Source organism: Scyliorhinus torazame, chromosome 6 (assembly GCF_047496885.1).
Source record: "Scyliorhinus torazame isolate Kashiwa2021f chromosome 6, sScyTor2.1, whole genome shotgun sequence".
Classification (NCBI taxonomy): Eukaryota; Metazoa; Chordata; class Chondrichthyes; order Carcharhiniformes; family Scyliorhinidae; genus Scyliorhinus; species Scyliorhinus torazame.
Genome location: NC_092712.1, coordinates 195,507,369 through 195,795,726, shown reverse-complemented (window position 1 = coordinate 195,795,726; position 288,358 = coordinate 195,507,369). Strand labels below are relative to the sequence as shown.

General features: G+C 48.3%; 1 protein-coding gene across 9 annotated transcripts; it reads left to right on the top strand.

Moving 5' to 3' along the window:
* The first annotated feature begins 86,215 nt into the window (after window positions 1-86,215).
* On the top strand, window positions 86,216-244,902 carry hycc1 (hyccin PI4KA lipid kinase complex subunit 1). Of its 9 annotated transcripts, none has more exons than XM_072509224.1 (13): window positions 86,216-86,355; window positions 116,039-116,133; window positions 118,228-118,414; window positions 139,029-139,101; window positions 161,706-161,807; window positions 174,610-174,789; window positions 176,361-176,441; window positions 178,646-178,761; window positions 179,409-179,504; window positions 197,468-197,584; window positions 198,538-198,625; window positions 224,708-224,867; window positions 242,556-244,902. In XM_072509224.1, exons 4-13 carry the CDS (start codon window positions 139,051-139,053, stop codon window positions 243,089-243,091), a joined length of 1,527 nt encoding a protein of 508 aa, XP_072365325.1. In that variant the 5' UTR covers window positions 86,216-86,355; window positions 116,039-116,133; window positions 118,228-118,414; window positions 139,029-139,050; the 3' UTR covers window positions 243,092-244,902. The 9 variants fall into 9 exon arrangements, with proteins under 9 accessions (XP_072365325.1, XP_072365332.1, XP_072365324.1 ...); XM_072509231.1 differs by lacking the exon at window positions 118,228-118,414 and adding an exon at window positions 237,921-238,195 and having other exon boundaries at window positions 242,556-242,714; XM_072509223.1 differs by lacking the exon at window positions 118,228-118,414.
* The last annotated feature ends 43,456 nt before the right edge of the window (window positions 244,903-288,358 follow it).

The window sequence follows — 288,358 nt, the reverse complement described above, 5'->3', positions numbered from 1 at the left end:
TATTGAACTATTAGCACAGTTCTCAATGAGTTTGACTCTCTGCTAATCTAAATGTAGTAACTCAGTCTAACTGAACCAGCCTTGCTCTGAGCCACGTGCTGGGGTGTGATGCTGAGGATACACCCTGTCTCATTCTGTAGATGTTGGTCTGTGGAAAGAGGCCTCATCCCTTTTGTAGTGAGATACCACCCTTGAGTGTCCTGACTGCTCATTGGTCGTGTCCTATTCTATGTGTTCATTAGCTGCATGTTTGCATATCATGACAACCACAACCGGAATTATGCATCTTAACAGCTGCAACATTGTAGGATTTTCATAATTCTTAATTTTTAGCATCTAATATATATATGGATTTTATTCTTTAACCATAATTTTAAATTCAGTGTTTCAGTTTTGATTTTTTGTTGGCAGATTAACAGCCAATGTAGTTGGGGAGCAGCAAAGCAGTTGTTCGTGAAGAAATAATTTTTGATGGAGCTCCTTTGAGTCTTGAGCTGAAGCTGTCATAATGACCATAGGTGCTGTTTTTATTTTTTAATTTGTAAAATGTATTTTATTTCAAACATGTGTCAAAGCAGGTTTACAGCCAATAAACACCCCGGGAAACATACTTCCCAACAATCAACTATACAGTGTGTACAGGTTTCTCCCCCCCCCCCCCGCCCCGCCCCACCGCTGCTGCCCCCCCCCCCCCCCCCCGGTCCCCCGGGTGTTTATTTTTAAATCAGTTTGAAGGAATCAGCCTGAACCTAAGATGACACTATGTTTAAACAAACCATACATTGCTTTAGCTGATCTGTACTAGAGAAGGAAACCTTTATTCTCTGATATTATAAAAAAAATTTAGAGTACCCAATTCATATTTTCCAATTAAGGGGCAATTTAGCATGTTCAATCCACCTACCCTGTGCATCTTTGGGTTGTGGGGGTGAAACCCACGCAAACATGGATGAGAATGTGCAAACTCCACACGGACAGTGACCCAGAGCCGGGATCGAAACTGGGACCTCGGCACCGTGAGACTGCCGTGCTACCACTGCACCACCGTGCTGCCCTATTCTTTGATATTATGATATGATGTGGAGATGCCTGTGTTGGACTGGGATGGGCACATTAAGAAGTCTTACAACACCAGATTAAAGTCCAACAGGTCAAATTTGGAATCACTAGCTTTCAGAGCGTAGCTCCTTCATCACCTGATGCACAGCTTCACAGCAGATGAAAATACACAGCTGCAGAGCAGATGAAGATACACAGTTCCGCAGCAGATGAAGATACACAGCTCCACAGCAGATGAAGATACACAGCTCCACAGCAGATGAGGATACACAGCTCCACAGTAGATGAAAATACACAGCTGCACAGCAGATGAAGATACACAGTTCCGCAGCAGATGAAGATACACAGCTCCACAGCAGATGAAGATACACAGCTCCACAGCAGATGAAGATACACAGCTCCGCAGCAGATGAAGTTACACAGTTCCGCAGCAGATGAAGATACACAGCTCCACAGCAGATGAAGATACACAGCTCCTCAGCAGATCAAGATACACAGCTGCACAGCAGATGAAGATACACAGCTCCACAGCAGATGAAGTTACACAGCTCTGCAGCAGATGAAGATACACAGCTCCGCAGCAGATGAAGATACACAGCTCCACAGCAGATGAAGATACACAGCTCCACAGCAGATGAAGATACACAGCTACACAGCAGATGAAGATACACAGCTACACAGCAGATGAAGATACACAGCTCCACAGCAGATGAAGATACACAGCTCCACAGCAGATGAAGATACACAGCTCCACAGCAGGTGAAGATACGCAGCTCTGCAGCAGATGAAGATACACAGCTCCACAGCAGATGAAGATACACAGCTCCGCAGCAGATGAAGATACACAGCTCCACAGCAGATGAAGATACACAGTTCCACAGCAGATGAAGATACACAGCTCCACAGCAGATGAAGATACACAGCTCCACAGCAGATGAAGAACACAGCTCCACAGCAGATGAAGATACACAGCTCCACAGCAGATGAAGATACACAGCTCCACAGCAGATGAAGATACACAGCTCCACAGCAGATGAAGATACACAGCTCCACAGCAGATGAAGATACGCAGCTCTGCAGCAGATGAAGATACACAGCTCCACAGCAGATGAAGATACACAGCTCCGCAGCCGATGAAGATACACAGCTCCGCAGCAGATGAAGATACACAGTTCCACAGCAGATGAAAATACACAGCTCCGCAGCAGATGAAGATACACAGCTCCACAGCAGATGAAGATACACAGCTCCACAGCAGATGAAGATATACAGCTGCACAGCAGATGAAGATACACAGCTCCACAGCAGATGAAAATACACAGCTCCGCAGCAGATGAAGATACACAGTTCTGCAGCAGATGAAGATACACAGTTCGGCAGCAGATGAGGATACACAGCTCCACAGCAGATGAAGGTACACAGCTCCACAGCAGATGAAGATACACAGTTCTGCAGCAGATGAAGATACACAGCTCCGCAGCAGATGAAGATACACAGCTCCACAGCAGATGAAGATACACAGTTCTGCAGCAGATGAAGATACACAGCTCCGCAGCAGATGAAGATACACAGCTCCACAGCAGATGAAGATACACAGCTCCACAGCAGATGAAGATACACAGCTCTGCAGCGGATGAAGATACACAGCTCCGCAGCAGATGAAGATACACAGCTCCACAGCAGATGAAGATACACAGCACCGCAGCAGATGAAGATACACAGCTCCACAGCAGATGAAGATACACAGCTCCACAGCAGATGAAGATACACAGCTCCACAGCAGATGAAGATACACAGCTCCACAGCAGATGAAGATACACAGCTCTGCAGCAGATGAAGATACACAGTTCTGCAGCAGATGAAGATACACAGCTCCACAGCAGATGAAGATACACAGCTCTGCAGCGGATGAAGATACACAGCTCCACAGCAGATGAAGATACACAGCTCCGCAGCAGATGAAGATACACAGCTCCGCAGCAGATGAAGATACACAGCTCCACAGCAGATGAAGATACACAGCTCCACAGCGGATGAAGATACACAGTTCTGCAGCAGATGAAGATACACAGCTCCGCAGCAGATGAAGGTACACAGTTCTGCAGCAGATGAAGCAGGGCTGAGCTGAGTTCACACAAAGAACACATGCACCAGTGACTGCTAAAACCTTCTCTGACAGACAGCCCCTGTCAGAGTAAAAACTTGACTGTTGTGACTAACTCAGCTAACTCACTTAAGGCTCAGGTGATTTATCTTTGACCCGCAGGTCAACCTTGCCCCATATGTATCACACAGTTCGAGTGTATGAATCCCGAACCTGTCCAGGAGACATGAACAGATTTCTGACACACCTCTGTGTTAAACCCTAGCTCAGTATATCATAGCTGCACAGCTTCCAGCAAAGGTACACATCTCTCAAAGACTCTCATCTTTAGGATGAGCTCTCACTTGAGCATATGAACATAGAACCACATGCCTGCAGAGTGTGAACATCTCCACCACACAAGCAGCTGCCACTGTTCTGGCAGAAAGGCACAAGGCTCGCTCAATGAGGACTCCATTAGGCTCCCTGGGTGACCCAGGAGAAGGGTCACATAACCCATCGCTAACACCTTCTGTTGCAGCTATTGGATCCTCCGGGTGCAAGTCTGTGATGGGGACAGGACTGCAGTGTCAGGTACATGAACTGAAAGGGTCTGGGGTTGGGGAAAGGGTGGGAGGGGGGCAGCGGGGGGGTGCGGATGCGGTGGAAATGGCGATAACTGATCAATTTAGTAGTGTCCGGTACTTCAGTGGCAGCCCTGCTGGTAGGAATGCAGCAAATCATCAGGAAGAAAATGGCAGGATGTTCAAAGCTGATCATCCACCAGCCGTCTCTCCTCGTCTCTGCGAAAATCTGTGTCCTCCCAGAATACAGTTAGCCTATAGCCTCCTCCTGACTGTTCATCATCACTGAGATCCCATCTATAGCCCGGGCTCAATCTCCAAACATAGCTCAGTGGAAGAGGGAGTCATAGTCTGGGTTTGAGCCTCACGGCAATGGAACCGCACATGGGCATCCGCTGTCACCAGACCATGAGGCTCACCATCACTCAGGGAATGAATGGAGGAGTTATCTGGATCGGAGGCAGTGGACGAACATTTAGGGTAATGGGGCACATTGCTAGATCCCTGTAGTGTCTGTGCTAGATCCCTGTAGTGACTGTGCTAGATCCCTGTAGTGTCTGTGCTAGATCCCTGTAGTGACCGTTCTAGATCCCTGTAGTGACTGTGATAGATCCCTGTAGTGACCGTGCAAGATCCCTGTAGTGTCTGTGCTAGATCCCGGTAGAGACCATCCTAGATCCCTGTAGTGATCGTGCTAGATCCCTGTAGTGTCTGTGCTAGATCCCTGTAGTGACCGTGCTAGGTCCCTGTAGTGACTGTGCTAGATCCCTATAGTGACTGTGCTAGATCCCTGTAGTGACTGTGCTAGATCCCTGTAGTGACTGTGCTAGATCCCTGTAGTGACTGTGCTAGATACCTGTAATGACTGTGCTAGATCCCTGTAGTGACTGTGCTAGATTCCTGTAGTGACCGTGCTAGGTCCCTGTAGTGACTGTGCTAGATCCCTGTAGTGACTGTGCTAGATCCCAGTAGTGACTGTGCTAGATACCTGTAATGACTGTGCTAGATCCCTATAATGACTGTACTAGATCCATGTAGTGTCTGTGCTAGATCCCTGTAGTGACTGTGCTAGATCCCTGTAGTGATTGTGCTAGATCCCTGTAGTGACTGTGCTGGATCCCTGTAGTGACTGTGCTGGATCCCTGTAGTGACTGTGCTAGATCCCTGTAGTGACTGTGCTAGGTCCCTGTAGTGACTGTGCTAGATCCATATAGTGACTGTACTAGATCCCTGTAGTGGCTGTGCTAGGTCCATATAGTGACTGTGCTAGATCACTGTAGTGACTGTGCTAGATCCCTGTAGTGACTTTGCTAGATCCCTGTAGTGACTGTGCTAGATCCCTGTAGTGACTGTGCTGGATCCCTGCAGTGACTGTGCTAGGTCCCTGTAGTGACTGTGCTAGATCCCTGTAGTGGCTGTGCTAGATCCCTGTAGTGACTGTGCTAGATCCCTGTAGTGGCTGTGCTAGATCCCTGTAGTGACTGTGCTAGTTCCCTGTAGTGACTGTGCTAGATCCCTGTAGTGGCTGTGCTAGATCCCTGTAGTGACTGTGCTAGATCCCTGTATCGACTGTGCTAGATCCATGTAGTGACTGTGCTAGATCCCTGTAGTGACTGTGCTAGGTCCCCGTAGTGACTGTGCTAGATCCCTGTAGTGGCTGTGCTAGATCCCTGTATCGACTGTGCTAGATCCATGTAGTGACTGTGCTAGATCCCTGTAGTGACTGTGCTAGGTCCCCGTAGTGACTGTGCTAGATCCCTGTAGTGACTGTGCTAGGTCCATGTAGTGACTGTGCTAGATTCCTGCAGTGTCTGTGCTAGATCCCTGTAGTGACTGTGCTAGATCCCTGTCGTGACTGTGCTAGATCCCTGTAGTGACTGTGCTAGATCCCTGTAGTGACTGTGCTGGATCCCTGTAGTGACTGTGCTAGGTCCCTGTAGTGACTGTACTAGATCCCTGTATCGACTGTGCTAGATCCCTGTAGTGACTGTGCTAGATCCCTGTAGTGACTGTGCTAGGTCCCCGTAGTGACTGTGCTAGATCCCTGTAGTGGCTGTGCTAGGTCCATGTAGTGACTGTGCTAGATCCCTGTAGTGTCTGTGCTAGATCCCTGTAGTGACTGTGCTAGATCCCTGTTGTGACTGTGCTAGATCCCTGTAATGACTGTGCTAGATCCCTGTAGTGACTGTGCTGGATCCCTGTAGTGACTGTGCTAGGTCCCTGTAGTGACTGTACTAGATCCCTGTAGTGTCTGTGCTAGGTCCCTGTAGTGTCTGTGCTAGATCCCAGTAGTGACTGTGCTAGGTCCCTGAAGTGACTGTGCTAGATCCCTGTAGTGGCTGTGCTAGGTCCCTGTAGTGACTGTGCTAGATCCATATAGTGACTGTACTAGATCCCTGTAGTGGCTGTGCTAGGTCCCTGTAGTGACTGTGCTAGGTCCCTGTAGTGACTGTGCTAGATCCCTGTAGTGACTGTGCTAGATCCCTGTAGTGACTGTGGTAGATCCCTGTAGTGGCTGTGCTAAATCCCTGTAGTGACTGTGCTAGATCCCTGTAGTGACTGTGCTAGGTCCCTGTAGTGACTGTGCTAGATCCCTGTAGTGACTGTGCTAGACTGTAGTGGCCACCAGTTCAGTAACGCAGCACTGGGCGGAGGGGATGACCATGAGAGTCGGGGTGAATTGATAGTCAAGGAAAGGAATGCATGATCTTGCTAACTGTCTCTGTCGCTCTCTCTCTGTCACTCCCCTCTACCCCTCCCCCTCCCACCTCACAGACACACAGTTCTGAACACAGCTAGCAATGCTTGCTGTCTCCCTGGCCGCTGCTGCCATCGTGGATGCATGGTGGCGCGAGTGCTAGCTGCCTTCACTGCCATGTCCCAGGCCCAGGGGGTTATCGATGGCATCCATGTCACCCTCCAAGCACAAGCTCGACTATGGGTGCCTTTTGTCAACAAAAAGGGGTTCCATTCCTTGAACGTACAGTTGCTGTGCAATCACCAGCAGCACATCATGCATGTATGGGCACGCTGTCCAGGCAGTGTGCACGATGCATGCATCCTGGTGCACTCTGAGGTACTCAGTGACTTTGAAGCTCTCCCTCATGTGAGGGTTTGGCTAGTGAGTGACAAGGCTTACCAGCTGAGGTCATGGCTGGTGACGCCAGTGGAGAGGCACCAGACCAAGATGGAGAACCATTATAAAGAAGCCCACTGTGCAAACAGGGGCATCATTGAACTGTGCATCGGGCTGCTGAAGAGCTCCCACTGTCTGGGCGTCTCTGGTGGGGCACTGCAATATAGCCCCCAGAGGGTCTCTTGCATCATGGTGGCCTGCTGCGTGCTGCACAACTTGGCCTAGCAGTGGGGCGACATGCTGGAGGAGGATCAGAAGGAAGATCAGGCCTCATCAGATGAGGAGGACCATGAGGGCATCCTGACAGGGACCATGGAGAATCCAGAGATGGTTCAACAGGGCACGTCAGGGTCATACAATGGCGTCTAACAATAATCTCATCCATTTGGAGATCTATGACCAGGAGGCCAACAGTCCGGCAGTTATATCACCATCACTCCCACTGTCCTCAAACCGTCCTGTCCCATTACCCGTTCCCCTTGCCCTTTCATCTTACCCTTTCACCTCACCCCTTCTGTATAACCTTGCTCTCGCCCCATCTCCTCCACCTGCCTGCCCATCAACCTTTTCCACATTTCCACAACCAGGGCTCCCCCTCCACCCCTCCGCCTCCCTCCAAGGGTCATCTTTACATCACACCAGAGTGATTGGCTTGGGTTGTCAGTGTCAGCAAGGCTCCTCGGCGAGATGGAGGATGACAGTGACTCCTGTTGGATGTGCTCTCGTGTTCATGATCTGAGAAAGGCTGACTCATGTCTTTTTGATAGCATACCACTGACCAACTGCTCCTCATATGGGCCACATTCTTTTGTGGGAGAGGGTGCTGGTTGGAGATGGAATGAGGTTTGGATTCACAGACTGGGGATGCTGTCATACCAGGGTGTCTCACATTGCTGCTCTCATGTCCAATCAGTTTTGGGGGGCCTGTGGGCAATCCAGGGGTCCAAGGTGCAGTAACCTATCCCTCCTCACCTATGGGAAAACAGTGGGAGTGAGATTCAGCTTGGAGTGGTTATGCAAATGTTTAATAATGCGCTTGTAGATCGTGTGCCCCCTCCCCCCCTGACTAATTATGTGCAACTACACTCATGCCAACTTAGTGGTCCTTTATCTTTCTAAGCTTTCTTCTGGGTGTCTCCCAGATTACAAATCAGGAGTAGAGGTGGCTTTTGTGCCTTCTGGCCTGTGATGCCCTTCTGGAGGACCTGGACCTCAAGGGGCCCGGCCGACATTTGGATGACACAGTCATACGTCCGCCTGTTTGGCCTGCTTCCAAACAGATGAGCCAGTGTCAGGAGGGGGGGATTAAGAAGGGCTGGTTCCAGTGCCTCACTGGCAGGAGATCCCGGGAGAGATCTCATTACTTCCTCCTCTCTCAGGGTGCTTGCTGACCCTCGGGCTGCTCAGTGGGACGAAGGAGCAGCTGGAGCGAGCTCCAGATGCCTCAATATAATCTGGTGCTGCCAGTTGTGGACGCCCGACTTCATATCAACCATGGTACTGATGCTGTCTGCCATGGGCCTCTGTGATTGGGGTATGTCCCTCAGCGAGTGGGCATCGGACATGTCCCTCTGTAACTGCATCATGTCCCTCAGTGTCATAGAATTTAACATAGAATTTACAGTGCAGAAGGAGGCCATTCGGCCCATCGAGTCTGCACCGGCTCTTGGAAAGAGTATCCCACTTAAACTCACACCTCCACCCTATCCCCATAACACAGTAACCCCACCCAACACTATGGGCAATTTTGGACACTAAGGGCAATTTATCATGGCCAATCCACCTAACCTGCACATCTTTGGACTGTGGGAGGAAACCAGAGCACCAGACAGTGACCCAAGCCGGAATCGAACCTGGAACCCTGGAGTTGTGAAGCAATTGTGCTATCCACAATGCTACCGTGCTGCCATGACATGTCCCTCTGTGTCTGGATATTGTTGCACAGCGTCAAGCCATAAGAACATAAGAAATGGGGCAGGATTGGATTGGATTTGTTTATTGTCACGTGTACCGAGGTACAGTTGTTATGGGCCAGGGTTTAGAGAACCCCAAAGGGTATCATGGAGTTCACCTGCTCACAACTTTTAATAGATAGTGGTATGGGGAGCACACGGCCCACTCTACAGGTGTGGTACAGCAGAAATGGAAAAGTATTTTTTAAAGCAAAACAATGTTTATTCTATGAACTCAAGTTAACCTTGTTAAAACATACAATGAACATCTTAGCAACCATTAATTCAAATACAACCCCCAAAGATTACAACACTAAGTAATCCTTTAAGCTTTCCTTTTAGCATCCATACGACTCAAAAACAAAACCTTTAACAGAAGCACATCAGGTTAAAGTCATGACTGAAAACATTTCTAATTCTGAATTCGCCAAATGATCAAGAGATAGTCTTTTCATGGCAGAGAGAACAGCAGTACAGCTGCTGTGTCTGGCTTCAGCTCCAACACTGAAAACGAAACTAAAACACACCCTGCAGCAAACAACCTAAAACGAAAGTAAAAAGCTGACAGACAGCCCAGCTCCACCCACACTCTGACATCACTGATAAACACCCATTTCTTAAAGGTACATTTCTTAAGCACCCATTTCTTAAAGGTACTCTCACATGACACCTCCCCCCAAGAAAAAAAATAAACCATCAACTTCAAGATGGTTTCATTTTTCACCTTTTCACTATCCTTTAAGAAATGCACACAGTAAATATACTTTACATTTCAACAAACAACACACGCAAACAGCAATAATAATATAGTCCATTTTTCCTCCGTTCTTCTTCCAACTGAAATCTTTCTTGATTGACAGTCTCTTTGGACAAGAAGGTCTCTGCACGATCCATCCATTTCTCTACGCCTCGGCATGTCTCTTTAAAGTCAGATACTTGTTCAATCTGACCACAGATTCCCTTGTAATTCTCCAACACAGGAGCATTGGTTATCACAGCTTTCGGGCAGTCAAATGCCTGTTGAAAGTCCGCTGTCCAATGAAATTTTCGACGTTTCTTCAGCAAGTCCATCAGTGGAGCAATCACGCTACAAAAATTGTGCACAAATCTTCGACCAAATCTACTCATGCCAATAAATCGCATTATTTCCCTTCGTCTTCAGGGTATCGAAACTCCTCAAGGTAAGTGTGTCATGTGAGAGTGCCTTTAAGAAATGGATGTTTAAGCAATGTACCTTTAAGAAATGCAGTGATGTCAGAGTGTGGGTAGAGCTGGGCTTCAGATCAGCCATTTTGAAGTTTTTTAGTTTCAGTTTTGGGAGAGAGCAGTTAAAAGGTGCCTGGCTGGTTTGCTGTGAGATGTTTGAAAGGAAAAAGCTAAGTTTGAGAAAGAAGCTTGGGTGTGTCTGTGTGTTTCCAGAGAGCTGCAGGAAGAAAAGCAAGGTGCCGGAGCTGAAGTCAACCAAGCTGATATATCTTTGCCATCCAACAGAAAATATATATTAACTGTGACCTGGTGTGTTACTGTTTTGAAGGTTTGAAGCCTTTTGGATGTTTGAAGGAACATTTTGAGGGATTATTTAGCGCTGTATTATTTTTGGGGTCATCTTTGAAGTAAGGGGTGTGAAGTGATCCAATGTTTATTTAAAAGGTTAAGTTGAGTTCATGGCATAAACATTGTTTTATGTTAAAAACCACATGTCCATAATTGTAATATCACACCTGGGGAACAAGCCATGTGCTTCAAAAGCAACAATCCATTAAAGGGGGAAGTTGGTTGAACTCCATGATACATTTTGGGGTTCTGAAAACACCTCGCCCATAACAAGTGACTTGGGCTTTTCCAAATTCACTTTTGCTAGGTTTATCACCATACCCGCCTCCTGAAGTCGAGCGAATAACTCCATCACATGTTTTAAATGTTCTTTCCATGTCTGGCTGAAAATTACCAGATCGCCGATATATACCGCACAATTGGGTCATCCTGAAACAACTTTGGTAGTTAACCGTTGAAATGTGGCTGGGGCGTTTTTCATGCCAAATGGCATAACTTTAAATTGGTATATACCATCTGGAGTCATAAAAGCTGAAATCTCCTTCGCCCTTTCAGATAAAGGTACCTGCCAGTAACCTTTAAGTAAATCCAGTTTAGTAATAAAAGCTGATTGTCCCACTTTCTCAATGCAATCCTCCAAACGTAGGATAGGACAAGAGTCCGTTCTTGTAACTGCATTAACCTTTCTATAGTCCACACACAAACGTTGGGTACCGTCTGGTATAGGTACCATCACTATGGATGAGCTCCATTGGCTGCAACCCACTTCAATTATGCCATTTTTAAGCATACTCTCAATCTTTTTGTTAACCTGTGTCAATTTTAAAGGGTTAAGTCTATATGGATGTTGTTTGATTGGAACAGCATTTCCCACATCTACATCATGTATCACCATTGTAGTACTTCCCAATTTATCTCTACAAACTTGCCCACGTGATATCAATAACTCTTTCAGGTCAGTTTGTTTTTCCTCTGGAAGGTAACTCAACAATTTATCCCAATTTATAAGAACATCCTCGTTTTCCAACTTAATTTGAGGTATGTCAAATTCCAAGTCATCTGGATTTGGTTTGTCACTTTGATTTAGAATCATTAAAACCTCCTCCTTTTTCTCTCCTTCCCTTTCAAAGTACCCTTTAAGCATATTCACATGACACACCCGGTGAGTTTTCCTTCTATCCGGTGTTTTTACCACATAATTCACCTCACTTAATTTCCTTTCAATCTGATAAGATCCACAAAACCTAGCTTTTGAAGGTTCACCTACCACTGGTAACAATACTAAAACTTTATCTCCACATGCAAAACTATGAACTTTGGATTTATTTTCCGCTACCCGTTTCATCACATTTTGTGCAACTTTTAAATGTTGTCTAGCCAATTCACCTGCTCTATTTAATCGTTCCCTAAAATTTGACACGTAATCCAATAATGTAATTTCCGATTTCTCACTCCCCAATTTTTCCTTAATCAATTTAAGTGGTCCTCTTACCTCATGACCAAAAATTAGTTCAAAAGGACTAAATTTGGTTGACTCATTAGGTGCATCCCTAATTGCAAACAGTACGAATGGAATTCCTTTATCCCAATCCTCTGGATAATTTTGACAATAAGCCCTCAATATTGTCTTTAACGCCTGGTGCCACCTTTCTAACGCTCCCTGCGATTCTGGATGGTAAGTAGTTGATTTAAATTGTTTTATTCCTAAGCTATGCATTACTTCTTTGAATAACCTCAAGGTAAAATTTGATCCTTGATCCGATTGTATTTCTGTGGGTAGTCCATATCTAGTAAAGAATTTAATTAACTCCTCCACAATCTTTTTAGCTGTAATATTATGTACTGGAATGGCCTCTGGAAACCTAGTAGACACATCCATTCTCGTCAAAAGATATTGATTCCCACTTTTTGTTTTAGGAAGAGGTCCATCGCAATCAATTAGGACCCTTGTAAAAGGTTCCTCAAATGCTGGAATGGGTGTTAAGGGCGCTGGCTTTATCACTGTTTGAGGTTTCCCTATCACTTGACATGTGTGACATGATTGACAAAATGTAACTACATCTTTATGTAGTCCTGGCCAATAAAATTGTTTCTGGATTTTAGCTTGAGTTTTCCTCATTCCCAAATGACCTCCCACTGGTACCTCATGTGCAACTCGCAACACCTCCTTTCTATACCCGACCGGCAATACTACTTGATGAACGTCTGCCCACTTTTCATCCGCCTGCAAATGTACAGGTCTCCATTTTCTCATCAAGACATCAGTTTTACGGTGATAGCACTCTGGTATACATGCAGATTCCTCTTCCGTGTATGCTTTCTGATCATCCATTTTATTTCTATATCTTTTTGTTGTAACTCGGCCAATTTTCCTGCACTAAAAATATCCTCCTCATCCTCCACCTGTTCTTGTTCTTTTTCAACCATCTGATCAAAAATCGTTTCTGATAATTGCACTTCAACTTCACTCTTTGATTTCTACTCTTGTCTTAACCTGTGACTTTGCGACCTTGTTAGTACACAATCTGGAAAAATCCCAGGATATTCGTCCTTCAACACTTCAGTTGTCTGATTTTCCACTGGCTTATCAACACAGTAGGCGTCACTCCCACCTGCGATCCAGCTATATCAGTACCCAAGATAAACTGTATTCCTGGACAAGATAGTTTATCTATTACTCCTACTACCACTTCACCATTCTTCACTGGACTTTCCAACCTTACCTTATATAATGGAACACTACTACTCTCACCTTGAATTCCACATATTACCACCTTTTCTGGCACCATTCTTCCCAAACTATATAACTCCTCATCTCTTACCATTAAAGATTGACTAGCTCCCGAATCTCTTAAAATTGTGACTTCTTTACCTACTCCTCCTGATACACGAGTAAACTTTACCCACACAAGTAAATTCTTTAAAGAGATCTAGCACCTTCTTATCAATAACCACTTGATCAGGCTGTACAATCCTTTGCACCTCCTTCGCTTCACTTGGGCTTTTCTTTACCACTTTAACAAACCCCACTGTTTTATCCTGTTTTACCACATCAGCCTTCCCAGTGCTTTTCTTCAACCACCAACACTGTGACTTTACATGGCCTAATTTATTAGTGAAAACATTTGAAACTTTTCATTTTGTTTCCACCCTCCTGGATTTCTTTTTTAACCTGAGGTACACTCTTCTTATTATCTCCCATCAGATCACCTTTACCACTTGAGTATATCTCATGTCCCCAGTTTCTATCCCTCACAGGATGAAACTGATGTCGGACATCATGCTTTGATTTATGACCTAATTCATAATCATCTGCCATTTCTGCTGCTAATCTCGCAGTTTTAACCCTTTGCTCTTCCACACGAGTTCTCACTACATCAGGAATTGAATTTTTAAACTCCTCCAAAAGTATAATTCCTCTGAGAGCTTCATACGTTTGGTCTATTTTCAAAGCCCTTATCCACGATAGGGGCTGGTTTAGCACACTGGGCTAAATAACTGGCTTTTAAAGCAGACCAAGGCAGGCCAGCAGCATGGTTCAATTCCCGTACCAGCCTCCCCGAACAGGCGCTGGAATGTGGCGAAATGGGGCTTTTCACAGTATCTTCATTTGAAGCCTACTTGTGACAATAAGCGATTTTCATTTTTCATTTCATTTTTCACCTATCAAAATTACTCTGTTTGAGCCTTTCAAACTCCATGTATGTTTTACCAAATTCTTTCCTTAAATTTCTAAACCTTTGTCTGTAGGCTTCAGGCACTAGTTCATATGCACCTAAGATGGATTTTTTTCGCCTCCTCATACATCCCAGATATCTCCTCCGGTAGTGATGCAAACACTTCACTAGCCCTACCTACCAGCTTTGTTTGAATCAGTAATACCCACATGTCCTGTGGCCATTTCATTTGTTTAGCTACCTTCTCAAATGAAATGAAAAAGGCTTCTACCTCCTTCTCAGTCTTTAAATCAACGCAGTTGATTTAAATTGTTTTATTTCTAAGCTATCCATAACTTCTTTGAATAACCTCGAGGTAAAATTTGATCCTTGATCCGATTATATTTCTGTGAGTAGTCCATATCTAGTAAAGAATTTAAGTAACTCCTCCACAATCTTTTTAGCTGTAATATTACGTACTGGCCTCTGGAAACCTAGTAGACACATCCATTATCGTCAAAAGATATTGATTCCCACTTATTATTTTAGGAAGTGGTCCTACGTAATCAATTAGGACCCTTGTAAAAGGTTCCTCAAATGCTGGAATGGGTCTTAAGGGCACTGGTTTTATCACTGCTTGATGTTTCCCTATCACTTGACATATGTGACATAATTGACAAAAGTTAACTACATCTTTATGTAGTCCAGGCCAATAAAAATGTTTCTGGATTTTAGCTTGAGTTTTCCCTATTCCCAAATGATCTCTCATGAGTACCTCATGTGCAACTCGCAACACCTCCTTTCTATACCCTACCGGCAATACTACTTGATGAACGTCTGCCCACTTTTCAGCCGCCTGCATATGTAAAGGTCTCCATTTTCTCATCAAGACATCACGTTTACGATAATAACACTCTGGTGTACACAGAGATTTCTCTTCCGTATATGCTTTCTGATACATCCGTTTTATTTCGATATCTTTCTGTTGTAACTGTTTTAGCTACCTTCTCAAATGAAATGAAAAAGGCTTCCACCTCTGTCTCGTCAAACCTTGGCAATGCTTGGACATATTTAAATAGATCCCCACCAAGCCTTCGACTTTGATGCTCTTTCTCACTATCTTCATTACTATCATCCAACTGTACGTTTCCCTTTACGTCTGCCAATTTTAACTGACTGTCATGTTTCATGGCCATTTTCTGAAGTTCAAACTCTCTCTCTTTATCTTTTTCCTGATCTGTATCTCCCTTTCTCTTTCTTTTTGTTCTGCTAGGGCTATTCTTTCTTTTCTCCTTTCTTCTCTCTCCTTTTCTTTTTCTCTCTCTCTCTCTTTCGTATTCAAGCTGCTTTAATTCTTTCTCATTTGTCTAATTTGTAACTGAATTTTTGCCATTTCCAATGAGTCAAACTGTATCTCAGGCAACTTTAAATGCTTAGCCACCGCCATAATTACCTCATCTGTTCACATTTTGTCAGGTAATGTTAACTGCAATGTTTTGCCAAATCTAACAGTCTGCTTTTAGTCTCTGTCCATCAGGTACTGCGTGTGACCGTCTCCACCCCCAAAAGCTTCAGAGCTTCTGAAAGAGCCATTGTCCACAACACACTCCCCACTTAAACTAGAATACCACACCTGATAAGCAACCACAATATGCTCACCCCTCACTGTCTTTAAGTTCACTAAGCCAATCCAATAGATTGACGTTTATCCCGGACGAGCCCCCAATTTGTTATGGGCCAGGGTTTAGAGAACTCCAAAGTGTATCATGGAGTTCACCTAACCTACAACTTTTAATAGATTGTGGTATGGGGAGCAAACGGCCCACTTTAGAGGAGTGGTACAGCAGAAATGGAAAAGTACTTTTTAAAGCAAAACAATGTTTATTCTATGAACTCAAGTTAACCTTTTTAAAACATACAGTGAACATCTTAGCAACCATTAATTCAAATACAACCCCAAAGACTACAACACTAAGTAATCCTTTAAGCTTTCCTTTTAACATCCAAACGACTTAAAAACAAAACTTTTAACAGAAGCACATCAGGTTAAAGTCACGACTGAAAACATTTCTAATTCTGAATTCACCAAATGATCAAGAGATAGTTTTTTCATGGCAGAGAGAACAGCAGTACAGCTGCTGTGTCTGGCTTCAGCTCCAACACTGAAAACAAAACTGAAACACACCCTGCAGCAAACAGCCGAAAGCGAAAGTAAAAAGCTGACAGACAGCCCAGCACCACCCGCACTCTGACATCATGGATAAACACCCATTTCTTAAAGGTACATTTCTTAAGCACCTATTTCTTAAAGGTACTCTCACATGACACAGTGAAAAGTATTTTTCTGCGAGCAATTCAACTGATCATTCAGTACATGGGAAGAAAAGGGAAGAAAAGAAAATACATAATAGGGCAACACATGGTATACAATGTAACTACATAAGCACCAGCATCGGATGAAGCATACAGGGTGTAGTGTTAATGAGGTCAGTCCAGAAGAGGGTCATTTAGGAGTCTGGTAACAGTGTGGAAGAAGCTGTTTTTGAGTCTGTTCGTGCATGTTCTCAGACTTCTGTATCTCCTGCCTGATGGAAGAAGTTGGAAGAGTGAGTAAGCCGGATGGGAAGGATCTTTGATTATGCTGCCCGCTTTCCCCAGGCACCGGGAGGTGTAGATGGAGGCAATGGATGGGAGGCATGTTTGTGTGATGGACTGGGCGGTGTTCACGACTCTCTGAAGTTTCTTGCGGTCCAGGGCCGAGCAGTTGCCATACATGTCTGTAATGCAGCCTGATAGGATGCTTTCCATGGTGTATCTGTAAAAGTTGGTAAGAGTTAATGTGGTCATGCCAAATTTCCTTAGTTTCCTGAGGAAGTATAGGCGCTGTTGTGCTTTCTTGGTGGTAGCGTCGACGTGGGTAGACCAGGACAGATTTTTGAAGATGTGCACCCCTAGGAATTTGAAACTGCTAACCATCTCCACCTCGGCCCCGTTGATGCTGACAGAGGTGTGTACAGTACTTTGCTTCCTGAAGTCAATTACCAGCTCTTTAGTTTTGCTTGCATTGAGGGAGAGATTGTTGTCGCTACACCACTCCACTAGGTTCTCTATCTCTCTCCTGTATTCTGACTCGTCGTTATTCAAGATCAGGCCCACTATAGTCGTATCATCAGCAAACTTGTAGATGGAGTTGGAACCAGATTTTGCCACGCAGTCGTGTGTGTACAGGGAGTAGAGTAGGGGGCTAACTACACAGCCTTGCGGGGCCCCGGTATTGAGGACTATTGTGGAGGAGGTGTTGTTGTTCATTCTTACTGATTGTGGTCTGTGGGTCAGAAAGTCGAGGATCCAGTTGCAGAGTGGGGAGCCAAGTCCTAGGTTTTGGAGCTTTGATATGAGCTTGGCTGGGATTATGGTGTTGAAGGCGGAGCTGCAGTCAATAAATAGAAGTCTGATGTAGGAGTCCTTGCTGTCAAGATGCTCCAGGGATGAGTGTAGGGCCAGGGAGATGGCATCTGCTGTGGACCGGTTGCGGCGGTATGCGAATTGCAGTGGATCAAGGCGTTCTGGGAGTATGGAGGTGATGCGCTTCATGACCAACCTCTCGGAGTAGGCCATCTGACCCCTCGAGCCTGCTCTGCCATTCAATGAGATCATGACTGATCTTTTTGTGGACTCAGCTCAACTTACCCACCCGCTTACGGTCACCTTTTATTCCTTTACTGTTCAAAAGTCTATCTACCTTTGCCTTAAAAACATTTAACAAGGTAGCGTCAATTTTTCACTGGGCAGGGAATTCCACAGCTTCACAACCCTTTGGACGACGACGTTCCTCCTCAACTCAGTCCTAAATCTGCTCCCCTTTATTTTGAAGCTGTGACCCCTAGTTCTATTTTCACCTGCCAGTGGAAACAACCTCCCTGCTTCTTTCCTATCTAGTCCCTTCATAATTCTATATGTTTCTATAGGATCTCCCCTCATTCTCCTAAATTCCAATGAGCATAGTCCCAGTCTACTCAGTCTTTCCTCATAAACCAATCCTCTCAACTCCAGAATCAACTTCGTGAATCTCCTCTACACCCCCTCGAAAGCCAGTACATCCTTTCTCAAGTAAGGAGAACAAAACTGCACACCGTACTCCAGGTGTGGCCTCACCAGCACCCTACACAGCTGCAACATAACCTCCCCACTTTTAAGGACAAGCAATGAAGGACAAAATTCCATTTGCCTTCTTAATTACTTGCTGCACCTGCAAACCAACTTTATGCGATTCATGCACTAGGACACCCAGGTCCCTCTGTACAGCAGCATGCTGCAATTTTTTATCATTTAAATAATAGTCCATTTTGCTGTTATTCCTACCAAAATGGATGACCTCACATTTATCAACATTGAACTTCATTTGCCAAACCCTTGCCCAATCACTTAAACTATCTATATCCCTCTGCAGAGTTTCAGTGTCTTGCGCACATTTGGCTCTACCACTCATCTTAGTGTCATCTGCGAACTTTGACACATTACACTTGGCCTCCAACTCCAGATCATCCATGCAAATTGTGAACAATTATGGACCCAACAATGGTCCCTGAGGCACACCATTAACCACTGATCGCCAACCAGAAAAAACACTCATTTAACCCCATTCTTTGCTTTCTTGCTTTCTGTCCATTAACCAATCCCCTATCCATGCTAATACATTACCCGTAACAATGTGCACCTTTATCTTATGCAGCAGTCTTTTGTGCGGCACCTTGTCGAATGTCTTCTGGAAATCCAGATACACCACATCTCCCTGTTCCCCGTTGTCCACCACGCTCGTAATTTCCTCAAAGAATTCCAGTAAATTAGTTAAACGTGACCTGCCTTTCATGAACCCATGCTGCATCTGCCCAATGGGAAAATTTTTATCCAGATGTCTCATTATTTCTTCCATAACGACAAATTCAAGTATCTTCCCCACTGCAGAAGTTACGCTAACCGGCCTAGAGTTACCCGCCTTTTGTCTACCTCCTTTTTTAAACAGTGACGTCACATTTGCTATTTCCCAATCTGCCGAACCCCACCCCAGAGTCAAGCGAAATTTGGTAAATTACCACGAGTGCATTTGCTATTTCCCCCGCTATCTCTTTTAGTCCCCTGGAATGCATTCCATCAAGGCCAGGAGACTTGTTTACCTTAAGCACCAATAGCTTGCCCATCACTACCTTCTTAGTGATAATGAGTGTTTCTAGGTCCACACCTGCCATAACCTCCTTGCCAACAATCATTGCCATGTTATTTGTGTCTTCCATTTTGAAGACCGACACAAAATACCTATTCAATGTCTCGGCCATGTCCTCATTTCCCATTATTAAATCCCCCTTCTCATCCTCTAAAGTACCAATGTTTAACTTAGTCACTCTTTTGCATTTTATATATTTGCAGAAACGTTTGCTATCTCTTTTTATATACTGAGCTAGTTTACTCTCATAATCTATCTTAGTTTTCTTTATAGCTTTTTCCGTGGCTTTCTTTTGACCTTTAAAGGGTTCCCAATCCTCCAGTTTCCTACTAATCTTTGCCATTTTGTACGGCTTTTCTTTCAATTTGATACCCTCCTTTATTTCCTTCGATATCCATGGCTGATTATTCCTTTTCCTACAGTGCTTCTTTTCACTAGTATATACTTCTTCCGAACACTGTGAAAAATCTCTTTGAAAGTCCTCCACTGTTCCTCAATAGTCCCATCACAAAGTCTTTGCTCCCAATCTACCTTCGCCAACTCCTCCCTCACCCCATTGTGGTCTCCTTTGTTTAAGCACAAGACACTGGTATTGGATTTTACCTTCTCCCCCTCCATCTGTATTTTAAATTCAACCAGACTGTGATTGCTCTTTCCGAGAGGATCCCTAACTATGAGATCATTAATTATTCCTATCTCATTACACAGGACCCGAACTCGGATTGCTTGCTCCCTCATAGGTTCCATTGCATACTGTTCGAGAAAACTATCGCGGATACATTCTATGAACTCTTCCTCAAGGCTGCCTTGACTGACCTGGTTTGACCAATCGACATGTAGATTAAAATCCCCCATGATAATTCCGCACCATTTTTACATGCATCAGTTATTTCTTTGTTTATTGCCCACCCCACCGGGATGTTATTATTTGGTGGCCTATAGACTACGCCTATCAGTGACCTTTTCTCCTTACTATTTCTAATTTCCACCCAAATGGATTCAACCTTTTTCTCTATAGAACCTATATCATCTCTCACTACCACCCTGATGTCATCCTTAATATCGGTGCTACACTGCCTGTCCTTCCGAATAGGCTGATACCCCCGGATATTTAACTCCCAGTCATGACCATCCTGCAACCATGTCTCTGTAATGGCCACTAAATCATACTCATTTGTGCTGTCAACTCATTTATCTTGTTTCAAATGCAACGAGCATTCAGGTAAAGTGCCTTTATGCTAGTTTTAATACCTTCTTTTTGAATCCTAACACCTTCATTAATAACATCTCCTGAGTTCTTCTTCCCTTTATCTTTTTTCATACTTTTGATGTAGTTGAACACACCTCCCCACGTGCTAACCTGCTGCTTTGCTTCCAATTAACCACTATATTTCCCATAGTGTTATCCTTTCCTTCCCTGCCACTTGCTCGATTAAAGTCCTTGAGACTACCCTATTTATCCTTTTCACTCGAACACTGGTCCCAGATCAGTTCAGATGGAGACTGTCCCAATGGTACTGATCCGTCCTGTTCCAATACTGATGCCAATGCTCCATGAAATGGAACCCCTTTTCCCCACACCACTCCTTTAGCCACGTGTTTACTTCCCTAATTTTCTCATCCCTATACCAGTTCACTCATGGCTTCATAGTAATCCAGAAAGCCAATGTTGTTGATGCCCTCAACCGTGACCCTTTATGACTGGGTCAAGTTCTGGAGCGTCGCAGAAATGTCCATCTGCGCCTGGGACACGTGCACCTGTGGCTGGGCCCTCCTGTCCTGCACCTCAGCTATGGACATCGCAGTGTGACCCAATCTTTGGACATCCTAACACATGGTTCTGACTCAGGATTTGCACTGTGGACGTCACCCATGCAGTGTTGGCCTGGGTGCCATGCAAGGTCGGCACCATCTCCTGAACCTGAAAGTGATTGAACTTCTCCAGTCATATTTGCAGGCACTGGAATGTAGCTGACATCCCCACCTGTAAAGTCTGACCTTGAATTTGCATCTGGACCAATGATGAGATAACGTTTTCCAGAGGTGCAACATACGTCTTGGGGGCAGCTGTTTCCTGGGATTGGCAGTCCTCCAACTGGCCGCTCCTCAGGAGTTTCTGACTCCACCTGATGTGCTGCAGCATGAATGTGGTGCTCACCAGAGGGTGACCCAGGAGTCTGTCCGCTAACATGTCCCACTGATTGCCTCTGCGCTGGTGGATTGCGCAGGTGAATGTCCTCTCCAGGGTGGTTTGAGGGGTTGGACAAATGGCCCGGCCTCATTGATGTGGATCCTGGAATACAAATGACATGGGGTTGGCTCTTGGGAAGGACAGGGCTGTGGGAGATGAAAGACTCACTTGAGATAAATATCTGGATTAAGTTGCTTTGGGCTCTCACTTCTTCTGTGCATGCCGACCTCCATGATAGTGACTGCTCGCTTCTCGGCCTTCCCGTGGGTTCCATGGACCTCTCCTCAGAGGAGGTGAAGTTGTGTATCTCGAGGATGCCACTGCCCATCATCTGACGCTCCCTCCTGTTGTGGCCTGTTTCATCCTTGGGGACACAGGAAGGGCATTGTGAGGCACCGGTAGGCCAGATTTGGGGGGGTGTTATAGCTGGTGGCATATGTGGGCAAGGTGCCTCGCCAAAGAGGGTCCAGGTGGTGGTGAAGATTCCTGGGGGCTGGGTTCTGAGGGAGAAGCTGGTAGGTGGTGTGTTACAGGGTTACAACAAGGGTTTAGGGGCAGATGGCAGGGTTAAGGGACAGGAGTGATGCCGGGGCACACAGGTGAATGCTCACCCTAACAGCTCGAAGTAGGTCATTCATCTTCTTTCTGCATTGCACACCAGTCCTCTTACTCAGGCTGTCAGCACTTCCTGCCTCTGTCACCACATCCCAGGCTTGGTTCATTACAGATGGCCGATGTCTGTGGCCCACCCTGGGGAATAGGATATTCCCCCTCTTGTCACCTGCGATCAGCCTCGTTTCAATGTCACCATCCAGGAACCTTGGACCTGGTCTTCTTGCAACATCTTCTTGGCTGGGATGATAGTCAGTGGTGAGTGAAGCGCTTAAAAGTTGCTCCAGCTTGACAGGCTGACAAGGTGATTCCCGACCCCAGCGAATTATTCGCCTGGGGAATCGGGAATCCAGCAAGATTCTCATGGACAGAGTGATAGCCTATTTGCATGCTCGGAATCTCGTCACTTCAGTGTTACTGGCGCCCGCAGGAGGCACTCTGGTTTTCCCGCTGGCGGGAGCATTTGGTTGCGGTGTGGGAGGACTGCAACTAAAGAAGATGGACACTGTGCTGACAACACCAAGAGTTCTGGGATCTTCAGATATGAGAAGCGTCAATGTTATCATCACTGCTTCTTGTTAAGTATATGCAAAAGCTTGCTGAATAAATCCTACTTGATTCACAAATACTAGTTATTCATACCTTGCAGGTCTAGCACAACTAAGAACCTTAATGTTAGTAATTTAAAATTGTGACCTTAAGAGTGTTTTTTAATTAGAAGGTTTTTAGGCCTCAAAACCCTAAAACATTTCACCATTGGCTCCTCATGGACAAGTGAAAGACTGATTTGTATATCTTTTCGAACTTTTGTTTTTGGACTCACTTCCCATTTCTCATATGTGTATGTCTGTTGCATTATTACCTTCTTCTCACATTTTAGTAATTAATAAACTTACTCTATCTTTAACTCAAGAAAACCTGGATCAATTGGCTCTAAAACATAAATACATTTGGACTGGAAAAAGGTATCCATAAGGAATGGGATTCTTTTTAAATTAACCTTGTGTCCAGTTCATCCCCCCTCAACTGGGAGCACAACCATTTGGGGGTATAACAAATTGAGACTGGTGCCACGATAGTTCCCACAGAAGGGACGGAGAGTAACAGGTTTGGGGACCTCGCCCAGAGAACAGCCTAAACAAAGTCCAGTGTGAAATCCAGGGGCATGACTTTACGGAAATGAATCAAGCGCGTTTAGCTGGGTGTTTCTCGGCACTGGCAGCGCCAAGAATGACCCCGCTATAAAATGGGACTCTGCTTCATTTCCAAGGCCACACTTAGTCCTGTTTCCTGCACAAAGGAGCTCTGCTCACCAGTGCAGAAAGGGATCGGGCTGCTATTCTTAAATGGTGCCCTGATCTCAAGGCCCCACCACTGCAGTCTCTGGACCCCCCATCAATGCCATCAGACCCACAAATAAGAGGGTCATCGAACTGCCCACACCCCACCTGACAAAAGCAGGGCACCCCTGGGTCCGATCCCTGGCACGGACACGATGCCACCTAGGCACTGCCAATCTGGCACCATGAAATGGTGAGAGGGTGGTGGTACCTCTTTTTGGGGGGTCCCCTTGTGCCCATCAGGGGCATCTCCTACCACCCCCTCCCACCCCTCGCAAGATTCCAAATACTGCCAAAACATGTAGAGGGCAGAATGTTTTCACTCAGAGTATCTGCCACTATATGGACTGTGTTGCCTGAAAAAAAGGTGAAAGCTGATTCCATGAATAAGTTTTGAGACCAGAGTGGATAAACCTGGGTTATATTCACCCAGGTATAGAGGTTTAAGGGGTGATCTGATTGGCATATTTAAAATTCTGACAAATAATTTATTAAATTTAAGATACAGAAAAGCTGAAGAAAGGGAATCAATCTTAAAATTTGAGATTGCCAGTCATAAGTTCAATCAGGAAACGAGGGTACTGTAAATGTGAAGTGATTTCCCCAAGAGCTGTGAATGTTGGGTCAAATGAAATTTTCAAGACTTTGAGAATGGTAGGTTTTCATTAGGCAAGGGTATCAAAGTACATTGGTCTCGTGAAAATCCCTCCCTAAATCTCCATCTTTCGTTCTCACGTTACAACCCCTTTGGGAGCCAAGGACAATGTTCCATACGATTTCCCCCTTACACAGCTGAGTATGAACTCCCCTGGTAATTGGAGGCGGGGTTTCCCCTGATCAAGGGGGAGCAACAATATAAAAAAGCCCTGACCCTTCGGGGAGAGGAGTTGTAGCTCCATTGTTTTCTGTACACCGTAATAAACCAGTTGTTCATTTCTACCCTTCTGTGCATTCCTGTTGTCTCGCCCCTTGGATTCTACACTGGCGGCAAGGGTGAAGTGGAGCTGCTGCAGCGACTGAATGTTATACCACCAATCTACTTCATCCAGGCCCACAGGGACCTCCACTCCAAATGGTGAGATGCTGCACTTCAGGAAAATTGATCAGTTCGATGCTGGTATTTCTTTCCGTCTAACACAATTGTTGGGGATGAACAACATCCTGCTGACTGTAGTCGGTGGACCCACCTATGCGCTCATCAAAAGCCTCACATACCCGGACAGGCTGGACTCCAAGCCTTTTGCCGCATTGGTGGCCCTGGTTGAAGCACACTTTTCGTATGGCCTCGCAGGCCCAGGATAATCAAATAGTGAATTTTTGGCGGGTTTAAGAATGCTCGCCGCCTCATGTGAGTTAGGGCCACACCGTCCGAATCCTTAAAGGACCGTTTTGTTGGTGGGCTCCGAGAAATTGATACACTAAGGAAGCTCCTTATGGAGGTTCTCTCAGCCCACAAGCAGGCAGTGGACATCGCATTTCCCAGGAGAACACGACAGGGTCCAAGAGTTGTGGGGTTTGGCAATCCTGAACCTCGGTCGCTGTAGCAACCGCTGACTGACCATTCCCAGGCCCGAAAGGCGCAAGCTTTCGTGAGGCGGGACCGACTGCGGGAAGCAAGGCCGTCGCTATGGCGCACCCGGGATGATTCCCCTGAACCAGAGCACAAGGATGGCAGTCACTGTCCACGGGCTGGATGCCGTGAAAAGGGCTGGGATTCCGGACAGGTCCGTTAGGACGCTGTTCCCTGTAGTAAACACCATGAGTAACACTTTGCATGTATTACGGTACTGATACTGTATTACAGGTACAACGGTAAATCCCATAAAAGCGTATAAAAGTGTATGCTCTCCCGCGCTGCTCCCATTCTGATTCCAGCTGCAGGAGGCACAACATCTTGTGCAATAAAGCCTCGATTGTTTCACCATTCTCGTCTTGTGGTAATTGACGGTACATCAATTTATTGCACAAGATTTTAAAAGATGAACATCTTAATCAAGCCTGATCGCCTGGAGCTGAGCCCTCACGCAGCCAACGCCACGTCCACCTTTGACCACTGGCTAGCCTGCTTCGAAGGCTACCTCAGAGCAGCCACTGAAGAACTCTTGGACCCACAAAAGCTCCAAGTCCTCTACTCACGGGTGAGCCCTGAAATTTTTCCCCTCATACGGGATGCGCCCACCTACACAGAAGCGATGACGCTACTAAAGGGACATTACATTAAGTCGGTGAATCAAGTGTATGCCAAGCACCTCCTGGCCACGAGACGGCAACTCCCGGGGGAGACTCTGGACGATTTCTTGCGGGCCCTACAGATTCTCGGTAAGAACTGTGACTGCAGTTTCGGCAGTCCAACACACCAAACTATTAATCAGAGACGCTTATGTCACGGGCATGAAGTCTACATATGTTCGCCAGCGACTATTCGAAGGGGGTACGCTTGATCTTGCAGAGACTAGGCAGCTTGCTAATTCACTAGAAGTGGCCTCCCATAATCTGGAGGCCTACACCTCCGACCGCGCGGCACCCTCGTGGGCCCCACCAGCTGCCGACTCGAGCTCACCGCAAGCCTGCGCCGCGTGGCAGCCAGCCAACTCCGGGGGCCCCCAAGTGTTATTTTTGTGGCCAGAGCAAACATCCCAGGCAGCGCTTCCCGGCGCGGAGCGCGACCTGCAACGGGTGCGGGAAGAAGGGCCACTTTGTTTCCGTTTGCCAGGCCCGGTCGGTCGCCGCTGTTTCCAGGCCCAGCATTGCTACACCCCCCACGTGTGATCTGGGCGGCCACCATCTTTGATGCCACCCACCATGTGTGCCCCATGGGCGCCGCCATCTTCGGCGCCATTTTGGACCACGCCTCAGGACCCCTGCTCGTCTGGCCATTCGCTGCCCACTGATACCTCCGCCAACGCTGATCAGCCCAGGACCTCCCAACATCTTCCGTAGCTCGCCTCCATCACCGTGGATCAGTCTCGGCCCCGCAACCTCGCGACCTCTACGACGACGGTGAAGATCAACGGGCTCGAGACGATCTGCCTCTTCGGCTCTGGGAGCACGGAGAGTTTCATCCATCCTGCTATGATAAGGCACTGCCCCCTTCCGGTACTCCCCGTCACCCAGAAAATCTCACTGGCCTCCGGATCCACTTGATACGTTTGATCTTGCAGAGACTAGGCAGCTTGCTAATTCACTAGAAGTGGCCTCCCATAATCTGGAGGCCTACACCTCCGACCGCGCGGCACCCTCGTGGGCATCGTGGGCCCCACCAGCTGCCGACTCGAGCTCACCGCAAGCCTGCGCCGCGTGGCAGCCAGCCAGCTCCGGGGGCCCCCAAGTGTTATTTTTGTGGCCAGAGCAAACATCCCAGGCAGCGCTTCCCGGCGCGGAGCGCGACCTGCAACGGGTGCGGGAAGAAGGGCCACTTTGTTTCCGTTTGCCAGGCCTGGTCGGTCACCGCTGTTTCCAGGCCCGGCATTGCTACACCCCCCCACGTGTGATCTGGGGGGCCACCATCTTTGATGCCACCCGCCATGTGTGCCCCATGGGCGCCGCCATCTTCGGCGCCATTTTGGACCACGCCTCAGGACCCCTGCCCGTCTGGCCGTTCGTTGCCCACTGATACCTCTGCCAACGCTGATCAGCCCGGGACCTCCCAACATCTTCCGCAGCTCGCCTCCATCAACGTGGATCAGTCTCGGCCCTGCAACCTCGCGACCTCTACGACGACGGTGAAGATCAACGGGCACGAGGCGACCTGCCTGTTTGGCTCCGGGAGCACGGAGAGTTTCATCCACCCTGCTATGGTAAAGCACTGCTCCCGCCTGGTACTCCCCGTCACCCAGAGAATCTCACTGGCCACCGGATCCCATTCCGTGGAAATCCGGGGTACTGTGTCGCGACCCTCACCATTCAGGGTGTAGAGTTCAGCAACCTCAGGCTCTACATCCTCCCCCATCTCTACGCTGCCCTGTTACTAGGTCTTGATTTTCAATGCCACCTCCAAAGCCTTACTTTGAAATTCGGCGGACCCCTAACCCCCCTCACCGTCTGCGGCCTCACGACCCTTAAGGTCGATCCACCTTCCCTGTTTGGAAACCTCACCCCGGACTGCAAGCCCGTCGCCACTCGGAGCAGACAGTACAGTGCCCAGGACAGGACCTTCATCAGGTCGGAGGTTCAACGGCTTCTGCGGGAGGGGATCATCGAGGCCAGCAACAGCCCCTGGAGAGCTCAAGTGGTGGTAGTGAAGACTGGGGAGAAGCACAGGATGGTTATTGACTACATCCAGACCATCAACCGGTACACGCAGCTCGACGCGTACCCCCTCTCACACATATCACACATGGTCAATCAGATTGCGCAGTATCGAGTTTTCTCCACAGTTGACTTGAAGTCCGCCTACCACCAGCTCCCCATCCGCCCAGAGGACCACCAATACACTGCATTCGAAGCAGACGGCCGCCTCTACCACTTCCTTAGGGTTCCCTTCGGCGTCATTAATGGGATCTCGGTCTTCCAGCGAGAAATGGACCGCATGGTTGACCGCTACGGACTGCCAGCCACCTTCCCGTACCTAGATAACGTCACCATCTGCGGCCACGATCAGCAGGAAAACGACGCAAACCTCCAAAAATTCCTCCATACCACCAAACTCCTTAACCTCACCTACAATAAGGTGAAATGCGTGTTCCGCACCAACCGTTTAGCCATCCTTGGCTACGTAGTGGAAAATGGAGTCCTAGGGCCCGACCCCGACCGCAACGTGTACTTCCTCAACGTAATTGATGAGTACTCCTGGTTCCCTTTTGTCATCCCATGCCCCGACATGACTTCTGCCACGGTCATCAAAGCCCTGCACAGCATCTTCACTCTGTTCGGTTTCCCACCTACATCCACAGCGATCGGGGATCCTCCTTCAAGAGTGATGAGCTGCGTCAGTTCCTGCTCAGCAAGGGCATCCCCTCGAGCAGAACGACCAGCTACAACCCCCGGGGAAACGGGCAGGTGGAGAGGGAGAACGGGACGGTTTGGAAGGCCGTCCTGCTGGCCCTTCGGTCTAGAAATCTCCTGCTCTCCCGCTGGCAGGAGGTCCTCCCCGACGCGCTCCACTGCACATCCGGTCGCTCCTGTGCACCGCGACTAATTAGACCCCTCACCAACGGATGTTTGCCTTCCCTAGGAAGTCCACCTCCGGGGTCTCGCTCCCAACATGGCTGACAGTTCCTGGACCCGTCCTCTTCCGGAAGATATGTGGAGCCATAAATCAGATCCCTTGGTTGAGAAAGTCCACCTCCTCCATGCAAACCCGCAGTACGCCTACGTGGCACACCCCGACGGGCGCCAGGACACATTCTCCCTTCGGGACCTGGCGCCCACTGGATCCTCACCCACAACCCCCGACCTGATACTGCTCCTTCCCCCCCCCCCGGTTGCCTCATTCACCCCTGGGCCACCCACTCTCCCACTAGCGAACCTCACCGCAGCCCCCACCCCAACAGGATCTGTCCCCTCACGGGACCCACTAAGGGATGACGAAGAAGAGGCCAACACACTCCCGGAGTCGCAGGTGACTACGTCGGCGCCCACATCACCACCAGGACTGAGGCGATCGCAGCGGAGGGTCAGAGCCCCCGACAGACTCAATCTGTAATGTTTTTCTTCACCCCCGCCGGACTCTTTTTTAAACAGGGGGTGAATGTGGTAAACACCACTCGTAACACATTGCATGTATTATGGTACTGATACTGTGTTACAGGTACAACGGTAAATCCCAGCCTGCTGGTTCCTCCCAGCAGGCAGCGTATAAAAGTGTATGCTCTCCTGCGCTGCTCCCATTCTGGTTCTAGCTGCAGGAGGCACAATATCTTGTGCAATAAAGCCTCGATTGTTTCACCATTCTCGTCTCGTGGTAATTGACGGTACATCATTCCCCACTAAACCCCTAGGCGTTACCGTCCCCCTAGAGAACAAACATATATGTTGACGACCAAAAGGAAGAGTATCGGCAGTTGTACTGCGTGACGACCCCTAGGGCCGCACCCATCCAGATTGCAGTAAAGGTGAATGGAAACCCCATTGAAATGGAGCTTGATACCAGAGCGGCAATCTCAGTGATCAGCCTCCAAACAGTCGCCATGATTATTTGATTTGATTTGATTTGATTTATTGTCACAGGTACCGAAGCACAGTGAAAAGTATTTTTCTGCGGCCGATGGAACGTACACAGTACGTACATAGTCGACAAAAGAATAATCAACAGAGAACATTGACAAATGGTACATCGACAAACAATGATTGGCTACAGTGCGGAATGTAGTTGTGGGGAAGAAGCTGTTCCTATATCAGGATGTGGGGTCCTCAGACTTCGGTACCTTCTGCCTGATGGAAAGGTCTGGAAGAAGGCGCTGCCTGGGTGTGAGGGGTCTCTGATAATGCTGTCTGCCTTCCTGAGGCAGCGGGAGGTGTATACAGAATCAATGTGAGCGTGGCAAGCTTGTGTGATGGGTTGGGCTGATTTCACCACACTCTGCAGTTTCTTGCGATCTTGGACTGAACAGTTGCCATACCAAGCTGTGCTGCAGCCGGATAGGATGCTCTCTATCACACATCTGAAGAGGTATGTGAGTGTCGATGCAAACATGCCAAATTTCTTTAGCTTCCGTACGAAGTAGAGACGTTGTTGGGCTTTCTTGACTGTTGCATCAATGTGAGTGGACCAGAACAGACTGTTGGTGATGGTGAACCCCAGGGACTTAAAGCTATCGACCATCTCCACTTCGGATCAATTAATGCAGACGGGAGTGTGTGTCGTGTATCCGGTCTCTAGACCTTGGACCCTCGGGACATGGATGCCTGATTGGCTACACACTGGAGAGCTTTTAGCCATTGAGTGCATCACCGATATGACCATGGCATATGGGGACCAATCGGCATGTTGCCTTTGGTGGTAGTCTGCGAAGGAGGACCCAGCTGACTGCACCGTGATTGGCTGCGCCGCTTAACGTTGGACTGGCAATGTGTCTGCCAGATGTGCCCCTGCGGCCCAGAAGAAGCGCTGGTGAAGTTTCCAGGTGTTTTTGCTGAAGACCTTGAGATGATAAAAGTGGCCAAAATCAGTGTGGTCGAGAACACGCAACCCAGTTATTTCGCTCCCGCCCAGTGCCGCATGTGCCGCTGCCCTAGGTCGACGCAGAGGTGGACTGTTTGGAACACTTGGACATCATCTGCCCCATCCACTTCGCTAACTGGGCTGTGCCAGTTGTCCTGGTGCTAAAGCCTGACGGGTCCGTACGTCTGTGCAGGGACTACAAGATGGCAGTGAACCAAGTTTCTCGCCTCGACCATTACCCAGTCCCCTGCATCGAGGACCTGTACACCAAAACCCAGCAGGGGAACAATGTCACAAAGCTCGACATGAGCTTCTCTGACATTTCCTCCAGGCTCGCGAACCACCAATCTAAAAACAAGCCCCCCATGCCAGCCAGCCCCTTATCCACCAGCCCCTAAACCTGGCATGCAGTTTTAAAAAATATATTTTTATTCGATTTTTAACATTTTAAACCTATAACACAGCAACGCAAAACAACAAAAAAAAACCAACCCCCTTCATCCTCAAGTACTCCGATAACCCGAAATAAAAGCCTCACTTACCCCCTTCTCCCAGCAGCTGATGATAACCAACTCTTTAAAGTGTAAGAAAACAAGCCCCTTTTCTTGTGGAACCCCTCACTCACCCCCTTCAAAATAAACTTAACCTTCTCCAAATACAGGAACTCCATCAAGTCCCCCAACCATACTGAGGAACAGGGTGGAGAAGCTGACCTCCACCCGAACTGGATCCATCTGCAAGCAATCAGCAAGGCGAAGGCATTTGCTCCCACTCCCATCTCCTGTCTGCTGCTCCGACAAGTCTGACATCCCAAATATGGCCTCCAGGGGACTGGGCTTCAAATCTACATGCAAGATCACCGACATGATGCTGAAAAATGACCTCCAAAATTTCTCTAACTTCGGACAGTACCCGAACATATGTACATGTTGGCCGGGAACCTCTCACACCGCTCGCGTGTCCCCCACCCCTTCAAACAACCGGCTCATTTCAACTTCGTCAGATGCGCCCCATGTACTACTTTAGCCGTATCAGCCCCATCTTCGTACACAAGGGGGAGGGTGACAGTGGCTGAGGGTGAGAGTGGCTGATGGTGAGAGTGGCTGATGGTGAGAGAGGCTGAGGGTGAGAGAGGCTGAGGGTGAGAGTGGCTGAGGGTGAGAGTGGCTGAGGATGAGAGTGGCTGAGGGTGAGAGAGGCTGAGGCTGTGAGGGGCTGAGGGTGAGAGAGGCTGAGGGCGAGAGTGGCTGAGGGTGAGAGAGGCTGAGGGTGAGAGTGGCTGAGGGTGAGAGTGGCTGAGGGTGAGAGAGGCTGAGGATGAGAGTGGCTGAGGGCGATGCTGAGGGTGAGAGAGGCTGAGGGCGATGCTGAGGGTGAGAGAGGCTGAGGATGAGAGTGGCTGAGGGCGATGCTGAGGGTGAGAGAGGCTGAGGGCGATGCTGAGGGTGAGAGAGGCTGAGGGCGATGCTGAGGGTGAGAGTGGCTGAGGGTGAGAGAGGCTGAGGGTGAGAGAGGCTGAGGGTGAGAGAGGCGGAGGGTGAGAGTGGCTGAGGGCGAGAGTGGCTGAGGGTGAGAGAGGCTGAGGGTGTGAGTGGCTGAGGGCGATGCTGAGGGTGAGAGTGGCTGAGGGTGAGAGAGGCTGAGGGTGAGAGAGGCTGAGGGTGAGAGAGGCTGAGGGTGAGAGTGGCTGAGGGTGAGAGTGGCTGACGGTGAGAGTGGCTGAGGGTGAGAGTGGCTGAGGGCGAGAGTGGCTGAGGGTGAGAGAGGCTGAGGGTGAGAGAGGCTGAGGATGAGAGTGGCTGAGGGTGAGAGAGGCTGAGGGCGATGCTGAGGGTGAGAGAGGCTGAGGGCGATGCTGAGGGTGAGAGTGGCTGAGGGTGAGAGAGGCTGAGGGTGAGAGAGGCTGAGGGTGAGAGAGGCTGAGGGTGAGAGTGGCTGAGGGCGAGAGTGGCTGAGGGTGAGAGAGGCTAAGGGTGTGAGTGGCTGAGGGCGAGGCTGAGGGTGAGAGTGGCTGAGGGTGAGAGTGGCTGAGGGCGAGAGAGGCTGAGGGTGAGAGTGGCTGACGGTGAGAGTGGCTGAGGGTGAGAGAGGCTGAGGGTGAGAGTGGCTGAGGGTGAGAGAGGCTGAGGGTGAGAGATGCTGAGGGTGAGAGATGCTGAGGGTGAGAGAGGCTGAGGGTGAGAGTGGCTGAGGGCGAGAGTGGCTGAGGGTGAGAGTGGCTGAGGGTGAGAGAGGCTGAGGGTGAGAGATGCTGAGGGTGAGAGTGGCTGAGGGTGAGAGTGGCTGAGGGTGAGAGAGGCTGAGGGTGAGAGTGGCTGAGGGCGAGAGTGGCTGAGGGTGAGAGTGGCTGAGGGTGAGAGTGGCTGAGGGTGAGAGAGGCTGAGGGTGAGAGTGGCTGAGGGTGAGAGAGGCTGAGGGTGAGAGTGGCTGAGGGCGAGAGTGGCTGAGGGTGAGAGTGGCTGAGGGTGAGAGAGGCTGAAGGTGAGAGTGGCTGAGGGCGAGGCTGAGGGTGAGAGAGGCTGAGGGTGAGAGTGGCTGAGGGCGAGGCTGAGGGTGAGAGAGGCTGAGGCTGAGAGTGGCTGAGGGTGAGAGAGGCTGAGGGTGAGAGATGCTGAGGGTGAGAGATGCTGAGGGTGAGAGTGGCTGAGGGTGAGAGAGGCTGAGGGCGAGAGTGGCTGAGGGTGTGAGTGGCTGAGGGTGAGAGTGGCTGAGGGCGAGAGTGGCTGAGGGTGAGAGATGCTGAGGGTGAGAGAGGCTGAGGGTGAGAGTGGCTGAGGGTGAGAGTGGCTGAGGGTGAGAGAGGCTGAGGGTGAGAGTGGCTGAGGGTGAGAGTGGCTGAGGGCGAGAGTGGCTGAGGGTGAGAGATGCTGAGGGTGAGAGAGGCTGAGGGTGAGAGTGGCTGAGGGCGAGATTGACTGAGGGTGAGAGTGGCTGAGGGTGAGAGTGGCTGAGGGCAAGAGTGGCTGAGGGCGAGAGAGGCTGAGGGAGAGAGAGGCAGAGGGCGAGAGTGGCTGAGGCCGAGAGAGGCTGAGGGTGAGAGTGGCTGAGGGCGAGAGTGGCTGAGGGTGAGAGAGGCTGAGGATGAGAGTGGCTGAGGGTGAGAGAGGCTGAGGGCGAGAGTGGCTGAGGGCGTGAGTGGCTGAGGGTGAGAGAGGCTGAGGATGAGAGTGGCTGAGGGTGAGAGTGGCTGAGGGCGAGAGTGGCTGAGGGTGAGAGAGGCTGAGGATGAGAGTGGCTGAGGGTGAGAGTGGCTGAGGGCGAGAGTGGCTGAGGGCGAGAGAGGCTGAGGGCGAGAGTGGCTGACGGTGAGAGAGGCTGAGGGTGAGAGTGGCTGAGGGTGAGAGTGGCTGAGGGCGAGAGTGGCTGAGGGCGAGAGAGGCTGAGGGTGAGAGTGGCTGACGGTGAGAGAGGCGGATGGATGAGAGTGGCTGAGGGTGAGAGAGGCTGAGGATGAGAGTGGCTGAGGGTGAGAGTGGCTGAGGATGAGAGTGGCTGAGGGTGAGAGAGGCTGAGGATGAGAGTGGCTGAGGGTGAGAGTGGCTGAGGGCGAGAGTGGCTGAGGGCGAGAGTGGCTCAGGGCGAGAGAGGCTGAGGATGAGAGTGGCTGAGGGTGAGAGAGGCTGAGGATGAGAGTGGCTGAGGGTGAGAGTGGCTGAGGGCGAGAGTGGCTGAGGGCGAGAGTGGCTGAGGGCGAGAGAGGCTGAGGGTGAGAGAGGCTGAGGGCGAGAGTGGCTGAGGGTGAGAGTGGCTGAGGGCGAGAGTGGCTGAGGGCGAGAGAGGCTGAGGGTGAGAGAGGCTGAGGGTGAGAGTGGCTGAGGGCGAGAGTGGCTGAGGGCGAGAGAGGCTGAGGGTGAGAGAGGCTGAGGGTGAGAGAGGCTGAGGGTGAGAGTGGCTGAGGGCGAGAGAGGCTGTGGGCGAGAGAGGCTGAGGGTGAGAGAGGCTGAGGGCGAGAGTGGCTGAGGGTGAGAGAGGCTGAGGGCGAGAGTGGCTGAGGGCGATGCTGAGGGTGAGAGTGGCTGAGGGTGAGAGTGGCTGAGGGCGATGCTGAGGGTGAGAGTGGCTGAGGGCGAGAGTGGCTGAGGGCGATGCTGAGGGTGAGAGTGGCTGAGGGCGAGAGTGGCTGAGGGCGATGCTGAGGGTGAGAGTGGCTGAGGGTGAGAGTGGCTGAGGGTGAGAGTCGCTGAGGGTGAGAGTGGCTGAGGGCGTGAGTGGCTGAGAGCGAGAGTGGCTGAGGGTGAGAGAGGCTGAGGGCGAGAGTGGCTGAGGGTGAGAGTGGCTGAGGGTGAGAGAGGCTGAGGGTGAGAGTGGCTGAGGGCGAGAGTGGCTGAGGGCGATGCTGAGGGTGAGAGTGGCTGAGGGTGAGAGTCGCTGAGGGCGAGAGTGGCTGAGGGTGAGAGAGGCTGAGGGTGATGCTGAGGGTGAGAATGGCTGAGGGTGAGAGTGGCTGAGGGCGAGGCTGAGGGTGAGAGTGGCTGAGGGTGATGCTGAGGGTGAGAATGGCTGAGGGTGAGAGTGGCTGAGGGCGAGAGTGGCTGAGGGTGAGAGTGGCTGAGGGTGAGAGAGGCTGAGGGTGAGAGAGGCTGAGGGTGAGAGAGGCTGAGGGCGAGAGTGGCTGAGGGTGAGAGTGGCTGAGGGTGAGAGTGGCTGAGGGTGAGAGAGGCTGAGGGTGAGAGAGGCTGAGGGTGAGAGAGGCTGAGGGTGAGAGTGGCTGAGGGTGAGAGAGGCTGAGGGCGAGAGTGGCTGAGGGCGATGCTGAGGATGAGAGTGGCTGAGGGTGAGAGAGGCTGAGGGTGAGAGTGGCTGAGGGTGAGAGAGGCTGAGGGTGAGAGAGGCTGAGGGTGAGAGAGGCTGAGGGTGAGAGAGGCTGAGGGTGAGAGAGGCTGAGGGCGAGAGTGGCTGAGGGCGAGAGAGGTTGAGGGTGAGAGTGGCTGAGGGCGAGAGTGGCTGAGGGTGAGAGTGGCTGAGGGTGAGAGTGGCTGAGGGCGAGAGTGGCTGAGGGTGAGAGAGGCTGAGGGTGAGAGTGGCTGAGGGTGAGAGTGGCTGAGGGTGAGAGAGGCTAAGGGTGAGAGAGGCTGAGGGTGAGAGAGGCTGAGGGCGAGAGTGGCTGAGGGCGAGAGTGGCTGAGGGCGAGAGAGGCTGAGGGTGAGAGAGGCTGAGGGCGAGAGTGGCTGAGGGCAAGAGTGGCTGAGGGCGAGAGAGGCTGAGGGCGAGAGTGGCTGAGGTCGAGATAGGCTGAGGGTGAGAGAGGCTGAGGATGAGAGTGGCTGAGGGTGAGAGTGGCTGAGGGCGAGAGTGGCTGAGGGCAAGAGAGGCTGAGGGCGAGAGTGGCTGACGGTGAGAGTGGCTGAGGGCGAGAGTGGCTGAGGGCGAGAGAGGCTGAGGGTGAGGGAGGCTGAGGGTGAGAGTGGTTGAGGGTGAGAGAGGCTGAGGGCGAGAGAGGCTGAAGGTGAGAGTGGCTGACGGTGAGAGAGGCGGATGGATGAGAGTGGCTGAGGGTGAGAGAGGCTGAGGATGAGAGTGGCTGAGGGTGAGAGTGGCTGAGGATGAGAGTGGCTGAGGGTGAGAGAGGCTGAGGATGAGAGTGGCTGAGGGTGAGAGTGGCTGAGGGCGAGAGTGGCTGAGGGCGAGAGTGGCTGAGGGCGAGAGAGGCTGAGGATGAGAGTGGCTGAGGGTGAGAGAGGCTGAGGATGAGAGTGGCTGAGGGTGAGAGTGGCTGAGGGCGAGAGTGGCTGAGGGCGAGAGTGGCTGAGGGCGAGAGAGGCTGAGGGTGAGAGAGGCTGAGGGCGAGAGTGGCTGAGGGTGAGAGTGGCTGAGGGCGAGAGTGGCTGAGGGTGAGAGAGGCTGAGGGTGAGAGTGGCCGAGGGCGAGAGTGGCTGAGGGCGAGAGAGGCTGAGGGTGAGAGAGGCTGAGGGTGAGAGAGGCTGAGGGTGAGAGTGGCTGAGGGCGAGAGAGGCTGTGGGCGAGAGAGGCTGAGGGTGAGAGAGGCTGAGGGCGAGAGTGGCTGAGGGTGAGAGAGGCTGAGGGCGAGAGTGGCTGAGGGCGATGCTGAGGGTGAGAGTGGCTGAGGGCGAGAGTGGCTGAGGGCGATGCTGAGGGTGAGAGTGGCTGAGGGCGAGAGTGGCTGAGGGCGATGCTGAGGGTGAGAGTGGCTGAGGGCGAGAGTGGCTGAGGGCGATGCTGAGGGTGAGAGTGGCTGAGGGTGAGAGTGGCTGAGGGTGAGAGTCGCTGAGGGTGAGAGTGGCTGAGGGCGTGAGTGGCTGAGAGCGAGAGTGGCTGAGGGTGAGAGAGGCTGAGGGCGAGAGTGGCTGAGGGTGAGAGTGGCTGAGGGTGAGAGAGGCTGAGGGTGAGAGTGGCTGAGGGCGAGAGTGGCTGAGGGCGATGCTGAGGGTGAGAGTGGCTGAGGGTGAGAGTCGCTGAGGGCGAGAGTGGCTGAGGGTGAGAGAGGCTGAGGGTGATGCTGATGGTGAGAATGGCTGAGGGTGAGAGTGGCTGAGGGCGAGGCTGAGGGTGAGAGTGGCTGAGGGTGAGAGAGGCTGAGGGTGAGAGAGGCTGAGGGTGAGAGAGGCTGAGGGCGAGAGTGGCTGAGGGCGATGCTGAGGATGAGAGTGGCTGAGGGTGAGAGAGGCTGAGGGTGAGAGTGGCTGAGGGTGAGAGTGGCTGAGGGTGAGAGAGGCTGAGGGTGAGAGAGGCTGAGGGTGAGAGAGGCTGAGGGTGAGAGTGGCTGAGGGTGAGAGAGGCTGAGGGCGAGAGTGGCTGAGGGCGATGCTGAGGATGAGAGTGGCTGAGGGTGAGAGAGGCTGAGGGTGAGAGTGGCTGAGGGTGAGAGAGGCTGAGGGTGAGAGAGGCTGAGGGTGAGAGAGGCTGAGGGTGAGAGAGGCTGAGGGTGAGAGAGGCTGAGGGCGAGAGTGGCTGAGGGCGAGAGAGGTTGAGGGTGAGAGTGGCTGAGGGCGAGAGTGGCTGAGGGTGAGAGTGTCTGAGGGTGAGAGTGGCTGAGGGCGAGAGTGGCTGAGGGTGAGAGAGGCTGAGGGTGAGAGTGGCTGAGGGTGAGAGTGGCTGAGGGTGAGAGAGGCTAAGGGTGAGAGAGGCTGAGGGTGAGAGAGGCTGAGGGCGAGAGTGGCTGAGGGCGAGAGTGGCTGAGGGCGAGAGAGGCTGAGGGTGAGAGAGGCTGAGGGCGAGAGTGGCTGAGGGCAAGAGTGGCTGAGGGCGAGAGAGGCTGAGGGCGAGAGTGGCTGAGGTCGAGATAGGCTGAGGGTGAGAGAGGCTGAGGATGAGAGTGGCTGAGGGTGAGAGTGGCTGAGGGCGAGAGTGGCTGAGGGCGAGAGAGGCTGAGGGCGAGAGTGGCTGACGGTGAGAGTGGCTGAGGGCGAGAGTGGCTGAGGGAGAGAGAGGCTGAGGGTGAGAGAGGCTGAGGGTGAGAGTGGCTGAGGGCGAGAGTGGCTGAGGGCGACAGAGGCTGAGGGTGAGAGAGGCTGAGGGTGAGAGAGGCTGAGGGTGAGAGTGGCTGAGGGCGAGAGAGGCTGTGGGAGAGAGGCTGAGGGTGAGAGAGGCTGAGGGCGAGAGTGGCTGAGGGTGAGAGAGGCTGAGGGCGAGAGTGGCTGAGGGCGATGCTGAGGGTGAGAGTGGCTGAGGGTGAGAGTGGCTGAGGGTGAGAGAGGCTGAGGGTGAGAGAGGCTGAGGGCGAGAGTGGCTGAGGGTGAGAGAGGCTGAGGCTGAGAGAGGCTGAGGGTGAGAGAGGCTGAGGGTGAGAGAGGCTGAGGGTGAGAGAGGCTGACGGTGAGAGTGGCTGAGGGCGAGAGTGGCTGAGGGCGAGAGAGGCTGAGGGTGAGAGAGGCTGAGGGTGAGAGTGGCTGAGGGCGAGAGTGGCTGAGGGTGAGAGAGGCTGAGGGTGAGAGTGGCTGAGGGCGAGAGAGGCTGTGGGCGTGAGTGGCTGAGGGCGAGAGAGGCTGAGGGTGAGAGTGGCTGAGGGTGAGAGTGGCTGAGGGTGTGAGAGGCTGAGGGTGAGAGAGGCTGAGGGCGAGAGTGGCTGAGGGTGAGAGAGGCTGAGGGTGAGAGAGGCTGAGGGCGAGAGTAGCTGAGGGTGAGAGAGGCTGAGGGCGAGAGTGGCTGAGGGCGATGCTGAGGGTGAGAGTGGCTGAGGGTGAGAGTGGCTGAGGGCGCGAGTGGCTGAGGGCGATGCTGAGGGTGAGAGTGGCTGAGGGCGATGCTGAGGGTGAGAGTGGCTGAGGGCGAGAGTGGCTGACGGTGAGAGTGGCTGAGGGCGAGAGAGGCTGAGGGTGAGAGAGGCTGAGGGCGAGAGTGGCTGAGGTCGAGAGAGGCTGAGGGTGAGAGAAGCTGAGGATGAGAGTGGCTGAGGGTGAGAGTGGCTGAGGGCGAGAGAGGCTGAGGGTGAGAGAGGCTGAGGGCGAGAGTGGCTGACGGTGAGAGTGGCTGAGGGCGAGAGTGGCTGAGGGCGAGAGAGGCTGAGGGCGAGAGTGGCTGAGGGTGAGAGTGGCTGAGGGCGAGAGGGGCTGAGGGTGAGAGAGGCTGAGGGCGAGAGTGGCTGACGGTGAGAGTGGCTGAGGGCGAGAGTGGCTGAGGGCGAGAGAGGCTGAGGGTGAGAGAGGCTGAGGGTGAGAGTGGCTGAGGGCGAGAGTGGCTGAGGGCGAGAGAGGCTGAGGGTGAGAGAGGCTGAGGGTGAGAGAGGCTGAGGGTGAGAGTGGCTGAGGGCGAGAGTGGCTGAGGGCGAGAGAGGCTGAGGGTGAGAGAGGCTGAGGGCGAGAGTGGCTGAGGGCGAGAGTGGCTGAGGGTGAGAGAGGCTGAGGGCGAGAGTGGCTGAGGGTGAGAGTGGCTGTGGGCGATGCTGAGGGTGAGTGTGGCTGAGGGTGAGAGAGGCTGAGGGTGAGAGTGGCTGAGGGTGAGAGTGGCTGAGGGTGAGAGAGGCTGAGGGTGAGAGAGGCTGAGGGCGAGAGAGGCTGAGGGTGAGAGAGGCTGAGGGTGAGAGTGGCTGAGGGCGAGAGTGGCTGAGGGTGAGAGTGGCTGAGGGCGAGAGTGGCTGAGGGTGAGAGAGGCTGAGGGCGAGAGTGGCTGAGGGTGAGAGTGGCTGTGGGCGATGCTGAGGGTGAGAGTGGCTGAGGGTGAGAGTGGCTGAGGGTGAGAGTGGCTGAGGGCGAGAGTGGCTGAGGGTGAGAGTGGCTGAGGGTGAGAGTGGCTGAGGGCAAGAGTGGCTGAGGGCGAGAGAGGCTGAGGGTGAGAGAGGCTGAGGGCGAGAGTGGCTGAGGGCGAGAGAGGCTGAGGGTGAGAGTGGCTGACGGTGAGAGTGGCTGAGGGCGAGAGTGGCTGAGGGCGAGAGAGGCTGAGGGCGAGAGTGGCTGAGGTCGAGAGAGGCTGAGGGTGAGAGAGGCTGAGGATGAGAGTGGCTGAGGGTGAGAGTGGCTGAGGGCGAGAGTGGCTGAGGGCGAGAGAGGCTGAGGGCGAGAGTGGCTGACGGTGAGAGTGGCTGAGGGTGAGAGAGGCTGAGGGTGAGAGTGGCTGAGGGCGAGAGTGGCTGAGGGCGAGAGTGGCTGAGGGTGAGAGAGGCTGAGGGTGAGAGAGGCTGAGGGCGAGAGTGGCTGAGGGTGAGAGAGGCTGAGGGCGAGAGTGGCTGAGGGCGATGCTGAGGGTGAGAGTGGCTGAGGGTGAGAGTGGCTGAGGGCGCGAGTGGCTGAGGGCGATGCTGAGGGTGAGAGTGGCTGAGGGTGAGAGTGGCTGAGGGCGATGCTGAGGGTGAGAGTGGCTGAGGGCGAGAGTGGCTGTCGGTGAGAGTGGCTGAGGGCGAGAGTGGCTGAGGGCGAGAGAGGCTGAGGGTGAGAGAGGCTGAGGGCGAGAGTGGCTGAGGTCGAGAGAGGCTGAGGGTGAGAGAGGCTGAGGATGAGAGTGGCTGAGGGTGAGAGTGGCTGAGGGCGAGAGAGGCTGAGGGTGAGAGAGGCTGATGGCGAGAGTGGCTGACGGTGAGAGTGGCTGAGGGCGAGAGTGGCTGAGGGCGAGAGAGGCTGAGGGCGAGAGTGGCTGAGGGTGAGAGTGACTGAGGGCGAGAGTGGCTGAGGGTGAGAGAGGCTGAGGGCGAGAGTGGCTGACGGTGAGAGTGGCTGAGGGCGAGAGTGGCTGAGGGCGAGAGAGGCTGAGGGTGAGAGAGGCTGAGGGTGAGAGTGGCTGAGGGCGAGAGTGGCTGAGGGCGAGAGAGGCTGAGGGTGAGAGAGGCTGAGGGTGAGAGAGGCTGAGGGTGAGAGTGGCTGAGGGCGAGAGTGGCTGAGGGCGAGAGAGGCTGAGGGTGAGAGAGGCTGAGGGCGAGAGTGGCTGAGGGCGAGAGTGGCTGAGGGTGAGAGAGGCTGAGGGCGAGAGTGGCTGAGGGTGAGAGTGGCTGAGGGCGATGCTGAGGGTGAGAGTGGCTGAGGGTGAGAGAGGCTGAGGGTGAGAGTGGCTGAGGGTGAGAGTGGCTGAGTGTGAGAGAGGCTGAGGGTGAGAGAGGCTGAGGGAGAGAGAGGCTGAGGGTGAGAGAGGCTGAGGGTGAGAGTGGCTGAGGGCGAGAGTGGCTGAGGGTGAGAGTGGCTGAGGGTGAGAGTGGCTGAGGGCGAGAGAGGCTGAGGGGGAGAGAGGCTGAGGGCGAGAGTGGCTGAGGGCGAGAGAGGCTGAGGGCGAGAGTGGCTGAGGGCGGGAGTGGCTGAGGGTGAGAGTGGCTGAGGGCGAGAGTGGCTGAGGGCGAGAGAGGCTGAGGGTGAGAGAGGATGAGGGCGAGAGTGGCTGAGGGCGAGAGAGGCTGAGGGTGAGAGTGGCTGAGGGCGAGAGTGGCTGAGGGTGAGAGTGGCTGAGGGTGAGAGTGGCTGAGGGCAAGAGTGGCTGAGGGCGAGAGAGGCTGAGGGTGAGAGAGGCTGAGGGCGAGAGTGGCTGAGGGCGAGAGAGGCTGAGGGTGAGAGTGGCTGACGGTGAGAGTGGCTGAGGGCGAGAGTGGCTGAGGGCGAGAGAGGCTGAGGGCGAGAGTGGCTGAGGTCGAGAGAGGCTGAGGGTGAGAGAGGCTGAGGATGAGAGTGGCTGAGGGTGAGAGAGGCTGAGGGCGAGAGTGGCTGAGGGCGAGAGAGGCTGAGGGTGAGAGTGGCTGAGGGCGAGAATGGCTGAGGGCGAGATAGGCTGAGGGTGAGAGAGGCTGAGGGTGAGAGTGGCTGAGGGCGAGAGTGGCTGAGGGCGAGAGAGGCTGAGGGTGAGAGTGGCTGAGGGTGAGAGTGGCTGAGGGTGAGAGAGGCTAAGGGTGAGAGAGGCTGAGGGTGAGAGAGGCTGAGGGCGAGAGTGGCTGAGGGCGAGAGTGGCTGAGGGCGAGAGAGGCTGAGGGTGAGAGAGGCTGAGGGCGAGAGTGGCTGAGGGCAAGAGTGGCTGAGGGCGAGAGAGGCTGAGGGCGAGAGTGGCTGAGGTCGAGATAGGCTGAGGGTGAGAGAGGCTGAGGATGAGAGTGGCTGAGGGTGAGAGTGGCTGAGGGCGAGAGTGGCTGAGGGCGAGAGAGGCTGAGGGCGAGAGTGGCTGACGGTGAGAGTGGCTGAGGGCGAGAGTGGCTGAGGGAGAGAGAGGCTGAGGGTGAGAGAGGCTGAGGGTGAGAGTGGCTGAGGGCGAGAGTGGCTGAGGGCGACAGAGGCTGAGGGTGAGAGAGGCTGAGGGTGAGAGAGGCTGAGGGTGAGAGTGGCTGAGGGCGAGAGAGGCTGTGGGAGAGAGGCTGAGGGTGAGAGAGGCTGAGGGCGAGAGTGGCTGAGGGTGAGAGAGGCTGAGGGCGAGAGTGGCTGAGGGCGATGCTGAGGGTGAGAGTGGCTGAGGGTGAGAGTGGCTGAGGGTGAGAGAGGCTGAGGGTGAGAGAGGCTGAGGGCGAGAGTGGCTGAGGGTGAGAGAGGCTGAGGCTGAGAGAGGCTGAGGGTGAGAGAGGCTGAGGGTGAGAGAGGCTGAGGGTGAGAGAGGCTGACGGTGAGAGTGGCTGAGGGCGAGAGTGGCTGAGGGCGAGAGAGGCTGAGGGTGAGAGAGGCTGAGGGTGAGAGTGGCTGAGGGCGAGAGTGGCTGAGGGTGAGAGAGGCTGAGGGTGAGAGTGGCTGAGGGCGAGAGAGGCTGTGGGCGTGAGTGGCTGAGGGCGAGAGAGGCTGAGGGTGAGAGTGGCTGAGGGTGAGAGTGGCTGAGGGTGTGAGAGGCTGAGGGTGAGAGAGGCTGAGGGCGAGAGTGGCTGAGGGTGAGAGAGGCTGAGGGTGAGCGAGGCTGAGGGCGAGAGTAGCTGAGGGTGAGAGAGGCTGAGGGCGAGAGTGGCTGAGGGCGATGCTGAGGGTGAGAGTGGCTGAGGGTGAGAGTGGCTGAGGGCGCGAGTGGCTGAGGGCGATGCTGAGGGTGAGAGTGGCTGAGGGCGATGCTGAGGGTGAGAGTGGCTGAGGGCGAGAGTGGCTGACGGTGAGAGTGGCTGAGGGCGAGAGAGGCTGAGGGTGAGAGAGGCTGAGGGCGAGAGTGGCTGAGGTCGAGAGAGGCTGAGGGTGAGAGAAGCTGAGGATGAGAGTGGCTGAGGGTGAGAGTGGCTGAGGGCGAGAGAGGCTGAGGGTGAGAGAGGCTGAGGGCGAGAGTGGCTGACGGTGAGAGTGGCTGAGGGCGAGAGTGGCTGAGGGCGAGAGAGGCTGAGGGCGAGAGTGGCTGAGGGTGAGAGTGGCTGAGGGCGAGAGGGGCTGAGGGTGAGAGAGGCTGAGGGCGAGAGTGGCTGACGGTGAGAGTGGCTGAGGGCGAGAGTGGCTGAGGGCGAGAGAGGCTGAGGGTGAGAGAGGCTGAGGGTGAGAGTGGCTGAGGGCGAGAGTGGCTGAGGGCGAGAGAGGCTGAGGGTGAGAGAGGCTGAGGGTGAGAGAGGCTGAGGGTGAGAGTGGCTGAGGGCGAGAGTGGCTGAGGGCGAGAGAGGCTGAGGGTGAGAGAGGCTGAGGGCGAGAGTGGCTGAGGGCGAGAGTGGCTGAGGGTGAGAGAGGCTGAGGGCGAGAGTGGCTGAGGGTGAGAGTGGCTGTGGGCGATGCTGAGGGTGAGTGTGGCTGAGGGTGAGAGAGGCTGAGGGTGAGAGTGGCTGAGGGTGAGAGTGGCTGAGGGTGAGAGAGGCTGAGGGTGAGAGAGGCTGAGGGCGAGAGAGGCTGAGGGTGAGAGAGGCTGAGGGTGAGAGTGGCTGAGGGCGAGAGTGGCTGAGGGTGAGAGTGGCTGAGGGCGAGAGTGGCTGAGGGTGAGAGAGGCTGAGGGCGAGAGTGGCTGAGGGTGAGAGTGGCTGTGGGCGATGCTGAGGGTGAGAGTGGCTGAGGGTGAGAGAGGCTGAGGGTGAGAGTGGCTGAGGGTGAGAGTGGCTGAGGGCGAGAGTGGCTGAGGGTGAGAGTGGCTGAGGGTGAGAGTGGCTGAGGGCAAGAGTGGCTGAGGGCGAGAGAGGCTGAGGGTGAGAGAGGCTGAGGGCGAGAGTGGCTGAGGGCGAGAGAGGCTGAGGGTGAGAGTGGCTGACGGTGAGAGTGGCTGAGGGCGAGAGTGGCTGAGGGCGAGAGAGGCTGAGGGCGAGAGTGGCTGAGGTCGAGAGAGGCTGAGGGTGAGAGAGGCTGAGGATGAGAGTGGCTGAGGGTGAGAGTGGCTGAGGGCGAGAGTGGCTGAGGGCGAGAGAGGCTGAGGGCGAGAGTGGCTGACGGTGAGAGTGGCTGAGGGTGAGAGAGGCTGAGGGTGAGAGTGGCTGAGGGCGAGAGTGGCTGAGGGCGAGAGTGGCTGAGGGTGAGAGAGGCTGAGGGTGAGAGAGGCTGAGGGCGAGAGTGGCTGAGGGTGAGAGAGGCTGAGGGCGAGAGTGGCTGAGGGCGATGCTGAGGGTGAGAGTGGCTGAGGGTGAGAGTGGCTGAGGGCGCGAGTGGCTGAGGGCGATGCTGAGGGTGAGAGTGGCTGAGGGTGAGAGTGGCTGAGGGCGATGCTGAGGGTGAGAGTGGCTGAGGGCGAGAGTGGCTGTCGGTGAGAGTGGCTGAGGGCGAGAGTGGCTGAGGGCGAGAGAGGCTGAGGGTGAGAGAGGCTGAGGGCGAGAGTGGCTGAGGTCGAGAGAGGCTGAGGGTGAGAGAGGCTGAGGATGAGAGTGGCTGAGGGTGAGAGTGGCTGAGGGCGAGAGAGGCTGAGGGTGAGAGAGGCTGATGGCGAGAGTGGCTGACGGTGAGAGTGGCTGAGGGCGAGAGTGGCTGAGGGCGAGAGAGGCTGAGGGCGAGAGTGGCTGAGGGTGAGAGTGACTGAGGGCGAGAGTGGCTGAGGGTGAGAGAGGCTGAGGGCGAGAGTGGCTGACGGTGAGAGTGGCTGAGGGCGAGAGTGGCTGAGGGCGAGAGAGGCTGAGGGTGAGAGAGGCTGAGGGTGAGAGTGGCTGAGGGCGAGAGTGGCTGAGGGCGAGAGAGGCTGAGGGTGAGAGAGGCTGAGGGTGAGAGAGGCTGAGGGTGAGAGTGGCTGAGGGCGAGAGTGGCTGAGGGCGAGAGAGGCTGAGGGTGAGAGAGGCTGAGGGCGAGAGTGGCTGAGGGCGAGAGTGGCTGAGGGTGAGAGAGGCTGAGGGCGAGAGTGGCTGAGGGTGAGAGTGGCTGAGGGCGATGCTGAGGGTGAGAGTGGCTGAGGGTGAGAGAGGCTGAGGGTGAGAGTGGCTGAGGGTGAGAGTGGCTGAGTGTGAGAGAGGCTGAGGGTGAGAGAGGCTGAGGGAGAGAGAGGCTGAGGGTGAGAGAGGCTGAGGGTGAGAGTGGCTGAGGGCGAGAGTGGCTGAGGGTGAGAGTGGCTGAGGGTGAGAGTGGCTGAGGGCGAGAGAGGCTGAGGGGGAGAGAGGCTGAGGGCGAGAGTGGCTGAGGGCGAGAGAGGCTGAGGGCGAGAGTGGCTGAGGGCGGGAGTGGCTGAGGGTGAGAGTGGCTGAGGGCGAGAGTGGCTGAGGGCGAGAGAGGCTGAGGGTGAGAGAGGATGAGGGCGAGAGTGGCTGAGGGCGAGAGAGGCTGAGGGTGAGAGTGGCTGAGGGCGAGAGTGGCTGAGGGTGAGAGTGGCTGAGGGTGAGAGTGGCTGAGGGCAAGAGTGGCTGAGGGCGAGAGAGGCTGAGGGTGAGAGAGGCTGAGGGCGAGAGTGGCTGAGGGCGAGAGAGGCTGAGGGTGAGAGTGGCTGACGGTGAGAGTGGCTGAGGGCGAGAGTGGCTGAGGGCGAGAGAGGCTGAGGGCGAGAGTGGCTGAGGTCGAGAGAGGCTGAGGGTGAGAGAGGCTGAGGATGAGAGTGGCTGAGGGTGAGAGAGGCTGAGGGCGAGAGTGGCTGAGGGCGAGAGAGGCTGAGGGTGAGAGTGGCTGAGGGCGAGAATGGCTGAGGGCGAGATAGGCTGAGGGTGAGAGAGGCTGAGGGTGAGAGTGGCTGAGGGCGAGAGTGGCTGAGGGCGAGAGAGGCTGAGGGCGAGAGAGGCTGAGGGTGAGAGAGGCTGAGGGTGAGAGTAGCTGAGGGCGAGAGAGGCTGTGGGCGAGAGAGGCTGAGGGTGAGAGAGGCTGAGGGCGAGAGTGGCTGAGGGTGAGAGAGGCTGAGGGCGATGCTGAGGGTGAGAGTGGCTGAGGGTGAGAGTGGCTGAGGGCGATGCTGAGGGTGAGAGTGGCTGAGGGCGAGAGTGGCTGAGGGCGATGCTGAGAGTGAGAGTGGCTGAGGGCGAGAGTCGCTGAGGGTGAGAGTGGCTGAGGGCGTGAGTGGCTGAGGGCGAGAGTGGCTGAGGGTGAGAGGGGCTGAGGGCGAGAGTGGCTGAGGGTGAGAGTGGCTGAGGGTGAGAGAGGCTGAGGGTGAGATTGGCTGAGGGCGAGAGTGGCTGAGGGCGATGCTGAGGGTGAGAGTGGCTGAGGGTGAGAGTGGCTGAGGGCGAGGCTGAGGGTGAGAGTGGCTGAGGGTGAGAGAGGCTGAGGGTGAGAGTGGCTGAGGGTGAGAGAGGCTGAGGGCGAGAGTGGCTGAGGGTGAGAGTGGCTGAGGGTGAGAGAGGCTGAGGGTGAGAGAGGCTGAGGGCGAGAGTGGCTGAGGGTGAGAGAGGCTGAGGGCGAGAGTGGCTGAGGGTGAGAGTGGCTGAGGGTGAGAGAGGCTGAGGGTGAGAGAGGCTGAGGCCGAGAGTGGCTGAGGGTGAGAGAGGCTGAGGGTGAGAGTGGCTGAGGGTGAGAGTGGCTGAGGGCGATGCTGAGGATGAGAGTGGCTGAGGGTGAGAGTGGCTGAGGGTGAGAGTGGCTGAGGGCGAGAGAGGCTGAGGGCGAGAGTGGCTGAGGGCGAGAGTGGCTGAGGGTGAGAGTGGCTGAGGGCGAGAGTGGCTGAGGGTGAGAGAGGCTGAGGGTGAGAGTGGCTGAGGGTGAGAGTGGCTGAGGGTGAGAGAGGCTGAGGGTGAGAGAGGCTGAGGGTGAGAGAGGCTGAGGGCGAGAGTGGCTGAGGGCGAGAGAGGCTGAGGGTGAGAGTGGCTGAGGGCGAGAGTGGCTGAGGGTGAGAGTGGCTGAGGGTGAGAGTGGCTGAGGGCGAGAGAGGCTGAGGGTGAGAGAGGCTGAGGGTGAGAGTGGCTGAGGGTGAGAGTGGCTGAGGGTGAGAGTGGCTGAGGGTGAGAGTGGCTGAGGGCGAGAGAGGCTGAGGGCGAGAGTGGCTGAGGGCGAGAGAGGCTGAGGGTGAGAGTGGCTGAGGGTGAGAGTGGCTGAGGGCGAGAGAGGCTGAGGGTGAGAGTGGCTGAGGGCGAGAGTGGCTGAGGGTGAGAGTGGCTGAGGGTGAGAGTCGCTGAGGGCAAGAGTGGCTGAGGGCGAGAGAGGCTGAGGGTGAGAGAGGCTGAGGGCGAGAGTGGCTGAGGGCGAGAGTGGCTGAGGGTGAGAGTGGCTGAGGGTGAGAGTGGCTGAGGGCAAGAGTGGCTGAGGGTGAGAGTGGCTGAGGGTGAGAGAGGCTGAGGGCGAGAGTGGCTGAGGTCGAGAGAGGCTGAGGGTGAGAGAGGCTGAGGATGAGAGTGGCTGAGGGTGAGAGTGGCTGAGGGCGAGAGTGGCTGAGGGCGAGAGAGGCTGAGGGCGAGAGTGGCTGACGGTGAGAGTGGCTGAGGGCGAGAGTGGCTGAGGGCGAGAGTGGCTGAGGGCGAGAGAGGCTAAGGGTGAGAGAGGCTGAGGGGGAGAGAGGCTGAGGGTGAGAGAGGCTGAGGGTGAGAGAGGCTGAGGGTGTGAGTGGCTGAGGGTGAGAGTGTCTGAGGGTGAGAGTGGCTGAGGGTGAGAGTGGCTGAGGGCGAGAGTGGCTGAGGGTGAGAGTGGCTGAGGGCGAGAGTGGCTGAGGGCGAGAGAGGCTGAGGGTGAGAGAGGCTGAGGGTGAGAGAGGCTGAGGGTGAGAGTGGCTGAGGGCGAGAGAGGCTGAGGGCGAGAGTGGCTGAGGGCGATGCTGAGGGTGAGAGTGGCTGAGGGTGAGAGTGGCTGAGGGTGAGAGAGGCTGAGGGTGAGAGAGGCTGTGGGCGAGAGTGGCTGAGGGTGAGAGAGGCTGAGGCTGAGAGAGGCTGAGGGTGAGAGAGGCTGAGGGTGAGAGAGGCTGAGGGTGAGAGAGGCTGAGGGTGAGAGAGGCTGAGGCTGAGAGAGGCTGAGGGTGAGAGAGGCTGAGGGCGAGAGAGGCTGAGGGCGATGCTGAGGGTGAGAGTGGTTGAGGGTGAGAGTGGCTGAGGGTGAGAGAGGCTGAGGGCGAGAGAGGCTGAGGGCGAGAGTGGCTGAGGGCGATGCTGAGGGTGAGAGAGGCTGAGGGTGAGAGGCTGAGGGTGAGAGAGGCTGAGGGTGAGAGAGGCTGAGGGTGAGAGTGGCTGAGGGCGAGAGTGGCTGAGGGCGAGAGTGGCTGAGGGCGAGAGAGGCTGAGGGTGAGAGTGGCTGAGGGTGAGAGTGGCTGAGGGCGAGAGAGGCTGAGGGTGATGCTGAGGGTGAGAGTGGCTGAGGGTGAGAGAGGCTGAGGGTGATGCTGAGGGTGAGAGAGGCTGAGGGTGAGAGTGGCTGAGGGCGATGCTGAGCGTGAGAGTGGCTGAGGGTGAGCGATGCTGAGGGTGAGAGTGGCTGAGGGTGAGAGTGGCTGAGGGTGAGAGAGGCTGAGGGCGAGAGTGGCTGAGGGCGAGAGAGGCTGAGGGTGAGAGTGGCTGAGGGCGAGGCTGAGGGTGAGAGAGGCTGAGGGCGAGAGAGGCTGAGGGTGAGAGTGGCTGAGGGCGAGGCTGAGGGTGAGAGTGGCTGAGGGCGAGAGTGGCTGAGGGCGAGAGTGGCTGAGGGTGAGAGTGGCTGAGGGTGAGGCTGAGGGCGGGAGAGGCTGAAGGTGAGAGTGGCTGAGGGTGAGAGTGGCTGAGGGCGAGAGTTACTGAGGGCGAGAGTGGCTGAGGGTGTGAGTGGCTGAGGGTGAGAGTGGCTGAGGGTGAGGCTGAGGGCGAGAGAGGCTGAAGGTGAGAGTGGCTGACGGTGAGAGAGGCTGAGGGCGAGAGTGGCTGAGGGTGAGAGAGGCTGAGGGTGAGAGTGGCTGAGGGTGAGAGTGGCTGAGGGCGAGAGTGGCTGAGGGCGAGAGTGGCTGAGGGCGAGAGTGGCTGAGGGCGAGAGAGGCTGAGGGTGAGAGTGGCTGAGGGTGAGAGTGGCTGAAGGTGAGAGTGGCTGAGGGCGAGAGTGGCTGAGGGCGTGAGTGGCTGAGGGCGAGAGAGGCTGAGGGTGAGAGTGGCTGAGGGTGAGAGTGGCTGAGGGTGAGAGTGGCTGAGGGTGAGAGTGGGTGAGGGCGATAGAGGCTGAAGGTGAGAGTGGCTGAGGGCGAGGCTGAGGGTGAGAGTGGCTGAGGGCGAGAGTGGCTGAGGGTGAGAGAGGCTGAGGGTGAGAGTGGCTGAGGGTGAGAGAGGCTGAGGGTGAGAGAGGCTGAGGGTGAGAGTGGCTGAGGGCGAGAGAGGCTGAGGGTGAGAGAGGCTGAGGGTGAGAGTGGCTGAGGGTGAGAGAAGCTGAGGGTGAGAGAGGCTGAGGGTGAGAGTGGCTGAGGGTGAGAGTGGCTGAGGGCGAGAGAGGCTGAGGGTGAGAGTGGCTGAGGGTGAGAGAGGCTGAGGGTGAGAGAGGCTGAGGGTGAGAGTGGCTGAGGGTGAGAGTGGCTGAGGGTGAGAGTGGCTGAGGGTGTGAGAGGCTGAGGGTGAGAGTTGGTGGAGGTGAGAGAGGCTGAGGGTGAGAGTGGCTGAGGGTGAGAGTGGCTGAGGGCGATGCTGAGGGTGAGAGTGGCTAAGTGCGAGAGTGGCTGAGGGTGAGAGTGGCTGAGGGCGAGAGTGGCTGAGGGCGATGCTGAGGGTGAGAGTGGCTAAGGGCGAGAGTGGCTGAGGGTGAGAGTGGCTGAGGGCGAGAGTGGCTGAGGGCGAGAGTGGCTGAGGGTGAGAGAGGCTGAGGGCGAGAGTGGCTGAAGGTGAGAGTGGCTGAGGGCGAGAGTGGCTGAAGGTGAGAGTGGCTGAGGGCAAGAGTGGCTGAGGGCGAGAGCGGCTGAGGGTGAGAGAGGCTGAGGGCGATGCTGAGGGTGAGAGTGGCTAAGGGCGAGAGTGGCTGAGGGTGAGAGTGGCTGAGGGTGAGGGTGGCTGAGGGCGAGAGTGGCTGAGGGTGAGAGAGGCTGAGGGCGAGAGTGGCTGAGGGCGAGAGTGGCTGAGGGCGAGAGCGGCTGAGGGTAAGAGAGGCTGAGGGCGAGAGTGGCTGAGGGTGAGAGAGGCTGAGGGCGAGAGTGGCTGAGGGCGATGCTGAGGGCGAGAGTGGCTGAGGGCGAGAGTGGCTGAGGGTGAGAGTGGCTGAGGGTGAGAGTGGCTGAGGGTGAGAGAGGCTGAGGGTGAGAGTGGCTGAGGGTGAGAGAGGCTGAGGGCGAGAGTGGCTGAAGGTGAGAGTGGCTGAGGGCGAGAGTGGCTGAGGGCGAGAGTGACTGAGGGTGAGAGTGGCTGAAAGTGAGAGTGGCTGAGGGCGAGAGTGGCTGAGGATGAGAGTGGCTGAGGGTGAGAGAGGCTGAGGGCGAGAGTGGCTGAGGGTGAGAGAGGCTGCGGGCGAGAGTGGCTGAGGGCGATGCTGAGGGCGAGAGTGACTGAGGATGAGAGAGGCTGAGGGCGAGAGTGGCTGAGGGTGAGAGTGGCTGAGGGTGAGAGTGGCTGAGGGTGAGAGAGGCTGAGGGTGAGAGTGGCTGAGGGCCTGAGTGGCTGAGAGTGAGAGTGGCTGAGGGTGAGAGAGGCTGAGGGCGAGAGTGGCTGAAGGTGAGAGTGGCTGAGGGCGAGAGTGGCTGAAGGTGAGAGTGGCTGAGGGCGAGAGTGGCTGAGGGCGAGAGTGGCTGAGGGTGAGAGAGGCTGAGGGTGAGAGTGGCTGAGGGCCTGAGTGGCTGAGGGCCTGAGTGGCTGAGGGTGAGAGTGGCTGAGGGTGAGAGAGGCTGAGGGTGAGAGTGGCTGAGGGTGAGAGAGGCTGAGGGTGAGAGAGGCTGAGGGTGAGAGAGGCTGAGGGTGAGAGAGGCTGAGGGCGAGAGAGGCTGAGGGCCTGAGTGGCTGAGGGTGAGAGTGGCTGAGGGTGAGAGTGGCTGAGGGTGAGAGAGGCTGAGGGTGAGAGTGGCTGAGGGCCTGAGTGGCTGAGGGCCTGAGTGGCTGAGGGTGAGAGTGGCTGAGGGTGAGAGAGGCTGAGGGTGAGAGTGGCTGAGGGTGAGAGAGGCTGAGGGTGAGAGAGGCTGAGGGTGAGAGAGGCTGAGGGTGAGAGATGCTGAGGGCCTGAGTGGCTGAGGGTGAGAGAGGCTGAGGGTGAGAGTGGCTGAGGGTGAGAGTGGCTGAGGGTGAGAGAGGCTGAGGGTGAGAGTTGGTGGAGGTGAGGGAGAGTGTGCTCCCATAAAATGATGTAAAGTAGATACGGCTTGGAAGTATTTGTTTAATAACAGAATATTTTTATTATAAAGATTGTATTCAGGTAAGACATACAAAAAATCTTTTCTACGTTTGTACCTATTATGCAATAATTTGTTCTAGTTTAATTTTTCAATGTAATAAGAACGTTTTTCAGTATTCTTGGGAAGACAAGATTTACCTAGCTGGAAATGTTTGGGAAATCCCGATGTAATGGAATGACTGAATACTCTTGAGCAGTCATTTTCAAAGTGGTGGTCGCAAGCCATGGGTGGGTTGCCGGCGGGTGTCGAGAGGATCGCGGATACAGCCACCGTGGTGTTTGCGATCACTCAAATTCACTTGCAACAGCCGCAGCAGCCGGCTTTTATCAATGCCAGCTGTGACCTGCTAATAAAATGCGGGTGCACTGTGCATGCGTGCCCGCTCATCAGTACACATGTAGCCTGGGAGTGTTTGGACCTGAACCCGGGGTCAAAGTGCGATCGCGGCATGGCAGTGGCTGACTGTGTGGTGATCACCGATGATGATCAAGGCTATGACCTCGATCTGCTTTGCAACCCTAAACATTGCTCAAATGATCCGGAGAGAGTATATATCCCTCATGATTTAATCATGGACAGAACTGAAGATTTGGCAAGGGATATAATGAAAGCCATGGGAAACCATCACATCGTCGCCCTCTGTGTACTGAAGGGTGGCTCTAAGTTTTTTGCTGACCTTTTAGACTACGTTAAAGCATTGAATCAAAACAGTGACCAGTCAATCCCTCTGACGGTGGACTTCATCCGCTTGAAGAGTGACTGTAATGATCAGTCAACAGAGGAGCTACTCAGAGTTTACCAACAAAATTCACGTTTTACTTCTCGAGAAATTGTCCTCTCTGGCTGATTTGTTTGCTGATGAAACTTGGATGCTAACTATATCTTACCTTGCAGACATCTTTTCAATTCTTTAACTCAAGCCATTTTCTCCAAACCCTTTAACTCATCCCATTTTCTCCAAATCAAATGTGTAGCAATGGGTACCAGCATGAGTCCTAGCTATGCTTGCCTTTTTATGGCGTATGTGGAACATTCCTTGTTCCAGGCCTACCCAGGTCCCCTCCCATCACTCCTTTACCGGTACATTGATGACCGCTTCATGTTCTCGTCTGGACCTTGAAAAATTAATCAACTTTGCTTTCAGTTTCCACCCCTCCATCACTTTCACCTGGTCCATCTCAGACACTTCCCTTCCATAGTTTTCATAGAATTTACAGTGCAGAAGGAGGCCATTCAACCCATCGAGTCTGCACCGGCTCTTGGAAAGAGCACCCCACCCAAGGTCGACACCTCCACCCTATCCCCATACCCCAGTAACCCCACCCAACACTAAGGGCAATTTTGGACACTAAGGGCAATTTATCATGCCCAATCCACCTAACCTGCACATCTTTGGACTGTGGGAGGAAACCGGAGCACCCGGAGGAAACTCACGCAGACACGGGGAGGATGTGCAGACTCCGCACAGACAGTGACCCAAGCCGGAATCGAACCTGGGACCCTGGAGCTGTGAAGCAATTGTGCTATCCACAATGCTACCGTGCTGCCCACCCTTCCTTGATCTTTCTGTCTCCATTTCCAGCAATAGACTATCTACTAATATCTACGACAAGCCCACTGACTCCCACAGCTATCTGGTTTACAGCTCTTCGCACCCTACACCCTGTAAGGACTCCATCCCTTTCTCTCAGCTCCTTCGCCTCTGTCGCATTTGTTCCGATGATGCCATTTTCAAATATGGTGCTTCGAAAATGTGTTCCTTCTTCCTCAACCATGATTTCCGAACTACAGTTGTTGACAGGGCCCTCAACAGTGTACGGTCCATCTCCCTCACCCCCTCCCAGAAGAACGATAGAGTACCCCTTGTACTCACATTTCACCCCACCAGCCTGCGTATGCAAAGCATAATCCTCCGCTATTTTCGCCAACTCCAGCGTGATGCCACCACCAAACACATCTTCCCTTCACTCCCTCTGTCAGCATTCCGCAGAGACAGTTCCCTCCGTTATAATCTAGTCCACTCCTCCACCATACCCAACACCTCTCCCATCACCCATGGCACCTTCCCATGCAATCGCAGAAGGTGTAACACCTGCCCCTTTACTTCTTTCATGCTTAACATCCCAGGCCCAAAACACACATTCCAGGTTAAGCAGCGTTTCACTTGCACCTCTTTCAATTTGGTCTATTGCATTCGCTGCTACCAATGTGGTCTTCTCTATATTGGAGAGACCAAATGCAGACTGGGTGATCGCTTTGCTGAGCACCTTCGGTCTGTGTACATTCAGGACTCTGACCTTCCCGTAGCTTGCCATTTTAACATTAGATCCTGCTCCCATGCCCACATGTCTGTCCTTGGCCTGCTGCAATGTTCCAGTGAAGCTCAACGCAAACTGGAGGAACAACATCTCATCTTCCGGTTAGGCACGCTACAGCCTTTCTGTCTCAACATCGAATTCAACAACTTCAGATGATCAGCTCTACCCCACCTCGACCCATTTGTTTTCATCCCATTTCATTTTATCTGTCTTTTACCATTTCTTTCTTTCTTGTCTTTCTTTATATATATTTACCCCCCCTCTTATGCACCTTTCTCCCCTTTGCTTCCCCCTTCCCCTCCCCCCACATCTACATCTGTCACAGTTTACCTTCTGATGTTAGTTTCTCTGTTGTTTGGCCTTTCACACCTTTTGCTTAGGGACAGCACGGTAGCACAGTGGTTAGCACAGTTGCTTCACAGCGCCAGGGTCCCAGGTTTGGTTCCTGGCTGTGCGGAGTCTGCACGTTCTCCCTGTCTCTGCGTGGGTTTCCTCCGGGTGCTCCGGTTTCCTCCCACAGTCCAACGATGTGCAGGTTAGGTGGATTGGCCATGATAAATTGCCCTTAGTGTCTAAAAATGGTGGGGTGGGGCTACTGGGTTACGGGGATAGGGTGGAGGTATGGGCTTGGGAAGGGTGCTCTTTCCATTGGCCGAATGGGCTCCTCTTGCACTGTAAATTCTATGATTCTCTCTCGGGACTGCCATTAGCACACTTTTCCCTTGGTTTCTGTGGCTATTAGCATTCCATTTCCCTGGGTTTCTATGTCTATGATTCATCTTTCATTCTCACTCCACAGTATAAATATTTCCCACTTTCTCTGTCTTTTAACTTTGACAAAGGGTCATCTGGACTCGAAACGTTAGTTCTTTTCTCTCCCTATAGATGCTGCCAGACCTGCTGAGATTTTCCAGCATTTTCTCTTTGGTTTCAGATTCCACCATCCACAGTAATTTGCTTTTATCTTTTCAATTCTAAACTGAACCTCAAATTGCCTGGGAAGGATGATGATTGCTTTCGGCACTGTGAAGCAATCACAGCTTTCCAAGTCATTAAAAGTTTGGCAATTGTGAGTGCAAAGCCAAAATTACTGCATGTTCCCCACACTGTTATGACACATCGAAGAAAACAGCATTAGTAAGGAAACTGTCAATGGACTGGCAAGCCTGACTCCAAATGAAGCTGACTGAATTTCTGCGCCTCAGCTTTGACAGCACATTAAAAGCACGGCACAAGTCAATGACACTGTCAGCATTCTGGAGTAGCGTCTCCAAGGAGTATCCGGAGCTGAGAAAACCAGCATTGTGTTGCCTTTGTCCTTCACAACGACCCACATGTGCAAGGTTGGATTTTCCGTCCTCATAGATTAAGACGGCACTAAGGAACCAGCTGAATCCTGAACCCGATATGTGCATAGCCCTCTCCTCCTGTGAACCTAATTAGAGTGAGATCGTGAGGACCAAGCAGGCTCACCTCCCGCATTAATAGTAAGAGAAAATGGTGGGTTGTGAATGTCGGCTGGCGTGGGAGACGTGAGAATCGCGCTACGCCGCCCCGACGCCGGCTCACCAATTCTCCGGTACCGATTTTCGGGTGCTCACGGGATAGCTGCCACGCCGGTCGGGGGCCGTTGAAAGCGGCCCACCCCGGCGATTCTCCAGGCCTCGACGGGCCGAGTGCCCACTGAGTTTGGCCGAGTCCCGCCGGCATGGGTTACGTATGGTCCCACACAGCGGGACCTCGGAGGTCTGTGGTGGGGGTAGCGGGGGGATCCGACCCCGGGATGGGGGTGGTGCTCCACGGTGGCCTGGCCTGCGATCGGGGCCTACTGATCGGCGGGCGGACTGGTTCCGTGGGGGCCTATGTTCCTCCGCGCTGGGCCCCTGTAGGCCTCCGCCATATTGCCCGGGAGCCGGCATGGAGACGGGAACCCACGCGCATGCGCGAACCCGCGCCGGCCGTGGTGCGCCGGCTTTTGTGTGCCAGAGCTGCGGAGACCACTCCGGTGCCATATTAGCCCCCTAGGAAGGGGTGGATAGCAGCCAGGTGAGACCCTTTGACTCTGGAGCGGCTCGCGCCACTTTTCATGCCGCCGTCAGAACTTGGCCGCAGGATTGGAGAATCCCGGCCCCTGCCTTTAGATGGTTCCATGTAAATTTATGAAATAGTACATCCATTTCTGAAATGTCAGGATTAAAATAGCCCTTTTAAATCCCATGAACTGCAAAGCTGTTTCTTTTCATTGTAGTTTAAGTAAATACCTGAAGGATGTTTTTGTAACCTTTATGTAAGGACCATGACTCACAAAGATAGCTTTGAATGGTGGACACATGTTTCAGAGCTCAAATATCAAATGTATATTTTTGGTCAGTTTTTCAACAAATCTTTGAAAATAACTGTCTTTTATCATTTTGAATAATAATTTGTGCTTTTCTTTAATAGTGTAATTACTGCCTCATTATATTTTCTTAATCTACATCTGAAGGCTAGATATTGCCAAAAGATATTCAGAAACCTTTATCAATTGCAACATTGTAATGATGCTGCAATGAACAATTACAAAATAGCATCCTGCTGCTTCGGATCACCAAAGCGGATTCTTTGAGCCTAGAGTCAGAGTTTTTACAGCATTGCAAGATGCTCTTCGGCCCATCGTATCCATGCCAGCAATCAAGCACCTATCTACCCTCATCCCATTTTACAGCCCTTGGCCCTAATTGAGGCATGATCAATTTGGCTGGAGACGAAGTTGAATTCAAACTGAGGCTTTATTAGTATCTGAAGTGTGGCCTCCTACAGTAGCTGACGAAATGGCTGCGAGCTGAAGGCCACGCATATTTATAACCCGCCTCCTGGGCGGAGCTAGCATGCAGGGGCCCAGGTGAACCTGTAGTGCAGGTTCTACCGTACAACCCTTAATATAGGAACACAGTGGTTTACCACATTCAACCCCTGTTACAATTGAATCCGGGGGGGGGGTGGTGGATAACTATATACAATTCGCAATCTTTAATATTTACAGAACAGTGAAAAAAAAATGTCTCTGGTCATCCGGTGGGCCGGTCAGAGGTTCAGCCGGTCCGGCGCCTTCATCGTCCTCTGGGATCGACGAAGTGGAGCTGCCGATGTTGGTGCTGTCGTGGTCGAAGTTGACTCCGGGAGCGTGCCAAAATCCTCTTCATCAACGGGGGTGGGCAGGGGAGGACGGACAGTCCTAGGGGGGGTGATGGGGCTGGCGGGGGGGGGGGGGGGGAGAGAGGTGGGGGTGCGGGGGGGGGGGGGGGTGGCGCCGGAGGCGACGGGGGTGGTGTGAGGGCGGAACCTGCTGGTGCCAGGTCCCTGAGGGAGACGGTATCCTGGCGGCCGTCGGGGAATGCCACGTAGGCGTACTGTGGGTTTGCGTGGAGCAGGTGCACCCTTTCCACCAACGGGTCCGCCTTGTGGAGCCGCACATGTTTACGGAGAAGCACGGTTCCCGGAGCTGTGAGCCAAGTTGGGAGTGATACCCCGGATGTGGACTTCCTGGGGAATGCAAAAAGATGTTCATGCGGTGTACTGTTAGTAGCAGTGCAAAGTAATGAGCGAATGGAATGTAGTGCATCAGGGAGGACCTCTTGCCAGCGGGAGGCCGGGAGATTTCTGGACCGTAGGGCCAGCTGGATGGCTCTCCATACCGTCCCATTCTCCCTTTCCACCTGTCCGTTTCCTCGGAGGTTGTAGCTCGTCGTTCTGCTGGAGGCGATACCCCTGCTGAGCAGGAACTGACGTAGCTCATCACTCATGAATGAGGATCCCCTGTCACTGTGGATGTAGGCGGGGAAGCCGAACAGAGTGAAGATAGGATTAAGGGCTTTAATGACGATGGCAGACGTCATGTCGGGGCATGGGATGACGAAGGGAAAACGGGAGTATTCATCGATCACACTGAGGAAATACGTGTGTCGGTCGGAGGAGGGGAGGGGGCCTTTGAAGTCCGCGCTGAGGCGTTCAAAGGGGCGGGAGGCCTTCACCAGGTGCGCGCGGTCCGGCCGGTAGAAGTGCGGTTTGCACTCCGCACAGACCTGGCAGTCCTTGGTGATTGTCCTTACTTCCTCAACGGAGCAGGGCAAATTTTGTGCCTTAATGAAGTGGTACAACCGAGTGACCCCTGGGTGACAAAGGCTGTCGTGCAGGGTCCGGAGTCGGTCTACCTGTGCGCTGGCACATGTACCTCGGGATAGGGCGTCTGGGGGCTCGTTGAGTTTGCCAGGGTGATACTTAATCTCATAGTTAAAGGTGGAGAGCTCGATTCTCCACCGCAAGATTTTGTCATTTTTGATCTTGCCCCGCTGCGTGTTGTTGAACATGAAGGCTACTGACCGTTGCTCAGTGAGGAGAGTGAATCTCCTGCCGGCCAGGTAATGCCTCCAATGTCGCACAGCCTCAACGATAGCCTGGGCCTCCTTTTCGACGGATGAGTGCCGAATTTCGGAGACATGGAGGGTGCGGGAAAAGAATGCCACGGGCCTGCCTGCCTGGTTGAGGGTGTTGGCAAGGGCGATGTCCGATGCGTCGCTTTCTACTTGGAAAGGAAGTGTTTCGTCTACAGCGGCATTCCAGCTTTGGCAATATCAGCTCTGATCTGGGCGAAGGCCTGTTGGGCCTCGGCCGTCAGGGGGAAATGAGTGGACTGTATGAGTGGGTGGGCCTTGTCCGCATAGTTTGGGACCCACTGAGCATAATACGAGAAGAACCCCAGGCAGTGTTTGAAGGCCTTGGGGCAGTGGGGGAGGGGAAGCTCCATAAGGGGGCGCATGCGGTCGGGATCGGGCCCCAGAATTCTGTTCGGGACCACTTGGCCGAGGATGGCTAAGCGGTTTGTACAGAACACACACTTCTCCTTGTTATATGTGAGGTTGAGGAGAGTGGCGGTGCGGAGAAATTCAGCAAGGTTGGCGTCGTGGTCCTGCTGATCATGACCGCAGATGGTCACATTGTCTAGGTACGGAAACGTGGCCCGCAAGCCGTACCGGTCGACCATTCGGTCCATCTCCCTTTGGAAGACCAAAACCCCATTGGTGAAGCCAAAGGGGACCCTAAGGAAGTGATATAGCCGGCCGTCTGCCTCGAAGGCGGTGTATGGCCGGTCCGATTTGCGGATGGGGAGCTGGTGGTAAGCGGATTTCAGGTCCACCGTTGAGAAGACCCGGTACTGTGCAATCTGGTTAACCATGTCAGATATGCGTGGGAGGAGGTACGCGTCGAGCTGCGGGTACCTGTTGATGGTCTGGCTGTAGTCCACAACCATTCAATTTTTCTCCCAGACTTAACCACTACCACTTGAGCTCTCCAGGGGCTGTTGCTGGCCTCGATGACTCCCTCCTGAAGCAACCGCTGGACCTCGGACCTGATGAAGGCCTTATCCTCGGTGCTGTACCGTCTGCTCTTGGTGGTGATGGGTTTGCAATCTGGAGTTAGATTGGCAAAGAGGGAAGGAGGATCGACCTTTAGGGTTGCGAAGCCGCACACAGTGAGGGGTGGTAAGGGTCTGCCAAATTTAAGGGTCAGGCTCTGGAGGTTCACTGAAAATCCAGGCCAAGGATAAGTGCAGCGCAGAGGTTAGGGAGGACGTAGAGGCGAAAACCATGGAACTCTATGCCTTGGATGTGAGCGTGACCGTGCAGTACCCCCGGATCGCTACGCGATGGGATCCGGAGGCCAGGGAGATACTTTGATTGGTAGGGTGTACCTTAAGGGAGCAGCGCCTTACCGTATTTGGATGTACAAAGCTCTCGGTGCTCCCGGAGTCCAGTAGACAGGAGGTCACGTGGCCGTTGACTTTCACGCTGGTGGATGCGTTGGTCAGAGTGTGTGGTCTGGACTGGTCGATTACCATGGATGTGAGTCATGGTTGATCGTCGGGTAGTGAGGCGGCCGCTGCTTCGGGGTCCTGAAACGCCGTTGGTCTCCGTGTGCTGCGGGGTGGACAAAATGGCGGCGCCCGGAGGTCCTGGGGGTCACAAAATGGCGGCGCCCATGGAACGCACGTTGCGGGGGTGGAGCAAGATGGCGGCACCCATGAAATGCACGTGATGTGCGGGGGAGAAGATGGCGGCGCCCATTGCTCGCACATGGCCTGGGAGGAGGGGAGGATAGCGGCGCCCATTGTCCGTGACCGGGGGGGGGGTGGGGGCGACCGCTGCCGCTGAGCGGGCCTGGCACACCGCTGTGTAGTGGCCCTTCTTCCCGCAGGCCTTACAAAGGGCAGCACGGGCCGGGCAGCGCAGGCAGGGGTGTCTTTGTTGGCCGCAAAAATAGCATCGGGGCCCCCCGGAGATCACTGGCTGGCGCGTAGCGCAGGCGTACTGGGTGGGTAGCGCCCCCGCTGGGGTGGCTGCCTGTGGGGCCCATGAAGTGTAGGAGGAGTGGGACGCGCGGTTGGGGGCGTAGGACTGTACATTGTGCAGGGCGACCGTCATGGAAAGTGCTAGTGTTTTAGTCTCTGCGAGGTCGCGCGTGGCGTCCTTCTAGGAGCCGCTGCCTGATAACATCGGACCCAATCCCAGTTACAAAAGCGTCCCTCATAAGGAGATCTGAGTGCTCCTTAGCTGTAACGTCCCGGCAGTCACAGTCCCGAACTAGTGGGATCAGGGACCTCCAGAAGTCCTCGATTGACTCACCAGGTAGTTGAGTACGCGTTGCGAGCGCGTGTCTGGCGAAGAGCGTGTTCGTCTTCTGCTCATAACTCTCTTTGAGTCGAGTCATAGCGTCAGCGTAATTGGGCGCATCCTGGACCAGCGGGAAGATTTTAGAGTTGAGTTTGGAGTACAAGATTTGAATCTTCTGAGCCTCTGGAACAGGGGTCGGCGCAGCGTTGATATACGCTTCAAAACAAGCTAGCCAGTGCTGAAAGTCCTTTCTGGCGTCGCTTGCGTGTGGATCCAGCTGCAGTCGTTCTGGTTTAATCTGGAGGTCCATCTTCTGAATCAGAGACTAATAAATTGTGGCACGATCAAGTTGGCTGGAGACAAAGTTGAATTCAAACTGAGGCTTTATTAGTATCTGAAGTGTGGCCTCCTACAGTAGCTGACGAAATGGCTGCGAGCTGAAGGCCACGCATATTTATAACCCACCTCCTGGGCGGAGCTAGCATGCAGGGGCGCAGGTGAACCTGTAGTGCAGGTTCTACCGTACAACCCTTAATATAGGAACACAGTGGTTTACCACACTAATCTTGTTTGCTATAGCATTTCAAGTGCTCATCTAAATACTGACATGTTATGAGGGTTCCTGCTTCTACCTGCCTTTCAGGCAGTGAGTGCCAGATTCCAATCGCCCTTTGGGTGATAAAATATTTCCTGACATCCCCTATCAACCTCCTGCCCATTAACTTCATTGAAGCCTACCTGTGACAATAAGCGATTATTATTATTATTAAATCTAGGCCCCCTGGTTACTGACCCCTTCACCAAGGGGAAATGTTTCTTCCTATCCATCCTATCTTAGCACCTCATAATTCTATACACCTCAACCAGGGCCTTCTCTGCTCTAAAGAAAACAATCCCAGCTGATACCTTGATAGCTGCAACTTGCAACCCAGGCATCATCCTGGTGAATCTCATTTGGATCCTCTCTTGCGCAATTCCATCTTTCCTATAGGGTGCCGACCAGAACTGCACTCACTCCTCCAGCTGTGGCCTGATGGGCATTTTATACAGCTCCATCATAACCTCCCTGCTCTCTTATCTTATGCTTCTGCTAATAAAGGCAAATATCCTATATGCCTTCTTAACCACCTCATCTACCTGTCCTGCTGTCTTCAATGGAGATTCACATCAAAGTTCCTCTGCTCCTCTGTACTTTGTAGGGTCTGCCCATTCATTGTATATTCCCTTGCCTCCCAAAATACACCACCTCATACTTTTTAAAGTTAAATTGCATTTGCCACTGTTCTGCCCATCTAACCAGCCCATCTATATCTCCCTGTAATCCACAGCTTTCCTCCTCACTATTTACCATACTACCAATCTTTGAGTCATCTGCAAACTTTTGATCATACCTCCTACATTCACGTCCAGATCATTAATATGCAAACAGCAAGACCCAGCACTGGTCCCTGCTGCACACCATTGGACACAGGCTTCCAGTCTCTGCCTCATGCCGCTTAGCCAATTTTGGATCTGATTTTTTAAATTGCCCTGGATCCCATGGGCTCTTACTTTCTTGACTGGTCTCCTTTGTGAGACCTTGTCAAAAGTCTGACTGAAGTCCATGTAAGCAACATCAATTGCACTACCCTCATCCACATACCTAGTCACCTTGTTGAAAAATTCAATTAAATTTGTAAGGCATGATCTCCCTTTGATAAAGCCACGCTGACTACACACTACACACAGACAGTCACCTGAGGCGGGAATTGAACCCGGATCCCTGGAGCTGTGAGGCAGCAGTGTTAACCACTGCGCCACTGTGCCACTCCAAAAATGATTTACTCTTCATAAAAGCATGCTGACTCTAATAGATTGCATTTGACTTTTCGACTTTCCAAGAGTCTTATTATTACTTCCTTAACAATGGATTCTAACAATTTCTCAATGACAGATGTTAAACTAACTGATCTATAGTTTCCTAATTTCTGCCTCCCTCCGTTCTTGAATATGGGCATTACATTAACATAGTTCCAATCCACTGGAACCTTTCCCGCATCCAGGGAATATTGGAATACTGTAACTATTAGATCCATTATTTACACTGCCACATCCTTTAAGACCCTAGGATGTAGGCCATCAGGTCCTGGGGACCTGTCTGCCTTCAATACCAATATTCTTTTCGTACTTTTTCCCTGTGGATTATGAGTGTTCTACGTTTCTCCCTTTCTATTACTTCTGCATCACCTGTTACTATTGGGATGATACATGGGAGGCACGGTGGTTAGCACTGCTGCCTCACGGCGCTGAGAACCCGGGTTCAATCCCGGCCCTGGGTCATTGTCCATGTGGAGTTTGCACATTCGCCCCGTGTCTGCATGGGTCTCATCCCCACAACCCAAAGATGCGCAGGTTAGGTGCATTTGCCAAGCTAAATTGCCCCTTAATTGAAAATAAAATTGGGCACTTTAAATTTATTAAAATAAACTACTGGGATGATGCTAGTGCCCTCCACTGTGAAAACTGTGGCCAAGTATTGATTTAATGTCTCCGCCATTTCAGCGTTCCCCACTATTAACTCCCCGGTCCCATCCTCCAAGGGACCAACATTCATTTTAGTTACTCTCTTCCCTTTTATGTACTTATAGAAGCTTTTGCTATCCTTTTTTATATTTTGTGCTTGTTTCTTTTCATAATATCCCTTTGCTCTTTTAATTACTTTTTTAGTAACCCTTTGTTGATCTTTAAATGTTTCCCAATCTTCCACCCTGCCACTGGCCTTTGCAATATGATATGCCTTAGTTCTTGTCTTTATGTTATCTTTAACTTCCTTGCTTAGCTATCAATATATTTTCCCCCTCTTGTAATTTTTCTTCCTCTCTGAAATTTTTTTAGTTGGGAGGAATTGAATATCTCCTGAAACAACTGCCACTGCTTAACAACTGTCTTACCTTTTAGTTTTCTTGCCCAGTCCTATATGGCCAAATCTGTCCTCATTCCTATGTAATTACCGTTGTTTAACTCCAGGACGTTAATGTGTGACTCCAGTTTCTCACCCTCAGACTGAATTTGAAATTCTATCATGCTATGATCATTCAAAATGCTTGTTTTATTCAGCTCTGGGTACTCCTGGGAGATGCTACATCAGCATGCTGGTGGCTTGATGGACTTTTGGTGTGTTTTTAATGTGCTATCACAGGTCAGGTACAGCAGTGCAATATTTTCATTTGGAGTGGGCTACACATTAATAACTGACTCTGGGGTCTCACCCTCAAAAGGAATTTTTCACCCACCACTTCCTTTTCAAAATCAGAAACTTCTCCTCTCATTTTCCAGTACTTCCCTGCATATAACAGACATGGGCTTTGCATCCTTATTTGTATTGGCACAATTGACAAAACCATACCTTAAGAAATCATCTTTATGTTGCATTGTTCCTGAGTTAAGTTTCTTCTTTGTTGGTTGTTAACCAAAGACCTTGGAGCTCTGTACAGAGTTAACACTAGCACTGCTCTATCAAGCCCTGGACTCTCTTGAGCAGCTCTCTCCAGCAGATTCAGTTCTGAGATCCTGTCCAGTAGGTACACTGCCTGTTTGTGTCTCTGGCTGTCTCTTACTTGAAAGAAAATTATTCATCTGCACAGTCCTCTTGCCTTGCTTGCAAGTAGCTCGAAAATGGAAGAAACACGCCACCTTTATTTGGTGCCACAAAGCATGTACATAGAGGGCACTTGAGGTCAAGTGTACCTGCAGGACGCGTGACCTGCTCACTGTTGTCGCTTCTGGCCAGAAAACTGCACACAGCCTCATTTCCATCTCATTTAAAAGGCGGCAGCGGCCAGCGTTCTCATTAAAAATGTCGGTAGCAGCCATTGGGGGATGTCTCACGATTGGGCCCACTGCAGTGCCTTGAGTGCCTTGAGACATATTATTGCATTAAAAGTGCGATGTAAATATAAGCTGTTGAATTACATATGTATACCCTGATCCAATTATTCCTCATCTGAAGACTGCACTTGGTCTTGACATTCTGGCCAGTTGATTCTACTCGGTTGCACTTATTTTGGCACAAATATTCTGAAATTGAAACCAGTGCATAACACAGTGCAAATTTAAGTGCAAATTATGTACAAGGAAAACTGAGTTTCTGTAATCTTTTGCACAAGTTTTTTAAAGTTGTGCTCGATACAGGCTCTGGCCACAAATCTGGCACTTCCCAAGATTGAAGTAATCACCACTAGTAGTTTCTGCTCATTAGACTCATTTGTGGGCCTTTGTAAAAGCTCCAAAGATTAAGCCAGTTTTTTTGGGTGCAAGAACACTAAAAGATGCAACTTCTAATTTAGAAGGAAATGCTGAGAAACTTACTCAATGTAAGTAGCCAAAGGTTCTGTATTTTAAAGTCAATTTTAGACATCTAGCAGAAGGGCGGCACGTCGGCACTGTGGTTAGCACAGCTGCCTCGCAGCGTCAGGGATCTGGGGCGGAATTCTCCGCAATCGGAGCGATGTCTGCCGACCGGCGCCAAAAATGGCGCGAATCAGTCCGGCATCGCGCCGCCCCAAAGGTGCGGAATCCTCCGTATCTTGAGCGGCCGAGCCCTAACCTTGAGGGACTAGGCCCACGCCGGACTGATTTCCGCCCCACCAGCTGGCAGGAAAGGCCTTTGGTCCCCCGCCAGCTGGTGCGGAAATGACTTTGCCGGGCGGTGCATGTGCGGGAGCATCAGCGGCCGCTCACGCATCCCCGCGCAGTGGAGGGGGTCTCTTCCGCCTCCGCCATGGTGGAGACCGTGGCGAAGGCGGAAGGAAAAGAGTGCCCCCACGGCACAGGCCCGCCCGCGGATCGGTGGACCCCGATCGCGGGCCAGGCCACCGTGGGGGCACCCCCCGGGGCCAGATTGCCCCGTGCCCCCCCCAGGACCCCGTAGCCCGCCCGCGCCGCCTTGTCCCGTCGGTAAGAGATTTGGTTTAATCCACGCCGGCGGGACAGGCATTCCAGCAGCGGGACTTCGGCCCATCCGGGCCGGAGAATCGCCGGGGGGGGGGGGCCGCCAACCGGCGCGGTGCGATTCCCGCCCCCGCCGAATATCCGGTGCCGGAGAATTCGGCAACCGGCGGGGGCGGGATTCACGCCAGCCCCCGGTGATTCTCCGACCCGGCGGGGGGTCGGAGAATCCCGCCCCTGGTTTCAATTCCACCCTTGGGTGACTGTCTATGTGGAGTTTGCACATTCTCCTTGTGTCTGTATGGGTTTCCTCCGAGTTCACCGATTTCCTCCCACAGTCCAAAGATGTGCAGGTTAGGTGGATTGGCTATGATAAAATTGCCCCTTAGTGTCCATAGAGCTACAGGCTAGGTGGGGTTACGGGATAGGGAGGGGGAATGAGCCTAAGTAGAGTGCTCTTTCGGAGGGTCGGTGCAGACTCATTTGGCCGAATGGCCTCCTTCTGCACTGTAACGATTTTATGATTCTATGTATGGAACTTAATAGCGCAGCTCGAGGGGCTGAATGACCTACTCCTATTCCTATTGGTCTTTAGGAGGCTGGTGTAAATTTGTTAATGTGTGCATCCATTTATGCAAACCAACGTAGACCATCTACAGTGAAACCTACAAAAACCTGCCTTGTTAAATCCCATGAACTTCAAAGCTGTTTCTTTTCATTTCAGGTGAAGTAAATACTTCAAGGATGCTTTATGTGACCTTTTAGTAACAACCATGACTCAGACCTTTTCATAACTAACAACCATGATCCGCAAAGATAGCTTTGGATAGTGAACATGTGCTTCAAAGCTCAAATGTAAATGTATATTCTTCATCTGTTTTTTTAAATAAATCTCTGAAAATAACTGTTTTGCATAATTTTCCATAATGATTTGTTTTTCTTTTTATCGTGTAATTAATGCTTCAGTCTGTCGTAATAATTTGTAGGTTAGATTTTGCCAAAAACATTTGCAGCACCCATTCGCCATTGCAATATTGTAGCAATGCTGTAATTATGAAACAACATTGCACTTGATATCATCAAACATGAACAAGTTAAATTAGCGCAATCATTATAGTAGCTAAAAAGCAGCAGCAGAAATTTATATAAATAAATAATTTTCCATAAATGGTTTTCAAATATTTCAGAGAAAACTGCTAAGCATCCCTAGTTAGTCCAATTTAGAAAGCACAAATTGATGCTCTTCTCATGTGAAAAAAAACACTTCAGTTTCCTGGGATTTTAACTTCCTGACACATTTATTTGCAGTACACCTAATTTGCACCTAAGAGATGCAAAACATTTGTATAGTCAGCAGAGTAGTGTGAAATTGGCCTAAAGTAAATGAAAGCTGTAGTATAAAAAGTCAATTATAAACCTTCCCTGGTTTTCAATTCCAAGGCAGTCTTCATTAGAACTGTGGAGATGAAGGGTGGAAATATTCATAGTTGCTGAGATGGAGCACAGTTCCATCAACAAGTAAAAAAATGTTCATCAATTTACCTGTGATACATTTCAAATAATATGCTATAAAGCAGCATACCCTCCAACTTACCGTGAACAATACTTGGGGCATCTGCCAGTGTACAAATAAAACAAAAATATGCACTAAATGATAAGGAAGTAATACAAAGATCTGGCATTAATTTTTATTTGTTCACATATATAGTGAATATTAAAAATCTGAATTCTGTGAACGTAATTGCATTTTAAGTCATTTTGTCTGACATATGAGGAAACTAAAATGCTTTTATCAAAAAAATAAGAGCACCAATTAGTGCTTCCTATGAAATATTTTTAAATAATTTATGAACAGCAATTTATTTGAACAGAGAATGAGTTTAAAACTCAGCAGGTCTGGCAGCATCCATATAAAGAGAAAACAGAGTTACTGTTTTGAGTTCAAATGACTCTTTTGCATTGGGACAAAATATGTATGGGGTATATATTTAAAAAAAGGTTCAGGTGGAGGAGAAAGGTCACAATCTAAAGCTCTTGAACTCAATGTCGAGACCTGAGGGTTGTAACGTTCCTAATTGGAAGATGAGGTGCTGCTCCTCCATTTTGTGTTGTGCTTGACTGGAACATTGCAGCAGGCCAAGGACGGACGGACATGTGGGCATGAGAGCAAGATCATGAGTTGAAATGGCAAGTAACAAGAAGTTTGAAGTTTGGCTGAGCGAAGCTTAGCAAAGCAGTCTGAGTTTACTCTCCTGAATGGAGAGGAGACTGCATTTGGAACAGCGAATATGGTAGATCAAATTGAAGGAGGTGCAAGTGAAATGTTACTTCACCTGAAAGGCATGCTTGAGGCCTTGAACAGGAGGATGCAAAGAGGCAGGTGTCTCACCTTCTGTGATTGCAAGGGAAGGTGCGTGGGAAGGAGGTGAAGAGTTGGGTGTGATGGAATGTCACGGAGGGAGCGGTCCCTTCGAAATGTTGATGGGGAAATGAGAGGAAGATGTGTTTCATTGTGGCATCATGCTGAGTTTGAAAATGATCCTTTGAATGCAGTGACTGGTGGGTGAAAAGTGAGGACAAGGGTGGGAGAAGAAGGGGCCAGGACAGAGGTGGAGGAAATGGATCAAACCCAGTTGAGTGCCTTGTCAACTATGAGGGAGGGATGGAGGGTTGGAGGGGGGGAACCTCAGTTAAGGAAAAAGGAAGACATGTCAGAAGTGCCTTTTTCAAAAGTGGCATAATCAGAAAAGATGTGATGGAGGCAGAGAATCGGGGAGAATGGGGTGGAGTCTGTCGTGTTGGGTGTTCTGATGCACAAATGATCCAACACGGTTGTAGATGGTACAACTCTGTTTTGTTGTCTAAACAACGGTAACAACTAACTGCTGGCTTGGGTACGTGCTTCACCAGCTAACCTGTGGACCCAGCCCTATCACTATCTTAGTGAGGCACACAGCACATGGTCTATATCTGAGTGGCATGCTGTGAGCTCTGTGCTCTGAGCTATCTCCTGGTAGAATGAACGGGAACTGTGGTGTTCCCTGTTTTATAGTGCGTGTGCTCTCACTGGTGATTGGTTGCGATGTTATGTGTGTGCTGGTTGGTCCAACTGCCTGTCCATCAGTGAGTGTGTGATTGCACCATGATATGCTGATGTTGATATCATGACATCCCCCCCTTTCACAAAGGATATGTGCCTATATGCTAATAAATAGAAATGTGTACTGAGTGCATCTGAGTATGTGTGTGCAATATTTACAACATGTGCATGAGGCTAAACTATATACAGAGGAAGGTGTCAGGTGCAACAGAACAACAAAGTTGAACCAATAACAGAACAAATGCAATCAGCAAACGACGAGAGAAAACTTCTGGAACAATGAACGACAAGAAAAGAAACTCGTTAACAGTACTGTAAAACAATTCAGTGAGTCCAATGTGCTAAAAGGCTCAAAAGTCAAGTCTCTCAGGTGGGCGACGAATTTGGGTTGACCGCCTCAAGGGTGGGTCAGGATCCACCGGCTGAGGAATGGGCCTGGCCATGGGCGAGAGAGGAAGAGGCAGAGTGGCAGGAAGCTCAACAAAGTCGACATCAGGGACAACAGAAGGGTGTGGCACCGGTGCATGAACTCGTAGCGAGCGCGGAACCAGACGAAGGGCCCGCCGATTACGGCGGCGAATGGAGCCATCAGGCATACGAACCAGGAATGAGCGGGGAGCCACGTGGCGGAGAACCTCGGCGGTTGCCGACCAGCCACCCTCTGGTAGGTGTATGCGGATGTTGTCTCCAGGCGCCAGGGCAGGAAGATCAGTCGCCCGAGCGTCATGTGCCACCTTCTGCTGAGCACGTTGTTGTTGCATCCTTCGCAATACTGGAGCATGGTTCAATTGCTCTGTTTTATTACCTTTGTTCTCGAGTGCCAGGTATCTTTGTGATACCGCCACGAGGTTCAAGTCCGAGTAATGATCAATAACCCAATACACCGATTAGTAAGATTTAAATCAAAGCACATTTATTATACACAGTAATCGCTACTCATGCACAAATTCTACGTCTAAGCTACTTCTACAACTAACAGGCCTATACTTAACTTCGGACTGGCCCACCAGGTAAGGGGAACAAATGGCCTTTCGTTCGGGTTCTGAGTCTGCGGGATTCGAAGTTGGTACGGATTGGTAGCTAGGAGCGCCTATCTCGTAGCGAGCGTTGAATTAAGACTTACGGGCTTTCGGCGATCACTGCACCGGTCACGGTCAATGTTGGTTTATGTTGCTGGGTGATCCGGGCAGGAAGAAGAGGTGAAGAGAGCTGAAGAGAGAGCGTGAAGAGAGAGCGATTTGAACTTGGGGCTCAACTCTTATAGTCCCCAGGGGCTTCCCGCCTTTCGGGGCGGACTCTGTACCAGGTCCCAAGTAATTAGACTTTGTCCTAATCGCTTGGTTCGATTTTCTCCAATACTGGAGCGGTTCCCTGATCGATGGGCGGTCTTGAGGTGCTCGTTCACCTCCTTTGTGTTGGCCCCTGCTGGCACCGAGGAGTCTGGCTTTGCTTTGTGTGTCCAAAATGTTACTTATTGTTCCCGGGGATTGCTCATCAGTATGCAGATGGCTGCTACTTTGTTATGCTGATGGTCGCTGGTATCGATGTTGTCTGGCCTTTGCAGAGGTAAATACACAGCAAACCTGCAGATGCTGGTTTCTGTCTATGTTGGCTGACTTTCCCATCAGCCTTTGCCATTCACCATTTTAAATCGGGAGTTGGCCAATTTAGGTGGCTACACACCCTCCTTGTGATCCTAACGCGAAGCGTGAAGGATCACATAACTACGTTGCTTTCCATTCCCTGACCTGGGGAGCACTTCTTTCATCGCCTCTACACTGACCATAACTATGCAAAAAAATTTTAACTGACAATTCTAAGGGGCACTATGTCAAACAGGGACATGCATTACAAAACAATTTTTAAAATGGGAACCTCTAACTATTCTTCATACACTACTCTCACTTAAACATTTCATCACTCTAACTTCCTCAACCATACAAACAAAATCATAGCAGTTTATACACATTTTTTTCCTGGCTTGGCAGTCAAGCTCAGGATCGTACAATTGCTCATGAACATTTCTTTACATTTCTATATTTACAATAAAACCGCAAATTAATGCTCTTTATTGTAGATCGCGGGGGTCGGGGATCTGGTCATATCCGAAGATAGGGGATCTGATCCTATATACCGGGGTGCGAGCGGCTGCTGTTAACCCTTTGTGGGATCTTTCCCTGTATCCTCTCATGTTTCTCTCAGACCAGATATTGCCAGACTTCCATGTTTCAAATGACACATCTTTCCATATTTTCAATAACAGCGTTCGCGCGCAACCAAATGTCCATTATCATGATGTACAATCCGGAGGATGTCCTCATGGTGCGTCTTCTTTCACGTCTCTTCTCCATTTTCGTAGACGCATAGTCTCCATGATGCAGCAGAGTATCAACCACCAGCCAATATCAACAAGGTTTCTATTACGTAGGACAGGGAATACCAGGTTATAAACCTGTCACACCAAGATGGTGCAGTGTCGCTGGTGACTGGGCTCTGGGTACTGTGGGGAAGTGAATCATTAATGGCTGGGGGGCTTGAGGTCATGGGGTTCGCGTTGTTTTTGCAAACTCACTGCTATTCTTAGAATTCCCCATATACCAAAAAGGGGCGACATTCTAAATGGCGATCAGGGATTCTCACTCCCCGACTCCGATGCAAGCTTCAGTGGGTGCTATTCAGGTCCAACTATATTTTCAAGTTATCCCCCGGTATAACCCATACCTTCACCGAAGATTTCATCTACTTACCACTTAGTAGCATCGATCCTGGGTCCTGCATTGCTAAGTAAGTAAAGTAGACTAATAACCACTGTTTCAGGTTAAAACTTTAAAGTTATTTTATTATTATATTTTTTTTTTCTCTTTTTAAAAGATGCAATCACTGTCTTTACAGAAAAGTAAAAAGATCTTGCTTCTGGATCCTTCTGGTTGGTTGAAGAGACCTTCAGGCCCAACTTGACAATCAATCTTCTTTAAAGTCTGGTCTTCTTTAGATGTATTCGCTGATGAGCTCAGTTGCTGTGTCCTATCCTTCCCATGTACAGAGCTGTGAGAGCTATCTCTGAGCTGACTCTGAGCTGAATCTGCCTACTTTTAAAATTCTAGTCTTCCTTAGATGTATCAGCTATTTTAGCTCGGCTGCTTTGCCCTGTCTCTTTCCCATGACCAAACTGACTGTAATCTGACTCTAGCTGCTTCTCTTGTTCCTTCTCTGCTTCTCTCTCTCTTCCTCTGAGCTCTGGTTCTCATTCTGGTCTCTTGGTTTATATTCTCTTTCTAACAATTAAGTTTTTATGGCGTTATTGTAAAGTAACTCTTGATTAACTTTGATTGTAAAAAGTATCTTTGATCGAAACAGTCTAATCCAACTAAGTATTCATTTTGACATGACTTCATCTCATAGACCTGATTACATTGTTTCCTTTGTGATGTTCAAAATGCTTTGGTTTCAAGAGGTGTTACTTTTAATTCCTGTCATTTCTATAGTTTTATTTTCCAATTGTGTCCTCAGCTCATAATTTTGACTTTGATTTTGGCTTTGAATTATGTTTCTCATAGACTGATAAACCTGGTATTAGCAAATTTTCACACCTAGAATTATCACCAAATTCAACTGAACCTCATCCATTCTTTTCCAGATCCTGACTAAGATAGTTACTTTCAATCAAGGTGTGAGCCATTGTCTTTGGCTTTTGGAATCGGAGGAAACTCCGGTGAAGGAGCTCAAGGGCAAGTGGGAAGACGAGCTAGGGGGAGAGATAGATGCGGGTCTGTGGGCAGATGCCCAAAGCAGAGTTAATACATCCTCAGCATGTGCCAGGCTTAGCCTGATACAGTTCAAGGTAGTCCACCAGACACACATGACGGTGGCCAGGATGAGCAAGTTTTTTGGGGTAGAGGACAGGTGTGCGAGGTGCGTGGGAAGCCCATCAAATCATGTCCACATGTTTTGGGCACGCCCGAAGCTTAGAGGGTTTTGGCAGGGTTTCGCTAGTGGGGGTAGATACGTGATGGTGAGTTGCAGATTGCAAGGGGAGGCGGTGGTTCTGGTGAACGTATACGCCCCGAACTGGGATGATGCAAACTTCATGAGGCGTATGTTGGGGCGTATCCCGGACCTGGAGGCGGGAAAGCTGGTAATGGGGGGAGACTTCAATACGGTGCTTGATCCAGGGCTGGACCAGTCTAGGTCTAAGACCGGGAGGAGGCCAGCAGCGGCCAAGGTGCTTAAGGACTTCATGGAACAGATGGGAGGAGTAGACCACTGGAGATTTATTAGGCCAAGGAGTAAGGAGTTTTCATTTTTCTCCTATGTTCACAAGGTGTATTCACGGATAGACTTTTTTGTCCTGGGAAGGGCACTGATTCCGAAGGTGACAGGGACGGAGTACATGGCCATAGCCATTTCGGACCACGCTCCACATTGGGTAGATCTGTAGGTAGGAGAGGAAAAGGAGCAGCACCCACTCTGGAGATTGGATATGGGGTTGTTGGCGGATGAGGGGGTATGTCTAAGGGTGAGGGGGTGTATCAAAAGGTACCTGGAGCTTAATGATAACGGAGAGGTCCAGGTGGGAGTGGTCTGGGAGGCGCTGAAGGCGGTGGTCAGAGGGGAACTGATATCCATAAGGGCCCATAAAGGGAAGCAAGAGAGCAAAGAAAGGGAGCGACTGTTGAGAGAACTTCTGAGGGTAGACAGGCAATATGCAGAGGCTCCGGAGGAGGGACTGTACAGGGAAAGACAAAGGCTACATATGGAATTTGACCTGCTGACCACGGGCAAGGAAGAAGCACAGTGGAAGAGGGCACAGGGAGTACAGTATGAGTATGGAGAGAAGGCGAGCCGGTTACTGGCCCAACAACTGAGGAAGAGGGGAGCGGCGAGGGAGATAGGTGGGGTGAGGGATGAGGAAGGTGAGATGGAATGGGGAGCGGAGAGGGTGAACGGGGTGTTTAAGGCATTCTACGAGAGGCTGTATAAGGCTCAGCCCCCGGAAGGGAAGGAGGGAATGATGCATTTCCTAGATCGGCTGGAATTCCCGAAGGTGGAGGAGCAGGAGATGGCGGGACTGGGAGCACGGATTGAGGTGGAGGAGGTGGTAAAGGGGATTGGGAGCATGCAGGCGGGGAAGGCCCCGGGACCGGATGGGTTCCCGGTGGAATTTTATAGGAAATACACGGACCTACTGGCCCTGCTTTTGACGAGAACCTTTAATGAGGCCAGGGAAAGGGGGAAGTTGCCCCCGACTATGTCGGAGGCGACGATATCGTTACTCTTAAAGAAGGAAAAAGACCCGCTGCAGTGCGGGTCTTACAGGCCTATTTCCCTCCTGAACGTGGATGCTAAGCTCCTGGCCAAGGTGATGGCGACAAGGATAGAGGATTGTGTCCCGGGGGTGGTCCACGAGGATCAAACTGGGTTCGTTAAGGGGAGACAGCTGAACATGAATATACGGAGGCTGCTAGGGGTGATGATGATGCCCCTGCCGGAGGTGGAGGCGGAGATAGTGGTGGCGATGGACGCTGAGAAAGCATTTGACAGAGTGGAGTGGGACTACCTATGGGAAGTGTTGAAGCGATTTGGTTTTGGAGAGGGGTTTATTGGATGGGTACAGCTGCTATATAGGGCCCCGGTGGCAAGTGTGATCACGAACAGGCAGAGGTCTGACTACTTCCGTCTTTATAGAGGGACAAGACAGGGGTGTCCCCTGTCTCCGTTACTGTTTGCATTGGCAATTGAGCCGCTGGCCATAGCACTGAGGGGCTCTAGGAAGTGGAGGGGAGTACTCAGGGGAGGAGAAGAACACCGGGTATCATTGTATGCAGATGATCTATTGCTGTATGTTGCGGACCCAGTGGAGGGGATGCCTGAGATAATGTGGACACTCAGGGAGTTTGGGGAATTTTTGGGGTACAAATTGAATATGGGGAAGAGTGAGTTGTTTGTGGTGCATCCGGGGGAGCAGAGCAGGCGAATAGATGATTTACCGCTGAGGAGGGCAACAAGAGATTTCCGGTACTTAGGGATCCAGATAGCCAGGAACTGGGGAACCCTACATAGGCTTAATTTAACACGATTGGTGGAACAGATGGAGAAGGATTTTAAGAGATGGGACATGGTGTCCCTGTCACTGGTGGGAAGGGTGCAGGCGGTCAAAATGGTAGTCCTCCCGAGATTTCTTTTTGTGTTCCAGTGCTCCCGGTGATGGTTACGAGGGCTTTTTTCAAAAAAATTGAGAAGAGTGTCATGAGTTTTGTGTGGGCTGGGAAGACCCCGAGAGTGAGGAGGGTTTTTTTGCAGCGTAGCAGGGATAGGGGGGGACTGGCACTGCCGAGCTTAAGAGATTATTATTGGGCCGCCAATATCTCGATGGTGTGTAAGTGGATGGGAGAAGGGGAGGGAGCGGCATGGAAGAGACTGGAAATGGCGTCCTGTAAAGGAACCAACCTACAAGCATTGGCGACGGCGCCGTTGCCGTTCTCCCCGAAGAAATACACCACAAGTCCAGTGGTGGTGGCAACGCTGAAAATTTGGGGGCAGTGGAGACGGCATAAGGGAATGACGGGAGCCTCGGTGCGGTCCCCGATAAGGAATAATCATAGGTTTGTCCCAGGCAGAATAGATGGGGGATTTAGAACATGGCAGAGAGCAGGGATTGTGCAACTGAGGGATCTGTTCCTAGACGGGACGTTTGCGAGTCTGGGAGAGCTGACGGAAAAATACAGGTTGCCCCAGGGGAATGCATTTCGGTATATGCAATTGAAGGCTTTTGTGAGGCAACAGGTGAGGGAATTTCCGCAGCTCCCGACGCAGGAGATTCAGGATAGAGTGATTTCCGGGACATGGGTGGGGGATGGTAGGGTGTCAGAAATATACAGGGAAATGAGAGACGAGGGGGAGATCATGGTGGATGAGCTGAAGGGAAAATGGGAAGAAGAGCTGGGGGAAGAGATCGAAGAGGGGCTGTGGGCAGATGCCCTACGCAGGGTAAACTCTTCGTCCTCGTGTGCCAGGCTTAGCCTGATACAATTCAAGGTCTTGCATAGGGCGCACATGACCGGAGCAAGGCTCAGTAAATTTTTCGGGGTAGTGGATAGGTGCGGGAGATGCGCGAGAAGCCCAGCGAACCACACCCGCATGTTTTGGTCATGCTCGGCACTGCATGGGTTCTGTGTGGGGGTAGCAAATGTGCTTTCGAAGGTGGTGGGGGTCCGGGTCGAGCCAAGCTGGGGGTTGGCTATATTCGGGGTTGCAGAAGAGCCGGGAGTGCAGGAGGCGAGAGACGCTGATGTTTTGGCCTTTGCGTCCCTAGTAGCCCGGCGAAGGATATTGTTAATGTGGAAGGAAGCTAAACCCCCGGGCGTGGAGGCCTGGATAAACGACATGGCAGGGTTTATAAAATTGGAACGGATAACGTTCGCATTAAGAGGTTCGGCTCAAGGGTTCACCAGGCGGTGGCAACCGTTCATTGACTGTCTCGCAGAACGATAAAGGAACTGGGAAAGTAGCAGCAGCAACCCGGGGGGGGGGGGGGGGGGGGGCTCGGGTGGGTCCTCAGGGGTGTTTTTGTATGGATATTTTTACTTGGATATGTATATTGGCTTGTTTGACTTTATTATTTGGGAGAGTTAATATTTTGTTATGGCAGTTGCCATTTAGTTTATATATTATTTATTTATTTGTTAAAAACGGTCTCTATTATTTATATTGCTTTATTGTTGTAAAAGGGAAACATTTTTGTACTGTTTTGTTTGGCAAAAAAAAAAGTTTGAATAAAATATATTTTTTAAAAAATTGCAAATATCCTAACAAAAATATATTTTGAAAAGTTTGGTGTGGGAGAAATAGGTTTGAATTCATGGGGCATTGGTACCAGTACTGGGGAAGGAGAGTGCTGTATCAATGGGATGGGCTTTACCTGAATCATGTTGGGACCAGAGTTCTGACGAATCGCACAACTAGGGTTGTATGTAGGGATTTAGATTAAATAGTACGGGGGAGGGTTCAGTTGCATTGGAAATTAGAAAATCAAAGTTAAATGAGAAGGTAGAAGTGCAGGTTAATGATGAGGCTGATTGTTCTTAAAAGAAGGGATCACTGCTGTAGTGAGAAATGATATAGACACTGGAGATGAAGACATGCAATTAGTCTGAGTAGAAATAAGAAATAACAAGGGAAAGAAGTCACTGGTGGGAGTATCTATAGGTCCCCAAACAGTAGTTCTGCAGTGGGGCACAGTATAAACCAAGAAATACTGGGGGCTTTTAAGAAGCGTACAGCAAGAAACATGGGTGATTTTAATGTGTGTATTGTAGCCACCTGAGTTGCCACTTCCCGACTTAAAATGGAGAACCGCAAAGACTGAAGGGAAATTCAGCCAACACAGGCAAAATTGAGCAAGTGCAGAAATCATGTGTATTGAAACTTGCAAAAACCAGACAGCACTGAAACCAGCAGCCATCTGCATAGTAATGAGCGATTCCAAGGCACAATCGCAACACTTAAGGTGAATAAAGCCAAGCCAGACTCCTCGGCGCCAGCAGGAGCCAAGACAAAGGAAGGCCAACGGACATTTAGGGACCGCCCAGCGATCAGGGAACAACTCCAGTATTAGAGAAATCGATCCAAATGATCTGTTCGCAGTTCAATCATTTGGAACCAGGCACGGGGTCCACCCCGAAGGGCGGGAAGCCCCTGGGAACTATAAAGTAGAGTCCCCAAGTTCAAATCATCCTTCTTGGCAGGGTCACTCAGCAGCGAATCAACCCTTGAGAGTGAACTGCCCAGCTGCCTCATCAACCAAGTAAGTCTCCAGTCAATTCTCGCTACGAGATAGGCGCTCCTAGCTACAAGTCCAAACCAGCTTTTGAATCCTGCAGACTCATGACCTGAACGAAAGGCCATTTGTTCCCCTGACCTGGTGGGCCAATTCCGAAGCTAAGTATAGGCCTTTTAGTGATAGAAATAGTCTAGAAAGGAGTTATATGCATAAGTAGTGACTTACTGTATATAATAAATGTGTTTTGATTTGAAACTTACTAATTGGTGTGTTGAGTTATTGATCAGCACTTGAACTTGAACCTCGTGGCGGTATCATAAAGATACCTGGCGACTCTTGAGCAAAGGTTAAACAAACAGAGCAAATTACGAATTAAGAGCCAACCAAAAGTTAGCAACAGTATAGACTGGATTAATCAAATTAGCAAGGGATAGTTCATTGAATGTATTAGAGATTGTTTCTTGGAGCAATATGTTGTGGAGCCAGCCAGGGAGCAGGCTATTCTGGATTTGGTATTGCGTAATGAGGAGGGATTAATTAATGACTTCATAGTTAAGGATCCTGCACTTTTCAAAGTGCGGGTTGCGACTCGCGGGCGGGTCGTGGGTGGGTGTCGGCAGTGCTGCTGAGTGAAGGCACACATTCTATTCTTTTTATGTAATGCCTTGACAATATATTATTACTTCTAGATACATAATGGAAAATATGGAAATTTGGGAAGCAGCAACATAGATTTGATTGGAGCAGAAAATTTTATTTACAAAAATGTATTTGCTGGGAGATGGAAAATAATATGTATCACCAATGAAAGAAAGATTGAAGTTGCAATCAAAAATGATCTTCACACACTGCTGTCTTGGAGGTGCAGCTACATGAAAGATTCAAGAGCTCATGTGCATAGTTGGTGGAATGATGTAAGCTGGGGATACCAAACGTGCAGGGAAACTGCAGTATAAAAAGTATATTGTATATTTCCCCTAATTTTTATTCCAAGACAATCACCATTAGAAATGTGGGCATGTACAAAGTGGCAAATGCGGAGAAGGTGCAGGGCTGGAGGAGGGAGACGGAGGCCTATGGGTATGGATGTAGGTGGGTCCCTGTAAGGGGGGTTGAGGCATTGGCAACAGCGCCGCTTCCTTTTGCCCCAGGGAAGTATTCAGGGAGTCCTGTGGTGGTAGCCACGCCGAAGATTGGGAGGCAATTCCGGCAGCACTTTAAGTTGAGGGCAGGCCTGTGGGTGACGTCGATAGGAGGAACCATGGGTTTGAGCCAGGGAGGATGAATGCGAGGTTCGGGGGATGGGAGGAGAGAGGGGTGAAGGAGATGAAGGATTTGGTTTTGGAGGGGCGGTTTGTAAGCTTGGAGGAGTTGGAGGGGAAGTTTAGGCTCCAGCGGGAGGAGGGCTTTAGATACATACAGGTGTGGAACTTTGCGAGGAAGGTCTTACCAAGCTTCCCAGCGGCACCGTCGCCCTCGTTGTTAGAGGAGGTGCTGTCGGTGATGGGGCTGGAGGGTAGGGTCATTTTTGTGATTTACAGTAGGATTATGGAGGAGGATAAGGTGTCCATGGAAGTGATTAAGGCTAAATGGGAGGAGGAACTGGGGATGGTGTTGGAGGAGGGATTATGGTACGAGGTGCTGAGGAGGGTTAATGCCTCAGCCTCGTGCGTGAGGCTGCGTTGCTTCAACTAAAAATGCCTTAATAAAGGCAAGAATGAGCCGGATGGGAGGGGTGGAGGATAGCTGCGAATGATGTGGGAGGGACCCAGCTTATCATGTTCACATGTTCTGGTCCTGCCTGAAGTTGGAGAAATTTTGGGGGTCATTTTTCAGCACCATGTCAGAGGTCCTACACATGGGTTTGGAGCCTGGTCCCCTGGAGGCCATTTTCGGGGTTTCAGACCTGCCGGAGTTGCAGATGGCTGCGGGGGTGGATGTCTTAGCCTTCGCCTTGTTGATCGCTCGCAGGTGGGTTCTGTTTTTTAATTTAAAATTTAAAAAAATTTTAATTTGAAAAAATTCGAATTATGGGCGATTTAGTGTGGCTAATCCACCTACCCTGCAAATCTTTGGGTTCTGGGGGTGAGACCATGTATATTGACAGAAAAGGAAAAAGGTTATTTGACCTCTCAATTCCATTTTGTTTTAATAGTAGTGTTTATTTTCCATAAATTTATGGATTTTGTATTGCACAAGCATGACCAAGAACAGATGCATAGCTGCAAACTGATGACCAAATTAAGTTTGCTTTAGTCCAATTATCACTATTGGGTAAATTTGTGGAATGAACGGTTTTGTATAATTTTTCTTTAATAATGCAGTCACTGCTCTTATTGTAGTAAATTGTCTCTGTAAGCTAAATATGCCAAAAATGCAGTGAAAGGAACTGAATGTCCTCACAGGCTGTCTCTTCTATATAAGGCTATGTCAGTTTTGGATGACCCTGGAGACTGCGCATGTGGCGTTTGCTGGCATGCTTGAAACATTTCATGAACCATGGCTACTGGAGCGCCTGAAGTGCAAAATTACCCAAGGCCATAACATCACAAATGGAGACACTTTGCTCTCAGGTTTAATGTAAAGACCCAAATCAGACCTTATTTGTTGCCGGCACTTTAAAAAGGGGTTAATATTTGTTTACTTGATACTGATTGCTGGCACCTGACACCATCCTCCACCCCCCACCCCAGCCCCTGTGGACCAACCAAAATTTGAAGGATAATCACCATGGAAACCAGCATAACCGATGTTGAATACAAAGAAGAAAATGAGTCAGTTTCTGAGCTGTATATAAGAAAGCCTATGGATGGCAAACCACTGTACCAAACGTGTGGTCCCAATCAACATGTGAGTGCTGAGATTTTCAGTGGATGGCATTATCCCAGATCTTTGTTCTTTCTATGAGATTTTCACAGCAGGGAAATGGTTGCAGCAATCCCTTGTGCCTACTCTAGTACATTTTTGGATGCCCCACAAAAGAGGTGGAAACCCAATGGATCCTCCTTCATAACTCAGATTGCCTGGCTCGACACTTCAAAGAAACAGGAAATTTAGGAGGTGAGCTCTTTGAAAGCATCATTACACCTCTGTGCAGATTTATCTTCTGGACAGGACAAGTAGGAGTTCCAGGCAAGTCGGAGTAAGAGAATGCAAATATGGCACTGTCTAACTGGAACCCACAATACTGTAAATTCAGACCCTGCACACTGGCTCAGAGTGTATTGGTTTGACAAGGAAGGGTTTCACTGACTGCTTGGCATTGTTCTGAGCTCTAATCGATGCCTGCATGACTTTGGAATGCAATCATAAGGGGCTGGATTCTCCGCACCCCCGCGCCGAAATCGCATCCGGCGCCGGGGTGGAGAATCCAGTTTCACGCATGGAATCGGGACGGGCAGCGGTTCCTCGATTCTCCGGCTCCCAGAAAGCAGTGTACGCAGGGAGAACGCCGCGCCGCATATCCCCCACCTGCTGCCATTGCTTGAGGCCTACCTCGCTATTCTCCGTTCCCACCGGCTGAAGTCCCGACGACGTATTTCTAATATGGTCTCAGCAGTTCGGGAAACTTGCGAGGCGGCTGCGAACTCGGTCCACGCCCACCATGGTCAGGGACGGGCCGATCGGAGCGCAGGGCGGGTCTCATATGGGACTGGGCCTTTATTGTGCGTCAGTCCGGGTTGGGCGCGTGGCCAATCGGAGGCATTATTTCCGTGGTCCAGCTCCGCGGTTTGAGTCCGCCATGGAGTACGGCGTGGCTACTAGAGGCGGCCGCCATGCACATGCGGGGCCTCTGACCTGGAAGTGCGGGGCCCGTATTTGCAGCTGCAAGCTTCGCGACATCTCCCTGCTAGCCCCCTGTAGGGCTGTGAATCTGTGGCCTTTTAGTGCCAGTTTTCTGGCGTAAAAGACCACAGTTTTCACGACGGCATGGGGACATAGTCCCTGAAAAGGAGAATCCAGCTCAAGGTATCCACTGATTCATTCAAATCTTTCTGCCAGTGGAGGCCACCACATGATACTGATAGGAACTGGGCTCATTCTAAACATGTGTTTTTAGTTTGACTAGGTTGCTTACATTATATAAATGGTGCCGTACTTCTGAGGGAATAGCACTTGGAGTTATATTAGAAAGTGTACCTGGCTGTTTTTGGGTCGGCATGGACAAGATTGCCCGATTGGCTCCCTTCTGTGCTGTATATTTTCTATAGTTCTTGTGATGAACGGTTACTGCCTTATCATCATGTAAGGTGATGTCCCCTTTAAGACCGGGCTTGGAACCCTGGGGACTCCGCCTCTGGCTCCGCCCATCTGGGAGCCATACATAAAGGACTGCCTCATGGTCTGTGTAACAGTCAGCTCTCGTCTCTAACTCTAGCATAGTTATTAGTCTAATAAAGCCTTCTTTACAGTTTAATCTCTAAGCGTCATTATTGATGGTACCTCAATTTATTAGACTAAACTAGATTCAGGATGGACGCAGGCCTAAAACCAGAGAAGCTCAATCTGGAAGCACGAACGCTGGAGGCGAAGGAAATTTTAAAATACTGGCTGCGTTGCTTCGAGGCCTACCTGGACTCCGCAGAGACTCCCATCCTGGGGCCACACAAGCTGCGTCTACTCCACGCCCGGGTGAGTCACAGAATCTCCGCCACGCTCGAAAAGGCGACGACTTATGATGAGGTGATCGAGTTGCTCCGCAAGCGGTTTGTCAAACCCATCAATGAGGTGCACGCCCGGCATCTGCTCTCTACCTGCCGGCAACGCTTGGGGGAATCGCTCGACGAGTTTGTTGAAAAACTCACCGCGCTTGCCAGGGACTGTGACCATCAGGATGTGACAGGGGAAGTCCATATGAACCTGCACATCAGGGACGCTTTCGTGTCCGGCATCCGCTCGACCGACATCCGGCAGCGGCTGCTCGAAAACGGGGCAAACGACCTCCAGGAGACGCTAACGCTCGCCTCCTCGCTGGCCATGGCCCGACATAACTTGGGTACGTACCCCGCGGACTCTGCCAGCCCCACCCCGGACTTCCTCAGACTCAACCGTATTACAGGCCTGCGCCACGCGGTGACCCGCTCACCATGGTGGCACACCATGCTACTTCTGCGGGCAGGGCCAGCACCCATGCCCACGCTGCCCAGCCCGCTCCATGATCTGTAGCGACTGCAGGAAGAAAGGGCACTTTGCAAGGGTCTGCCTGGCCAGACCCAGGGGCCAGAAAAACAAAGAACAGCCGGCCTGAAAATCAGGCTCTCAGGCCTCGCAATGCTGCTGCGCACCGACCCGCCACGCCCTCTTCTGACACGTCATCAGCCTCGTGCGAATCATGGGAGCGGCCATCTTGTCAGCGGCCATCTTCTCGACCCGACATGCGCAGCCGGCGGCGGCCATTTTACGAGTCCGACTCGGCTGAGGACTCGGACTACCCGCGACTGGGTGCGATCACCCTCGATCAAACTCGGCCAAAACACCTGCAGAACTCCATGATGCAGGTCCAGGTCAACGGGCACGACACTGCATGCCTCTTCGACTCCGGGAGCACGGAGAGCTGTATCCACCCTGAAACAGTAATGTGCTGCTCCCTATGCACCCATCCCGCATCCCAAACCATAGCCCTCGCATCTGGGTCCCACTCGGTACAAATCACGGGGTACTGTATTGTGGCTCTTTCGATCAAGGGCGCCAAATACACCCGTTTCAAATTTTATATCCTCCCTCACCTCTGTGCCCCCCTACTGCTCGGACTGGATTTCCAGTGCAGCCATCGAAGCCTGACACTGAAGTTCGGCGGACCCTTGCCCCCCCTCACGGTGTGCTGCCTTGCGACACTGAATGTCGCACCCCCCTCGCTATTCGCGAACCTCACTCCTGACTGTAAGCCCGTCGCCACCAGGAGCCGGCGCTACAGTGCCCAAGATATGGCTTTTATCAAGTCAGAGGTCCAGCGTTTACTGGGAGAGGGGGTCATCGAGGCTAGCAACAGCCCTTGGAGAGCGCAAGTGGTGGTAGTCCGGTCCGGGGAGAAGAAACGGATGGTCGTGGATTATAGCCAGACCATAAACCGATTCACGCAGCTTGATGCGTACCCCCTTCCTCGCATCGCGGAAATGGTAAATCGGATCGCCCAATACCGAGTCTTTTCCACGGTCGACCTCAAATCCGCCTACCACCAGCTCCCCATCCGACCAAACGACCGCCCCTACACTGCCTTCGAAGCAGCCGGCCAGCTCTTCCACTTCCTCAGGGTCCCCTTTGGTGTCACAAATGGGGTCTCCGCCTTTCAAAGGGCGATGGACCAAATGGTAGACCAGTACGGTTTGCGGGCTACATACCCGTACTTGGACAATGTCACCATCTGCGGCCATGATCAGCAGGACCATGATGCTAACCTCAAAATTTCCTCCAGACCGCCCGAGCCCTTAACCTGACCTATAACGAGGGCAAATGCGTTTTCCACAGCACCCGGCTGGCCATCCTCGGCTATGTCGTGGAAGACGGGGTTCTAGGTCCCAACCCCGACCGCATGCGCCCCCTTAAGGAACTCCCTCTCCCCCGCAGCCTCAAGGCCCTCAAACGGTGCTTGGGGCTTTTCTCCTATTACGCCCAGTGGGTCCCCAAGTATGCGGACAAAGCCCGCCCACTCTTAAAGACCACCACTTTTCCCCTCTCGGCTGAGGCTCAATTGGCCTTCAACCGCATCAAGGCCGACATCATCAAGGCCACCATGCACACGGTGGACGGAACCATCCCTTTCCAGGTAGAGAGTGATGCATCAGACATCGCCCTGGCTGCTACCCTCAATCAAGGAGGCAGACCAGTAGCGTTCTTCTCCCGAACCCTCACCGCCTCCGAGGTTTGACACTCTGCAGTCGAAAAGGAGGCACAAGCCATTGTGGAGGCTGTACAGCGCTGGAGACACTACCTAGCCGGTAGGAGGTTTACCCTCGTCACCGACCAACGGTCGGTCGCCTATATGTTCGATAACACGCAACGGGGCAAAATAAAAAACGATAACATTTTGAGGTGGAGGATCGAACTCTCCACCTACTCGTACGATATCGAGTATCGTCCAGGGGAGCTCAACGAGCCCCCAGATGCCCTGTCCCGCGGCACATGCGCCAACACGCAGGAGGACCGCCTACAAGTCTTCCACAATGACCTCTGCCACCCGGGGGTTACCCGGCTCGTCCATTTCATCAAGTCTCGCAACCTACCGTCCTCAACCAAGGAGGTCAAGGCCATGGTCAGGGCCTGCCAAGTCTGTGCGGAGTGCAAACCGCACTTCTATCGGCCAGACAAGGTTCGGCTCGTGAAGGCCTCGGGCCCCTTTGAGCGACAGAGCGTGGACTTCAAGGGGCCCCTCCCATCCACCAACCGTTATGCCTATTTCCTCACCGTGATCGATGAGTTCTCCCGTTTCCCATTCGCCATTCCCTGCCCCGACATGACCTCAGCCACGGTGATTAAGGCACTGCACAGCATCTTCACCCTGTTTGGTTTCCCCGCTTATATCCACAGCGACCGGGGTACATCGTTCATGAGCGATGAACTGCATCAGTATCTGCTCAGCAAAGGCATCGCCTCGAGCAGAACGACCAGTTATAACCCGCGGGGAAACGGGCAGGTGGAGAGGGAGAACGCAACAGTGTGGAAGGCTGTCCTTCTGGCCCTGCGGTCGAGAAATCTCCCAACCACCCGTTGGCAGGAGGTCCTACCCGATGCCCTACACTCCATTAGGTCACTCCTCTGCACGGCCACGAATGAGACCCCTCACAACCGATTGTTTCTCTTCCCCAGGAAGTCTACCTCCGGGGTCTCGCTTCCACCTTGGCTGATGGCTCCGGGACCTGTTCTTCTCCGGAGGCACGCGAGGAGCCATAAAACGGACCTCCTCGTTGAAAAGGTCCGACTGCACCACGCCAACCCCAGTTACGCCTACGTGGAGTACTCCGATGGCAGGCAAGATATGGTTTCCCTCCGGGATCTGGCACCCGCTGGATCCTCCACCACAGACGCCCCTTCCCGCGCCGCTCCCCTGCGGGACCCGTCGTCCCCTACAACACACCCCCTTCCGGCCCTACCACCCGTTGGTGAGCCCCTACCGTGGGCCCCTTGCACCCCCCCTTTACACACCCCGCCGGCATCGCTACCCCCGGCCCTGCCTACTTCCCCTGCCCCGACCCGGACCGAAGCTCCGACCGCTGTGCTCCCGGATGTGCTCTCAACCGGGACGTCCGTGCCCGCCGCACCACTGCCCGAATTGAGGAGGTCGAGGAGGACGATCCGGCCACCGAGACGGATGGACCTATGATGGCACTTCACCCCCGCCGGACTCTTTTTTAAACAGGGGGTGAATGTGATGAACGGTTACTGCCTTATCATCATGTAAGGTGATGTCCCCTTCAAGACCGGGCTTGGAACCCTGGGGACTCCGCCTCTGGCTCCGCCCATCTGGGAGCCATACATAAAGGGCTGCCTCATGGTCTGTGTAACAGTCAGCCCTCGTCTTGAGCTCTAGCATAGTTATTCGTCTAATAAAGCCTTCTTTACAGATTAATCTCGAAGCGTCATTATTGAGGGTACCTCAGTTCTATTTGCAAAAGTGCCATTTGATTCATGTACACTCTTGGTCCCGACGAAAAAACAGAACCAATCTAAGCAGTGAGTTTCCGTGAAAAACATGATATGCATTGCAAATTTATGGAAATAAAATTGTTTTCTAAATGGTGGCGTCCCAGGAAGAGGTTCCTTAGTCTGACGATATAGGAAAATTAGAGTTGATGAGTTTTTCGAAATTGCAGTGACTTTACGAAATTTCTCTGCACAAGGCTATAAACTCCGATTTACGGAAGCGAGGTGCTCTGAACCCTACATTCGGTTGCCCCACGGCTGCCTCCAGCCGTGCGCTGCTCTCTGCACAGTCCGATCCCACAGACTCAACCAAGCTGACATCAAAGCCCAGTCCCGCCTTCCCCTGATTGGCGGGCTGGAAGCGCCGCCTTTGTGACACAGTCCGCCTGCCATTGGCCGTGCGGTTGAGGCCCCCGCTGTGATTGGGTGGTTCCGCTGGCCAATCCGGAGGCTGGGATAGTCAGTGAACGGGCGGAGCGGAATCGAGCGCCAGGAGGAAAATTGCCCGAGATGCTGGCTGGCCGCGGCTCAGGTCCCGCTACAGAGTGAGCTTAGTTCGCCTTTGGAGCTGGACCCGCTGGTTGCCGCAGGTGGGTCGGCTTCTTGTCCCCGGGAGGGGGGAGAGGACAGCCGGGATGTGGGGCGGTCGAGGGCTCCCGGGATGTGGGGCGGTCGAGAGCTCCCGGGATGTGGGGCGGTCGAGGGCTCCCGGGATGTGGGGCGGTCGAGGGCTCCCGGGATGTGGGGCGGTCGAGGGCTCCCGGGATGTGGGGCGGTCGAGGGCTCCCGGGATGTGGGGCGGTCGAGGGCTCCCGGGATGTGGGGCGGTCGAGGGCTCCCGGGATGTGGGGCGGTCGAGGGCTCCCGGGATGTGGGGCGGTCGAGGGCTCCCGGGATGTGGGGCGGTCGAGGGCTCCCGGGATGTGGGGCGGTCGAGGGCTCCGAGCTGGCGTGGGGTTGGTGTCCGGGCCAGCGAGGTTCAGAGTGAAGTTTGTGTCTGTTGTCCCTTCCTCCAGATTTGGGCTGTGTTGTGTGTGTGTGTGTGAGAGAGAGAGGGAGCCGCGGAAGGAAGCTACTTGAAGTTTCCTGTGAGTCCGCAGGAGGGCAGCTGCTTAACTGTCGAGGTTTCATGTCGCCTCCCTGATGACTACTAATTGGCAAGTAAACTGTTCAATTATAATTAATATGTGCTGAGGATCGGTAAGTGGCGACTTCCTGGGTGGATGAAGTAGCTCTCTCTCTCTCTCTCACACCCACAAACAGACACACCCACAGAATGAGGGACCAGGCAACTGTCAGTGAAACAAAAGGCAGCGAACCAGACCCATCGCGCACACTACTCGTGTACAAAAAGTTGCTGGTGTTGAAAGAGCGTGAAATGCAGGGGGGGAAACTTCTATTGTTCGCATGTCCTTCATTATAATTCTCCTCTGACTCTGTAAACATCGTGAGGTGGAGATGCCGGCGTTGGACTTCTTACTCTGTGAACATCGTAATGAATACACACACCCTTGCCTCCGCGAGAGGATGTATGGAGTCATATAGGCGTGTCTAGCTGGTGCTCCTGAAATACGAGCATTGCCTATAAAGGAAAAGGAGTTTTCGTCCGCAAGTCACATCCCAATTTGCAGATGTGGGCAATCTGATTTGACTGCCAGTACTGTTGGAATTCCTTCCATTTATGGTATAAAGTGCTGTCGGGGCACTACAAAACTGCGAGGATTTAAAGTTGCAATAGTACCTCCAAACCAAAATACAAAGAATGCCAGAGATACTCAACAGGTCAGGCAGCATCTGTGGGGAGAAAGGTCGATGACCTTTCATCAGAGTAGCAATGGTGGCAGATCATTGATCTGTTACCTCTGTTTCTCTCGTGCCAGACCCAAGTATTTTCAGTATTTTTGTTTCATTTTAAGCTTCCAACATGTGCAGTATTTTTGGGTGGGGGGGAGGAGGCATTGTTTGCAAATGTTGTTGACTAGTATAGGATGGGCTAAATCCTGAGGAAAGAATGGCCCCATGTGGTATATTTCACAGGAGCTCAAGCAGCATTATCCTAGAAGGGCTATCAATTCATTTAACTCTCTTCTATTTGCGAGACTGCTGTTTGCCAATTGCTTGTTTTATTTTGATAAATAACAATGATTCTGCACAAAAATAGTTAGTTGGCTACGAAGTGCTTTGCAACGTCCAAGTCTGTTAAAGTGCTATGTACATTGATGCAGAATGAATAAAAGGCCAATTTGCTCTGATAGCAGATCTGGTAGTGACCGTCTTGATGTGACTCTTGACACAGACCACTAAAATCATTTAATCATGAGAAACTATTTGACTACCGGATATCTGGGTTGATTCACGGTTGAATCTTTTGGTTTTGCAAGCAACTATCCGGACTAAATTCTAAAAGACATCTGCCTTGATTACACTTTTGTGGCACCATCTGGTTGTACCTCTTGTAGGCTGTAATCAGGATTCAATAGTTCAAAATTAAATGGGTGGTTTAAAATGAGCGGATGTGCTTAATTGTCGTGATTGCAATATGTAGTATGCTTCTACAAACACATTCATTCAGTAGGTGAGATCCTTACATAAGGTCCCGCAGGATAGTTGTTTCCTGCCAGTTTATTCTGTCTTCTGTTGGAATTGGCAGCACCCATGGATGTGAGAAATCTAAACTACATTGGCACTAAGCAAGTCATTTGGTTGTTTTATAATTGAATGATTTAATTGAAAAGCAAGTCTGACCTCCCTTACAAATGAATATAGAACATAGAACAATACAGCGCAGTACAGGCCCTTCGGCCCACGATGTTGCACCAAAACAAAAGCCATCTAACCTACACTATGCCATTATCATCCATATGTTTATCCAATAAACTTTTAAATGCCCTCAATGTTGGCGAGTTCACTACTGTAGCAGGTAGGGCATTCCACAGCCTCACTACTCTTTGCGTAAAGAACCTACCTCTGACCTCTGTCCTATATCTATTACCCCTCAGTTTAAAGTTATGTCCCCTCGTGCCAGCCATTTCCATCCGCGGGAGAAGGCTCTCACTGTCCACCCTATCCAACCCCCTGATCATTTTGTATGCCTCTATTAAGTCTCCTCTTAACCTTCTTCTCTCTAACGAAAACAACCTCAAGTCCATCAGCCTTTCCTCATAAGATTTTCCCTCCATACCAGGCAACATCCTGGTAAATCTCCTCTGCACCCGCTCCAAAGCCTCCACGTCCTTCCTATAATGCGGTGACCAGAACTGTACGCAATACTCCAAATGCGGCCGAACCAGAGTTCTGTACAGCTGCAACATGACAGCCGAAATCGACTGGCCTGCCCCTGCAAAGACGAGTGTTTTTAAAGGACAGACTTACCTCCCAGCAGCCACTTCCGCACTGCTCCCGCTGAAACTGACTCACCAGCTGTTCTCCCGCCGAAATCGACTGGCCTGCCCCTGCAAAGACAAGTGTTTTTAAAGGACAGCCTTACCTCCCAGCAGCCACTTCCGCACTGCTCCCGCTGAAACTGACTCACCAGCTGTTCTCCCGCCGAAATCGACTGGCCTGCCCCTGCAAAGACAAGTGTTTTTAAAGGACAGCCTTACCTCCCAGCAGCCACTTCCGCACAGCTCCCGCTGAAACTGACTAACCAGCCAGCTCCACTCCCGCCGAAATCGACTCAATATCTATTGCATTTATGTGCATAGATGGTTCTGAGAAAGCAACTTTCATATTATATTAGGGAAGGCAGTGGACGAGTGGTATCGTCGCTGGATTAGTAATCCAGAGACCCAGGGTAATGCTCTGGGGATATGGGTTTGAATCCCACCAGGGCAGATGGTGAAATTTGAATTCGGTTTAAAAAAAAATCTGGAATGAAATGTCTAAATTATTGTTGTAAAACCCTATCTGATTAACTATTGTCCTTTAGGGAAGGAAATCTGCCATCGTTACATGGTCTGACCTACATATGACTCCAGAGTCACAGCAATGTGGTTGACTCTTAAATGCAATACGTGTTAGCCCAGCCAGTGATTCCCAAATCCCATCCCATGAATGAATAAAAAAAATTAGGAAATGGAAGAGTTTGCAACTTCTTGCCCCCTGAATTTGTGGCTGATGGGCAATCTAATTCAGCTTCCAGTACTGTTAGAATTCAAGAACAATTTGTATAGCGCATTAAAGGTAATGATGCTTCACAGGAGTGTTATATATGTCCGAAATTGACTCTCATAAGTAGATATTAGGTCAGGTGACCACACACGTGATCATGGAGGTAGGTTTTGGATTTCCGGTGATGTCATGGAAGAGAAAGTCGCACGAAAGGTGGCTCCTGCCGGGGTCCTTTATTTAAAACCCATTTTGCCTGTTTTTTTGAAGGTTTTTGTGTTTAAACCCAGCTGGCCGAACTGGGTAACGGTGAGTCAATAGAGCTATGTCAAGTCACAACAGAAAAGCCCATTGGAACAAAACACCAGGCTATTAGTCCGGAAATCTGAAGGCGATTAGATGGCGGGACGGAGGTGACCACGCTAATCACGGTAGACGTGCTAGCTGTGGTGATGGCACAGTCGCTTGAGAGGTAGGGGAAGCAGGTGGACAGACCGTTTCTTCGGCAAGGAAGAGTTGAAGGACTCTTTCAAAGCTACCATTGAGGAGGCAATGGGCCTGATCCGAGAGCAGCTGGGGAAAGCAGTGAAGGAGCAAGGTGAGATGTTGAAGTGTGTGGAGGAGGCCTTGTCATAGCATGAAGGGCAGCTCGCCTCACTGGAAGCACGCTGCTCGTGGCAGAGAGCAACAAGGGCCTGAAGGGAAAAGTTGAAGACTTGAAAAACCGTTCGAGGTGATTAAATCTTAGGATGGTTGAATTGCCTTGAGGACTTGGAAAACAGTTCGAGGTGATTAAATCTTAGGATGATTGGATTGCTGGAGGGAATGGGGGGCTCATTGGAGACTCTGGTAGAAGAACCACTGGGACGGACAATAAGTGTAGATCTACCCGGACATTGGGACCAAGCTAGCAAGGAGGCATGAGGATTTCAACCAAGCAAAGGCAGTGTTCTACAACAAAGAAGTGCCATTTGGGATGGTGTATCCGGTGAGATTGAGAGTCACTTTGGACTAGAAAGATCATTACTTTGACATGCTGGAGCAGGCAGAGCCCTTCATTAAAGAGAAAGGACTGGAACTAATCTGAGGAGGACCGATGGGGACTTTTTATCTGAAAGGCAGGATGGGTCTGTTGAAGATCTTGTACTATGTGTTAAGCCTTTTTGATTTTGGATGTTGGTGTGGGAGTGGATTTTCTTGGGTTAATGTAAGGAGGCCAGGGCCATTGGGGGTAGTAAAAGGGGTGATGGATATGATACTGAGGGAGAGGGATGATTGGGGAGGACCTAGGAATTTGCAATGAAGGGATGATTCATTACAGTGGTAATGACTGACTCGGGGGGGGGGGAGAGATGGGTGAATGATGGTGGTGTAAGACACCTCTGTCGAGGCTATTCATCTGGAATGTGTGGGGCTGTGAAAAGGGCAAGACCTTTCTCTTATTAGAGTTTTGGGGGCCGATGTGTTTTTACAGGAGACCCACTTGCGGGTGTGGGACCAGACCAGGCTCTGGAAGGCCTGGGTGAGCCAGACTTTTTCCACACTTTGATGGGGCGATTTTTAATCAATAAGGGGGTCCGCTCCAGGCGGGGTCGGCCCCAGCTGATCAGGGGGGCCAGTACATGATGGTTGCTTAAACCGCACGATGGCACCGTGGTTAGTATTGCTGCCTCACGGCGCCGAGGCCCCAGGTTCGATCCCGGCTCTGGGTCACTGTCTGTGTGGAGTTTGCACATTCTTCCTGCGCTTGCGTGGGTTTCCCCCCCACAACCCAAAAATGTGCACGGTAGGTGGATTGGCCGCGCTAAATTGCTCCTTAATTGGAAAAAATAATTTGGGCACTCCTAAATTTAAAAAAAAAAAATGATGGTTGCTTAATGTAGACACACTGAAGGCCTCAACAAGTGGAGCGGGATAGTTGGTGGTGTGGAACACGGTATCCTTGTATGCTGATGAAGGACTCTGGGCCAGCTATAGGAGTATACCGAAGAGCTTTGGCTTCTTCCCTGGATACAAGTTAAATTTAGAGAACACTTCGGGGAGGGGAATTGGTCTGGGACGGCTGGCTACCTTTCCGCCTTGCCGGGACTTGCTTTAGGCATCTGGGGCTCAATGTAGCTCGGGATTGGGCGCAGCTCCGTAAATTTAATTGTACCAGCCTAGCGAGGAGGATCAAGCCTGACCTACAAAGGTGGGACAGCCTTCCATTGTCCTTGGCGGGCCGGGTTCAATCCATCAAGATGAACATTTTGCCAAGATTTCTATTTCAGTGTCTTCCGGTACTTCTATCCAAGCCATTTTTCCAGGTGGGGTTGAGCGGCTTATATCAGGCTCCATGTGGGCTGGCAACATTCGTGAGGGATGTCCTACAGAGGGATGGACGGTCTGGGAGACTTGCGCTGACAAATCTGATATTTTCTTACTGGGCGTCTAACGTGGAGAAGGTATTGGGGTGGTGTGGAGACCTGGGGTCTACCTGGATGCGGATGGAGTCTGGGCCGTGTCGATGGTTCAGTTTGGTGATGGCGTCTTTGGTATTTGCTCTGGTAAAGTACTCCTCAAGCTTGGGTCTTTTTTAGAAAATATTTTATCCGCCGCCCCCCCTTGCTGGCATCTTAATTTTTCTCAAAGAAGTTGATGAATGGCTGCCACCTCAGAGCAAACCCCTGCAACGATCCCCTTGAGGCGAATTACATTTTTTTGCATCTGAGAAACCATGTCATTAACCCACACCCCTGACTTCAGGGGCTCCGGGTCCCTCCAACCTAGTAAGATCCATTTCCGGGCCACCAGGGAGGCAAAGACCAGGACGTCGGCCTCTCTCACCCCCTGGACTCCCGGGTCTTCCGACACACCGAAGATCGCCACCTCTGGACTCTGAACCACCCTCATTTGTAAGACCTCTGACATGACGTCAGGAAACCCTTCCGCCTTGGACACACCTAAAACATACGGACATGGTGAGCAGGACCCCCCGTAAAGCGCCCACACCTATCCTCCACCTCCTCAAAAAACCTACTGATCCGGGCCACAGTCATGTGTGCCCTATGGACCACCTTAAACTGTATCAGGCTAAACATGGCACATGACGGGGATGCATTAACTCTCCTCTGGACCTCCTTCCATAACCCAGCCTCCAACTCCACACCCAGCTCTTTTCCCACTTTCTCTTCACCTCCCCTATCGGGGCTCCCTCCCACTCCATCAGCTCGAGACCTTCCCCTCTCCCGCTCCTGTTCTCGACTCCACCTTATCATGTAGCCCCTGGGGTGGCTGGTAGGGAAGGTCGAAACCTGCCTCTGCACAAATTCCCTCGCCTGCAGATACCGGAACCCATTCCCCCTGACAACTCAAACCCCTTCTCCAGCTCTTCAATACGTGGGAAACCCTCATCAATCTCTCGATCCCTGCCCACAAACACCTTCAACCCCATATGCTGCCTCTACTGTCCCCACACCCTCAGGGCTGCCACTCCTACTGGGCTTGTCGAGTACCGAGCTGCCGCAAATGGCAAAGGTGCCATCAACAATGCTCCCAAACTTGAGTCCTTGCATGACGCTGCCTCCACCTGCTCCCATACCGACCCCTCCCCCACTACCCACTTCCTGACCATCGCAATGTTCGGCGCACAATAGTAGCTAATAAAATTTGGGAGGGCCAGCACCTTTTTCACCCCTGGGTTTTATACCCGCCCAAACAAATCCCAAGATCTCTGCATTCACCTTTTTTGAAGAACGCCTTGGGAATAAAAGTTGGGGGACTCTGGAAAGCAAATCTTGGGAGGACCGTCATTTGCACTGTCTGTCCCCGCCCCGCCAATGACAATGGGAGCGCATCCCACCTCTGAAAACCCCCCTCATCTGTTCTACCAGTCGCCCCAAATTCAGTTTATGCAGCTGCTCCCACTCCTGTGCCACCTGGATACCCAAATATCGAAAGCTCCCTCCCACCACCTTGAGCGACATCTCACCCAATCTCTTCTCCTGCCCTCTCGCCTGAATCGCACAGACCTCACTCTTGCCCATATACAATTTGTATCCTGGAAACTGGCCAAATTCCTCTAATATCATCATAATCCAACCAATTCCCCCCCCAGCGGAACCGATATGTACAGCAGCAAATCGTCCGTGTAGAGTGAGACCCTGTGTTTCCCACCCCCCCACTCATACTAACCCCTGCCAGGCCCTCAACGCTCTCCATGCCAATTCCAAAGGTTCTATAGCCAAGGCAAACAAGAGTGGGGAAAGTGGACATACCTGCCTTGTCCCCTGGTACAAGCTGAAGTAGTCCGATCTCACCCGATTTGTCCGCATACTCGCCACCAGTGCCTGGTATAGCAATCAAACCCAATCCACACATCCCTGCCCAAACCAAAACTGCCCCAGGACCTGCTCATAAGTATTCCCACTCCACATGATCAAAGGCCTTTTCTGCATCCATAGCAACCACCACCACCTCAACTTCATGCCCTCTATTGTTCTATATGACCCACAATTTTCCAGATCCTTATCCCGTTTTAAAATTACGGGTAGCACAATGGTTAGCACAGTTGCTTCAGAGCTCTATGGTCCCAGGTTAGATTCCTGGCTTCAGTCACTTTCTGTGTGGAGTCTGCACGTTCTCCGTGTGTGCGTGGGTTTCCTCTGGGTTCTCAGGTTTCCTCCCACAGTCCAAAGATGTGCAGGTTAGGTGGATTGGCCATGAGAAATTGCCCTTAGTGTGTCCAGAAATGGTTAGGTGGGGATAGGGTGGAGGCATGGGTTTAAGTGGGTGCTCTTTCTAAGGGCCGGTGCAGACTCAATGGGCCGAATGGCATCCTTCTGCACTGTAAATTCTATGAAAAAGAGGGAGATTGATGCCTGTGACAACATCGGGGGAAGCGCTCCCACCTCCTTTGCTTCATTGAAGGCCCTTAACAACAGTTGTCCCAACACCCCCGAGATCCTCATATAAAATTCCACCATATAAAATGCCACCGGGTACCTGTCCGATCCTGGCCCCTGACCCGATTGCATCGCCTTTAACCACACTACAACTTCTCCAAGCCCAAGGCCCCCCAAGCCCTCCACCAGCTCCTCATCCACCTTTTGGAACTCCAACCCTCCCAGAAACCTCCTCATCCCTTCCTCCCCGGCTGGGGGTTCTGACTTATACAATTTACTTTAAAACTCCCTAAACACCCCATTCGCTCTCACCGGGTCCAAGACCTTGTTCCCGCCCATGTCCTTCACTTTCCCAATTTCTCTCGTCACCTCCTGCTTCCTCTTTTTTTTTCATATATACCCAATTATTTTTTTCCAATTAAGGAGCAATTTAGCGTGGCCAATCCACCTACCCTGCACATCTTTGGGTTGTGGGGGTGAGACCCACGCAGACACTGGGAGAATGTGCAAACGCCACACAGACAGTGACCCAGGGCCAGAATTCGAACCTGGGTTTTCAGCGCCGTACGCAGCAATGGGGTAAACCACGACAGTCGCACTTGTTCCAGGAAAGTTTATGTAACTCGGTCAATAACGGACAACTTTAATAACGGTATAGTATTCTGATTGTTACCTTACCATGTGTACATCAATAAACCATCGTTCTAGTTAAGTCACCAGCAGTCCTGTATATTCATTGCAAAGACATGATCACGGAACACAACAGAGGGGTTTTGGGGAGAACCACCAGAGATTATGGCATGGGCAACTGAATGCAGTGCCACTAAGAATGGTGCAGTTAACGTTGGGGAAGCACAAGAGGCCAGTATTAGAGGAACACATACCTGAGGGGTGTGGTCCTGGAGACGATTAGAGATAGAGAGGGGAAAGGCCATGGAATGATTTGAAAAATCTAATTTTTGATTGACAGGAGGTTGAATATAGTCAGTGAACAGTAGCAAAGCAGGACTTGCTGTGAGTTGATATGGGCTGTAGGGTTTTAGATGAAGGTAAAATGTGGGAAACCAGCCAGGAGGACTGTTTTGGAATAGTCCAATTTAGAGGTAACAATTGAGGGTTTCAGTTGCTGATGAGCAGAGAAGTTCGGCGATTGTCATGGAGGTGGAAAGAGGGACCTTAGTGATGGTATGAATATGAGGTCAGAAGCTTATCTCCAGATCATTTATGCTACAAAGTGAATTACAACTGAATTATAGGTATGCAAGGGATCAGCCTCCCCGAACAGGCGCCGGAGTGTGGCGACTAGGGGCTTTTCACAGTAACTTCATTTGAAGCCTACTTGTGATAAGCAATTTTCATTTCATTTCATTTCAAAGTATAGCTGGTTCTTGGCCATGATAGTCACATAGGTGGTGCCTTTGTGGCTTTGTAGCCGCTCGGGTGCACACCAAGGTGCCTTTCAGCTGATTTATGCAGTTTAAATTACTGTTAATTCGGGTATATCTAAATCATAAATACTACCTACTTAATTTTTGAATATTTCTGCAGAGGCTCGTTAACTTTTCTGCAGCATCTTTGTATAAATTATGCAGTTTTGCATTATATTAACCAAATTCTGAAATTCTTACTGTGGGATTGTGAAGATGAAATGCACCTTTGGGGTCATCATTTAACTTGTGGGCAACTTTCATGGTCTCTTAACAACCAGAAAAGAAATGTAATTCAACAATAAAGCTTAAATCATGCCGCCTACACAAGGCTGCACCTACACAAGTCATTCTACTACGCTCATTCTGCATTTCCCAGAGTCACTGTGGCAGCATTATGGATATGTACTTAACCAGCATCATTGATATTAGCAGATTCTGCTAATTTTATAGCAGAATGTTAAATCTAATTTGTGCAGCTGTGACAATTATGTTAATTCTGCAGGGCCGGAAAAATATACACCCTATTTATGACATCATTTGTTGTGCTTCTGATTAGTAATTCTCTAAGCAGCCCTGAATCTAGCCTTGGCAACAGTCGTAAATTTCAGTTGTATAATTGGTAACAACGCTAACAATAGATTTCTTTGTCGACAAGATTGCTGTTCATTATTGGATGGGAACTTTTTTGTTGTTGAGAAAAACATTTTTAAAAATGTTGTGAAATTCAACCTTTTGCTCCTAGAATTTATTGCTGCAGAAACTTTAATGGGTTAGGGATCAGTCATGAGGTCATGCATTGTTTTGTTCTCTTGGACTGGGTATTTGTGCCTAGTTATGCATTAGTGATTTGGAGAGCACAATGGAAGAACAGATGGAGATGTGACTTTATTAATTAATTGTGGCATTGGTACATCAGAGAGGATGACCCAAGTTTAGGGAACCAGGATGTAGAAAGAATTTGGGTTGAGATGAGAAATTATGAAAGCAAAAGTCACTTATGGGAGTGGTTTCAGGCCCTGGTATAAAAGAAGAGATAATGTGAGCTTGTCAGAAAGGTGCTGTAATAATCATGAGGGATTTTGATCTACATATGGATTGGAAAAATCAGATGGGTGAAGTTTGTAGATGAGGAGCTCACAGAATGTTTTGGGGATAGTTTGTTAGAACAGCACATTCTGGAACCAACCAGAGGGCAGGTTCTACTAGACCTGGTGTGTGCAATATTGATAGGGTTATTTGACAACTTCATAGTGAAGGCACCTCTAACTATCAGAATATGATTGAATTTTACATCAGTTTGAGGGAGAGAAGAAGAGTGCGTCCAACACTAGTATTTTAAACTTAAATTAAGGGCAATTATGAGGGCATTAAAGTGGAGCAAGCTTAAGTAAGCTGACAAATATGCTTAAGGGAAAGGTCAACAGAGGTTGAGTGGAAAGTGATATTTCAGAATACACAGAATAGATACATTCCAATTAGAAATAAAAATTCCACGGGGAGGGCCAACTAAAAAAAAAAGTTAAGTATGGTATTAAACTGAAAGAAAAAAACATGTATTTGCATTAAGACAAGTGGCAGGTCAGAAGATTGGAAAGAATATAAAGGACATCAAAGAATGTCAAAAAGATTGAAAGAAGGTAAAACTAAGAGTATGGGAGAAAGTTAGCTAGTAATATAAAAGTTTCTATAGATATTTAAATAAATGAGCATTGGTTTTATAGAAAGTGCATCTGCGGAATTAATGGTAAGTAGGGCTATGGTGGATCAATTAAACAGATAATTTTGCATCTGTCTTCACTATAGACGGCACATATAACATCCCAGAAATAGCTGTAAATTAGGAAATAGAAGGGACAGAGTAACTTGGGGAAAATTATATCACCAGGGAATGAGTACATCGCTGGTTCGGCAAGCTGACAAAATCCCTTGGTCTGGATGGACTTCACTCTAAGGTCTTGGCAAATTAGAAAGTTAGAAACTTAACGCATTGGTTTTAGCTTTCAAAATTCCCTAGATTTGGGAAAAGTTTCACTCTATTAGAAGAAAGATTATAGAATACTCCTATATTCAAAAAGGAAGGGAGACAAAGCAGAAAACTTTAGGCCGGTTAGCCTAACATCTGTCTTGGGGAAAATGTTAGTAAGCTTTGTTAAAGATAATATATGTTAAAGATGAGAAAGCAGGGCACTTGGGAAAAATTCAAGACATTGGGTGGAGTGAACATGTTTTGTGGAACTCCAATTTGTTGGAGTTTTTTTTTTGATGGAGTCACGTGCTGTGGGGATAACTGATTGGTGTGGATTGAAGGTTGGCTAGCTAAGAGGAAACACTTGGCCTAAAGCACTTTTGTTTTTCTTTTCTGGTTAGTAGGATGTGACAAATGGTGTACCACAGGATCAGGGCTGGGGCCTTCATTTTTCACAATGTATTGTAAGAGTCTTTCCTGTTTATTTTCTTTGATCCCATTTATTTTATTTCATTATTTTGGTCCGTGGGCCCATAATTGGGATGTGCCATTGAGCAGAAGGTTCAGTTGAAACGGTCTGCTTGCCAGGGCATTATTTCCTGGTTTTATTTGGGAGAGAAGAATCCAGACTCTGTATGCGGTGGATCTTCGGAACCAGTTCTGGAGGGAGTCAGTTTGATTGGTTAACTGGCAACACGCCAATTGTCAATGTTCTGCTTAACAATTGACAGTGATTGCATCCTATGTGATGCTTTCTGAGATGACGTGTTCAGACACTTCTGAAAGGATCTCAATCTCGCTCTCTCACTCTCTCTCTCTTTCTCTCTTTCTCTCTTTCTCTCTTTCTCTCACTCTCTCACTCTCTCACTCTCTCACTCTCTCACTCTCTCACTCTCTCACTCTCTCTCTCTCTTTCTCTCTTTCTCTCTTTCTCTCTTTCTCTCTTTCTCTCACTCTCTTTCTCTCACTCTCACTCTCTTTCTCACTCTCACTCTCTTTCTCTCACTCTCACTCTCTTTCTCTCACTCTCACTCTCTTTCTCTCACTCTCACTCTCTTTCTCTCACTCTCACTCTCTCTTTTACTCTCCTCTCTCGCAGGGTACATTGTCAGTTACATGTTCTGTTCATTTAATTATAATACTGTGCATAATAAAATATTACTTCCCGGTGACTGTAGATTATTAGACACAACCAAGTATTTGGATATTTTAAACAAAATCTAGTTTCACATGTGCTGCGACTCAAAGTGCGGCTGGAATTGATTGCGCTCTAGTCCGGGGTGTTGTGATATTATGCAATTGATTTGGATGAAGCTACCCGAGGTCCGGTTGCTAAATTTGCTAACAACACAAAGATAGGTAAATTGTCAAGAGGACGCAAGGAGGCCACAAAGGGACACAAGTGAATGGGCAAAACTCTGGCAAATGGAGTATAATGTGGACAAATGTGAAATTGTCCATTTTGGCAGGAAGAATAAAAAAGAAGCTTATTGTTTAAATGGCAACAGATTGCAGAACCCGGGTGTGGAGGGATCTGGGTGTCCTAATGCATGAATCAAAAAGGCTAGTATACTGGTGCAACAAGTAATTAGGAAAGCTAATAGAACATTATCATTGATGACAAAAGTAGGAGGTTATCTTTAATTGTACAGGGCATTGATGAGACCACATCTGGAGTATTGGTCTCCTAAGAAGCAGTTCAGAGAAGGTTTACTAGACTAATTCCAGGAATGAATGGGTTGTCTTATGAGGGAAGGTTGAATACGTTAGGTTTGTAAGAGTTTAGAAGCGTAAGAGGCAACTTTATCAAAACATTTAAGATCCTTGGGGGTATTGACAGGGTGGAGGTAGAGAAGATGTTTCCTCTTGGTGGAGAATCTAGAATTAGGGGTCACTTTTTGAAACTAAGTGGTCACTCATTTAGGACACAGATGAGAAATCTTTTCTTGGGTTTGAGAGTCTCTGGAACTCTTCCTTAAAGGCAGTGGAAGCACAGTCTTTGATCATTTTTAAGGCTGATGGAGAGAGATTCTCGATTAACAAGGGAGTGAGGGCGGGTGGGTGATAAGTTATCGGGGTAGGCAGGAATGTGGGATTGAAGTTACCATTAAGATCAGCAATGATCTTATTCACAGCAAGCTTGAGGGGCTTAATATCCTGCTCCTCCCAATTCACATGTTTGTATGATTTATTAAACATGAAATACTGCTTGACTTTTAGTTAGCGTGGAAATACATTATTTAAATATATCAGGGTTAATTTAGATGGCAGCTGTACTCTCTTGCTGTAACACCCTAATGAACCAAAATTAATTCAGTGTAAAATGATCAGGTTTGTAGATGTCAGACTTAAATGTTGGCTACAGCACAATGAGTCGAATAAGAAGACAGTCCAACAACAAAGCTTCTTGAATTTTTAAAAACCTTTTCACATAATGAAGGGTCCAAAGAGGAAAGTTTGAAGAAGTCAGGAAACGAGGTTGAGAGGTGACTTGGAACTCTGCTGCCTGAACCATAACTCCCAGCAAGTCTCATTGCGCTATCATCCCTGTGCATGCTGACCGACATGGGTTTCCAGTTAAGCAATGCCTTGATTTTAAAATTATCATCCTTGTTTTCAAATTTATCTGTGGCATTGCCTCCCTATCTCTGAAATTTCCTCCAGCCTCTGAGATGTTTGCACTCTAATTCTGGCTTCTTTTACATCCCTAATTATAATTTCTCCACCATTGATGGCCTTGCTTTCAGTTGCCTAGGTCCTAAACTCTGGAATTCCCTCACTGTATCTCTCACCACACTTTCCTCTCTGAACTTATAAGCAGACATTAGGTCAGCTGACCAAAAGCTATATCAATGTTATACTTTGTTTTATAAGGCTGCTATGGAGTGTTTTGGGGCATTTATTACTTTAAAGGTGTTGTGTAAATTTAAATTGTTCTAACGTTTGTGAATTAGACGATAAGTGGCAGAAACATTTAAGTAGTACAAAATAAAGCATATGTAATGAAAAATATTTGACATACACATACTGCTCTTGAGTTAGCTAGGGGGAGGAATTGAAATAGATTTGGGAAGTATTAATAGACCTGTCACCTAATATGTCCGATCACTACAGAGCAGCAATCAACAGGTCAAAATAGAATCCTGAACTTGTAGTAAAACCATAAAGAGTGAAATTTACAGGATATCGTACCAAAAGTGTGCAGTTGTAGTCAAATCGCACTATCTAATGTTTGTTACTGGGACAATTGCTTAAATGGAACGTACTACAGTGCAGAACCACAGAACTAATTTCTGACATAGTTTTGGCAAATAAACCTGCTTGTTATTCGTGAATGGGTGTAGGGTTTGGGATATTAATAATAGTAATTGGGATATGGAATGCTCCTTCAATCTAGCCTGGAGACTCTGTTTGAGGGACATATAATAATATACTAATAATCCTTATTGTCACAAGTAGGCTTACATTAACACTGCAATGGGGCTGGTTTAGCACACTGGGCTAAATCGCTGGCTTTTAATGCAGACCAAGGCAGGCCAGCAGCACGGTTCGATTCCCGTACCAGCCTCCTCGAACAGGCGCCGGAATGTGGCGACTAGGGGCATTTCACAGTAACTTCATTGAAGCCTACTTGTGACAATAAGTGATTTTCATTTCATTTCATTTCATTTTCATTCATGAAGTTACTGTGAAAAACCCCTAGTAGCCACATTCCGGCACTTGTTTGGATACACTGAGGGAGAATTCAGAATGTCCAATTCACCTAACAGGGACTTGTGGGAGGAAACTGGAGCACCCTGAGGAAACCGACGCAGACACTGGGAGAACGTGCAGACTCTGCTCAGACAGTGACCCAAGCGGGAATTGAATCTTGGACCCTGGCGCTGTGAAGCAACAGTGCTACCCACTGTGCTACCGTGCAACGAGTAATGGGCAACTTGCGACTGTTATTAAGAAGGTCCCCTGAACAATGACGAGAGTAGAATTCTGGGCAGGATAATAGAGGTAAAAAAAACAGTTTCAATGTAATTATTACAAAACCATAAATTTTAGTAATGTACGAGACTATTTTAAGTCCGCCAATTCCAAGTCCTGGACGATCCATCAAGTGAGCATTTGCCCCCTCTTGTTTTCTAATAATCTGCCTTTAATCAGGTATTGATGATACTGTAAGCATTCCTATCAGCTAAACGCTGTAGCAGTTGCTCAGAGTGCAGTTTGTAAGCATTATTTGAGTCTAATCTGTTTCAAGATTATTTCAAATGTTTTTGGTTGGAAGTATTCATTTGATCAGTTTCCCTATAGTGCCAGGACGGAGACTTGTCTATGGCCAAATGGGCATAAGTGGGTGATTTGCTTTGATTTTAAGTCACTGATCTAACCATCAGGAGTAGACCTATTGTGGAAAAATAACTTGATAATTTTTGTCCCTATAAGAAAATGGTGAGGCTTCTCCTTGGCATCCTTCACAGAGACAACAGAGATGGTAGAAATTAGTAGAATAGAATATCAAACCTGATTTAACAGCAGTCTGACCATGTGCATTGATTTGCCGTTTTAAGCAAAAGTAGCGGGAGAGGATCTTGACTTCCCCGATCTTAGTTAATTGGTTTTCTTTGAGATTAGAGGGAAACAAATATACATTTCATTACTCGACTGCAAGCCACTCCCGGGAAGCCCGACACCAGATTGCAATATAGAAATATAAGCGAACAAAGGATGACAGCTATGTAAAATGGAGAAATTGAATATTATTTTGTCGTGAGCACTCTTTTTGTTTTCCCGTCTTGCGATTAAGGAATATTGTTGCAGAATGCAAAGCTTTGCTGTGCGTCTAAACATACTACCATTACAAAATTTGAACCTGATACTGGGTACCTGATATGGAAATTATTCTGCTCCCTAGTGCTAACCTTACTGAGCATAAACACTTTCAAAAAATAGGTACAACATTGTCAGATGTTTGTGGAAGGTCAGACAGTAGATCTTGCTGAACACATCCATCCCAAATCCCAGTGTGATTTCAGAATGGGTGATCTACAATTGACATGGTTTTTCTCAACCTGGCAACTGTAAAGGAAGTGCCGTGAATAAAGCAAACCACTATCTTGCCTTCACCAATCTCGCCAAGATATTTTACCATGTGACCAGAGATGGTCTATTCAAGCTGCTGGAAATAATTGCCTGCACACTGAAGCTGCTCAATGTGGTATGACAACATGATAGGTAAGTTGTTGCCTTTTTTTCTCTTACTCTTTTACTCTGTCCTTTCTGTGGCTCTGTGCTTAGAGTCGCCAGGTATCAAATGATACCACCACAAGTTTGAACCAGCTATCGATCAAAGAGCCAAACACCAGTTAGTTAGTTCAAGGTCAAGGGTACTTTATTTACATACAATTAGTCATGCAATATAAATACTACTAGTTAATTACACCTATCGACTTGGACAACCTGCACTTAACTTCGGGCACCCGGCTCAGGTCAGAGAACAGTGGCCGCTGTTCGATTCTGGATCTATCGAGTCCGAAGGAGTAACTGCTGCTCAGCTGGGCTCATCCGTCTGGTAGCAAGCGGTCTGGTAGTGGGTGTTGAACTTGTACTTGCTTCTGGTGTTGCTGCACTCGGAGATGGCCGTGACCGGGGTACCAGGTCCAAGAGAGAGCGAACATATGGCGAACTCTTCTTCTTATACTTGGGGGTTTTCCCGCTCTTTAGGGCGGTCCTCCGGTTTGGGCCCCACTAATTGGGTGACCCCTGATCACTCCTTTCGATTCCTAACCAATAAGTGAGCGGGCATCTGGATGGCTGGGCGTGTTCCAAGTGGTCACTGAACCGTTGTTTGCGTTTCCCTTGAACACGGAGTGGCGCCGAAATGTCTGGGACTGTCCCGGTTGCTTGAGTACCAGCCCTTTGTCTCGGTGAAGATGGGCCATCAAATGCTAATCGGCCCCATTAAAATGCTAATTGGACGGAGTTTCTGGACTTCTTGCTCATAAATATGCATTTCAGGCTCTGAGCCTGCCTGAGTCTTGGCTTGTCCATTTTACCCGCTAGGCTTTGCGAGTTTCTCTGTACCTAGTTGGAAATGGCCATCCCAGATGGCTATACAGGGCAGCTATGATGGAGCAACATTGGAACTCTATTGAGATCTTCAGTGGGGTCATAGATGTTTACAGCATGGGTCAAACAGGATTGTGCTCTAGTGCCAACATTTTGTCATATCCTTCTCTTTGCGCCATCATATGCCTTCAGGTTATCTGCAGAGAGTGTCTACTTGCATCCAGAGCAGGCAGAAAGCTGTTAGCCATCCTTGCCTGAGATCCAAGACAAAAGTATGTCAAGTCCTCATCGGAGAGCTGCACTCTGCTGACTCTATGCTGGCGATGCTGCACTAGCATTTCACACAAAACAAAGAAAAGTACAGCACAGGAACAGGCCTTCGGCACTCCAAGCCAGCACTGACCATGCTGCCCGTCTAAACTAAAGTCTTCTCGACTTCCGGGGTCCGTATCCATCTATTCCCATCCTATTCATATATTTGTCAAGATGCCCCTTAAACGTCACTATCGTCCCTGCTTCCACCATCTCCTCTGGCAGCGGGTTCCAGGCACCCACTTCCCTCTGTGTAAATAACTTGCCTCGTACATCTCTTCTAAACCTTGCCCCTCGCACCTTAAACCTATGCCCCCTAGTAATTGACCCTCTATCCTCGGAAAAAGCCTCTGACTATCTACTCTGTCTATGCCCCTCAGAATTTCGTAGACCTCTATCAGGTCACCCCTCAACCTCCGTCGTTCCAGTGAGAACAAACCGAGTTTATTCAACCGCTCCTCATAGCTAAAACAGTGGAAAATGGGCAGACTCTCTTGCAGGCAGTTTTCTTTTGACCGTCAATATCAGGAAGACACATGTCATGGTTCAGAATGTTGCCACACCCCCACTGCCATTCATCGGTGTGTGACGCTGGAGCTGGTTGATGGCTTCACAATCACCAGCAATCTGCTAAAATCAACATGCTCATTGCAAGAATTGCAACTGTTATGTCCAAGCTGAGTGTGGAGCAGCAGCAACCTGACAATGCAAAACTGTGAGTCAAATAAATCTGGTGAGACCTGGACAAAATATGCTGTGCGTGAGAAAAGACGGAACAATTTCTACTTTTGTTTTTTCAGATGTATCCTCTATCTCTTGGCAGGACAAGGCTGCCAACTGTAAGTCCAGCAGCATGCTAATTCCATCAGCACACACTCCTTGCTAAGCCAGTAACATTTATGTTGGCTCAGACACATCTATCTGATGGATGACCGCCATATACCCAAAGATCTTGTATATGGTGACCAAGCCACTGGGTCCCAGCTTCCTGGGCATCCATACCTCCACTAAAAGGGCATGTGCAAGCAAGACATTGACAATAGCAACTGTGAGATGGCCGCTGACAGCTGTGCCCTCTGGAGGCTGACTGGAAGGGCAGTGAAAGGGGTTTGGAAGAACAGTGAAAGGGGCAATCAGTTACAGAAAGCTCAGGTGGCCGAGTGGGCCCAGAGAAGAAAATCCAATGGATTCTGCACTTTTTCTTTCTTTCTTTAATAAACATTTTATTGAAGTATTTTTTTGGCATTGTAACAGCAGCAATATAAACAATGTACATAAAAATATAAACATAGTGCAAATACAGCCTCCCTCCCCCACAGGTCCCACCATTACACCCCGAAAATCGCCACCTCTGGACTCAATGCCACCCTTGTATTTAATACCTTGGACATGAAAATGAAATGAAAATCGCTTATTGTCACAAGTAGGCTTCAAATGAAGTTACTGTGAAAAGCCCCTAGTCGCCACATTCCGGCGCATGCTCAGGGAGGCTGGTATGGGAATTGAACCGTGCTGCTGGCCTACCTTGGTCTGCTTTCAAAGTCAGCGATTTAACCCTGTGCTAAACAGCCCCTAATGTCCGCAAACCCCGAACATGATGTCCGCAAACCCCGGCCAAAATTCCCTAAGCTTTGGACGTGTCCAAAACATGTGGACATGGTTCGCCGGTCCTCCCGCACATTTTGCATACCTGTCCTCCACCCCAAAGAATCTGCCCATTCGGGCCACTGTCATGTGAGCCCGGTGCACGACTTTGATTTGAATCAGGCTGAGCCTGGCACACGTCACGGTCGCGTTGACTCTACTCAACGCGTCCGCCCAAAGGCCCTCTATCTCTCCCTCCTGCTCCCACTCACTTCAACTCCTCGGTCTGCATCTCCTCTGATCCCATAAGCTTCTTATAAATTTCAGAAACGCTCCCCTCTCCTCCATCCTCTAGAAACCACCCTATCCTGAATGCCCCTTAGCGGCATGAGTGGGGAAGGTTGGTACCTGTCTACGCAGAAAGTCCTGCACCTGAAGATATTGAAATTTGTTTCCCCCCGCCAATGCACACTTCTCTCCAGAGCCCTCATGCTCGGAAAGCTCCCCTCTATAAACAAGTCCCCCATCCACTCAATCCCCGCTCTCTGCCAAATTCGGAACCCCCTGTCCATCCTCCCCGGGGCAAACCGATGATTATCGCAGATTGGAGATTCTGCACTTTTTCAGCCCTCTTTGTCTTCCAAATGCTGCAGAGAAAGCTATACCAGAGAGGGGCTTCTGAGCAACACCAAGCAATACTTAACAAGAGTTGACCACCACAGTGCAAACCATCGTCTTGCAAAGGAAAATTGTCTTAACTAACTTGTATAAGGATCTTTCGATGCTTTCACAAGCAATATGAGGACAGTTTAATGCACAACTTGGTACATTTTTCTGCCTATTGTTTCTGATAGGGACATTATTTTATGCTTTTGTACAGTTCCCCTCTTAAGATCAGCATAGATTTAGAATAATACAATGGGAATAGTGTGTGATGGAGTCCAGTGGGGATTGGAGAGAATAACGCCATTGATGTTGGAGAGCATGAAATTAAGATGCCATTGCTTGTTATAAATGAAGCTTCTTAAACAAAAGATTGGAGGTTGGTTTTACAGTTAATTAGGGTAATCATAGAATAGCTTCATTTATTGGTTCTGGTTTTCTTCTGGATGTGGGGATAGGAGAGATTTTGAGTGGTGTGTGTGACCAAAATAATTGAGCTATGACTATGTACCTGATACTTAGTGTGGATTTCAACAGTATATATTTCAGAATAAAATGTCTGGGTTCCTTTAAAATTAGATTCATTTTCTTGCTGTTATAATTGCAATACGGAGTACTTTATATATTAACAGCCAGATATGCTAGGCATGCTGGAGTTATTTTACTGCCCACTGCAGCCAGATCTAAAACTCTCCTCTTCTGCAAACACTGCCTTTGTGCTGGGGTATAGTTCTATTAATGCTGCTTGCCATCTGCCACCTTGGTCCAAGTTGATATTCTTCATTCATAAGACTTGACGGTCAATGTTTGCTGCACCCCAAAATATGAAAGACTTTATCATGATCTGGCTTGATATCCTATCCTTGTCCACATGCACACTTTCCAGTAGGAGTCACAGTAAGGAACTGGAACTTCCTTTATTCCTATGCATAGCACTTAACTGTCCTGGCAGTACTTCCTCTTTTTGTCCATTTTTGTTTGGGTTTGGGGGGAAAATCTATTGACATAGAGGATTAGCTATTGGACTGAAGACTAGAGCAGCAATGCAAGCTCACGGCCCTGAAACGCTAACTGTTTTTCTCTGCACAGATGCTGATTGATCTGCTGAATATGGCCACCATTTTCTGAGTATGTTTTGTCAATAGACAGGTCACTTTCAGCTTGGCAGACTGTTAAATGGTGGGGTGCTGCAAGGATTTTGGTGAGTTCTCAAGCTATTTACAAATTAGGTTAATGTTAGATGGAGGAGATCAAGTGTATCGAAGCTTGCTGATATTACAAATGTTAGATGGGAAAGTAAGATGAAAGGAGTACACAGTCTATGAAAGGAATAGCTTGACTTAAAAAAAAAAATTCATTCATGGGGTGTGGATATCACTGGCTAGTCCAGTATTTATTACCCACCAGAAGGTGGTGATATGCTGCCTTGTTGAACTGCTGAAGTCCATGTGGTGTAGATGCTGCCACAGTGCTGTAAGGGAGGGGGGTGTTCCAGGATTTTGATCCTGGGACAATGAAGGAATGGCATGTATTTACAAGCTGTGCGTCGGTGATGGATTTTTTTTCCCCCCAAATATTTTTATTAGGGTTTTAGCATTTCATAATCCCCTTTGCACAACCAGACAAGATCAAGACTTGTATTTACAAGAACTTTACAATCACTGTAGTTTTAACTATTATGCATAGGGTGTGTCATCTTTACTCATGGGGCCTGACATGCAGGGCTCAAATGTTGAGATCACCAGGTGATCGAGACAGAAAGAGATGGCTTTCACAAAAAGAACTGTTGTTGAGTGCTGGCTGGACCAGGCCATGGCCTGGAGTACTTCACCGCGGTCATGTGGAGGCAAGTAGTTGGCTGTGCTCCCCTGGAGGGAGGGGGGGGTGGTTGGACCCTGGTGGTCGACCATCGCTGCTGCGTGGCCTACCCCTCCCCCGCCCTGGTTGCCTCCCGGCACTTAGCCATGCTGGAGGGAGGGTGGGGGAGGCACCTGCTGAGTGCGCTCCTTCTGTTGCCTTTTGTCCCTTGCGGGTCTCCCCTTTCCTACTTGCCCTGCATTTTCCCTTGGTGCTTTTTATCCCCCACCCCCCCCCCCCCCCCCCCCTCCACGTTTTGTGGAAGCCTCCTTCTGATGGCATACTTTATTTTCTTTAGCCTGAGAAATTCTGCCATGTCGGACCGCCAGTCTGCAGCCTTGTGTGTTGCTGCCGATCACCAGCAGAGCAAAAATCTCCAGCGGGTGATCAGGGAGGCAAAGGCCAGGGCATCAGCCCCTCTCCCCATGATAATCTCTGTCTGTGCTGATACCTTGAAGAACACCACCAGTGGACAAGGCTTACCCTCACCCCCACGACCCTGGACATGGCCTCAAAGAAGGACGTCCAGTACCCGACAAGTCGGGGGCAATACCGGAACTTGTGGGTACGGTTGGCCGGGCCTTCCTGACACCAATCACGTTTGTGATAGTCGATGGAGCGGCAATCATGCGGGCTGCTTTGTCCTGGATAGTGTCAAACCTCTTGAGTTTTGATGCAGCTGCACTCATCCAGGCACGTGGACTGTATTCCACCGCACCACACTCCTGACTTGTGCTTTGGAGATGCTGGACAAACTTTAGGGAGTCGGGGGGGGGGGCACGTTTGTGATGGTAATGCCATTGAATGCCATGGGGAAATGGTTAGATTCTCTCTTGTTGGAGATGGTCATTGCTTGGTACTTGTATTGTGTGAATGTTACTTGCCATTTGTCTTCTCAAACCTGGCTATTGTCCAGGTCCTGCTGCATTTGGACCTGTATTGCATCAGTATCTGAGGAGTTGTGAATGACGCTGAACATCTGCACTTCTGACCTTTTGATGCAAGGAAGTTCATTGATGAAGCAGCAGAAGATGGTTGCGCCAAAGCATTACCCTAAGGAACTTCTGCAGTGATGTCCTGGAACTCTGAACTAAATTAAAGGACTGGATCTCCAAGAGTGAATTTCTGGATTATTATTCAAACCATGTGCAGCTTGACAATGGGATAAACAGATTTAGGAAATGAACACATGGCTGCAGGACCTTGGGATAAACCGATGGGAAAGAGGGTCTCCATATTGTGGCACACCGGCGCTATAACTCCATCAGGAAGAAACAGTGTGCCATTTAGCACAGACTCCACCTGAACCAGGCTGGAACTGGGGGCCTAGCAGAAAGGTTAAATGGTCATGAGGATTTTAAACATATGGTGGGAGAGGCTTAGGTGAAAAAGACAGCTTTAATAATAGTTTGAAACAAGCAAATGGGAAGCAGTACAGTCGGGAGGTTTTGCTTTAGGCATTACAGATAAGGGAAAACTAAAAATGTAATGTCATTGGGCCAAGAGAGAAAAGTAAGAAATGATAAGTGATGAGGCTGTATGTCCTAAATGAGCGTTCTTTATGCAAACAGATGGACTATAAGGAACAAATTGGAAGATTGCAGGCATAAATTTGCCTTGCGGGTATGACATGATAGCCAGTACTGAAACATAGCTGCGAGGTGGGTGGGACTGGGGACAGAATATACCAATTTATAAGATATGCAGTAAAAACCGGGAAACTGGTAAAGGGGAGGAGTAACCTTAATTAAGGATAAAATCACTTCCATATTCTTCTTTGCATAATTCTACTAGTGGTATCAATCAAAGGTAAGCATTCAATGGAAACTTTATGGATAGAATCAATGGGGGATTGTAATTTGCATATGGATTGGGGCAAGCGGGTTAGCACATGTCAGAAAGATAGCAAATTTCTTTTATGTGTGTCCGTAATAGCTTTCTTTCTGTAACAATATATCCTACAATCAGCTAGCGGACAATTTTAAATTTAGTAATGGACAATTAGTCAGATTTAGTTGACAGAATATCAGTGTAAAAATATTATATTAAGGGTAAACAAATGATCAAAAAGGAAACTGAAAATAGGAGCAGGTGTAGCCCATTTAGCACATTGAGCATGCTCTGCCATTCAGTATGATCGTGGGTGATACTCTATCTCAAAGCTTTACTCCCGCACTCTCCCCATACCCCTTCACATCTTTTAGTGTCTAGAAATGCATCTGTTTAAATACATTCAGTGACTTTGCTCCACAGTTTTGTTGTGGCATAGTCTTCCACAGGTTCACCACGCTCGGTGAGTGAAGAAATTATTCCTCGTGTCGGTTCTAAATGGCTGTGACCATATCTTGACACTGTAACTCCTTGTTCTTAACCGCGCCCCCCCCAAAGCCAGGGACAATATCATCCTTGCATCCAATCTGTCCAGCCCTGCCAATGATTTTCATTTGAGATCCACTCATTCTTCCAATCTCTAATGAATATAGGCGTAGTCAACATAATTTCTCCTCGTATGACAACCTTGCCATCCCAGGGATCAGTCTGGCGAACCCTCGCTGCACCCCCTCTTATGGAAAATGTATCTTGGATTAGTAGACAGAAACTGTGCACACTATTCCAGGTGTAGCCTCACCAAGGCCCTGAACAACTGCCGTAAGACACCTTTGCTCTTGTACTCCAGTTCTGTTGCAATGAAGGCCAACATAGCATTTGCCTTCTTAACTGCTTACTGCACCTGCATGCTTGCTTTTAGTGACTGGTGTACAAGGATCCCCAGGCCCTTTGTACATCAACATTTCCAAATTTATCGCCATTTAAATAATGCTCTGCCATTCTGTTTTTGTACTGAAGTGGATAACTTATCACAGAATCACAGAATTACAGTGCAGAAGGAGGCCATTCGGCCCATTGAGTCTGCACCAGCCCTTTGAAAGAGCACTCTACCTAGGCCCACACCTCAACCCTATCCCCGTAATCCCACCTAACCTTTTTTGGACACCTAAGGGCAATTTAGCATGGCCAATCCACCTAACCTGCACATCTTTGGACTGTGGGAGGAAACCGGAGCACCCGGAGGAAACCCACGCAGACACGGGGAGAATGTGCAGATTCTGCACAGACAAGTGATCCAAGCCGGGAATCGAACCTGGGACCCTGGAGCTGTGAAGCAACTGCACACTTGTCCGCATTATATTGCATTTGCCATGTATTTTGCCACTCAACTTCTCTAAATTACCCTGAAGCCTCTTGACACCCTCCTCACCAGTATCATTCCCATCTAGTTTTAGTGTCGTCATCAAATTCACGTGTATTTGAATGGTAAAAATGCAAAACAGCTACTAAGATTTTACATTTGGGCAAAGCTGACTTTGACAGCCTGAGTCAGAGGATGTCCACAGTAAAATGGGCAAGTCTGTTAATGGTTAAAAGGGAACTCGTTTTATACCTCCTGAGAGGCAAGAAGAGACTGGTATGAAAGAGTTAAGAGGCAACATTAAAACAAAAAGTGTAAGAGGATGCCAAATAGTGCAGCAAATGGGAAAGATGCAAAGAGTGACAAAACTGTACAAGCTACAAAGGAGTAGAAAACCAACTTCTAAGGAGGATTTGTTAATTATATTGAACAGTGAGTAACAAGGGCTCCTTGAAAACTGTTTCATATGATACTGCCATTGAAAAGGAAATATTGAAATGACAAAGATTATTATTGAATCTGTCTCACCAAAACAAAATGATGGTAATGAAGAAGAAAATAGCACTAATACTGATAACTGCCAAGGACAAAATGTTTTCAATTGGAGTTTTAAAGGAAGTCGGTAAGAACATTGCAGATGGCCACCTAGAATCTTTTATGTGATTCTGGAAATGTTCATTTTACTGGTAAATTATGCATGTCAAGCCACTCTTTGAGAAAAGTAAGGGGAGGAATCTAGGGCATTCTAAACCAGTTAGCTGAATGACTGTCATTGGGTAAAAATAAATCCCATCTGATTAAGGATAGTGACTGAATATCTTGTAAATTTTCAACTGATTGGAGAGTGCAGACATCTATGTGCCAGACATAATCTACCCCTTTACAATGCTGATTGAAAATTGTTTTTTATTTGAAGAGGTAACTGAAACAGTGGGCAAGGAAGTAGATATATTAGCTCATGAAATTGAAGGCCTATTATTTACTTGGCTGAGAGATTGTCTGAGCAGTAGGAGAATAGTGGGATAATAGGCAGGTACTTAATTGACAGGATGCATTTAGTGGTAACATGCAAGAATTGTGTTAGTGCCACAACTATTCACCTTATTAAGGACTTGGATGATGGTAATAGAAAGACACACCCTGATTTGCTGATTGCTCAAGACAAGTAGCACTGTAAGCAGCGTAGATGGAAGTTTAAAGTCAATAGGTGAAAGATTAAATGTATGGGCAAAGTTATAGCAAATGAATTTCAATGTAGGCAAATATAAAGTCCTCTACTTTGAATAAGAATCTCCTCAATGGTGAAAAATGGAAAATGGTGACGATCCAAACAGATTTGGGGATCCCACACACAGATCATTAAAATGTCATGAACAAGTACAGAAAATAGTCAAAACGGCTAGTGAGTGGAATACAAAAGGGTAGCAGTCATGCTTCAGCTGTGCAAAGCTTTGGTTAGACTGCACCTGTGTATTGTGAGCAGTTCTGGTAACTACACCTTTGGAAGGATGTATTGGGAATGCATCGTAGGTTTACCAGAATGTTACTTGGGCTGGAGGGTTAAAATGCAGGGTGAGGTGACACAAACAGTTTAGAAGGTTAAGGAGTGATGATTTGGTTGAAGTTTTCAAGATATTAAGGGGAACAAATAGACGAGATAGAGAGAAACATTTCCTCTGGTTGGCAAGTGTAAAACTAGGGGGCATGATATAAAAATTAAATTGGGAAACACTTCGGATAAAGGACGTTATGTTATAATCTTTATTGCCACAAGTAGGCTTACATTAACACTGCAATGAAGTTTCTGTGAAAAGACCCGAGTTGCCACATTCCGGCACCTGTTGGGGTACACTGAGGGAGAATTCAGAATGTCCAAATTACCGAACAGCATGTCTTCGGGACTATGACAGACATTTAGAGTGCACTCTTTTTGCCATTTGGCAGTTGATTCTAGAAAGATTGTTAATTTTTGAAACTGAGATTTATTGGTTCTTTAAAACTGTCATGGGTTATAGGGCGAGGGAAGATATATGGAGATCGGTCACTGATCAGTGAGGTTTTTATTGATTGCCAGAGGGGTAATACTTTCCTAATGCGCAATCGTAATCGGAAAGGAAAGAACATTCGCAAAAACAGCTGAAGTCTGTTGCTAACTTTGCTTTAGTTTAATTGCTCTGTTTTATTACCTTTTGCTCTTGAGTCGGCAGGTATCTTTATGATACCGCCACATGGTTCAAGTCCGAGTAATGATCAATAATCCACTACACCGATTGGTAAGATTTAAATCAAAGCACATTTATTATACACAGTAATCACTACTCGTGCACAAATTCTACGTTTAAGCTACTTCTACAACTAACAGGCCTATACTTAACTTGGAACTGGCCCACCAGGTCAGGGAAACAAATGGCCTTTTGTTCAGGTTCTGAGCCTGCGGGATTCAAAGTTGGTACGGATTGATAGCTAGGAGCGCCTATCTCATAGCGAGCGATGAAGTAAGACTTACAGTTTCGACAAGCTGCTGAAGAGTGAAGAGCTGGAGAAGAGAGCGATTTGAACTTGGGGCTCAATTCTTATAGTTCCCAGGGGCTTCCCGCCTTTCGGGGCGGACCCTGTACCTGGTCCCAAGTGATTGGACTTTGTCCCAATCGCTTGGTTCGATTTTCTCCAATGCTGGAGCGGTTCCCTGATTGATGGGTGGTCTTGAGGTGCTCGTTCACCTCCTTTTGTGTAGGCTTCTGCTGGCGCCAAAGAGTCTGGTTTTGCTTTATGTGTCTAAATGTTGCTTTTTGTTCCCGGGGATTGCTCATTAGTATGCAGATGGCTGTTTTGTTATGCTGATGGTTGCTGGTATCGATATTGTCTGGCCTTTCCAGAGGTAAATACACAGTCAACCTACAGCTGCTCGTTTTTGTCTTGTTGGCTGACTTTCCCCATCAGCCTTTGCCGTTCACCATTTTGAATCGGGTGTTGGCCATTTTAAGTGGCTGCAAGTCAGCAGAGGTAATCCTCTGAAATGTACAGTTTTCCATCATGTCATAACCCATATAGGCTCTGAATACATTACAGTATGGCACATACCCATATGACCATACGAATTAGGAGCTGGAATGCGCAATTCAGCCAGTTGAACTTGTTTTGATGAGATTGTGGCCAAAACCCTACTTTTGTGTCTACCTTCTATGACTCCCTTATCAATTAAGAATTTATGTAACTGCTTAAAAAAATATATTCAATGACTGTGTCACTGCCCACTGGAAAGAGAATTCCAAATACTAGATACGTTACTGGGCTGCAATCAAAGACAATATTGGTCTAATGTCTCTACTTGAACCCTCCAGTCAGAACTAGTTTTCTGAAATGTTTAAGAAATAACAAGCTATTACCCAAATTGAGCCAAATTCTTTAGTGTTGCCTCAAGTTTGTGCAGTGATCTGATTTTGTATAGTTGGAAAAGAAAATAACTGCAGGTGAGGCCATTTTTGGTTCCTCCGTCATGCGTTTCTTAGGCAGCAAACATGGAAAGCTTCCAGATTTTATGGTGCTCTGGCCCATTTTCAGGTCCTGTGGCAAGATTGTTGAAAGAGAAGCTGAATATGGTAGTATTAGTCTCCCTTTGAAATTTGTTGGCAAATTGTACCAGAAAAATGTCAATACTGATTTGATGACTGTAACAAGAAGGTACATTTAATCGCTTTGGGTACATGAAAATTAGAAATAGGCAAAGTAGAGAATTTTCAAGCCATTGTGTAGATGCTAAAATTGGATCTGTGCAATCCCCTGCAAGAGGACAAAACTGGACTTGGTTGATATTGTGTAATATAGCATAGCTTTGAGAACCTGATTGTGCATCTAGCTGAGGCTCATGGTGAAATTTTGCTGATCCCAGAAGGGGTAATTATCAAGTATGTAAAGAATTTAAATTCTTATTTTCAAATCTTCCAACATTTGGGGAAGTTATGCTCTGTGAAATTGAGCCAATGGGGGATATGTAAAGTGAATAAGGAAATGAAAGTTTTAGCAAAAAAGTCCTGAATATTTTGGTGAATTCTACATAGTGCACTGTTGCACTGTATAATGGAAGTGAAATGCTGCAGGTACAGTATGCTTTTTAATTCCTTTATTTGATGGGTACTTTTAATATGAAGCATATGCAATTGTACTTCTCACCGAGGAAGACAAAAAAATTAACAGTTGTGCACTGCTCTTGCTTGTCACCAGAATGGACATACTCAAATGTGCCTGTGCTACAACTTGCCAGATGCATTTGAAGCTCTGAAGTTCAGCTTGTTGTGCATTACTGATGCAAAGAAAATGTAAGTACTGAATATAATATTGCAAATCTCCCATGGCCTTGTTCACTGTCTCCGATGTTTGAAATTTTTAAGCTTCCTGAAGAAATAAAACGATTAGTGTAATTAGTTCATCAAATACCTTTTTATACTACCAAAAGGCACTGTTCAACTAAATATTTAAATTCGACTGTTGGAACCTTTTCTAATTGAATAATAGTACTGCCCTTCTGGAAATTAACCTTCATTCCACTGTAATTTTGATTATGTTCTCATAAAATACATGCAGCTGCTCTGTGTTTAGAAGGTATGTTAATTAGAGTTCTGCTCATTGTCTGCTCACTTTCGTAGAACATGGTTTGTTAGAATTCCAAAATCAACGCATTTGTTTTAGTTTGTGGAATCCTAACTGTTTTCAGTAATGATTTCCCTGGAAGCCATTGTTGCTGGGCCTTCTTGAATGATGGATTTCAGATTCAGAATTATGTTATTGACAGTATTACTGTCAAATTATTATTTTTTTAAATAGACCAGCAGCACCATGCGTTTTCTAGGAGCTGTTTACTGCATTAAGTCCCCGTTTGAAGTTGATTTCCTTTAATGTCGGTCATTAAATGGGTCTGTATTCTTTTTTGAAAAAGTTTTTTATTCTTCTCCTTTTTCACATTTTCTCCCACATTTACACCCATAAACAATCAGCAAGATATGTCAATTCCCATAATAACAACGGTCCCATCATCCCACCAACCCCCAAACATCAGCCCGCATGTTTACATAAACAAATGACAAAAAGGAATCAGGGATTACCCGTAGTCACCCTTAATCTACACAGCCCCCCTTCTCCCACCCATTCCCCCCCCACCCCCCCAACTAATGTTCAATATTATCCAGTTCTTGAAAGTGCATAATAAATAGTGCCCATGACTTGTAGAACCCCTCTGAGCTTCCCCTCAGTTCGAACTTAACCTTCTCAAGGGTCAAGTATTCTAACAGGTCCCCCCGCCACGTATTCATGTATAACATTGTGAATTTTGTTTTTTTGCGCCAGCTTGAAGTAGGGCTGACCAATCGGCACCATATTGGAATGGTTTCTCCCACTCTCTGACCAATCCTCTCACTGTTGACTCCTCCTGCCTCTCTGCCCTTCCATGCTTACAGTGAGGGTTCAGGAGACGGGAGTGCGAGAATTTGGGAGTGGAAGATTCAGCGAGGGTAAGGATTAGAGAGTGGCAGAGGCTATGAGTTGGGGAGGGGGTCAGCAGTGAGTGGGTTAAGGATGGGAGAGGCCCCACATGGGAGGTTCAGGAAGCAATATTTATAGTGAAAGTTAGTATATTTCCGTTATATTTTAAACTTCATTTTATTTAAATTGATCTCATTTACAAATATAGGAATTACATAGAAACATATGTAGAAAATAGAAGCAGGAGGCCATTCGGCCCTTTGAGCCTGCTACATCATTCATTACGATCATCGTTGATCATCAAGTTCAATATCCTGATCGAGTCTTCTCCTCTGCAACCCCCCGCATATCCCTTGATCCATTTAGCCCCAAGAGCTATATCTAACTCCTTTGTGAAATTACACAACATTTTGGCCTCAACTACTTTTTGTGGTTGTGAATTCCACAGATTCACCACTCTCTGGGTGAAGACATTTCTCCTCACCTCAGTCCTAAAAGGTTTATCCCCTATCACCAAGCTGTGACCCTTAATTTTGGACTCTCCCACAATCGGGAACATGCTTTCAGAATCTATCCCGTCTAATCCTGTCAGAATTTTATAGGTTTCTATATGATCCCCTCTCACTCCTCTAAACGCCAATGAATATAAATTCTAACCGACTTAGTCTCTCCTCACCGAGTGTAGTGCTACTCGGTAGAGTGAGTGTCGTACTACTCGGTAGAGTATAGTACTACCAAGTAGTACTGAACTACTGTATGCTTCACCGATGTCAGTGTCTATGTATTTACATTGCATATTTTATGTTCGCCCTATTATGTATTTTCTTTTCATGTACTGAATGATCTGTCTGAGCTGCACACAGAACAGTACCTGTCACTGTACCTTGGTGCACGTGACAATAAACAAATCCAATATGATAGTCTTGCCATCCCAGGTAAACCTTCGCTGCACTCCCTCCACAACACGAACAAAGGGAAAGGAAGTACTCGAAGGATTGAAATCCTTGAAAGTTGGTGAATTGCTAGGGCCAGATGGATTACTTCCGAAGCTAATGAAGGAGGTCGGAGGTGATAGCAGACGCTCTGAGGATGATTTTCCAATCCTCACTGGACACAGGGAAGGTACCGGAGCTCTGGAGAAATGCAAACGTGGTTCCACTGTTTAAAAAGGGATTGAAGGAAATGCTGAACAATTGTAGGCCAACTAGTCTTGCATCAATGGAGGGCAAATTAGTAGAATCAATCCTGAGAATCACATGGAAAGGCATGGACTCGTCAGGGATAGTCAGCATGGATTTGTTTTTGTTTTTTAAAATAAACATCTTACAGCTACATCACGAATTTCCCCAATATACAAACCCCCCATTAAGCAATAATAAACACAGTAGTAAACACAAAGTAACCCCCCCCCCCAGAATATGGGTGTGGTTTGCTGGGCACCCCGAGCACCTCACACACCTGCTTTCCACCCCAAAGAACCTGCTCAGCCTCGCCCCTGTCATATGCGCTCTGTGAAGAACCTTAAATTCTATCAGGCTAAGCCTGGCGCAAGAGGAGGAAGAATTAACCCTACCCAGGGAGTCCGCCTACATACCCTCGTCTATCTCCTCCCTTTAGCTCCTCCTCCCATTTACCCTTTAGCTCCTCCACCGACGTCTCCTCCTCCTGCATCTCCCAGTAGATCACCGAGACCTTGCCTTCTCCAACCCACACTCCTGAGAGCACCCTATCCTGGATCCTATGTGCTGGAAGCAGCGGTAACTCCCTCACCTGCCGTCTTACAAATGCCCTTACCTGCATGTATCTGAAGGCATTTCTGGGGGGAAGCCCAAATTTTTCCTCCAGCGCCCCAAGGCTCACAAACGTCCCATCTAAAAACCGGTCCCCATCCTTCTTATTCCTGCCCTGTGCCAGCTCAGGAACCCTCCATCCATTCTCCCCGGGACGAACCGATGGTTCTCTCGGATCGGGGACCAAACCGAAGCCTCTACCTCACCCCTGTGGTGTCTCCACTACCCCCAAATTTTTAAAGTCGCCGCCACCACCTGACTCGTGGTGTACCTTGTCGGCGGGAGCGGCAACAGTGCTGTCACCAGCGCTCTCAGACTCGTGCCCACAAAGGAAGCCATCTCCAGCCTCTTCCACGCCGCCCCATCCCCCTCCATTAACCGCTTGCGTATCATCGCCACATTGGCAGCCCAGTAGTACCCACACAGATTAGGCAACGCTAACCCTCCTCTATCCCTACTCCGTTCCAGAAACACCCTTCTCATCCTCGGGGTCTTTTTCGCCCACATGAATCCCATGATGCTCCTGCTGACCCACTTAAAAAAGGCCTTTGGGTTCAGGATGGGGAGGCACTGGAATATAAAAAGGAACCTCGGGAGCACCGTCATTTTCACCAACTGTACCCTACCCGCCAGGGAGAGTGGCAGCATATCCCACCTTTTAAACTCCTCCTCCATCTGCTCCACCTTGCCTTGGCGTCAATTGAGCTTGTGTAGGGACCCCCAGCTCCTGGCCACCTGGATCCCCAGATACCGAAAACTCCTTTCCGCCCTCTTCAGTGGAAGCTCGTCTATCCCCCTTCCCTGGTCCCCTGGGTGTACCACGAAGTGCTCACTCTTCCCCACGTTGATCTTATACCCAGAAAAGTCCCCAAACTCCCTGAGGATCCGCATCACCTCCGGCGCACCCCCCCCCCCCCCCCCCCCCCCCCCCCCCCCAAAAACTGGGCCTGCCACATACAGTAACAGGTCATCGGCATACAACGATACCCGATGTGCCCTCCCCCCCACCCCCTGGGACCAGCCCCCTCCAGTTCCTGGACTCCCTCAAAGCCATAGCCAAAGGCTCAATTGCCAATGCAAATAGCAAGGGGGATAGGGGGCACCCCTGCCTCGTCCCCCGGTACAGCCAAACGTATTCCGACCTCCTCCGATTCGTGGCCACACTCGCCGGCAGGGCTTCGTAAAGTAGCCTAACCCAACTCATGAACCTCTCCCCGAACCCAAACCTCCTCAATACTTCCCAAAGGTACCCCCACTCCACCCTCTCGAAGGCCTTCTCCGCGTCCATCGCCGCCACCCTTTTGCGACCTAATCCCAGCTCCCCCCCCCCCCCCCCCCCCCCAAGGGGTCTTTCCAACCACCGACGCCCACACTCTCTCAAAACCCCCACATCGAACCATTTCACCCTACCCCACCGAGCACCCAAGGAAACAATACAGAACAGAATAGAACATCCCCCAAAGCACAGTAACCCCCCCCGTGACATTCCCTCACAACCGACCCTCTGTCCGTGTCCAACTTTTCGGCCTGGATAAAGGTCCACGCCTCCTCCAGCGTCTCAAAGTAATGGTGCCTTAAACGTGACCCACAGTTCCGCTGGCTGCAGCATCCCAAATTTCACCCTCTTCCGATGCAGAACCGCCTTAGCCAGATTGTACCCGGCCCTCTTCTTGGCCACCTCCGCGCTCCAGTCCTGATATATACGGACCTCTGCATTCTCCCACCTGATGCTCCGCTCCTTTTTTGCCCATCTTGGGACACACTCCCTGTCCACCAAATGGTGAAACCGCACCAATACCGCGGCTCGTTAGACTTGGGCCTCCTCACCAGGACTCGGTGGGCCCCATCCAGCTCCAGGGGCCTCGGGAAGGCACCCGCGCCCATCAACGTGTTCAGCATCGTGACCACGTATGCTCCAGCATCCGACCCCTCCACTCCCTCCGGGAGTCCCAGAATCCGCAGATTCTTCCTCCTCGGCCGATTCTCCATGTCCTCGAACTTCTCCTGCCATTTCTTATGGAGCGCCTCGTGCGCCTCTACCTTCACTGTCAGGCCCAATATCTCGTCCTCATTCTCCGAGGCCTTCTGCCGCACTTCATGGATCGACGCCCCTTGGGCCTTCTGGGTCTCGACCAGCTTGTCAATCGAAGCCTTCATCGGCTCCAGCAGCTGTGCTTTCAATTCCGTGAAGCAGCGCTTGAGAAATTCCTGCTGCTATTGCGACCACTGCGCCACGCTGCCTGGTCTCCACCCGCCGCCATCTTGGTTGTCCTCCCTCGCACTTTTCGCTGCACCAAAATCACTTTTTTCACCGCTCCACTCCTGGTCCAATCCATACAGTGCTGGGGAAATCGTACTGTCACCATCCCACACTGGGAACCGTCGAACAAATGCCGCTGGGGCCCCTAAAAAGAGCCCAAAAGTCCGTTTCTGGCGGGAGCTGCCGAACGTGCGACTTAGCTCAGCATAGCCGCAACCGGAAGTAGCATGGATTTGTTAAAGGAAGACCTTGCCTCACAAATTTGATTGTATTCTTGTAGGGAGTACACAATACATGGGAATATACTAAGAGGCATTGATGAAGTGAGAGATCTTGGCATGTAGGTATGCAGGTCCACAAAGGCAGCAGTTCAAGTAGATCCGGTTGTTAAGAAAGCTCTCCTTCACTGGCAGAGGTAGAGAATATAAAAGCAAGGATATAATGTTAGAATTGTATAAAACACTGGTGAGGCCACAACTGGAATATTGTGTGCAGTTCTGGTTGCCACATTACAGGAAAGATGCTATTGCTCTGGAGAGAGTGCAGAGGAGGTTTACAAGAAGGGTGCCAGGGCTAGAAAAGTGTAGCTATGAGGAAAAATTGGATAGGTTGGAGTTATTTTTCTTGGAACAAAGAAGGCTGAGGGCTGAATGAATTGAGCTGTATAAAATTGAGGGGAAGAGATAGGGTGGACAGGATAAAATATTTTCTTCCGGTGGAGAATTCTAGAACCAGGGGACATTGATTCAAGATAAGTGGCAGAAGGTGTAGAGGGGACATGAGAAAAACTTTTTTTACCAGAGAGTGGTGGGCTCTGGAATTTGCTGCCCGAGTGGTGGAGGCAGAGACGCTAAACTCTTTTAAAAGGTATCTGGATCTGCACCTTAAACGCACTAAGCTACATAACTATGGACTGGGTGCAGGAAGGTGGAATTAGGAAGGGCACCTGGGTGTCCTATGGCTGGCATGGGCAAGGTGGGCCAAATGGACTCCTTCTGTGCTGTAACTTTTCTATGATTCTATCCAATACACCAAAACTGCACCCACTACTCCAGGTGTGCCCTCACCAATGCTCTGTACAATTGCAGGGAAGCATCCCTATTCCTATACTCAAGTCCTCTCACTATGAATGCCAACATAATATTTGTCGTCTTTACTGCCTGCTTGTACCTGAGTGTTTACTTTCAGCGACTGATGCACGAGGACATCAAGATCTCGCTGAGTATCCACCTCTCTCAATTTCCACCCATTTAAATAATCTACTTTTTATTTTTTCTGCTGAAGCAGATAACCTCCCATTTATCGACATTATATTGCATCTGCCATGCATGTGCCCACTCAGGTTGTCCAAATCCCGCTGAAGCATCTCCGCATCACAGCTCACCCTCCCACACAACTTTTGTATCATCTGCAAATTTGGAGATAATACATTTAGTTCCCTCGTCCAAATCTTTAATATAATACTGTGAACAGTTGGGGTCCTAGCACAGATCCCTGTGGTATGCCAATAGTCACTGCCTGCCAATTGGAAAAAGACCCATTCATGCCAACTCTTTGCTTCCTGTCTGCTAACCAGCTTTCTATCCATCTCAAAACCCTACCCACAATGAAAAAATGAAAATTGCTTATTGTCACAAGTAGGCTTCAAATGAAGTTACTGTGAAAAGCCCCTAGTCGACACATTCCGGCGCCTGTTCGGGGAGGCTGTTACGGGAATCAAACCGTGCTGCTGGCCTGCCTTGGTCTGCTTTCAAAGCCAGCGATTTAGCCCTGTGCTAAACAGCCCCTATTCCCATGCGCTTGTAATCTGCTATGTGAGACTTGTTGAAAGCCTTCTGATAAGTCTAAATAAACCACATTCACCGGTTCTCCCTGTCAACTTACTTGTCATAGCTTCAAAGAATTCCTGGAAATTTGTCAAGCATGATTTCACTTTCGTAAATCCAAGCTGACTTTGTCTGATTATACCACTTCTTTTCAAATGAAACAGTATGTCGCTGGTTGTGATTTGTTTGCTGATTGAAATTTGACCGAAAGGTGATGCAGTTAGGAAAGTGAATCTAATATTTGACATCTTAGTGAACGTTTTGTTCATTACACTATTCACAACTTTTTATCTGTGTAAATTTTGAGTATTGAACATTGGGACAGGCATGGGTCATTCAGTCCCTTGAGCATGTTGTGCCCATGTTTGCAGGAAATGGTTGAAAGAAAATGTAGCTGAATCCAACCAAGCATTTTTAAGGGTAGAAAGATGTCTGTGAGTAGTTAAATGGCTTAAGATTTTACATCAATTAACAAATCTGGGTTTGCAAATCCTTCAGTGATTCATCATGAGTTATGAGAACAATAATTGTACGTTGTACTTTGGTGAGATTTTTGAGTGCAACATTTTTTCCCTATTGACTCACTGAATAAATGTGAAGTACAGAACATGCAGCAACTTATTTTCAAGTCACTAGAGGTGACTTCTTAAAGTCATTACTAAATAAGGTAATTTCAAAATGTTCTAAGAACATTTGGTTAGAAATCCTTCATTTGCAGTTGAAGTTTGCACAATTAAAATAGTGTCACTAGTTGAAGTAAGCAAACTGTTGGCCTTGGTTGGTAATCATAAGATGGAACAAAACCAAAATTCAGAAACCTCCAATATGGCTATGATTTGAAAGGAAACATGGGGAACAGAGAAGATAATTAATTGTGTATTGACAGCTATAAAATGGAGCTGCATCACCCCGTGACTTTCAGTGGCATTGTCATCACTAAATCCCCACTATCAAAATCCTGGGGGCTACATTAACTGGAAATTCAACTGGCTAGCCATGTAAATGCTGCAACAGGTCAGAGGCTCGGAATCCTGCAGTCAGCAATTCACCTCCTGACTTCAAAGCCTGGCCACCAACTACAAGGCACAAGTCAGGGGTGTGATGGAATACTCTTCACTTGATGAGTGTAGCTCCAAATTCACTCTAGCTTTGACACCATTCAGGACAAAGCCTGCTTGATTTGCACCCCTTCCACAGACTCATTGCCTCCTCCACTGATGCATGATAGCAGCAGTATGTACCATCTACAAGATGCACTGCATCTTGTCTAACTCCGCTCTAATATTCAATTACCCAGATTTCACAACTCTCTGGGGTAGAGAGTTCCAAACATTGTTCCAGCTCTGAGAGAAGAAATTTGGGACAGGGACAAAAGGAACTCCTGGTGAGGCGGTGGCATAGTGGTATTGTCACTGAACTAGTAAACCAGCAACCCAGGGTAATGCTCTGGGGACCTCAATGGGCCGAAAGGTCTCCTTCTGCACTGTAAATTCTCTGATACTATGACCCGGCTTCGAATCCTGCCACTGCAGATGGCGAAATTTGAATTTAGTACAAATCTGGAATTCAAAGTCTAATGATGACCATGAAACCATTGTCTATTATCGTAGAAAACCATCTGGATCGCTAATGTCCTTTAGGGAAGGGAATCCGTTGTCCTTGCCTGGTCTCACCGACATGTGACTCCAGACCCACAGCAATGTGGTTGACTCAACTGCCCCTCGAGGGCAATTAGGGATGGGCAACAAATGTTGGCACAGCCAGAGATGCCCATGTCCCAGGATTGAAATTTTTTTTTTTTTTTTTAAATCGCCAAGTTTCCTTAAATAGCACCTTCCAAACCCATGACCACTACCATCTAGAAGGGCAAGGGAATGAGATACTTGGGGACACCTGGGCACTTCCCTTCAAGCAGCTCACCATCATGACTTGCTGTTCCTTCACTGTCGCTGGGTCAAAATCCTGTAACTCCATCCCTAACAGTGCTGTAGTTGTCCCTAGACATGGACTGCAGCGGTTCAAGAAGGCAGTTCATCACCACCTTCTCCAGGGCAGTGAGCAACGGGCAATAAATCTTGGTGAAGCCTGCGAAGCCCATATCTCTTGAGTGAATAAAAATCTGTTGCGATGGTGATGAAAGGTTACAGAGATTCAGTTCATCGCTTGATTTCTTTTTGAGTCGTTCAGGAGAGATCGGGCAAGGACATTGTTTTTATGAAGAAGGACGGTGTGGGTGAAAAGTCCATCGAGCTGGTGGATGGAGTGGCCTTATACTTCTAAATATCTGTTACTGACCAGTTATCTTTTCTGTCTGTTAGACCTGAAAATGGCTGTTTCTAAACTTAATCTGTTGTCTGAACTTTTATAACCAGATTGAAGTTAATCATAAGTCCAGAAGAAAATTTCAACAAATTCACTTTAGAATAAAGCTAACTTGTATTAAGTGAATGATTGATTATAGGGGGTAGGCCATTGGGTACTGCTCCACCATTCAACATCATGGCTGATTGATCGTGACCTCGACTCTTTTCTATCTGCGCTTCACTCCCTTTTGTAGGTCAAAAATTCTGTCTAACTTGGCTCTAATACATCCAATGACCCATATTCCACAGCTCTCTGGGATAGAGAATTCCAAACATTGGTCCAGCTCTGAGAAGAAAAAATTTGTCCTTCTAAATAATAACAGAAAATGCTGCAAATGCTCAGCAGGTTATGGCAGTATCTGTGGAAAAAAATATTTCAGGCTGGGCGAAGTTAAAAATGTGATGGGCTTTGAAGGGTTGGGTGGGACAGGGGCAAAAGGAACTTCTGTGATGGGGTGAAAGATAGCAGAGATTGAATAACGAGCTAGTCTTCTCGGGCCAAAGGGAATGGTGATAGGGCAAGAAAAAACCCAAAAGATGTGCCTAGAGAATGTTTGCTGCAGACTGCACTGCTGCGACAGTGAAGGAACTGTGGTCTGAAATTATTGAACTCAATCAGTCCTGAAAGTCTGTAAAGTGCCTAATTGAAAGATTTTTCAGCTTCATTGAGCTTCACTGGAACAATGCAGTAGGTGAACAACAGAAATGTCAGTGTGGGAGCAAGCTGGAGAATTAAAATACCAGGCTTTCGGAAGCTTGAGGTCATGCTTGCAGCTGGATTAGAGGGAATAAACCCGTAGAAATGCTGAGAGAAGAGGGGAAAATGTGTTGGAGGTGGCTGTAAATGGTCTGTTGAAGCTCCTGGGGTGGGATGTGAGGACGAGGGGAACCCTCTTGTGGAGCTGTTAGAATATGGGTAGCACAGTGGTTAGCACAGTTGCTTCACAGCTCCAGCGTCCCAGGTTCGATTTCTAACTTGGTCACTGTCTGTGCGAAGTCTGCACGTTCTCCCTGTATGTGCGCGGGTTTCCTCCGGGTTCTCCGGTTTCCTCCCACAGTCCAAAAATGTGCAGGTTAGGTGGATTGGTAATGCTAAATTGCCCTTGGTGTCCCAAAAAAAACATTAGGTGGGGTTATGCGGATAGGGTGGAGGTGTGGGCTTATGTGGGGCGCTCTTTCCAAGAGCCGGTGTAGACTCGATGGGCCAAATTGCCTCCTTCTGCACTGTAAATTCTATGATCCCCTTCATTCTGTTATTGTGCCCCGTAGTTTTAGATTCCCCGACAAGTGGAAGGTTCCCCATAGCATCTATGTTGTCAAGCCCCTCAGAATCTTCAATAATTCTTCTAAACTCGAAAGAGGATAGACCCACCTTTCTCGCCTTTTTCCTCGTAAGATATAACCCCTTCCATCCCACCCAGGTATCAACTTAACCTTATCTCAACTATCTCCAATGCAAAAATATCTCTCATTGACTAAGGAGACTAAAACTGTTTGCAATACTCTGGGTGTTAACTTTGGGGTTGGGTTTTAAGATGGTGAAAACAGATATTGCCATCAGTGCTATTGGCTTTTGAAAGATTATGGAATTCATATAAAAGAACTCTTGAACATGTCTGCTGTTAACTTTTCACCTCCATACCTACTCTAATAGTATTACATCAGATTTTGCTTTGCAACCACACCAATGTGATCTCAATTTTGGAATCTGGTACCCAGTTCCAACCTGACTGGTGGAGAGTGGGCAGTGTTGTGCCACATGGAGAGTGGCCAGACCCTTGAAGATAGGGTGGGGAGGAGCCATGTCTTAACATGTGGGTCTGCAACTTCATGGCATCCAACTCCAGTGTGATGTCAAACTGAGTTTTAAAATCATCTGCAGAATTTTAAGCACTTAATAAATTTGTTGCTGCTTGTAGCTATTCCTGCCAGGTGATCTGTCATGGTCTGCCACGTTAGTATGTCTTTAGTCATCCTAAACCGATCCACTGTAGTTTGTCTCCAACCACTATGCCATCAAGGTTGTTTTAAATGTTTTAGAAAAATGAAGTCTGCTTTTACACCTGGTGGATGCTCTGTACTGTTGCCAACTTTGGGTGGCTCTTAATTCGTTCCGATCACGTGGATTTCTCCAATACTGGAGCCGTTCCCTGATCGCTGGGCGGTCCCTGAGTGTCCGTTGGCCTTCCTTTGTCTTGGCTCCTGCTGGCGCCGAGGAGTCTGGCTTGGCCTTATTCACCTTAAATGGTTCAATTGTTCCTGGGGATCGCTCATTAGTATGCAGATGGCTGCTGGTTTCAGTGCTGTCTAGGTTTCTGCAAAGTCTAAGACACAGGAGACTTTGCACCTGCTAGTTTTTGCCTGTGTTGGCTGAATTTCCTTGTAGTCTTTGCGGACCTCCATTTTAAGTCGGGACGTGGCCAACCCAGGTGGCTACAGTACATATGTATAAACATGCATGTACAGAGCTCTGCCCCTGAATGTTTAAACTTACAATGGGGAATTTCCCAGCACTTGGCTCATAGTCATGTTATGACATTTTTTTTTAATAAATATTTTATTGAAAATTTTTGGTCAACCAACACAGTACATTGTGCATCCTTTACACAATATTATAACAACACAAATAACAATGACCTATTTTATAAACAAAAAATGAATAAATAATAAATAACAAAAATGAAAACTAACCCTAATTGGCAACTGCCTTATCACAAGTAACACTCTCCAAAAATATAATTTAACAGTCCAATATATAATTATCTGTCGCAACGACCTATACATATTATACAGTATATATTAACAACCCTGAGAGTCCTTCTGGTTTCTCCCCCCCCCCCCCCGATCCTGGGCTGCTGCTGCTGCTGCCTTCTTTTTTTCCATTCCATCTATCTTTCTGCGAGGTATTCGACGAACGGTTGCCACCGCCTGGTGAACCCTTGAGCCGACCCCCTTAGAACGAACTTAATCCGCTCTAGCTTTATAAACCCTGCCATGTCATTTATCCAGGTCTCCACCCCCGGGGGCTTGGCTTCTTTCCACATTAGCAATATCCTGCGCCGGGCTACTGGGGAAGCAAAGGCCAAAACATCGGCCTCTCTCGCCTCCTGCACTCCCGGCTCTTGTGCAACCCCAAATATAGCCAACCCCCAGCTTGGTTCGACCCGGACCCCCACTACTTTTGAAAGCACCTTTGTCACCCCCATCCAAAACCCCTGTAGTGCCGGGCATGACCAAAACATATGGGTATGATTCGCTGGGCTTCTCGAGCACCTCGCACACCTATCCTCCACCCCAAAAAATTTACTGAGCCGTGCTCCAGTCATATGCGCCCTGTGTAATACCTTAAACTGAATCAGGCTTAACCTGGCACACGAGGACGACGAGTTTACCCTGCTTAGGGCATCTGCCCACAGCCCCTCCTCGATCTCCTCCCCCAGCTCTTCTTCCCATTTCCCTTTTAGTTCATCTACCATAGTCTCCCCTTCGTCCCTCATTTCCCGATATATATCTGACACCTTACCATCCCCACCCATGTCTTTGAGATCACTCTGTCCTGCACCTCTTGTGTCGGGAGCTGCGGGAATTCCCTCACCTGTTGCCTCGCAAAAGCCCTCAGTTGCATATACCTGAATGCATTCCCTTGGGGCAACCCATATTTCTCGGTCAGCGCTCCCAGACTCGCGAACTTCCCATCCACAAACAGATCTTTCAGTTGCGTTATTCCTGCTCTTTGCCACATTCCATATCCCCCATCCACTCCCCCCGGGGCAAACCTATGGTTGTTTCTTATCGGGGACCCCCCCAAGGCTCCAGTCTTTCCCCTATGCCGTCTCCACTGTCCCCAAATCTTCAGTGTAGCCACCACCACCGGGCTTGTGGTGTAGTTCCTCGGTGAGAACGGCAATGGGGCTGTCACCATAGCCTGTAGGCTAGTCCCCCTACAGGACGCCCTCTCTAATCTCTTCCATGCCGCTCCCTCCTCCTCTCCCATCCACTTACTCACCATTGAAATATTAGCGGCCCAATAATACTCACTTAGGCTCGGTAGTGCCAGCCCCCCCCCCCCCCCCTATCCCTGCTACGCTGTAAGAATCCCTTCCTCACTCTCGGGGTCTTCCCGGCCCACACAAAACCCATGATGCTCTTTTCAATCCTTTTAAAATAAGCCTTCGTGATCACCACTGGGAGGCACTGAAACACAAAGAGGAATCTCGGGAGGACCACCATCTTAACCGCCTGCACCCTCCCTGCCAGTGACAGGGATACCATATCCCATCTCTTGAAATCCTCCTCCATTTGTTCCACCAACCGCGTTAAATTTAACCTATGCAATGTGCCCCAATTCTTGGCTATCTGGATCCCCAGGTACCGAAAGTCCCTTGTTACCTTCCTCCACGGTAGGTCCTCTATTTCTCTACTCTGCTCCCCTGGATGCACCACAAACAACTCACTTTTCCCCATGTTCAATTTATACCCTGAAAAATCCCCAAACTCCCCAAGTATCCGCATTATTTCTGGCATCCCATCCGCCAGGACTGCCACGTATAGTAGCAAATCGTCCGCATACAAAGATACCCGGTGTTCTTCTCCTCCTCTAAGTACTCCCCTCCACTTCTTGGAACCCCTCAACGCTATCGCCAGGGGCTCAATCGCCAGTGCAAACAATAATGGGGACAGAGGGCATCCCTGCCTTGTCCCTCTATGGAGCCGGAAATATGCAGATCCCCGTCCATTCGTGACCACGCTCGCCATCGGGGCCCTATACAACAGCTGCACCCATCTAACATACCCCTCTCCAAAACCAAATCTCCTCAACACCTCCCACAAATAATCCCACTCCACTCTATCAAATGCTTTCTTGGCATCCATCGCCACTACTATCTCCGTTTCCCCCTCTGGTGGGGCCATCATCATTACCCCTAACAGCCTCCGTATATTCGTGTTCAGCTGTCTCCCCTTCACAATCCCAGTTTGGTCCTCGTGGACCACCCCCGGGACACATTCCTCTATTCTCATTGCCATTACCTTGGCCAGGATCTTGGCATCTACATTTAGGAGGGAAATGGGTCTATAGGACCCGCATTGTAGCGGGTCCTTTTCCTTCTTTAAGCGAAGCGATATCGTTGCTTCAGACATAGTCGGGGGCAGTTGTCCCCTTTCCTTTGCCTCATTGAAGGTCCTCGTCAATACCGGGGCGAGCAAGTCCACATATTTTCTATAGAATTCGACTGGGAATCCATCCGGTCCCGGGGTCTTTCCCGCCTGCATGCTCCTAATTCCTTTCACCACTTCTTCTACCTCGATCTGTGCTCCCAGTCCCACCCTTTCCTGCTCTTCCACCTTGGGAAATTCCAGCCGATCCAAGAAGCCCATCATTCTCTCCCTCCCATCCGGGGGTTGAGCTTCATATAATTTTTTATAAAATGTCTTGAACACTCCATTCACTCTCTCCGCTCCCCGCTCCATCTCTCCTTCCTCATCCCTCACTCCCCCTATTTCCCTCGCTGCTCCCCTTTTCCTCAATTGGTGTGCCAGCAACCTGCTCGCCTTCTCCCCATATTCGTACTGTACACCCTGTGCCTTCCTCCATTGTGCCTCTGCAGTGCCCGTAGTCAGCAAGTCAAATTCTACATGTAGCCTTTGCCTTTCCCTGTACAGTCCCTCCTCCGGTGCTTCCGCATATTGTCTGTCCACCCTCAAAAGTTCTTGCAGCAACCGCTCCCGTTCCTTACTCTCCTGCTTCCCTTTATGTGCCCTTATTGATATCAGCTCCCCTCTAACCACCGCCTTCAACGCCTCCCAGACCACTCCCACCTGGACCTCCCCATTATCATTGAGTTCCAAGTACTTTTCAATGCACCCCCTCACCCTTAGACACACCCCCTCATCTGCCATTAGTCCCATGTCCATTCTCCAGGGTGGGCGCCCTCCTGTTTCCTCCCCTATCTCCAAGTCTACCCAGTGTGGAGCGTGATCCGAAATGGCTATAGCCGTATACTTTGTTCCCCTCACCTTCGGGATCAACGCCCTTCCCAGCACAAAAAAGTCTATTCGCGAGTAGACTTTATGGACATAGGAGAAAAACGAGAACTCCTTACTCCTAGGTCTGCTAAATCTCCACGGGTCTACACCTCCCATCTGCTCCATAAAATCTTTAAGTACCTTGGCTGCTGCCGGCCTCCTTCCAGTCCTGGACTTCGACCTATCCAGCCCTGGTTCCAACACCGTATTAAAATCTCCCCCCATTATCAGCTTTCCCATCTCTAGGTCCGGAATGCGTCCTAGCATCCGCCTCATAAAATTGGCATCATCCCAGTTCGGGGCATATACGTTTACCAAAACCACCGTCTCCCCCTGTAGTTTGCCACTCACCATCACGTATCTGCCCCCGTTATCCGCCACTATAGTCTTTGCCTCGAACATTACCCGCTTCCCTGGGGCAGCACGGTAGCATTGTGGATAGCACAATTGCTTCACAGCTCCAGGGTCCCAGGTTCGATTCCGGCTTGGATCACTGTCTGTGCGGAGTCTGCACATCCTCCCCGTGTGTGCGTGGGTTTCCTCCGGGTGCTCCGGTTTCCTCCCACAGTCCAAAGATGTGCAGGTTAGGTGGATTGGCCATGCTAAATTGCCCTTAGTGTCCAAAATTGCCCATAGTGTTGGGTGGGGTTGCTGGGTTATGGGGATAGGGTGGAGGTGTGGACCTTAGGTAGGTTGCTCTTTCCAAGAGCCGGTGCAGACTCGATGGGCCGAATGGCCTCCTTCTGCACTGTAAATTCTATAATATAGCCACCCCCCTGTTTTTCGCACCTAGCCCCGAATGGAACACCTGCCCCACCCATCCTTTGCGTAGCCTAACCTGGTCTATCAGTTTCAGGTGCGTTTCCTGTAACATAACCACGTCTGCCTTAAGTTTCTTCAGGTGTGCAAGTACCCGTGCCCTCTTTATCGGCCCGTTCAGCCCTTTCACGTTCCACGTGATCAGCCGGGTTGGGGGGCTTCCTAACCCCCCCCCCCCCATGTCGATTAGCCATCCCCTTTTTCCAGCTCCTCACCCGGTTCCCACGCAGCTGTATCTCCCCCAGGCGGTGCCCCCCCGCCCATCCCCTCCCATACCAGCTCCCCCCTCTCCCCAGCAGCAGCAACCCAGTAATTCCCCCCGCTAGATCCCCCGCTAGCGTAATTACTCCCCCCATGTTGCTATGTTATGACATATTAAGTGCTCATCCAAGTACTGAAATTTTTTTTTGAGGTTTCCTGCCTCAACTACCCTCCCTGGAAGTGCATTCCACATTCCCACCACCCTCTGGGTGGAAAATATTTCCTCAAATCCCCTCTAAACCTCCTGCCTTTCACCTTAAAATTATGTCTCCTTGTTGTTGACCCTTCAACTAAGCGGAACAGCTGCCTTCTGTCCACCCTGTGCATGCCCCTCAAAATCTTATGCACCTCAATCAGATCCCCTCTCGACCTTCTCTGCTCCAAAGAAAACAAACCCGAGCTTATCCAGCTTCACTTCACTTGGTTTTACTGATGGATGCAAATTGTTGATGCATTTTCTTTGTGTTACTCAGGTTCCAGTCTACTCGAGGTCTCAGCATTTTAAGAATAAAGCATTAAAGAATAAGACCAATATAATTAGCCTATTAAAGATTAGATTTTTTTCCGGAATTGTGAATCAATGGATAAGCTAATGAAAATTGGTGGGTGTAATGCGTTGTATAGCCTCCTTGTAAATTATATCAGCAGAGTTGGAAAAAATCATTAGTTTCCATTAAAACAAATAATAAATTGTAAGTGGGGATTACAGATGCATTAAAATAACTTGAACATCTCAAAGTGTTATCTTGCAATTTTAATGAGGATTTGGTGCTTGGAGATGGGGGGGGGGGGGGGGCGGGGGGGATGTGATCATGCCACTGGACTAGTAATCCAGAGGCCCAGGCTCATATTCCGGGGATGATGGTTCAAATCCCAGCGCAGCAGCTGGTGGAATTTAAATTCCGTCAGTAACCTGAAACAGTCTCAGTTTGTGGTCACCATTATTGTCACTGTTGTGAAAACCCACCTGGTTCAATAATGTCCTTGAGGGAAGGAAATCTGCTGTCCTTGCCTGGTCTGATCCTACATGAGTCCCACAGCAATGGGGTTGACTCCTAAATGGTGTGGCATTCTACTGAGTTCCAAGGTAAATTAAGAATGGAAATGCTGGCATTACTAGTGACACCCATATCTCATGCAAGAATAAAGAAAAAATAATTGGAATATTGTTTAATAAAGGTATTTATTATAACCTGCCTGCTTACCACTGGCTGGGGACTAATGGCAATCCCACAATCCTTTGGGAGTATGAGCTTCCCCAATGAGGGGGGCGGGGAAATCATCAGCCGATTCCCTGCATAAATAAAGCTGGCCAGTTTGGAACCTGCCTGCTAGAGGAGAATGAGCAGCAAAGGAGTTGCTGCTGTTGTGTATGTATGTTATTGTAAATAAATGTTACTTCTTTCTATCCTTCAACTCGTCCTGGATTCTTTGTGGCCCTCACAAAACTGGCGACGAGGGTTAAAGTGAATAGCTGTCTACGCTGCTGAAGCCACCTCCCTGGATTTTTGTTGGCTACAGGTTGGAAGCTGTTTTCTATTACACCATGCCTCTGTGTGGACGTTTGGATGTTTTTGATGCTGCGCTGGAAAGCTGGAACCAGTACGCACAACAGATGCGTTACTATTTCCGGGCAAACAACATCACCGAAAACGAGCGCCAGGTGGTCATATTGCTCACCGCCTGCGGCCCGCATACGCCTGGGGCGTTTAGGGGCCTTGCGTACCCAGCTGCGCCGGACACCAAAACATTTGATGAACTTAGTGGGGCAACATTTTAACCCAACTCCATCCACGATAGTCCAGCGTTACCGGTTTAATACCGCTGAGAGGACCGCAGGAGAATCCCTTGCCGAGTTTCTATCCAGGCTACGCAGGATTGCGGAGTACTGTGACTATGGTGAAACCTTGTCAGAAATGTTACGCGACCGTTTGGTTTGTGGTATTAACAATGCTGCCATCCAGAGAAAGTTGTTAGCTGAGCCAACATTGACTTTTCAACAGGCCATCCAAATGGTCAGAATGAGGAGTGCAGGAGCTACAGGGAATGGAGTAGCATGCCTTGGGAGCAACCCCTTCCGTCCGAAAGCGTCCACCCGCACCCCTGTGGTACCTTGGGCGAGGCGACGCCCGGATAGACGCCAGTGGCCGTCGGACATTCCTTTCCGAAGAGAGCCTTCTCCAGAACAATGGATGAGGAGCCATGTCCATGTCAGACTTGTGAGCGCCAACCCTGTCACGGACCCGGTCCTGGGGGCCGTTCCGACCGAAACTGGGGCCAGCCCGGGGGCCATACCTTCCATCTGGATGAACCTGCGGCGACTACTCCCGAGGACGTGGAGATGGAGGACAACTGCCTGCAGCTGCATTGTGTGGCAGCTCCCCATGTGGCACCCATTAAGATGACAGTACGGGTCAATGGTCACCGGCTTGAGGTGGAGTTGGACACTGGCGCAGCGGTCTCTGTGATTGCCCAGAAGACATTCGACCGCATCAAGCAGGGTATACAGACCCTTACATTAACCGACACACAGGCCAGGTTGGCCACCTACACGGGGGAACCATTGGACATTGCAGAAACTACAATGACCCCTGTTGTTTATGGACACCAGGAGGGGCGTTTCCCACTTATCGTGGTGCGCGGCCACGGGCCCAGCCTGTTGGGTCGGGACTGGTTGCGCCATTTGCGGCTGCCGTTGCAGCACATCCTCCAAACAGTTTCTGGAGGGTTGACTGAGGTGCTAGGACGGTACCCAGATGTATTCCAGCCCGGTTTGGGGAAAATAAAAGGGGCCGTAGCCAAGAATGGCAGGGACATGGTTTTTCTCGGCATCGGCTGATTCAGCAGTTTGCGCCCGGTGACCCAGTGTTCGTTCGGAATTTTGCTGGTGGTGCCCAGTGGGTCCCTGGCGTAGTCTTTCGCCAAACGGGCCCTATCTCTTGCCAGGTGCAAGCCCAGCGTCGTCTCCAGCGCAAGGATGTAGACCACGTTCGGTCCAGAAGACCATCCCTTCCAAAGATTCCCTGTCCCCGGAGCTCATTTCTACAGCCACAGAGACCAGACACTGTGGAAAGTATTGCTCACAATCTTCCTCTGGTGCCGCACTCAAAGCCTGCGCGGGTCGTTGCAGAACCGCGTGAAGATAGAGACGCCGGGATGACGGAGGCAGCGGACTCCGACTCCGAGATGGAGACGCAGGACGCCTCAGAAGGGGAATCCTCGGGCCCACGGGCTGTGGATGTACAATTGTTGCACCGTTCTCCATCTCGTTACACGCTGCCCAATCCAGTGCCTCGTACAAATGGTGTCCGGCCTGCGGCAAAACGAGTCTGATGCCCTCCTTCGCCAGGGTCTTCGGTGGATTCCTTGGACTTTGGGGGGGGGGGGGGAGAGGGATGTTATAACCTGCCTGCTTACCACTGGCTGGGGACTAATGGCAATCCGACAATCCTTTGGGAGTATGAGCTTCCCCAATGAGGGGGGCGGAGAAATCATTAGCAGATTCCCTGCAAAAATAAAGCTGGCCAATTTGGAACCAGCTAGAGGAGAGTGAGCATTTGTTTGTGTGTGTGTGTGTGTGTGTGTCAACTCGTGCTGGATTCTTCGTGGCCCTCACAAAAGTATTATTGTCTGAATTCTGTGCATTAGATGTCACAATTGAAAGCTTAATTATGGAAGATTAATGAAGACTTAATTACAAAAGGGTACTTTTATTTTTGAATAATGCATATTTAACTATCATTGCATATCTGTATCATTTATTCTGCCAATGAATTTTGGGTTTAGATTTCGATGGGCACATTGTCTCAATAGAATGATGCTTTTTTTTTTTACCTTTTGAATAGAATCTAGAAGCATGAAACTGAATAGAATCTAGAAGCATGAAAAGTATCCCGTGTCTGTAATGTTCAGTACTGCGATTTAGCTCGTTACAGTTCGACACTGACATTACAGCCTGTGTAAGAAAGCAGTTTTGGTTCATTGAAGACTCCAATGGAAACTGCCATTTTTCAAAGTGGGTCATCCAGGAATTTTAAATGAGTGGAAAAACCTACTGGCTTGTCCAAGGGGAACAGCTGCCTTCTATCCACCTTGTGCATGCCCCTCATAATCTTATGCGCCTCAATCAGGTCCCCTCTCGGCCTTCTCTGCTCCAAAGAAAACATCCGAGAAAACAAACCCGAGCTTATCCAGCTCACTTCATAGCTAACAAAGACAAAAGTTGGCTTTTCTGGTTTTATTGATGGATGCAAATTGCTGATGCATTTTCTTTGTGTTACTCCGATTCCAGTCTCCTGGCACGATGGTATGACAAATAGTCATCCACTTTGCGGGCCTGATAGTGGCTCCGCAACCGTAGACCAATGTAGCTCAGAAAAGCTTGGGGTGTGGCTTCATGCGCCTGTCATTTTCTGCACTATGGTTGGAGATGTCAGAGAGATAGTTACATCACCCAGGCAGCTTGTTGCAGAATCCAATAATTTAGCTTTGTATTGTTGCTAACTTTGCCTTAGTTCAATTGCTCTGTTTTATCACCTTTGCTCTTGAGTCGCCAGGTATCTTTATGATATCGCCACGTGGTTCAAGTCCGAGTAATGATCAATAATCCAATACACCGATCAGTAAGGTTTAAATTAAAGCACGTTTATTATACACAGTAATCGCTACTCATGCATAAATTCTACGACTAAGCTACTTCTACAACTAACAGGCCTATACTTAACTTGCACTGGCCCACCAGGTCAGGGAAACAAATGGGCTTTCTTTCGGGTTCTGAGCCTGCGGGATTCGAAGTTGGTACAGATTGGTAGCTAGGAGTGCCTATCTCTTAGCGTGCGTTAAATTAAACTTACGATTCGATCTTCACTGCACCGGTCACGGTCAATGTTGGTTCATTGTTGCTGGGTGACCCGGGCAGGACGAAGAGCTCGAAGAGGTGGAGAGGAAGAGACGAGAGCGATTTGAACTTGGGGCTCAATTCTTATAGTCCCCAGGGGCTTCCCGCCTTTCGGGACAGCCCCTGTACCTGGTGCCAAGTGGGTTCGATTTTCTCCAATGCTGGAGCGGTTCCCTGACCAATGGGCGGTCTTGAGGTGCTCGTTCACCTCCTTTTGTGTAGGCTCCTGCTGGCACCGAAGAGTCTGGTTTTGCTTTGTGTGTCTAAATGTTGCTTTTTGTTCCTGGGGATTGCTCATTAGTATGCAGATGGCTGGTGTTTTGTTATGCTGATGGTTGCTGGTATCGATCTTGTCTGGCCTTTCCAGAGGTAAATACACAGCCAACCTGCAGCTGCTCGTTTTTGTCTTGTTGGCTGACTTTCCCATCAGCCTTTGCTGTTCGCCATTTTTAATCGGGAGTTGGCCATTTTAAGTGGCTACAGTATTGTACTTGGGATCAGGACGTCTATCTGTTTTTGCTCCAGATTTGAATTCTGGCATGATTAAGGCCACCCAAATGGAAGCCCACAGTCTTGAATTCGAAACATTGCACTTAATTCCCAAAAGCCTTTTAAGTTCCATGCGCATTAGTTGCCACCGTAACTGGCCCATCAGTTCAAAGAAAATTATTAGAGTGCTGTAAAATCTTGCTGGAATTTAAAAAAAAACAGTTTTCAGTTACAACAGTTAATATTTCAGTTTGGTTGATCTTAACTAATTTTAACCTGGGTACGCTGATGTGGGGAAGTGCAGAGGCATGACAGAATTATTACATGCAATGCATGAGAAATCAGCAGATTATATGGCCATTAACTAAATGGCTTTGCAACCATATATTTGGTTTTCATATATTCCCATTTCTGAGTTCAGGAGCTCTGACTGCCCTCCCCCCCCCAAAATCAAGGAAGTTCTGAAATCTGGCATTGACTTGGTCCTGAGGTTGCTAGCTTTGAGACAGTTTCTTTCAAAAAAGAAAATCTACATCTGGATTTTTATTTGTTGCTGTAGAATCCCATTTTATTTTGCTGTCTGTATCTGATAATTACTGGACATGGGTGCATGATGACAATGGCCTCCGGTTTTAGATTCAAAATGGTACAAATAAAAATCAGTGTAGCACAATACATTAAGGATTTTTGTGTTCTGGAAGATGCATATTCAGGTAACTTAATTATTTCCGAATAAATTCTCTATTTATGTTTGTAGCTGTTGGACCATCTCGTACACAATTCTACTATCCACTAACTTTGATCTTGGGTAAACTTGGTCAGTTAATGAGTAACTAGTTTATTTAACTTCCTCTTTATTCAGCATACACAAGATCTTATTTCTTTTGAAAATATCCCAGTTATCACTAAACATAAGAACTCCCCAAATTATTTTTTTTGTATAGTAACAATTTGATTTATGTGATTATTTTGGGTATCATATTGTGTTTTTTTTCCTTTCATAAAAGTTGAACCAAGTGCAACACAAAGATGTTGGCCACAGATAAAGGGGTGGTGGAGGATTGGCTATCCGAATTTAAGGTACAGTTTTCACTACTTTAAACTACCTCTGTTCAAATTCAGCAGACAATTAGTCTAAGCCATTCATTGTAACATTGTTGTCATTTACTGAATTACCACTTAAAGCGTATAAGTAAACTGAGTCCAGTTCGATGGAGTGCTGCTTCTTGGGTGATTGGAAAGCAAAGAAAGGGGTGTTTTACTGGTATTTAAAGAAACGCGAAGCACTCCCAAGAGAATGAACGGAAGTCAGTGTTGCCTGAGAGCTATTTTTAACATGGAAGGATCAGGGAGGTTGAGAGTTTCTTGGATTGCGCATTCCAGGAGGTGACCACCACACGGGTAGAATGTGTTTAGGGTATTAGGCGGGTTGCCATTTGGAAGAGTAAGAAGTGGCAAGAATTGTAGGAGTATTTGGGATGTGTGCATTGGAGATTGTTGAAAGTGATGACACAGGAAAGGAGTGCAATCCAGACCATGATGCCATTTGATAAGTGACTGCACAGGAGGGAATCAATGTGCAGAAATGCAAATGTTGGTACAGGAGATTCATTGTTGGGGAAACAGATATATCTGTAACATGCATAGAAACCTAGATACAGAGAAGATAGGAGCAGGTGAAGGCCTTTTGGCCCTTCGAGCCTGCTCCTTCTTTTGATCATCGAACTCAATAGCCTAATCGTGCTTTCTCCCCATAGCCTTTGATCCTATTCTCCCCAAGTGCTATATCCAGCCACCTCTTGAATATATTCAATGTTTTAGCATCAACTACCTCCTGTGGTAATGAATTCCACAGGCTCACCATACTTTGGGTGAAGAAATGCTTCCTTGTCTCTGCCTGAAATGGTTTACCCTGAATCCTCAGACTGGTTCTGGACATACCCACCATTGGGAACATCTTCCCTGCATTTATCCTGTCTAGTCCTGTTAGAATTTTATAAGTCTCTGAGAACCCCCCCCCCTCATTCTTCTGAACTCCAGCGAGAACAATCCCAACCTAGTCAATCTCCTCGTATGACAGTCCCGCCATCCCTGGAATCAGTCTGGTAAACCTTCGCTGCACTGCCTCGAGAGCAAGAACATCCTTCCTCGGAAAAGGAGATCAGAATGGCACACAAATATTCTAGGTGTGGCCTCATCACACCCTGTATAATTGCAACAACACATCCCTCCTCCTGTACTTAACCTGTTGCAATGAAGGCCAACATACCATTAGACTTCTTGCATGCTTACCTCGAGCGACTGGTGCACAAGGACACCCAGGTCCCACTGCACACTCCCCTCTCCAATTTGCAACCGTTCAGGTAGTAACCTCACACTTATCCAAATTATACTGCATCTGCCATTGATTTGCCTACTCGCCCAACCTGTCCAGATCACGCTGTAGGATCTCTTCATCCTAATCACAATTCACCCTCCCACCCAATTTGGTGTCATCTGCAAACTTTGAGATGTTACATTTTGTTCCCTCATGCAAATCATTAACATATATTGTGAATAGCTGGGGTCCCAGCACCGATCCCTGTGGCACTGTAACTGTTAGTGAGTCTGAGTCGCACATGGTATGTTTCCTTCCTGATGCCAGATAAAGGACATTGGTGAGCAGATGCAGCATATTCTGCAAGAGAGGTGAGCAAGCCCGATGTTGTGATACGTTGGAACCAACGGAATAGACAGCGTAAGTACAGTGCTGAGGTTCTAAGAATAGACCTTGAGGGACTGGGTCGTGAATGTTTGGCGGGATGGGGGAAGGTGTGTGTGTTGCGTGCGCGTGTGCACTGGTACTTGGGATAGTACCGGGGCAGTGTGTGCGTATTCAACAGGGACATGTTGCACCTCAATAGTACATGCAGCTAAGGTGGTTGGGGAGACTTTTAACTAAGTTGACAGGGGTCAGGCAACAGCATATTGGAGTACAGAAGGGAAATAAGGTGTATAAAGATGTGTTAGATAGTACTAGAGAAGTAAGTGATAACATATCAAATAAGAGAAGACTAAGATGGACTACAAGAAATACACATATGGGTTTAGAATATGTTCGTTTAATTAGCAATATGTGCTGAATAATGCTGTTTACCTACAAGTGCAGAGAACCATGTGGGACTACGATATAGTGGCAATAATTATAACGAGCCTTCAAAATGGTGCGGCCTGCTCACTTAATATTCCGTGTTTAAAAACAGGGAAAGACAAAGTGGTGGGATGACAGGACTGATTTGGGGATGTTATTTTGGAGTCCTTCGGCAGAAAAAGGACAGAATCCCATTTGGTAAGAGTCGAGGCACAATGAGAGTATAATCCAGCTACTGGGGGGTATGCATTAGGCATATGGGGAAAGGAGAAGATCCATAAGGAAATCAGATGTGCAAGAACGTGAGTGGTGATATTGGGGGATATTGATTACCCTAATATCAATTGGGATAATGTTGAACTAAGTAAAAGGCAGAGAATATCTTTAATGTTTTCTGCAGAAATCTTGGTCCAACTAGGAGGCTGGTGCTAGGGAATGAGGTGGGTCGCTCGGATTAAGTGCCAATGGGAGAACACTTTGGGTAAATGATCATTGTGTCATAAGATTTAGATTAGAGCAAGGAACACTTTGGGTATATTATCATCCTATCACAAGTTATAGATAAGAGCAAGGATCAATTTAAAGTAGAGCTTCTAAATTGGAAGATTGACAGGATGAAATGTAAAAGAACAACAGGTGATCTTGAAGGAGATGTTTCCGGTACAGCTCGGGTACATTCCAACAAGAGTTAAGGGAAGGGGAACAAAAGTCTGAGCTCATTGGAAAACTTGGGATAGTAGACCATAAGACCAGAAGATATAGAAGCAGAATTAGGCCATTAGGCCCATCAAGTCTGCTCCGCCATTCAATCATGGCTGATATGTTTCTCATTCCCATTCTCCTGCCTTCTCGCCATAACCCGTGATACCCTTATTAATCAATCTATCTCTGTCTTAAAGATACTCAGCGACTTTGCCTCCACAGCCTTCTGCAGCAATGAGTTCCGCAGATTCACCACAATTTGGCTGAAGGAATTTCTCCTCATTTCAGTTTTACAGGATCGCCCCTTCAGTCTGAGGCTATGCCCTCAGGTTCTAGTTGCTCCTACAAGTGAAAACATCTCCACATCCGCTCATCTAGGCCTCTCCATATTCTGTGAGGTTCAATTCGATTCGCCTTCATTCTTCTATCAAGTACAGACCCAGAGTCCTCAACCGCTCCCCTTATGACAAACCCTTAATTCCCAGGATCATTCTTGTGAACCTTATCTGGACCCCCTCCAAGACCAGCATATCCTTCCTTCGATATGGGGCCCAAAGCTGCTCACTATATTCCAAATTGAGTTTGACCAGAGCCTGATACAGCCTCAGCAGTACATCCCTGCTCTTGTATTCTAGCCTTCTCAAAATGAATGCTAACATTGCATTTGCCTTCCTAATTGCCAACTGAACCTGTATGTTAACCGTAAGCCAGTGTTTTCAAACCTTTTTGCTCGGGACCCATTTTTACCAGCCAACCGACCTTCGCGACCCACGCTGCCCGACCTTTTGTGACCCATCTCTTACCTTTTAATGTGAGAGGTGAGCCTGGGCATATATTCTATAGTCTAGAGTAGGGAAGAATGAGAAATAATCTCTATGAAACAGGTATTATTCTCTCTGGACTCTACAGTGCAGATTCAGAATGTAAGTTTTCCTCAGACGGATAGTTTACAGCCTGGGGATATAGTCTGCAAGTTACAATGTGACAGTTTTAGACCTAGATGAGGAGGAATTACTTAACTCAAAAGTATTGTGAATCTTTTTAATCTCTAAAATTCACTATCAAAGAGAGTTCTGCAGGTCCAGCCATTGAGCATATTCGAGGCAGATGCAGGCAGACTGAATTGAATTTTAAAAAAAAATCTTCTCCTGGGTCAGCGCATTGACATCAGGAGGAGGTGGTGTTTCTCTCTGGGCTGCAGGCATGCGCACTGATGAGCAGGCACGCATGCGCAGCGCTCCCCCATTTTTAAAGCCGCTCGCAACCGATTTAATAAAAAATAAATTTAATTAAAAAAAAATTTTATTCTCCTTTTTCACATTTTCTCCCGCATTTACACCCATCAACAATCAGCAACAGATATCCCCATAACTGCAGCAACGCTCCCATCCTCCCACCAACCCCCATACATCAGCCCGCATGTTTACATAAACAAATGACAAAAAGGAATCGGGGATTACCCGTAGTCACCCCTAATATACACAGCCCCCCTTCTCCCACCCATTTCCCCCCGCCCCCCCAACTAATGTTCAATATTATCCACTTCTTGAAAGTGCATTATAAATAGTGCCCATGACTTGTAGAACCCCTCCAAGCTTCCCCTCAGTTCGAACTTAACCTTCTCAATGGTCAAGTATTCCAACAGGTCCCCCCGCCACGCCAGGGCACTGGGTGGCAAGGCTGCTCTCCATCCCAGCGGGATCCGCCTTTGGGCAATCAACGAGGCGAAGGCTATGATATCTGCCTCCGCCCCCGTTTCCAACCCTGGCTGGTCCGACACCCCGAATATGGCCTCCCGGAGACCCGGGTCCAGTTTCACACGAACCATCTTGGAAATGACCCTAAACACCTCCTTCCAGTAATCCTCTAGCTTTGGACAGGACCAAAACATATGAACGCGATTAGTGCCACCTTCAGCTGTATCAGCCCCAACCTCGCACATGAGGTGGAGGCATTTACTCTCCAGAGCACCTCACACCAGACCCCCTCCTCTATAACCTCTCCCAGCTCTTCCTCCCACTTTACTTTGATCACTTCCAGTGGTGCCTTGTTCTCTTCCAAAATAGCTCCATACACCGCTGACACTGCCCCCTTCTCCAGTCCCCTTGTCGTCAGCAGCACCTCCAGCAATGTGGAGGCCGGTTCCTCTGGGAAGCTCTGTTTCTCCTTCCTGGCAAAATCCCAAACCTGCATGTACCTAAACACTTCTCCCCGCTCCAGCCCATACTTCGCTTCCAGCTCTCTCAATCCTGCAAACCGACCCCGAAGAAACAAATCTTTTGGCGTCTTAATCCCCCTCTCTTCCCATTTCCGAAAACTTCCATCCCACCACCCTGGCTCAAATCTGTGGCTCCCCCGAATCGGCATTTCCCTTGACCCTGCCCCAACCCGAAGTGTTGGCGAAACTGCCTCCAGATTTTCAATGAAGCTATTATTACCGGACTCCCTGAGTATTTCCCCCGGAGCTATCTGGAGCGGCGCTGTTGCTAGTGCTTTCAGTTCCGACCTCCTGCACAAACTCTCCTCCATTCTGACCCACTGGGAATCAACCCCTCTGACCCAGCTCCGCACCTTCTCCACATTCGCCACCCAGTAGTAGTACAAGAGGTTCGGGAGACCCAAACCCCCTGCCTGCCTTCCCCTCTGTAGCAGCACCTTTTTCACTCTGGCCACCTTCCCTCCCCATATGACCGAGGTAATCCTTCCCTCAATCTCCCTGAAGAAAGACTTTGGCAGGAAAATCGGTAGGCATTGAAAAATAAACAGAAATCGCGGCAACACACTCATTTTAACCGCCTGTACCGACCCGCCAGTGACAGAGGAAGGCCATCCCACCTTGCCAGATCGGCTTTCACTCTCCCCACCAAACTAGTGATGTTGTACCTGCGAAGCCTCCCCCACTCCCGGGCAACCTGCACCCCCAGATACCAAAGTGAGTCCCTGCCCCCACCCCCGGCCAAGACACCACAAAATACTCACTCTTATCCGGGTTCAGCTTGTACCCCGAGAAAGACCCAAATACCCGCAGTAGCTACAAGATTCCTATCAACGCACTCCGTTCCGACACATACAGCAGCAAGTCGGCAGCGTATGAGGACACCCTATGCTCTATCTCTCCCCCCCCCCCCCCAGCACTATTCCTTTCCATGCTCCCGAACTTCTCAATGCGATGGCCAACGGCTCAATCGCAAGTGCAAATAGCAGGAGGGACATAGGACATCCCTGTCTCGTCCCAAGGTGGGGAGAAAAGTATCTCGAACTGACATTGTTTGTGCGGACACTCGCCTTCGGCTCCTTATATAATAGCTTTACCCAGTTCACAAATCTTGGTCCAATCCCAAACCGCTCCAGCACTGCCATCAGGTACCCCCATTCTACCCGATCAAACGCCTTCTCTGCGTCCAATGCCACAACCACCTCTGTTTCCTTCCCTTCCACCGGTGCCATAACAACGTTCAAAACCCTCCTAATGCTCGAAAACAGCTGCCTCCTTTTCACGAACCCCGTCTGATCCTCCCTATCACCTTCGGAAGGCACTCCTCCAGCCTACCCGGCAGTACCTTCACCAACACTTTTGCGTCCACATTCAGAAGGGATATGGGCCGATACGACCCACACTCCGTCGGGTCCTTATCTTTTTTTAGCAACAGTGAAATCGATGCCTGCCCCAAACAAATCTTTTAGCGTCTTAATCCCCCTCTCTTCCTATTTCCGAAAACTTCCATCACAACATCCCCTTCCCTATCGCATCTTCAAACATCCCCACCATCAGGGGTGCCAACCTATACCTAAATTTTTCATAATATTCCACCGGAAACCCATCTGGCAATGCCACCTTCCCTGACTGCATCCTCCCAATCGCATCCTTTATCTCCTGCTCCATTATCGCTCCTTCTAATGTAGCCCTGTCCCCCTCCCCTAACCTCGGGTACTCCAACCCATCTAGAAATTCCTCCATGCCACGGTCTCCCCCAGGTGGCTCTGACTTGTACAACCTCTCATAAAATTCCTCAAAAACTTTGTTCATCAGATCCGGAGACACCAACTTCCCTGCCCTATCCCTCACCTGAAGAATTTCCCTCGCCGCTGCCTCCCTCCGGAGCTGACCTGCTAGCATACCATGTTATCTCCATACTTATCTCCATGTTCATGAAGTGCACCCCTTGCTCGTCTCAGTTGGCACACCGCCTTCCTGGTGGACAGTCGGTCGAAGCTCGCCTGTAGTTCCTTCATCTTTTCCAGCTTCGCTGGGTCCCCATCTTCTGCATACCACCTATCTACCTCCAACATCTCATCTATTACCCTCTGCCGCTCCAACCTCTCCTCTTTGTCCACCCTGGCCTTAAACAAAATCACCTCACCCCTCACCACTGCCTTTAGAGCCTCCCAGATGACTGCCTTCGACACCTCACCCGTACAATTGAAACCTGCATATTCCTTAATTACCGTTTCAATTTTCTCACAGAACACTTGGTTCCCCAAAAGCCCCACATCCAGTTTCCACCCCGGTCTCTGCGCTACCTATTCTCCAGCACCACAGCCACCCAATGTGGAGCGTGATCTGACACTGCAATTGCAGAGTATTCTGACCCCTCGACTCCAGCCAGCAAAGCCTTTCCCACCACAAAAAAGTCAATCCGTGAGTATACCTTCTGGACCGCTGAGAAAAATGAGTACTCCCGTTCCCTTGGGTGCAGAAACCTCCAAGGGTCCACCCCTCCCATTTCCACCATTAGCCCAGCCAGCGCCTTCGCCCCCCCTGATGGGACCAGCAAGCGCGGCCGTGATCTGTCCAACCTTGGCTCCTGCATCAAGTTCCAGTCTAAACCCCCCCCCCCAATCAGCTCATGCGTGTCCAAGTCGGGAATGCCCCCAAACACCTTCCTCGCGAATCCCACATCGTCCCAATTGGGACCGTATACACTTAACAGCGCCACTAATCTCCCCTCCAGCGCCCCTGCCACAATCCCATATCTACCTCCTTATCTGCCACCACCTTCTCCATCTGGAAGCGTACCCTTTTGCTGACCAACACCGCTACCGTACCCCTCGAGCCCTTCCATCAAATCCGGAGTGAAACCCTTGGCTGACCCAGCCCTTTTTAATTCTCACCTGGTCCTTCACCTCAAGTGAGTCTCCTGCAGCATTGCTACATCGGCTTTCAAACTTTTAAGATGCGCAAGCACTCTTGACCTCTTGACTGGACCTCCTAGCCCTCTCACGTTCCACGTGACTATCCTTACTGGGGGTCTCTCACCCCCCCCCCCCCACCTTTGTTATCCACCATCACCATACCACCGGGCCCTGCCCCATAAGCCTGACCTGCCCTGTCCATTGTTCACATCAAACCCCCCCCCCCCCCCCCCCAAGAACTCCCCCCTACAAAAACGTTCCCCAACATCCATCCCCCCCCCCCCCTCCCTCCCTCTCGATCGCCTCGTAGGCCCATTGAAGCCTGCTATCCAGGCTCCAACGTCCACAGCCCTCTCACCTCGCCTCCGTTCACTAGCTGACTTTAGTTAGCTAGCGCGGATGGCTCCCCCGCCAAGACATCTCGCCCCCTTCCACCCAGTCCCAGAGAAAGAAACACCAAAACAAACCCAACAATCCAACCCCGACAATTCACTAACATAACATGTAACCGGCGCAACACAGAACGCCAATCGACCCACCATTAACTTGAACTCTGTAACAATGCAAAGAGAAGTAAATTGCAATACAAATCAGTAAAAAGAAAGTTGTAATATTTATACATTTTCCAGCTGCTCAAACACAGTCCACAGTCTCTCTTCCAGTTCCGCTCTTCACGTCTGTCCCAAGCCTTCTGCCCTCACAAACACCTCAGCCGCCTCCGCTGTCTCAAAATAAAAGTCTTTGGCGTTATATGTTACTCTCAGCTTCGCTGGGTATACCATACCAAATCGCACCCACTTCTTGTACAAAGCCGCCTTCACTCGCCCAAACGCCGCTCGTCTTTTGCCAACTCCACCGTCAAGTCCTGGTAGATCCGAACCGCAGGACCGTCCCACAGCACCTCTCGCTTCTGCTTTGCCCAGCTTAATACCTTCTCCTTCAGGCAAAACTTATGGAAGCAGATAATTACTGCCCTTGCGGCTTGTTCACTTTGGGCTTCGGCCTTAATGACCGATGAGCTCGGTCTAGCTTGTACAGGATGGGGCTCTCACCCTCCCCCATCAGCTCCGCCAACTTCTTAGCAAAGTAGTGCGTTGGCCTTGGGCTCTCCATCCCTTCAGGCAAGCCCACAATTCTCAAATTGTGCCGCCTTGAGCGGTTTTCCAAGTCTTCCAGCTTTGCTCGGAGTCCTCTGTTAACCTCCACCACGCTCCGCAGCTCGTTCCCCATCGAGGTGACCTGGTCGCTGTGTCGTGACACGGCCTCCTCCACTTCCTTCATCTTCTCGCCCTGCTCTCTCACCTCGGCCGATGCCTTTGTCACCGCCACCCTCACCTGGCCGATTGCCTCCTCCACCAATGACTTCATCGTGACCGCCGTCTCCTTCCTCAAAGCCTCCATGTGCCTTGCAAACTGTTTTTCCAGCTCCACCGCCATCACCTCGGTCATCTTTTCCACCGTAAGTAGTGCGGCCCCGCCATCCTGTCAATGCTTTTGCTCGTCTTCTCCTTCAGCGGCGAACCCGCGTTTCCTCCTTTCTTCGACGCTGCTCTTCGCATCCTTTAGCGGCTTATTGTTTTTTATCTTCTTTCTTTTGTCCTCTCTCCCCTTCACCCTCCTGTCCTTCATCAATCTGACTTATTCTTTTTTTGAAAAAAAAGGGCAGAGAAAAAAAAACTTTTACCAAACTTCCTTAAACCTTCTTTCTTTCTCCTCTGCATTCACAAAGAGCTCCCTTGGGACCAGGCTTCAGCCTTCTTCCTCCTAGGTGGGAGCCATCCGATGTGGAGCACCCTCCCTACATAGTGCCCTGGCCTCAGGCCTGCCGCCTTGGCCTCCTCGTAGCTCCACCCCCCCGCTGCTCTGACCTCGATGCTGCGCTGGGCCCAGCGCCTCAGCCCCCGCTGCCCGACACCTGTGCGGGGTTCTTCGCCGGTTTTTAAACCGGCTCCGCTGGCTGCTCGTGACGGCCCCACAGGCCGACTATAGTCGGGGGGTGCGTGAAGACTTGGGGCTGTCCCTGAAATCACTGCGAATCGCGGCCACTGGCGGGAGCTCTTGTTGCTGCGGCCGCCCTGCTCGCCCACGCCACCAGAAGTCATAACCGACATTTTTAAAAGCTGTTGCGCCTGAATTCCCGCGATGGATGGCTCCGCAACCCTCGCGACACCCGGTCGCGACCCCCCACTTTGAAAATGCCTGCCGTAAGCGAATCCTGAATTAGGACTCCTGAACTAGGAACCCTACGTTCCTTTTGTGCTTCAGGTTTCCAAAACCTTTCCCCATTTAGAAAATAGTCCATTCCCCTCTACTTCCTACCAAAGTGCGTAACCTCACACTTTGCCACATAGAGTCTGCCACTTTTTTGCCCACTCTCCTAGCCTGTCCAGACCCTCCTACGGCTTCTCTGCTTCCTCAACACTACCTGTCTCTCCAAATATCTTTGTATCAGCCAGGTATGGCAACTGCTCGCCCAAGACCGCAAGAAACCTCAGAGTCGTGAACACCGTCCAGTCCATCACACAAACCTGCCTCCCATCCATTGACTCCATCTACACCTCCCGCTGCCTGGGGAAAGCGGGCAGCATAATCAAAGACCCCTCCCACCCGGCTTACTCACTCTTCCAACTTCTTCCATCGGGCAGGAGATACAGAAGTCTGAGAACACGCACAAACAGACTCAAGAGCAGCTTCTCCCTCGCTGTTACCAGACTCCTAAACCACCCTCTTATGGACTGACCTCATTAACGCTACACCCCCGATGCCACTGTTTATGTCGTTACATTGTGTCCCTTGTGTTGCCCTATTATGTATTTTCTTCTTTTTTTTTTCTTTTCTTTTCATGTACTTAATGATCTGTTGAGCTGCTGGCAGAAAAATACTTTTCACAGTACCTCGGTACATGTCACAATAAACAAAATCCAATTTTTTTTTATAATAAACATTTTATTGAGGTATTTTTGGTATTATAACAAAATAAACATTGTACATGAAACTATAAACATAGTGCAAAAGCCATCTCCCTCCCTTACAGCTCCCACCTTCATTAACCCCCTACTCTAAGCTAAACTAACCCCCCCCCTTCTGCTGACGATTAATTTTCCGCGAAGAAGTCGACGAACGGTTGCCGCCTCCGGGCAAACCCTAACAGTGACCCTCTCAAAGCGAACTTGATTTTCTCCAAACAGAGAAAGCGAGCCATGTCCGATAGCCAGGTCTCCGACTTCGGGGGCTTTGAGTCCCTCCAAGCTAATAGTATCCGTCTTCGGGCTACCAGGGCAGCAAAGGCCAGAACGTCTGCTTCTTTCTCCTCCTGGATTCCCGGGTCTTCCGACACCCCGAAAATCGGCACAACTGGACTCAGTGCCACCCTTGTTTTAACACTGTGGACATGGCATCCTGCAAACCCCTGCCAAAATCCCCTAAGCTTTGGACATGCCCAGAACATGTTGACATGGCTCGCTGGTCCTCCCGCACATTTTGCACACCTGTCCTCAACTCCAAAGAATCTGGTCATCCGGGCCACTGTCATATGAGCCCAGTGAACGACCTTGAATTCTACCAGGCTGAGCCTGGCGCATGTTGCGGACGCGTTGACTCTACTCAGTGCGTCCGCCCATAGACCATCCTCTATCGCTTCTCCTCCCACTTGCGCTTCAGCTCCTCGGTCTGCGTCTCCTCTGACCCCATAAGTTCCTTGTAAATGTCAGAGACGCTCCCTTCTCTTACCCACCCTCCGGAAACTACCCTGACTCCCCCTTAGCGGTAGGAGCGGGAAGGTTGACACCTGTTTACGTAGGAAGTCCCGCACCTGCAGATACTTGAATTTGTTTCCCCTCGCCAACCCAAACTTCTCCTCCAGCGCCCTCATACTTGGAAAGCTCCCCTCTATAAACATATCCCCCATCCTCTCAATCCCTGCTCTCTGCCATATCTGGAAACCCCCATCCATACTTCCTGGGCCAAACTGGTTGATTAGTACAGATTGGGGACCAGACCGATGCTCCCACATGTCTCCTCCATTGCCCCCAGACTCTCAGGGCCGCCACCACCACGGGGCTGGTGGAGTACCGTGCCAGTGGGAACGTTAGAGGTGCAGTTACCAATGCCCCCAGACTGGTACCTTTGAGTGAAGCCTCCTCCATATGTTCCCATGGCGACCCCTCCCACTTCCTGATCATGGCTATATTTGCTGCCCAGTAATAGTTACAAAAATTTGGCAGCGCCAGCCCGCCCTCTGCATGACTCCGCTCAAGCATTACCTTCCTTACCCGCGGGGTCTTGCCCGCCCAAACAAAGCCAGAGATCACTTTGTTGACCCGTTTAAAAAGGGACCGCGGAATAAAGATGGTGGAGACATTGAAACAGGAACAGGAACCTCGGGAGGACCGTCATCTTCACCGTCTGCACCCTCCCAGCTAATGACAATGGAGCACGTCCCATCTCCGAAAATCGTCCTTCATTTGGTCTACTAGTCGGGCCAGATTAAATTTATGCAGCTGGTCCCATTCCCGCGCCATTTGAATGCCTAGGTAACTAAAGCTTCCCCCGACTAATCAAAACAGCAGCTCCCCCAATCGCAAACATCTCACTTTTCCCCATATTTAGCTTATACCCTGAAAACCGGCCAAATTCGCCTGGAATCCTCATGATTTCTTTCATCCCCTCTATTGGGTCCGATACATACAGAAGCAGGTCGTCTGCATAGAGCGAGACTCTGTGCTCCCCCCGCCCCCCGGACCAGCCCCTTCCAGCCCCTTGAGGCTCTCGGAGCAATTGCCAACGGCTCTATAGCTAGCACGAACAACAGTGGGGAGAGGCGGCATCTCTCTCTCGTACCCCGGTGCAGTCTAATATAGTCCAACGTTGTCCTATTCGTCCGTACGCTTGCCATTGGAGCCTGTGCAGCAATCTGACCCAGTCAATAAAGCCCCGCCCAAACCTGAACCGTCCCAGAACCTCCCCGATCAAAAGCCTTTTCTGCATCCATTGTGATCACTACTTACACCTCCCTACCTTCCGGGGGCATCATGATCACGTTTAGCAACCTTCTTACATTGGCCACCAACTGCCTACCCTTAACAAACCCAGTCTGGTCCTCCCCAATAACGTCTGGAACACAATCCTCAATCCTGGAGGACAAAATTTTGGCCAGCAGTTTTGCATCCACATTCAACAGTGATATCGGCCTGTAGGACCCACACAGCTCCGGGTTCTTGGCCCGCTTCAGAATCAGCAAAATCGTGGCCTGTGACATCATCGGGGGCAGCACCCCTCTTTCCCTTGCCTCATTGAACATCCACATCAACACCGGCCCCAATATCCCAGAGAACATTTTATAAAACTCCACTGGGTACCTGCCAAGCCCCGGGGCTTTACCCGACTGAATGGCCTTCAGACCCTCCACTATCTCTTCCAACCCGATCGGGGCCCCCAGCCCTTCTACCAGCTCCCCATCCACCTTTGGGAAATTCAGCCCCCCCCAAGAAGTGCCTCATCCCCTCCAGCCCCATAGGGGGTTCCGACATATATAGCCTACTGTAGAAATCCCTAAACGCCTTATTCACCCCTGCTGAATCTCCAACCAGGTTCCCATCTCCGTCATTTACTTTCCCTATCTCCCTGGCTGCCTCCTCTTTCTAAGCTGCTGTGCAAGCATTCTGCTGGCCTTCTCTCCATACACATAGATCGCCCCCCCTCGCCTTTCTCAGCTGCTCCACCGCCCTCCCTGTGGCTAACAAGCCGAACTCCGCCTGCAGCCTCCGCCGTTCCCTTAAAAGCCCTGCCTCGGGGGTCTCTGCATACCTCCTATCGATCTGTAGTATCTCCTTTACCAGTCGGTCCGTCTCTGCCCTGTCCACCCTCTCCCTATGGGCTCGTATTGAGATCAGCTCCTCTCTGACCACTGCCTTCAGTGCTGCCCAGACCACCGCAGCTGAAATTTCCACCGTGTCGTTGACCTGCAGGTATCTCTGAATACATTTCCTCAGCCGCTCGCACACCCCTTCGTCAGCCAAAAGTCCCACATCTAACCTCCAGTGCGGGCGCTGGTTCCTGTCTTTACTAACCTGCAGGTCAACTCAATGCAGAGCATGGTCTGAGATTGTGATCGCCGAGTACCCGTGTCCACCACCCCTGCCAGTAAGGCCCTGCTCAATATAACAAAATCAATCCGGGAGTACACTTTATGCATGTGTGAGCAGAAGGAGAACTCCTTCACCCTCGGCTGCCCAAATCTCCATGGATCCACCCCCCCCCCCCCCCCCCCCCCCCCCCACCCCCCGCACCCCCCATCTGCTCCATGAACCCTTTTAGTTCCTTTGCCATTGCTGGCACCCTGTCCGTTTTCGAGCTTGACCGGCCCAAGCCAGGGTCAATAACTCCCATGACCAACTGACCAACCTGTACGAGTCCAGGTCCCGTATCTTCCCCAGCATCCTCCTTTATAAACTCCACATCATCCCAATTTGGCGCATACACATTTACTAATATCACTTGCACCCCTCCAGTTTCCCACTGACCATAATGTACTGACCATAATGTACCGACCTCCCACATCCGATACTATTCTACCCGCCTCAAACACCACCCGCTTATTGATCAGGATCGCGACCCCTCTCGTCTTTGAATCTAGTCCTGAGTGAAAGACCTAACTGACCCAGCCTTTCCTGAATCTAATCTGGTCAGTTAATCTAAGGTGCGTCTCCTGCAACATTACCACGTCCACCTTCAGTCCCCTAAGATGCGCGAAACACACGTGCCCTCTTGAACCGGCCCATTTAACTCGCGAACATTCCAGGTGATCAGCTTCATTGGGGGGCTCATTTGCTCCCCCCCCCCCCCTTCGCTGATCAACCATCCCCTTTTTTGGGCCCGCCTCCAGCCCATGCTCCGTGCCTCCACTGGCCCGCCCCCAGGCATTCTCCGCCCCCAACCTCCTCTTTGTCCCTTAGCCCAAGTCCCTCCCTCGTCAGCAAAACATTTTCTCCCCCCCCCCCTCCCCCAGTAACAACATTCTGTAACCCAACCCCTTTAATAAACTGAACATATGCACACCCCCACTACGCTCAAAATCCAAATCTTAACAATGCCCTCAGCTCCTTCTTCCAGATCGTTAATGGATATTGTGAATAGTTTGGTCCCAACACTGAACCCTGCAGAACACCATTTGTCATAGGCTGCCATCATGAAAAAGACCCCTTTATCCCCACTCTCTGCCGTTTGCCAGTCAGCCAGTCATCTATCCATGTCAGTACCTTGTCACTAACACCATGGGTTCTTATCTTATTTATCAGCCTTTTGTATAGCACATTGTCAAAGGCCTTCTGGAAATCCAAATAGATCACATCCACTGACTCGCCTTTGTCTATCTTCCTCATTACCTCCTCAAAGAATATGATGCAACAAAAAAATCATGCATGTCAAATTAATTCTTCAAACAATAGGAGGAGGAGAGAGATCATGGTGCCCCAATCTCTTCCTGCACCGACAAACAGAAGCTTGAAGAAAACAAAAAACAAGTGCCGGGAGCGAGCCCGCTAATTCTGCCCAGAATTAGATAGTGCCCTAGTAAAGGGACCTGCGGTGTTCATGTGCATTGATCATTTGAAGGTGGAAAGATATATTGATTAGCAAAACTTATGGAAGTTTGGACTTCATAAGTGGAAGTTGTTATGGGCCAGGGTTTAGAGAACACCAAAGTATATCATGGAGTTCACCTGACCTGCAACTTTTCATAGATTTTGGTTATGGGGCGCACAAGGGCCCACTTTACAGGTGTGATGCAGCAGAGATCTAAAGTATTTTAAAAACAAAACAATGTTTATTCTATGAATCCAGTTAATATTTTATAAACACACAGTAAACATGTTACCAACTACCAACACTGATAACCACCCAATAAGATACAGTGCTCCATAGGTAACCCTTAGTAACTTTCCTAACAACATCCATAAGACAAAACACTTTTTAACAAAGACAGTAGGTTTGCATTCTCTACAGAGAACAGTTATCACTTTTAAATTATCAAGTGATCTAAACACCTTGTTTAACATAGAGACAGACCAGTATACATCTGCTTGGTTTGAATGCAGCTCTCCAACTGAAAGCAAAACTAAAACACAGAGACAAAAATAACTTCCAGCTCAAAACGAAAATACATAGCAGACTTACATTCCAGCTCCACCCCCACAATGACATCACTGCAGCCTTTTGATAAAACACACTTTTCTTAAAGGTACTCTCGCATGACAAAGTAATGAATGCAAAGGGCTGGAAATCATGCTTAACATTTTTTTTGTATAGCTCCGGTGGGGCCACAACCTGAGTATTGCATCCGCTTATGATTGCCACACTTGAGGAAGGATGTTTGGGCACTTGAAAGGCAACAGGGGAGATTTACCAAATGGTTCCAGAGGAGGGAAATTAGTTACAAGATAGGGTTAGCAAAGCTGCAGTCGTTCTCCTTTGAACAAAGGAGACGGAGTGGAAATATGATAGAGGTGTGTACGATTGATAGGTTCAGATAGAGTAGGTTGTGAGACCTGTTCCTTTTAGCTGATGGTGCAAGGGCTGTTGGATGCATTTCAGATTTTGGGCAAGAGGTACACCAAAATTGGATGGTGGCGGAAGTGTGGGGAGATGGTGTGAGGAAGGGCTTTTTTTATGTAGTGAGTGATGCATGAGGAGATTGACCCTGATGACTTGCACAGGCTTTTGAAGGACAGGGGAAAGGAGCCCGGGGTTGGGGGGGGGGGGGGGGGCGGCGGGGGGGGGGGCGGCGGGGGGGGGGGGGGGGGGGGGGGGGGTTTGAAGTGCATGCTGGCCGCTTCCATGTTTTTTTTACAGTAAGAAGTCTTACAACACCAGGTTTGGAGAAGGCGGCCTTCAGGATGCGCGACAACGCAGAATCACCGAGCAGAAACTTATAGCCAAGTTCCGCACACATGAGTGCGGCCTCAACCGGGACCTGGGATTCATGTCGTATTACATTCATCCCCCACCATCTGGCCTGCGAAATCCTACCAACTGTCCTGGCTTGACACAATTCACACCTCTTTAACCTGGGGTTACCCCATCTCTGGATCTGTAAAGATTTAATCACCTGCTAATGCTTGCATTCCAAGCATTGTCTGCCATCTTTGAATTTGTCTATATATATATATATATATGTTTCTGGAACATACCTCTTCATTCACCTAAGGAAGGAGCAGCGCTCCGAAAGCTAGAGATTCGAAACAAACCTGTTGGACTTTAACCTGGTGTTGTAAGACTTCTTACTGTGCTCACCCCAGTCCAATGCCGGCATCTCCACATCATATTTTTTTTAAGTGACGGATGAGCAGTGTGAGGAGGAGATGGAAAATTTTGCTGCCATTATTCACCTAGTTGCAGATTCTTGGGCTTTCAGACTGAGTCTCTGAAAGACATTGTGTGGTGTAGTTAAAGGAAAGGAGTTTAATAAAGTTGCAGAATGGGTGTATCAGTTTCAATGTAGGTGAATGAGAGGGTCTGGTAGGAATAAGGAAGCCACTTATCTCTTGGATTTAAGAGGTGGAGGAGCAAAGGGATCTAGGTGCCAAATACACCAAACATGAGTAGCGTTGCAGCTGGAATAACAATTATTGAAGCAGCAACGAGGACACTGATTTGATGGAAAGTCCTCAAATTAGTCCTTGCACATTAGATTTGATGACATAACCCACAGAATTGTGATTACAGTGCAGAATTGCTGCAATGTTGATGAAACTCTTCACATATACACAATTCCAGTGAAATTGGTGATGAGTCATTCTTTTCTTAGAAATAAAGAAAGTTGCTAATAGAGTTGGCGAGAGTGCGGGTGGGGGAGATAAATGCAGCTCTTTTATATGATATTGAGCAATTCAGCTTTGCTTCCATATCCAGAGCCCCATGACATTGGCATGATAAAGAAAATATGCTCACTACTATCCTATCGGAGTGAAAAAGCACTCTCCGTGCTCAGTGAAATTGCAGCAGTTTTATTTAACTGCTGATTGTCGCTCTACTATATTGAAGCTTGTCAGACTTCTTCCATTTAAGAAATCCCTTTTATGCATAGTTTTGTTTTGTGAAACTATTAACAACTAGGTTTTCTTTTTCCATTAATTTACTGAAAATGGATTCTTCTGCTGTGGTGAGCCTTTTGTCCTTTTTTTCATAATGAAGTTTTTTGAATAATTAACAGATTAGCAAGAATTGGGATTCACAACAAAGGCACACACCAGCCCAAGAGAGATGTGACCTCTGACAAATAGCTTTAATAGTTATCAATACTGAATAAGCACAATAAATAGTACAACAATAGTCCAGTATTCAAACTGTAGGAAGTACTGACATATTTTGCATGCAACCACAGCACAAACAAAAGTGGAATAAATTCACATGTAGTAATGCAAAGACTTATAAACAAACAACATAGATTCATATAAACTGTCCAGTGTGTATAGGGGGAAAGTCATGTTGGGCCATAAGATATAGGAGCAGAATTAGGCCATTTGGCCCATTGAGTGCTCCGTCCATTTGATCATGGGTGATATGTTCCTCATCCCCATTCTTCTGCCGTCTCCCCATAACCCCTGATCCTCATATTAATCAAGAACGCCAGATATGTAAGGCCTTTGATTGGGTGGAGTGGGTATATTTGTTGGATCGGTTCGGGTTTGGCCAGAGGTTCATAGACTGGGTTTGGCTATTGTGTAGGGCGCCGTTGGCAAGTGTTGGGACAAAGAGGACGAAGTCTGGGTACTTCGGGTTGCATCGGGGGATGAGGCAGGGGTGCTTGTTCCCCCCCCCCGTTGCTTTACACCTTGGTGATGGAGCCGTTTGCAATGGCGCTTAGGGCATCGAGGGATTGAGTGAAGTGGGGGCGGCTGAGTTTTGCTATATGCGAACGATCTGTTGCTATACATCTCGGACCTGGTGGGCAGCATGAAGAGGATTATGGAGATTTAGAGGGAATTTAGCCAGTTCTCTGGGTACAAATAGAACATTGGGAGGAGTGGTGTTCCTGATCAATGTTAGAGTGTAAGAGAGAAGGTTAGGGGACCTGCTGTTCCAGATGGTATCTGGGAACCCACGTAGCACCGAATTGGGCCCAGCCACGCAAATTGAACCTGGCACAACTGGTGGAGGGTATGAAGCGGGATTTCAAGAGGTGGGATGTGTTTCCGCTGTCACTGGCTGGGTGTGTGCAGAAGGTTAAAATAACGGTGCTGCCCAGGTTGTTGTTAGTGTTCCAGAACTTCCCCACCTTTGTTGCCAAGTCCTTTTTCTGGAAGGTGAATGGAATAATTTCAGGGTTTGTGCGGACGGGAAGACCCCGCGGGTAAGAAGAGTACTCCTGGAGAGGGGGCGGGGGTGCAGGTGTTGCTAAGTTCGCTGAATTATTATTGGGTGGCGAACGTCAGAATGGTGAGAAAATGCGCAGTGGAAGAGGGGTTTATGTGGTGACAGATGGAGGCATCGCCGTGTTGGGGGACAAGTTTGAGGGCACTGTTGGCACCCCTTCAATCCTCGCCTGTGGTTTGGGTAGCATTGTGGATAGCACAATTGCTTCACAGCTCCAGGGTCCCAGGTTCGATTCCGGCTTGGGTCACTGTCTGTGCGGAGTCTGCACATCCTCCCCGTGTGTGCGTGGGTTTCCTCCGGGTGCTCCGGTTTCCTCCCACAGTCCAAAGATGTGCAGGTTAGGTGGATTGGCCATGATAAATTGCCCTTAATGTCCAAAATTGCCCTTAGTGTTGGGTGGGGTTACTGGGTTATGGGGATAGGGTGGAGGTGTTGACCTTGGGTAGGGTGCTCTTTCCAAGAGCCGGTGCAGACTCGATGGGCCAAATGGCCTCCTTCTGCACAGTAAATTCTCTGTTGAAATTCTATGTTATGGATGTGGAGCCAGTGTGGGCAGCATTTTGGCTTGGAGGGCATGTTGTTGTGGGCGTTGATATGTGACAACCATAGATTTGTGCCAGCAGGGCTGGTTCCGGAGGTGTCAGCAGGTGGGACTAGAGTACTTTCAGGACTTGTTCATTGTATGAGTTGCAAAAAGGGATTGGTTTTAGGTATCTGCAGGAGAGATATTTCATCCTTCCCAGGGCTGCCGCCTCAAGTGTTGCAGGACAAATGGTTGCCAGAGGATGATATAGGGAGGGTGTTGGATATCTATAGTGAGTTGATGGCGAGGTAGGGCGAGAGAGAGAGAGGTGTTCTCCGATGTTATGTCCAAGACGGTGGGGGTGGTCCTCAGTCCGGAGGTGGCGGTATTCAGGATTGCGAACCCCCCCCCCCCCCCCCCCCAAAACCCGGAGTCGGAGATGGATTCTGTTGTGTTGGCGGGACACAGAGCTGCTGAAGGTAGGGGTATGGGTGAGTGACCTGGTTGAATTCCTACGGTTGGAGAAGGTCAAGTTCACTTTGTGGGGTCAGAGGAGGAGTTCACCCGATGGTGGAAACCGTGCATTGATTTCTTCCAGGTGAATTGAGGGGTCAGCAGGGGCGGGATCATGTCTGCAGTATAATGTTTCTAAATATTTCTGTGTGCCCCACTGGACCACCTTTCGGAAATGTCTATATTTAGTCTCAATTTAGCGGCTTTGTTACTTGGGAGGAAAGTAAAATGATCCAGATCTTCAGAAACATTTACTGCTACTGAGGGCTGCATTGGATGTTCGAGGGAGCTGATTTAAAAAAAACATTTGAATGCTGGAACCAAGAACTTCGATACTTTAGCAGTGCCATTGTGACAATTTATCGACTCCTCGCTTCTTTGGGTGAAGTTGGAAGGTGGGCATTCTCCGATGAGGAGGATTAGCAGTACTGGTGGTGCGAGAGGTGGGCAATGTTGAGGCTGCAGGGGTGGGTGCAGGTGATGAACAATGTTGGGCAGGGATGAGCAGTGTTGGGAGGAGGGATGTGGGGAGGGGGCGAGTAGCATTGGGGACACCAGAGAGGAAGATGAGCATTGGCGAGCAGAGTCGGGGTGCAGAGGGAGGTGGTGAGCATTAGCGAGCAGTGTCGGGATCGATGGCAGGAACCAAATAAAGACTCTGTCAGACCTCAAGGAGTCTCTCGTCCGTTCATGATGTAAAAGGGTGGTTGGCTTCATTGGAATAGCGTTTCGCCATGAGTCCTCCCCATTTGTTCATTCTTGAACCCAAGCTGGACAAGAAGGTCGAAAGGCTCCAGCATAAAGTTAAGGAGCAGTTCCCCAGTTTAAGATGTATCTTTTAAGCACGTTGATTTCCCAATACATTATGCTGAATAATGGAGTAAAAAGATGTGAAACCGCTGCTTATTAATGAAGTTGTTTTTTCAGACTATGAGCACATTTGGTTTGTATCCTATACTGATCAGTCAAAATGCACGTAATTATTTACCCACAAGGTGTGCAATTTTTTCCTTTTGCAACGATTCTAAAACACTGCAGTATTTGTAGATTAGCTGAAATCCCGGGTTGCTGTAGATTATCCAAAATCTCGGGTTCGTACTTATAACCATCTCTGCAATGGCTGATGGGCCATTCGGAAGAATATGCCGTGGTGTTGCCACATTCTCTGATGTGAGGACCGTGGCAGAATGTTGCCATTACAGGAATGGTTCAGAATTTGCTCTGGTCATGGTTGAAGCTCCACTCGGTTCTTTTGTTTATTTTATTTCATTTAAATCAGAGAATAATTGAACCGCAATCCATAGTGCATGAGATGAGCAATTCCTAGTCAGTTTTGTTGTTTTGAAAAATGTTGCTCAGGACGTCGGCATGGGATTTTAATGTCCCATTAGAAAAGGCTGATGTAACCTCTGTTTAGATTCTAAAAGAAAATACCTTTTGACAGTGCCACACATCTTAAGTACTGTATTGGATTGGCAGCTTAAATGAGCTGCTCCAGACTATCGTGACCCTCTATCTACCAATGAACTAACTGACACCTGAAGGTTGCATATTAAATTATTCATATTCAAGATTTAAAAATATATCTAAGTTGCAGGCCAATTTTAGATGTATTTGACAGCTGGGTTCTTTTGTGGAATGCCTCCTTTTCCATGAATGCATTCAAATGGTTTTTGATTGTATGCTAATTTTTATCTGTATAAAGCAATGTATACGATGACTTGCATCTCGATGGTGGGGGAAAAAATAGATTTGCAACTAAAGTTTCCTGGTAGCAAACGAGCAGGTTACTGATGGTCTGTTTTGAGCAGAATTGCGATGAAACCTGAACTGTATTAGATGCTCCACAACAGGATGTAATAATAATCATCTTTATTAGTGTCACTAGTAGGCTTACATTAACACTGCAATGAAATTATTGTGACAAGCCCCTGCTCGTCACATTCCGGCACCTGTTCGGGTACACAGAGGGAGAATTCAGAATGTCCAATTCACCGAACAGCATGTCTTTCAGGACTTGTGGGAGGAAACCGGAGCACCCGGAGGAAACCCACGCAGACACAGGGAGAACATGCAGACACCGCACCGACAGTGACCCAAGTGGGAATTGAACCTGGGACCCTGCTGCTGGGAAGCAACAGTGCTAACCACTGTTACCGTGCCGCCCTGTGACTGTATATATGGAGCATAAATGACAATCCAAGGCCCTTCTGTGTCAAAAGCTCTCCCGTTGATAGTCTTTTCATTTTTGGTAAATGAAATGGACATTAATTTTATATTGTAGTTTTAACTTGCTTTTTACTTTGAATTCAGACATTGCCTGAGACTTCTATATCCAGCTATGCTTCAAGTTTAAAAGGCAAGAAATCCTTGGTTTCGGAATTATACACAGTCATCTGTGAGCCACATAGTGAGGTAAGAATAAAAACAAGTCAAAAGTGGCTCAATTTTGTATCAAAAGTCTGCTTAATTCTTCAAATACCTAGAATAATCTTTATTAGTGTCACAAGTAGGCTTACATTAACACTGCAATGAAGTTACTGTAAAAATCCCCTCGTCGTCACACTCCGGCGCCTGTTCAGGTACACTGAGGGAGAATTCAGTCATATCTGTGTACCAGGTTTCCTGCCATATACTGTCCCTTTTAGGATCTTCCTTGAAATCCACATTGTGCGCTGTCACAGTGGTTAGCACTGCTGCCTCACGGTGCCAGGGACCTGGGTTCAATTCCAGCCTTGGTTGACTGCTTGTGCAGAGTTTGCGTGTTCTCTCCGTGTCTGCGTGGGTTTCCTCCTGGTGCTCCGGTTTCCCCCCCCCACAGTCCAAAGATGTGCAGATTAGGTGGATTGGCCATGTTAAAATTGCCCTTCGTGTCCAAAGGTGTGTAGGTTATGGGATTGGGCGACGGCCTAGGTAGGGTGCTCTTTCAGAGCGTTGGTGCAGACTCGATGGGCCAAATGGCCTCTTTTAGGAATTCTATGTTTCCATCTTTGATCAAGCTTCTTGTCACCGTTATTACTCTTTGCTCTTTTGGATTGACATTTATTATTTCTCATGTGTCTCTGTTGCGTCTTTTAGATGGTTTATCTAACATTAAAGCAGAGCAACTTCACTCCACTGCTGAACCTCTTTTTTTAATTCATTGACGGCATGTGGGTGTCGCTGGTTAGGCCAGCATTTATTGCCCATCCCTAGTTGCCCTTGTGGTGGTGGTGAGTTGCCTTCTTGAACCGCTGCAGTCTTCAGGTGCAGGTGCACCCACAATGCTGTTAGGGAGGGAGTTCCAGGATTTTGTCCCAACGACAGCGAAGGAACAGTGATATATTTCCAAGTCAGAGTGGTGATTGACTTAGAGGGGAAGCTCCAGGTGGTGGGGTTCCTGTCATGATATCCACATTAACATACCATGATGCAATCACATACACACACTGATGGACAGGTAGTTGGACCAACCAACACACACACAACATCGCAGCCAATCACCAGTGGGAGCACACGCACTATAAAACAGGGAACACCACGGTTCCCGCTCAAGCTACCAGGCGATAGCTCAGAGCACAGAGCTCACAGCGTGCCTCTCAGATATACACCATGTGCTGGGTGCCTCACTAAGATAGTGCTGGGGCTGGGTCCACAGGTTAGCTGGTGAAGTACGAACCACAGCCAGAAGTTAATAGTTATTATTGTACAAAATAATAAAACAGAGTTGTACCATCTACAACCGTGTTGGTTCGTTTGTGTATCGGAACACCCAATACGACATGATACCAGGACAGGAAACTCGCCAGCGACTGTGAGACCTACCTGCACCTCTTCAGAAACCCGCCATACTGCGCCATGGAAACCATCAGCCCGCCGCAGCCGCTCCGGATCGCTGGAAATCTTGGCGTCAACTGGAAGCTGTTTAAACAGCGCTTCCAACTCTTCCTAGAAGCCACAGACAGGGAGAATGCATCGGACACCAGGAAGATCGGCCTGCTCTCCACAGCGGGGCAACACGCCATCCACATCTAAAACTCCCTGGCATTCGGAAGGCAAGGACAAGACGAAATACAAGACGGTCCTTCTAAAATTTGAGGAACACTTCAGCGTGGAAGTTAATGAGAGCTTCGAGAAGTGCCAGTTCCAGCAGCGCCTGCAGGGTAAGGATGAGCCTTTTCAATCTTTTTTGACACACCTCCGTATCCTCGCGCAGTCCTGCGGCTATGAGGCCACCTCCGACTCCATGATTCGGGATCAGATAGTTTTTGGGGTCACCTTGGACACCCTATGCCAGCAGCTCCTCAAAATGAAGCGCCTCACCCTAGCCACCGCCATGGAGACCTGCGTCCTTCACAAAAACGCGACCAGCTGGTACTCCCAAATCCAGGCGGCCGAATCGGCACAGCAGGGGTCCTACGAGGCCGAGCGGGTCCAGTCGATCGAGTTCCTCCCGGCCCGCGGCCCGGACGAGGGCGGACATTTTGCACGCTTTCCGAGCCCTCCTGCGCTTGTACGCGCCAAAAGAGGGGACGTCGACGCACAGGGACGGGATGTGCAGGCGTGCTCTACGCAGGACCGCACCGCGCATGCGCGGTGGCGCAACAAACTCCATGCCGTCACGACGTGCGGCAACTGTGGATCCGCACACTTAAAGCGGCAATGTCCGGCCATAGTGCGACAATGCCTCCGCTGTGGCAGGATGGCCACTACGCTGCCTGCTGTCGAGCAGCTCAACCTGCCAACTCTCCGCAATTCCGCCAGCCTCGCATGGCGTGCGGGCCATTCAGCCCCCATACACTGAGTCATACCCTGACGACATGCAGACCGGGGATACCGACGACCGGGAACCCTTCCGCGTTGCGGTAATAAACAAGAACCGGATGTCCCCAAGTCGAACCCACCAGCCGATGCCGGTGCACAACATTGATCCGGGCGATGAATGGTGTGCCACCCTAACGGTCAACCGTTCACATTCCGCTTGGACACTGGTGCCTCCGCCAATCTCCTTGCATGGTCAGCCTTCCACACCTTGAAGGTTAAACCACCGATTCTGCCATCCAACTGTCAGCTGGTTGATTATAACGGAAATGTTATCCCGGCCATGGGGTCCTGCCAGCTCGAGGTTACACACGATTCATACACAGCCACACTGTCTTTTGAGATAGTTGGATCCTTGAAGGACTCTGTTAGGCGCATAGGCGTGCAAGATCCTCCACCTCGTTCAGCGGGTACACACTCTGTCTCCAGAAGGCACGTCCGATTTCCCGGATGCAGACTTTAGGGCGCAGCTCCACTCATTCCTCGCCCACAACCAGGAAGTTTTCGAGGGCATGAGCACACTGCCCTACACATACCGAATACGGCTCAAACCGGACGCCACCCCGGTCATTCACGCACCTCGTAGAGTCCCAGCACCACTCGAGGACCGCCTCAAGCAGCAGCTGCAGGACTAAGGAATGCTTTCCCGGGTCACGGAGCCAACGCCATGGTGTGCGTTCCGGTGAGCTCCGGATCTGCATCGACCCGAAAGACTTGAACAACAACATCATGAGGGAACACTACCCCATACCCAAAAGGGAAGAAATCACGAGCGAAATGGCCCGGGCGAAAATATTCACCAAGCTTGATGCCTCAAAAGGTTTTTGGCAGATTCAACTGGATCAGTCCAGCAGGAAGCTGTGCACTTTCAAATTCCCTTTGGCAGATACTGCTACAATGGGATGCCGTTTGGCATCATCTCTGCATCCGAGGTGTTCCATCGCATCATGGAACAGATGATGGAGGGCATCGAAGGGGTACGCGTCTATGTTGACGACGTTATCATTTGGTCCACCACACCACAGGAGCACATCAGTCGTCTCCAGCGTGTCTTTGCATGGATACGAGATCAGGGCCTGCGCCTCAAACGAGCCAAGTGCTCTTTTGGCCAGACTGAGCTAAAGTCTCTGGAGGACCATATATCCCGGTCAGGGGTGTGGCTGGACGCCGTCAAAGTGGCAGCCATCGCAGCCATGCCGCAGCCGGCAGACAAGAAGGCAGCGTTACGCTTTCTCGGGCTGGTCAACTTCCTGGGGAAGTTTATTCCCAACCTTGCCTCGCACACAACGGCTCTTCACCACCTGGTCAAGAAGACAACGGAATTCCAGTGGCAGCCTGCACACCAGAAGGAATTGGAGGAGCTCAAGATTAAGCTCACCACCGCCCCGGTATTGGCGTTCTTCGACACCACTCGGGACACAAAGATCTCGACTGATGCCAGCCAGTCCAGCATTGGGGCGGTACTCCTGCAACGGGACGACACTATCATGGGCCCCGGTCGCCGATGCCTCGCGGGCCATGACCCCCACAGAACAGCGCTATGCGCAGATTGAAAAGGAGTGCCTAGGTTTGTTTTTTCATAGAATTTACAGTGCAGAAGGAGGCCACTCGGCCCATCGAGTCTGCACTGGCTCTTGGAAAGAGCACCCTACCCAAGGTCAACACCTCCACCCTATCCCCATAACCCAGTAACCCCACCCAACACTAAGGGCAATTTTGGACACTAAGGGCAATTTATCATGGCCAATCCACCTAACCTGCACATCTTTGGACTGTGGGAGGAAACCGGAGCACCCGGAGGAAACCCACGCGCACACGGGGAGGATGTGCAGACTCAGACAGTGACCCAAGCCGGAATCGAACCTGGGACCCTGGAGCTGTGAAGCAATTGTGCTAACCACTATGCTACCGTGCTGCCCCACATTGACCGGCATCGACAAATTCCACGATTATGTGTATGGTCTTCTGCAGTTCACTGTGGCGACCGACCATCGCCCCCATGTCGGCATCATTCAGAAGGACTTCAACGATATGACCCCTCGTCTCCAGCGCATTCTGCTCCAGCTCTGGAGGTACGACTTCCAACTTGTCTACACCCCGGGAAGGGACCTCATCATCGCGGATGCTCTGTCCAGGGCAGTGCACACGCCACCCAAATCGGAGGGGTTAGTTTGTCAGGTCGACGCACAAGTAGCCTTCACATCGGCCAATCTGCCGGCTACTGGATTGGATTGGATTGGATTTGTTTATTGTCACGTGTACCGAGGTACAGTGAAAAGTATATTTCTGCGAGCAGCTCAACCGATCATTAAGTACATGAGAAGAAAAGGGAATAAAAGAAAATACATAATCGGGCAACACAACATATACAATGTAACTACATAAGCACTGGCATCAAGAGGGTCATTTAGGAGTCTGGTGACAGTGGGGAAGAAGCTGTTTTTGAGTCTGTTCGTGCATGTTCTCAGACTTCTGTATCTCCTGCCCGATGGAAGAAGTTGGAAGAGTGAGTAAGCCGGGTGGGAGGGATCTTTGATTATACTGACGCACGTCTGGCTCACATTCGCCGTGAGACTGTGGCTGACCCCCTTCTACAGCGTGTAATGCACCACAGGACGGAAGGGTGGCGCAAGGGGCAGTGCCCACAATTCTACCATGTCCGGGACGACTTGGCCGTCATTGATGGTGTCCTCCTAAAGTTGGACCGGATTGTGATCCCACACAGCATGCACCGGCTCGTCCTCAAACAATTGCACGAAGGCCATCTCGGGGTTGAAAAGTGCAGGCGGAGGGCCCGAGAAGCTGTGTACTGGCCGGGCATCAGCGACGACATCGCCAACATGGTGCTCAACTGCCCCACCTGCCAAAGGTTTCAGCCGGCGCAACCCTCTGAGACACTTCAGTCCCATGAGTTGGTCACGTCCCCCTGGGCAAAGGTGGGTGTGGACCTCTTTCATGTGATCGGCAGGGATTACTTCATTATAATTGACTATTTTTCTAATTATCCGGAGGTCATACGTCAGCTGTCATCCGAGCATGAAAATAAACCTTCGCTCGCCATGGAATTCCGCTCACCATCATGTCTGACAACGGGCCCTGTTTTGCGAGCCAAGAATGGTCTTCTTTTGCCGCTTCCTACAACTTCACACACGTGACGTCCAGCCCTTTGCATCCCCAGTCAAATGGCAAGGCGGAAAAGGGCGTCCATATCGTGAAGTGGCTCCTCTGCAAGGCAGCTGATGCCGGATCTGACTTCTGTTTAGCCCTGCTGGCCTATCGCTCGGCCCCACTGTCCATGGGCCTCTCACCAGCCCAGCTGTTGATGGGTCGCACCCTCAGGACCACTGTGCCGTCCATTCATGTTCCTGAACCCGACCATGCTCCAGTACTGAAAAGGATGCAACAGCAGCGTGCTCAGCAGAAGGTGGCAAATGACGCTCGGGCAACTGATCTTCCTGCCCTGGCGCCTGGAGACTACGTCCGCATACACCTACCGGAGGGTGGCTGGTCGGCAACCACCGAGGTTCTCCGTCCGTTCCTGCTTCGCATGCCTGATGGCTCCATTCACCGGTGTAATCGGCGAGCCCTTCGGCTGCTTCCGCGCTCGCTACGAGATCATGCACCGGTGCCACGCCCTCCTGTTGTCCCTGATGTCGATTTTGTTGAGCTTCCTGCCACTCTGCCTATTCCTCTCTTGCCCATGGCCAGGCCCATTCCTCAGCCGGTGGATCCTGACCCACCCTTGAGGCGGTCAACCCGAATTCGTTGCCCACATGATAGACTGGACTTATGAGCCTGTCAGCACATTGGACTCACTGAATTGTTTTACAGTACTGTTAACGTGTTTCTTGTCATTCCAGAAGTTCTCTCTCGTTGTTTGCTGATTGCACTTGTTTTGTTATTGGTACAACCTCGATGCTCTGTTACACCTGACACCTTCCTCTGTATATAGTTTAGCCTCATGTACATGTTGTAAATATTGCACACATACTCAGATGCACTCAGTACACGCCAATATTTATTAGCATGTAGGCACATATCCTTGTGAAAAGGGGGGATGTCATGATATCCACATTAACATATCATGGTGCAATCACACACATACACTGATGGACAGGTAGTTGGACCAACCAACACACACACAACATCGCAGCCAATCACCAGTGGGAGCACACGCACTATAAAACAGGGAACACCACGGTTCCCGCTCAAGCTACCAGGAGATAGCTCCGAGCACAGAGCTCACAGCGTGCCTCTCAGACATACACCATGTGCTGTGTGCCTCACAAAGATAGTGCAAAGGCTGGGTCCACAGGTTAGCTGGTGAAGTACGAACCACAGCCAGAAGTTAATAGTTATTATTGAACAGAACAATAAAACAGAGTTGTACCATCTACAACCGTGTTGGTTCATTTGTGTATCGGAACACCCAACACGACAGTTCCCACGTATCTGCTGCTCTTGTCCTGGATGGGAGTGGTCGTGGGTTTGGAAGGTGCTGACTAAGGAACCTTGGTGAGTTACTGCAATGCATCTTGTAGATGGCACACATGGCTGCCACTGTTCGTCGGTGGTGGAGTGTTTGAATGTTTGTGGAAGGAGGAGCAATCAAGCGGCTGCTTATACTGGATGGTGTCAAGCTTCTTGAGTGTTGTTGGACCTGCGCTCATCCAGACAAGTGGAGAGTATTCCATTACACTCCTGACATGTGACTTGTAGATGGTTGGCAGGCTTTGGGGGGTCAGGAGGTGAGATACTCGCTGTAGGCTTCCTAGCCTTTGGCCTGCCTTGGTAGCCACAGTATTAATGTGGCTAGTCCAGTTCAGTTTCTGATCAATGGTAACTCCCAGGATGTTGATAGTGCGGTATTCAGCGATGGTAATGCCATTGAATGTCAAAGGGCAATAGTTCGATCCTCTCCTGTAGGAGATGGCCATTGGCTGGCAATTGTGTGGCATGAATGTAACTTGCCACTTGCCAGCCCAAGCCTGGATATTGTCCAGGTTTTGCTGCATTTGGACATGGACTACTTCATTATCTGAGGAGTCGCGAATGGTGCTGATCCACATTTCTGATCTTATGATGGAAGGGAGGTCATTGATGAAGCAGCTGAAGATGGTTGGGCCCAGGACACTACCCTGAGGAACTCCTACCGTGATGTCCTGCAGCTGAGTTGCTGGACCTCTAACCATCACAATCATCTTCCTTTGTGCCAGGTATGACTCCAACCAGCGGAGAGTTTTCTCCCTGATTCCCTTTGACTCCAGTTTAGCTAGGACTCCTTGATGCCATACTCTGTCAAATGCTGCCTTGATGTCAAGGGAAAGGGTAGTTAGTGACTCTCGCCTCACCTCTGGCATTGAGCTCTTTTGTCTATGTTTGAACCATGGCTGTAATAAGGTCAGGATTACTAGTCCAGTGACAATACTACGACATCACCGCCTCCAAGGCAAAGGACCTCAGACTGTAATTTTGGTCTCTTTAGTGTCAGCTCTTCCCTGTTCTCTATTTCCATTGTTTCTATCACCGACACAATGTGCCTGTGCTTCACAATTCCATGTTGGTTCTCATTTCTGTACAGTTTTCTCTGTGCATATTTTGGGTATCGCTCCATATCAGATTAAGATGCTGCTTTTTGTCTTCCCTAGTCCCTCTTGGTTCTCCTTCTGTCTTGACTTTTTGTTGGGCCACCTTTCTTTTCAGCTGACACATACAATACCTCAACTCATCACTATTTCTCTGTCTTACTATTATGTTTTTGGCTGGATTTCGTTCCTCTTTTGCATGCTACTTGGTGACACGATATCAGCTTCCACATGTTGATAGCATCCACTTGTCTTGTTGACTGTGCCTCTGCTATCATACTGTTGGTCCAAGATCCAACCTTTAAGCTGTAATTTCTTTGAACATTGGGAAGACCCAAGCCATGCCCAGAAAGTTTGCATCTTTGCCACCAATTCCATCCCATTTCCCTTTCGCTATCTCTGGTCGAACCAGACTGATAGCACTTGAGCCCTTCTCCTCTTCTGTTGCAAGACTGCTGACTGCCACCTCCAAACATTATCTGCCTCCATCCCTGCCACAGCTCATCTGCTGTATTTATCCATGTTTTGTTGTCACTCACAGACTGGTTGGCCTCATCCTCCACATTCTGTAAACCTCAGCTCGTCTGAAATCTGCTGCTCATATCCTTACTGCAACAAATCCTGCTAATTCAGTACTTTTGTTTTTGCTAATTGACTTGCTAGTCCTCCAGTGCCTTCATCTCCTCCTTTGAGACCATCCTTAACACTGATCTCTTTGACCAAGATTCTGGTCATACTTTCTAATATTCCCTCTTTGCATCACCACCATTATGTCTGATTATGTCTCTGAAATGCTTTGGAATATTCTTCTATGTTAACCATGCTGTGTCCATGCAAATTGTTGGTTCTTTACCACTAGAATGTTTTTTTTTTCTTCAGTTATTAAACTTTTTATTCCAACCCCAGAATCTGAAGGATGGAGTCAACCATAGTTAGTGAGCTCATGGCCAGGCATTTTCCTCATTCTTTCATTACCATCTAGACAGGGAATCACCCCAGGCTCAATGAGGAGTGCAGGCGATCATGCAAGGAGCAGCACCAAGCATACATTCATCTGCAATATCATCCTGGCGATGTTATCACACAGGCCTACTTGTATGTCAAACAGCATAAGCAGCAAGTGATAGACATAGCCAAGTGATTCCACAACCAAATGATCAGATTGAAGCTCTGCAGTCCTGCCACATGTTGGTGGACAATTGAACAGCTTACTGGATGAGAAGGCTCCACAAATGTCCTCCATGAGGCAAGCCCAGCACATCAGTGCAAAAGATGAGTCTGAAGCATTTGCAACTGCCTTCAGCCAGAAATATCATGTTCCATCTCCCTCATCATGAGGTCCTCAGCATCACAGATGCTGGTCTCTGCAGTTAAACCAAATTTTCTGAAGACATCAGATACTGTAAAGGCATGGACCTGGACAACATTCCAGCAATAGTGCTGAAGACTTGTGCTCCAGAACTAGCTGTGCCCCAAATCAAGCTACTCCAGTGTAGCCAGAACATTAGCATCTTCCCAGCAATGTGGAAAATTGCCCAGGTATGTCCACAAAGCAGAACAAATTCAATCCGGCTTATCGGCCGACCCTCAATCTTCAGCAAAATGGTGGATGATGTTGTAAACAGGGCTTTCATGCAGCACCTCAACAGCAATAACCTGCTTACTGATGCTTAGTTTGGGTTCTGCCAGGGCCATTTGGCTCCTGATCTCATTGAACATAAGAACTAGGAACAGGAGTAGGCCATCTGGCCCCTCGAGACTGCTCCGCAATTTAATGAGATCATGGCTGATCTTTGTGGACTCAGCTCCACTCTCCGGCCCGTACACCATATCCCCGAATCCCTTTATTCTTTAGAAAGGTACCTATCTTTTTCTTAAAAACGTTTAAAGAAGGAGTCTCAACTGCTTCACTTGGCAAGGAATTCCAGAGATTCACAACCCTTTGGGTGAAGATGTTCCTCCTAAACTCGGTCTTAAATCTACTTCCCCTTATTTTGAGGCTATACCCCCTAGTTCTGCTTTCCCTGACCAGTGGAAACAACCTTGCCGCATCTATCCTATCTATTCCCTTCATAATTTTATATGTTTCAATAAGATCCCCGCGCATCCTTCTAAACTCCAATGAGTACAGTCCCAGTCTACTCAACCTCTCGTCATAATCTAATCCCCTCAACTCTGGGATCAACCTAGTGAATCTCCTCTGCACTCCCTCCAGTGCCAATATGTCCTTTCTCAGGTAAGGAGACCAAAACTGAACACAATACTCCAGATGCGGCCTCACCAACACCCTATACAATTGCAGCATAACCTCCCTAGTCTTGAACTCCATCCCTCTAGCAATGAAAAACAAAACTCGATTAGCCTTCTTAATCACCTGTTGCACCTGCACACCAACTTTTTGCGACTCGTGCACCAGCACACCCAGGTCCCTCTGCACAGCAGCATGTTTTAACATCTTACCGTTTAAATAATAATCCATTCTGCTGTTATTCCTCCCCAAATGGATAGCCTCACACTTGGCAACATTGAATTCCATCTGCCAGACCCTAGCCCATTCACCTAACCTATCCAAATCCTTCTGCAGACTTCCGGTATCCTCTGCACTTTTTGCTTTACCACTCATCTTAGTGTCGTCTGCAAACTTTGCCACATTGCACTTGGTCCCCAACTCCAAATCATCTATGTAAATTGTGAACAACTGCGGGCCCAACACTGATCCTTGAGGGACCCCACTAGTTACAGGTTGCCAACCAGAGAAACACCCATTTATCCCCACTCTCTGCTTTCTGTTAGTTAACCAATCCTCTACCCATGCTCCCACTTTACTCTCAATGCCATGCATCTTTAGTTTATGCAGCAACCTTTTGTGTGGCACCTTGTCAAAAGCTTTCTGGAAATCCAGATATAGCACATCCATTGGCTCCCCGTTATCTACTGCACTGGTGACGTCCTCAAAAAATTCTACCAAATTAGTCAGACACGACCTATCCTTTGTGAACCCATGCTGCGTCTGCCCAATGGGACAATTTCCCTCCAGGTGCCCCGCTATTGAAGTCTTGAACCGAACATAGGCAAAAAGAGCTGAATTCCAGATGTGAGGTGAGAATGACTGCCCTTGATGTCAAGGCAGCATTTGTTAAAGTGTGGCATCGAGGAACCCAAGTAAAATTGAAGTCCGTAGGAATAGGGGGGAGAAAACTTTTACAAGTCATAACTAGCACAAAGGCAGATGTTTGTGGTCAATTACCTCTACTTGACACATTACTTAAGGAGTTCCTTAGGGCCATCTCTTAGGCACAACCATCTTCAGCTGCTTCACCAATGACAATCCCTCTACCATATGACCAGAAGTGGGATGTTTGCTGATTATTGCCCAGTGTGCAGGACCATTTGCTGCAACTCGATCCTAAAGCAATCATTGTCCATGCAGCAAGACCTGGACAACATTCGGACTTGGGCTGAAAAGCTACAAGTAATATTCATGCTGCACAATTGACAGGCAATATAATTTCCTGTTAACATTGAACAACATTCCCATTGGTGAATTCCCTACCATCAACATCTTGGGCTTACCGTTGACCAGAAGCCTGGATGAATGTTGCAGATATTTTATTTCAAACACACAGTTGCATTCACAAACCATAATCAACTTGCAACAGGTAGCTCTAACAACTCTCTAGAAGCTCTACATAACCCCTTCGCCCACCACCAACATAGTAACAGCAGTGTGTACCATCGACAAGATGACTGCAGCAACTTGCCAAGCTTGCTGCAACATCATTTTCCAAAGCCATGACCTCTCAAACCTAGAAGGACAATGGCAGCAATCTCATGAGAACACAACCATTTGCAAGTTCCCGTCCAAGCCACACACCATCCTGACTTGGAACCATATTTATCACTCTTCTTTTCCTGCCGCTGGGTCCAAAGCCTATAATTCCTTTTCTAGCAGTATAGTGGGTGGTCCTCCACTAGATGGACTGCAGCAATTCAAGAAGGCACTCATCACCACCACTTTGAGGGCAATTAAGGATGGGTAACAAATGTTGCATTTGCCAATGATGTGCTTATCCAGTGTATAATACAAAGTTCCACACGAGTATATTGCATCTAAACCATTTGAGTCTAAATCAAACCGGATGCAGAAAGCAATTCTAGATATTCTCCCAAAAATGGCTCATTCCCATTTCAGGCACTTGACTACTTCCCTTGGAATGGACAAATATCTTGAAATGCGCGTCCCAAGTGTACAGCTCTTCACATTTAAATAAGTTTAATCTAATGAAATGAAAATCGCTTATTGTCACAAGTAGGCTTCAAATGAAGTTACTGTGAAAAGCCCCTAAGTCGCCACATTCCGGCGCCTGTTCGAGGAGGCTGGTACGGGAATTGAACCGTGCTGCTGGCCTTGTTCTGCTTTACAAGCCAGCTGTTCAGCCCACTGTGCTAAACCAGCCCCTGTTGGCTAGCGTTGCTATTTTCTCAAGCAATGGAAATTTTAGCAGTGGGATGTTTTGCAGCACATTTGAGAAAAATGAATAAAGTAAGTCTAAGAACCACCTTTTGTTTTTGTGGTGATGCCAAATTTGTTAATAATACCTTCACTGAGACTACACCAACTGCTCTATAATAAAGGGGGCTTTCAGAATAGGCCTCTTAACAGCTTCCTCCAGTTAGGAATGCTAGGGTTATGGAAGATTAATGTCAGCTGTGGAGTTTGTGGATTTTTAAAAACGGTTGATGCTCTTCTAATTTTTATGACATCCTCCTTCATAATGTTTGTAGAATTGTATTGACTTTTCTGGAAACGTTTCCATATCTTTCAACTTTAGTTGCTGGAGCCAGTTTGCCACCAGTTATTTGAATTTTATCGCAGTGGTGAGGTTGCGCTGAAGCGATTCACATTACAGTATCTCCCTGAACTTGTATGGAGTTACCTTTCCGTCATGGCAACAAGAGAGATACACAGTAGTGGTTGCATTGAGGCACTCCTCTTGGGCATCTACAATTTGGTATGTAATACTAAATATTTTGCCGTAAAATTTGGTTATGCAATTTTCAGACCACAGAGTACAGCAAAAGTAATTTCAACTTTATTTAGACATTTGGATGCATCGTCCTTTGTATTCTGTTTGACAGGATACAACTTCATATTTTTGTCTGTATAATGCAGTGGCCACTTTTTTTTTTGTTTAAGAAATACTTGATGGCTTTCGGACTTTGTGAAAAGATGTTGCACAATTGCAAGTTCACTATCTAAATTCAATGCAATCCAAGATTGGAAATAAATGATATAAATGCAAAAGATAATTGCTATCCAAGGAAGAATTTTCATTCAAAGTAAAATACTGCAGATGCTGGAGATTTGAAGTAAAAACAAAGTGCTGGAAAAACTCAGGTCTGGCAGCAACTGGGGAGAGAAATGAAGTTAATGTTTCAAGTCCGATATGATTTGTTCAAAAGAATAATCATATTGGGCTCTCAACATCAACCCTGTTTCTCTTTCCTCAGATGCTGCCAGGTCTAGGTTTTCCCTTTGTTTGCATTAAAAGCATTTACATTAAATTATTTTCAAGGAGGGGGCAAATCATTCTGCTTCTGTACAGTTATCAAGTACCTTCTGATAGTGAATGTGGCTCGAATTATAGATCAATCTTTACACGTAGACATTTCTGTCACAAGTCCAAATTGATGATCTCACAGAACAGAAATTTGTAGGCAATAATTAATGGACAAAAAATTGTGGGCATGTACATCCAATTCCACATCAGTATTGTCTTTGTAAAATTGTCATTTATGTGTTTTAAAAAAAAAATGTAACTAGTTCATGTGTGAACCTGTGTATTTCAATATGCAGATGGTATATATCATAGGATTTTAAACTGAAATGGCTCAAATTGGTTATTTCTACACTCGCTCGGTGGAATAAATCAGCACTCCTGGGTTATGATAACAAATGCTGTAGCTTCCTGGTACTGAAATAAAATTTGTTGTGCAAAGTTTGTACTTAATATTGTTTATTGCAATATGGACACCGTTATTATGGTGTAAATGACCACAAAGTGTATGGGCAAGAGATATGCCACAGGTTGTAATCACCAAAAATTGCTTGCTAATTGCCCTTGACCTCATGAAAATAAGAGCTCGCCAAGAAATTGCTGCATTTGTGCTGGTAAAATGAACTAAACTTGCTGCAGAAAGTGCATCTTAACAAAAACAACTGGATGCTGCAAATCTGAAATAAAAACAGAAAATGGAGCAAAATAAAGGAAAAAAATGATAGGGCTTTGGAGTGGGGTGGGGGGGGGGGTTACGGGGGGAGAAACAGGGGAATGGGATGAGCAGAGATTCCCTAGTGCTGGTGCAGACACAAAGGACAAAATTGCCACTTTCAATGCTTTCACCATTCTATGATTCAGCATGTCTGGCAGCATCTGTGGAAAGATGAACAGAGTTAATTTAGCTTGTTGGCCGTTTGTCAGAACCAGAGTCCCAGCGTTTTCTGTTTTTATCTCGAAGCAAATGGTTTGTTTATTTACTTGTTTGTTTAAACACTAATTTTAAGGTTATTATGATTTTCCAGGATATTGTGGATAAAGACGGATGTAGTAAAGTTCAATCTTTTACGATCCCATCTCTTTCAAAACCTTCTGTGTATCATGAGGTAAGAGACCTATTTTAGTGTATTCTAAATACTTTTAAAGTTTGTTGATAAATCGCACGCATTTTATTACTTTAAGGCACTCAGCATTTGTTTGAGATTATTGCAACATAAAGATGAAAGTGCTTTTAATTTTAATACTGGAGGAGTTTTTAGCATTTAAATAGGAGCTCTTTGATTTGAGGAAATTGCTTTTGCAGTTTAAAATGCCTTTCATGTAATATTATGCAATGCAAATGTATCCTGTTGCTGTATGAATGAATGCTCTTTTTCAGCCATCCATTTCTTCTGGGGTTCATTGTAAAGTAGGGGAGGAATTGGAATAAATATATCTTCAAACGCAGTGGCTTGAAGTATTAAATTCACCCCAGAGTGTCGCATGGAGTGTTATAATTTGTTGACCTCTCTGGAGAGGGGCTGGTTTAGCACCGGGCTTTTAAAGCAGACCCAGGCAGGCCAGCAGCATGGTTCAATTCCCATACCAGCCTCCCCGAACAGGTGCCGGAATGTGGCGACTAGGGGCTTTTCACAGTAACTTCATTTGAAGCCTACTTGTGACAAGTGATTTTCATTTCATTTCATTTCATTTTCATTTCAAATGCCAGTCAAGGTTCTCTTCCTGGATGCTACCAGGCTGTTGTGAAAACACAAATGGCTAGACATAGGGAGGGTAGAATATGGTTGGAGGTTAAAAGGGTGAATGTTGCTGTGGTTAGGGGCAAAAGCATCCAAAATATTCATTTTGGATGTCTGCAGCTTGCTGGTTGATGTGGCCTAATACCAATAGTCTGTGTGCCTCTGGCCTGTCCACTCCAACACACCACAGATCACTCCCTGCACCCATGGCATGTTCAAATTTGTAGATCTAGTGATATTAACTTAAATGTGTCCAATTACTTTTAAAACTAAGCTTTTCCTTACAACCTATATACTCCTTTTTAATATCACATTAATAATCTATCAAATGTTCTTTAATCTTCTTAATTGCTCTAATTAATCTTTAATTACTTTGACTGATGTCTCAAAGCTTTTTCAAAAATCAATCAGGATTATAATCATTACCCTTGTGAAGTCTTCATTTTTATAGAACTCAAAAGATTTGGGTATACTTGTTCTCCATGACTTTTCTGTTGCTAAAATGTATTTTTTATCAATCTGTCCTTGTGTACTTTATTGGCCTCTTCCTATTTTCTAGATGAAGTTAAATGATTTTGTTGTCAACCACTTTCTGAAACAAATTCTTTGAATTTTTACATTTGTTGCATGTATAAGCTGCCTATGCTGATCAATTTGTACAAGAGAGCAGTGAAACTGTTGATTTTTGGACAAAACGGAGTGTGCTTTGTTTAGCTAATATTAGTGCTTTGTGTGGCACTTTGTGTAAGAATACTCAATTGAGATTAGTGTTCACTCTACCTGGGTACGTCAAATGAAGTTGGGCAAATCTCTATTTGCTTGATGTGTCACAAATATTTAATTTCATATTTGAAACAGAAACTCCAAATGGAGTCTTCAAAAGTTGAATTTTAGGTAAAGTTTTAAGAAAATGTCAAGTTACATCGCTAGGACTAAATTTTGAATTCCAAATTAACCTAAACATCTGTAATGGCATGATAATGTGAGCAGTAATAATATAATAATCTTTATTGTCACAAGTAAGCTTACATTAACATTTCAATGAAATTACTGTGAAAATCCCTTGGTCACCATATTCCGGCGCCTATTTGGGTACACGGGGAGAATTCAGAATGTCCAAATTACCCAACAGCACATCTTTTGGGACTTGTGGGAGGAAACCGGAGCATGTGGAGGAAACCCACGCAGACACGAGGAGAACGTGCAGACTCCGCACAGACAATGACCCAAGCTGGGAATTGAACCTGGGACCCTGGAGCTGTGAAACAACAGTGCTAACCACTGTAGGGCATTTGAAATAAGTAATTTTATTAGTTCTCTAGGAGGTGGTTTTACAATACAGCTTTTCAGTTTTCCTTCTCCACAGCATTGTGACTGTGATCGCGATCTCATTAACTGGGCTCAAATGTGTATCCTGCCATTCTATGGCACAATATAACATGCTGCATTGTGCACGCTACCATACAACAGTTATTTTTCAAAATATTATGCAGTAGAATTATCTTCCCCCATTTTCATATTGTGCTTTTGATGTATATTTTGTTTATTAACCTCTTCAAATGATGCTTTAGCCTTCTAGTTTTGGTTCTATGGCACTTACAGAAGGCGCTTTATCTCGACATGGCTTGACTAGAGTTGTATATACGGGACCTTATTGTCAAAGGGAAACCTTTACAGCACAAAACAGGTAACGTTTTCAAACATTTGCAGTCTCATTAAAGTAACTTGAGGAACTAACAGTAACACCGGAATCAATGTATTATAGTTTTAAAATGTGATTATAAAAATTGAAGTTTTAAATAAAATCTTGTTTGCCACTATTTCAAGAGAACATATAAACATTTTTTTTCTTAAAGCTGATATGTGAACCAAGTAATGAGATCATATTGACTGTTGAATGTGTTGGGTTGAGGTGAATGTCACAACTTGGGTATAGGATTTTATTGTTTCATCACTGTCTCTTTTTTCTCCTGTAGTAGGTAAAGTATTAAATAGAATAACCTTGTTTATTTGTGTTGACTGAATTAATGCGTAGATTGCAGACTGGTTTTGCTTTCACCGTACTATCTGATCTTGAGTGTGATTTCCTCTTTTTGATGTCCAAAGTACTTTTTTGGAAATAGATTAACTATACCAATGAGACTGGGCATACGATTTGTCCATGTAAAATAATTGATTCTGTAACGCAAGTTAAATTGTTTTTGTTAATTTTTAAATATTAGCATGAAGCTATGAAAACTGCTTTAGGCATGGGATTAATGCAAAATTGTAAATTTGCATTTATGTTTTGTGATGCCCTTAATTTCGATTAAATTTCTTTTACTTATTAAACAGGTTTGAAGTGTTGACATTTCTATTTCTCTGTTACAACGCATCCATAATCTACATGCCTCCCCCTTCTCTACGATCTCTGTGCCATACATGCTCCAGGTGAGATTCAGAGAATTTGTGACGAATGGAGCACTTGGGGGATATTTGGTTCTTAATATTCAGGCAATTGAAGGGTTATAAGCTGGACTAATAGTGTTTGACTGCAGTGGTCACGTTTTAAAAAGGATTCTGTTTTACAAGCCCTGGGAGCTTATAGGAGCCAGAAGGTGAAATTGACCAGAGGAATTCATTTCAGTCTGGGCTAATGCACTGTGGTTTGACTGGAGAAAGTCTCTGGGGAGTTAACGTGCTTTCAGCCGGGAGAGTTGATTTGTTTTTTCAGCGTGGGGAGATGATGTCATTGCTGGGTGAAGCTAAGGGATTTGTAGATTTTGAGCAGATTTGGAGAGGTGTTGAAGTCTGATCTGTCTTGAGTCCACTTATCTGTGCCTGCAATATCTCCCTGACTTCCCCAAGCCCCGCACATCTTTCTCGGATTTCTAATCTTCCAATCATTCCTGAGTCTTGTCTGTGCCATTAATCCTCTGCTGATGTATCCCTGTCATTTCTTCACTCCCACATCTCTTTTTTTTTTTTTTTTTTTACAATTTCTGTGATCATCCTGGGTCCTTCAAGCTACACTCTACTCCCTGCCACTCATTCCCTGGCGACCTCAATGTCAAACTACACTAGACTAGGCTTCACCAGGGCTGCAGCCTTTTCTATAATATGCCCTGTCTGGCAGGGAGCCAAGCCTGCAATTAAGGCTGCCTGCCAGACAGGGAACTTGTTTAGCTTTGGGGAATAAAACTCAACACACTGGTGTTGAAAATACCTGACAATGGGAAAGGCACAGACTTCCAAGCTTCCTGATTATACCTCCTGTTGAAGATCCTCCACTTCCATAAGCAACCAGCCAAAACGTCTGGAATAGATGACGTCAAAGTTTATAAAAAATAAGCTATAATATCTCATCTTGGTATTACACAATTACTAAACAAACTAACATATGGTCCAATTCAATAGCCCTGAGAACCAAAGGGCTTGGCTGCCAGCCACAAGGTTGTAGATTTGAATCACTGCTCAGATTGAGGACCACACTCAACTGCTCTCACTACATTGAATTTGCAGCACAGAAATAAGCTATTGGCCCAGTAGGTGTGTTTGCCTCACACAAGTTTCCTCTGCCTCTTTGCTTCATCTCTCACTTTTGACACCTCCCTATTCCTTTTGCTCCTGTCTTTAGCTAGATTGCCCTTAACTGCACCTGTACTATTCATCTCACCAACTCCATGTGGGAGTGACTGCTCATTTTCACCACTCTAGAAATCTCTACTGGATTTATTCATGACTATCTTGCGCTCCGAGTCCCTGGTTTTGCATTCTTCACCAATGGAAACATCTGCCATATCAAACCCTTTTATAATTTTATATAGCTGCATCAAGTCACCTCTGCCTTGTTAAGAGAAAGTAGCCTCCGTCTGAACAGTCTCGTTATCCTCTCCGTTCTGGTATCTTGTGCAATTTTTCATTTGCTCCAGAGCTTCGTATTATTTTTGCAAAATGGAAACTAGATTTGTGTATAGCACTCCATAGTGTGGACTGATGAAGGTTCTGTATATTTAACATCTCTGCATTTTTTTTATTGCACCCCAGTGTTTTGTTTGTGGTCTTCATCGTTTTGTTAACCTATATTGGTATGTTGCGATAATTTGGTAATTGATTTTGGCATGACTCAAGACCCCCTTGTGCTTCCACCCCATTTAAACTCTAATTTTGCAACGAGTACATTAAAAAAAATTATTTTGTGAGATGTAGATGTCGCTGGCTCGGCCAGCATTTATTGCCCATCCCTAATTGTCATTGAGAAAGTGGTGGTGAGCTGCCTCTTGGTAGTGCTGTTGGGGAAAGAGTTCGAGGATTTTCACCCAGAGACAGTGAAGGAATGGTGATATATTTCCAAGTCAGGGTGGTTTGACTTGAAGGGAAACTTCCAGGTGATGGTTTTCCCAGGCATCTGCTGCCCTTGTCCTTCTTGGTGGTTAGAGGTTGGAAGGTACTGTTGAAGGAGCCTTGCTGATTGCAGCTACAATCTTTGTAGCTGGTAAACACTGCTGCCTCTGCATCGGTAGTAGATTCTGAAGATGGTGAAGGGCTGCTAATCAAGCAGGCTGCTTTGTCCTGAATAGTGTCAAGCTACGAGTGTTACGGCAGCTGCACTCATCCAGGCAAATGGAGTGTATTCCATCACTCCTGACATTTGCCTTGTGGATGAGGGGTAGGCTTTGGGGAGTCAACAGGTGGAACCCTGCAGAATTCCTGGCCTCTGACCTGTTCTTGTAGACTCCTAATTCCTCTTGCTGAAGTGCACTACCTTGCATGTATTCTTGAGTTTGCCATTTCCATATCCTTTCTGTATGTGTTGTTGATGTCCAGTTATATTTAATTGTCGAGCTCCTCATTGTTAACTATACCCCTTAATTTGGTGAAATCATAAATTTTGATGTTGTATAGCAGGGCTTTACAAATTGAGGATTGCTGCCTGCGAGAGGGTCAGGGAGCGCTTGGTCAGAGCTTTCCCGATCGCGGGAGAAGCGGCGCACTTTTAAGAATGCCAGCCATGACTGGCCTTTTAAAAATGACCAATGGGAGTCTTCCTGCCAGAAGTGGTGGCAGAGAACAGGTCACACCTGGCAAATAAACTGTGCCCTGTACGTCCATGCTTCCGTTGCAAAATCATGGAGAGAGATTCTCCATTTTGTAGCTGCCAGCAAGCGAGCAACAGGACTGTGAAGAGCTGAAGGTGGGTCATTTGTAATATGGAAGAGAGCGCTAGAAACACAAACATGCCAGGGTCTCACAACTGAATCTACTGGAGAGAGCTGCTCAAGAGAGTCCATGGCAGGACAAAGCATTGCTGGAGGGAGCTGAATACAGAGCTCCAGGGCCTCTAAGAAGAAACTGAAATCATGATCAAAACACTATAAAGAAGATTCCTTGAAGTATGGGCTTTGTTAATTTTGCCAGTGCAAATCAGGATGAAAAGCTCATATATATTATGTGCATGAAAGTTAGATGCTAACTATATCTTAGGTTGCAGACATCTTTTCAATTCTAAAAGAACGGCTTCAAATTGCAAGGGAAGTGTGCTGATTTCCTTCGTCACTGTGAAGAAATAGATGCTTTCCAAAAGTCATTGAATGGTGGCACAGTGGTTAGCACTGCTGCCTCACAGCGCCAGGGACCCAGGTTCAATTCCGCCTTAGGGGACTGGCTGTGTGGAGATTGCTGTTCTTCCCGTGCCTGCGTGGGTTTCCTCCGGGTGATCTGGTTTCCTCCCACTGTTCACAGATGTGCAGGTTAGATGGATTGTCCATGTTAAATCGCCCCTCGGTGTCCAATAGGTTAGGCTGGGGTGCTCTTTCGAAGGGGTGGTGTAGACTCGATGGACCGAATGGCATCCTGCAATGTAGAGATTTTATGAAAGTTTGCCAAGTGTGGGTAGAAAGCCAAATGTACCACAAGTTCCTTAGTGCTACGACACATCAAATAAAAAAATGTTAGACTTGTAAGTCGCGTCTGGCTGCGTTGATCAACAGTTTTTTGTTGTTCCTTCAGAAGAGTAGTTTAAGATTTTGACTGAGAAGATGTGGGTTAAAAGTCCTTTTGAATTTGAGACTCCAGAGTCAATTATTAACTTACAGCTGACTCCAAATGAAGAGACTAAACTGCACCTCGCCTGTGACAGCACATTAAAAACATGCCAAACATCGATGAGGCTTTCGTCATTCTGGAGTAGCATCTCCCAGGGATATCCAGTGCTGAGTAAAATGAGCATTTTGTTGCTTTTACCCTTCAATGAATGTGCGAAGTTGGATTTTCCATCCTCACCAAGATGAAGACAACGTAATGGAACTGGCTCAACTCTTGCACCTGATAGGTCCATTACCCCCCTCCTGTAAACCTGATTGGAATGAGATCATGAGGACCAAGCAGATTCACCTGTCGTATGAAAGGTAAACAAAAGTGGTGGGTCGCAAAGGTCGGCCGATTGGTTAAAATTCGTGCGCGGGGGGGGGGCAAATGTATGAAAAACACTGTTGTATAGAGCTCTCTGACGTGGGGTGACTCTGCATTACTCTAAAAGCTATAAATTATTGATCTGAAGGTGTGTTTATAATCTTAAAATTTTCCAGGTTTTGGAAAGCTGCAAATGTAACTCCACTATTTGATAAAGGAGGGAGACAAAAATAGGAAACTATAGGCCAGTTAGTCTTAACATCAGTCATTGGAAAAAGTGCTGATATCGATTAAGGAGATAGTAGCAGGACATTTAGAAAATCATGGATCAGGAAGAGTCACCATGGTTTGTGAAAGGGAACAGTGTTTGCCAAATTTATTGTCGAGTCCTTTGAGGATGTAACCAGCAGGATGGATAAAGGGGAACCAGTAGATGTTGGATTTGCAAAAGGCATTCAGAAAGGTGAACGGTTGCTGCATAAAACAAGAACTCGTGATTTTGGGAAGATATATTAGCATGGATGACGGATTGGCTAACAGAAAATCATATAAGAACATGGAGGTTATGATGGAGCTGTATAACACACTCATTAGGCCACAGCTAGAGTACTGTGTGCCGTCCTGGTCACCACACTGTAGGAATGACGTCATTGCACTAGAAAGGGTGCAGAGGAGATTCACTGGGCTGTTGCCCGGGATGGGACATTTCGGCTACGAAGACAGGCTGAGTTTGTTTTGCTCGGTGCAGAGAAGGATGAGGGCGAGATCTGACGGAGGTGTACAAAATTATGAAGGACATAGGGTAGATTGGAAGAAAATTTTCCCCTTAGTAGAGAGGTCAATAACCAGGGAGCATAGATTTAAGGTAAGGGACAGAAGATTGAGGGGATTTGAAGAAAATCTGAAACTCGCTGCGTGAAAAGCTGGTGGAGGTGGGAACCGTCGCAACATTAAGAAGCATTTAGATCTGCACTTGAAACGCCAACACATACATGGCTACTGGCCGTCCAAGTGCTGGAAAGTGTGATTAGAATAGATAGGTGCTTGATGGCTGGCACAGACACAATGGGCCGAAGGGCCTCTTTCTGTGTAAAACACTTGAGTGCAATTTTCTCATATGGTGGATCACGCGAGAAAAACTGTGTAACTTGCTGGCTTTGCCGATGCCTTTCCTCACCTTATTTAGCAGCACTGAATGGTAGTCAGGCCTAAACATGCCAGCAGAGCCGGGATTCTGAAATCCGGAGTGCCTTTTTTTTTTAAAAGACCCGACAAAGATTAGACCCAACAAAGATCAGATCCCACTCGCAGGCATCTGGCCACTCCAGCATACAACAGTGTTTTTCAAACTCTTTCCCCTCCATTTTTACCAACTGGCTGACCTTTGTGACCCACCATTCTCGTTTACCTTTCATACGACAGGTGAATCTGCTTAGTCCTTACAATCTCACTCCAATCCGGTTTACAGGAGGAGAGGGCAGTGGACCTATCCGGTGTAAGAGTTGAGCCAGTTCCATTGTGCTGTCTTCATCTTTGTGAGGATAGAAAATCCAACTTCGCACATTGATTGAAGGGATCATTGGGCTAATTCCTGTGATAAATGCTTTGTCTTTTGAAGAAAGATTGGGTCCAAATTGATTGGAGGTTAGAAGAATGAGATGTGATCATCTAACATTCTGAGGCGACATGCTAGGGTCAATACTGAAGATGTTTCTTTGGGGGAAATCCAAAACTAGAGGCATTGCTTAAAATAAGGGTCTTCCATTTCGGGCAGCGGTGAGGGTGCATTTATTTTCTGAGGGTCGAAAGTCTTTGAAATTCTCATGCCCAGTGAACAGTGGAGGCTGGGTCATGAGAACATAAGAACTAGGAGCAGGAGTAGGCCACCTGGCCCTTCGAGCCTGCTCCGCCATTCAATGAGATCATGGCTGATCTTTTGTGGACGCTCTACCCGCACACCATGTGGTAGTCTGTAGAGTTATTACGGTACCTGGTAATGCTGGAACACCATTGGTAGATATTGTATGTTTCCTATTGGCCAAGCTGTATGGTAGCTCCGCCCTGCAAGGCGGGGAATAAGAGCTGGAACACCATTGGTAGATATTCTATGTTTCCTATTGGTCAAGCTGTATGGTAGCTCCGCCCTGCAAGGCGGGGTATAAGAGCCCGTGCCACCCCAGCAGCCTTCTTTCTGTACCTGAGCTGCTGGGGGAAACATCTAGCTTATTAAAGCCTTCAGTTGGACAACAACCTCGCTTTAGTGGTCATTGATCGTGCACCAATTTAATAAGCTAGATTTAAAAGGATGGAGCTCCGAATCAAGCCGGAGTGTCTGCAACTCAGCCCCCACGCGGTGAACTCAGCGGCAACCTTCAAGCACTGGCTGGCGTGTTTTAAAGGGTATCTCGGAACGGCCGAAAACACACCCATGGGAGAACAGAAATTGCAAGTCCTGCACTCGAAGATGAGCCTGGAAATTTACACCCTCATCGATGATGCAGGCGACTTCGATGCAGCAACGCAGCTGCTAAAAGGGCTTTATATTCGCCCAGTAAACCAGGTCTACGCCCGACATCTGCTAGCAATGAGGCGGCAAATCCCTGGGGAATCGCTGGACGAATTCTAACGTGCACTCCTGGTGTTGGGAAGAAACTGCAGCTGCCCGCAAGTTTCGGCGAGCAACCACACACAACTCTTGATCCGGGACGCTTTCGTGGCAGGTCGGCTGTCCTCCCAAATCCGCCAGCGGTTGCTGGAAAAGACACCCTCGGCCTCAAGGAGGCACGGGGGCCCTTGCAGGCTCCCTGGATGTGGCCTCCAGAAACGCCCGTGCTTACGTTCCCGCTGGGCAGCGTGGAACCTCTCCGCAGCCGACCCGAGACTTCCCCCATCCCCCCACAGGCTTGTGCTGCAAGGCGGCCTGGCAACCCCGGGGCCCCGCTGCTACATTTGCGGGCAGGCCAAACACCCCCGGCAGCGCTGCCCGGCCCGCGCATCCATCTGCAAGGGATGCGATAAAAAGGACCCCTTCGTGGTGGTATGCCAGGCCCGTGCGGTCACCGCGGTCTCCGGCAGCGAATGCGGACCGCCACCACACACCTCTCCACGGTCCCCGTGCGGCCAGCGGGCGCCGCCATCTTGTCCCGCGGACGCCACTTTCGATAGATGGGCACCGCCATTTTGTGCACCCCCAGCCATGTGCGACCAATGGGAGCCGCCATCTTGGATAGATTCCCAGGACCCCAGCTCGGCTGACCGCACACCGCCCGAAGAGAACACTCAGCTGCTGCAATTAGCCTCGGTGACTCTGGACCAGTCCCAGCCTCGAACACTCTCAACTGCTACAACGACCGTGCTAATCAACGGGCACAAGACTTTCTGCTTGATCAAATCTGGGAGCACGGAGAGCTTCATACACCCCGACACAGTAAGGCACTGTTCTCTCCTCGTCCACCCCGTTAATCAAAAAATCTCCCTGGCCTCCGGTTCCCACTCAGTAGAGATAAAGGGGTTTTGTGTAGCAAACCTCACAATGCAGGGAAGGGAGTTTAAAAATTACCGGCTCTACATCCTTCCCCACCTCTGCGCGACCACACTCCTAGGTTTAGACTTCCAGTGTAATCTCCAAAGTTTATCTTTCAAATTCGGCGGCCCTATATCCCCCTTCACTGTCTGCGGCCTCGCGGCCCTCAAGGTCGATCCGCCTTCCCTGTTTGCGAACCACACCTCTGATTGCAAACCCATCACCACCAGGAGCAGACAGTACAGTGCCCAGGATCGGATCTTTATTAGGTCAGAGGTCCAAAGGCAACTGAGGGAAGGAGTCATTGAAGCTAGCAACAGTCCCTGGAGAGCTCAAGTAGTGGTGGTAAAGACCGGGGAGAGGCATAGGATGGTCATCGACTGCAGTCAGACCATCAACAAGTTTACGCAGCTGGACGCGTACCCTCTCCCCCCGCATATCCGACCTGGTAAACAGGATCGCACATTACAAGGTCTTCTCCACGGTGGATCTTAAGTCCGCCTACCACCAGCTCCCCATCCGCACTAGTGACCGCAAATACACTGCCTTTGAGGCAGATAGGTGGCTCTATCACTTCTTAAGGGTGCCCTTCGGTGTCACCAACGGGGTCTTGATCTTCCAGCGCGAGATGGACCGAATGGTTGACCGGTATGGTTTACGGGCAGCATTCACGTATCTCGATAATGTCACCATCTGTGGCCACGACCAGCAGGACCACGACACCAACCTCCGAAAATTCCTCCAGACCGCAAAGATCCTTAACCTAACATACAACAAGGATAAATGCGTGTTTAGCACCGACCGCCTAGCCATCCTCTGCTACGTAGTGCACTGCTCCAAGGCCCTGAAGGGTTTTTCTCTTGCTATGCCCAGTGGGTCCCCCAACTATGCGGACAAGGCCCGTCCCCTGATCCAATCCACAGTTTTTCCCCTGTCGATAGAGACCCGTCAGGCCTTCAGCCGCATCAAAGCAGACATTGCAAAGGCCACGATGAACACCATCGACGAGTCCCTCCCCTTCCAGGTCGAGAGCGACACGTCTGACGTAGCTCTGGCGGCCACCCTCAACCAAGCAGGCAGACCCGTGGCCTTCTCACGTACCCTCCATGCTTCCGAAATCCTCAGTCGAAAAGGCCATAGTAGAAGCTGTGCGACTTTGGAGGCATTACCTGGCCGGCAGGAGATTCACTCTCCTCACTGACCAACGGTTGGTTGCTTTCATGTTCGATAATGCACAGCGGGGCAAGATAAAAAACAATAAGATCTTGCGGTGGAGGATCGAACTCTCCACCTACAACTACGATATCTTGTATCGTACCGGGAAGCTAAACGAGCCTCCTGATGCCCTGTCCCACGGCTCATGTGCCACCGCACAAGTGGACCACCTCCGAGCCCTCCACGAGGACCTCGGCCACCCGGGGGTCACTCGCTTCTACCACTTTATCAAGACCCGCAACCTGCCCTACTCCATCGAGGAGGTCAGGACAGCCACCAGGGACTGCCAAATCTGCGCGGAGTGCAAACCGCACTTCTACCGGCCAGAGAAAGCGCACCTGATAAAGGCTTCCCGTCCCTTTGAACGCCTCAGCATGGACTTCAAAGGCCCCCTCCCCTCCACCGACCACAACACGTACTTCCTGAACATGATTGATGCGTACTCCCGGTTCCCATTTGCCATCCCCTGCCCCGACATGACCACAACCACCATCATCAAGGCCCTTCATAGCATCTTTGCACTGTTCGGGTTCCCCACTTACATACATAGGATAGGGGGTCCGCCTTTATGAGCGACGAACTGCGTCAATTCCTGATCAGCAAGGGCATCGCCTCGAGCAGGATGACCAGTTACAACCCCCGGGGTAACGGACAGGTAGAGAGGGAGAACGGAACTGTCTGGAAGACAGTCCTACTGGTTCCACGGTCCAGGAATCTCCCAGTCTCCCGCTGGCAGGAATTCCTCCCGGATGCCCTCCACTCCATCCGGTCACTGCTTTGTACCACGACCAACCAAACACCTCACAAACGTCACCTTGTCTTCCCAGGAAGTCCTCCTCTGGGACCTCGTACCCGACCTGGCTGGCAGCTCCCGGACCCATCCTGCTCCGAAAACACGTGCGGGTGCACAAGTCGGACCCATTGGTCGAGAGGGTCCATCTTCTCCACGCTAACCCCCAGTACGCCTATGTGGCGTACCCCAGTCGGCCGACAAGATACGGTCTCCCTAGGAGACATGGCGCCCGCCGGATCCCCACGCACCCCAGCCACCAGTCCCACCCTCCCTCCCACCAGTGCACCTTACAGGAGGATCGGTCCTTCCACCGGCCCCGTCTAGGCCCCCCCACCCACCGATGCACCCCGCAGACGCTCCCTTCAACGATCACAGAGGACGACCAAGGCTCCCGATCGACTGATTGCTTCATTTTAAAGTGTAAAGTTAATTATGAATCTGTAAATAGTTACAAAACGTTGTACTGAGGTATTACAGTACCTCCATAACTATAATTTCTACCACGTTACCATGTTGTGATATCAAGCCACCACCCCGCCGGGCTCTTTTTTTTTTTAACGGGGTGAATGTGGTAGTCTGTGTAGAGGTATTACAGTACCTGGTAATGCTGGAACACCATTGGTAGATATTGTACGTTTCCTGTTGGTCAAGCTGTATGGTAGCTCTGCCCTGCAAGGCGGGGTATAAGAGCCTGTGCCGCCCCAGCAGCCTTCTTTCTGTACCTGAGCTGCTGGGGGAAACACCTAGCTTATTAAAGCCTTCAGTTGGACTACAACCTCGCTTTAGTGGTCATTGATCGTGCATCACACCACAGCCCTTTATTCATATATTCTCAAAAAAACTATCTATCTTTATCTTGAAAACATTTAATGAAGGAGCCTGAACTCCTTCACTGGGCAAGGAATTCCATAAATTCACAACCCTTTGGGTGAAGAGGTTCCTCCTAAGCTCAGTCCTAAATCTACTTCCCCTTATTGTGGGGCTATGCCCCAAGTTTTTCTTTCACCCGCCAGTGGAAACAACCTGCCCGCATCCCCCCGCCCCCCCCCCGGCATCCTTCTAAATTTCAACGAGTGCAGTCCCAGTCTACTCAACCTCCCTGTAATCCAACCCCCTCAACAATCCAACCCCCTCAGCTCTGGGATTAACTTAGGACAGTGTTTTTCAAACTTTTTTTCCAGGGACCCATTTTTACCGGCCGGCCTTCGTGGCCCACGCGGGCCGACCTGCACGACCCACCATTTTCTCTTACCTTGTTGCTGACAACCATGGAGGAAATAGTTTTGGGTCCCTTTGGCCCCAATGGTCCCTTTGGCTCTCCCAAATGTGAAAAAAAAAAAGGCTGTGACCATATTAAAAAAATGCAGGCGCACTGCGCTTGTGTGCCCGATCACCAATGCGCATATTGCGCATGCGCACCGATGATCGGGCACGCGTGCGCAGTGTGGCCAAATTAATTTTACCTGTTCCTGGCCATTTTGAAGGCCGCTTGCAGCCGACATTATTAAAAGCCGGCTGCTGCGGCTGTTGCGCGCGGTTTGCATGATCGGGAGCGCCGTGACGGACAGCTCCGCGACCCTCCTGACACCTGCCCGCAGGTCGCGCCCCTGAGTTTGATAATGCCTGACCCAGTGAATCTCCTCTGCACACCCTCCAGTGCCAGTGCATCCTTTCTCGGGTAAGGAGACCAAAACTGAACACACTACCCCAGGTGTGGCCTCACTAACACCGTATACAGTTGCAGCATAACCTCCCTAGTCTTAAACTCCATCCCTCTAGCAATGAAGGACAAAACTCTATTCGCCTTCTTAATCATCTGTAAACCAACTTTTTGCGACACATGCAGTAGAGTTCATGCAGGTCCCTCTGCACAGCACCATGTTTTAATATTTTATCATTTAAATAATAATCCCTTTTGCTGTTATTCCTACCACATAGATAACCTCACATTTGTCAACATTGTATTCCATCTGCCAGATCCTTTGCCCATTCACTTAACCTATCCAAATCCCTCTGCAGACTTCCGGTATCCTCTGCACCTTTTGCTTTACCACTCATCTTAGTGTCATCTGCAAACTTGGACACATTGCACTTGGTCCCCAAGTGCACATTGAATTGGTCATTCAATATATTGTCTGAGTTATACACATTCTTGATGAGGGCATAATGAGTTATAAGGGATAATAGCGTTCATGCCACAATCAGATCTTATTGAATGATTTTATTGAATGGTGGAGCAGACTCAATGCGCCAATTGGCCTCCTCCTATTTCTTTTGGTCTTGTGAACTCCTGTCTGGATTGTTATAGACAGCATTGAAGTATCAGGTGATCTCCTAGTCAGTGGTAATCCACAAGGATATGGTTGATGGTGTGTTTGGCAGCAGAGATGTCCGAGGTTAGGAGAGGTTCTTAGTTTTATTGTCCATTGCTTGACACTTGTGATCATAGAATTTCCAGTGCAGAAGGAGGCCATTCAGCCTGTCGAATCTGCACCAGCTCTTTGAAAGAGTACCCTACCCAAGCTCACACTTCCACCCTATCCCCATAACCCAGTAACCCCACCCAACACACAAGGCAATTTTGGACACTAAGGACAATTTAGCATGGCCAATCCACCTAACCCGCACATCTTTAGACTGTGGGAAGAAACCGGAGCACCCGGAGGAAATCCATGCACACACGGGGCGAACATGCAGACTCCGCACAGACAGTGACCCAACCGGGAATCGAACCTGGGACCATGGAGCTGTGAAGCAATTGTGCTAACCACTATGCTACCGTGCTGCCCATTAATAGGAGTGAGCAGCTAAAGGTGGCTAGCATAAGGATGCTATTTTGAGAAAATCTTACAGCAATGTTTGGAGGTTGCAGTGATTGTGTTCCAACAATCTCGATCTTAATGTTGAATATGGCTGCAGCCATTGAAAATTTTCCAATTAACCTTGATTTACTTGGACTTTTTGGTGTTATACCCAGTAGAATGGTGTTTTATGCATCTCTTTTGGACATTTAGCTCTTGTTCTGGAGTTGAGTTATTCTACTTGAGGATCCACATATTATTTGTGTAGTAGTTGCTGCTGGACAACATTAAGGACTCCACTGGGGGACGGACTTGCCTCAATTGATTGGGTTAGATTTGTCCTCCTTGTTGAACTTATCCAGACATTGCCATGTTAATGTATAATAGCATACAGGATTGATTTTGGAAGAGGTCTGAACATAGAACATTACAGTGCAGTACAGGCCCTTCGGCCCTCGATGTTGCGCCGACCTGTGAAACCACTCTAAAGCCCATCTACACTATTCCCTGATTGTCCATATGTCTATCCAATGACCATTTGAATGTCCTTAGTGTTGGCGAGTCCACTACTGTTGCAGGCAGGGCATTCCACGCCCTTACTACTCTGAGTAAAGAACCTACCTCTGACATCTGTCTTGTATCTATCTCCCCTCAATTTAAAGGTATGTCCCCTCGTGCTAGACATCACCATCCGAGGAAAAAGGCTCTCACTGTCCACCCTATCCAATCCTCTGATCATCTTGTATGCCTCAATTAAGTCACCTCTTAACCTTCTTCTTTCTAAAGAAAATAACCTCAAGTCCCTCAGCCTTCCCTCATAAGATCTTCCCTCCATACCAGGCAACAGTCTGGTAAATCTCCTCTGCACCCTTTCCAATGTTTCCACATCCCTCCTATAATGCGGCGACCAGAATTGCACGCAATATTCCAAATGCGGCCGCACCAGAGTGTTGTATAGCTGCAACATGACCTCATGGCTCCTGAACTCAATCCCTCTATCAATAAAAGCTAACACACCGTACGCCTTCTTAACAACCCTCTCAACCTGGGTGGCAACTTTCAGGGATCTATGCACATGGACACCGAGATCTCTGCTCATCCACACTGCCAAGAATCTTACCATTAGCCCAGTACTCAGTCTTCCTGTTATTCCTTCCAAAATGAATCACCTCACACTTTTCTGCATTAAACTCCATTTGCCACCTCTCAGCCCAGCTTTGCAGCTTATCCATGTCCCTCTGTAACATCCTTCCGCACTGTCCACAACTCCACCGACTTTAGTGTCATCTGCAAATTTACTCGCCCATCCTTCTACGTCCTCCTCCAGGTCATTTATAAAAATGACAAACAGCAGTGGTCCCAAAACAGATCCTTGTGGTACACCACTAGTAACTGGACTCCAGTATTTCCCATCAACCACCATCCTTTGTCTTCTTCCAGCTAGCCAATTTCTGATCCAAACTGCTAAATCACCCTGAATCCCATGCCTCTGTATTTTCTGCAGTAGCTTACCATGGGGAACCTTATCAAACGCTTTACTGAAATCCATATACACCACATCAACTGCTTTACCCTCATCCACCTGTTTCGTCACCTTCTCAAAGAACTCAATAAGGTTTGTGAGGCACAACCTACCCTTCACAAAACCGTGTTGACTATCTCTAATTAAATTATTCCTTTCCAGATCATTATACATCCTATCTCTGATAAACCTTTCCAAGATTTTTCCCACAACATAAGTAAGGCTCACTGGTCTATAGTTACCGGGGTTATCTCTACTCCCCTTCTTGAACAAGGGGACAACATTTGCTATCCTCCAGTCTTCTGGCACTATTCATGTAGACAAAGATGACTTAAAGATCAAGACCAAAGGCTCAGCAATCTCCTTCCTATCTTCCCAGAGAATCCTAGGATAAATCCCATCCGGCCCAGGTGACTTATCGATTTTCACACTTTCCAGAATTGCTAACACCTCCTCCTTATGAACCCGAAGCCCTTCTAGTCTAGTAGCCTGAATCTCCGTATTCTCCTCGACAGCATTGTCTTTTTCCTGTGTGAATACTGACGAAAAATATTCATTTAGCACCTCTCCTATCTCCTCGGACTCCAAGCACAACTTCCCACTACTGTCCTTGACTGGCCCTACTCTTACCCTAGTCATTCTTTTATTCCTGACATATCTATAGAAAGCTTTAGGGTTATCCTTGATCCTACCTGCCAAAGACTTCTCATGTCCCCTCCTGGCTCTTCTTAGCTCTCTCTTTAGATCCTTCCTAGCTTTCTTGTAACTCTTGAGCGCCCTAACTGAACCTTCATGTCTCTCTTTACATGCGTCTCCTTCTTCCTCTTGACAAGTGTTTCGACTGCTTTAGTAAACCACGGTTCCCTCACTCGACCACTTCCTCCCTGCCTGACGGGTACATACTTATCAAGGACACGCAGTAGCTATTCCTTGAACAAGCTCCACATTTCCATTGTGCTCATCCCCTGCAGTTTTCCTCTCCATCCGATGTATCCTAAGTCTTGCCTCATCGCATCATAATTGCCTTTTCCCCAGATATAACTCTTGCCCTGCGGTATATTCCTATCCCTTTCCATCACTAAAGTAAACGTAATCGAATTGTGGTCACTATCACCAAAGTGCTCACCTACCTCCAAATCTAACACCTGTCCTGGCTCATTACCCAGTACCAAATCCAATATGGCCTCTCCTCTCGGCCTATCTACATACTGTATCTACACTGGCTCCTTCTGTTGCAGAGAATGTCACTACAATTGGAATGTTGAGGCCCCATAATCTTTTCTCATACTCCTTTGTCAAGTAGAATGAACTGATTTTATCCGAAATGGTGGTAGGGTCGGGCGATGCTAAGTAAGATGTTGTTAAGTGTTCTGTTGGCTCTATTGGCTGAGGATGTGGCAAATACCTCAACCTTGTCTTTCGCATGTGTGCTTCATTCCACTATGATTGTGACAATATTAATTTCTTTACCCGTCAGTCTGGCCTCAATAAAACTGTCGGCATAGTATTATTTATTTTTAACCAACTTGCAAGTCTGACTCGCTTCACAAAGACTCAGAACACAAGCTGCCTCCTGGGGTCTCCTGAATCGAGTGCTATTGGAGACAAAGGAATCTCTACAAATACATTCAAATGGCATCAAGTTTCACATACAAGATTCCCATAGGCCATCCTACTCCCCTCCTGACCTGGCCATATATCCTGATTGGCTCACTTCTCATTCCTTAACCCTGGGCCTCTTGTTACCCAGCATCCTTTTCCCATCCTCCACCAGACACCCCCCCCCCCCCCCCCCCCTTGCCATGCTTTCTGAAATCCTTTGTCTGTGAACTCACCACTATTAGACTGATCACATCCACATTACTGTAACTAATATTTGAACTAACTATTTTATATCACATTCGTTTGTTCAATTCTTCAATTGAGGATGTAGTTGGTTCATGGTGACTTCCCATGCGGATTATTTTCCTGATCGTCTAGCATCATTCTTGACTGGGTGCGGATGGCTGTGGGATTGTTTTACTTGGCTGCTCTTGTTGCTGGAAAAACGCAGCAGGTCTGGCAGCGGTGTGAGAAACTGAATACATTTGGAGTCCTTACGGACTCTCAACAGTAACTCTGTTTCTCTCTCCACAGATGCTGCTGACTTTTTCCAACATTTTTGTTTTCATTTCTGATTTCCAATATCCACAGTATTTTGCATTGTTATGCCTGAGATTACTCTTGGCAGCTACTTCAACACTTATCATTAAATCAAGATTGATGGTGGAAAGATTTGAGGGTTAGGTTGGGCCTTGCAGTTAGCAGAATTGTAGGACGTAATTCTACTGTTATTTCTTGATCGGATTCTCCCTACCTGACACTATGTTTTAGGGATTTGAGTAACAGTCATTGGTATTAAGCCACTTGATGGATATTGGATCCCGCTCACAGTATCGTTCAGTATAAGAACCCTTTTAATAACGTGGTCAGTGTTATTTACTGCCAATCCCCCTCCTGCAAACAAAAATATTTTATAATTGTCATTACTTCGGGTATTGATTGTTCAAGATATAAAAATCCAGCTATTTTTCTTTCTGTACCTGATTTGACACGGGATTCACCCATTAATTTACACTGTTACAAATATGACGTTTATGGGGCGGGGGGGGGGGGGGGGTTCTGGAGCATAGCTTATCGGCATTTCTACTTGGATCCAATGTTAGAGAAAGTTGGCGAGATGGAGGGATTTCTAATTGTCCTCACTGAAATTTCCTTTGGGAGTAGAAATTATCAGTCTGGAAAAGAAAAAATGAGCGGAACATAGTTTTAGACTGGTGGTCCTGGATAATGAAGTGTCCACTTGGGGCAGTGTAAAGTATAACCGTGGCAAGGGGATTTTCTATGATTGTAGAAGTTTAATGGGGATCTTTTCTGTCATTGTAAATTTAGGTTGCCTAAATTCTGCTTATTCAATGCAGCTTTTAGTTTGTTATGATAAAAGTCTTTAAAATTCACAATCTTGTGTGATCATTTCAGTCATCGACTGGAACTGTGAAAAATGTTATCAGTCTCTTTAAAAATCACCATAGTCCCAGATGACCAGAGGCTGCTTTCCCTTTTTGAGGGGGAGAGTTGACTGGTGGTGATTTAACCTGAGGATCACCACACCTCGGGTGAGTGGCAAGGTTGAGAAGGCGAGGCCTTCATGAATGACCTCAGCTAGTACAGGAATTGAACCCACTCTGCTGGTCTCGCTGTACATCACTGTCTAGTCAACTGAGCTAAACCCGCCCCCTCAGTCTCTCGGGGGATTGCAACAACACTTGTCTCTTGGTCTTTGTGATCCTTCAATTTGGCTAAGGAGTTGCGTGTCCTGTTCACTTCGATCTTGGATGTCTGATTTTTCTTGCTGTGACTTTGAACAACTTGTAACACAAACATTGAAATGAAATCAATGTCTATGGGAAAACCTAATCAATGGCAAATATCATTAGATGCCTTGTTGTAGCAGAAACATGTAACTATTTGAAAAGTTTATTTGGCATTCAGTGTATGTTATTGAGCTTTTGATGGTATTTGCAGTGTGGATGATGCATTTTGTCTAACATGCCTGAGAGCTTAATTACTGTACTGTTATTTCCTACTTCAGAGCTATCATTTCTTTATTTTTAAAACCCTGTTGTGCTGAAATGGCGTCATAATTTGATAATTAGACTGGTAATGTCATGCATACATGACAGTGACAGTGAAAGATCCAGTGACAGCACAAAGGCAATAAATAGGGTTGTGAATTGGGGATGAAATCTGAATTACTATGCTTCACTGAGTTGAAACTGCACATTTTTCAGAGACTAACATTGTCATCAAAGATTTGAGTCTTTTTTTTCCCTTAAATGTTATCAGATGATGCAGTGAATTATTTGGAATATATTTATTCATTGTTATCATGAGCACTTTAATTTCCAAATCATACTAATTGGCTTTTCAATGACCGAATGTCCATGTGTCTGTGACCATTTGTATTTTGCTTAACATATTATGATCATTTGCCTAGCATTTCACATGTAGAGGTGTAGGGAAGGAGGGTAGGAGACTTCTTTTCGAAAAAGAACGTGCATTTTTTAATGTCTGTACTTGTGTAATGCATAACTACTATTTCATTTACAGAATATGTATCAGTGGGTATCCAAGGAAGTCGCAGAAGAAATACAAAGATGTTGATAATAGAATACCTGTCTCTCCCGAGTTTATGGTACACATGTTAACATCTATTTATTATGCTATGTGAGTATAAATATTGCATTTAATCTTTTGAGTTGCTTAATAAGCTGTTTTAAAAGAGCAAAGTATGCTGGATTGAACATTTGACTAATTAAATAGGAGCAGGCAATTCAGTCCCTCGAGCTTGTTCTGTCATTCAATAAGATCATGGATGATCTAATTGTGGCCCGTACTCCACGTTCCTGCCTGCCCCCATAACCCTCGATGCCCTTGTTGTCCAAAAATCTTTCTAGCTTGGCCTTGGATACATTCATAACCTATCCTCCACTGCTCTCTATGGAAGAGAATTCCAAAGGTCAGCAACATTCTGAGAAAAGGTTCTCTAATCTCCGTCTTAAATTATGACCACCATTTTAAGCTGTGTCCCCCTGGTTCGAGACACTCCCACAAGGAGAAAACACCCTCCCACCATAGAATCCATCCTAGAATCCCTACTATGCAGAAGGTGGCTGTTCGGCCCATTGGGTCTGTACTAATTCATCAAAGGAGCACCCCGCCCATAGGGAAAACAGATAAACTCCACTCCCACGGTTGGAATTGAACCCGGGTCCATGGTGCTGTGAGGTGGCAGTGCTAACCACTGGGCCACCATGTTGCCATTTCATCCATTCAATTATCCATCACCTCAACCCGAACACTATTGTTCCAGAGATGGATTACTTTGATGGATTACCATGTTCGAGGGTTTTTTTTTTGGCAGTCTTTTTAGGATATCTTCTTCACTGCAAACAGGCCAAGAGTTCCGGTGCCATCATTCAGAATTTAACCATCCATGATGTGCAAAAAAAAAAAGTGCTTTTCGCATGTCAGACTTTGAATAAGTTTCAATACTTCCTCACTATTTGCATAAATTATGTATCTATTAATCATCAATACAACAATGTAGTTAAGCAGAATAATTACTTTTGACCGTGCATAGAATTTGGAAAGTTGAGCTTTATTTCATGTTTCCTCAGGTATAATGGAGAATGGGACTTGGCTTGCAAAGCATTGGATGATATATTGTACAGAGCACAGTTGGAGATGTTTCCAGAACCTTTACTGGTGGGTAGTCATCTGTTCCTTTCCACTTATCATGCCACTCATTATATAACTGTAAAATGAAGATATTTAGGGGTGGGAGGGTGCATGTGTTACTGTTGGTAAATTCTCTGAAATTGGTTGGGTGGAGGTGATGATTGGGTGGAGGTGAAAGAGGAGAGCATGCTTTATCTCTGAAGGGATTTGGAGAAAAATAATTCGCTAAGATAATCAGTTCCTTGATAAATTTCACAGGTCACGTTAACTTATTGAACCACTACTTTTTGGATTATGGCTTCTGGTTGCCTTCTGGATTATCTTCTGTTACTCCCTTTAAATCATTCAGAATTGAACCACAGTCCCACAGATCTGAGCTCCTATCAGGGGCAGAAAAAACTTTTAATTACAGATTGGGCATTTGGCTTAATTGGCTATATTTTGGATGGATAAAAAAATGCACCGATCTTTTCCAGAACTGAGTTATCCCAGAATGCCCACTTTCTTTCCCCCCTGCATTTAATTAGCACTGAATCAGGAACCTATTTTATTTTATGGAGGTGCAGATCAAGATGATCTTTTAGGCTTGTTATTATAAGAGTGTCTACTATACGTAGTAGAATTGGGCTGCCAGGCCCTTGACAGCATTAATGGAAACAGATAATTTTGGATACATGAATATGGAATTTGACGACATTCAAAAGATTAACAAAATCAAGTTCTTTGAAGGCATTTTAAACAGGTTATAATCTCAATTAAACTGCCAAGAAAAATCATTGTGTATTTGCCTGCTGGCATCACCAACAGTAAAGTCTAGGTTTTTGTCTTAAAATTGATCACTGGTAACAAAATATAGAATAACAAACGAACATTCAATACAGTGCAAAAGAACATGAGGAAGCCTCAAGGCCACTTGAGCATACTCAACCATGAATAAGTTTGTGATTAATCTGTTCTTGGCCTTAACTCTTCTTGTCCATCTCCGCCTTGAATATACTCTGATTTGGCCTCCACACCTCTCTGAGGTAGAGAATTAAAGATTTGTCACCTCTTGAAAGAGGAATTTCCTCCTTGTTTCCAATTTAAATGAAAGGCCCACTCATTTTTAAATTCTGTGCCCTAATTCCAATTCCCCATAAGAAGAAATGTCCACTAAGCATCTACCCTGTTGAGCCACCATAGAATCTTTGAATGTTTCAATAAGATTGGTCCTCATTCTTCTAAACTCAAATGAATAAGTCCAACCTGCTCAAACCTTCTGCAAAAACAACCCCTTCATCCAAGGAATTAACCTAGTGAACCTTTGCCGAAGTAAGTATGTCCTTTCTTAAGTAAGACAGCTCTAGGTAGAGTGTTGCCAATGCCCTTGTTGCAGCAAGATTTCCTACTTTTATACTCTATTCCCCTTGCAAGAAAGGCAAACATTCTACAACTCTATTTGTTCTCACTGGAACGAGGAGGTTGAGGGGCGACCTGATAGAGGTCTACAAAATTATGAGGGGCATAGACAGAGTGGATAGTCGGAGGCTTTTTCCCAGGGTAGAGGAGTCAATTATTAGGGGGCACAGGTTTACGGTGTGAGGGGCAAGGTTTAGAGGAGATGTATGAGGCAAGTTATTTTACAGAGGGGAGTGAGTGCCTGGAACTCGCTGCCGGAGGAGGTGGTGGAAGCAGGGACGATAGTGACATTTAAGGGGCATCTTGACAAATACATGAATAGGATGGGAATAGGGGGATTCAGACCCCGGAAGTATAGAAGATTTTAGTTTAGTCGGGCAGCATGGTAGGCGCAGGCTTAGAAGAGGGCCGAAGGGCCTGTTCCTGTGCTGTACTTTTCTTTGTTCTTTGTACTAGCCTTCCTAAATATCTGCTGTCTGCTATTCTGGCTTTGTCTTTCATGTATGAGGATACCACAATCCCTCTGGACTGTAGTATCTGTAGTCTCCATTGAAATAATATTTTGATTTTCTATACTTTCTACCAAAGTGGATGATCTCCAATTTTCCTCATTATGCTCCCAGTGTTTCCCACTCTTTCTATTCCCTTTCACACTCTTTGGACTGAATTTTCAAAGGGGGCCAGGAATCTGATAGCTGGATGAATTCTGAGACCATGGCCTTGAGCCTGATCTGTGTTTCTTGTATGACTATTTTACAAAGCAAATAGACTGACTGGGCAGGAGGGGAGGCAAGCTCAGTGCCCAGTTAACAGTGCTATGGGTCTCTAGACGCTGCATGCCTGGCACCAGCAGCAAATACAAATGGCAGCCATGTTGGGGATTGCCACTGCCTTCCTGAGGAGAACAGGCAGCTCAGGAGGATAAAGACAGCACCACGTTGCCATGGATACCAAGTGTTTAAATACAGCACTTAACCCAGTTCTAGCTGATCTATAGATGGAAATTGGCTGCCCCATGACAGCCCCACAAGCTGTGAAAGCCAATGCACCAGACTTTCAGCTTAGTCTGGGTAAAAAATTGAAAATCCCTTTCTGATCTGGAGAGGCCACTTAACCATCTCCATTTGGGGCTTTTTACTCCTCGGTGAGTTCCTTCCTATCCTGCAAGCCCTTTGAAAACTATCCCAAAGGAAGTGCAATTCTGTGCTGCCCTTCAGGAATGCAATTTTCAAATCATGTTCGCACCTGTTGTTGCTCCCATTAAGCAATGAAATCTAGTCCATTATGTCCTTTTGACAACTTGCTTTCCCACCCATCCTTTCATCCAAGTCATTAATACAGATTATTAATAAAAGAGGCCCTAGCACCCACAGTTGCAGTTTGCCAACCTGAAAATGATCCATTTATCCTAACTGTTTTCTACGAGCTATTTTTTTCCTCAAAGAACTCCAAATCAATCAAAAATGTATTTCCCTTCCATAAATACTTATTGACTTTGTTCTCTCTTTCCTTTCATTGCATTTGCAGTTTTCTGGGTTCTGCCTGAACTTTTCCACCATCCCTGAAGCCACATATTTTAAGATCATAGGGCACAGGCCATAAAGTCCAGTGCACCTGCTGGTCTTTAGTCCCATAGGTTTTCATGAAATGAAATGAAATGAAAATCGCATATGGTACACTTTCTTTAGTGATGGTGGTTGTTTTAAGTTCCTCATTTTGTCCCTTCATTTACTTTTGTTGGGTTGTCTTGGTGTCTTTTACCATAAAGATGAATTGTTGTTCAAAGTAACTTGTCATTTTTTTATTTCACTTGATTAATTCCCCCAGTCTCTTAAGAGACCACCAAAATTTGGAGTTTGGTGCGGTGGTATGAAGTAGCGGCTGCATCTCGGGTGGCTCCCGCCCAGGATCTGGCACTTGGACTTATCTGCCGGATCACAAGAATTAAAAAAAACAAAACAGGACTTACCAGGCAGTGAAACTGACCACAAACAATGTGATGTAGAAATTGACATCGAAGAGGGACGGGGTGAAATTGCACATGTCCAGCCGGAGCAACGGGGCATCAAAGATGGCAGAGGAGACGGTCATGCCTATCATTGTAGACATGATGGCAGGGGTGATAGCCAAAGAATTGAAGAAACTTGGTGAAGAAATGGATGAGCGCTTCAAGAAACATGGTCAGGAATTGAAGGCTTCATTTAAAACCACGGTGGAGGAAGCTTTGGGCCCAGTAAGGGAGCAACTGCGCAAAACAATTAAAGTGTAGGCGTTCAGGGAGAGTAATGTTAAAATGTGGAGCAGCACAAAGACAGACTTGCATCCTTTGAGACTGAGATGGCGATCTTCAGAGACAGGAACAAGGGCTTCAGGGCGAAGCTGGATGATTTAGAAAATATGTCCAGGCGCATGAACCTGAGGCTGGCGGGTCTATCCGAGGGAGTTGAGGGCGCAAGGCCGACCGAATACTTTGCTGCAAAGTTCTCCCAATTGATGAGCGCTGGTGAGGTATTTGCTGTGCCAGAGCTTGACAGGGCACAGGGCCTTGAGGCAGAAACCACGACCGAATGAGCCACCTCGAGTAGTGATCATTCGGTTTCATAGTTTTCAGAGAAAGGAGCGGGTCCTGGAATGGGCCAAGAAAGCCTGGAACATCAACTGGGATGGCAACATGGTAAGGATTTACCAGGACATTGGCACGGATCTGGCAAAACGACGGGCGGCCTTCAACAAGATTAAGACAGTTCTGTTTAATAGAAGAGTGAGATTTGAGGTTGTGTACCCAGCAAAATTAAGGGGTCACATTTGACTCAAAAGATGTCTATTTCGAAACTGCTGAACAGGTGGAAGACTTGATCAAAGATTGTGGTCTAGACACGGCTTGAGGGGTGCGGTGGTCGGTTGGAATGTTAATATTTTACTGCTTTTATTGTTCACCTTCATGCTGTTAAGATGTTAAGTTGGGTTATTGGTGTAGATGTTTGGATGGGTAGTAAGCAACCCCTTACAAGGATGGCCACCTGGAATCTGGGGGCCCCAGTCAAAAAGCATGTTTTTTTGCTCTATTAATGAACTTGGGAGCCGATGTGACATTCCTCCTGGAGCGATCAAGATCAGACGTGGCTTTGGAAGGCTTGGGTGTGCCAAGTTTTTCATTCGGGGTTTGACAGCAGGGCCCGGGGGGGGGGGGGGGGGTTGGCGGTCCTTTTTAATAGGGTCCGGTTTCGTTCAGAGAAGGTATAAGCAGATGCAGGAGGGAAATATGTTATAGTAATGGGGGTGTTAGAAGGAATACTGGCGATGTTGGTGAATGTGTACTCCCCGAATTGGGGTAATACAATGTTCATGAAACAGTTGCTGGCAAGCATATCAGATCAAGACACCCATCAGCTTATTATGGGAGGAGACTCTAGTTGTGCGCTGGACACAAGGGTAAATCGTTCTGGGCCAAGATTGCTGGCCCCGAGTGGTATGACAAAAGCATTAATTGTTTTTATGGAAAAAACAGGGGTGGGGGGACAGACTCTTGGCGGTTTGGTCACCCGGGGGAAAAAGAGTCCTTGTTCTTCTCTGTGCACCTGTTTATTCCAGGATTGACTATTTTGTAACCAGCCAATCGCAAATAGCGATGGTCATGTATTTTTTTTTTAAAGTATTTTATTCAAGGTGTTTTCATATAAACAAACAAAATCAGAAGAAAAATCACAACATTATAAACAACCAGCACTGACTCCCCCTCCCTGGCTTACCAATACCTGCCCCTTCTCCCATCCTGCCTTCCCCATTTTAACCCCTTGTTACCCCGCCCGCCCCCCCCCCCCCCCCCCCTTTGCTGACCCCTCAATCCTCCTTAAAGAAATCCATAAATGGCTTCCACCTCTGAGTGAACCCATCGACTGACCCCCTCAGGGCGAACCTGTCCACCTTCTGCCGCAGGGATTCCACCAGGTCACACACCCCCACCCCCACTTTCAGCGGCTCTCACTCCACTGGAGCAAAATGGGCTATCAGGGAGGCGAAGGGCAAAACATCGGCCTCTCTCACCCCCTGAACTCTTGGGTCTTCCGACACCCGAATATCACCGCCTCTGGACTCGGCCACCTTTACCCCCAGCACCTCAAACATTACGTCCGCAAACTCCTGTCAGAGCCCCCTCAGCTTCGAACATGCCCAAAACATGTGGACGTCATTTGCGAGACCCCCGCCTACACCTATCCTCTACCCCCTCGAAAAACCTACTCATCCGTGCTACCGTCATATGAGCCCTATGGACTACTTTAAACTGAATGAGGTTTAACCTCACACGCAGCGAGGATGCATTCACCCTTCGCAAGGCCTTGGCCCACGTCCTGGCCCTCACCTCCTCTCCTAGCTCCTCCTCCCACCCCACCAGGGCCGCCTTCCAGTCCATTAGCTCCTTGTAGACCTCGGACACCTTCCCTTCCTCGATCTCATCCTTCAACAGTACCTTATCCTGCAACTTCCGAGGCGGCAGCCCAGGAAAGGACAGCACCTCTCTCTTTATAAAATCCCGGAACTGCAGGTACCCAAAACCGTTCCCCTGGGATACTCTTCTTACCGGTCCTCCAGATTCACAAATCTGCCCCCTATAAACAAATCGCTCAATCCCTGCCTGCCACCACCCCTGAAACCTCGCACCCTCCAGCCCCAAATGCTGCTTCCACTGCCCCCACAGCATTAAGGCCGGCACCACCACTGGGCTCATGGTGAGAATGGCAGGGGCGCCGACAACAAAGCCCTTAAACTCATTCTCCTGTATGAAACCGCCCCCACGCCGTTCCCTCCCCCACGGCCAATTTCCTAACTATGACTGTTCGCGGCCCAGTAGTAGCTCAACATGGCAACATCAGCCCCCCTCGCCCAGCTCCAGGAAAGCCCACCTGACCCACGGGTTCTTCCCCGCCAACACAAACCCAGAAACCAGTGCATTAACCTTTTTGAAGAACTCCTTCGGGATGAAGATTGGGAGGTTCTGAAGCACGAACCTTGGCAGCACTGTCATTTTTGCTGTCTGCACCCATCCCAATGGCGGCAGCACATCCCACCTCTTAAAGTCCCCCCCCCCCCCTTTCAACTGCTCCACCAACCGAGAAATTCAGCTTGTGCAGCTGCGCCCAGCACACTGTCACCTGGATGCCCAAGTATCTAAAGTTCATCCCCACGACCTTGAACAGTAGCTCCCCTAATTTCCTCTCCTGCCCTTTAGTCTCAATCGAAACACCTCGCTCTTTCCTATATTCAGTTTTTATCCGGGGAACCATCCAAATTCCTCCAAAATCCCCAATACTGTCCAATGTATAGCAGCAGGCCGTCCGCATACAGTGAGACCCTATGCTCAGCGCCGCCCCCCCGCGCAATCCTTCTCCAGTCCCCGACGCCCTAAGTGCCTTTGCTGGCGGCTCTATCGCCAAAACAAAGAGCAACGGGGAGAGCGAACATCCCTGCTTTGAATCCCAATGCAGCCCAAAATATTTCCAACTCACTCGGTTCATCCGCATACTTGCGACTGGTGCCTTGTACAGTGACCTACCCTTATCGTCTTTAACTCGGCCAATCTCCCTCGCTTCCTCTGCTGGCGGGCCAGCACCTTGCTCATCTTCTCACCGTACTCATGTACTGGCCCTCCGTAACTGGCCCACCGCCTCCCACGTGGACACGAACCCACAGCCCTGTTTCCGGAAGGTCTCCAAATACCTCCTATTCACACTCAGGATCCTATCTACCAGCCTTGCCATCTCCGCCCGCTCCGCTTTCTCCCTATGCACCCAAATTGAAAAACTCTCCGCTAACCACCATCTTGAGCACCTCCCATAATAATATAATAATAATCTTTATGTCACAAGTAGGCTTACATTAACACTGCAATGAAGTTACTGTGAAAAGCCCCTAATCGCCACTTTCTGGCACCTGTTTGGGAACATTGAGGGAGTTTTCAGAATGTCCAATTCACCTGACAGCATGTCTTTCGGGACTTGTGGGAGAAAACAGGAGCACCCGGAGGAAACCCATGCAGACACGGGGAGAGCATGCAGATTCCACACAGTGCACACAGACAGTGACCCAAGCCGGGAATCGAACCTGGGACCCTGGAGCTGTGAAGCAACAGTGCTACCAACTGTGCTACCATGCTGCCCCATAGTGTGGCGGCCTTGACTCCCCCCGTGTCATTTAGCTCCATGTACTCCCGAATAGCAGCCCTCACCTGCTCGCACAACTCCTTATCTGCCAATTGCCCCACATCCAGCCTCCACTGTGGGCACTGAGTCCCCCCACGGTCCACTCGCAAATCCACCCAGTGCAGCGCATGGCCAGAGACCGAGATCGGCGAATACTCCGAGTCAACCACCTCCGCTAGCAACACCTTGTCCAACGTTAAAAAGTTACGTTAAAAGGTGCACGTGGGAAAAGTATGAAAATTCCTTTACTCTCATTCTCCCAAACCTCCATGGGTCCACCTCCCAGCACCTCCCATGTCCTCAATAAACCCCTTCAGCTCCATTGCCACTGCCGACACCTTCCCTGACCTCTGGCTCCGTCCAAGTTCTTGCACCGTATTAAAATTCCCCCATGATCAACCAGTATGAGTCCAAATCAGGAATCTTCCCCAGCACCTGCCTCATGAAATCTACATCATCCCAATTCGGGGCATAAACATTTAACAGGACAACCAGTAACCTCCCCAGCTTCACACTCACCATCACAAAATCGCCACCCACCTCGCCTTCATATCCAGTCCCGAGTGGAACACCTGCCCCACCCATGCTTTCCTCAACCTTGCCTGGTCCCCTATCTTTAAGTGTGTCACCTGCAGGAAGGCCACGTCCGCCATCTCACTCCTCAGGTGCGCGAACACATGTGACTGTTGACCGGCCTATTCAGCCCCCTCACGTTCTATGTGACCAGCAGGTCGGGTGGATCTCCGCCCCTCCCTCCCCTGCCGATCAGCCAGACCCCTTTTTTTGGGCCAACCCTCTGGCTGTATCACACGATCTTCAGGCCCAACCTCGGATGGCCACCGTCATCGATCCTGTTCCAACTGCGCTACATCAGCGCCACCAACATTTATGAGAGGCCCTTGAAACTCCACTGGAGTTGGATGAGATGAAATAGGCGATTAAACTGATGCAGTTGGGGAAGGCACCAGGACCTGACAGATTCACGGTGGAATTTTATAAAAACATAATTTACCTATTACCCCTCTATTGTTCGGGATGCTTAGGGACTCCTTGGAGAAATGTGCTTTGCCACTGACGCTGAGGCAGGCTTCAATTTCCTTGCTCTTGAAAAAAGACGAGGACCCCTGAGACTGTGGGTTGTATCATCCAATTTTCCTTTTAAATGTGGACGCAAAGCTTTTAGCTAAGGTGCTGGCATTAAAACAGGAACCTTGCCTGCCAGAGGTGGTGGAGAAAGACCAAACCGGTTTCGTTAAGGGCCGGCGGTTGACAGCGAATGTGAGACGACTACTAAATCTGGTACTTGCTCCAGGGGAGGTTTGGGTCCCAGAGATCATTATCATAATTATAATCTTTATTGTCATAAGTAGGCTTACATTGACACTGCAATGAAGTTACTGTGAAAAGCCCTTAGTCGCCACAGGACCTGTTCGGGTACACGGAGGGAGAATTCAGAATGTCCAAATTACCTAACGGCATGCCTTTCGGGACTTATGGGAGGAAACCGGAGCACCCGGAGGAAACCCACGCAGACGCTGGGAGAACGTACAGATTCCACACAGACAGTGACCCAAGCCAGGAATCGAACCTGGGACCCTGGAGCTGTGAAGCAACAGTGCCACCCACTGGTACCCGACGCGGAGAAGGCATTTGACCGGGTAGAGTGGGATTATCTATTTGCGATTTAAAAAAAATTTGGATTTGGGGCGGGCTTTGGCGTGGGTGCAGCAGTTATATACGGCCCCATTTGCCAGTGTTTGCACTAACAAAGTGAACTCCGACCCCTTTCGTCTTTACCAGGGTATCAGGCAGGGATGTCCGTTGTCATCTTTGATCATAGAACATAGAAACATACAGCACAGAACAGCCCCTTCGGCCCACAATGTTGTGCCAAACCTTTGTCCTAGATTAATCATAGATTATCGTAGAATCTACAGTGCAGAAGTAGGCCATTCGGCCCATCGAGCCTGCACCGGCTCCCGGAAAGAGCACCCCAGCCAAGGCCAACACCTCCACCCCATCCTCACAACCCAGTAACCCCACCCAACACTACGGGCAATTTTGGACACAAAGGGCAATTTATCATGGCCAATCCACCTAACCTGCACACCTTTGGACCGCGGGAGGGAACCGGAGCACCCGGAGGAAACCCATGTACAGGGAGGACGTGCAGACTCCACACAGACAGCGACGCAAGGCGGAATCGAACCCGGCTATTGCTATTGGAAACTTTGCTGTTTGCACTAGCAATAGAGCCACTAGCCATGGCCCTGTCCTCGAATGGGGGAGGAATACTTATATATTTATGAAGGCGTGGATGATAGATGCAATTGGTGTCTGAGGGGCCTGGCATATCATGCATTAATGTTCTGGTCGTGCTGAAAGCTGGCGGATTCTGGATGTCCTTTTTTAAGACTGTTGGCAATCCTGAAAATTGGGTTGGACTCTTGCCCATTGGTGATTTTGGGGGTTTGGTTCCACCGGAACTCCGGATGGGGGTGGGTGCAGACCTCCTGGCATTTGCCTCACTGGTGACAAGGAGGCTGGATCCTCATGGTCTGGAGGTCGATTACATCCCCAAACACCTCGGTATGGCTGAGCGACTTGGTGGCATTTTTACATCTCGAGCCGGTTAAGCTTACCGTAAGAGGGTCAGTGGAAGGGTTTTTATTGCACAAGGTGGCCGTTTATGTTGTACTTTAAAGAGCTGGTCACTGTTAACTGTTGGTGGGGTGGGGGGGATGCATGGGGAAGACTTAAGTTTTGCTTTTGTTAGGGTGGGAAAAGCAGCCAGTTTGTGTCTTAACAAAATGGTTCAATGAAGTACCTGAGGCTGCTGGTTCTTAACATCAAGACCACTAATTTCAAACATTCTTTAGTTAAGATTTTAATACTTGTAATGCAGCAAAGTGGTGGCCATCCTTTTGTTTCTGATGGAAAGATAATCCTAAATTACATGGATATGATTGCAAAAGTTATGATAATGATCCAGCGGAAAGAGCCTTTGCATAAAGTGCAACAACCCGGAATTTATAAGGCTACTCCAAAGCTGGAAGATGTTCAATGAACTGTTCAAAGTTGCCAATATAACAGGAAGCGCACATTCCTTATATAGCAATGTTCATGAAAATGTTTTCAGTTCCATCCACCCCTCTTTATTTTGTGGCAACAAACTTTGTTTTAAAATGTCCTTTAAAACCATTTTGGTATGTATTCCATTACTTATTTGGAAAATGTCAGGAGATTGGTAAATTACATCTAGAAAAACTGTACACCATAAAGAACTGGTACATTTAAGGAAAGGTAACACGAGGAAAAGATTAATGTGGGCAAAGATGGAATTATTTCGCGGAATAAGAGCAGGAAAGGCATTTCCATAATGTAAAGCTGCAAGTAGATGGTGGATTGAGAAAAGAACTTGCATTTTTGTAGGGCCTTTAACACAGTAAAACGTCCCAAAAAGCATTATCAAACAGAATTTGACAGTCGCAAGCTATATTGGAATAGCCTATCAAGCACATAGATTCTAAATATCATAAATGAGGAGAGATGTGGAGAGGTTTGTGTAGTATAATGGCCTGGCACTTAGGATTGATTACAGTACTCCCTGTGTATAATGGCCTGGCACATAGGATTGAGTACCGTACTCCCTGCATAGTGATGCAAGGGAACAAGTGACCCACACCCAGGTGTCAGTGTAGTTTTGGATAGAGCAGTGTGTAGAAATAGGCATGGAGATTGCTCCTAGAATGGACCTTTTACTCAACCTATGTATATAGTTTCTACATTTGAACTATAGAAGACCACAAATACCTTAAAATCTACTGAACTGTGCAGGGTCCCAGGTTCGATTCCCGGCTTGGGTCACTATCTGTGCTGAGTCTGCGCGTTCTCCCTATGTCTGCGTTGGTTTCCTCCGGGTGCTCAGGTTTCCTCCCACAAGTCCCGAAAGACGTGCTTGTTAGGTGAATTGGGCATTCTGAATTATCCCTCTGTGTACCCGAACAGGCGCCAGAGTGTGACGACTAGGGGCTTTTCACAGTAACTTCATTGCAGTGTTAATGTAAGGCTCCTTGTGACAATAAAGATTATTAAATTAAACACCTTACAAACATGGTACCAGCGACTGAAACAACTCAAAACATGCACAGGCTGCAGAAGAACATTAACGATCTGGAAAGCTGAAGGAAAAAAAAATCAAAGTAGTATTCTGACCTGAAAATCTCAAGAAGCGAATGGCAGAAGGAAATCATCAGAGAACAGCTCCAAAGAAAGATTTGGAAGCTGAAGGCAGAAATTAAATCTCATATCCTTCAGAAGACTCCGTGGAATCCCGTGGAAGTCCAGCTTGAATACAGAGTGTGCAGAGTCCGCCAGTGGAGCAAAAATGTAAAATTCCTGTATAACACACAACCTGGAAAAAAAAATTAAATTGTGCATTGATCAGAAATTGCTGTTCAGATTGACGTCTGAAAAGCCTGATTCCCGAGTCCCCGACTGAAAATCCATGTCGAACTGCTCCAAAGAAAGAAAAAAATTAATTGTGACTGTGCAGGCAGAAAAAGCCAAGATCTTTGTGTTGAAAGAAAGGAAGACTAACCAGTCGATCCAGGCAGCCATGTTGAAACATTTTAAATGCAGAGCAGAGATCATGAATGCCACTACTGTTGGAGTCCACCAAAACCAGCAAATATGGGAAACCCTTTGTGCAGAAGTGTACAGCAGCGCGATCTTGAAGTTTCGGAAACTTTTTAAAGATGAACCTGCAGTTAAAACAGAAAATTAAACATGGATCAGAAATCCACTAATCCAAGGCCCATATCAATCATAAAATTTGGGACTTTGGAGAAGGAGATTCTTTGGATACATGAGCTTCTGTCTTTTTATCCAGAACTGAAGCAGAGCAACTGAATGTACTGCTTTATTTGGTAGGCCTGATAGTGGAAAATATAAAGCTAGACGAGAAATCATCTGCAAAATGTTGTTGTAAAAATAATTTGATGTTTCCCAAAATCATTGAAAGGGCTAAATTTAAAAGCAGCCAGGAAAACCTGTACAGAATGGCTGATTACGGTGATCTGAAGCAATCAGAGGGATGGAACATTTGCAAGAGTGACAGGAGACGCGCTCCGACATGCTTCAAGCGAAGGAAGTTCTAACGCTTGAGAGAGCCATCTGGTTGTCCGGTAATCTGAAAGCCGTTTGCAGCTCACATCGTTATTTTGAGGAGAAAGCAAACTTTGGTACAAAGTAAAACCCACTGTCCAGTTGGTGAAAGAGCACAGAGAAACAGGGGCACTCCAGGGTAAGGGAAGCAGTACCCAAAACGGCCAATAGAGCGACCATGCCAGTGCTGTGGAGCAAAGCACAACCACCAGTGTGATCCATGTCTTGCAATTTCAGCCCAATGCTTTCGATGTAGCTAAATAGGATGCTTGGAGTTGGGCAAAGCCAAAGGAAGAATGTGCTGGCCTTGGAAAGGGTCCAGAGGAGGTTCACAAGAATGACCCCTGGACTGAAGAACTTGTTGTATGAGGAACGGTTGAGAACTCTGGGTCTGTACTCGTTGGAGTTTAGAAGGATGAGGGGGGATCTTATTGAAACTTACAGGATACTGCGTGGCCTGGATAGAGTGGACGTGGAGAGGATGTTTCCACTTGTAGGAAAAACTAGAAGCAGAGGACACAACCTCAGACTAAAGGGACGATGTTTTAAAACCGAGATGAGGAATTTCTTCAGCCAGAGGGTGGTGAATCTGTGGAACTCTTTGCCGCAGAAGGCTGTGGAGGCCAATTCACTGAGTGTCTTTAAGACAGAGATAGATAGGTTCTTGATTAATAAGGGGAGAATGGGGAGAAAATATCAGCCATGATTGAATGGCGGAGCAGACTCCATGGGCCGAGTGGCCTAATTCTGCTCCTATGTCTTGTGGTCTTATGGTCTTACAACACACACATGCACAGAAAATTCCAAAAGGATTCAGGAGGGCGAGACAGCCCCAAGAGGACACCCAAGCATGAGGATTCTGGATTGGTGCTCTGGAATTTAAAATTGGACACCTAGAGCAAATGTTGTGGTCCTATTGGACAAAGATCATGGCTGAGAGACCTCTGCAAACAACAGAAACACTGCCGTATAGGAATAGAAAAATCTGCCTTCCAGGCATGTGTTTTCTGGAACCATTAAGGTATGGCAGCAACAAATCTTTGAGCTGATGTACGTCACCCATGACCAGTCATTTTCTTTCTTGAGCAGCAATCCTTGTGTGTTTCCAAATCTCTTCAAAACAGCAAAAGACATCACCGCAAAAGACATCAAGATGGCCACTGTCGTAAATTATGCAGAACTGCAAGTTTTCTCAAGATTTTCTCAACTGGATCTTTGGCTCTGAATTGTCTTCTCTTTTTGTCGAGCAGGTTGATCTAATGCCATTGCAGGGTGCCAAAAGCCCCTCCTTGGTCAGACCAGTCAACCACTCAGCTGATTACCACGACATCTTGAGTAGAGGACAGCACGGTAGCATTGTGGATGGAACAATTGCTTCACAGCACCAGGGTCCCAGGTTCGATTCCGGCTTGGGTTACTGTCTGTGAGGAGTCTGCACATCCTCCCCGTGTGTGCGCGGGTTTCCTCCGGGTGCTCCGGTTTCCTCCCACAGTCCAAAGATGTGCAGGTTAGGTGGATTGGCCATGATAAAAAAAATTGCCCTCAGTGTCCAAAATTGCCCTTAGTGGTGGGTAGGGTTACTGGGTTATGGGGATAGGGTGGAGGTGTGGACCTTGGGTAGGGTGCTCTTTCCAAGAGCCGGTGCAGACTCGATGGGCCGAATGGCCTCCTTCTGCACTGTAAATTCTATGAAATCAGTCCAGAGATGAACCAGCAATGAGTTGAGCCTCTACCTCCAGCTCTGATCCCCATTGGAGAGAAACCCAAAGACCACTGAGCAGACGCTGCAATCCGCAGACAGCATAACATTGCCGCAAACATTGCTGACATGAGTAGCAAACATACACGGTCAAATGTAAAATGTGAGTTTACTATCAAGTTACACCCTCAACAAGAAGAGCTATCTTCTATCCTATTGCACGTCATGGCGAGCCACTTGAATGAAGAGGAAAAAAACACGAAGTGAGCCCACAGTTCGTCTGCCATATGAGCAGGATAAACCAACTGCCATCTATCACTACAATTGGGTAATCAATTGTAGCAGGGAAATAATGAATATGGATGTTAAGGCAGTCAAGCGTATGGTTTATGAATGGATCTTTATAGGGATAACTGATTACATTAAAGGAGACTAGGGAATCTATGTAACTTACTAAAAGGACCTTTAGAGGGATTTGAAACCTAGATAGCTGTATTAGAAAGATTAAATAAAATTCCACACTTGGGTTAAAAACACCACCCAACTAACATGCTGATGTGGCAAAGACAGCCAGGTGGTATCTTATTGAAACTTACAGGATACTGCGTGGCCTGGATAGAGTGGACGTGGAGAGGATGTTTCCACTTGTAGGAAAAACTAGAAGCAGAGACAATCTCAGACTAAAGGGACGGTCCTTGAAAACAGAGATGGGGAATTTCTTCAGCCAAAGGGTGGTGAATCTGTGGATTCTTTGCCGCAGAAGGCTGTGGAGGACAAATCACTGATTGTGTTCAAGACAGAGATAGATAGGTTCTTGATTAATAAGAGGATCATGGGTTATGGGGAGAAGGCAGGAGAATAGGGATGAGAAAAATATCAGCCATGATTGAATGGCAGAGCAGACTGGATGGGCCGAGTGGCCTAATTCTGCTCCTATTTCTTATGGTCTTATGACTAAAAGACCTGACTTGGCAGACAACGCTAGCAGTACAAAGTCGAGCCTGGTAGCAACAAGAGATTAGGGGGAGTCTCTGAGATAGGGAAGACAGATACTTCTTGGGATAACAGGTGCACTGCCTCATGAAAATCTGCGTATTGTTTAATGGATGAATTTGTTTACTGTCAAGTATACCAAGGTATAGTGAAAATTATTGTTCTGCGTACAGTTCAGACACATCATTCCATACATGAGAAAAAAAACATAGGGCAAACGTAAGTAAATACATAGACACAGGCATCGGGTGAAGCATACAGGAGTGTAGTTCTACTCAGTAGAGAAGATGTGTGAACAGATCAGTCCATAAGAGGGTCATTCAGAAGTCTGCACAGCAGGGTTCAGAACAGCGGGGAAGAAGATGTTTTTGAATCTGTTAGTGCGAAGTTGGAAGAGTGAATAAGCCGGGTGGGATGTGTCTTTGATTATGCTACCCTCTTTCCCAAGGCAGCGGGAGGTGAAAGTTTATGGATGGGAGGCAGGTTCGGGTGATGGACTGGGCTGTGTTCACGACTCACTGTAGTTCCTTACGGTCTTGGGCCAAGCAGTTGCTATACCAGGCTGTGATGCAGCCAGATAGGATGCTTTTGATGGTAAGTCTTTAAAAGTTGTGTGGATACGCTGAATTTCCTGAGAAAGTATACGCACTGTTGTGCTTTCTTGGTCGTAGCGTCGACGTGGGTGGGCCAGGACAGGTTGTTGGTGATGTGTACGCCTAGGAATTTGAAGCTGTCAACCATCCCACCTCGGCACCATTGATGCAGACGGGGGTGTATGATACTTTGCTTCCTGAAGTCAATGACCAACTCTTTAGTTTTGCAGACATTATGGAATGATTGTTGTTGTTGCATCACTCCACTAGGTTCTTTATCTCCCTCCTGTACTCTGACTCATCGTTGTTCGAGATCCAACCCGTTACGGTTGTGTCATCAGCAAACTTGTAGAAGGAGTTGGAGCCATATTTTGCCACAGTCGTGTGTGTGTATAGGGAGTATAGTTGGGGGATAAGTACGCAGCCTGGCCGGGGGGGGGGGGGGGGGGGGGGGCAGTATTGACTATCGTGGAGGAGGTGTTGTTGTTTATCCTTACTGATTGTGATCTATGGGGCAGAAAGTAGAGGATCCAGTTGCAGAGGGAGGAGCCAAGTCTTAGGTTTTTGAGTTTAGATGTGAGCTTCGCTGGGATTATGATGTTGAAGGTGGAGCTGTAGTCAATGAATAGGAGTCTGACGTATAAGTCCTTGTTGTCTAGATGCTCCAGGGATGAGTGGAGGGCTAGGGAGATGGTGTCTGCTGTGGACCGGCTGTGCCTGTATGCGAATTGCAGTGGATCTAAGCATTCGGGGACCATGGAGTTGATTGCCTCATGACCAATCTCTCTAAGCACTTCATAATGATCGATGTCAAAACGACCAGATGATGGTCGTTGAGGCACGTTGCCTGGCTCTTCCTTGCACCGGTATGATAGTGGTCTTGATGCAGGTGGGGACCTTGGAACGGAGTAAGGAGATGTTCAAGATGTCTGCTGGTCCGAGCAGGATCTGAGTGTACGACCAGGGACCCCGCCAGGACCTGTCACTTTCCGAGGGTTCACTTTCAAGAAGGCGGGTTTGTCTTTGGAAGCTGTGATGGTAAGTATAGGTGTGTCTGAGGCTGCTTGGGCAGTTGACAATAGTTTGATGGTTTCCTGGTCAAACCGAGCATGGAATGCATTGAGGGCTACGCTGCTGTCGGAGATTCTACTTGGCTTCGCTTTGTAGTCCATTATGTTTAAGCCGTGCCACATACCTGGATTTCTTGTATTGGTCAGGGTTGCCTGGCTTGAACGCCTCAGACCTGGCCTTAAAGTCTGTGACTGTGGTAATGTCAAATGGTAATGTCAACCTAAAACAGGCAATGTACTACCTACGTGACTTTCACTATATACATATCTCACGGTTTTTCAGTTGGGTAGGCTCCTGCTTCAGGGACCCTCTCAAGTAGTGCTGTCCCAACGCGTAGCAAATAAACGATCATTCTGTACTTGTCGGCTCCTGAGATTTTGTATGATAATCTACACCATAACACAATGAGTCGTTCAATGCCATGAATAGAAAAGAGGATTAAAAGCCACTCATATTCCCAAAGAACCTCTGGCTCTGTCAATGCAGAGTCAACCACTCTTCCGACTGTAGTGAAAATAAGATATGGATGGGTTATAAGGCCTCCAGACTACCTGAACTTCTGAACCCAAAGACTTGAGGGGGAGATGGAATAGTAGTAATGATGTAATATGTGGGGTAAACTGGGATAACCTGTTCATGCGTCGGCTAAAGACTTGGGTGAGGTGTAGTAAAGGGGTCTGGCAAATAGAGTTAAAATGGGACTGAGTACAGTCCCACACACAGTGATGTGAGAGAACATATGACCTGTACTTGGGGGTCAGAGTAGTGTTGGGCAGAATCATGTGTAGAAGCAAACATGGAGAGAACTCCTAGCTTGGACTTTTATTGTACCTCTGTATATTGTTTCTTATAGTTGATAAATACTATTGAACTACCTGAGACTAATACCGTAACACCTTTACAACAGTTTGGAGAGGGAGTACCAGCGCTCGGACCGATGATATCCGTAGACCTATGGAGAAGCGATTAAAATATACATGCAAAAAAGGCCAGATATGCAGCATTGCAGAGATTTCAGTGGGTTATATGGCTGGTGGAGGTTGAGACATGTGCAGTCATGGATTTTAAAACTAAGGCATTATCAGATTGGAAGCCACTCCGTAAGTAGAATGGTGATGGATGAATGGGACTTTATTATTTTTGGCATGTGGGGCATCATTGGCAAGGCCTGTATTTGTTGTCTACCCTCAGTGGTCCTTGAACAGAATAGCTTGCAAGGTTGTTTCAGAGGGCAGTTAAGGGTCAACCGCATTGCTGTAGGTCTGGAGTCCCATGTAGACCAGTTAAGGATGTCCATTTCCATCCCTAAAGGTGATTGGTGAACCAAATGGGTTTTTGCAACAATCTATGAAGGTTTAAAAGGGGGTAGGGGGTGGGGGGTGGGGGGGGGGTCGCTTAGCTCAGTTGGCTGGACGGCTGGTTCATGATGCTGAGAGACACCAACAGAGTGGGTTCAATTCCCATACTGGCTGAGACTATTCATGAAGGGCTCTACCTTCTCAAACGTGCCCCTCGCCTGAGGTTGAACCCTCGGGTTAAATCACCACCAGTCAGCTCTCTCCATAAAATTCCTACAATGCAGAAAGTGGCCATTTGGCTGATCGAGTCTGCACTGACCTTCTGAAAGACCACCCTACCTAGGCCGTATCCCCCATAACCCCACCTTTTTGGACCAAGATTTATTGAAACTAAGGAACGACTAATGGTGCCTTTAGGAACTGAGCGTTAATAGTGGGAAAGGTAGTGTAGCAGAATGTGTTAATGGGAGAAAAAGGTCAGTGCTCAATGGGAGCAAATCTGAGCAACAAGGCACCTTGGCGATGTGGGGGAGGGATGGGGTTGTGTTGGGACAAGGCAGGGGAACCAAATAATAACAACAAAGCGGAGAGTCAAGATGGAGGGTAAAATTCATATTCTTAAATTTGTTGAGCTCAATGAGTTCAGAAGGCTATAACATGCCTAATCGGAAGATGAGTTCTTCCAGTTTGCGTTGGCCATCACCGGAACATTGCAGCAGGCTGAAGCTGGGTGTGAGAGCAAGGTGCTGAATTTAAATGGCAAGAGTTGTCATGCTTGCGGAGAGAGCAATGATGTTCCTCAAAGTGGTCACTCAGTCTGTATTGGGAGCAGTGAACACAGTAGACCAAATTTAGAAAAGCTGCAAGTGAGATGGTGCATCACCTGAAAGGAGTGTTTGGTCCCTTGGACAGTGATGAGGTAAAGGGGCAAGAGTTGCAACTTCTGCAATGGAATGGGAATGGGATGAAGGGTTGGTGGCGATGGAGGAATGAACCAGTGTGTCGAGGAGGGAATGGTCCCTGTGGAGTGTATGCAGGGGGAGGTGTGTTTGATGGTGGCATCAAGCTGGAGCTGGCAGAAATGGCAGAGAATCTTTTGAATACAGAAGCTGGTGGGTTAAAAAAATGAGAAGAGGGACCCAGTCATGGTTCTGGGAGTGAGGGACAGTGATGAGGACAGCACTGTGGGAGATGAGACAGACAGAGTTGAGCGTCCTGCCAACAGCAGTGGGGTTGGGGGAACCTTGGTTGAGGAAATAGGCAGACATGTCCGAAGCGCTGTCAAAGGTGAATAATCTAAACCGATGTGGCGCATGATGGTTTGATAGGATAATAGTTTTATGGTCACCAATGTTGTGACTAGCTTTATATTCCAGATTTATAAATTGAATTTATATTCCACCAGCTAACATAGTGGGATTTAGTCTGGGCCTCCAGATTAATATTATAATAATAGGCTTACATTAACACTGCAATGAAGTTATTGTGAAAAGCCCCTAGTCGCCACATTCCAGCGCCTGTTCGGGTACACGGGAGGGAATGTCCAAATTACCTAACAGTCCGTCTTTCGGGACTTGTAGGAGGAAACCGGAGCACCCAGAGGAAACCCACGCAGACACAGTGAGAACGTGCAGACTCCTCAGACAGTGACCCAAGCCGGGAATCGAACCTGGGACCCTGGCGCTGTGAAGCAACAGTGCTAACCACTGTGCTACCGCGCCACCCATGGTGTCCAAATATATATTACTAGTCCAATGACACTACTATGACGCCATCGCTCTCTTTACGCCTCCCCCTTTGAAGTTATGGGAAATACGAGTATGGAATTCTTTTGATTATTATCAAGTCAGAGAATAGGGAGGTTGCAGATTGGTGCTTGTTTGCAAGGATAGAGGTGAAGGGTGGGTTTCCTGAGAGGGTCATGGTGGCAGATTTGAATGGGAGGGCCTGGGTCAGTTTGAGGCGATCAGCACCTGCTGACTTGGCCAGTGTAAGGAAAGTCGGATTGTCAGCAGTTTGGGAATAGGATTGTGGGTGCAGAAGGTACATCTGTTGGAGGGCATGAGGGGATATTTCCCTAGCATCTTTCTATAGTTTCACTCCAGAGGGGAAGCTTAGGAACAAAATGGTACTCTTCTACTAGTACCATTTGTATTAGTAGAAGAGAGGGGTGTGGCGATTGAGCATATGATTTCACTTTTTGTGACACAAGTCCAGCAATTTCCTTTAGAGGCCAGTAAGAAGTCTTAGAACACCAGGTTAAAGTCCAACAGGTTTGTTTGGAATCACTAGCTTTCGGAGCACCGCTCCTTCATCAGGTGAGTCACTTCTTACTGTGCCCACCCCAGTCCAACGCCAGCATTTCCACATCTTGTTTAGAGGTGTGAGATGAGGAGGCACAGGGAGAAGGGATTAAGAAAACTATTTGTAGTGAAGAAATGCTAGAGGCACTCTTGGCATTTCAGGATTATCCTTAAATGCTGAGCAATTTTGACAAAGGCCAGCAGGACCCGATGATGCCAGGAAGATCTGGTTAAGACAGGCTAAAACATGGCATTCTACAGGACAAAAATAAGCTATGCTTTTACATTCCCTTTCATCCTGTAATCTGGATTTGTACTCCAATGAGGTGTTGAGAAAGTACTGTATTGTTAAAGTATAGTCTTGTATGACTTCCGGTGACGGCGGGCGGGAGGCGGCCGCACAATGGAGGGCTCCCGTTCGGCAATGGCATTTTCGGGGCTTTAAGCCCGGTCCCAGGGTCCGCGGAGGCGGCAGAAGAAGGGAGAAGGCACGGAGGAGGCACAGTGAAGACACAGGAGGAAAGAAGGAACAAAGAAAAATGTCGAGGGTGAGCAAGAAAACGGCCGGGAAAAAAACAGCTGGAGGTCCGTCGGGGAGTGGAAAGGTCACCGTGGGGTCACCAGGAAAAATGGAGGCTGGAGCACCAGGGAAGGCCGCCCTGCTTACGGCTGAAGAAATAACTAAGGTGATGGCTGCGGAATTTGAAAAGCAGTTGGTGCAGATTGCGAAATGCATGGAGACGGTGAGGAAGGAGATGAGGGAGATTTTGAGTGTGCTGATGGAGGAGGCGGTTTCCCTGGTGAGGACGAAGGTGGCGAGCGCAGTGGCGGAGGTGCGAGAGCAAGGGGAGGCGCTGAAGGAAGTGGAGGAGACGTTATTGCAGCACGGTGATCAACTTGCCTCGATGGGGAAAGAGATGCGGAAGGTGATGGATACTAACAAGGATCTGCGAGGAAAAATGGAAGACCTGGAAAACAGATCCAGGCGACAGAATTTGAGGAGCTGCCAGAAGGAGTTGAAGGACCGAAGCCGACTGAGTACTTTGCCGCGATGCTGGCAAAAGTATTGGGGGAGGGGGGAGGATCCCTCCCGATATGAACTGGATCGGGCTCATCGGTCGTGGAGGCCTATACCAAGGGCGAGTGAGCCGCCAAGGGCAGTGACTCTGTGCTTCCGTAGGTACAGGGTGAAGGAGAAGGTCCTGAGCTGGGCAAAGCAGAAGTGGGTGGTGCAGTGGGCTGGAGCTGGTATACGTGTATACCAGGACTTTACGGTGGAGCTGGCAAGGAGGCGGGCTGCCTTCAACCGGGTGAAGAGGGCACTGTACATTAGCAAGGTGCGGCATTGTATATCCAGCGAAGCTGAGGGTGACTTACAAGCTCAGGGACTTTTATTTTGGAACGGCAGAAGCAGCGGAGGAGTTTGCGAAAGCAGAAGGACTGTGGCAGAACTGACAAATTGAGGAATGGCCGTGTGCCGATGTAACCTCATGACTGTATTTTCTTCTTTTTTGTATCACTGCGCGCGGGTGTAGAGATTAAAGGAGCCAATGTGGTATATATTTGGACAAGGGAAGGGACGGGACTTTCACTCGAAATGAGAGTTCTTTGGGGTGTAGGTGGATATGCGGGGTTTGTGTGCTAAAAGGAGATCTTTGGGCTTTCCTAGGGCCGAGCAAGTGGGAAAGGGACCCGGGTGGGGGCCTCCACGCTGGCCGGTTTAAGCCGGCCAGTGAACGGGAGTGAGGTGGGGGGGGGGGGGGGGGCTGCGGCCATCGGAGCCTGGCAGAACAGGGTCCGAGTGGTCTAGCCGGGGTGGAAAGTTGGGGGGAAGGAATCGAGGTTGGGAGGAGGAGTTTTACAAGAGGCAGTGGACAGGAGGAGCTGGAGACCTGCAGTGGGGGGGGGGGGGGGGGAAGAGCTGTGTAAGATTAAGGGTGACTACGGGTAATCCCTGATTCCTTTTTGCCATTTGTTTATGTAAACATGTGGGTTGAGGTATGGGGGTTGGTGGGTAGATGGGATCGTTGTTATTATGGGGACTGACATATCTTGCTGATTATTGTTTATTATTGATGGATGTAAATGTGGGAGAAAATGTAAAAAAGGAGAATTTAAAAAATTTATTTAAAAAAAAAAAGTATAGTCTTGTATAATAAATATACAGGAATTATTTGGAACAATCCATCTTGTTGAAAAACAATCTACTTTGATTTCAGCAATATTTTTGATATGCCACATAATCAAATTAGGAGTTAAAAGGCACAATAGAAGGCAAAACTTTCTAACGTGCATTGCCAAACCAGAAAATCTAAAATTCCTGTCTCCTACAGTACTCGTCTACACCTGCCCTAGAAGTCCAACCTTTTATGCACACTGTTTTCAATACTATGTGCTTTCAATATTATGCACTATGTAACCTAATTCTCCATTTTAGTTCCCCTTTTGAGGGGCTTATTTCTTATGAATAATTATATAAATATTACTTAATCAGTATTCCTTATTGAAAAGTACTGCAACAGGCAGTGAGCTCCTTTTGACTGGGAGCTGGAGTATCTGACTTCCTCCTGCCGAATAGGTGGTCCACCCAGCTTTGGCACAGGGAAGTGTGGTAAAATGGATTCTGCTTGTGTGCAATGCTTGAAATGGTTCTTCCTAGAGAAAATTCATGCCACGCTTGAGGGACCTGGATCCCTCACCTCCTTCGCACTCACTAATCCCATTTATTTGCTCATTAAAATCGCCACACCCCTTGATTTCAAATCAAACCCAGAGTGAAAAACCTGCCCAACCCACCCCTTCCTTAACCTAACCTGGTCCTTCACACAGAGGTATGTCTCCTGCAAAAAGACCACCCCCGCTTTCAAGCTCCAGAGGTGCGCGAACACCCGCGACCTTTTAACCGGCCCATTCAGTCCCCGGATGTTCCATGTTACCAACCTTACCGGAGGCTTGCGCCTCCAATCCCCTCTACCGTCCGTCATCTTCCCCACTTAACTCCTGCCCCTTTAATTCCACTCTGTACCTAGCCCATCCCAGATGGCCCCTTTCTTCGCCCTTGACCATGTCATCTCTCACCCCCTGCCACGTCGCAGAATGCCTCCCCGCGCTTTTCCCCTTCCCCTTCTTTTCCCCTTCCCCTTCTACCCCCCCGTTTCCCCCCCCCCCCCCCCCCCCCCCGTCCCCCACTTCCCCTTTTCCTCCCTCCCCCCGGCCACCCCTCTTGGCCTGCTCCTCCACCACCTCACTTCCGTTCACCAGCATAACCTGCTAGTGTGGCTGCCCCTTCCCAAAGGCACATCATAATAACCTCCCACTCCTCAGCTCCAAGAAGAAGGCCTCCTGCTGGCCTTGCCCTCCCCCACCCAAGCAAGGACTTCTCCTGAACTCCAGGTAGCCTTCTCCAAAAGCAAACAAACAGATGTTAAACACAAACAGTCCGATAAAACAGGAGGGGGGATGGGAACATCCATCCCCACATAAACTTTTCACCCCTACAACTCCTTACAATCTCAACATTGAACAGAAACCACCCCCCACAAAAAAGGCGAAAATCCTCCAATCTCTGCACCCACTTCAAACATGTTCCCGACCATTACATAGTGCCAGCACCCCGGTTCCCAAGCATTGTCCGCTCCGTTCTCCCCCCAGTTTATGCTCCTTAATTAAGTCTTCGGCCGCTTCTGGGGTCTCGAAATAATACTCCCGACCTCCGAACGTCACCCATAATTTTGCCGGGTAGAGCACCCCGAACCTGATCTGCCGCCGGTACAGCACCGCCTTGGCCTTGTTGAAACCTGCCCGCCGTTTTGCCAACTCGGCTCCGATGTCCTGATAAATCCGGACGTTATTTCCCTCCCAGTCGCAGCTACGCTTCTCCCTGGCCCACCGTAGAATTTTCTCTTTCTCCACAAATTTATGGAGTCTCACGATCACCGCCCCCGTCGGCTCCCCAGCTCTAGGCTTTTGCCTCAGAGACCTATGCGCTCGGTCCACTTCAGGTGCCTTATCGAGCACCCCTTCTGCCATCAGTCCTGCCAGCATCTTCGAGACGTACCTTGTGGCACTCACACCTTCCACACCTTCAGGCAGACCCACTATTCGCAGGTTCTGTCTTCTCGAGGTATTCTCCTGCTCCTCAACCTTTGCCCTCAGCGTTTTACAAAGGTCACCTAGGAGCCCCAACTCCGCCTCCAGAGCCACCGCACGATCGCTGTGGTCCAAGATCACTTCTTCGATCTCCCGAATCTGCGACCCCGGCACCTCCAAACACCTCTCCATCCGCTTCAAAGTACTCTTCAGGGGTGCCATGGCTCCTGCAATGGCCTTTGCATGATCCTCACACATTTCTTTCCTCTGCTTCTGGAATTCCTCCTTGATAAAAGTCAGCAATTCCTGTATCTGGGCCTTGCAGTTTGCCCCTCCCCTGCCTGCATGCTGGAAGAGACTGTCTGTGAAGCACAAGACTGTTTCAACTTTCCAGCCAAATCTCTCTGCTTACTGCCGGTCTGGCGATCAGAAGACATACCATTCCAGGGGTAAACTACTCCTCTAACATTCACCTACGCCTTTTAATCAAAATTCCACCCGGATCTGCGAGAAAAGAGCCCTTGTCTGTGACTTTAAGCAGGGACAGCCCTGGATGTGACCACTCACTCCATGGTCACAACCGGAAGTCCGGTATCTGAAAATTCAACCAGCCCCTTCTCCTGTACACATGAGTCTGCATGTTGGGCAGTCGCAATCCAAATGTTCCATGAATGTGAAAATCGGGCTAATATTTAATATTACACTGCACATGCATGCTATAGTGCTCCTATCATTACACAGTACATCCTTCAGTTCACCATGAGCCAAGCAATAGGATATTCTCTAGTTTAAAAATATTGAATAGATATGTTCAAAATGAACAGCTGCCAATATTTTTTCCATTTGTTTTTAAACTTTTCAATTTTCACTTTTCCATTTGTACACTTGTACAAATGGACACTTGTACATTTTTTGTACGATTATTGGGTTACCTTTTGGTACCTCATGCAAGTAACAATTATCTGTATGTGAGACTTGCTGGTGAATGCAGACTGGGTGCAAGATTTGTGGGGGGTTAAAACAGTGTTTCATCCAGTGTTCACTCTTGCGCATTTGTTTCTTCATGCCCCCAATGCTCAAGTCCAAACCTTCATCTCTTTCTAAATTGTCTTAACTCTGCCACCACATTGAAATAAATGACTTGGCAACAGTCTCAACAAGCTCACTTATTTTTGTTGTAAGCCACGAAAACTAACAAAATATTTTGTTTCTGTATATTTTATCCAACTATAATTTTTTAATGGCATAACACTAATTTGACATCTTGCATTTCAAATCTTGATTATGACCCTTTTTACGCAGGTTGGCAATGCAATCAAAAATATGTTACCCTTTGGTCCACTGAAGTCATCTAAAGATACTCCACGATCTATTCAGGTAGACATAACTCCAACGTCATCCAGAATATCAAGGAATGCAGTCACCAGTTTATCAATTCGAGGGCATCGATGGAAGAGGAACGGTAAGCAAACAGATTGATGTGAGCAGAGTGGATAAGGTTCTATACGTTTGAATCTCTGAAATAAAGCTTCATTTAAAAATAAAAGATTTAATACCTTGCCATTAACCAATTTGCCTCTTGTTGCAGAAAAGGATATTTTAAATTTTAGTTGGGGAAGAAAATATTGATACAAAAACTTAAATCTAAAATTATGTATTACTGTTTGAGAAGATCAAAATGTGTGTTCTTTTTAGGCTGTTAATGGTAAAATAGGTATAGTTGGGTTTATATCCCCAGCATGGCATTAGTAAAATTGAATTCAACAAATTTGGTCCTTTGTGGACTTGTGCCAGAAAATGAATCTAAAAGTTTACTCCAAGTTCAATAATCAACTGGTTCCCTCTGGAAGCAGGACCTGGAGCTCCAACCCCACACTGGACTTAATTTCCTAAGACCAATAAATACAGCCTTGCAGTGTCACTCATGAAACACAAGCTCTGTACATGGTGCTTGAAAATGTTTCGTCTTTTTGTTTTCAACAAGTTAGCCATTTAATTCATCTTATTATCTAATACAAGAATCTATAATTTTGCAGCAGCAAAATCAAAACTTAGATGAACCTAATTGTTGCTTGTTCAGTTTAATTTTTCAGGTAGACTGCAAGATATTGATCTCTATGAAACAAGAAATTATATTTATGGTAATAAAATATCTTCCAAGTTCTGGAGGTGATATCTCCACTCACGAGCAGTTACTTGGGGGAAGTGGGAAATGATTACCAGCAGATAAGCTGCTTCCATTCTGCATGATGTATAGAGGAGTAACTGTGAACAGTGAGAGATTCAAACAAAAGCAAAGTTTGGCAATCTGGACCTTCCCCAGCCAAGTGTTACTTACAGTACCAAAATTTGGTTCTTAATTGTGAAGTATTTTGTATTTGATGTCATGCTGAATATACGCCTGAAATGCTTAGGAATTAGAGGCCAGTTTAATTTGTTAGGAGGACTACGATGGTCTTGATCCTGTTTCTCTTTTCTTATTCCACATATCTAATGCTTTTTCTGTTGTCAGTGGCGAAAATATATTACTTTCAAATACAAGATGATGTGTTGGGTGTTCTGGATCACATACAGGTCACCAACACTTGAAGTAGTGCAACACTATTTTATTAAAAGGTTAACTATTTAAACATACTTGAACTGTGGGTAAATACGATACCAGCTTTAACTAAAGACCTTTGCCTTGTCCTAACCAGTTGATGCACTCAGCACATGGTGAATGTCTGTGTTGCAGGCTGTGAGCTCTGTGCTCCTAGCTAGCTGCTACTCGAATGAGCGGGAACTCTGATGTCCCCTGTCTTTATAGTTCGTGTGCTCTCACTGGTGATTGGCTGCGGTGTTGTGTATGTTGATTGGTCCTACTGTGTGTCCATCAGTGTGTGTCTGCACCATGATATACTGGTGTATATTATGACGCAAGGTGAAGCAGCATTGTGTCTCCTCTCAATAAACCAGGTTAAATGTACCTGAAAGTACAGTAGAAAGAATTGTGTTGCAAAATTGGGCAGCAAGGGAAATCTGTCAGTCTCTCATGCACATGCTTCAGCAACACAACTGGACTTTTGTACCCTGGCGATGTGGTCACCAACTGTTTCAATACGATGTAATAAAAAATACAGTTACATTGGGATTCCCAGCTCTGCAACTAATTGCTTTTTGTTCAAGTGGAGACATGAGAAGATTTATGTGAGCCACTGACTGACTCGTACATTGAATAAGGGTGGAGGTGTGTTTCTGAGTGGGGTGCTCTTTCAGAGGGTTGGTGCAGACTCAATGGACCGAGCGGCCTCCTTCTGAACAGTTAGGGATTCTATGTAATAAAGGCAATGCAGCAGAATATATTTGGATTTCAAAAAGCCTTTCATAAATAGTTGAATTCATGAGGAGTTGAGACCAATGGCAGAATGGATATAAGCGGGTTCCAAAACAGAAAGCCAAATAGGAGTTAAAGATAATTACTCAGGCTGGCAAAAGGTGGGAAGAGGTATTCACAAGCTGGGAGCACTGAAAAGAGAAGTTAATGTAGGAGATTCTCTAGCTACAAGTGAAGAGAGAAGACGAGCACCAGACAAGGGTCCGAGGAGGATGGTCAACCAACCATGTGAAAAAGCTGCATGCAAGTCGAACAGGATAAGGAAGGATAATGCACCATGGTCACAGTCAGGAAGGGTGTAATTTGTAACTTTGATTAAGATTTCAATTTGTGACAACTGATTAGAGAGATTCAAATGCGGAAAAGTTGAGCAGGTATTTACAAGGAAACAAATGTTCAAGCACTTTTCGAGATGAAGTAAAGTTGAAGATCAGGTGAGGCAGAGAGGTCCAGCCTGTTTTTTTTTAAAGTGGCAGGTGGTGATGACAGATTTGGAAGGAAGAAGGAGTAGAATCATGAGCAGGGGGTGAGTATCGAGGACAAGATGAGTCTCATGAATATATGTGGTGTGATGGAAGAGAAGCTAGAGAAATAAGTGGGTTCAGGACTAGGGAAGATCAAATTACTGGAGCTAGTTTGACCTGGTGGACTAGGGAGGAGACTGATAAAGATAGGCAACTGAATGAATTTATCTCCACCTCCGTAACAAAGTGTTGTTGGAGAATGCATGGAGAAGGGTTTAAGAAGAATCTTGGTAGTTGACAAAAGAAGCTGAGGATTATCTTTACATTTCAGAAGCAGCTTGGTTTAAGCAGTTTTAGCAAAGATGTTGCTTGATATGTTTAAGCCAGAACTGGCAATTAAAATGGTTGTGCGCCATCAATTTGCATTCATCATCTCTAGGAAGTGAAATTTAGGCTGCACTAAATGGAAAAATCAGATTGCGAAAGTAAGTGTTTTACTGGAGACAAGGGCATAAAAGGTAGTGGTGAGGGTTTGCTTGCGCAGATTTTACATGCAGAATGTTGTGGTGGATGAAGGGCCAAAGGCTAGACAGTTGGAAATTTGTATGTGAATTGGGGGCAAATAGATTTTCAAAGGGAAGGAAGATTTGAATGGCAAAGAACAGAAATGGCTTTATCTGTGATTGAATATGGGGGAATAGCGAAGCCAGGTGAGATGATATTGATTGTGGCTGTGAATGTCGGTAGGAGGGATCAACAATAGAATCACAGAATAATACAAAGCAGAAGAGGCCCTTTGGCCCAAAAGGTCTGCACTGACGCCTGAAAGATACCTCCTTCCTTCCCAATGTACGGTATGCATTGTTTGTACAACATGCAAGAAACAATACTTTTCACTGTATACTAATACATGTGACAATAAATCAAATCAAATGACCTGCCTACCTAATCCCATTTGACAGCACTTGGCCCATAGGTGAATATATTCAGTGGATAGAGTGCAAAGGTGAGTTCAGATCATGTTTAAAATCACCCACGGTGAGAAATTGCTTGATGCAGAAGCTGAGAGGGGAAAGCAGTGGCAATCTTTGAGATGTTTGGGTAGACCGTGGAGAACGAGCATATTAAGAAAGAGGTGACTAACGTTTGAATGTCTCTGGTTGGAGAAGATATTTTCTTGGAACCGAAGGATTATTTTCACTCTGGCGTCACTGGTTTTGAAATCTTGTTCATTGTGCACATAAAATAAGAATTAATGGAAGCCACAAGGCTTCAGATAAAGAAACAAATGAGCAAATGCTAAATGCAAGGACATAAAAAATAGAGTAGGTTATTTGGCCCTTTGAGCTCCATCATTCAGACAGATGGCCGATCTTCTACCTCACTCTGTTTTTCTGCCCACTCCCTATATCCATTGATTCCCCGAGAGATCAGTAATCTATCTATCTTGGCCTTGAATATACTTAATGATGGAACATCCACAATCTCTGGGGTGGACATTTCTAAAGATTCACAATCACTTGTGTGATAAAATTTCTCCTCACCTCAGTCCTAAATGGGCAACCCCTTATCCTGAACTGCTCAATATTTTGAGGTTATTGCAACCAGGGGAAGCAACATCTTGGTGACCCTGTTGAGCCTTTTCGAAATTTTGCATGTTTCAATATGATCTTCTGCTAAAACTTCAGAAAGTATAGGCTCAGGGCAGCATGGTGGTGCAGTGGTTATAAATGCTGCTTCACAGCGCTGAGGACCCGGGTTCGATTCCTGGTCCATGTGGAGTTTGCACATTCTCCCATGTCTGCATGGGTCTCACTCCCACAACCCAAAAAGATGTGCAGGGTAGGTGGATTGGACACGCTAAATTGCCCCTTAATTAAAAAAGAATTAAAAATTAAAAAGAATTGGCCCTAAATTTATAAAGAAAAAGAAAGTATATGCTCAATTTACTCAACCTCCCATCACGGGGCAGCGCTCTGATTCCAGGAATCAATGTAGTGAACCTTTGTTGTATTGCATCCAGTGGAAATATATGATGACCAAAACTGCACCGTACTGCAAACATACTATTTAGGAGAAAAAGTAGGCCACTCAGCCCCTCAGGCCTGCCCACCATTCATTGAGATCACGGCTGATCTGATTTGGTTCTTAACTCCACGTTCTACCTACCTCCAAAAGCTTTGACTTCCTTATTTAGTCAAGAATCTAGCTACTTCTGCTTTAAAAATATTAATTTACTCTGCCTCCACTACTCTCGGGGGAAGAAAGTTCCAAACATTCACAATCCTCATTAAAAATATTATCTCAGACTTGAATGGGAGATCCCTTATTTCTAGTCTCCCCCACAAAGCATCCACCGTGTCAAGTCCCATCGGGCATTTTTGTTAATAAGATCCAATCTTCTAAATGCTAATGGGTGCAGTCCCAGCCTGTCCAAACTTTCCCTTTCTTCCCCCCCAACCCCCACTAGTATCAGTCAAGCGAACCACCTCTGAACTGCTTCTAATGCATTTATATCTTAAATAAGGAGGCCAAAACTGTTCACCGTACTCAGAGATGTTTTCTCACCAATGCCCTGTACAACTGTAGCAAAACATTTGTACTTATTCCATTCCCCTTGCGATAGCATTCCACCTGCCTCCCTAATCACTTGCTGTCCCTGCGTAAGACCTTTTCCTGATTCGTGCATCAGGACACCCAGATCTCCCTCTGCCACCAAGTTCTGCAATCTCCCCATTTAAATAATATGCAGCTTTTCTGTCCTTCCTGCTAAAGTAGGCAAGTCCACATTTTCCCACATTGTACTCCATCGTCCAAATTTTTCCCCATTTAAAAACTTAACCAATCTATGTCCCTTTGCATACTCCTTCTGTCATCTTCATAACCGACTTTCTTATTTATCTTTGCCATCAGCAAATTTCGCAACCATACATTTGGTCCCTTCATCCAAGTCATTGATATAAATTTTAAACAGTTGAAGCCCCAGCACCGATCTCTGGCACTCTATTTGTCACGTTTTGCCAACACGAAAGTGATGCATTTATGCCAGATGTTTCCTGTTAGCTAACCAATCCTCTATCCATGCTTACCCCCTACAACATGAGCTCTTATTTTGCATAATGACCTTTGATGAGGCACCTTGTCAACTGTTCCGGAAATCTCACTGCAGCACTTCCACAGGTTCCCTTTCCTTAAAGATTTCCAATAAATTAGTCAAACATGAGCTCCCTTTCACAAAACCATGTTGGCTCTGCTTGATTGCATTTGCTTTCCTAATTGCTTGCTGTACTGCAAGTTACTACCTGTGTGGTCCTTGTACGAGCTGGCGGCGGATGCTGTCCGCAAGCAGGATCTACCGGTCCCGCTGTTGACAACAGGATTTCCAATTGACTGCACCCCTCATCGCTGTGAAACCTGTGCATGCGTGGGATCGGAATTTCCCGCTGGCATGAACAGCCCGTAAATCCCACACTCTATTTTTACTTTCATTTCCCCACATTATTTGTCATCCATAGAATTTGGTAGAACCCTCCAGAGTATTGACAGTCAGAGAGATCTAGGTGTACAGGTTCACAGGTCACTGAAAGGGGCAACACGGGTGGAGAAGAGATTTACCACACTACCAGAAGGATGCGGAGGCTTTAGAGAGGGTGCAGAAGAGATTTACCAGGATGTTGCCTGGTATGGAGGGCATCAGCTATGAGGAGAGGTTGAATAAACTCATTTTTTTTCTCACTGGAATGACGGAGGTTGAGGGGCGACCTGATAGAGGTCTACAAAATTATGAGGGGCACAGACAGGGTGGATAGTCAGAGACTTTTTCCCAGGGTAGAGGGGTCAATTACTAAGGCGCATAGGTTAAGTTGCGAGGGGTAAGGTTTAGAGGAGATGTACGAGGTTTAAGGTGAGAGGGGCAAGGTTCAGAGTAGATGTACAAGGCAAGTTTTTTACACAGAGGGTAGTGGGTATCTTGAACTCGCTGCCGGAGGAGGTGGTGGAAGCAGGGACGATAGTGACGTTTAAGTGGCATCTTGACAATACATGAATAGGATGGGAATAGAGGGATACAGACCCCGGAAGTGTAGAAGATTTTAGTTTAGACGGGCAGCATGGTCGGCAGAGGCTTGGAGGGCCAAAGGGCCTGCCCCTGTGCTGTACATTTCTTTGTTCTTTGATCTGTCCCTTGTTCATTCACTTAACCTGATTGCATCTCTTGGCTTACATTCTCACGTAACTTTGTATTGTTAATAAACTTGAATACACTCCCAATTCTTGTGTTTTTTCTCCTGAGGGTCATTAGTCTGTGGAATTCTCTTCCCCAAAGAGCAGTGAAGACTAGGTCACTGACTATATTCGAGGCTGAGTGAGATTTTTGATTGAGTTAGATTTTTAATTGACAAGTGAATTGACGATTATGGGCGAATGGAGATTAGGCCAGAATCAGATCAGTCATGATCTTCTCAAATGACAGGGCAGGCTGGACGGGCCAATTGCCTACTCCTCTTTCTTGTGTTCTTCCTGTATTATTCTTTGTCACTTGTCCAAGCCATTGATACAGATTGTAAATAGCTCGAGGCTCCAGCACTGATTCTTGTGGCACACAATGATATTCCTTTGGTAAAACCACATGGATTCAGTAAAATCTAAGTATGATCATACAAAGTGCATTGTTAAGAATTCTTTAGTAATGGTTCCCTATGTTTTGCTGATGACTGCTGTCAGCTAATTGGTCTGTATTTCCCTGTTTTATTTCTGATTCCACTTCCTGATTTTCTGAGCCAAGTTTATTTCTCACTAACAATAATCTTTACTGGTGTCACAATTAGGCTTACGTGAACACTGCAATGAAGTTACTGTGAAAATCCCTTAGTCATCACAGTCCGTCGCCGGTTCGGATATACTGAGCACCTGGAGGAAATCCACACAGACACTGGGAGAACGTGCAGACCTCCGCACAGACAGTGACCCAAGCCGGGAATCGAACCCGGGTCCCTGGCGCTGTGAAACAACAGTGCTAACCAATGTGCTACCGTACTGCCCATACTGTCCTTGTATCATCCTTTACTATCTGGGTTGTTTCTGTCTATCTTTCCCATATGCTATGCAAATGGAATAGTTAGTCACCTTGTTACCATGCTGGGGGGGGGGGGGGATTTTCCATGCCCCCCATGGCGCGTTTATAGCCGTGTTTGGCAGCCTGCCGTTGGGTGTGGTTCTACCGCTGTCAGTGGGATTTCCGTTGAATTCACCCCCCACAGTCGGGAAACCCACCGCGGGGGGTCGTTGTTAGCGGGACCAAAAGATCCCGCTGTTGTGAACGGCTGGAGAATCACAACCCTACTGTTAGGGGCAGCACGGTAGCCTTGTGGATAGCACAATTGCTTCACAGCTCCAGGGTCCCAGGTTCGATTCTGGCTTGGGTCACTGTCTGTGCGGAGTCTGCACATCCTCCCCGTGTGCGCGTGGGTTTCCTCCGGGTGCTCCGGTTTCCTCCCACAGTCCAAAGATGTGCGGGTTAGGTGGATTGGCCATGACAAATTGCCCTTAGTGTCCAAAAAAAAATTGTCCTTAGAGTTGGGTGGGGTTACTGGGTTATGGGGATGGGGTGGCGGTGTTGACCTTGGGTGGGGTGCTCTTTCCAAGAGCCAGTGCAGACTCGATGGGCTGAATGGCCTCCTTCTGCACTGTAAATTCTATGATCTCAAATTTTCTTTCCATTCCTAAAACTCCCTTCACCTGAACCCTTCCACTCTCCTCCCTTTTCATTTTAAAGCTCTAGCCACCTCTTTCATTATACAATTCGCCAGACTGGATTAAAGGTTAAAAAGGCATTCGGGATCCTGGATTTCATAAATGGCAGAGCGGGCAGCATGGTGGCACAGGAGTTAGCAATGCTGGCTACGGCACTGAGGGCCCGGGTTCGAAGCACTGAGTCACTGTCCGTGTGGAGTTTGCACGTTCTCCCCGTGTCTGCGTGGGTTTCATCCCCACAACCCAAAAGATGTGCAGGATGGGTGGGTTGGCCACGTTAAAATTGCCCCTTAATTGGAAAACATAATTGGGTACTCTAAATTACAACAAAAAAAAAAATTGGCACAAGAGTACAAAAGCAAAGAAGTCGATGCTTCATAAAAGCAAATTACTGCGGATGCTGGAATCTGAAACCAAAGAGAAAATGCTGGAAAAGACCAGAGCTGCTGAGATTTTCCAGCATTTTCTCCTCAATAGGTTTATAAATCTGTGGTTCAGCCTCAAACTTGAATATTGTGTCCAACTCTGGGTATTGCACTTCAGGATGGCTTTGGAGAGTGTTCAGAAAAAGTTCATGAGAAAAATTCCTCATTCATGGTACCACAGTAATGTGGGTTGATTGCAGAAGCTGGGTGTTGTTTGAGCAGAGGAGGTTGGGAGCAGATTTGATCTAAGTATTTCAAATCCTCTGAGGTGTCTATATATTAATAGTAGAGGGAAACTTTTCCAATTGACTGAAAGGTTGATAATCAGAGGACACCAATTTAAGGTAGCAGGGTAGAAGAATCAATGGTGACATATTTATTGTACAGAGCAAGTGGCTAGGATTTGGAATCCACTACCTGAAATTCTGATGACTGCTGTCAGCTAACTTAAGAAGCAGGTACAAATCCGAGCTTTCAAAAGGGCTTTGGGATAAGCAGCGGAAGAGAGGGGGAATTTACAGTGTCTGGGGAAAGGATGGTGTATGAAGACCAGCTGAGTTGCAAAATGAAGAGCAAACATACAAAATAGGCCAAATCACTACCTCTTGTGCTGTATGCATTCCATGAAACTGTTCTACCTTGCCTTAGTCGACAACTATTATTGTTGTAAAAAAACAATCTGGCTCCCTAATGTCCCTTGGGAAAGGAAATCTACCACCCTTATTTATCTGACCTAAATGTGAATCCGGGCCACAGTAATATGGTTGACTCTTAATTACTCTCAGAGAGGACACTGCAAGCTATTCAGTTCACTATTAGGGATGGGTAACACATGCTGACCATGCTAGTGACACCGACATCCAATGAAATAATTTTAAAAACTAATACTATTTTGTACTATTTGTTGCGCTCTCTATCCTTTCCTGGACTTTGGCTTAGTTTGCCCTAAACATGCTCTGATCCAGAACTTGGATACTTTGCTTTTCAATGTGCCCTTTCCTGAATTCTTCCAAATTAACACCCTCCAACTTATTTGTTTAGTGTTCTGTCTGCTGCCCTGGCTATTTGATTTGGTCCTGCCCAAGCGCAATGGAACAGCTCCCTCTCCCTTCCTCCAGTACTGGTGCCATTGGTCCATTAAGGGAAATCCCTGCCTTCCAGACCACAACTTTCACCTTACATTTAATTTTCTAATATATTTATCCTCTGCCGTTTGGCACAGGATTTTCTTTTTTAACATAAATGTTTTTATTGGGTTTTGGTATACATAACAAACATAAATACGAACAGAACGATGAGAATTTTGCAAGGGAGCTGCTAGTACCCTTGAAGTTAAAGTTATTTACATCAAGATCGGTTTTAACTATTTACGTGGATTTTTCAAAGTCTCTTCTTTCCATTCCTTCGTCCTTTCCTCGCAGCGTCTGCTGTGGCCATTGTGGTCCCCTGTGTATCCCTCTCCTCTTTTCTCCCCCCTTTGCACCTGCACTCCCCTGTGACCGCTGCCTGTTTTCCCCCCTTCCCTTCTGCGTCGTGACTACTCTCCCTTTGTCTTCGGCTACCTAATTGTTGGCCACAAACAGGTCTTGGAACAGCCGAGTGAATGGCTCCCATGTTCTGTGGAAGCCCTCTTCCGACCCACGGGTGGCGAATTTGATTTTCTCCATTTGGAGAAATTCTGACATGTCGGACAGCCGGTCTGCAGCCGACTGCCAGCCAAGCAAGATTCTCTGGTGGGCAACCAGGGAAGCAAAGGTAAGGGTGTCGGCCCTACTTCCCCATGAAGAGATCTGGCTGCTCTGATATTCCGAAGACCGCCACTCTTTGGCATGGCTCCACCCTCATCCCCACCACTGTAGAAATTGCCTCGAAGAAGGCTGTCCAGTACCCATCAAGTCTGGGGCAAGACCAGAACATGTGGGCGTGTTTGGCCGGGCCTCCTTGGCACCGTTCGCATTTGTCCTCCACCTCTGGAAAGAACCTGCTCATTCGGGTTCTGGTCAAGGGGCCTCTATGTACCACTTGTAGTTGTATTAGGCTAAGCCTTGCACATGTGGAGATGGAGTTGACCCTGTGCAGTGCTTCGCTGCAGAATCCCCCCCTATTTCGAACCCAAAGTCCTCCTTCCACTTCTCCCTTGTGTCGGCTCTCCCCATCAGTCGTCCGTATATTTCGCTACAGTGGCATAGGGTTGAGTGAACAATCCAGCGATGACCATTTTTGAGGTTCTGTGTTTTAATTTAGACTTGTTAATTCCTATTGTGGACCATAACTACTGGATCCTCCCCTCCACTCCAAAGTTTGTTTCCATGCATGAGGCTTTGTTTTTAGTGTTTGCATTGTACAGGCAACAGAACCTTTTGGAGCTCCTGGTCATTGCTGAAAAGAACTGCATCTATTCCCCTATCTTAGTGTCTCCTATCACTACCACATTCTTTTTCAGTTTCCCCATTTGAATACCTCCTGCACAGGGTGCTATGGTCAGTTTGTCCATTCACCCTTCAGTCTTTGTTCTCATCTGCTCGGTAGAAAACACTTTGTATATGCTGGTCTAAGTCAAGGGCCGAATTTTGTCCCGTGTTCTGTCCTGAATCCCTCATAACAGTTGCACCCTCCTAATGCTGACCATTGACTGAGTCTGAAGTTCTACTTCACTTAAGGGGATGTGACTAACTGATTCCTGGAACAAAGTGTCCAGATAACTTTCCTCATCTTTGATGCCTTGCAATGTCTGTAGCTCGAACTCCCTGACAACCCTAAGCTGAAGTTCCTTGGGCTGCAGACACTTGCCGGATATGGTTGCCCAGATAAACAACACTAGACACACTATTTACATGCAGCAGTTACATTATACCACCTCCCCTGCAATGGCTGTGTTAACCTTATTTGTGAATAGTCAAGTTGATTCTATTATTTTGTTTATTAATTGGTTTATCTGGTTTAAGTTACTAATTTAGTAAAGTTCTAACAAAATGATGATGCAAAACTAAATTTTCAATTTGCGTACTTCAAATTATATTTGGCTCAGTAAAAAGTGCTTATCTAAAGGTTCGTATTTGTACTCTGATGAAAGAAATCTGTTTTTACTCGGTCTTAAATTGGGCGTTCTCTTTATTGCAAACACTGACTTAACCAAGTTATTTTGCACTTATTTAGTTGCCACTCTGTTTATAAAATAAAGTAGATTAAAGTAGATTGGATAAAAGGAGCTTTTGCTCCTAAAATGTGTGCAATTGTATACCCTGCCTTGTACCTCAAGATGGAATTACCGGCCCTTTTGCGCTGAAAAATAATTGAAGATTACAAGCATACCATGTTCCTTTGTGTACTGAAGCTGGATAGACATTAGTCTATAGTTCTGAGAATTCCTTCCAGGAGGTTTTAACATATGACAATTGCTGAGCTTGGGACAGAAAGCTGAGAGTTCAAGACGTGACTTGATCAAAGGCATTCTCTGCATTGTAAAAATAGCTGCTGCTGTATAACACTTATCATTTTATAATGCACAATTGTGCATGTGTATTATCTGAAGACAGTGGATTAAATAGTGCACATCATTTTTGCTGCTAAATTTTAACATTTGTATCCATTTATTGTATCTGGGCATCACTGGCTAAATCAGTATTTATTACTTATCCCAAATTGCCCTGGAGAATGTGGTGGTGCGATGTCACCTTGAAACCACTACAGTCCATGTGGCCCTGGCAAAGGGGAATGTGTGGAAATCTGCAGAAAATGGTGGGAAGTTCTATAGCGATTGATTAAATCTGTAGGTCAATTTCTCAATTCCAAGTGTAAGCTTTTCATCATTAAACTAGTGAACCAAGTGATGCAAATTATTGTAGATCTTTATTCATGGGTATCTATAATACAAATTCATTATGTAACTGGGTTCACTGGTCCAGATAAGTTTCATTGCTGTATTTTTGAATTAAGAATTGCATTTTTATAAAGTACCTTTTGTGACCTCAGGATGTCCCAAAGTGCTTTACAGCCAATTAAGCATGTTTGACATGTACTCACTGTGCTAATTAGGCTAAGAGCAGTTAACGCAGTCATTTTGAGAAATCACAAAAATGCACATTTGCAAAATATGTAAAAATTGGAATATGACTTTTGACATTTTCCCCTCTTTATCTCCAGTGAGGACGAGAGTCTTGGCTGTTCTTGTCCACTTTAGCCAGGCTGTAACATCTTAGTTGATCATTTAACATTTATCTGATGTTAAGGAACAGTAAATATTAAAACTATTCCCAAAAGATACAGTAATCAAATGACTTTTGAAAATTCTTAATATCAGAAATACTACAGTCTGAACTAGGATAGGAGGGAAAAGTGATGTCAATTTACCATGTATCGAGAGTATTAATTTTAAATAAGGGTACAATTTCCCCCTCCATCCATTTAAAACCAAACTTGTTTGCCATGTCTTTTTTTTCCCGACATTTTCTGTGTTTTTTTTGTGTTTCAGCCATTATACGTCTTGTCATTTTCAATCCTAGATATACCTATCAACCATACTGACTCAGTCGAATCTCACAAGCTTCCTTTATCAGACTCTAAGCAAGAAGATAAACATGATAATGGGGAGAGAAGCAAAATGCAAACAGAGAATGATGCTCAGCATTATCAGGGTATTCAAGAACCAGCTTCAGATCCTAAGAAAGATGGCAAAGAAATCAAGAGACAGAAATCTCTGAGGAAAAAGATGGAGGATGGAGTACATGCCTCCAGCAGAATCTAGTAGTAGCTGAGTGCTCTATGCTAGCACCCAAAGGTATCTGGGAGTTGAGGGTTAAGAACTCGTATTGCTATATTCTGGAACTCCACAAAGGAAATCTTGAATTGATGCTACATGCAAATGTAAAATATCCACCTTGGTAATATGCCAATTGTGCATGATCCACAATTCTAACCTATATAAAGATTGCATGTTTCTCAAAACTGCACTAATAACCTATCCATTCGAAACTTAAAGTCAATGCATTAATTATTACTCAAAATAATTATTTAAAGGATGTTGAGTGGCTGAGTGAACCTCATTAATCTATTGCTGATTCTTGAATAGAATTGCTCACAAAACAAAAATCTGTGCTAGCAAGCTAAAAATAATAACCACATGCATCTAAACCTGGAAATCAACAACTAACCATCTGAACAATGTACTGCAGCCTTCTGGATGGGAAATGTATAACAACTAATGCAACTCTTTCTATCTAAATTTACACTGTAAATATCTAGACAATTAAATTTTATCTTTTATCAAACACCGGTTTTAAAATAGATTTATGATTATGTCAACAGAAATTTGAACTTCATGGGATAGATTGTTGATTGAAGAGTTCACGGAACTCTCTCAATACTATGACTCGCACATATTGCTATTTCTCCACCTATAGTGATATGCCACCAGAGGAATCTAGGAGCTCAACTTCATTTCTAAAGTTTCTCCTTTCATTATCAACTATGTGCTGAGAAAAATTAAATGGTTACAATTTATTGTATTTGTAGAAGTAGAAATCAAATGTCTATGGTTAAATTGACATTTCAGTTAAGCCTCTAATCGAGCATCAGTAATAGAAAACCTTTTATTGGGGCAAGCATGACTAATCAGTGAATGAAGTAAGAATTATAATAATTATGGTAGTCTTTGGAATTGAGTAGCCATCAGATGTGCCTTTTGATATAGACTGACAGATTCTATCCATTCTAGTGTAACAATGCTCCTTCGTGTGAATTAAAGAAGAACATTATTTCATGGCACGTGGGCGTTGCTGACTAGTCCAACATTTTTATTGCCCATCCCTCATTGTCCTTGCGAAGGTTTTCTTGGACTGCTGCAGTCCAGAGCTGTAGGTACATCCACAATGCTGCTTGGGAGGGAATTCAGGATTTTGACCCAGTGACAGTTGGGAGCGGACAAAACCACACAAGCTCATTTCACATTTAAAATGTGCACATGCCAGATGCACAACTCAAAAAAGAAAAAAAAAAATTCTACTTCTAGAAACTTAGAAATTCTTTGTGCCTTACTTACAATTAATTGAACTAGTGACTATTTTCATAATCAAATTTGGCTACCATGTTGGATACAATAGTGAGATAACGGACTTGTTGACCTGTCCCTCGTAGTATTAGTTCTGCTTGGATAAAGCTAGAATTCCTTGTTCTTCAACAATGCCATAAGATTCTTAACCTCCAGCTGAAATGCTAGAATAGCAGATAGTCTGACATCTCAGGATGATGCTCAGCATTATCAGGGTATTCAAGAACCAGCTTCAGATCCTAAGAAAGATGGCAAAGATATCAAGAGACAGAAATCTCTGAGGAAAAAGATGGAGTACAAGGATGGCACTCCAATGATGCTGCAGCATTTGCTCAGAATTATGCACTTAACCTACAAACCTCGGACATGAAGATGAGTGCTACAATTAAGCCAAGCTGATCTGATGGTTATTGCTAATGTTATTTTGTTAGTTAAAATCAATTACGTTACCGTGGGCAATATTCAGAAATGTTATTCATTATTAAGCTATATCACACTCCATAAGAGAAAAAGGAGCACTAAAGCAGTGATGCTCATGTTCTCCAAAAATGTAAATTTAAGTTTCAGCTTGAGATTTAAGGTGAGTCTTTCATCATGGACATTAAGTAATAATAAAAGCCCCTAGTCGCCACATTCTGGCGCCTGTTCGGGGAGGCCGGTACTGGAATTGAACCCACTGCTGGCATTGTTCTGCATTGCAAGCCAGCTATTTAGCCCACTGTGCTAAACCAGCCTCTAATTGTAAGTAATTGTATGCTGTAGAATGGCATTGTTAATTTAGGAAGGCAAGGTAAAATTGAGCACTTTATCATTTGAAGTATAAATGCATTTTGTTCACCACGTGCTACTACTGAACATTCAATTATGTTTTTAACCTTTCTGCATTCAATACACTGGCCTACAGTCTTATTTATTTCCACCCAGCAATAGTGATAATCTTTTTAGCACTTGCTCACACTGCTGAAAGTTGAGATTAGTTATTGCTTAAACTGACATTTGTGTAACTGTTTTATTCTTTGCTTGTATCCTGTTTGGCAAGATTTTCCTGGCGTGGTCTGAGCAGCGGTTAAAGAGCCGATGAGCTGCATTGAGAGGAATCCTTGATGCAGTCCCATCAGCTGGAATAGTTAGCTGCCCAACTCAGGCTGGTGGCAATTAAAAGAGAAGCAAAATACTGGAGATCTGAAAGTACTGGCAAAACTCAGCTTGTCTGGCAGCATCTGTGGAGAGAAAAATACAGTTACTATTTCAAGTCCAGTAAGGCTCTTACGAAACCCGAAGAGGGGTCATATTGGACTCCGTAGCATTAACTCTGGTCCCTCTCCACCGATGCTTCCCAACTTGAGTTTTTCAACATATTGTTTTTATTATAGCCAACTAAATTGGCCATCATCCCAGGCCACCAGCTCATGACAGTGGCTTCCAGGGCTGAGGACCATCATCTCCTGGGACTCTGTAGCTCAAGGAGCGGCCACAGGCATCAAAGGACACCACCACTGCCCCAATGACACCACTGGAAAGAAATCCTCTCCAATTGCTGTTACCTAACTATCTGGCCTCAGGTGAGGGGAAAAATGAACTCCCTTGCGCCTCAAAGGCTCTCTTGATGTTGGTGAAGAGCTGAAAATCCTCTGGGCCAGCAATGTGAAGAACTAGCCCATCATCCCGCACATTTCAGTAGTTCACAATGGATTTGTATAATTATGTAAACTTTTCCCAAGCTAAAGGTAGTAAGTTCATACCAAGAAAATGTATTAAAGTGCTGACCCAATTACCATCCAAAGCTTAGCCCCATGTGATTAGTGGACTGCCTCAGAATTCTTGTATGCTTTGCTTTTCATATCTAGTTTCTAACAAAGTGTGTGAAACTACCATCTAATGTTTGGTCCCAACTCTGAATGCAGCCTAGTTTGTAACTATCTATATTGAGCTATACTGCAAACTGTCCATTTGCAACTGAAGCTGCTTTTCAACTTCACAAAGTCGCCAGTACAGCTGGCCTACTGTATTATATGCTAGCCTAACCAGAGCTAATAGAAAACAAGATGCCACAGCTGTTTCATGTGATGCTAAATGCTTTACAATGTTAAAAACTTCCATGCAACTTTCTTTTGTTGTTGAAGTTCATGTGGTGCTGTTTGAAGAGGATAACATTTTGGCATGCATCCAGTGTTGGCTGATGGTCGCTGATGGCAATCTTTTCATTCCAACGTTAATGTGGTGCTTTGAAATTTTAATTTATTATGCCATTGAGGAATAGCAGGAGTTCACATTGTATCTATTGTGTCACTGTGGCAAGGTGCAAGAGGCCGGAGACCTTGTGACTTCCGTGTGGGGGGGGGGGGGGGGCAGAGAAGGCAAAATAAATCTCCCAGAACTACTGATTTCAGAGTTTTGGAGACCTGGGAGTGAATGGCTTGCCTGCTCAAATCTCTCTTGGGAGAGTAGTAAAGCTAATTAGAAAACTTGAGAAACTGTAGTCTGAATCACATCAACTAATTATGAAAGCTGACATACAGAGCATCGGGCTTCACTTGGCAGCGAAGGTTTAGGCTTAACACTCACTTTGCATCCCATCCTATTTCACAGTTGAGATGTAAAACCGATGTCTAACCAGAATCTGTCCTCTTCCCTCCAAGCAGGTGAGGTTGAAATTGGAGAAATGTCAATGAGCATGACAGTATAAATATTTCCCTCCACACATTGACTATTCCATAAGACCATAAGACATAGGAGCGGAAGTAAGGCCATTCGGCCCATCAAGTCCACTCCACCATTCAATCATGGCTGATTTCAACTCCATTTACCCGCTCTCCATAGCCCTTAATTCCTCGAGAAATCAAGAAATCAATTCCCTTTTGGTAACTCCAACAATTCCGTTATCTTTTACATATTCACTGCGTTATAGGAATAAAATGTACAGATGCACATTTCCCTTTTTAAAACTATCTTTGCTTTTAGAATGAGGAAACGTTTAATGAGTTAAACCAGTTAAAGATGTAAACTTATTGCAAAGAATAAGAAGTGGCCAGATTGGATCAGTCCTGACCTATGAAGGTTGGACCTTTTCATCTTTGTCATCTTTTTCTAGAATTAACTGATTTGAAAGCCCAGGAGGATCTTATGGACATCTCTGAAATGGATGAAGGATTTTGTTCTAAGACTGCTAACACAAGCAACAAGGCATCTACGGGGAAAAGTCAATTGAAATCATTTGGCAACAAGCCTGGCAAAGAACGAGAAATGGCAGACGAGACCTGCCGGGAATATCTTGCCCGTAAGCAGTCACGAAGAGCCGTGAGTGAGAATCTGGAGCTCGTGGCCATGAAAAGACTGACTCTGACGAGTAGTCAGTCCCTGCCTAAGCCAGGAAGTCACAGTCTGGCTAACACGGCTACAACCCTCTTCAGTAAATCCTTTGAACAAGTTAGTGGTGTCTTTATTGGAAGCAGTACAGCCAGTGCCACAAGTAGGAATATAACAGAATCCAACCGATTCTCAGCTTGCAGCCTTCAGGATGACAGACTTGCACTTGTGGCTGATAGAGACCTTCAAGCTTCTGTCACTCAACACCAGAAACAACACTGCTCACCTGGTTTTAATGGTCATCTGTCACCAGCTATGTAACTTTGCAACATGGACATTGAAGAAAAGTTTCTATTTTTTTTGTAGTCCATATATGATTTTGTCAAATGCAAAACTGTATTTTTACAGAGTTTAAGTACTGTGGAGTTTCAGTTTTTAAAATATTTAATGTGCCTGTAAAAACAAAGTATTAATTGAATAAAACTGATGGTGCATCACTTTTCAGGACCCTTGATGAATGTGCATTTGTGTTCTTTATTTTTATCCAGATATCATCTTTTCAGCAGTTAACTTTTATAATAATGAATAACCTAGAACCTTTTCATTTGAAGAAACACTTGTAACACTTGTTTCTGTTTTGATCTGTCCTGCTTTTTATATGACTGAGAGCTTGTTATTTTATTAGCTTTCTACCACGTTTTAATGAATTGTATTTTGAGAAATTTGTTACTGTGCAAAAACAGTTCAAGGTAACAATGTAAATGTCGAATTTTGATATGAACCTAGTTGAACTGAATTATGTATAGTCATCCTTGATATACCAGAAATGGAAAATGCTGACTTGTGGAACCAAGAGTGACCTGGGTGGGCGATTGCAAAAATTAGTCCTATTACTGCGGTTCATGCTGCCACTATAGCACTTTGAGCAGAAATGCTCATTTTAATGTAACCATTTATTGACTATTACTGCCTAGTTAAAATACACATTGAAAAATAAAATTGAGTTAAATTACTTAGTACAAAAGCATAATTTTAATTTTTCTGCAAATTGCTATTATCTTCCTTGAAGATTTTTATTTCTCCATGTTTTTGAATGTCAGGCAACAAATTGCAATTCCTGAGAAAAGTAAAGCTATTATTCAAGTGGATTTTTAAGTTTATATATTTTCATGAAGCAAGTCTTGATAGCATTATTGTTTTAGGCAGCTAAATATGTGGACTTATTTTTGTACAGAAGTGAAATATAGATATTTTGTAACACTTTTTTTGGTTGGATCACTGAGAACCAGTAAGAGTACAAAATCAGCTATTTACTTTCCCTTGCCTAGTTTCAGGCAAATTTTAGTGCCCAGATTAAGACCGAGACAATGTGGTAAATGAACAGGGTCGAATCTGAGACTTTCCTGGTCTGTGTGACTTCCAAGAGTACCTTTTTATAATCGTCGTGTAGATACCTACATGATGCCTTTTAGCGTGAAATGGCATAAGCACTTAAATGATTTCGTTTATATTGAAGAACGAACAGATTTGAAAAATGTAATAGTTGGTCTCGTACTTGGATTGGCAGATATCCGTATTTCATGTTTGTGGACAAAGAGTTTAACCTTTGCAATATTGGTTATCTGTTCCACACTTGTTATTTCATATTCCCAGAATACATTTCATATTCCCAGAATACATAGCACTTTATTATTCAGATTTATTCCTTAGAGTTTGTGATAGTCGGGAGAGGCCAATGATAATGACTATTTGCATTCTATAAGTCTAGACTAAAAGGTGAATTGATCCAAGTGTTAAATAATGCTGTTAAATATCATACATGATTTGAATATTTTTGGACATGGCGCTGTAAAACATAAATACGCATTAAAATAACTGGTTAGTTGTTTCTCAAAGTGGATAGATACGAGACATAACTGCTTTTGCTGTCTTGCTAGGATTTCTATATTTGCCTTGACTTTTGTAATGCTGGCTTTCAGAATTCCGAAATGTATTTGTAACTATTTTACTTGTGCTGTCTACAATTCAGAAACTAGTATGAAGCATTTTAAATACCTTTTTGGGTTGTAGGGATACCTTGAATAACTGTTAATTGTTTCTCTTACAGAAAATTAAAGCTTACTTTAAAAATATTAACATTGCATACTCATCCTACTTTGAGACAAGTAAATATTAACGTTGCATACTCATCCTACTTCGAGACAAGTAATGTACATTAGGGAAAGATGAAATGGATCTTGCTGTGCTGACCTGTCAGTTTCACTAAAACTAAAGAAGAGGGTCTTGGGATTAGACTCTGCAGCACTGACTCTGATACAGCATATAGACATGTTTCTAGTATAGCCCATGTGGCATCCCATTCCAGAGAGGGTGCTAGCATGGGTGTGTATGCACCAAGAGCAGCGCTGGCATGGTGACTGACCGCTGTCCCACCTCATTTGGCACTTGGTTAACATTTGATCTGTGCACTGGGCATCAGAGCAAATCAATCCCACTGTATTCAGCAGCACATGGGAATACCCCATTTGCACTATTTAAAAGAACCAGCTACAACCATTTGTAGTTGAGGTACTTTTGACATTTCTGTTTAAGCACAGTTAGGTGAAGTATTGTGCCGACTGCCATTGGCCTTAAAGCATTCATTGACTTTTTATGCATCCAGACCGTTCCAAGTCGGAGGAGACAACATTTCCAACCTCTCCCAAAACGGCATCCATCAGAGCATTCAGGATGTAACTGTGGCCAGATGTATCAGAAGAATTGAGTGCATTGTTTTGTCCCTCAGCAGAGAGAGCAAACAATGAGTGAGCATGTGGCTTTGCTAGGATAGTGGAATTTCCAATTGTGCAGTGTGGGAACCCCATGTCAACAGAGAAGTATAGGAACAGGCCTACCATGCCATTAACATGCAGTGGTGTGCAACACCAGCTGGTGAATTCCTCCTATCTTAGTAGAAGCCATGACACATTCATTTATTCTGAGCCAGTTGGCTGTCTGTGGGCCTCCACTGAGGACCAGAAGATGGCTGCTTGAGGAGAAATTCTATCCCTGGTGCACACGACTGATCCATCTTCCTCACTCAGCCATATGAGAACACCAAATGCTAATAAGAGCCATGGAGCCGCCAAGAATATTGTCGGTTTCTGTGATCTTGACCGCTTGAGAGCCTTCCAATACATGCAGGAGCAGTGTCTTGAGTTTATTGTGGTCTACTGTGCCTGTCATAACCATCGTCAGAGTGCATACACTGCCTCCAGAAATCTGGAGGTCACCGTGGATGGAAGCTGAGGCAGGGAGGATGCATCTTATTCTACCTTGCTCCAGATGGCTGTCAAGAGTGCACCTGCCCAGAGGGCAGAAATCTCCCAAGCATGTATAACTGACATAGTGGGAGGGCCAGAAATTGGTTTCACATTAGTATGAATTTATAGCCGGATCTTCAGCTGGTGCCTGCCATGGCAGGTCAAAAAAACGCACCAAAGGATGGCGTTCTCATTTGCATCCTATTAATTGGATGCAGATGAAGGTCCAACATTCCTCCCCCCAAATTCTCTATGGTACTGGTGGGAAAACACGTTGGTGTGAAGCGTGCTCTTATAACATGGCATGCAGATGTCCGGACTCATCAGAGCAATGCCTGGGGCTGTCACCAGAATTCCGGATGAAGGCCGCCTGCAACGCTGGACCCTAGAATGCCACAGGAGTAGATCGGGATCATCCGCAGGTGAACCATCCAAACCCTGTGTCCTGGAGGAGATCCATCGTCCAGACTCGATGTTCCTGGAGATCCATCTTCATCTCAGGAGGTCCATCTTCTCGTCAGAATGCTTCAAGAGATCGATCTATCTTTTTCAGGTGGTCCACCTTCAATAGTTGTCCATGATTTTTTAAAATATAAATTTAGAGTATCCAATTCTTTTCTTTTCCAATTTATCGTGGCAAGTTTGCCTACCCTGCACATCATTTTGGGTTGTGGGGGTGCGACCCATGCAGACACTGAGAATGAGCAAACACCACATGGACATTGACCTGGGGCCGGGGTCAAACCTGTGTCCTCAGCCCCATGAGGCAACAGTGCTAACCACTGCACCACCGTGCCACCCACAATTGCCCATGATGTTGAATGCCTTTTTAAATTTGGCACCCAGACACGATAGCTGACTACACACCATTCAGACCTGCCCCATCACGGAATACGGAATACAGCATGAAACACCTGGGTGCATACTTAATCAGGTCTAGCCCAGTGACATGTTTTCCTGCCTGACACTACAGTGAGAAACACTCCCAAGTTCCTGCCCCTGCCATGGCATTTAGTCTCAAATTAGAAGAATTCTGTCCTGCGTTTCAATAAAACTGCTACCTTAACCACCATGGGTCCATCCTTCTCTGCCTTTACTCCTATGTTAGATGTCCCCTTTGCCGCCTTCAAATAGAGCAACTCACAAAAATCTTTGAATTTAACATCTTTATTCAACATCAATTATAGAAATGGAATGAACTATTCACCGTTGTGAATTCCCTTAATGCCCATGGTCTGTCCCAGTGCTCTTATGCCGTGCAGCTCAAATGTCTACTGGACAGTTGCTGGAATGGTGTTACTTTCACTGGGATAGGCTGCATATGACCTTGTAGGGAGCCCTTAAAGTGTTTTGGACTTGAGGTTCCAGCTTTGGACTGTACTACAGTTGCTTAGGTGGCAGCAGTCTGGGCTGAATGGCAAGACATTGGTGGAGTGGCAGTGATAGAAGTACTAATGCGGTCACCCCGGTTCTTCATTCATGGAGCTACAATCACTCCCACAGGGTGCACAAGCGATTCGGCTGGAGGACAATTGTTAGACTGTCACAAGAGCCTGAATATTCCTTTGAGTATGAAGCTGTGCAACCATGATGGCAACTGTGTGAGCCTGCATAGTAGCAAGCATGTATCTTGTCTAAGTTTCTACTGCAGCAGCAGATGTGTGACTTCCATCTGTGTTGCAATTGAAGTTGAGACATTGAAGCCGTTTGTGTTGCCATGGATTTGGCAATCACTTGCAAGGTGGAAAGTTTGGCCTCCAGCCCCCTGAAATGTTATGCTCCTTGACCGTTAAAGGCAATTGTATTTGGCAGGCTTGGAACCATATATGAAACATCTAAATGTGCATGTTCATCAGTGTTCTCTTGCATGCTGACCCACCAAAGTCCTGGGGCTGGATTCTCCGTTTCTGCGGCTAAGTACCGACGCCGTTGTGGAACCCGCAGTGTTTCACAACTGGCAAATCGGTGTGGCCCCCTCACCGATTCCGGTACCGGTGAGGGGCAAGCACCGGCGCCGCGGGGAACGCCCGCGGATCGTACAAAAATCAGCTGGAGAATGGCCGGGTCTGGGCCGCGCATGCGCACGGCTAACGACCTGCAGCAGTCGCGCCAGCCAACATAGCACTGGCCGTGCGTGTAAGCTGACCCACAAACCGCGCCCCCCCCAGCACGGATCCCAGCCGAGTGTGACGCCCCCGGACACAGTCCGCAGCCGGCGCGCCGGGTTCCTGACCGCTGGAACCACATCTGTCACGCGCCGTCAGGAACTCAGCCCATTGGTGGCAGAGCATCGCAGGTGGGCCTGCTGATGATGCGTCAATGCCTTTGAAACGGCGCGTGTCACGTTGATGCCAGTTTGGAGGGGGCAGAGCATGGCTGACGGGCGTCAAATTGGCGCCGGCCCCGATTTCGGCGCGAAAATCCATTTTCCGCCCAATCACCGAACACTATTTCGGCGTCAGGTTATGGAGAATCCAGCACCTTGTCTGTGTTTTCTGTACCAGAACTCCTGTTATCTGGTGTACACACTATCCTTTCGCCCTGGCCTACTGCAGCCCATCCATGTTTTTTTTTTTTAAATATTTTTTATTAAGGTTTTTTAAGAACACAATTTTTTTCCCCTTACAAACAATCACCCCCCCCCCCCCGTAACAAAATAACGCAAATTCTCCTTGAGCAAGATATATACATGGCAAGATGGTATATTTACATAGCTTTATACACTGGTTCTTGGCCGCGCGTACCGTTTCCCCCCACCCTCCATGCTATCTCCCGCTCGTCCATCCCCTCAAACAGTCTCTCGTTTCCCCCCCCCCGCCCCAGGGTTGCTGCTGCTGCTGAACGACCTTCTTCTAACGCTCCGCGAGATATTCTAGGAACGGTTGCCACTGCCTGTAGAACCCCTGTGCAGACCCTCTCAAAGCGAACTTAATTCTCTCCAATTTTATGAACCCCGCCATGTCGTTAATCCAGGCCTCCAGGTTAGGGGGCTTCGCCTCCTTCCACAATAGCAAGACCCTTCGCCGGGCTACTAGGGACGCAAAGGCCAGAATTCCAGCCTCTTTCGCCTCATGCACACCCGGCTCATCCACCACTCCAAATATTGCTAGCCCCCAGCCTGGCTCGACCCGGACTTTCACCACCTGGGATATTACTCCCGCTAGTCCTCTCCAGAGCCCCTCCAATGCCGGGCATGACCAAAACATATGGACATGGTTCGCCGGGCTCCCTGAACATCTTTCACATCTATCCTCTACCCCAAAGAACCTACTCAGCCTCGCCCTCGTCAGATGCGCTCTGTGAACCACCTTAAATTGTATCAGACTGAGCCTGGCACACGAGGAGGAGGTATTAACCCTACCCAGGGCGTCGGCCCATAGCCCTTCCTCAATCTCCTCCCACAGCTCCTCCTCCCATTTACCTTTCAGTTCTTCTACTAGCGCTTCCCCCTCTTCTTTCATCTCTTGGTATATTTCCGACACCTTGCCCTCCCCGAACCATACCCCTGAGATCACCCTATCTTGAACTTCTTGTGCCGGGAGCAACGGAAATTCCCTCACCTGTCGCCTCACAAAAGCCCTCACCTGCATATATCTAAATGCATTTCCCGGGGGTAACTCAAATTTCTCCTCCAGTGCCCCAGGCTCGCAAATGTCCCATCAATGAACAGGTCCCCCATTCTTCTTATCCCCACCCGATGCCAGCCTTGGAACCCCCCGTCCATCTTCCCCGGGACAAACCGGTGGTTACCCCTGATCGGGGACCACACCGATGCTCCCATTGCACCCCTGTGTCTTCTCCACTGGCCCCAGATCTTTAGTGTTGCTGCCACCACCGGGCTTGTGGTGTATTTTGTCGGCGAGAGCGGCAGCGGTGCCGTTACCAACGCCCCCAGGTTTGTTCCTTGACAGGACGCCATCTCCATCCTCTTCCATGCCGCCCCCTCTCCCTCCATAACCCACTTACGGACCATCGCCACATTTGCTGCCCAGTAGTAACTCTCTAGGTTTGGCAAAGCCAACCCTCCTCGTTCCCTGTTGCCGTCCAAGAACCCTCTCCTAACCCTCGGGGTCTTATTTGCCCACACATACCCCATGATACTCCTACCTACTCTCTTGAAAAAGCCCTTGGTGATCACGATGGGGAGGCACTGAAACACGAACAAAAACCTCGGAAGGACCACCATTTTGACCGACTGCACCCTACCTGCCAACGAGAGCGGGAGCATCTCCCATCTTTTAAAATCCTCCTCCATTTGCTCCACCACCCTCGTCAAATTCAGTTTATGTAGGGCCCCCCAACATCTGGCTATCTGGATCCCCAGATACCGAAAACTCCTCTCCGCCCTCCACAGCGGTAGGTCCCCTATCCTTCTTTCTTGGTCCCCTGCCTGTAATACAAAAAGCTCACTCTTCTCTACGTTAAGCATGTAGCCCGAGAACTCTCCAAACTCCTTCAGAGTCTGCATGACCTCCACCATCCCCTCCATTGGGTCCGCCACGTAGAGCAGCAGGTCATCCGCATATAGCGATACCCGATGCTCCTCTCCCCCGCGGACTATCCCCCTCCATTTCTGAGACTCCCTAAGTGATATGGCCAAGGGTTCGATCGCCAATGCAAACAAGAGGGGGGACAGGGGGCACCCCTGTCTCGTCCCTCGGTACAGCCGAAAGTACTCCGACCTCCACCGGTTTGTCACTACGCTCGCCACCGGGGCGCTGTAAAGGAGCTTAACCCATCTAATAAACCCTCCCCCAAACCCAAACCTGCGCAATACCTCCCAGAGGTACTCCCACTCTACTCGGTCAAAGGCTTTTTCCGCGTCCATAGCTGCCACTATCTCCGCCTCTCCCTCCTCCGATGTCATCATTATCACATTTAAGAGCAGCCGCACATTGGTATTTAACTGCCTGCCCTTTATGAATCCCGTTTGGTCTTCGTGAATCACCCCCGGGACACAGTCCTCAATCCTAGTGGCCAGTACCTTCGCCAATAGCTTAGCATCCACGTTGAGGAGCGAAATCGGCCTGTACGATCCACATTGCTGTGGATCCTTGTCTCGCTTTAGAATCAGGGAGTTTGTCGCCTCCGACATTGTCTGGGGCAGGGTTCCCTCCTCTCTTGCCTCGTTGAAGGTCCTCACTAGTAGCGGGGCCAGCAGGTCCACATATTTTCTATAGAATTCCACCAGGAACCCGTCCGGCCCCGGGGCCTTCCCCGCCTGCAAGCTCCCCAAACCCTTACTCAACTCCTCCAACCCAATTGGTGCCCCCAAACCAACCGCCTCCTGCTCCTCCACCCTCGGGAACCCCAGCTGGTCCAGGAATCGCCTCATCCCCCCTTCCCCCCCCCTGGGGGCTGGGATCTGTACAGCTCTTCATAGAAGTCCTTAAATACCTTATTTATTTCCATTGCCCTTCGAACCGTGGCTCCCCTTCCATCTTTGATTCCCCCTATTTCCCTCGCTGCCGCCCTCTTACGGAGCTGGTGCGCCAGCATCCGACTAGCCTTTTCCCTTTACTCGTAAGTCGCCCCTTGCGCCTTCCTCCACTGTGCCTCCGCCTTGCCCGTGGTCAGCAGGTCAAACTCCGTCTGGAGCCGTCGCCTTTCCCCAAGTAATCTTTCCTCCGGGGCCTCTGCGTATCTCCTGTCCACCCGCAAGATCTCCCCCACTAGCCTCTCCCTTTCCATTCCCTCTATCTTCTCCCTATGAGCCCTGATGAAGATCAGCTCTCCCCTGATCACCGCCTTCAACGCCTCCCATACCACCCACCCGCACCTCCCCGTTGTCGTTGGCCTCCAAGTACCTTTCAATACACCCCCTCACCTTCCCACACACCACCTCATCGGCCAGCAGTCCCACATCCAGCCGCCACAGCGGGCGTTGGTCCCTCTCCTCTCCCAGCTCCAGTTCCACCCAGTGCGGGGCATGGTCCGAAACGGCTATGGCCGAATACTCCGTCCCCCCCACTCTCGGGATGAGCGCCCTGCCCAGAACAAAGAAATCTATCCGGGAGTAAGCCTTATGCACGTGAGAGAAAAAAGAAAATTCCCTGGCCTGCGGTCTTGCAAACCTCCATGGGTCCACTCCCCCCATCTGATCCATAAACCCCCTAAGTACCTTGGCCGCCGCCGGCCTCCTTCCCGTCCTTGATCTGGAGCGGTCCAGTGCTGGGTCCAGCACCGTATTGAAATCCCCTCCCATTATTAGTCCTCCTACCTCCAGGTCCGGAATGCGCCCCAACATTCGCTTCATGAATCCAGCATCATCCCAGTTTGAGGCGTATACATTTACCAACACCACCCACGTCCCTTGCAACCTACCACTCACCATCACATATCTCCCTCCATTATCCGCTACGATAGTCTTGGCCTCAAATGACACATGCTTTCCCACCAGAATTGGCACCCCTCTATTTTTTGCGTCCAATCCCGAGTGAAATACCTGTCCTACCCATCCCTTTCTTAACCTAACCTGGTCCGCCACCTTCAGGTGTGTCTCTTGGAGCATTGCCACATCTGCCTTCAGTCCCTTCAAGTGTGCGAACACTCGAGCCCGCTTCACCGGCCAATTCAGGCCCCTCACGTTCCACGTTATCAGCCGGATTGGAGGGACTCTCACCCCCCGCCGACTAGCCATCTCCTTTTCTGGGCCAGTCCCTTGTCCGCGTCTCCCTCACTCTCCAGTCCCCCAGCTGGGGGACCCCCGCCCCAGCCACCTCTTCTGTATCCCGTTCTCTTTCAGCCAGTGCAGCAGCAACCCTTTCTCCCCCCCCCTCTCTTTCCCCCCCCCTCCCCGCTAGATCCCCGTCTAGCTTTTTTGCTCCCCCCATATCCCTCCCGTAAGTCAGCTGACACCTGCTGACCCCGGCTTCCCCCGCCATCCCTTTAACCCCCCCGTGTGGGAATCTCCCAATGAATGTACATTCCTTTGTTCCCCTTCCCGCCTTTTTTTCACCGCGCACGGGAAAGACAACCCCTGCTTCCCAAAGCCTGCCCTGCCTCACATGGCGCAGCTCCTGTCATGGCCTTGTCCCTCTCCCCCAGCCCATATATTCTTTCTTGCGCGTGGTTGACCCCCTCTGTACAACAACCGTCATACTTCAACCCTCAAACACCCCCCTCCCACACAAACCCTCAATTAGAGTCCAATTTTTCAGCTAGTATAAAGGTCCACGCCTCTTCGGGTGTTTCGAAGTAGTGGTGTTGGCCATTATGTGTAACCCACAGTCGCGCTGGCTGCAGCATTCCAAATTTCACTCCTTTCCGATGCAGCGCCGCTTTGGTCCGGTTGAAACCCGCTCTCCGCTTAGCGACCTCCGCGCTCCAGTCCGGGTATATTCTGATCTCCGCATTGTCCCACTTGCTGCTCCGTTCCTTCTTGGCCCATTTCAGGACCCTCTCTCTGTCCGTAAACCAGTGAAATCTCACCACCCTCGCCCTTGGCGGCTCTTTTGTCTTGGGCTTCCTCGCTAGCACTCGGTGCGCCCCATCCAGCTCCAGCAATCCCAGGGGGGCCTCCGCACCCATCAGCGTCCCGATCATTGTGCCCGCATATGCCGCGGCGTCGGCCCCCTCCACTCCTTCTGGGAGACCCAGGATCCTCAAGTTACTTCTCCTTGATCTGTTCTCCAGGTCTTCGAGTCTTCCCGCCCACGTCCTGTGCAGCACTTCGTGCCGCTCCACTCTCTCCGCCAGGCCCACGAGCTCATCGTCGTTCTCACTCACTTTTTCCTGGATCTCCTGAATCTTCACCTCTTGGGCTTTCTGGGTTTCTCCAAGTTTTTCCACCATTGCCAGTATAGGCGCCACCATCTCCTTACGCAGCTCCTCGAAGCAGCACTTGATGAACTCTTTCATCTCCTCTCTGTCCATGGGTGCCGCCATTTTGTTTTTTTCTTCTTTCTTCTCCCGCTGCTCCAGGGCCGCTTTCCTCGCTGTTTCACTGCGGGTCCGGTCCATGCAGGTCTGTAGGGGACTTCCTCCGTTCTTCCCCACGGGTTGATTTTTTTTTTTTAAAAGGTCCATTGGGGCTCCGTTAGCGGGCCCAAAAGTCAGTTTCTGCGGGAGCTGCCGACTCGCGCGGCTTAGCTCCGCATCGCCGCGACCCGGAAGTCAGCCCATCCATCTATGGTGACTTGCCGTGTGTATACTGCAACTCGATGCTAGTCTCAAGTTTGCACAGTGACCGTATCTGAGCTGGTGACTGCAAGTGCCAGATGAAATTATAGTGCTTCCTTGTCACTGGTGTGGATTTTCTGTCTTTTTACCCTTTATGGCACCTGTGCTAGCTCTCTTGGCTCAACACTTTCCCCTCCCCCACCCCCGCCCCACTATCTCTCTCTCCGTTGGCTCTGCAGCGGCTGACCAGAGGGGAGCAGTTGGAATCTAAAAGCATAAAGCCAGAATGGGAGGGTTCAGATGGAGAGGAAAACAAGAGTCCATGGTCACACTATCTGCAACTTGTACATCATGCCAAATAGCAAGAAAGGTGAAGTGAGAGTTGAGCCATAACTCTATAATCCTGAATGGTCTCAGCGATGCCAGGTGCTACATGTTCTGTCGCATTCCTGGCCCCATGATATGGAGCATCTCGTTCTCTGCCAGGCTGAAGCCAAAGGCATGCCAGACCCCTACTACTTTGTGTTCCCCATTATTGTGAACAAACTTGCCCTGCAAGGGAGAAAGCATTGTGTTTGAGTGATGTGCCTACCTCGAGGTATGTACAGACAGAGAGAGGTAGGTGAGATCCTGGCCTCATTAGGTGTGTGAAGGTGAGATGGAGTATCTGAATGTTAGGCTGAGTGATAGGAACTTTTGCGTCATGAGGTTCTGGCGAATTGAGCAGTGTAAGAGGTTTGTGGTCCGCTGGGTTTGAGGTGTCATGTGCAGATGCATTCATAGACCTTGACTACCTGTGTGAGGTCATTAAACCTCATAGCACTGCTGCCAGATTCTGGGCATGTATCTCCTTGGTACCTGATCTCAGTGGAGGGTCTGCACTGAAGGCCTCCTAACCCACCCATGGCAGCATAGCCTCTCTTTCCCTGTCCAATTCCATTACAAAGGCCTCCAGCACTATCTTGGAACTCTCTCTCTGCTCTGAGGCGGGATTCTCCGACCCCCCGACGGGTCGGAGAATCGCTGGGGGTCGGCGTGAATCCCATCCCCGCCTTCCGCCGAATTCTCCGGCACGGAGATTCGGCGGGGGCGGGAATCGCGCCGCACCGGTCGGCGGGCCCCCCCTTGGCGATTCTCCGGCCCGCGATGGGCCGAAGTCCTGCTGCTGCTGTGCCGGTCCCGCGGGTGTGAATTGAACCAGGTCCCTTACCGGCGGGACCTGGCGGCGCAAGCGGGCTCCGGGGTCCTTGGGGGGGGGGGTGGTGGTGGTGGTGGTGGTGGTGGTGCCCCCACGGTGGCCTGGCCCGCGATCGGGGCACACCGATCCTCGGGCGGGCCTGTGCCGTAGGGGCACTCTTTTACTACGCGTCGGCCGTGTAGGTGTCTGCGATGGCCGACGCGTAGGTGACCCCCCCCCGCGCATGCGCGGGGATGACGTCAGCAACCGCTGACGCTCCCACGCATGCGCGGACTCCCGCTGGCCAGCGGAGTCCCTTCGGCCCCGGCTGGCATGGCGCCAAAGGCCTTCCACACCAGCTGGCGGGGCGCCAACCACTCCGGAGCGGGACTAGCCCCTAAAGGTGCGGGCTTAGCCCCAAAAGGTGCGGATCCTCCGCACCTTTGGGGCGGCCCGACGCCGGAGTCGTTCACGCCACTCCATCCCGCTGGGACCCCCGCCCTGCCGGGTAGGGGAGAATCCCGGCCCTTTCACTTCCCTTGTGTAGAATTGAAGCACTGTCAGTCAACAGTAGCCTCCTTTCATTTGGTACAGCTTCCTTATAAGAGGGACATGTTGCTATTAAGAGCTGGTATTGTAGTAGAACACATGCTAGCCTCACGTACTGTTAAGCCCCCAATTTGTGAATGCAGGCAATAAATGGCAGTAGTCACACTGGACTGCACACACAGCCAATGGAAATGAGGAGGCAGCACAACTACTGCCGGCTGGAACAGGCACAGACGATCTCTTTTGCATTTTTTGATGAATTTAATGTTTTTCACATTCGTCGACTTTGATATCTCAATCAAATTACAGAGCTGCAATTAACCATTGATATAGTTAAATCATTAATGGGCAATTCTGAATACTTCAATTAGCTGACTAATTTTATCAGTGTGAAGTGGGGCCACTGAATCTTTTTGCAGAACATTTTTGAACCTGTTATTTAGAGGTTAATATTCATACATAGCCTTCTGGTGATCAACTGAAGTAATTCATTTACATTTATTTCTGGAAAGTCCAGAAACTCTCCTAGAAGTTGCAGCTACCCTGATTCGTATTTCTGAGGTGTTGTTGCACAGTGGTAGTGCCCCCTATCTCTGGACCAGAAGCTCTGGGTTCAAGTCCACCACCAGGACTTATTGGCCACAGAAGGAGCGTTCATAATGCATCAGGGGCTGATAATCAGCTCGGGAACTCTTCTACCACTTCTCCCATTATTACCCAAATGGAAAAAGTGTGTGCGAAGATAACGCTTTCCCATGTAATCAAATAAAGTATGGCATTTTTCATAACACATTTGTTTTCTGGCTGGTAGGCAATGTATAGTTATTGCTGTTCCCTAATTGTCCCGACAGCTGTTTTGCTGAGTTTATTTTCATAGCTTGCCATGATGAGATTTGAATTCTCGGTCCTCTCACCCAGTACAGTACCATAACTGCTGTAATACTCGCCCTCTTCCGCTCCAGATATGTTTCAGACATTACAGGAATTTTATTTACTTTCACAATGATTCTCATACTTGGCTTTGAAGCCAGGCCTGAGCCAGGAAATGTTCAAATATGTACTTTACAACAGAATTAATTAATCTCCCATTTCTTATCCTCAAATACAGGCATCAGAACCAATAAAACATCAGATTATGCAGAGTAGTTGCAAATGGAATGCATTTACTGGGAATTTGTTGAGTGGGAATTTTGGGCCCGAATTGTGCTGCCACAACGGGCAGCTTGAGTTCGAAAAAGTTTTGATTGGCAGATCTAACTTAGGCTTCATCACACACCATCTTTGTTCTGGGGTGGTGGAGGTGAGATTGAGTCAGTCCCTCCACCCAGCAAGCAAATCTGAGGTGGTTACGGGGCAGAAGCATGCTGAGGGATGCTGGTTAGTTGGCACACCTCAGTTCCCCGGGACTTCGCTTACAGTTGTTGTCGAAACTGTTAATGCCTCTAGCCCTCACATACACCAATCACTCCCTCTGCCCTTCATGGCCCTTTCATGCCCTCTTATACCCCTGCATGCCATCTCAGTAGCCTGTCACCCCATTTTCAAACGGACAGACCTCAGAAGCCTTGTGAAAATGAAAAACAGATCTTTAAATAAACCTTGAAGTTTTGCTTGATGCCTTCCATTGCTTAGCAGATGACCCAAGAGTAGACTTGTGGGCAGTAATTGCCAGGGCACGTCCTTCTCCCAGGGAGCTATACTTACCTTTGCACTAAACCTTGAAGTTTTGCTTGATGCCTTCCATTGCTTAGCAGATGACCCAAGAGTAGACTTGTGGGCAGTAATTGCCGGGGCACGTCCTTCTCCCTGGGGGGCTATACTTATCTTTGCACACCTGGCAGATTCCCTTCGCCAGGTTCACATTTTTAAAACACAGTTGTCAACCTCACATATGTGACATATCAATGAGGATTGGGGGGGGGGGGGGGGGGGGGGGGGGTGGATGGATGGATGGATGTAGGTTAGGGAAGTGAACACCTGGTTGAAGGAATGAGATGGGCAAGAGGACTTCCATTTCATGGGCAGTGGCACCAGTACAGGACGAGGAAGGAACTGTACCATTGTGATGGGGCAATACCTGAAGAGGGATTGAAGCAGCGTCCCAGCAGAGAGGATAAATAGGTTGGCCTTTAAAGTGGAGGTGGAGCTGGGCTCAGGTGGAAAAGATAGAATTAATAAAAGCTTCAAGACAAGTGAAAAGGAAAAGAGTAGAGTAACGGTCAGGAGTTGTGCTTTAGACACCACAGGTAAGAAAAAAAAAAGTCAAGTAATTAAACCAGGAGTGAGAAATAAAAAATATTTGAGTAAAACATTGGAGCAGCGACCCAGGTTAAGGTCCATGCCCTGAACAAACATGCTTTATACAAACAGAGTATAAAACAAATTGAATGAATTGCAGGCCCAAATTTAATTTGGAGGATATGACAAGGTAGCCATTACTGTGACATGGCAGGAAGATGGTCAGAACTGGAAACTAAATGCACCAGGTCTGCAAGATGGACAAGAAAAATGATAGAGGGAAGGGGACTCGCCTCAATGATTAAGGATGAAATCAGTTCAACGATAAGCGAGGATTAAGATAAGCAAGCTGCAGATATTATGAATAGAATAAACGAATAGAAAATTATTTAAAACTGTATAGTGGATGGTGTGAATGCTTATAACTATAGTTATATTATTATAATGGCGAACAATTAAAAAGTGGTAGTCTGCCAATTCAACATTGTGGATAGGGATCTTTCCAAAAGACTGTGCACAAAAGGCTATAACGTGATTTGTATTTACTGACATGATTTACTGGCCCTCTACCCCAAAAAACTTGTTCACCCGGGCCACCGTCATGTGTGCCCGGTGGACTAACTTAAATTGTATCAGGCTGAGCCTGGCATATGATGAGGATGTGTTAACTATCCCTAAGGCATCCGCCCATAAACCCGCCTCTATCTCTCCCCCTAGCTTATCTTCCTAGTTGCCCTTTAGCTCCTCTATCTGAGTTTCCTCCGACTCCATAAGTTCTTTGTAGTTATCTTTTATTTTCCCCTCTCCCACCCCGTTCTGCAAACTACCCTGTCCTGTATCCCCCGTGGTGGCAGGAGCGGAAAGGTCAGAACATGTCTTCTCAAAAAATCCCGTATCTGCAGATACCTAAACCCATTTCCTGCTGGCAGTTCAAATTTCTCCTCCAATTCCTTCAAACAGGGAAAGCTCCCATCTATAAATAAGTCTACCATCCTCTTGATCCCTGCTCTCTGCCATCTTTGAAACCCTCCATCCAGCCTTCCTGGCACGAACCGATGGGTTGTTGTAAATCGGGGCCCAGCCCAATGCTCCCTCCACTCTCCTATATTTCCTCCATTGCCCCCAGACTCTCAGGGCCGCCACCACCACCGGGCTTGTGGAGAACCGGACCGGCGAGAACAGCAGAGGTGCCGTTATCAGTGCCCCCAGACTTGTGTCCTTGCATGATGCCGCCTCTACACGCTCCCACACCGACACCCCCCCCCCCCCACTACCCACTTCCTAATCATGGCTATATTTTTTTTTTAATAAATATTTTATTGAAAATTTTTGGTCAACCAACACAGTACATTGTGCATCCTTTACACAATATTATAACAACACAAATAACAATGACCTATTTTATAAACAAAAATGAATAAATAATAAGTAACAAAAATGAAAACTAACCCTAATTGGCAACTGCCTTATCACAAGTAACACTCTCCAAAAATATAATTTAACAGTCCAATATATAATTATCTGTCGCAACGACCTATACATATTATACAGTATATATTAACAACCCTGAGAGTCCTTCTGGTTCCTCCCCCCCCCCCCCGATCCTGGGCTGCTGCTGCTGCCTTCTTTTTTCCATTCCATCTATCTTTCTGCGAGGTATTCGACGAACGGTTGCCACCGCCTGGTGAACTCTTGAGCCGACCCCCTTAGAACGAACTTAATCCGCTCTAGCTTTATAAACCCTGCCATGTCATTTATCCAGGTCTCCACCCCCGGGGGCTTGGCTTCTTTCCACATTAACAATATCCTGCGCCGGGCTACTAGGGACGCAAAGGCCAAAACATCGGCCTCTCTCACCTCCTGCACTCCCGGCTCTTGCGCAACCCCAAATATAGCCAACCCCCAGCTTGGTTCGACCCGGACCCCCACTACTTTTGAAAGCACCTTTGTCACCCCCATCCAAAACCCCTGTAGTGCCGGGCATGACCAAAACATATGGGTATGATTCGCTGGGCTTCTCGAGCACCTCGCACACCTATCCTCCACCCCAAAAAATTTACTGAGCCGTGCTCCAGTCATATGCGCCCTGTGTAATACCTTAAACTGAATCAGGCTTAGCCTGGCACACGAGGACGATGAGTTTACCCTGCTTAGGGCATCTGCCCACAGCCCCTCCTCGATCTCCTCCCCCAGCTCTTCTTCCCATTTCCCTTTTAGTTGATCTACCATAGTCTCCCCTTCGTTTCCCTATATATATCTGACACCTTACCATCCCCACCCATGTCTTTGAGATCACTCTGTCCTGCACCTCTTGTGTCGGGAGCTGCGGGAATTCCCTCACCTGTTGCCTCGCAAAAGCCCTCAGTTGCATATACCTGAATGCATTCCCTTGGGGCAACCCATATTTCTCGGTCAGCGCTCCCAGACTCGCGAACTTCCCATCCACAAACAGATCTTTCAGTTGCGTTATTCCTGCTCTTTGCCACATTCCATATCCCCCATCCATTCCCCCCGGGGCAAACCTATGGTTGTTTCTTATCGGGGACCCCCCCAAGGCTCCAGTCTTTCCCCTATGCCATCTCCACTGTCCCCAAATCTTCAGTGTAGCCACCACCACCGGGCTTGTGGTGTAGTTCCTCGGTGAGAACGGCAATGGGGCTGTCACCATAGCCTGTAGGCTAGTCCCCCTACAGGACGCCCTCTCTAATCTCTTCCACGCCGCTCCCTCCTCCTCTCCCATCCACTTACTCACCATTGAAATATTAGCGGCCCAATAATACTCACTTAGGCTCGGTAGTGCCAGCCCCCCACTATCCCTGCTACACTGTAAGAATCCCTTCCTCACTCTCGGGGTCTTCCCGGCCCACACAAAACCCATGATGCTCTTTTCAATCCTTTTAAAAAAAGCCTTCGTGATCACCACCAGGAGGCACTGAAACACAAAGAGGAATCTCGGGAGGACCACCATCTTAACCGCCTGCACCCTCCCTGCCAGTGACAGGGATACCATATCCCATCTCTTGAAATCCTCCTCCATTTGTTCCACCAACCGCGTTAAATTTAACCGATGCAATGTGCCCCAATTCTTGGCTATCTGGATCCCCAGGTAACGAAAGTCCCTTGTTACCTTCCTCAACGGTAGGTCCTCTATTTCTCTACTCTGCTCCCCTGGATGCACCACAAACAACTCACTTTTCCCCATGTTCAATTTATACCCTGAAAAATGCCCAAACTCCCCAAGTATCCGCATTATTTCTGGCATCCCCTCCGCCGGATCTGCCACGTATAGTAGCAAATCGTCCGCATACAAAGATACCCGGTGTTCTTCTCCTCCTCTAAGTACTCCCCTCCACTTCTTGGAACCCCTCAACGCTATCGCCAGGGGCTCAATCGCCAGTGCAAACAATAATGGGGACAGAGGGCATCCCTGCCTTGTCCCTCTATGGAGCCGAAAATATGCAGATCCCCGTCCATTCGTGACCACGCTCGCCATCGGGGCCCTATACAACAGCTGCACCCATCTAACGTACCCCTCTCCAAAACCAAATCTCCTCAACACCTCCCACAAATAATCCCACTCCACTCTATCAAATGCTTTCTCGGCATCCATCGCCACTACTATCTCCGTTTCCCCCTCTGGTGGGGCCATCATCATTAACCCTAACAGCCTCCGTATATTTGTGTTCAGCTGTCTCCCCTTCATAAACCCAGTTTGGTCCTCGTGGACCACCCCCGGGACACATTCCTCTATTCTCATTGCCATTACCTTGGCCAGGATCTTGGCATCTACATTTAGGAGGGAAATAGGTCTATAGGACCCGCATTGTAGCGGGTCCTTTTCCTTCTTTAAGAGAAGCGATATCGTTGCTTCAGACATAGTCGGGGGCAGTTGTCCCCTTTCCTTTGCCTCATTAAAGGTCCTCGTCAATACCGGGACGAGCAAGTCCACATATTTTCTATAGAATTCGACTGGGAATCCATCCGGTCCCGGGGCCTTTCCCGCCTGCATGCTCCTAATTCCTTTCACCACTTCTTCTACCTCGATCTGTGCTCCCAGTCCCACCCTTTCCTGCTCTTCCACCTTGGGAAATTCCAGCCGATCCAAGAAGCCCATCATTCTCTCCCTCCCATCCGGGGGTTGAGCTTCATATAATTTTTTATAAAATGTCTTGAACACTCCATTCACTCTCTCCGCTCCCCGCTCCATCTCTCCTTCCTCATCCCTCACTCCCCCTATTTCCCTCGCTGCTCCCCTTTTCCTCAATTGGTGTGCCAGCAACCTGCTCGCCTTCTCCCCATATTCGTACTGTACACACTGTGCCTTCCTCCATTGTGCCTCTGCAGTGCCCGTAGTCAGCAAGTCAAATTCTACATGTAGCCTTTGCCTTTCCCTGTACAGTCCCTCCTCCGGTGCTTCCGCATATTGTCTGTCCACCCTCAAACGTTCTTGCAGCAACCGCTCCCGTTCCTTACTCTCCTGCTTCCCTTTATGTGCCCTTATTGATATCAGCTCCCCTCTAACCACCGCCTTCAGCGCCTCCCAGACCACTCCCACCTGGACCTCCCCATTATCATTGAGTTCCAAGTACTTTTCAATACACCCCCTCACCCTTAGACACACCCCCTCATCTGCCATTAGTCCCATGTCCATTCTCCAGGGTGGGCGCCCTCCTGTTTCCTCCTCTATCTCCAAGTCTACCCAGTGTGGAGCGTGATCCGAAATGGCTATAGCCGTATACTCCGTTCCCCTCACCTTCGGGATCAACGCCCTTCCCAGCACAAAAAAGTCTATTCGCGAGTAGACTTTATGGACACAGGAGAAAAACGAGAACTCCTTACTCCTAGGTCTGCTAAATCTCCACGGGTCTACACCTCCCATCTGCTCCATAAAATCTTTAAGTACCTTGGCTGCTGCCGGCCTCCTTCCAGTCCTGGACTTCGACCTATCCAGCCCTGGTTCCAACACCGTATTAAAATCTCCCCCCATTATCAGCTTTCCCATCTCTAGGTCCGGAATGCGTCCTAGCATCCGCCTCATAAAATTGGCATCATCCCAGTTCGGGGCATATACGTTTACCAAAACCACCGTCTCCCCCTGTCGTTTGCCACTCACCATCACGTATCTGCTCCCGTAATCCGCCACTATAGTCTTTGCCTCGAACATTACCCGCTTCCCCACTAATATAGCCACCCCCCTGTTTTTCGCATCTAGCCCCGAATGGAACACCTGCCCCACCCATCCTTTGCGTAGCCTAACCTGGTCTATCAGTTTCAGGTGCGTTTCCTGTAACATAACCACATCTGCCTTAAGTTTCTTAAGGTGTGCGAGTACCCGTGCCCTCTTTATCGGCCCGTTCAGCCCTCTCACGTTCCACGTGATCAGCCGGGTTGGGGGGCTTCCTTGTCGATTAGCCATCCCCTTTTTCCAGCACCTCACCCGGTTCCCACGCAGCTGTATCTCCCCCAGGCGGTGCCCCCCCGCCCATCCCCTCCCATACCAGCTCCCCCCTCTCCCCAGCAGCAGCAACCCAGTAATTCCCCCCTCCCACCCCCCCGCTAGATCCCCCGCTAGCGTAAATACTCCCCCCATGTTGCTCCCAGAAGTCAGCAAACTCTGGCCGACCTCGGCTTCCCCCCGTGACCTCGGCTCGCACCGTGCGACGCCCCCTCCTTCCTGCTTCTCTATTCCCGCCATGATTATCATAGCGCGGGAACCAAGCCCGCGCTTCTCCCTTGGCCCCGCCCCCAATGGCCAACGCCCCATCTCCTCCACCTCCCCTCCTCCCCCATCACCACCTGTGGAAGAGAGAAAAGTTACCACCTCGCAGGATTAGTACATAAAACTCCTCTTTCCCCCCTTTTTAACCCCCCTCTTCGCCCCCCACATTCGCCCCACCACTTTGTTCAAACGTTCTTTTTAATAACCCGCTCATTCCAGTTTTTCTTCCACAATAAAAGTCCACACTTCATCTGCCGTCTCAAAGTAGTGGTGCCTCCCTCGATATGTGACCCACAGTCTTGCCGGTTGCAGCATTCCAAATTTTATCTTCTTTTTATGAAGCACCGCCTTGGCCCGATTAAAGCTCGCCCTCCTTCTCGCCACCTCCGCACTCCAGTCTTGATAAACGCGGATCACCGCGTTCTCCCATTTACTGCTCCGAGTTTTCTTTGCCCATCTAAGGACCATTTCTCTATCCTTAAAACGGAGGAATCTCCCCACTATGGCTCTGGGAATTTCTCCTGCTCTCGGTCCTCGCGCCATCACTCGGTATGCTCCCTCCACCTCCAACGGACCCGCCGGGGCCTCCGCTCCCATTAACGAGTGCAGCATCGTGCTCACATATGCCCCGACGTCCGCTCCCTCTGCACCTTCAGGAAGACCGAGAATCCTCAGGTTGTTCCCCTTGCGTTGTTCTCCAGTGCCTCAAACCTTTCCACACATCGTTTCTGATGTGCCTCATGCGTCTCCGTCTTCACCACCAGGCCCTGTATGTCGTCCTCATTCTCGGCTGCCTTTGCCTTCACGACCCGAAAGGCTTTTTGCTTGCCTTCCTTGCCGCTGTTCTAAAGGATCCACTGCAATCGGGCCACTTTCTCCTCCTTTTTTCATCCGTATCCAGGGGGGATTCCCTTCTGGTTTACCGCACAGTGTTTTTAGCCATCAAAATTGCCGTTGGGGCTCCTATCAAGAGCCCAAAAGTCCGTTTCACCGGGAGCTGCCGAAACGTGCGACTCAGCTGGTCATCGTCGCACCCGGAAACTCAATCATGGCTATATTAACCGCCCAGTAGTAATTACAAAAGTTCGGCAGCGCCAACACCCCCCCCCCCACTACGCTCCAGCAACACTTTCCTCACTCGCGGGGTTTTGCCCACCCACACAAAGCCCCAAATCACCCTATTTCCAAGTTTAAAAAAGGCCCTCGGGATAAAGATGGGGAGGCACTGAAAAACGGACAGAAATCTGGGGAGGACCATCATTTTCACGGTCTGTACCCTCCCCGCCAGTGACAGCGGGAGCATGTCCCATCTAAAATCCTCCTTCATTTGCTCTACAAGCCGGGACAAGTTTAGCTTGTGCAATGTCTCCCATTCCCGTGCCACCTGGATTCCCAGATAGCGAAAGCTCCTTCCTACCATTCTAAACGGCAGCTCTCCCAGTCTCCTCTCCTGCCCCCTCGACTGGATCGTGAACATCTCACTTTTCCCTGTCATAATATACACATCAGTATATGATGGTGCAGAGACACACACAAAGACTGACACACTGCAAGTCCAGTCAACACGCACAACACAGCAGCCAATCACCAGTTAGGGCACGGTCACTATAAAGACAGAGGGCACTAGTTTTCCCACTCATTCGGGATGCAGCCTCTGAGACAGACAGAGCCTGCAGTCAGTAGCACAAACATCCACCATGTGCTAGCAGTATAGGCTGGTCAGATTTGGCATAGGTCTTCAGTCAATCTAACATAGTGTCGACCCACAGTGCAAGTATGTTTAACAGCTCTTAGGTAAATAAAATAGAGTTGTACTATTACAAGTGTTGGTAGCCTGTCTATGTTACTGCTAAGGTAAACGCAGTTTCCACAGATCCAGAGTACCCAACACATCATTCCCCATATTCAATTTATACCCCGAAAACCGACTGAATTCCCCTAAGATCTGCATAATCTCTCCCATCCCCTCTAACAGGTCAGAAATATACAGCAGCAGGTCGTCCGTGTAAAGTGAGACCCGGTGTTCCACGCCCCCCCCCCCCCCGGATCAGCCCATTTCAGTTCCGAGAAGCTTTTAACGCCATCGCCAATGGTTCTATGGCCAGAGTAAACAATAGCAGGGAGAGGGGACACCCTTGCCTTGTCCCTCGGTGAAGCTTAAAATAGCCTGACATCAGCCGATTCATTTGCACGCTTGCTACTGGTGCCTGATACAGCAACCGCACCCAATCAATGAAGCCCTGTCCAATTCCGAACCTTCCTAACACCTCCCACAAATAATTCCACTCCACCCGGTCAAAGGCCTTCTCCGCGTCCATCGCAACCATAAGACCATAAGACACCACCACCTCCATTCCCCCCCCGCCCCCCAACCCTCTTGAGGGCATCATGATAACATTTAGGAGCCTTCTAACATTGGCCTTAAGTTGCTTGCCCTTCACAAACCCCGTCTGGTCTTCCCCTATCACCTCCGGAACAGTCCTCTATCCTTGTGGCCAAAATATTTTAGCCAGCAGTTTGGCGTCCACATTCAATAGGGAGATTGGCCTGTATGACCCGCTTAGCTCAGGGTCCTTCTCCCGCTTCAGAATCAATGCGATCGAGGCCTGTGACAATGTTGGGGGAAGGACACCCCGCTCCCTTGCCTCATTAAATGCTCTCACCAGCAGCGGGCCCAACATCTCCGAGAACGTCTTGTAAAATTCCACTGGGTAGCTGTCCGGTCCCGGGGCCTTACCCCACTGCATAGCCTCCAGCCCCTCCATTATTTCCTTAATTTCAATTGGGGGCCCCCAACCCTTCCACCAGTCCTCCCTCCACCTTCGGCAACTTCAACTGACCCAGGTACTGCCTCATCCCCTCCAACCCAGCCGGGGGTTCCGACTCATATAGCTTGCTATAAAACTCCTTAAACACCCCATTCACCCCTACTGGGTCCAAGGCTGCGTTCCCATTTCTGTCCTTTACTCTCCCCATCTCCCTGGCCGCCTCTCTTTTCCTCGGCTGATGTACTAGCGTTCTACTGGTCTTCTCCCCATACTCATACACCGCCCCCCTCGCCTTCCTCAATTGCTCCACTGCCCTCCCTGTAAATAACAGCCCAGATTCCATCTGTAGCCTCTGCAGCTCCTTCAGTAACCCCGCCTCCGGGGCCTCCGAACATCTCCTATCCACCTGAAGTATCTCCCGAACCAACCTATCCATCTCTGCTCGTTCCATCTTTTCCCTATGGGCCCGTATCGAGAATAACTCCCCCCTAACCACTGCCTTCAGAGCTTCCCCTGTGTCATTTATTTCCAAATAGTTCTGGATGGACTTGCTCACCCGCCTGCACACCCCTTCATCTGCTAATAGTCCCACATCCAACCTCCATAGTGGGCGCTGCCCTCTCCCCTTACTAACCCATAAATCCACCCAATGTGGGCCTGGTCCCGACACAGCAATCGCCGAATATTCGGTATCAACCATCCCCGCCAGTAACACCCTGCTCAGGATAAAAAAGTCGATCCGAGAATATACTTTGTGCACATGGGAGAAAAAAGAAAACTCCTTCACTCTTGGCCGTCCAAACCTCCATGGGTCTATCCCCCCCACCCCCCATCTGCTCCATGAACCCCTTTAGTTCCTTCGCTACGGCTGGCACCCTCCCTGTCCTAGATTTTGACCGGTCCAACCTTGGGTCATTGACCGTATTAAAATCTGCCCCCATGATCAGCTTATGTGACTCTAGGCCCGGGATCTTACCTAATATCCGCCTCATAAATTCCACCTCGTCCCAATTTGGTGCATATATATTCACAAGTACCACCCGCATCCCCTCAAACTTCCCACTCACCGTGATGTACATGCCCCCCACGTCCGACACAATTCTCCCTGCCTCAAATGCCACCCATCTGTTGATCAGGATCGCAGCCCCCCCGGTCTTAAAAGTCCAGGTCTGGATGAAATATTTGGCCGACCCACCCTAATCTGGTCTATAACCTTCACGTGTGTCTCTTGCAACATTGCCAGGCCTGCCTTCAGTCCCCTCAGATGCGCAATCACGCGAGCCCTCTTAACCGGCCCAGTTAGCCCTCAAACGTTCCAAGTGATCAGTCTAGTCGGGGGGCTCCCCCCCCCCCCCCCCCCCCCCCCCACTCCCCGTCGGTCAGCCATCACCCTTCTTAGGCCAGCCTCCAGCTCGCATCCCTTGCCTCCTCGGGCCCGCCCTCGAGCATCCGCCGTCCTCGACCTCCCTTTTGTCCCCTAGCAACAGTTCCTCCCGTCAGCAGAGCAGCTCTCCCCCACCCCTCCCCACCCCTATTAGCAGCACCACAATCCCAACCCCCAGACCAAGCTTATCACCTGCTCACCCCCACTGCACTTCCGTGAACTAGCTCACCTAGCTAGCCTGGTTGCTCCCGCCCATGGGACCAGACATCTATCTCCCTATTGTTCTCCCTCCTCCCCCCGCTCGGACATACATATTCAGAGCATCACAGTCCCCAGTAAACAAACAGTAGAAAATATCCCTCCACCTATCACCCACCAGAACAGAGTTAAATTACATTTCTGAGCAACTGCTCAAACGTCTTAACAAAATGAAAACCAAAAAAAAAGGAAGGGGCAAAAAACAAAAATAATCCCTTGTTGCAGAGAGCACTGCATATCCAGAACCTCACATAAATAACTTTAAACCAAATCAACCCTGCAATGCCCTCCCCCAAGGTTCAGTGTCCTCAAACCCCTGCCAGTCTTTTGTCCTTGATAAAGTTCATCACTTCGTCCGGCGATTCTAGGTAAAGTTCCTGGCCCTCAAAAGTGACCCACAGACATGCTGGATATAACATCCCGAACTTCACCCCCTTCTTGTGGAGGGCCGATTTTGCCCGATTAAATCCGGCTCGCCTTTTGGCCAGTTCTGCACCCAGGTCCTGGTAGATGCACAACTCACAGTTCTCCCACTTGCAGCTCCGTATCTGCTTGGCCCACCGCAAAATCTGTTCCTTGTCCAGGAACCGGTGCATCCGCACCACCATCGCCCTCGGCGGTTCATTCGCTCGCGGCTTCCTTGCAAGTGCTCTATGCGCTCTATCCATCTCCAAGGGTCGAGTAAACGTGCCCTCTCCCATCACCTTTTCCAGCATACTTGCCACATATGCCCTCACGTCTGATCCCTCACTGCCCTCCGGGAGGCCGTCGATCTTCAGGTTCTGTCTCCTGGACCTGTTCTCCAAATCCTCCACCTTCTCCTGCGGCCTTTTCTGTTGGTCCTTCATCAGCTCCACCTCGGTCTCCAACGCGGTTAGATAGTCCTCGTTCAGACACCTCTTCTGGATTGCCTGTCCATGGGCTTCTAGCCCCTGTTCCACCCAATCAATTGATGCCTTAATCGGGTCTAGCGTATCCTTCTTTAGCTTGGCAAAGCTCTCCTCAAAGAACTTCACCAGCTGTACCGTCGACCACTGTGTCTCCGCACCAGGATCCTGTGCCTCCGCCATGCTTTCCTGTGCTGCCGGTTCTGCATGTACCTTCTTTGTTCGACTATGTCTCCTTGTAAGGCCACTTCTAGTCCACTGCTCCATATATTGGTGAGGAATTTCTCCCCACTATTTCACTCTCCACCAATTATTCCAATAAAATTCCGAAAAAACCGGGAGAAAAGGTCTAAAAGTTCCGTCACAAGCGGGTGCTACCAAATGTGCGACCTCCTACTCCACAGCCGCCACCAGAAATCTTGGTTGTTACTCTTAAACTATCCTTATACCTCAGCCCCAGTACCCCTTGGATTTGACTAATAACTCATAACTCTCCACATGATTGGTCTTTCTGGTAAAAGTTGTAGGTTCACGAAGCAGGCTGACTGTTACTAAGGTACTGCAGTGACTCGCCAAGGCTCATTCCACAGCACCTTCCAAACCCATGCATCCACTGGAAGAAGAAGGGCAGCAGACACATGGGAACACCACCCGTAAATTATTCTCAAGGCATACACCATCCTGACTTGGAACTGTATCACCATTCCTTCGCTGTCGCCGAGTTAAAATCCTGGAACTCCCTGTGTAACAGCACAGTGGGTATATCTACACCACAAGGTCAGCAATGGTTCACGATGACGGCTCACCACCACCTTCTCAAGGACAACCAGAGATAAGTGATAAATGCTGGCCGGGCCAGCAATGCTCACATCCCATGAAATAATTTTTAAAATTAACAACTTGTATTTATGTAGCAACTTTAATTTAAAACACTCCTGAGTTGCTTTTCAGGAGTGTAAAACTAAATTTGAGACTGAACCACAGAAAGAGATATTAGAGAAGATGGCCAACAGCTGGGTCCAAGGGGTAGCTTTTAAGCAGCATCTTAAAGAAAGAGAGGAGAAGAACGGTTTAGAGGTGGAAATTCCAAAGTTTGAAGGTTTGGGCAGCTGAAGGCATAGTTACCAATGGTGGAAAAATTAAAATTGGGGGTGTTCAGGAGACCCGGGGCGTGATCTTCCCAAAAGGGAACAAAGTCCCTTAGCAAGCGCGTTTAGCCTTGTGTTTCCCGGCACTTGCAGTGCAGAGAAACACGTGGCTATTCAACGGTACTCTTGTTGAATAAGGGGCCTAAACGGGGAACGCACATATCGCCCCGTTTTTTTACAACGGGGAGCTCCACTCGCCGGAACGCCCCGTTGTAATGAGAGATCGGGACGGCATTTTTAAATGGCGTCCTGATCTCGGAGGCCCCTCAGCCCGAACGCAACATGGGAGGGTCCACTGCACCCCCCCCAACACTCATGGTGGGCAACCCCGGCCCAGTTGCGCACGTTCAGAAAATGCCAGCTTGGCACCTTGGCAACATTGACCTGGCAGTGCCAACTGGGAACCTTGGCAGTGCCAGGCCAGCACCCAGGTGGCACTGCCAGGGTACCCAGGTGGCACCAGCAGTGCCAGGGCACCACCCTGCCCAAAGGGCATGCAGCTAGGGACCTCCAATCCCCTTGGAGACTCCCACGAGTGGCGTTCCGCCTGGTGCCCGTTTGTGGTGATATGCCTGTGAATAATATAGTTTATAGATAGCAATGTGACCTCCAACCAGCGGGTGGCATCAGACATCGGTCACGTAACATCTGACTCTCACCAGATGGTTGTAAGGCGTACATCGGGACACTCGCACATAGGGGTAGTTCCAGTTTCAGGAGAGTTCATGAAACTCAAAGAGTAACCAAGTCTGTATAGACATAACATAACATAACATAACATAACCCAGTACCAAACAGCACTCACGTACCTTGGGATTCTGCACATTAGAGTAAGGCTTACTGCTTCACACTAATATGCAGATTTGCCAAAAACTGATCCCGCCCATTGTGGGCGGGATTCTCATTGCAACATCGAGTTGAATCTCGAGGCGTTGTGAGCCAGGTGGATCCCGGAGTGGCTTTCACCGGCCACACTGCGCCGTGGCGAGATGCTTTTCCGGCGCAGCGTGGCCAGAAGATCAGAATGTCCATTTCACCTAACAGTACGTCTTTCGGGGCTTGTGGGAGGAAACTGGAGCACCCGGAGGAAACCCATGCAGACACAGGGAGAACATTCAGACTCTGCACAGACAGTGACCCAAGCCGGGAACGAACCCGGGTCTCTGGCGCTGTGAAGCAACAGTGCTAACCACTTTGCTACCGTGATGCGCATTAGATCAGGACAGACATTTAGAGGGCTGTGGGCTGGAGATTACAGAGATAGAGCTGGAGCAGAATGTGGAGTCATTTGAACACAACAGTGAGAATTTTAAAATTAAGCATTGCTTAACTGGGAGCAGTATGGGTCAGTAAGCACAGGGGTGAAGGGAGAATGGGGCTTGTTGGGGTGGGGGAATGGTCTGGCAAAGATAGATGGATGGCTTTAAGTGGTCCTCTTCTGTCCAATGCTGGGTCCCTTGATTGGGCACACAGTGCGTGACTGCGAGGGAGCCCCAGGGAGGCCACTGGAAACCCCAATATGGTTTGCCCGGTGGGCTTCAGGGAACATGGGAAAGCTGTGTGGCCTCCATTTAATCCTTGAGCTCCGTCTAAATTGTGGTGGGTTCAGCGATAATGGGGTGTGTGGTAAACACAACTGGTAACACATTGCATATATTACGGTACTGCCACTGTATTACAGGTACCACAGTAAATCCCAGCCTGCTGGCTCCTCCCAGCAGGCAGCATATAAAAGTGTATGTCTCCTGCGCTGCTCCCATTCTGGTTCCAGCTGCAGGAGGCACAACATCTTGTGCAATAAAGCCTCGATTGTTTCACCATTCTTGTCTCGTGGCAATTGACGGTACACCAGGGTGTTAATTGCCTTATTAATGAACCGACGTGATATCGGTTAGCGCCGTCCAGGAATTCAATGTCAGCCCCTTCTGCACTCTGACTTAATGGGGGGAGGTTAAGCCTCATGGTTAATCACATTATTAAGTTTTTAAAAATGTATTTAAAAAAAATATATTTAGAGTACCCAATTCTTTTTTTCCAATTCAGGAGTTGGAAAAATTTAGCGTCGCCAATCCACCTACTCTGCACATCCTTTGGGCTGTGGGGGCGAGACCCACGCAGACACAGGGAGAATATGCAAACTCCACGCGGACAGTGACCCAGGGCCGGGATCAAACCTGGGTCGTCGGCGCCATGAAGCAACAGTGCTAACCACTGCGCCACTCTGCTGTCCTGGTCCCATGATTAAATTGTCCCGGTCGCCATGTTTCCCATTACGCCAAGCTGCATTAAACCCAACCCATAACATTCTGAACCTGTTAGGAGAGATTAAGTAAGCCACCAATGAAGTTTATAAACCAACTATCAATTTATATTGCTTTATGTTTGACAAAATAGACGCTGACTTTTATACAAAATCCAGAAAGTTTGTCTTTTAATTTATGAATGACATGGCGATGCAGCATGTCTGAGTTGAGGCTTTTATTTCACTAATATGTCACAAAAATGTAAATAACAGGTAATGACAGACAGGAAAAGACTTACTGGTCTGTTTTGCCTGTCCCACACAAGTGCATTGTGTGCATCAGGACGTAACACTCCCCACCCTACTGAAAAGCCATGTGATCAAAAGATGTTTGCAAGTGGTGTTTAAACATCAACCTTCAGAGGTCAGAGTGCAACAGCAAGTCAGAATCAGGTTGAATACACTTTTGATTGACTGCTACAGGTTCTATAGTATCCTACGTTTACTGTTTTTCAAGATAGAGGACTGGTCTGCTTTTTGCTTTGCTGTAACAAATAACAGTGAATGCAAATACTATGAAGTCTTTGTCAGATGCTGGGTGGCTGCTCTATCCTGCTGCACCCCTTTCACTGTCCCCCTGAGCTCTCGAGGCTGATTGTACTGCTTCTGTCACATGATTTCCAGTGTGTCGGTCTCGTGTCATCGACAACAATGGGGAATTTCTGCTTTTAAAGCAAATTTTAACAACATCACATCACTTGACTGGAGGTCTGTCACATCTAAGTTACTAACTTTACGTGAATTGCTGTGAATTAACAATCGTGAATACCAGGAAACGCAAACGCACAAAACCAAGATACAAGCATAAGTGTGTGCATTTTCCTTGGCTATAAGAGTATTTTCATCTTTACCACATCGTCCAAATAGGTATAAACTTATTGTTTTAGAGAACTGGAGGACTCCATTTGCTTAAATGTATTTTCAAAATATCTACATCCAGTTATATTGTTCCAGATAGCAGAAGTTTTATAAGTGTCCCAAATCACCTCGTTGTCACGCTTGGCTATCACAGTGCAAGGAGTTACAGACGGATTTAATCTGCATTACATTGCAAAATGCCAGACTGCAAAAGGGTCTGTGTTGAGCAGGAAGATAAACGGAGGGGGAAAAAATATTTGCCAAGAAGGCTTTTTGGTGAGTAGTTTTCGCAATAATTCTTACAAGTGATTTAACATCTAGGAACAACAACAGCCAAATGAAGATTATAAATTGTAAATCTACAGTAGTTAATTGCTGGACTTGTGTTTTAAGACTTGGTTCTTTTTTCTCCCTCCCCAGGTCTGGTGTTGAATTTTATTAAGACCCCAAGATGTCTGATTTATGTCAGTGGCGCCCTGTCAATGTGGGTAAGGAAAATAACTCTCACATTACGAAATCTGAGTTTATGTTTGATATGGGAAAGCACAACAATAGACACATGGAGCTGTGAGGCCGAGGTTGAGAGCAGTGCTTTGAAAATGATGTTCTCAGGTGGAGAGTCGGTCTTCCGATGTCACTGTGATTGACTGCAATTTTCCAAGGGGCGACAGCAGACCTGCACGCCTCTAATGAATTAACTTGCGGTTCAGTTCATTGAATGGCTTGTTAACAGGCTGGAGAGTGAGAGAATCACATTCTCAAAAGTAAGATTGGGAAGTGTGCACCGCCCTGGGAAAGATTAATGCACAGCTAGCAGGAGCAGGGAGCCAATATCCGTGTGGCTGTTTATTAAAAATGTTGAGGAACAAATGGACAGCCAAACTGAGGCACAAAGTTGCCATCGCGTGAGCAGAGCAGATTAAATATCTCACGGGCTGAAAAATTCAGCAGGTGGTCTTCCCGCTGCCTGCCCCGACCTGCCTGAAATGTTATGGGCAGTGGCGAGGAGTCAGGCAGCACTCCCACCTCCCGTCCCTTTGGCCTATTGACGTTCTTAGATGGACAGTAATGGCCACTTAGGAGCCTTAACCATCCCCCCCCCCCCCCATCCCCCAGTATTTACCTCTGGCAGGGGGAGACCCACACCACACAGGAAGCCGGCAGCTTTAGCTGATATTGGGCAAGTGACGGGCGGTGAGACAGGACGGCCATTCATCCTGGATTTTCTAGGTTGTCTCAGAATTTGCCTTCCTGCTCCACATCCTGTACTTGGATTTCCCGGAACGTCACTTGTCCCAGATTCCTTCAGGCAAGCTCTGGGACACTGCTCTCTTGCTGCATGTGATGCCTTTGTTCGTCCAACTGTATCCAAACTTATCCTTTTATGCCCAGGAACTGAGTTGCACCAATCTTGCTTTCCTCTGTGCCCAGGACTGTGTCGCAGTTCACAATACTAGATAAAGGCACAAAAGAAAAGGCTTAAAAAGAACTCCAGCAGACTTGATTCAAAGAACTAGAACCAAAATCTTCTTAGAAAACAATGACTCTAATAAAAAGGAGTAAACAAATTTGTATCACATTTTGTGAATAGTGTGCTGTTATTAAAACGCATGGTGAAATGGTACCTGGCTCATTCTAACTCCAAGGCCGGGATTTTACTGGCATGCTTTGGATGGTGATTGCGACTGGAGATCTGTCCTTAAACATGGACCCTCTGGAATGGAGACCTCCCCTGGAAGCCACGTCGATATAGTTGGCAGTTTCACCAATATGGAAGGGACCATTCCATACTGGTAAAATCCTGGAGAGGTTGAAAAATAGTTGTTAATAAATAGGCTAATAGGTGATCCTCTCAGCCAATATCTTCTTTCAAGACCCAGTCTAATTACCTGCTCTACTCAAACCTATAGAATTCTGCTGAAGCAGAAGTCTGTTGGCAAATGTAGTGAATGTGACTAAACGAAGTCTAGCCTGTTCCATAATTCTCATGACACTTTTGAAAGCATTCCTCTTCAATTCTGTTTTGCTCCAAGGTGCCTCACTCTATCATTAGGACAATAACGTCAAATTAATTTCAGTACTTACACAAAGAGGAATTGGGATAGTGCATGCAGTATTGCAAGTCACTATTGAGCCTGTGATTGGAGGAAAACCTGTTGCTGGGTTGTCATAGTCTCTGTGAACGTTGATGGCTGACTGGTTGAAGATTGTAAGAAGTCTTACAACACCAGCATGAATTCCAACAGGTTTATTTGGAATCACTAGCTTTCACTCACCTGATGAAGGAGCTGTGTTCTGAAAGTTAGTGATTCCAAACAAACCTGTTGGACTTTAACCTGGTGTTGTAAGACTTCTTACTGCCCACCCAGTCCAACGCCGGCATCTCCACATCATGGTTGAGGATTGAATGCAAGTGCCTGTAGGAAGGCTGTCCTCACATCCCACAGTTGCTGCTTGTTTCCCTCTGGAGAAGGTGCAGTTAAACTGTGCTGAGAATTCCCTGTCACTGATACCACAAGACTGGCTGTGCTTGGCTGCTGCCTGACTGGAAACCTGGCTCTAACTCAAACTTACTGTGGGCAACTGTGAACCTCCTGTCCACAGTGACCCTCCGGCCTTCGCAAGACACTGTGGAAATGTCAGCAGCACCAGCAGACAGAACACGAGTGAAGCTTGGGTTAAAGAGCCAAGCAGCAATTTTCACAGCCTGTGATTGAAAAAAGAGATCGATGAAAATTAAAAACTCGTAGTTTTGTTAGTGGGGTAAAAGTATTAGTATTATTACCAGTGGTAGGTAAACCATTAAAAGTAACATTTAGTGGACCTTATCAAATTGAAAGGAAATGTGAGGTGAATTATTGGATGAGAATGCCAGACAGAAGGAAAACTCACTGTGTCATGTTAATATGCTCAAAAGGTATTTTGATAGGGAAGGAAAGAAAGAGGATGTGTTAGTTGTAACTCAGAGAGAAAAGATAAATCTAGACAATTCTGTTTGCATTCCTCAAATTAGATTGGACAATGAGGAAGTAATAAGAAATTTGGATAAATTACTGGGTTACCTTTTAGAGGAAAATCAAAATTAAAGATTTATTACAGGCACATAGAACTATATGTGGGAACAAACTAGGGTGTACAAAAGTAATTATACAGGATGTAGATGTAGGAAATTCTATTTCAATTAAGCAACATCCATATAGACTCAATTTACTGAAGTTGGCTTAGGTACAAGAGGAGATTGAAAGCATGCTTAAGAGTGATATCATTGAAGTGAGTTGCAGAGATTGGAGCTCGCAACTATTGTGATGGTACCAAAACCAATGGAATGAAAAGGAAAGCCAATGCAGTTACAAAGTCAGATTCATAGCCTATTTCTTGTTTGGAAGACTGTACTGAAAAGGTGGGACAAACAAAGTTTATTAACAAAATTGATTTTACTAAAAGGATGCTGGCAAGTCCCTTTTTCAGAAAGGGTGAAGGAAGTTTTGACTTTTATAACACCAAATGTTCTATATAAGTTTAAAGTTATGCCATTTGGAATGAAGAATGCACAAGCAACATTCCAAAGCTTAACCAACAACGTAATTTCTACAGTAAGGAATTGTTCAGTATACATAGACGATCTTGTGATGTTCAGTCAAACATGGAAGAAGCATTTGGAACATTAAAGGAATTGTTCGATTGCCTACAAGAGGCTGACTTGGTGGTAAACCTGGCTAAAAGTGAGTTTGCAAAAGCCCAAGTTACATTCTTAGGCAACACTGCTGGACATGGTCAGATGGCCCCACGGAACGTGTAAACAAAAGTTATTAGTGAGTTCCCAATACTATCAATAAGAAGAGAAGTTCTGAGATTCCTAGGCATGAGTGGTTTCTACAAAAACTTTATGCCAAATTTCAGCAGTGTGGTTGCTCCACTGACTGAACTTTTAAAAAAGACCTGGAAATTTCACTGAACGCCAGGATGTCAGAAGGTATTTGACAATCTGAAAAATGGGTTAACCACCGCACAAATTTGGGCAACACGGATGCATGCCAAGCAATTTAAGATGGCAATTGATGCGAATGATCTGGCTGTACTGTTACAGGAAGATGTCAAAGGTATGGAAAGACCTGTTGCTTATTTTTCAAGAAAACAAAATATTCATCAAAATAAATATTCACCCATCGAGAAGGAGGCATTGAGTTTGGTATTGGCATTGCAAAATGTTGACATTTATGCTGCCAACGATTGTTTATACAGACCATAATCCATTGAATTTGTTTGGAGAAGATTAAAGATTGAAATGTAAGACTGTTTCGATGAACTTTATTGCTACAACCATTTAACTTGAAAATTATACATGTAGCAGGAAGAGAACACTGTGATTGCAGATGCTTTATCATGACATTGAGATGTAAGAAGAATGGAATGTTTAGAGTTGGGAAAGAAAGACTGAAATGGACTACTGATGTTTAAATGTGTATGCATAAATATAACGAGATATGTATCCTACAGTGCGATAGTAGGGAACAGTAATGAGTAGTGTTTAAAGTTGAAAGGGTATTGGAAAATGAAGCCACCTTTTCATATTGCTGGTTAATTTTTTTTTATGGGGGAGGTGTGTTGAATGTAAGAAATTGGTATTTATATTGCATTTTATACCTGTTGCAGTAAGGTTTTTTTAGAAGCCTGACTTAAGGTATATTTTTGTTGCAGTAATATTATCTGATAACGCTGCAATTAAGAGGTCGTAAAGGGTGAGGTAATTATTTATTTTAAGGATATGCTTGTTTATAGAGAGAGCCGAATGAACATTATTATGATTGCTAAATATTCCCCGGAGAGTAGTAACACTAAGCAGATGATGGAACACGATAGTGGGATACAGGTGGTATAATTAATAGAAGTAGCCAGGTCCATTTGTAGTTTTGCTGTCTGCTAGAAGTTTTTAAGTTGAACAGCAGTTTTTGCAAATGCAGTCAAGTTGAGCAGAAGAGTCTTAACAAGACAGAAGGATGAAACAGTCTCTCTGGCCAAAGATCTGTGCAGATATGCAGGTAAACCTGCTAACTTTATTTATTAGTGCCATTTGAACTCTATTGGGTTGCTTAGTTGGAGTTAGTAGCAGGTATAGAATATAAGTAAGGTTCTCCTGGTGTTTTAAGAACTGTTTAACTGATAATTGTAAAGCTATTTTCTTTAATAACGTGGTTAATTCTGTGTTTAGATTAAAGTTTGTTTCAACAAAAAATATACCTATTGGTCATCACTCCAGGGGTGACGTATCCTTTCCTCACAGTTTTGCCAATAAAAAAAAAGGTTTGTGGTCCTTGTCCAGTATCCTTTAATAGAATCACTACAGTGCAGAAGGAGGCACGGCTCCTTTGATAAGTATGTATACACCTTTTGTAGTCATTGTCAGTACTGTCACAGTTGGTCATTATTTCTTTGGTCATTGTCAATATTATCACAGTTGGTCATTGTTTTTTGGTCACACTACTGTCACAGTTGATCAATACTGTCACAGTTGGTCATTTTGTTTTGGTCATTGTCAGTATTGTCACTGTTGACTATTTTGGGTGGCATGATGGCGCAGTGGTCTGCACTGCTGCCTCACGGCGCTGAGGAGCTGGGTTTGATCCCAGCACGGGTCACTATCCGTGTGGAGTTTGCACATTCTCCCCATATCTGCGTGGGTCTCACCCTGTGATGATATGCATAAGCAATCTTGTATATAATAATGTATATGACCTCCGACCAGCAGGTGGCAGTATAAACCTATTATGTGACTCTGTGCCTGGGGGAGTTGGGAGTAAGTTGTATTGGATAGATGTATTTTGTAGTAGCTCAAGAATAATCAGGTAGCGTTAGTAGTTTGTAATATATTTATTCCAGTTATCTTTACCACACATTTGTTTTATAATAAATTATTTTAACTAGTCAAGAACTCGATGTTCTGTAGTGCATCATTCCTATCGGCCAGTGCACAGAACCATGACATGGTACTGGGACTGAATACCGACTAAGAACAAAAAGATTCTGCGATGATCTGAATATTAAAGATATCACCGAAGAAGAAGAAGAAGAAGAAGGTACAATAAGAAAACAAATTTTCTCTACTATCCTCGTAAGCTACTGACAACTAGTACTCAACGCACTGTAAGACTTCAAAGCCTAGGATGGAAGGTCTGAAGGCCCATCAATAGCTTTGGGTCACTGGTAACGTAGATGAGAATTGGTGGGTGTTCAAACAGCAGTCCAAACCCTCTGTTGCAACCCTTGGTCTGCAGGCACAGCCTGACGAGAGTGTGGTGAATGTATTGCATTAACCATTCACCACACATGTAACTGTATCATGCTGTTGCCCATGAGGGCTCCACCTATGGCTAAGGTATCACCTGTGATGTATCATGTTGGTGCCTTTGTGGGCTCCGCCCCTGGCTCCTCCCCTTCAGGGGAGGTATAAAGGGCAGTAGCCCTATAGGCGGCTCCCAGTAGCAGAGCAGTTGCAGGCAGGTACTGTTCTAGTCGATTAAAGCCGCAGTTTACTTCTACTCCTTGTTTCGTGTGAATTGATGGTCGTATCAATTTAATCGACTACAACACTACAATGGAATCGGTCCTCAAACCTGACTGACTGGAACTCGACCCGCAAGCCGCGGAGGCAGAGGGATTTTTTCGTACTGGCTCCGCTGTTTAGAGGCCTACCTCACAGCCTCCTCCTCGCCTTCCATCTCTGACGATCAGAAGCTGAGCCTCCTCCACGACCGGCCATCGAATCTCTGTTCAACTCGAGGAAGCTTCCACCTACGCAGACGCGCTCGTGATGTTGAAGTGCATATATGTAAGGACAGTGAACGAGGTGTATGCGCGGCATCTCCTCACTAGGCGCTGCCAACGCCCCGGGGAATCACTGGAGGAATACCTACGCAACCTCAAAATCCTTGCACGATGTTGCAACTAGCAGGTCGTTATGGCCACTCAACATATGGACCTCGCAGTCCGGGTCGCCTACGTGGCTGGAATCCGGTCCAACTACGTGAGACAGCGCCTACTCGAGAAGGGGGCCCTAGACCTGAAAGAGACGGTAAAGCTAGCCTCCTCCCTAGATGTAGTGTTCCAAGGCCTCAACGCGTTCCCGTCTGATCACGCGACCCCCTCATGGACCCCCGACCAAAGAGTACCCCAGGCCTGTGCCACGCGGCTGCCCGCCCAACACGGGGGGGCTACCCTGCTATTTCTGTGGCCAGCATCAGCACCCCAGGCAGTGCTGCTCGGAACGCGAACTGCAGCGACTGCGGGGAAAAAAGGACATTTTGTTAAGGTTTGCCTGGCCAGGTCCAAATCCTCAAAATCGCAGGCCCAACCCTCAGACTCACAGGCCCCGCAGATCCCGCAGTGTAGCAGCTTGCCTGCTGGCTCCGCCCCCGGATGTGTCATCGGCCTTGTGCTGTCCGTGGGTGCAGCCGTCTTCAAGCCAGCACAACGTGTGCGACTCACGCGGCCCGTCACATGCGACTCTTGGGGGCCGCCATCTTGGACGCCATCTTCCTCACCGCCCAACACGTGCGATCGACGGGGCCTGCCATCTTGGCCGCCACCTGCAATGCCGCCCGACACGTGCGACCGACAGGGGCAGCCATCTTGGAACCACCCCAGCACCTCCGACCACACCGGCTACCCGCAACTCAGTGCGGTCACCCTGGACCAGTCGCAACCCAAACACCTCCGGAGCTCCATGATGACCGTCCGGGTAAATGGACATGAAACACCTTGCCTGTTCGACTCCGGGAGCACGGAGAGCTTTATTCACCCAGACATGGTAAGACGCTGCTCGCTCCCAATCTTAGCCCCACTCGCGACACTAAAGGTCGACCCTCCCCCGCTCTTCGCAAACCTCACCGCCGACTGTAAGCCAATCACCACCAGAAGCAGGTGGCATAGCATTCAGGACAGGACTTTTATCAGGTCCGAGGTCCAACGACTCTTGCGGGAGGGGATCATTGAGGCCAGCAATAGCCCCTAGAGAGCTCAGGTGGTGGTCGTCAGGACCGGGGAAAAGAACCAGATGGTTGTAGATTACAGCCAAACCATAAACCGGTACACGCAACTCGATGCGTATCTCCTTCCCCGGATTGCAGACATGCTTAACCAGATTGCGCACTACCGGGTGTTCTCCACGGTGGATCTGAAATCTACGTACCACCAGCTCCCAATCCGCCCAGGGGACCGTCACTACACGGCCTTTGAGGCAGATGGCCGCCTCTTCCACTTCCTCCGGGTCCCCTTCGGCGTCACAAACGGGGTCTCAGTCTTTCAAAGAACCATGGACCGAATGGTGGACCAGTACGGGCTGCGGGCCACGTTTCCGTACTTGGACAACGTCACCATCTGCGGCCATGATCAGCAGGACCTCTATGCCAACCTCCAGAGATTTCTCCAGACCGCCCAAACCCTTAACCTCACTTACAACAAGGAGAAATGCGTTTTCCGCACAACCAGGCTAGCCATCCTACGTCATGGAAAACGGGGTTCTAGGACCTGACCCTGACCGTATGCGCCCTCTCCTGCAACTCCCCCTTCCCCAAGGCCCTGAAAAGGTGCCTCGGGTTCTTTTCCTATTACGCCCAGTGGGTCCCCAACTATGCAGACAAAGCCCACCCACTAATCAAGGCCACTGTCATGATATCCACATCAGCATATCATGGTGCAATCACACACACACTGATGGACAGGCAGTTGGACCAACCAGCACACACATAACATCGCAGCCAATCACCAGTGAGCGCACACGCGCTATAAAACAGGGAACACCACAGTTCCCGCTCATTCTACCAGGAGATAGCTCAGAGCTCACAGCGTGCCACTCAGACATAGTCCATGTGCTGAGTGCTTCACTCGGATAGTGATAGGGCTGGGTCCACAGGTTAGCTGGTGAAGCACGTACCCAAGCCAGTAGTTCGTTGTTACCGTTGATTAGACAATAAAACAGAGTTGTACTATCTACAGCCGTGTTGGATCATTTGTGCATCAGAACACCCAACACGACAGCCACCACCTTCCCACTGGCGGCCGAGGCCCGCCAGGACTTCAGTTGCATCACGGCGGACATCGCCAAAGCTGAAATGCGCGCGGTGGACGAGTCCGTCCCCTTCCAGGTGGAGACCGACGCATCAGAGGTCGCCCTCGCTGCTACCCTCAATCAGGCAGGCAGGCCAGGAGCATTTTTTTCACGCACCCTCACCGCCTCTGAAATTCGACACTCCTCGGTCAAAAAAGAAGCCCAAGCCATCGTGGAAGCCGTGCAGCACTGGAGGCACTACCTTGCTGGTAGGAGGTTTATCTTCGTCACCGACCAACGATCGGTAGCCTTCATGTTCGATAATACACAGCGGGGCAAAAGCAAGAACAATAAGATCTTGAGGCGGAGGATCAAACTCTCCACCTATGATTACGATATAGTATATCGCCCTGGGAAGCTCAACGAACCCCCAGATGCCCTGTCCCGCGGCACATGCGCCAGAGCGCAAGAGGACCGACTCCAGGCTATCCACGCTGACCTCTGCCACCCAGGGGTCACCTGGCTTCTCCACCACATCAAGGCCCGCAACCTGCCCTACTCCACTGAGGAGGGCAGAGCCATGACCAGGGACTGCCCGATCTGCGCGGAGTGCAAGCCGCTCTTCTATCGTCCGGATAAGGCCCACCTGGTAAAGGCATCCCGGCCCTTTGAGCGCCTCAGTATCGATTTCAAAGGACCCCTCCCCTCCACCAACCGCAACACATATTTCCTCAACGTCATTGACGAATTCTCCCGCTTCCCCTTTGCAATCCCCTGCCCTGACATGTCCGCGGCCACTGTCATTAAAGCCCCACATAGTGCCTTCACCCTGTTTGGTTTCCCCATGTATGTTCACAGTGACCGGGGCACGTCGTTCATGAGCGACGGTCTGCGTCAGTACCTGCTCAGTAAGGGCATCGCCTCGAGTAGGACTACCAGTTATAACCCCCGGGGAAACGGGCAGGTGGAGAGGGAGAATGCGACGGTCTCGAAGACCGTCCTCCTGGCCCTACGATCTAGGAATCTCCCAGTTTCCCACTGGCAGGTGGTCCTCCCCGATGCGCTCCACTCCATTAGGTCCCTACTTTGCACGGCCACAAATGAGACCCCTCATGACCGCCTGTTTGTTTTCCCCAGGAAATCCACCTCCGGGGCCTCGCTTCCATCCTGGTTGAAAACACCGGGGCCCGTCCTACTCCGCAAACACGTCAGGAGTCATAAGTCCGACCCCCTGGTTGAGAGGGTCCAGCTCCTACACACCAACCCCCAGTACGCATACATAGAACACCCCGACAGCCGACAGGATACGGTTTCCCTCCGGGACCTAGCGCCCGCAGGCTGCACTACCACCGCCACCCCAACTTACCCCACCCAACCTACGCTGACCAGCGCCCCCGCCCCTACATGGCACCCGCACCCCCTCCCACCCCCCCCATTCCCTCTTCACCGACCCACAGAAACAAATCTCCGGAAGACACTCTCCCGGAGTCCACATCTGTACCCGCACCGGCAACGTCATTACCCATGCCCGCACGGATGAGTTCGACACCCAGGCCAGCTGCGATACCAGAGCCCCGGCAATCACAGCGCACGATCCGGGCGGCGGACAGGCTGAACTTGTGAACCTTCACCCCCGCCGGACTTCATTTTTTAACAGGGGGGCAAATGTGGTGAATGTATTGCATTAACCATTTACCATGTATGTAACTGTATCACGTTGCCCATCAGGGCTCCACCTATGGACCATTGTAAGGTATTACCTGTGATGTATCATGTTGGTGCCTTTGTGGGCTCTGCCCCTGGCTCCTCCCCTTGAGGGGAGGCATAAAGAGCAGTAGCCCTGTAGGCGGCTCCCAGTAGCAGAGCAGTCGCGGGCTGGCACTGTTCTAGTCGATTGAAGCCACAGTTTACTTCTACTCCTTGTTTCGTGTGAATTGATGGTCGTATCAGAGAGGCGTATTGCATTGATGCTCAATGTAGCAGGTCCCCAAGCAATTAAAATATTTAACACGTTTGCCTTCGATAGCAAGGCAGATAGCAAGAATTTCAATGAAGTTCTCAAACAATTTGATCGGCATTGCTCTCCTTAAACAAAATGAGACGTTCAAGCGCTATATATTTTGCACGCGCACCCAGAAAGCAGGCGAATCATTTGATAGTTTCCTAACCGACTTGCAGTTGAAGGCGCAGTCGTGTCATTTTAGTACCCTTCAGTCATCAATCATCCGCGATCAGCTAGTGTTTGGGATTTTTAAAAAATGTATTATATTGCAAACGTATATAAAAAGTTACAAAATATAAACAATTCGGGAAACAGGCTTCACAATTCCCCCCCCCCCCCCCCCAACGAACAACTCCTCAAACACAGTCACGAACATCCCCCACCTTGCCTCCAACCCCTCTACTGAACCCTGTAACTCGTATTTTATCTTTTCCAGCCAAAGGAAATCATACAGCTCACCCAGCCAGGCCACTACCCCCGGTGGCGTTGCTGACCTCCACTCCAATAGGATTCGTCGCCGGACAATGAGAGAGGTGAAGGCAACATCGGCCTTCCTCCCCTCCATCAGCTCTGGCTTCTCCGAAACCCCAAATATCGCCACCTAAGGATCCGGCATCACCTCATCCCCCACTATATTTGCTAGGACCGCAAACACTCCCGCCCAGAATCTCGCCAACTTTTCGCAATCCCAGAACATGTGCGGATGATTCGCTGGTCCCCGCCCATACCTCTCACACTCCTCTGCCACCCCCTGGAAGAACCCTCTCGTTCTTGCCCGAGTCATATGTACACTATGTACAACCTTGAACTGAATTAGGCTCATCCTTGTGCACGAGCAAGTCACATTTACCCTTCATAGTGTCTCACTCCATACTCCCCAATTTATCTCCCCTCCCAGCTTCCCTTCTCATTTTTCCTTCATCCTCACCACCCGCTCACTTCCCTGCTCTCCCAACCTCCAGTATATGTCTCCGATCCTGCCCTCCTCTTCCACCTCCGGAAGCAACAGTCGTTCCAAGGTGTGCCATGGCAAGCTGGGGAAGTCCTTCCAAACCTTCTGCGTGAAGTTCCTTACCTGAAGGTACCTGAACTCACCCCCTCGTTGAGCTCTACCTTCTCCCTCAATTCATCCATACTGGCAAACCCTTCTTCCAGATACAAACCCATCACCTTGACCAGCCCCACTTCTCTTGTGTTTGGGATTTCTAACGACAAGCTATGCGAGAGGCTTCTAAGAGAAAATGAGCTTCAGCTTGATGATGCTGTCAAAATATGTCACGCTAGCGAGCTTGCAGCAAAGCAGATTAGCACATTGAATCGCCGATATTTTGGCGCAACGATAGAAGAGGCAGCCGACGCCATTAGTATAGTGACGCACTCGAGCAAAAAACATGGTCTCAGCGCAGGCGGCCATATTGAGCGACCGACCTGATCTTCCATTTCATGCCAGCGATGCGGTGAACTACATTTGCCATGACAATGTCCAGCATTTGGAAAGATATGCTCCAACTGTAACAGCAAAAATTATTTTGCGATGCAATGCTTTTCCAAGAAAAAAGCAGAACAAAAGCCACCCGTGTGCCTCGAAGACACGTTCTTTGTCGACATGATTTCTAGTGAAGACACGGATAGTCAAGTCATGCAAAATGGCAATGCTTTCATGACAATTTGCAGCAATAGTGAATTAAATGCAAATACTCCAAAAGACAAGTGGATAGTTCCATTAATGATTAATGATACATTAATAAGCTTCGAACTCGACACAGGAATAAAGGCCACCTCATTGGTTTGCCAGATTTAAAAGAGCTGAAAATTAAACTGCAAGTATGAAACAAAGCAGTACTGCTGAGAGACTATAACAGAAATGAAATTACGACGCTAAGAGCATGCAAGCTCGATACAAAAGTAAAAGCCATTTTCCATTGTAGAGGCAGAACGCAAATCTCTGCTAGGAGTAGAAGCATGTGAAGAACTTCAGCTAGTTAAGCGGGTTTACAGTGCAGGCAGCATTGCAGCCAGACAACATGCATCAGTAGATTCCATACTGCAGGAATTTCCTGAGATATTTCAAGGCTTTGGCACTTTGCCTTATACGTATGAAATCCAGTTAAAGGAGAACGCAAAGCCAGTATTAGTGCACGAGATGTGCACCAGCTCCATTGAAAGACAAAGTGAAGGCTGAGCTAGAAAGGATGACAGCCTTAGGCATAATTAAATGCATCGAACAACCTACAGATTGCATAAACTCTATGGTTTGTGTCAAAATAAAGGAAGAAACCACCAAAGATGCAGTCTTGCAAAAGGTGATAACACATCTCCACGAGGGATGGCCTAAAGGTTGCAGCTCAAGGTTTTATAAAGTTAGGGCTGAGTTAAGTGATGCAAATGGATTTTTGCTTCGACAACAAAGAATTATAATTCCGTAATCATTAAGGTCAGTGGTTTTTAGCAAAATCCATGAAGGGCACTTGGGAAGAAAAAAGTGCAAGAAAAGAGCCGAAGACACAGTCTATTGGCCGGTCATCAACTGAGATATTGAACCAATGGTAAAAAGGTGCATGCAGTGTAGGAAAATTAACTGCTGTACACAGTGCAGGAAGCAGAAACTATACACGGTGGAGGAAGCTTCAGTTCAAACTGCTGAAAGAGTCTGTTACTCCAGGATTAGAGAGGAAACCGATCTTTCATAAAAAGGAGGCAAAGGAGATTTGAGGACAAATCCACAAAGAGATTTGACGATAAATCCGCGAGAAGACTCCAACCATTGCAGCCAGATGGCACAGTCAGTCTGGAAGATTCCAAAGGGAACGGATGGTCAAAGTATGCGAAGGTACTGCGACAAGCAGGTCCTAATTCGTATCTCATCATCACAGATGAGGTGAAACAGAAGAGCCCTGCTGAAAGTTAAGCAACCTTTTGTAATGAAACCACAAGAAGAAGTGGTTAATAATCCTAAAACAGCTGAAGAAGATACAGTGCAGCATACGGAGCCAGAACAACAAGATAAAGTCACCAATACAAGAAGAACGACAAGCAACATCCACAACCCCAAAGGAAGATGAAGTAACTTCACTAATTGTTATGGGCCAGGTTTTAGAGAACCCCAAAGTGTATCATGGAGTTCACCTGACCCACAACTTTTAATAGATTGTGGTATGGGGAGCACACAACCCACTCTACATGTGTGGTACAGCAGAAATGGAAAAGTATTTTTTAAAAGCAAAACAATGTTTATTCTTTGAACTCAAGTTCACCTTTTTAAAACATACAGTGAACATCTTAGCAACCATTAATTCAAATACAACTCCAAAGACAACAACACTAAGTAATTCTTAAAGCTTTCCTTTTAACATCCATAAGACTTAAAACACCTTTTACCAGAAGCACATTAGGTTAAAGTCACTACTGTTATTAGTTTTAAATCACCAGGATCGATTTACAGTCTTTAGATTACAGGAGAGATTCATACACCTTCTGGCTGTGACTGCAACTATCCAGCTCTGAAAACGAAACTATAAAACACCCTGCAGCCTGCTCAAAAACGAAAGTAAAAAGCTGACAGCCCAGCTCCATCCACTCTCTGACATCACTGCAGTAGTAAACACCCATTTCTTAAAGGTACTCTCACAACAGATATTTATATACACACCCATTTCTTAAAGGTATTCTCACATGACAAATTCAACCACCACATTAGAAGATAACAAGGTAAAGATGTAAACATGAGGGACTGAATTTGTGATGGACTGTAAATAGTCAAATGTTCTAAAGATTAATGCATATATTTCATTGTAGAAAAAATTGAGTCATGAATGTAAATAACTACATTTCC

Coding starts and splice junctions, on each gene's coding strand:
- hycc1 (XM_072509223.1), top strand. CDS start 139,051: ATGTTGGCCACAGATAAAGGGGTGGTGGAGGATTGGCTATCCGAATTT. Junction 139,102..161,705: donor ATTGGCTATCCGAATTTAAG/GTACAGTTTTCA, acceptor CTTTGAATTCAG/ACATTGCCTGAGACTTCTAT. Junction 174,790..176,360: donor TCTTGGGCATCTACAATTTG/GTATGTAATACT, acceptor ATGATTTTCCAG/GATATTGTGGATAAAGACGG.